This window comes from Sapajus apella, unplaced genomic scaffold (assembly GCF_009761245.1).
Source record: "Sapajus apella isolate SASKATOON/1434 unplaced genomic scaffold, GSC_monkey_1.0 scaffold57, whole genome shotgun sequence".
Lineage (NCBI taxonomy): Eukaryota > Metazoa > Chordata > Mammalia > Primates > Cebidae > Sapajus > Sapajus apella.
In genome coordinates this window covers 406627-656805 of record NW_022436997.1, presented here as the reverse complement: position 1 = coordinate 656805, position 250179 = coordinate 406627, and the positions used below count along the sequence as shown (strand labels likewise).

The window sequence follows — 250179 nt, the reverse complement described above, 5'->3', positions numbered from 1 at the left end:
TTCTCCTCCTTTCCCTTCCTTCCCTTCTCCTACCTTCCCTTCCTTCCCTTCTCCTACCTTCCCTTCCTTCCCTTCTCCTTCCTTCCCTTCCTTACCTTGTCTCCATTTTAGCTGTGTATTTAGCTGCCATTGTCTTCTGGCATCCCCTCTCAAATAAATCCTTACACTTGAATATTTGAATCAGTGTCTGCTGCTGGGAGAACCTAAACCAAGATCCACACAGAACTACTTGGCAGGCTGGGAGCCAGGCTGCAGGCTCAACTCCTAGGCAGGATAGCCCATGCCATGCCACAGAGGAGGCCAGGGCCACTGTCCCAAGCTGGTTCCTCTGCCCTATGGTACTTTCTTCTTCAGGTGCCCATGTCTCGTCAAAGCCTGTTGGGGTGAGACTAAATGGTGCAATCTGTGTCACCTGTATGGGCGTTGTTGCTGAGGAGGCTGCAGAGGTGAGGTTTCTGGGCTCAGCAGTGGGGAGGAGGGACTCATAAGGCTGGAAATTCCCCCAGACAGAGCAAGGCTGTTCAGCACTGTCCACTTCCCCTAGAGAAGCAGAGAAGAGCATTCAGGAAGGCGTGACACTAGAGAGGGGCAGGTCCCCAGAGCAGCTTGGAGTGGCTTTCCCAGTCTGTCCTGTCTGGCCCAGTTTCCTGCCCAGCATTTCTGGCTTTTGTAAGATGGTCTAGGGAAGGCTTGGTTTACCTCTACCAACGAAGTCCAACTAACCAAGATCAAGGCCCTATAAACACAGGCATCTGTGCTGTGGTGTTAGTTGTCCTTCTTCTGGAATTGTGACCACAAAACCTCCTAGAGAGAAAGGGGACTTCTGGGCCCCACCACCCCCTACAGAGAACCCACTGGATCTTGTGCAGCAGCGCCCCCACACCGCTTTGGTCCCTGTGATGGTTAATTTCAGGTGTCAACTTGACTAGGCTGAGGGCTGCCCATGTACCTGGTGCACATTATTTCTAGGTGCATCTGTCAGGGTGTTTCTGAAAGGGATTGCCAGTTGATTCAGTGGATAGAGTAGGGAACACCTTCTCCACGTGGGAGGGCATTGTCCAATCGACCGAGGGGCTGAATAGAATGAGAAGGCAGGGGAAGGGCATGCTTGCTGTCTCTTCTGCAGCTGGGACGCTCATCTTCTCCTGCCCTTGGACATCAGAATTCCAGATTCTCAGGCCTTCAGACCCTGGTCCTTCCCAGAATTCAAGTTCTTAGGCCTTTGGCCTCTGACTGAGAATGATACCATCAGTTCCCCAGGTTCTCCGGATTGTGGACTCCGATGGAATTCTAGCACCAGCTTCTCTGTTCTCCATCTTGCAGATGGTGGATTGTGGGCCTTCTTGGCCTCCATAACCATGTGAATCAATTCCCATAATGAATCCCCTCTGATATGTCTCTCTTTATCTTAGTGGTTGCTTTTCTCTGGAGAATCCTGACTACCACAAGCCCATAACAGATGGCTTCTGTCTACACAACACCAATGCCTACTGTCTTCTTATAAGTACATTATGCTTAGATTTTGGTGGTTGTAGCTTGTTGGTTCATTTGTTAATGCTTTAACAGTCCACAAATGCTGATTGTATATCTTCGAAATATCCACCAGTCTGGGGAGAATCACAGACCCAAAGCTATTAGGTAAGAGCAAATTCATGAGTCTTAGTACAGTGCTCATCAGTCAATCAAAACAGACATTGAAAAAATGTCAGTCATTGCTTTTCAATATTGCTGTACTTTAAATTGTTTAATTATTTATGAAAATCAAGATGATATATACACTCATTTAAAAAATCCAAATAGGCTGGGTACAGTGGCTCACACCTGTGATCCCAGTACTTTGTGAGGCCGAGGCAAGAGGCCCAGGAGTTCAAGAAGAAGCAATGGAGCTTCAAGAAGCTGGAGTTCAAGACCAGCCTGGGCAACATAGTAAGACCCCTTTGTACCTGTGGTCCTAGTTACTTGGGATGCTGAGGTGGGAGGATCACCTGAACCCAGGAGGTTGAGGCTTTAGTGAGCCATGGTTGTGCCATTGCACACCAGCCTAGAAAAAAAGAGGAGATACTGTCCCAAAAAAACAAAAAACAAACAGTACTAAACAGCTTATGATATAATGTGACAGTTCCCAGCACCACCCTTCCCTACTATCCCACTTCTTCTTTAAAGGCAGGTACCAAGCTCCATTGCTTCTTCTGAGAAGTACTCATTTCTATATGTTTGGAGAATATGCCTATGCTCTGTTTTTTGATTCCTTAATCATAGATCTCACCTGTTGATTTCTTATTATGATAGATGAGGTTTAGTGCTCTTACAAAAGAATCCTCTCTCTCCTCCCTCCTTCCCTTCCCCCATCCTTCCAATTTTTGCTTAAATCAACATTCAGTCTAGGCTGCTATGCCTGTGCAAAATTTATTCACAGCTGTGTATTGTAATACATGTCGTTTTCTTTCTTCGCTTTTGTTTTTCCCAAAGTTAGTAATTGCTTTGTTGTTTTCATTTGCTTAGCTTTCTTTTTTTTTTTTTTTTTTGAGACAGAGTTTCACTCTTGTTACCCAGGCTGGAGTGCAATGGCGCGATCTCGGCTCGCCGCAACCTCCGCCTCCTGGGTTCAGGCAATTCTCCTGCCTCAGCCTCCTGAGTAGCTGGGATTACAGGCACGCGCCACCATGCCCAGCTAATTTTTTGTAGGTTTAGTAGAGACGGGGTTTCACCGTGTTGACCAGGATGGTCTCGATCTCTTGACCTCGTGATCCACCCGCCTCAGCCTCCCAAAGTGCTGGGATTACAGGCGTGAGCCACCGCGCCCAACCTGCTTAGCTTTCTTTGTACCCATTGCACATTCCTCCCACCATATACTTTTCCACAAAGCCAATCATAGAAAGTAGCCTGTTATTTCCAGTGTTTTTCTTGGAGTTGTCCCTACTGGAGACCTCATTTTCCTCCAGTCTGAATTTGCTCTTCTTAGGCCTGCCATCCAGTTGTCAACCTGTGACTTCCTTTTGCTGTCACTCTTAAAATTCCCTTTGCCTTTCCTCTGAGTTGGAGCCTGTGTGTCCTGGATCTCATGGCATTCTCTTCCTTGGTTTACTCTCTTGCTTTGGAAGCATATCATCTGGCTAACACTGTGGGAAAGCAACAGAGTCATGTTAATGACTGCACTGGTCTGGACTGGCTGCCCTCTGCCCCTTTTGAGTGTTCCTGTACTACCCTTCTGGAAATTCTCTTGGCTCTTCTTTAATGTGTACTTTTTCCCCTGCATCTTCTTCCTTGGTTTTATTGGTAAACAACTTTTAGTAGCTCTCTAAGAAAGGATTGGGGTGATAATTTTCAGAGACTTTGCATGGCTGGAAAACATCTCCCACCTGATTGAAAATTTGCATGGATACAGAATGCTGGGGTGAAAATTATGTTTCTTTAGACTATTGAGGGCCTTGCTTCAACCTCTTCTCTGCCAGTGTGGAGGCTGAGACATTGAAGTCCTTTGGTATCACTGGCCCCTCATGTGTAACCTGTGCTTTTCTCTCTAGAAGTTGGTAGGATCTTCTTGTCCTCAGTGTTCTGAAAATTCCCAGTGGTTGGCCTTGGAGTGGAACTGTTTTCAGCCACTGTGCTGGAAGCACAGTGGACCACTCAGTGTTCATGGTGCAGAGAGCAGAATTATTAAAAAGATGCTGGAGCCGGGCGCGGTGGCTCAAGCCTGTAATCCCAGCACTTTGGGAGGCTGAGGCGGGTGGATCACGAGGTCATGAGATCGAGACCATCCTGGTCAACATGGTGAAACCCCGTCTCTACTAAAAATACAAAACATTAGCTGGGCATGGTGGCACGTGCCTGTAATCCCAGCGACTCAGGAGGTTGAGGCAGGAGAATTGCCTGAACCCAGGAGGCGGAGGCTGCGGTGAGCCGAGATCGTGCCATTGCACTCCAGCCTGGGTAACAAGAGCGAAACTCCGTCTCAAAAAAAAAAAAAAAATGCTGGAGCCTGTTCTAGGCTGGGCTAGGCCTGGGCTGCCTAGCCATAAGCCAGCTGGGCTCTGGGTCCTCCTGTCTCAGTAGGAGGAGCGACGCCTAAGCTCTACTTCCGACAGGACCAACAGCTTCCTTCCTCAACCTTGTCCCCCAGTGGGGACCTGGGATTACACCTACAAGTTCCCACAGATTCCAAGGCCTCCAGATGCTGGGCAGCTGGTTACCAACAATGGCAAACATCAGGTACCCTGGATCCAGACTGCCTGGTGCCCAGAAACCTATTATTACTCCCAAGACAAGGCAGTTTTCTTACAGTTGCTTGTAAAGGGGGATATAAAAGTGAAATCCGCAGTGAGGATGGGTCTTTTCCTGGAACCAGAACCACACTACACCCCAGCAGCACCCTCTGTGGAATGAGGGGAGACTCTGGGGTTCCCCCTTGTCTTCATGGCTCTTTTTATATCCCTCGGGCTTGTTTTCTCTTTCTCCAGTAAAGATAATTTCTTACCACTTAATGTGGGATGCTGGGATGCTGTGAAATTCTCCTTGAACCCTGGTGCATGCAAGAGATGAGATGAAGACCCAGAAGAAGCCATGTTCACAACAGTTCTGTAACTCATATTCTACCAGATAGGGAAATATTCTGGAAGTATTCCAAGAAAGATTTCATCATGTGTTTTGTCTGTGTTCTCCTCTCGTTTTCTCCTGTTTCTCCTGCTTGAGCTCCTTCTGGGCGTTCCACGTCTTTGACTCTTTGTTCTGCTTTCTGGGAGAGTTCTCCAAGTTGATCTTACACCCCTTCTATTGGATGTCATGTGCCTTCTCTCATATTTTTGATTTCCAAGAACTCTTTTTTTTTTTTTTGGTTCCTCAATGTTCTTTTAAAAATAACATTCTGTTCTTGGTATATGACATCTTCTCTTATTTCTCTGGAAAATTAATGATCTTTAAGCATTTTTTTCTTCCTTTTTCCGGCATAGTCTCTGCTGCTTCCAGGTTGTGTGGTCTCTGTCTTCCTGAGTAGAGGCTTTTCTAGGAAGTCCGATAACCCCTGGCCATCTCCTTGTAATTGAGTGTAGTGGTGGAGGGAAGGAACCAAAATGCAAATTCGAAACTCTGAGTAGGTGAGCGGGGCACGTCAACTTTGAGCTTCAGTGTGAGGTGATCCTGATGGGCCCTTTGTTGGGAAACTCCTGGGTCCGTGTCTTCAGGTTTCTCCTTTTGGGTGGTGAAATGACTGGGAGTTCTCTTCTGATGTCCTTTCTGAAGGATAAAACTTTGTTGCCAGTGTTTTGAAGGCTGAGTTACGGAGAACGTGGTGGGGGTTAGGGCACTGATTCATACTCTGCCAAGGACTCTCAGCTTTATCTTCTGCAGAGAATAGACCTCCAGACCGCCACTTGTATGATTATGTCACCCAGGTCTGTCCAATGGGATACGCCTATAGACTAGGGAATGGTGTGGTGTGTGGTGCAATTTCTAGGGAAAATTTTCCTTTCTAATAAAAAAGAGAGACACACAGAGAAGCCTTTCCTCTCTTCCTTTCCCTCCTGTTTGGACACTATGATGTGAGGGTACGATGCATGCACTGGGCAGCCATCTTGCAGCCATGAGTCAGTAAACTAGAAAATTGAAGCCCATATACTGTGGTTAGAGAAGTGAGAAGATGAAAAGAGCATGGAGCCTTGATGACATTGTTGAACTGGTCTAATATCTATCATACCTACTCCCACTGCAGGACATGCCAAGTCAATAATAAATGAACTTGTGGTTTAAGCCTCCATTAATAACGTTTTCTCTTAATTGCAAGTGGAAGCAACCTGACTAATAACACTCCCAGACCATGTTACTGGTCTCACATTGTTCTGGCCACTGGAAGAAAAGCTATGGCTCACTGGAGTTGAAGATAAACCAGCAATTTATTCATTCAATATTTATTGAGTACCTACTGTGTGCCAGGTACTGACTTGGGTTCTGGATTTGAAATCCAAAACCAAACTAGGAAGATGTGGGAGGCATCAACAAGAAAGAGATTAAGCAGGATTCTCCTGATGCTATGATTGCTAGTTAACATGGGTGGAGCATTGCCGTGGCTGAGCACTGCGTTAAGCACTTAACACCTCACCTGCACACCAGCCTCCTGCAGTAGGCAGCAGTCTTAACGCCACTGTGCAAATGAAGACACTGAGGCTCTGAGGGCTTAGAAAGCTTTCCCATGGAAACATGGCAAGTGAGCAGCAAATCCTTTATCCTACACTTAAGCACTTCACAGGTAGACAGGTCATGGGCACCTCTTTTGCAGCCAAGAAGAAAGGGTATAATTTGGTAGAGAACAGGGAGATGTGCTGTGTTAATTCAGCCGGTTTGCCAATCAGATAGCTAAGCAGTGAGTGAGTGAGCAACAGATCACCCAGTCAAACTGAAATGGGTTCATGTCATCATTTATGGGGCCACTGCCTTAGGCTCTGAAAGGTGAGACCAGACAAGACGCTGTCCCTGCCTCCAGGGCCCTAGTAACATGGACACCAGTAAGCAGATGGCCAGAGGCCAAATGATAGGAGCTGCATTTGTCATGCCCACAGGTGGCCTTGGAGCACACAGGATGGCTAGATGGATTTTGACTTAGGAGAAGGGGAGAGAGCTGAGGATGGAATGCTTCACGATGGGGGTGACATTTTACCTGGATTTAAGAGCAAGGCTCAGGAAAACTGTTTGGAGGTTTCTCAGAGAGTTAAACGTAGAATTCCCATATGACCCAGCAATTCCTCTCCTAGACATATAGCCAAAACAACAGGCTACTGGGACTCAAACAGATGTTTGTACACCAGTTATTATGTAGTATTATTCACAAAGCCAAAAGGTGGAAACACCCCGAGTGTTCGTCAGTGGATGAATGGTTAAACCAAGTGGGTGTATACACACAATGAGATAATATTCAGCCGTTCAAAAGGAATGAAATTTTGACACATGCTACGATGTGGATGAACCTTGAAGACATTATGCCAAGCGAAATCAGCCAGACACAAAACCACAAATATTTTATGACTCCACTTACAGGAGGTACCTAGAACAGGCATATTGATAGAATGTAGATTAGCAGTTATCAGGGACTCGGGGAGTGGAGAATGGGGTGCTTCGTGGATTGGGGGTTTCTGTTTGGGGTGATGAAAGTTATAAATTGTGGTGATGGTTATGCAACATTGCTAATGTGCTTAATGTGAATGTAAATGACCCTGATGTGAATGTACACTTACAATGGTTAAAATGATACATTTTATGTTATGTGTGTTTTATCATTATCAATAAGACAAAACGAAACAGTCAGGCTCAGATTTTGCCCAGGTGAGAAGATGTGGCACCTTCCATCAGGCACTGTAGAGGACAGATGAAGGGATCTAAGAAACCTTGCCAGGCGCGGTGGCTCATGCCTGTAATCCCAGCACTTTGGGAGGCTGAGATGAGGAATCACCTGAGGCCAGGAGTTCCAAACCAGCCTGGCTAACATGGTGAAACTTCATTTCTACTAAAAATACTAAAATTAGCTGGGTGTGGTGGCATGTGCCTGTAATTCCAGCTACTCAGGAGGCTGAGGCAGGAGAATTGCTTGAACCTTGAACCGGGGAGGCGGAGGTTGCAGTGAGCTGAGATGGAGCCACTGTACTCCAGCCTGGGTGACAGAGCAAGACTCCGTCTCAAAAAAAAAAAAAAAAAAAAGAAAAGAAACCATGCCAAATCATAACCGTGGTGGGCTTAGCCTCATGCTGGGGGCTGGGAGGGTGGGTGAGCCCAGGGTGAGCAGGGGTCAAGCCATGGACAGTGCTAACCTGGAAGGGTGTCCTGGTAGAGAGGTGAACAGGCAGGAAGGGCAAATTCAGATGCCTTCAGGGGCAGGCGAGTAATGAGATCTGTGATTCTCAGAGGGGAGTGTGAGCAAAGGGAGTGGAGTCACTGTGGCAAAAGGAGAACTTTCAGGTAAAAGTCACACCACACAAGTGCTCTGATGGCCAATCACATGCACAGAGCCCCGCCTCTGCTGTCCTGTCCACCCTGGTGCTGCCAGATTGTGCCCCAGGTGCAGCCTGCCAGGAAGTGACTGCTGGTCCCCTGCGCTGTCGCCTTGGGTCATCTCCAGGTGTATCCTGATCTTCTGACCCCTCTGGCCTGTGCAGGGATTCAGGACTCATAAGCAAAAGCTTGTTTAGAAGCACCCAGGAGGAATTCCCCACCCCACCAGCCTTTGACAAGACACTTCAGACTGTCCCTTCAGTCATGACTGCTGTAACCACAGTTAAGGTCCTCTGGGTGAAAGAATCTAAGGGTTAGAGAGTGTGTGAGCAGGAAGGGACCTTGGAGTGGTCTAGAGAAAGCCCTCAATTTACAGATGGGTGGATGGGACCCAGAAAGACAACCACGGGAAGTAGGAAGCCCTTTGTCACTGAAAGGCTTGCAAAGGCTGAGTGATCACTTGGGGGTGATGTTGCCGTCAGGATTCTCTTCCTGAGTTGGGGGATGGGCTGGACTTTGTAAGCAGTCCCTTCTGGTTCTGAAAGTCCCTGATCCAAGGCCCCCCATGAAACCACTGTCAGCTCATTTCACTCTTCATTAAATTCATTCCCCATCTGGCTTTGCTTTGGAGAGGTTATTATTGGTAATCAACCATCAATTCATCTCTAATGATGCAGCCTGAACACATTGTTGGCTGAAGCCTGGACCACATCTGCCTTGCAGGGTGCCATCCCCAGGAGGTCTGGCTGGCCTCTGACCTCTCCCACCCCTCTTAGGACCCATAGAAATCCCGCCTCTGCCCTTGGCCTCTCCCTCAAATCCCCAGGATCAGTCTTATAAATCAGCAGTGGCCTTCCCTGGGATTCTGAAGGCCTCTCAAAGCTACCCTTCTGCCGGGCCCAAACCTGAAACTCTATCTTTAGAGTCTGAGGTGTTTGACCTAAGGCACTGTGACTACCCAGAGAGGCACACTCTCAGATTTCACCGGAGGGCAGGGGGCCCAGGACGGGAGAGGCGGACAAAAGGGAGGGAAATTCAGCAACCTCAGTAACTATGCTAAGGAGGGCTGTGCGTGTGTTTCCTGAGCTGTGACAGGACTCAGCTTTCAGAGGGCTGACAGGTCAGAAAGGTGCTTCTGCGTACATTTACATGAAAGCTTATTGCTTTTCCTAAGGGCACATTTAAAACAATACCTTAACCCAAAGGACTGAGATGATGGCATATTAAGGCACTGTGCCTGATTTCGGGAGACTGCTGAGGGCATCAGTGGGAATCCTGGGCCCCTCACATTCCACTGGAAGGTGAGGCCAGTACCTCTAGCTAGGTGTGTGGCTAGCCTTGCTTTTGGGGATTGGGACAAAAAGCCACACTGTGCAAACCATGTGCATCACATCTCTCCTGGTGGAGCGACCGGGGCTGGGAGGCACACCCTGGTGTGTGCCCAAATGCCAATCTCACAGCCTCCCTTTCAGAGCCTCCGTTTCCTCCCCAGTGAGAGGACAAGCTGAGCTGCTGTGCCTGCTGCAGGGAGGGATGGTGAGCAGGAGGCGAGGCGCGAGGACACGGGACAGAGCGGTGCTGGTGTTGAGCTCCACAAGCGCCCTTCCCACAGGCCTCAGGCTCATAGCTCAGGACCTGTCTCCAAAAGAACCAGTCACCTAATACCAAGCACAGAGTTTACTGCAGGCGTCAGACACCAGCTAAGTCAGAAAGGAGGCTAAGCTGCAACATGATCAAAATGCTGGCCTGAGAACCTGATTTTTTTTTGAAAAAGAAAATCCTCAGTTCCCATAGGATTAGAAATTTCTTTTGTTCTCCCTCAGCAGGCTCCAGGGCAGCAGAGCTGGGAGAAGTGGAAGTGTTCTTTAGGTCACGCTTTTGCTCAAGAATGCACAGTGGCTCCTTGGTGCTAATAGAAGGGCAGTGAGCAGCCCCTGGTCAGCAGTGTGTGGGGCGCCGGGTGTTCCATGGAGAGCAAAGCAGGCACAGGGCTGCCCAGCCTCAGTGGCTGACCAGCTAGATCTCAGAGCTGTGCTTTTCAAAGAAGGGTCTCCGACCATCTGCCTGAGATTTGCCTGCCAAGAGGTCCTTGCTAAAATGTAGGTTCTGTTCCTCGGCCCTGCCCTTGGCCTCCCTGGGTCAGAATCTCAGGGCTGGGACCTGGAAGATCTACCTTTTATTTATTTTTACTTTTTATTTTTGAGCAGAGTGTCGCTCTGTCACTCTGGCCAGGCTGAAGCACAGTGGTGCAATCACGGCTTATTGTAGCCTCAAACTCCTGGGCTCAGGCAATCATCCTGCCTCAGCCTCTCGAGTAGCTGAGACTACAGGCATGCATCACTACACCTAGCTAATTTTTCACTTTTGTAGAGATGGGGTCTTGCTATGTTGCTCAGGCTGGTCTTAAATTCCTGGTCTCAAGCCATCCTCCTGTCTGGGCCTTCCAAACTTCTGGGATTCTAGGCACCAGCCACTGCACACGGCCAGGATCTACCTTTTAAACAAGTTCTCCATAGGATTCTTATGCACACTTAAGTGTGAGAACCGGCCCCATAAGGATGTGCACCCAGGGACTGCCCTGTACTTTCTGTGGATTTCTTTGTTTCTTTCTTTGAGATGGAGTTTTGTTCTTATTGCCCAGGCTGGAGTGCAATGGTGCGATCTTGGCTCACCATACCCTCTGCTTCCTGGGTTCTCCTGCCTCAGTCTCCTGAGTAGCTGGGATTACAGGCATGCACCACCATGCCCGGCTAATGTTGTATTTTTAGTAGAGACAGAGTTTCTCCATGTTGGTCAGGCTGGTCTCAAACTCCCGACTGGAGGTGATCCGCCTGCTTTGGCCTCCCAAAGTGCTGGGATTACAGGCATGAGCCACCGTGCCCAGCCCTCTCTGCTCTGTGGATTTCTACGCTTCACCTGCCTCCCCACCAACGAGGAAGTCACTGAGAGAAAATGAAGAAGGAATGAAATAAGGACATGATGTCTCCTTGCCTGCAGGGAAAGCCTAAATCAACACATCTGTCACACCTGGTTTGTTCAATCTGCTCCTAGCATTCATTGAACTCATTGGGGCCACCTCTCCCTGCTTCTCCTTCCTGCTTGCCTCTCCTTGTGCATTAAAGCAATGCTTCTTCTTATGCACACAACTTACACAATTCCATAAACCTGAACACAATCTTGCATCACAACCAAAACATGTCATCTCTGTCCAGCCAGCCTGGGGAGGAATCAGTGGTCATGTGATGATTTTACACCTGACTGCGAGTAGGAGACAGTGAGAGAAAGTTGCAAAATAACAACAGCTTCACTGAGACAGCAATCGAAATCTTTCCCATTTCAAAGAAGTCATAGGGAGGCTGTCTGGGGCTGGTAGAGTGGTTTCATGAAATCAACCAGTGTCCAGCCTCTTTCAAAGGTGCTTCTTCACCATCTTTAGGGTGTATTTTCCTCTGTATGATCCTACATAGCTGTTCCAGTCCAGCCCAGCAATCCATCTTCCAGTTAATACAAATGATAAAGAGGTGGAGAAAAGCATACCTTTTTGCCTTAAAGAACACTTCCTGGAGTCACATATGAAGTTCTGCTTACATCTCATTGCTCAGAATTAATCATGCCTGACTGCAAAGGAATCTGGGAAATGTAGTCTTTAATCCAGGTGGCCATAAACTGAACTAAAAGTCAGAAATTGTACTATTGAGAAGGAAGTGAGGAATAGATAATGGGACCTGTTAGCACTCCCTGCGACACCATGGGAGCATTTCCCAATTGCAGGATTGCCTTGGTGAGCTCTATATTTGAGTTAATTTTTGAATATATGAAACTGTCTCACAACCAATAAAAGCAAAATCAGAGAGCATGTGGAAAAGCCAGTAAAAGTTAGAATCAGATAACTACAAAAGGATTAAGAGAAAAGTTTAGCTATTCAGAGATGAGTACATGTGATTCCTTTGAATGGTGTTGATTTGGATGTAAGAACAACTGGTTAGAGATCACCATTGAAATCTTAATGTCATCTCAAGGAGAAGAGTGCCTGCAGAACATTCTTTTCCCTGGCTAAAAAGGTCAGGTGTTGGTCGACCATGGTGGCTCAAGTCTGTAATCTCAGCACTTTGGGAGGCTGAGGTGGGAGGATCACTTGGGGCCAGGAGTTGGAGAACAGCCTGGGCAACATCATGAGACCCTGTCTCTACAAAACAAAATTTTTTTTTCTTTTTTTTGAGATGGAGTCTTGCACTGTTGCTCGGGATGGAGTGCAATGGTACAATCTTGACTCACTGTAACCTCCACCTCCTGGGTTCATGTGATTCTCCTGCCTCAGCCTCCCAAGTAGCTGGGATTACAGGCGCACATCACCACACCTGGCTAATTTTTTGTATTTTCCTTTTTTTTTTTTTTTTTTTTTTTTTTTAGTATAGGCGGGGTTTTATTATATTGGCCAGACTGGTCTTGAACTCCTGATCTTATGATCTGCCCGCCTCAGCCTCCCACAGTGTTGGGATTACAGACGTGAGCCACCGCACCCGGCTCCCCACAAAAATTTTTTTTTTAATTAGCTGGGCGCGGTGGCGCACCTGTGTAGTTCCAACAACGCAGGGGGCTGAAGAGGGAGGATCACTTGAGCCTGGGAGATTGAAACTGCAGTGAACCATGACCCAGCCACTGCAGTCCAGCCTGGGTGACAGAGTGAGACTCTCTCTCAAAAACAAACCAACAGAACAAAAACAAAAAACAGGTCAGGCATGTCTTCTTTTCCTCCTTGGCCCTGCATTCAGGATCAATGTGCCATTCTTAAGCCTGACTTTCAACCCCATCTGGTTTCCCAGCCCCTAGAGTCTACCCCCACCTTTGCTCATTTTGTGCCTAGATGGTAGATTACTTTTCTTGACAGTTCACTCTGATGCTCAGAACCCCCCTGATGCTCCTCACTGCATACCAGAGAAACTTCTGGGTGCACCCACACACTCTGTGTTCCCATCACATGAATCCAGTCATGGTTCCTTAACACACCCTGGGTCTCTGTGTGAGCTGTCACTTTTGGCATGTCCTAAGAGGCTTTGCAGGTGTCCACTTGCCACTGAAGGAGAAGGACATGTCTTGGGAGGTGGAAAAGGATAAAAGATGTGGACCAGAACCACCCAGTAACACACAGATGCCACGAGAAACCACAGTCACAGCAGCCTTGGAGCTGGTCAGCCTGCAGCTCAGGGAGAATAAATGCTTACTGTTGTGTGCCACTGCCGTTTGATAATTATTTATGATGTAATATGTTAGTAGCAATCGCTAACGCATCCACCTGACTAGACATGCTCTTTTCTTGTCTAATCCTCTCTACAGCATTTTCAATGCCTTGGTTTAGGATATGAGTCACTTCTACCTTCAGTTAGGATTAGATTTGGCCATGAACACAGAGACCCAAGTCTCAGTAGTTTAAACAAGATGGGAGTTTATTTTTCTTGCACCGAGGTTGTGAAGGGGACACACTGTCCACTGCAGCCATGTGTGGTGAGCGGGAGCCGTCTGTGTTCCTGGGGACTTCAATGGCAGAGGGGAGACCACCCAAGGGAGTGAGTGGGGACTAAAATTCAGCCTGCAATCCTGGTCTATGTCTGTGTCAAATGTGAGGAGCACCACTTCCCAATGCATCCACCCAGAGATGAGATCTTTTAATGTGCCTGCAGAACACAAGAATATGTGCTAGCTTTTAAACTTTTTTGTTCTTTTCTCTTTCTTTCTTTCTTTTTTTTTTTGAGATGGAGTCTGGTTCTATCACCCAGGTTGAAGTGCAGTGGCTCAATCTCACTTCAATGCAGCCTCCGGCTCTAGGGGTCAAGTGATTCTCGTGCCTCAGCCCCTCGAGTAGCTGGGATTACAGGCACCCGTCACCACACCCAGCTAATTTTTATATTTTTAGTAGAGAGGGGATTTCACCATGTTGGCCAGGCTGGTCTCGAGCTCCTGCCCTCAAGTGATCCTCCCATCTGCCCACCTCAGCCTCCCAAAGTGCTGGGATTACAGATGTGAGCCACCACACCCAAACTTTTCTACTTTTATTTTTGAAAAAAATTGCAAATATAATCAAAAGTAGAGAGAATAATGTAATGAACTCTTCCATATTCTTCATCCAGTTTCTGCAGTTATCAACCTAATGCCAATCTAGTTTCATCACCACGGCTTCTCACTGACCCTTTCCCTTTTCAAAGAGGGAAGAACCTTCCAGATAGCATTTAATATAATCTGTAAAGCATCTGTAAATACAGTCATCTCTCATCTCTCAGTATCTGTGGAGAAATTGGTTCCAGGACGCCTGCAGGTACCAGAATCTTGAGAATGTTCAAGTCCCTTACACAAAATCACGTATCTGTATATGAGTACACACACCTTCCTATATACCTTGACCTCCTGGGCTCAGGTGCCTCAGCCTCCTGGGTAGCTGGCCACATTCAGTGAGGTTGTTTGGGTATTTTTTGTAGAGACAGGGTTCCACCATGTTGCCCAGGCTGGCTTTGAACTCCTAGGCTCAAGTGATCCTCCTTTTTTGGCCTCCCAAAGTTTAAGATTATAGGCTTGAGCCACCATGCCTGGCCCCCAATTATTTTTATAGTTTATTTCGTCTAATCTCATTTCATGAAAATCTAAACACTGCATTTGGTTGACAGATCCCTTACGTCTCTATAGGATCCCCATCCATCTCCTTTTAGCACCTGATAATGTAGTTTTAAAGAAAATGGTTTGTCCTGTAGAGTTTCCTCAATCTGAATTTTGCAGATTGGGATGCAATCTTTTACTACGTTTCTTGTTTCCCGTGCTTCTTGTCAACTGAAAATTAGATCTGGAGCTTTCATCATGTTCAGGTTTCATTTTCTAGAAAGACCACTTCATGGGTGGTGGTGTGTTTTTCTATCAGAAACACCTCATGGCCCGTTGTCTCTCTTTTGCTGATATTAGCAGCCATTAATGGTCATTGCCTAGAACTTTTATTTCATCTAGATGGTATTCTCATGATATCATTTCTTATTTATTAACCAATACCTCTATGAAAAGAAATTTCTATCATTAAATATTTCATTCTCTTAAAATAGAGTTTGTATGGGAAAGACAGGACACATGCTTGATTCTTTCTCTTTATTTACCAATTGACAGCATCCTCCAAGTGAACTTTATCTTCTAAGAAAGCCATCCCATAACATTCCTACCTTCATCCTTGTTCCCAGGACTTAATCATATAACCCCACTTCACTGTCAGGGCCCTGGGATCTTCAGTTGGGATTTAACCTGGGAAGCCAGATGCTCAGATAATTTCCCAATTACATTGGAGAAGAGGATTGTGGAGCTGGTGCCTGCTTCATTTCCTGTTGGCCCATACTTGTTTGAGGGCTGAAGTGGCTTCATTCGTCTTGTCTTGTATCTCTAGCAATTCCTGATGCACAGGGCTCTGCTCAGTGACTGTGCAGTGAACGTGTGAGTAGATGGTGCAGTCCTCACTGTTCCCACGCTTTCCACCACCAAGGTTCTCAGTTAGGCACAAGGACATGGAGCTCCTTCCTATATGGGACATTTATCCCGAGTTGCTGCTTCTCCTCTCTGTCTCTCTCTCTCTTTATCCTATTATTCCCTGACCTTCTCCCTCCTCTTCCTCTTTCTTCTTCTCCTCCCCTTCCCCTTCACCTCTGCTTCCCTCTTTTCCAGTTCCTTCTCTTTCTCCTTCTGCTTTTAATTCTCGGCCTTTGTTCATATTTTGCCTCCTTGACTCAATGCCTCTCCCATTTTCTCAGCCTATTCAAAACAGACCCACACTTTAGGGTCCTCACCTTCCCTAATCCATCCAAAGGATTTCCTGAGTATTCAGGCCCACCTTGGTGTCTGTCTGACTCACCATCATCCTTGGTTATGGGCAGCCCATCCTGATCACTCTTTAATTTCTTGTGTTTATGCCCTGGCTCCCCTGTGACTATTAGTGCCTGGGGCCATGCCTCTTTCTGCAGCAGGCTACATCGATAATCCCTGGCACGTTCAGCACAGGGCTGTCGTGACACCAGTCCCGGCGGGTTCACTGATTGACACATAGCTATTTTGCACAGCTTTTGAAAGCTGTGTCTACTTGATATCAACAGAACATGCAGAAGAGCAGGAATGCTGTCATCATTCTTGAACATTTTTGATATCTACATGACGGATGTGGTGGGTTTGTTTTCATTGGTTGATTAAAGGGCAATGTGGTCATAACCTAGATGTAATGTTGGGTTCCAAAAGAGCTGTTCTTAAAACAGATACTTCTGGGCCCCAGAAACATGATGATCTATAGAAATCTTTTTGCAGGTGGACACAGTGGAGCCAAAGGAGAGTGAGGATTCAAAGTGTGGGTCAGAGACCAAAGTGACAGCGCCTTCTCCATCCCCTAAATTCATTTTTCCATTTTGGATTAGGAATTATAGATCAATCTTCACTTTTCGATTTTTAATACTTCTTGAGCCTTACATGCTTTGCCACAAATATGCACTAGATATTGATTTTGGCGAGGGTTGGGGGGAAAGATACAAAGAAGAAAACCTGGTGAATGGAATATTTCTATAAATCTTTCCACTTCAGAAATCTGCTTTTGTATCTCTATGGACTTTAGCTAATGGGAGGGAGGGTGAAAACCAGTCATCCCAGCATGATGGAAACAGATGGAAAGTAGAAGCAAGACTAGGCTACGTGCTAGGAAATATGGGTTCTGGTTCTAGTTCAGCCATGAATGGCTGTGATACCTTGTTTACAACCTTCTGAGCTTCAGCTTCCTCATCTGAAAAACAAGAGATGGGCAAGAAAATAATTGAGTTTCATTCTGGAGACATCCCTGTCTTTATGCTTCTAGAATTCTCAGTATTTTTTTTATATATATATAGATTCTTTAGCTACATTCTCACTGAATCCTCACAATAAACCTATAAGGTAGGTCTGGCAAGGGTTGTGCTAGTCCCCATTACACAGATGGGTGTGTTGAGGCTGAGAAATGTTAGGCAGTTGCCCCAGGGTTTCATTAAAAATGAAACTCCTCCTCCTCACCCACAAAAGTTTCTTCTTAGCAGGAGGCTCGTACCTGTGTTTGGATTTTGGTGTACTGACAAATGCAGGCATCTGTCAGGTTTCTCTGATGTGTGAATGTGAAGGATGCAATTATTAGGCGGACTCATAGATTTCCCTTAGTTTGCATTGCTGGTCTGTTCTTTGTTGATTGCCTTTGTCCGAGGGATGTTCCATGATATAGCATAATTCACACTAACTGCATTAACTAGGCAACATAAATAGCAATTGGAGGGCAAGAGGTGGTGAGCAGGGAGAGAGATAGATAAGTGAAGAGAGGGAGAGCTAAGAGCCAAACAGCCAGGCCCCATTCTGTGTACTCTACAAATATTAACTCATCTGGTTCTCACATGAATCCTACCATGAAGGTTGTTATCATCAGGCCCATTTTACAGATGTTGAAACCAAGGCCTAGAGGAGTTAAATAACTTGCCTGAGTACTAAGGGTCAGAGCCAGAATGTGAAACCAGGCAATCTGATTATGGAGTTTGAACCCTAACCACTTTCCTTCAAGGTTATTTTGGGTAATCATAAGCTTTTGTGAGTTGCTCTGGTACAAAGTAAGATTTTCTAAAAAAAGAATGCCCACCCAAAACTAGCAAGGTTGCACAGAGGAATTTTGTTTGTTTGTTTTTGTTTTGTTTTGTTTATTGAGATGGAGTCTCACTCTGTCACCAGGCTGGGGTGCAGTGGTGCGATCTTGGCTCACTGGAACCTCCGCCTCCCAGATTCAAGCACTCCTCCTGCTTCAGCCTCCCAAGTAGCTGGGACTACAGGTGTACACCACCATGCCCAGCTAATTTTTTGTATTTTTAGTATAGATGAGGTTTCACCATGTTGGCCAGGTTGGTCTTGATCTCTTGACCTAGTGATCCGCCCACCTCGGCCTCCCAAAGTGCTGGGATTACAGGTGTGAGCCACCACGCCTGGCCTACCAGAGGAATTGGCATATCATATATGTACTGCTGATAGTACTGACAACGAGTTTTATCTTTTTATAAAGCAATTTGTGGCAAGAGCCGTAAAGTTTTCCATATTTGTCAATTTATGAATGTCAATCCTATAAGTTTATTCTATGTTTATAGTTCAAACAAAATGAGACACCATATGCATAAAGTTTATTGTATGATCTGCAATAATTGAACACGGGGAGGAAATTAAGTGCCCTAGAATAAGTTATGGTTAAGTAATTTCATGATATATTCACTTGTTGGAATATATAAAAACATTTGAAATAATTACAATGGCTATGTAAAAGGACAGGAAAATGTTTCTGATAAAATGTTAAGTTTAAAAAGCAGGATGAAAAATATGTAGATTATGATGACAACTCTGATACTGGCCAAGCCTGAAATAGAACAGGAAAAAATTCGCGTAGTTAGGTGTTTGTTAAAGTCCTTTTTTTTTTTTTTTTTTTCAGATTTCAATTAGTGGTGTGTTGTGCTTATTTATCAGATAATAAAAAAAGGAAAGAGCTGATGGCAGAAGTGGGTTGAAAAAAATTGTCTTGGGTGAGACTTGGGCTGTTGTTGGGAGACTTGCCTTCATCCCCAGGTTTTCTGGGGGCAGCCGGAGTTTAGGGTGGGAAAGAGGGCTCAGGGCTGAGGAATCCACCTGCTTGTGGGAGAGAGAATGGTGCACCCTGGATCTGCCCATGACACTGGGAATATGGTAGCATGGGCAAAGCCAGGCTGTGGCTCTCCCTTTGCTGTCTTGTCCATTGCCTCACTCCACCTCTCCCATTCTTTGTTCTTCAAGTCTCAAAAGCTTTAGAAGTTGCTTTCAAGGACTCAACCCAACTCCTCCCCCTGGCACCCACTGGGCTGGGTGCCCCTTCAAGGTGCCCCCTTTGCCCGGCTTCCAGTGCTGCCCATTTCTGCATGGAACAGGCTCTAGGGTGATTACCTGTTTGCATTTCTGAGGCCCTCTCTGGGCTACAAGAGTTGGGATCTTAGGCAGATCTGGATCATCTCCCTATGTCCTTACTCAACGCTGCATGGATTAAATGAATGACCCTCCTTTTCCAAGGTGAGGGCAGGTTGGGGTTGGATTAGATTCTTTCCGGCTCCAAATACTGTGATTTTTACCATCTCCTATTTATCAGACTCTTTAATAAAGAAACTACTGGGTTTTGAAGATAAGTCCCGATGTAGGGAATGTCCTCTTTCTGCCAGTGGGTGGGCCCGGAAGCAGTCTCTGGCCTTCGTGTGTGGACTGTGAGCCTGATCAGAGGCGCAGGGTTGCCTTGGGAGTTTTCACAAAAGGTCAGCTGAGCGTGCGAGAACACCACCTCAGCCATCCTCCTCCTGGCAACAAGGCTTGCGGTGAAGGCTCGTTGCTTGGATTGTGCTTGTCCCCAGCTGTACTGTCACAGGGCACATGTGATACGGTGGCTGTGCCTCCACGTGTGAATCTGCAGGAGCCGCAGAGCCTGATGTTATGTATCTGCCTGCCGGCTGTGGAAGTGGGCGTGTCTGTGCACATGTCTGGCTGTACCTGTCTCAGATCAGGGCAAAAGGTAGATGAGTGGCCCTGGGTTTTCTGGGCAGTGTGTCTCTGTGTAGCCTGTTCGCCAACACCTCAGTGAATGAGCGGATTTCAATTCAGCAAATCGTTATTGTGAGCGGGTGCGCCAGGCAGAGAGCCTGGGGAGTGTGCTTGTCTTACCTGTGTCCGCATGTTGTGTCCCCTCTGTGTGTCTCTGAGAATGCGTTCTTGGCACGTGTCCTGCGTTAACAAGGCGTTTGGTGTGTGCATGTCTGTGTGACAGTGCCTGGGTCCTGTTTGCTGCTGCTTGTTCGCATTCCAGCTTCCCTTGTGCCCGCAGTCAGGCTCTACACGTGCGCCAGCCTCCAAGCGCACGTCCCCGAGTGACCCGTGCGCGGTGTGCAGGGACCTCCGGGTCGTGTGCACTTCGTGCGCTCGTGCCCGTCTCACTGCACTAACGAACACACCTCCACATGTCTGGGTGCACGTCCCTCTCCATGTGTGCACGTTCCGTGTTCACGCCGCCCATGTCTGTGCAAGGGCGCTTCACGCGCGCGCGCTCCGGCCCGCGGACTGCCAGGGACCCGCGCTGGGCTCCACGCGTCCCGTGGGGCTGACCCCTCCCCCGCGCCCTGCAGAGGGCCGCGGCGATTGGCCGCCCGCCCCCTTCCAGCCGTCACCCCGCCCTCCCCCCCGCCACCCGCGTGCCCGCGGTCCCCGCTGTCCCCCGCGGTTCCGGCGAGGCCGCGCTGCGCTGCGCTCGGCTCCCATTGGCTGCGCGCGCCTTTGTGTGGCGGCAGCTGCGGCCCCAGCGCCTTTGAATGTCGAGAGGGGCCGGGAAGGGAGCCTTTCCATGGGCCATCTGTCTCCCCGCCAGCCGCCGCCCCACCGCCGCCCGCGCCCCGCGCTCCGCCTCCCGCCCCGGCGGCTCCCGCAGCCCCGCCGCCGCCCGCGCCCGCGCCCCGGAGCCGCGCCACAAAGGGCCCGCGCGCAGCCGCCGCCGCCGCCGCCGCCGCGCGAGGAGCCAGGATGGTCCTGGTCCACGTCGGCTATCTCGTGCTTCCAGTGTTTGGCTCTGTGCGAAACAGAGGTATCGCTTTTTCCTTTCGGGGTCTGCTTCGGAGCGTGGATCGCCGCAGGCACCGGGGCGGGGGCGGGCGCCGCGGGCGGCCGGGGGCTCAGGGCACACCCGCGAGGACGCAGGGCGAGCGGTGGCTTCCCCCCACCCCCTTTTGGGGGGACCCCCCCCGAGGGTGGGGGTGGCGGCCCTCGTGGGAGCTTTTGTAGTGAAGTTAGGGTTTGGCGAATTTGGGTCCCTTCCTCCCCAGCCCCATTTTTTATTCTTTGCGGTGGACGTGGTTCCCCCAAATCACAGCCCCTTCCCCTAATACCTAGCCCTGTATGATCGAAAGGAGAAAGATACATGACCGTGTGTGTGTGTGTGTGTGTGTGTGTGTGTGTGTGTGAGAGAGAGAGAGAGAGAGAGAGAGAGAGCGCGAGAGAGCGCGAGAGAGCATGCTTGGTTTTCTGTGGTTTGCTTTTTTTTGAGGTATATGTGTGTTTTATGTTATGTGTGTTTTGTATTTCTTCATTTTTTGGTCATTAGGTCCCAGGTTGGGACCTGGGTCTCTGCCCTATCCCATGCCCCAGCCCCCACCCTCTCGTGGGCACTTGCACGATTTTCCGTCCCATCCTTTTTTCCCCTTTAACCCTTTTTGTGCATCGCCTTGTGCTATTGCCCTGCTCACCCCGCCCCCTGCAACTGTCTTTGTATGACAGTTGCATTCACGGGTTCAAGATGCTTGGGCGTGTGTGTGTGTGTGTGTGTGTGTGTGTGTAGTGTGTGTGCATGTGTGCGAGTGTGTGTGCGCGCGCGCCTCGGAGAGTCAGACGTGAGCTGCTGTGCCCCCTGGGCTCGGCCGGAGCAGGGCGTCCGGCCCTTGGGTGTTGCGCTGTGTGTGAGGATGAGGTGGGAAGCTGCCCCCACGCCAGGCCTTTGCCCCGGGCAGCGGTTGACAAAGCAGCGGGCCGGCGCGGGCTTTGTTTTTAACTGTGATAAATGGGGTGTGTTTGCACGGTCCCTTTTCCCCACATCCCCTCTCCCTCACATTCTGCTACAACAATAGCTTGATTTTCCCCTCTTCTCCCCCGCTCCACTCCACATTTCTTTCATTTTCTTTTAATAAAAAATTCCCACCTCCCAAGCAAACCCGAGATGCATTTAGATTCATATTTTTTTTCTTTTTTGTATTCTGCCTCTGGACTCACATTTCTCGTCTTGGAAATGTTTCTTCTATCCTCTCCCACTCCACGTCTGCTTAAATCCCTGCTGGCTCAGGCCCTCCCCCCTCTCCCCACTCCCTCACACACAGAATGATGTCTTCCCTTGGCCGACCAGGGCTCCTCTACCAAGTCCGGGCGGGGGGTGGGGTCGCAGGGCCAGCGCTTTAGTGCGCCCCAGGGGCCCGATTGGGCAAGAAAAGGAAAGCCCAGCCCTATTTTATCCAGCCCAGCTGTCCCCAGCCCCGCGCCTCTCCCCAGAACCTAAAAGGCAAGCTTGGCCCCCTTAGGCCTGTTTGAACCGCAGTTTTTTTTGTGTGATGATAGAATGATGACATTCTGCATTTATCAAATCTTTTTTTTTTCTTCATTGTGTAGCTCAGTGAATGGTCAACTCGCTGCTGTGTGCGCTGTGACCCTTCTGCCTCCGCATTTAGCTGTATTGTGACACCCTCTTAACCATTTCCTGTCTCCATCTGAGGAAGGCATTGCTATTTAAGCGGCAGTATCCCCTATCTCAGGCCAGCCTAGCCATGGGGGTGAGGGGGCATGGGTGTGTGAGGAAGAAAGAGGGGGGCTGGATGCGATCTCCTTGAAATGCCACCCCCTCCCTCAATACACAATTATCTCTTATTACTTGGCATTTCCTCTTAAAACGGGTGTGGAACATTACACTAGGCAGAAATTCAAAAATGATTAAGAAGGATGTTGAGCCTGAAAGTATAATTATCCTGATTAAATCATTACCATCCTCATTAATACCACCAATGTCTAAATACCATTGCAGGGTGCTGATTCCATGTTTTGAAATTCAAATTGCTCAGCTGCCTTTAAATTTTATTTTTAATACTACCTTCTCCCTCACCCCCACCAAAGAAAAAAAAATCCAACAAAACAAATCCTGCCCATCAGTTGAAGTTTACTTTCATGGCAAACACGCCCACAGGAAATTCAAGGGCTGAGGGGTGAGTTGGTCTATGGGTAAAATTTAGCACAATGTGATAAGAGTTCATGACCTTCCGATAGAGGATACTAATGCTTAACTCAACAAGGTCCTAAACCACAATCTTCTTGTAAAACTATTAGAGAGTCTGCCAGCTTAAGTCTGTTCTTTTTAGTTTCCATTGTAGTAGTGTAGGATGCAGGCCATTTCAGAATAGATGTAGAGAAATAACCATTTTTGTATCTTCATCTTGTTTAGCCGATTACATTGCACTGTAAATCCCTGTTAAGTGGATTCCTTTTGCCTTGGCTTGGAGGCTGCAGCACCCCATTTTCCAGTTATCTGGGTGGCTATCAGTTAGCTTCTTGGCAGCACCCAGGCATAACTGAGGATTGCATTTAGTTGGAGGCAACAAATATTAAGCATATGCATTAAAAAAAAAATCTTTGATGAAATGACAGTTGCTGCTATCCCGAGCCTCTGAAAATTTGGTGCACCAAGGTCCCTGGCTTACCAGGGAGCCATGGCCATAGTGTCTTAATTGTTTAATTGTACAATGTCAAGAGCATCTTTGGACATCCGCCCTGGCCCTCAGATCTGCGCCTTTAACAGCTGGCTCCCTTCTGCTTCTCGCCAGCCAGACCTGCTTGAAAACTGAAACAAAACAGCAGCAATAATAAAAGAATAAGGCCCCCACTTTGAGGGCCCTTCCAAAATAAAGTCCCAAATAGCCTCCCCAGACTGCCATTTGGCAATCTGAAAAGAAAAAGAAAAAAGAAAAGACAAGAAAAAAGAATCCCAGCAAAATGGTTTTCCATTAAACAGGGGTAGCGTGTTCTGCTGTGCTGAATTACTTCCTGTTCTTATTTTGTGGGTAATTTTTTCTGTATCAAATATCCTTTTGGTTGTGTATCTTTTTCACCTTTTCTTGTACTAAAACTAAAGCATGATCTGTATTTTTTTACATCCCCCGGTTGACAATGTACAGCGCTCGGTTAGAGATGTTACCCTGCTGAAACGTACTGTGGTCGTGTAGCCTGGGCCATCTGCTCATTGTACGCTGCTTTTGTTCTGTTGCCCCTCCGAAGCATGGTGGGCCCAGCCTTTTTTTTTGTATCGTGTGCATGACGACATTGTTACACACAGAATCCACTAATACTAATATACAATCTCTCAATAAAGAACTAGTTTTCCTATATTAACCTAGTGTGCTTTTTCTCTTGCTGTTTTCCCATTTATTGTCGTATCCTGCTGTTTAGATTTTCCCCCTTGCTTTTCTATCCCCCCCCCCCCCCCCCCCCCCCCCCCCCCCCCCCCTTTTTAAATTTTTTGGGAATGTCTTTTTTTTTTTTTTTTTTTTTTTTTCCTTTTTTTTCTTTGTGGTACAGATATGGTGACTTTAATCTCATTTAGTCCATATCTTTTTACAATAGATGTCTGAGGCGATAGGAGGGGCCAGTTGTCCTGTTACACTGAAACAGTTCACCTGCCTAGAGAGAACCCCTGTCTTTGGCCACCTGTATACTCAATAGCCTCCACATTTCATCTTACTTTTCAAGATACATGGGCACTGGGTTTAAGATGCTGGTGAATAGAAGGGGCCGTAACACTTAGGTTGAGAAAAGGGATACTGTTCTTAACTAGCAATCTTGTAGCATTTCAGACTCGCCTAAAAACCCATTTTGAGTTGTGTTTCAACTTTTCTGTTTGCTGTCTCATTGATTTACTGTCCTTATAAATCATGCTGGGGATGACATGTTACATGTAGCTGAAGCCATGATCTGGAATTTGAAAGTACCCTCTTCTATGTGCATATTTAAATTTTTAGGACTTGCAATGTAAGTTTTGCATTGAGATCCTGGATAAGGAAGATGTTTGAAGCAGACACTGACTCAGACCACTCCCACCTCTATCCCAGGGCCAGCAGCGGACCTGTTACTGTAGGAATAAGAGGGTCTGTGCCCTCTGCAGGCTGTGAGCCAGTTAAAGCTGATTATAGCCTAGTTTCCTGACAGCTGCTTCTCTATGGCCCTAGGGGCCTCTCTTAAGAGAAAGACAGCTAAGATCTCAGCCATTGTCTAAGTGCGTGTGTTGAGGTGGGGAAGAGGGAGGGGGAGATCAGGAGCAAAGTCAGGACCTAACCCCAAATTGAGTTGGAAGAAGAACCCTTAAGATGTCTTTTTTTCCATAATTACATTGGAGAAGCCAGTGGAGAGGTATTTTTTTTTCCTCCGAGTGGACCCCAAATTCAGCCATTTGTCAATTCATTTTCAGCCCAGAACAAGCTTTGCTAAATGAGGCATTTTAGACACTAAAGAAATGAGTTGGTTAAAGAAATTCCTGGTTCTTTCAAAGGGTCATCATTTTGAAGCTGCTCCTCTTTTGGCCATTGTGCCTCGCCCTTGCTCCCCTGGGCTGACTGACTCCTGGGCTCACCCTCCTCCTTGCCAGGGCGGGCGCACCCCTGCCTGACCACAGCGCTTCCATGCCTTCTTTGTGGCTTCATGCAACTCCCCTCTCCCCCCATGGCTGCCCTCTCTGCTCTGGCCCTTTGTTCTCATGCTCTTCCCAGCCCGGGTGGGAAAGCTGAGCTGATTTACTGTGACACATGGACACACATGGATCTTCCCAGTGGAGGCTCTGCTGTAGTCTGCGCGAGAGAGACATAGGTCTACAGGGCTAGTCCTCTGAAGGTTTTGTTTGTTTCTTCTTCTTCTTTTTAAATTTTGGTTTACATGAGACTTAGAAAGCAAAATAAACCACTCCAATCCAGCCCCAACAATAATAAAACTACCCTGAATTGAGTGATCACTCTCATATTTGCCCTAGAGAACAGTGGCTCCTTAGATCAATCTTAACCAATTCCAAGATTTCATTTTTCTAAATTTTTGTTAAGTGTGTCAGAATTGTTTGACAATACATTTTGAGGATGGTTAGTAACCTAGTAATACTATAGCAAGCTATGGGTTAATGGGAAATCGTGTTTTAGCAATGTATCCAGTGCATTTAATGTTTGACCCAGATTGTCTGAACTAAACATATTAAGGAGACTTTCCAACCCTGACTGGACGATTCGGGAACTACAAAGCCATTGTTCTTTGTATTTATTTTCCCAACCACCTGACACATACCTGTTTTAGTACCTTGACTTCAGGATTTTGGGAAACCCATCAGTTCAGTGTATTCTATATCATAGACTTTGTAATAAGATGGAACACAGTTCTTCTTTCTGAACAAGAGAACTTCTCTCTTGAAACTAGCATCAGGAAGACCCACTAAGTTAATGAGTTTTCTTTAATAATAATTATCCATAAACCAGAAAATAATTAATCACTCAAATTTAGGGGAAAGGACCACCAGGGTGTGGAGGCCCTAATGTGCAGGTGACAGAGCCTTGGCTACCTGTCTTTTGTAGTTTTCTGACTCCTGCCCCACCCTGCCTTCCCATCTTTAAATAAGTATCCTGCAGTGGCACATTAGAAGATTTAATGGTTTTCTAGGCTAGGGAAGCTACAGTTCTGTGCTGGATCCAAGGGCAGCAGGGACCCCTTTTCTGAAGCAAAGGGCAAGAGACAACAGGTCTTTGACTCTGATTCAGGGTGTGACTTTGGTTGTCTCAATCCTGCTCCACAATTGTCAGACAAGTCTGCAAGACACTTGTGCCTTAATTTCTCCATGGATCTAAACAGCTTTGTAAAAATTCCCAGCTTAACATTGTATGAATGTGAATTAGTATTTATTAGTTTCCGGTATGGTTTAGCTACAGATGAACCAATATATTTCCAAGAGAATTGGGAGGAAGGGGAGGGCTTATCTTGGAAAGACTAAGATTTTCAGGATTATTTAAGAACCAAAAGCAAACACTTATAACCCCATAGCCAAACCACATGCAATGCCTGTACTTCATGTGTTCAGTCATTCATTCATTCACCCACTTACTTGTTTGTTCATTTAGTTAACGAGTGTTCATTGAATACTTCCTTGGGGCCAAACACTGCGCGAAGTGGGATACAGAAGAAACGGAGACTGGAGTGCCTCCCTACTGGGGCTTATGCTGAGGTTGAAGGATGAATGCTTAGGAAACCAGATGCTGTCTAAGATGTTCTGGGCCAAAACATCCACACGACCAGCAGAATCCCCTGACTGGCGAGATAAAAGAGCTTGGAGTAGTCCAGGGTTTGGGTCTTAGCCCAGTCTTGACCTAGCAGGGTGAGCGTAGGCCACTGTTCTGAGCATCCTCTGAACAATGACTGATGACTGCCATGTACCTGATAGGCTGTGTCTAAGCTATTAGAAGGTACCTGGCATGCAGCAGGTGCCTAGGATATGCCAGATGGCTGCCCCTTCCCTTCACAACTGTAGGTGTTTACTGGCCAGGGGATCAAATAATGTTAGAGGTGAGCTTGCTGCAGAGGCAGGTTTGCCATGTGCCTCAAAGGGTGCTGTGTATACAGGAGAGAGGAGGAGGAAGAGGAGAGAGCGCCCCAAGGGGAGGGAAGGAGTGATTTTGCTCAAGGCCAGTGCTGTGCTGATTTGGCAAGAACAGAAAGTGCATAGCAGGAGGGAGGAGTGTGTGTGTTGATGGGGGAGCATGAGTGCAGGCCTATAGGGAGCACTCAGATCATTGTCCTGTCTTTGAATGACTCTCCTCAGAGCACAACTCCGAGGGTTAAGCAGCACGAGGTCTGGAGAAAAGGCTTGAAGAGATTTTGAAGCCAGTTTCTGAAAGAGTTTGGACTTTCTCCTTTGGCCTTTGGGAGCTCTGAGGGGAGAGAGGTGTTTAAACAGTTTATTCTGCAGCTGATGGCAGAGGGATGAGGCTAGGGGCTGAAGTCAGGGAGGAGGTGGGGCAGGCTTGGGGGTGGGGAAGGGAAGAAGGCTCATATCAGGGGCTTTATTGTAAGGTGGAGTAAGCAGGATTGGGTCCACGTGGAAGAGGCTGAGGGGCAGGAGGTCTTTGGGGTGCTTGGGAGAATATAAGACCATGAAGACAAATAGGGAAGGTGGGAGGAACAGTCCATTGTGGGGAGAACTGAGTCTAGTGTACAGATCAACACATGAACTTCAGACACCAGGGTGGCAGATGCAAGGGGATTGTGGCAATGTCTAGGGGTTGAGACTTCTAGTCCTTTTCATACAGATTCCTGGTTGGGGTAGGAAATGAACTTCAACCATAAAAATTCCTCAAAATCATATGACTTGTCTCCCCAAAATTCTCCGTCCATGCCTGAAACCCCTATGGGTTATTCACACGTGTCTTTCCCAGCTTAGGTCACCCTCTGAGCAAGCTTTTTTATAATATGAACTCCTCCAGGAACTGTACCAATCTGCGTCCCAAAATCTCAGTTGCAACAAATTTTATCAAACTTTGCCTTTTTTTGAAAAGACAGACCCCAAGGTAGGCAAGTGCCAGGAGTTTTGCCTCCACTGCTTTGCAAAGGCCGTCCCCACACATGGGAGCAGGGGAGCTGGAGGGAGCCCACCTGGGAGCATATTGGGAGAGGAGAGGGCAGGAGTGGGGACTGAGGTCAAGGACAGGGGATCTGATCTCAAGATTGGGCCTGTCTGCAAAAAGGGGGTTTTTCCCAATTGAAAGTTCTCCCTTCCATTATCTCATTTCCTCCTTGGCACAGCCTGTGAGGAGTTAATCGGGAATCAGAGGAGGAAACTGAGGCCAAGAGTGGTGAAAGCCTTTGCCACCCTTCTCAACTAGCTAGTAAATGGCTAAGCCAGAAGGGGAGCCCCGGCAATTGGACACTCGGCTGTGGCCCTCTGCACTGCCCCCCGCCCAACGCATGGCCTGCATGCGGCAAGGACCCTCGTCAAGACTAAGGCAATAATTAGAAAGGAATTCCTGCTTTCCCGCCATAGCCGGTGGGACCAATTCTGAATGCTGGACTCTTTGTCCACAGTGGAAGAGGCTCTTTCCAGGTAATGGCCTGCCAAACTTCGATGGGGTCTAAGCCCCCAACCCTGAGCCCTGCACTTCCCAGAAGGGGCCTTTGAGAGACAGGGAGGGTGCATGGTGGACCAGAAACTCCCCAGAGTAGGAAATGAGCAGGGCATTGGAACCCAGGGTGGTGAGTCCTTTCACCTTCAGATGCCGGCTCAGAGTAGGCGTGGCCGGCTCGCTGGGTGAACTCCAGGGAGGTGGAGTCTGTGCCCGGATTTCCACAGAAATAATAGGTATCCCCTTCCTGAGGCTTTGAATCTCAAGGCGAGGACACGTTTTGCATTTTTTCTTAGATCATCTCGAAGCCTTAATAAATTATATCTATGTTGTTTCATGGAGATGATAGAATCACATTCTGGAAAGTTTAGAAAATAAACCAAAGGAAAAAACTCGTAGGAGCCCGTCCCTTTGCGATCATGTCAGTGAAATTCCTTCATAGTTTTGTTCATATATTTGCTTGGATTTTTAGTGTGGAGCTGTAAACATAATATATGTCTACTTTTTACGGTCTCTATTTCCTATTTCACATTAATGTCTCAGACATGTTCACATTCTGCTACGTTGTTTTCACAAGCACGGCTTTTAATGGCTACCTAATGTTCCACTTGAAAAGTGGCTCAACAGTCAAGTTTGCCAGCTTCCCATACACCCAAATTGCCTTATGCTCAAGGCCACTTGGTGCTGCTCTAACACACTTCCCTCAGGCTGCCATCTGGCCAAGTGGGGAGGAGGTGGTGAGTGAATCAGGTGTGACAACACTTCCTCCCCTCTGCCCCCCAGCAGCCCCTTCTATCGAGAGGCCCAGATAAGTGGAGGGCTGGTAGATAAGAGAGAGCTGGGGAAAGAAATGTGATTTGGGTAAACTTTTCTGAGATCTAGATTCTGATCCATAAACTTCCACTGTGATCTTGAACAGCTCAGTTTCCTTCCCTCAGTTCTCAGCTTCCCCATCAGTCAAATGGGTACGTCTATGGCTTGTGCCTTACTGGACTTGTCACATGAAGGAATGCATAAGAAACAAGTCGAGAAGCCAGCCAAAGGTGACAGTGATCATCCCCGGCATTCTTCATAGTGCTGGTGCTCACACAGGCCATGTGGGACAGTGAACACAGTCCTGGCTTCATGGCCTCTCTGCCAGTAACTACCCCTGTGAGGTCTTGGCCAAGCCTGACCGCTCTGTGACTTCACTGCCTACCTGCCAAGGTACAGAATGGGCTGGATTGCCCCTTCCTGCTCTAAAATACTGTGCTTTCCTCGTGATGAGAAGAGCATCTATTCCTATCACCTTTTTTGCTTTTTCTTCGGGACAGTAGCCACATGCCCTTTAGGACTCAGTAGGCACGTGACCTTCCACTGGCCAGGTCACACTGCACAGTGGGTGGGAGGGAAGCAGTAATTGCCCCTGCCTGGCTAGTGGCCCATCCAGGGAAAAGGCTCAGCCTGGAAGCACAGACACAGGGCTCCTGGACCCCGGGCTCAGGGCTGGCGTTAAGTCTGATGCCTCTGCTCTCACTGGGCCGCTGAGCAGGACGTTCCCCCCGGACGCTGCTGCTTCCTCCTGCTGTCCTTTCCTTGAAACATGCCCCTGGGTGTGCCATTGTGCACAGTGGACCCCTTCAGGAAGTCCTCCCTGCCAGCGAGGGAGGGGGCCAGTCACCCATGCTGGCCTCCCCCGACGACGCTGTATCCCTCAGATCTAAGTGTTGGCCTCACCGCACCTAGGAAAGGAAGTGGTGGCTGCTGACTCAGCACCAGCCTGCAGGTGGAGAGGGGGTGGTGGAGCTCTCTGAGGCTGGGAGGAAGTGAGAATTCAGCGGACACCTGTCTCAAGGAAGGGCAGGAAGCGTTGGAACAGCTGCTGTGCCCCCTCTGAAGCTGAGTGGGAGGGAAGGGGTGGAGGCGCTCTCCATGTCTTCCCTCCTCTGCCCCCACCCCCAGCCAGCTTGCTTAGCTCCAGGCTTCTTCCCCCATGCCACCCCCTCCTCAAAAGCTCAGGGGCCCCCTCCTGGCTGCCTGTGCCTCAGGACCACCCACCTCCTAGAACACCTGCTTCTACTCCTCAAATTCCCTGGAGCTAATGGGAGAATGTGCTCACTCCCGCCCCCAGCGTGGAGACACTGGCCTCCCTTAAGCCGAAGGATGGCCCTTTCGAAGGATGACCTCAGCCTCCACGGTGTGCTTATTCTCTGGAGTGGGCAGGCATGGACTCAGGGGAACGGACTATCCCTGCCTCCTCTACCCATGACATTTGAGACTGCTGAGCAGACCTGAAAAGTCAGATTCTGGGGAAGGTGAGGGAGTGACAGTGGGGGACTTGGGCCCAAAGAACAGGTCCCCACATGGCCCAGAGGTGTGTGTGCCCCCAGCTCAGTGCTGAGAAGGGAGACAGTGGAGGTAGCTGGACCAGAGCCTTGGCTTGGTTCTGTCAGCACCCTCCACAGCGCCTCATCTTGGACACCAGGGTGATGAGCTGTGGTGTAGGCCTCCCCTCTGTGGGCTCATGGGGTGGAGGGGGAAGTCAGACCTGTCTTCCCCCCTAAGGGCTGGGTCGGGAGGGAAGCTGAGCTTGGGAGGCAGCTCCTGCCTCACTCCTGGCCAAACTGGGGAGGGCTGCCTGGGATGCAGGGCTGCCTGGGATACAGGGGTGCCTGGGATGCAGGGCTGCTTGGGATACAGGGGTGCCTGGGATACAGGGGTGCCTGGGATGCAGGGGTGCCAGGGATGCAGGGCTGCCTGGGATGCAGGGGTGCAGGGCTGCCTGGGATGCAGGGCTGCCTGGGATGCAGAGCTTCCTGGGATTCAGGGCTGCCAGGGATGCAGGGGTTCCCTGGATGCAGGGGTGCCCGGGATACAGGGCTGCCTGGGATACAGGGCTGCCAGGGATGCAGGGGTGCCAGGGATGCAGGGTTATCTGGGATGCAGGGGTGTCTGTGATGCAGGGCTGCTGACTGCCACCCTGCTGACAGAGCCAGAGGGATAGGGAATCAAGGCACAACTGGAAGAAAGGTCGGGCCCACTGGAATCAGAAGAGTTCAGCCCTCTCCCTGCCAGGAGGAAACGGACCAAGGGAGGCGGTGAGGGAAGAGAGGTCATCTGAGGTGAGGGGGTAGCAGCCAGCCCCCAGCTTGGTCTCCCTCCTTGGAGAGGTGCAGTGGGAGCGTGATTGAGAAGGTGGGAGAGGAGCCCAGATGCTAAGATGAGACGGCACAGTCCCATCCTGAAGGTCCCTGACAAGTCTCAGTGTCCCCCAGCAGAGAGATGGCAGGAAGGAGGAGGGAGGCAGCAGGTTCCCACCTTCTCAGCTGGCTTCTCTCAGCCATCTCCCGGGTATTCCGTGAGTCAGGGCCATCCCTGCACAGGTGCACTTGGGGAGGATCTGGCCAGGGGGCGGACTAGATGTGTGCGTGGCAGAGAGCAGAACCTTGACTCTGAGAGCAAAACAAGGCCTGGCCTGCTGCAGGATGGACACTGTTTCTAGTGTTACCTCTCAATTTGAGGAAAACGTGAGGTTCATATTAAATTAACCTGGCAACTCTTTTACCTCCAGTTGCAAATTTTACATAAACCTTTAAATGAAAATATAGAACTTTGATGACATTTCATTCAGACAGGGCAGTCCAGGCCATGCACTGACTCATGGGGCCGCTGTACACTCCTCTGGCATTTGGGTCCTTCTAGGGGTGAGTGATGGTAATACTTCGGGGTCACCCCAAGGCCTCCTCTTCCCAGAACTTGGGGACTCAAGCTGTTCAGTGGCTGGAGAGGCAGAGCTGGTTCTTGGAGCCACAGTCAGGATTAGAATTCAGGTTTCTTGACTCTGAGGGCTGGTGGGCATTTTGGGTTTTGACTCAATGCCATTTGTAAGTGGCACAAGCTATGGCAGCTATGGGGTGCTTTGTGGGAGACATGGCTGGGTGTGGCTTGAGGACAGCTTGGGTTTAACTGGGCAGAGAGAAGAGGGATGGCATTCCAACATGGTGGCAGATCCTCACATGTGCCAGGGCTGGGAACCAGAGCCTGAGCGAGGAGGTCAGGAGATGGAGAGAACCCCAGCAATGGGTGGGAAGGAGATCATCTGAGGGGGTACAGGACACTTTTTATCGTGGTAAAACATACAACCTAAATTCTGCTGTTTCAATCATTTAGAAGCGTACTACGATTCGGTGGCATTTCGTACATTCATGGTGCTGTGTGACCACCACTACTTTCTATTTCCAAAAGTTTGAAATCGCCCGAAACAGAAACTAAGGGCTCCCTTGGCTTTGGGGCCTCCTCCCAGGCAGGTCAAAGGCTGCGTTTGCTGGGTCTTTGCGAGGAAAGGTTCAGGGCTGTGGAGATGGGAAACTAGGCTGTAGCAAAGAATGTACAGATGTTGCCATCGGGCAGTCTTAAGCCTGACCACCTGCCAGCTACGGGACTTTGGCCCTCTCTGAGCCTCAGTCTCTTCTAAAACAATGGGGATAATTGATGTCAATACCAGTGTCACAGAGAGGTAAGGATGAAAGACAGTTCTGATGCATATAAAGTACAAGGCACCCCAAATTCTAGGAAGTGTTTAGCAAGATGGCCATTGCCCACCTCCCACCCACACACCCCACTTCCTCCATGCACACACACATCTCTGCTTGTTCAGGCCTGGGACAGTCTTAAGGGAGTGCAAAGCAGGCCCTGGGCAGTCAGCAAAGGGCTGGGTATGCTTCAGCTTAATTGTGAAAAGCAGTTACTGAGAATCTGCTTTGCTAAAGCCAGCCTCTGACCTGTAGTCTAGCTGCAGAGACCCCCGAACACTCCTGATGTGGGTGGAGAATGATAGACTGGGCAACAAGACTGGCCAAACAGTGGTCATGTTGGCCAGAAAGTGTGGCCTAGCAGGGAGATATCTTAGCACACGGGATGGGGAGAGGTCACTGAGGCCTGGAGAAAATCAGGAGGGCCTCCCAGAGGAGGCAGGACTGGAGCTGTTCCCCGAGGAGGGAGAGCAGTAGGCCTGCTGCCTTGGGGAGTGATCAGGTCAGCCCTGCCCCCTGCCCCTCTCCCATGTAGGCCCAGATCTGATCCAAGAGGTGAATGTCAGAGTCCTGTGGCTGTCACACTCGTCTGAATTTTCTTTTTCTTTTCTGGAGCATTGGGCCCTCTCATTTCATTGTCATCCGTCCCATTCCAGTCCCTGTCTTCCCTGCCATCCCCTGGCCCTGGCCATCCTGCTGTAATTCTCTGCCTCCTCTCCTGCCCCTCTGCCCAGCTGAGCTGCCTGAGTGCTCCAATGGGTCACCGTGCCACCCCTTGAAAGAAAGCCACGTGGAGGGGTTGCTGCTCGAGGGAGCTGGGGCTTTGTGTCCTCCCTCTGAAGTGGGCAACCCTTTTGGGGCACTGGTTCTGCTCTTTGCAGAATGGGGTACTCATTTTTACCTGCCAGGTTGAGTGACGATTAAATGAGAAGGCGACGGCTCCCGGCCCAGAGCAGGGGCTGCTCTTATTGCTCGATGTGGCTACCTGCTAGGGAGTTGCCATGCACAGAGTCCCCGTGCCTGCTCCTAGGAGGCATACTGTATTTGGCAAGGGAAATAAAGGGCAGGGGGGAAACTGAGCCTCAGTGTTCTTACCTGTAAAATGGGAACAATCATAGAAAGTTCCCCCGCAGGGTGATAGTGAGGCTCAGAAATGATCATGGATTTGTTCAGCTCATCTAACACATACACATTGAGCAGCTGTGCTGGACCAGGCCCCGGGCAGACATGGGGGACACAAGGATAATAATAATAACCATAAGAGCAGTAGCAGATGCTCATGTAGCACTTGCTCTGTGCCAGGCACCCTCCTAAGCACTTTGCCTGCCCTAAAAATACTGAGCCTCGTGGGAAACAGACAGACGCAGGAACAGCATGGCCCTAAGGTATGTGCTGGGTGTTCTCTTAGCCTGTGGGGTACATCCCGGGGAGGGCAATGCCTGGGGGCTGAGGCCTGGGGGAGTCGTAAAGGATCTGGCTGCCCAGGAAGAGGTGGGGTGAGGATGTTGTGGGCCAGGGGACTGCAGGGGTGGGGAGAGGGGAAGGGTAGGCTGAGAAGGAGTGTCATGCAGAGGAGTCACAGGGACAGGGAACTGTGGGGCTAATAGCCTGCAGGGAAGCTGGGGCTTTGTCAGCCCTCCTGGTCAACATGGCAGCTTTGCCTATTGGCTAGCATTGCTGGTGGCTGAATATCTTTTGTCAAGAATAAAGTGCACACAGTCTATTCAGAGTCTCTGTATGTCCTGAGCTAAGGGCTGAGGGTACGACCTGGGCACTGCCCTTGAAGACCTAGAAAGTGAGGCAGGAGTTTCAACAAACTCTGGAAGCAATCTTTGGACAGTTACCTCCACAGGAAGAGGGTTACCATGGGCTACTGTGCAGAGGGTGGGAGACCTCCTGGAAGACACAGGGGTGGGACTGACCCTTGAGTCAGTCTTGAGGGGCTTGGGGCAGCACTGTCCACACTGTCCAAGCAAGTCCTGGGGCCTCTTGAGCTGTTTCTGCAGAAAGGTTACATGTGCCAACATTTGGAAATACTACCCACTACACCCCGGTCGTGGACAGTCCCAGCGCAGATTAGCACATGAAAGGCCCTGATAATCCTGCAACCAAGAGAGCGCTTTGGTTTTGCTTTAGTACCATTTCCCAAAACTGACCACAGAACGTGTGTGTGTGTGTGTGTGTGTGTGTGTCTGTGTGTGTCTGTGTGTGATTTCTGGAAGCAGACCTTGAACTTGGTTGCATGGAGCACAGTTTGGGAATGTTAGCCTGGGAACTGGGTCACCTAGCTCAAGACTGGCCAGAAGCAACTCCCTTACACTACAGAGGCTGGGAGACTAAGACAAGGGCCATAAAAGAGAGCTCGTGCATTGGCAACTGGCTGACTAACTTCCCACCACAGTCTTCCTCCCAGAGCGCCATCTTTACCTACTGTCTTAGTACATTTGGACTGCTATAACAAAATGCCAAAGACTGGGTGGCTGCAAATAACAGGAGTGTATTTCCCAGTGTACTGGAGGCTGGGAAGCCAAAGATCAAGATGCCAGCAGGCTTGTTGTAGGTGAGGGTCACTTCCTAGATGGCCGTCTTTTTGCTGTAACCTTGCATGGCAGATGGTGAGTGGGACTTCTCTGGGGCCTCTTTTATAATGGCACTGGTTCCATTCATGAGCACTTCACCCTTAGAATCGAATCGCTTCTCAAAGGCCGCATCTTTTAACACCATCACCTTGGGGGTTAAGATTCAACATATGAATTTTGAGAGGACACAAGCATTCAAGCCATAGCACCTACTCTAGAGAAGACTCCAGAAGAAGGTCAGTGGTGAGCTGGCCTTTCATTCCCAGTGGCATTTTTGCTGGCCAGCTAGGAAAGGCTGCCAGGGGTCACAACTCTGGAGGGGGCTCTTGGCTACTGGGTGTACTTGCCATGTGCCAAAGCCCTATTCAGCGTAGGGCCTTCCTTCCTGCCTTCTATCTTACATTTATGACCTTGTCCAGATTCCTTGAAATGGAGTTTCTTACCTGCCTAACTGGGCACCCCTTGCCCGGTACCCATGGCTACATTTGACACACTGTACATGATCCACCCAGCACCTGATGCCCACATCATCGTGCACCAAGACAGTCACCCTGACACATGCCCATCCCCCTATGGCCCCCATGCAATATGCATTTACACGTTCATACACAGTTCACGTACAGTTATAACAGCAGCACACATTCATTTACTCGTACATATCTGTATTAGATTAGAGTGTACGGTACATCTACACACCTGCATTCCACATGCCAACACATGCACAGACTCACTCCACTCACCACCCACATATGTGTACACACATGCACACCCCATGATACATACCCACAGAAATACAAGCTTAAATGTTTCCAGAAGGGACTCCCTTCCCTTTCTTTGCTCTGACATGTCACCTGTGCCCCTACCCCACCATCACTGAATTCAAACAATATTTCAACAGGAGCTGGAGGCCTTAGCCAGGAAAACATGAGTATGAGTGTGTCCGCATATGCCGGCCAGCCGCAGAGCCTGGGCTGCAGCTGATTCAGTGTGGTCCCCACTATGATGAAAACAAGGATCACAGAGCTCTGTTTGGATGCTATGTGGCCTGGGAGGGCTTCCTGGAGGAGTTGAGTCTTCAGCTGGGAGGGAAGCATGAGCTCCCTGTCAGTAGAGAGCGAGAGAAGGGAGCACTGAGATATGGGGGCTGCATGAGGGGCATCAAGAGGGGTGAGCATGGCTGGGAGCCCCCAACCCCAAGAACCCCAGCAGCAGTGATGCGGACAGTTTGGGCAGAGGTGGAGGAAGAAGGAGCAGGGACAGGAAATGGCCAGCAGCTCTCTCTGCTGGCGTTCCTCCTGCCACCCTGATACCTGGCGGAGGCCGTCAGTAGCCGGGAGACTCCTCAGCTAGTGCTCAGCTGTCACTGGGGAAATGAGAGACCATATGATATTAATGTTGCTGTCCCACTTTATAAAGTGTCCTAACAAGCTGGCGAGCCAGGCACACTCAGTCTTATTTACGGCTGCTATTATTTCCCTGACATCGAGATTAGTTTGACGATAGCTGTTTATAAGCTCTTTCATCATCAGATGGGCCCATTACCTGGGAGGAGAGAAGGCCAGGTTTAATTTGTGTGCTGAGTCCCTCTGCCCCTGGCGTGTGTGCAGGAGTTAACAACCATGAATCATGGCAGACGCCAGTAGAACTGAGACCAGAGGGCCAGGAGCTCCCTGAGTGGGCAGAATCCGGAGCTCACGTGTGGCAGAGGGGCTCCCTGGCAGGTGTGCCAGCCCGCAGAGCCAGGGAGGGAGGCAGGGATGCACCATCTTCTCTGCTGGGAGGAGGCTCTGGGCTGTCACACTGAAGTCGACCCTAAGTTAGAATCATCTGGAAGCTTGTTAAAATACAGATGACCTAGCCCTGCAGAGTCACCACTTCTGTGAGTGGAACTTGGGACTTCACTCCAGTCTGGAGTTTCAGGGCTGTGGGCAGGGGTGGGCTGGGAGACAGGCTGGAGCTGTTCCTTCCAGGTGCCCCCAGCTCCAAGGAAAGGTGTCCCTTCCCTGGATATCTGAGCAGAAAAAGACAAGAAGAAGAGCTGGCAAATAATAGACCTGGAGCAAAAAGCTAAAGAGGTTGGGTTCTTGAGCCACATGGTAAGGTTTGCCAAGGCTGTGTCCTCGCACCTGCGGAACCGCCCTGCCATTGTCCTCTCTCAGCAGCCCAGCCCCTTCCTGCTAAGCAGGACAGAAACGTCAGCTCATGAGGAGCACATCAAGGGCTTTATAGGCATCATCTCTTTGTCCTCTGATGTTATCTTTAAGTTCCTTTATTTTTTTAAATTGAGATGGAGTTTCCCCCTTGTTGCCCAGGCTGGAGTGCAATAGTGTGATCTTGGCTCACTGCAACCTCCACCTCCTGGGTTCAAGTGATTCTCCTGCCTCAGCCTCCTGAGTAGGGTTTTGCCATGTTGGTCAGGCTGGTCTCAAACTCCCGACCTCAGGTGATCTGCCTGCTTCAGCCTCCCAAAGTGCTGGGATTACAGGTGTGAGCCTTGCGCCCAGCCTCAGTTATTTTTTTTATTCAACCCAATTGAAAGATAACTTAGGCAGTTCTCAGTTACATTCCCTGGAGACTGAGGCCTAGGTTTAAGTCCAGCTTGGACCCCAAGCTCATGCTTTTTCCATGACCTGAGGCAGTGTCCCAATGTGGGGGCAGGGCTTGGCTATGTGAGTCCACTGCACACAAACATTGCAGCCTCAGCAAACAGCACATCTATTGGTGTGTGTTGGGATGGGGTACCCAAGAATGCTAGGTGATGAAGAGGTCTTCCTGCACTGTGCGCCTCGGCAGTCTTTCTCCTAGGGGTGGTATATTTCATGCGAGCCTCTGGAGTGAACAGTCTTCAGAATGCAATGGGGTCTTTCTGCCCTGGTGGCCTGGAAGACTCTGTCACTCCCAGGATGGCAGCCCTGTCCTCTGCCTCCCAGGCCTCGGCCTTCCCTTCCCCCCCATTGGCTCTCGACAGCCTTTGCAGAACTCTGCTGGAGACATGCAGGAAGCCTCCAGGCTCCCCTCCTCCTCAGGGGCCTTGGGTCCTATCCAGTAGGCTCACCTTGATGAACTCCACCTGGTCAAAGCCCATGAAATGGGAAGGCAGCCAGTGTGGACGCCACCAGACTCTCTTTCCTCACCTAGTGTCTACACTTTTGTTAATGTAGCCTCAGTTTGCATTGGCTATTTTGGATACACATCATCATGTCCCAAGCTTAATTATGTGGACCAGGGTTCACAAATCTGATAACACCTGCTATGGCGACTCTCATGTCCCAGCCTAGTGGAGTAGGTTTATTAGGTCAGATATAAGTTTGGCTCTGGTAACAGAGATCTAAAATAAAGGTGGCTTAAAGGGATATCAACTCTCAGAACAGCCTAGAGTGGTGCTCAGTGTCAGGGACTCAGGTGCCTCCTCTCTTGCTGATCCACCCTCCCTAGAGTGTGGTGTGGCCCTTTTCTGCATGGTCCAGGATGGTTTATAACTTTGTCCACTTTCCAAGCATCAAGATGGAGGAAGAAGGGAAAGGGCAGAAAGAGCGTGACACAGCACTGCACAAGTCACCCCCACTCACACCCCATTGGTTAAACTGGGTCACGTGTCCACACTTAGCTACAAAGGAGTCTGGGAAGTCTTACATTCTGAAGGCCATGTGCCCAGCTAAATTCGTGGGTTGTATTACCACAGAAAGAGAGAACAGATAATGGGGGGCACCTGTGGAGTCGCCCTGTCGTCATCCTCTCTCAGCAGCCCAGCCCCTTCCTGCTAAGCAGGACAGAAACATGAACTCATGAGGGGCACATTGGGGGCTTTATAGGCATCATCTTTTGTCCTCTGATGTTGATCTCAGTTGGTCATCTCTGCTTCAGTTGGTGCTTAGAACCCACATGTCAGGTCTTACATTGATCCTGGTGAAGCTCCTCCTTTGTCTACCCTTCTTGCATTAGTGGCACCGTGGGTGGGACTAGCATGCCCTCCATAGCTTCACCCAAATAGGCAAAGAGATCCCCAAAGCAGGAAGTGAGAAGCCATCCTCCAAGTTGGTGTCAAACTGCTGGCCTGCGCTTATTGGATATTACCCATCTCATTACAAATCCTCCTGTCTCGTGACTAGCTTGCATTTTCCATCTAATCCACAAAACTATACTAGAATGTTAGATCTAAAAATGAGATGATGTCTGTGAGTGTTCAGCCCAGGGTGTGGTGTACAGTAGACACTGAATGAAAGCTGCACATCCCTGGGCAAGGCATTTAACCTCTTGGTGCCTCACTTTTCTCACCTGAGAGATGAGGATGTTATTATGACCTCCTCCGTGGATTGTTGGGGGGATTCAACAAGAGTCCATGGGAAGCACCAGGTGCAATGTCTGGGCTGTGAGTCAGGCTGCTGGGTGAGAGCAAGGGTCTATGACCTCCTGACAGGGTTGCTGTGAGAATGAAAAGAGATCTGTGTAGCTTTTAGCACAGGTGCGTGGCAGGTTGTAGGCACTCAATGAATACAAGTTTGCTCCTGTCCGCTACCCCACTGCCACTGGTAAGCAATGTTACCTAAAAACCCTTAATCCCACTCTATCCCTCTACAAATGGAAGCATGTGGGAGGACTCTGAAAGTCAGAGAGTAGGAGTGACGGGGCCCCGGAGATGCACGCTGCTGGCAGGCGGGGGCCCGGGACTCTGGTTCTTCCCACAGCGTTGTGGCCCCCTCCTATGCTGCTGCCTCGGGTCCTTGCCCTGCGGAGGAAAAGGAAATGGTCCCTTTAGAAGAGATAACCAGATACAGACAGCTCATGGTGAGGACCCAGAGACCTGGATTGGGAGATGGAATAGCAGGGTCTTGTGGTGAGGTGGCCTGGCTGGGTACCAGGTAACTCTGCCTCCTGTTCACCAAGACCCAGCTCTCAGGGTTTTATTGGAAGCCTGGAAGGGACTCCATAGATATTTGGCCCACCCTCTCGTTTTGCAGGGAGAGGAAAAGACTCAGCAAGGTCACTCAGCTGGGGAGAAGACAAGCTCCCCACATCTCCGTCTCCACTCTCACTCTCAACCGGGAAGGCAGAGCCATGAAGTGCCCCAGGCTCCCACTCCTCTCCTCTGCCTTTTGCCCACATTTATGAATTGTTTCATTCCTTCCTACACTGTAGTTGCTGTGTCCAGTGAAGGCCCAGAGAAGGACATGTATGTTAGCAGAGACGCCAGCGTTAGAGGCAGGGGACACCTCTTAAAGGAGGTAGCTGTGATGCGGGGAAGTTTTGCTGGGCCAGGGATTGGGGGTCTGGGCTTAGATGCCAGCTCTATGAATGTGGGCAAAGTTGGACGCATCTCCCAGCATTGGGGTGATGAACTGATCCAGGTTTGTACACTGCCAGGGCCATGCACACACTCAGGCTGAAATGATGGGGGTCCTCGTGCACGAAGCACAGGAGAGGAGGACACATGATCAGGGTCCGTAGGTACCCAAATCCAACAGTGCTACCAACAAGATGGAGTTCTCATTTCCCTTAGAGGCTGAACTCAAGACACCTTTTATTTATTTATTAATTTATTTTTTGAGGCGGAGTCTCGCTCTGTCACCAGGCTGGAGTGCAATGGTGCGATCCTGGCTCACTGCAACCTCTGCCTCCTGGGTTCAAGCGATTCTCCTGTAGTCTCGAGTGGCTGGGACTACAAATGCGTGCCACCACGCCCAGCTAATTTTTGTATTTTTAGTAGAGACGGGGTTTCACCATGTTAGCCAGGATGGTCTTGATCTCTTGACCTTGTGATCCTCCCACCTTGGCCTCCCAAAGTGCTGGGATTACAGGCGTGAGCCACCACATCTGGCCAAGAAACCTTTACAAGAGAGTTGAGAGTTGGTTAGAATATCTCCAGGGTCTCTGTCCAATCCTCTCTAGGGTTTTAAAGACTGTGCCATCCCTGCCAGTCACAGCATCAGTGCCATTCTAAGATACACGGGCTTTCACATTTCACATCTTGGAAACTGGGATGTGCCTTATAAATGACAGTTTGTCCTAGTTTAATTGCCTTTTAAAAATCTTTTAGTGGTTCATAAAGTGATGGTCCGCTGTGCAACAGATAGCCTCTTAGGGCTGCTGACATTTGGCATTCATTTTGCATGTGCTCCATACACAAAGCTTTGGGGTCTACAAGTAAATCTATTGACTCTTTAAAGACAACCATTGGTGCCAAGTTTGTGATTTATGAGACCTAGGTTTCTTTTTCACTACAGACATCCTCTATCTTGCTTTATATATATATATATATATATAAATCAAGATATGTATATATATTTTTATTTTTTTTGTGAGACTGAGTATCACTCTATCACCCAGGCCGGAGTGCAGTGGTGCAATCTTGGTTCATTGCAACTTCTGCCTCTCAGGTTCAAGTGATTCTCTCATCTCAGCCTCCTAAGTAGCTAGGACTACCGGCGCCCACCACCACGCCTGGCTAATTTTTGTATTTTTAGTAGAGATGAGGTTTCACCATGTTGGCCAGGCTGGTCTGGAACTCCTGACTTCAGATGATCCAGTCACCTTGGCCTCGCAAAGTGCTGGGATTATAGGTGTGAGCCACTGTGCCTGGCCAGCTTATAATATTTTAAAAATATGATTGCTGACACACAAGAACTCAGGAGGATGAACACATCCAAGGGGACCAGAAGTCCCGAGGTCCCTCTGAAGAGGACCAGCCTGGTTTTCCTTTCTTGGGGCCATGGGCTCCTCACTGGTTCTATGGGATGAGGTTTCTTCTTTTGTGTCATTCTTTAGGCTCTGGGGAGGATCACAGAAGATATTTGCTGTCTAAAAGGCTTGGAAATGACAGAAGTGTGCCAGTCTAATATTCTAGAAAAAACACTGACTTTCTCAATGTTCCTTCACTCCCCCAAACCAGTGGTCCCAGCTCCCATCTGTGCCTATCTGAGGACTGCCTATTTTTCCAGACACTTGGGAACCTCCAGGAATGCTGGCCTCTCCTCTTCTTGCTCTTCCTGCAGCCATGGTCTCTAAGCGACCCGGGCTGCTCCCACACTCAGCGCCTGCCTGGCTTTCTGGCAGAGCTCTGGCTGCCCTCCACGTCTCCACTCCTCATGTGCACACATATTCCCTTGAGAACTTCTCCAAATCCAGCTTTGCACATGATCCAAAGCCTTGCATGGTGCTCCTGTGCCTGCAGGACCCTGAAATATCCAGTATGGCGCTGCCACATTGGGTATGTGACTGCCATGGATGATGTCGAGGACAATGGTGACACTGATAATGATGATGCAGACGGGTCTCTGTAGTAGGTGGAGGCATAGCTGAGGGATGGGGCTGCTGGGCCAAGGCACCCATCTGGTCCCTGGCAGCATTCCCATGGTCCTCGGCCCACGGCCAGGACAAACTTGGCTCAAGGCAGGCCCCTGGCCCAAATCTCCACCTTTCTTCCCTTATTCTCTCCTTTACTGACTACTTAAGTATTAATTAAGCCCCTACTCTGTGCTATGCAGATGCTGAAAAAGAAATTGCCTTATTGTCCATTCATTCATTCATTTGTCCTGCAAATGTCAGTCTAGTGACCAGCCGACCCTGTTCCAGGTGTCTTCTAGGTACTGGGGATGCAGCATTAAACAATCACCTGATTTTAGGAAGCTTGCAGTCTAGTGGGGAAGGCAGACAGCAAAGAAGCAGGCTGATAGGTAGCACGTCAGAGGTGACATGTGCCATGGTGCAAAACACAGGGTGAAGGGGTGGTGATGCTGGAGTGGGGGTGGGGGTGGTGCTTATTTTGTGCCTGGCACTCAGAAAGAGCCTTGTTATCAGCGTGATATTTACCAGAACCCTGAGCCTGAGGACAGAGAGAAAGGGAGCCCCACAGATCCCAGGCGTTGATTCTTGCCTCTGTTGTTCTGGGCAGGCGCTGTGTGGACACTTCCTACCTCCAAATAAGGCACAAAGTACTCACTCTGAACACACAGAGGGGAATATTCAGATTCCATCATGTGTTCCCACAAGTCCAGCCCCAGACATGGGCAGCTGAAGGTTGAGAGGGTGCCTGGGGCTTAGCGCCCTCTCTCAGGGCTCTGCCTTCCTTAGCCCTTCTGATGGCATTGCCACCTGCTCCTTCCACCGTGTCACCTCTACTCCCCAAGTCTCCCCACCTTAATTCTAGATGTCAGTCTCATTCAGGCATTGTGCAAGAGACAGAGGCTTTATCTTCAGGGAAAAAGGAAACTCCTGAGGTTAAAGAGGCTTCCTCTAGAGCCAGTTGGAGCCCCAACTGGAAAGGCATGATTTCTGCCCTGCATTGCAGTGCTGAGTTTAGGTGGGGGGCAAGTGGCTTTGTTCAACTCCCACACCTGTCATTAGGGCTACCTGGGAAGCTTGCAAAATCCACATTCCCAGGTCCTACACCAGATCTTCCTTTCTGAGGTAGGAATCTGTATTTTTATGTATTTGTGAATTTCAAGTATGAACTGGTTGTTTTATCATGAAAGAGGAAAGATATGCATATAGGAAAAATATCAACAATATGAAGGACTCCTCGCTGAATAGTAAGTTTCTCTCCTTTTCCTCCTACCTCCCCCTTGCTCCCCAGGTCTCTTCCCCACTGGTAACAATGGTCAGTACTCAGCATTTACTAAGTACCAAGCACTGCTCTAGGCATGACCCAGACTGTAGTGAACAGAGCCCAGGTGGTCCCTGCCCTTGTGGAGCTTAGAATCTAGTGGAGGTAATCTAGGTAAGCAAGTGATCCACAAGTCAATATATAATTGTGAAAAGTGCTGAGGATCAGAAATAAAGAACAGGATGTCAGACAAAAGGACAGGAGTGTGGCCTGATTTTGGTGGACTGCGGGATGAGAATTTCTTGACCTTCTTTGCAGAATCCCGGGTAATTGTGAAGGAACCATTGGGGGTCTCGGGACCCTTGGTCAGGCCACCAGTCCCTCTCTATCACCTCTCACTGTGGGGCACTGGGCTCGAGGCCCAGGATACAGAGGGCAGCAGGCTGCCTCCCCAAGCCTGGGAGTCACCCTCCAGTTAGGGAGATAGGAATTGCCTCGATGAGCAGTCTGTTGGCTTCTGTGGCTGCTGCGACAAAATAGCACATGCTGGGTGGCTTTAGACAACACATGTGCTCTCTCACGGTGCTGGAGGCTAGGAAGCTGCAATTGAGCTGTCCGCGGGGCCAGGCGTCTCCTCTGAAGGCGCCAGGGAAGACTTCTTCCTCGCCCCTCCTCTCTAGTGGTATTGCTGGCAGGCGCAGTCCCTGGGGCTCCCTGGCTTGTAGCCGCATCACCCCATCTCCACCTCTGTTGTCACAGTGTCTCCACGTGGCCTATCATTACATTGTATTAGGGCCACCGTCATCCAGTGTGACTTCATCTGAAGTTGATCACATCTCCAAAGACCCTATTGCCACACTCACAGGTACTGGAGATCAGGACATCAACCTATCTTTTCAGGGGGCACAACTGAAACCACAACTAGGATAAATCATGCAAGCCCCGGGAGCGGGACCCCCTGTGAGGGCTGCAAGAGTTCAGGGAAAGGGACATGGGTCATTCAGGCTGGGGTGGGCAGGGCAGCGGGCTCCAGGACGGGGAGGCCTCCCTGTCTGAGATGAGCCGGGTACACGGGGAGCAGGGCCCAGTGTGAGCAAGTAACTGAGTGAAGGACGGCAGAGGCAGGAACACGCCCGGCACACCCAGCCATAGGACAGGCTCTGCGGACCTCAGAGCTACCCTCTAGGACTGGGAATCCTGTAAAATGAGGCCACGATAATTATGAAGCCTGAAGCGGATCCGAAAGGTAACCCACTTGCTTCTCCCCTGAAGGAAGCCGAGGGGCTCTGCGGTGGCCTTAGCCTCCCTCTGTGTCCTTCCTCAACACCTGCAGCTCTGGCCTTCAGGTGTGGTGGCTGCAGAGAAAGGAGGGATGACTATCAGCTGGGCTCACAGAATGAGCTCACCCATCTCCCCAAAGCCCAGAGCCTCTGGCCCTTAGTGACAGGTTCCAAATCCCCAGGAACACCCATTCCTCTCCTTCGTGTCCCTACACTGACCAGCTTCTTACCCCTTCCTAATACCGATATCTGGGAAGGGGTAAGAAGCTGGTCAGTGTAGGGACACACACTTAGAGAGGAACCCGTGGGCAGAGTGACACACTCCTTAGTCATCACTATGTCCTGGGTCCCAGAGCCTCACAAGAAATGTGCTTTTGACTTAAAGAAAGGCCACAGTGAGAGGAGAGACTTTCTCTGTCACATCCCCAGACTCCTGTCCCCACAGAGCCCCACGTCCCCTACCCCTTTGTCCATACCGCTGTGTGGGTCAAGAGAGCTAGGCTGGAGTCCTGGCACTGAGCAGACACAAAGCTTGGGCAAGTCACTTCCACCCACCCCCAGGACTCAGTTGTCCTCCCTGTAAAAATAGAGGCAGTAACATCCACTTCCTTCATAGGGCTCTCATGAGAGGAAGGTCTTAGAAGGTAGAACAATGCAATTCAATTTAGTCCCGTAATCTGAGCTTCCACATGGCAATTTCTGCACGGTGCCAGGCCCAGGGCTTCAGGGTGGACCAGGTGGGCTGTTCCCTGCCCGTGGGGTGATGGTCTGTGCTGGGAGAGAGGGATCTTATGTAAGCAGATCACAAAATGATGAACACAACAAACTGGGAGTGCAGGCAGGTGTGGGAAGGCACAGATGGGATTTCAGCTCATTCCGGGTCAGGCAAAGGGCTCCTGAGCAGGTGGCACATGGAGGGGACCTGACCACTGAGGGTGAGTTAGCCAGGTAGAGTGAGAAAAGGGTTCTCAGCAGAGGGAGTAGCATCCAAGAGGGTAAGGCTCATTGCTCATGCTGGCACTAGCAAGCAGACTGGCGGGGTTGGAGCACAGAGAGCCAACGGAATGTGAGAACTGAGGCCTGAGAGCCACAGACTCCACCTGAAAGCCCATTGCATGAGCTAGCATTCTGTTTTATTTCAGATCTACAGGTTATTTCTCTCGCGTGTTCAGGAAGAGGTCTGGAGGTAGTAATCCAGGGCTGGTGTGGTGCCCTTCAGTGGCAAAGACCCAGGCTCCTTTTTGCTCTGCGGTTCATGACTTCCCTTTTCAAAGTCACACATGGTCCAAGATGGCTGCTAACTTTCCAGCCCTTGTGTCCGCATTCCAGCCAAAAGAGGATAGGATGGGGATGCCTTATGAAACTAAGGCACTTCCTAGAAATTGCCTGTGACATTTTCACTTAAATCCAAATGGACAGATTTTAGTTGCAGGGTCACATTTAGCTGCAAGGGAGGCTGGAAAAGGATCTTTATTCCAGATATCCATATGCCAGCTAAGAATGGGGGGAGGACGGATATTGGGAGACATCTCAAGGTCTCTACCATAGTCATCATGTGCAGCACTTCTGTTGATGAGGGGCACTCTAGGCCCAGAAGGCCCTGAGATGCATCACAAGTCCATGCAATGGCCCCACTGAAGGTCTTCCAGCTCACTCCTCCACCCAGAGCTGTCCTCGCTCCTGGCAGTGTGGTTCATTCAAGGGCTTCCTCTCCTGCATGGAGCCCACAGTCTCCACCAAGGCTGCTGAGAGTGTTGGAGGTCTTCACTCCTCCTGCTGGGCATAGAGAAGGGGGATCATGTGTTTGTGGCCAGCCATGGAGGAACATAGAGGGTGATTCCCTGCAACAGTGCATGAAATTGGAGGCCAGGCCTTGCTGGACAAGCAGCTTTACTGCCTCTGTGGGCTATCCTGGGAACTCAGGGTTCCTAAGGAAAATGCAATTGGAATTCCAAATACCTTATTTACGAACAGACCCTGGAGGCCCAGGTTGCTTGTGTCCTTTTGGCAAAGACATTTCCATGGCAACCCCTGCCTTCCAGACTGCCCCTCCCTCTTTTCCTTTCCTCTCTTTTGGGGTTGAAGCACCAGGCAGCCCCAGGCAAAAGACCCCTGCATTAGTAAATCAGTCAGCTCTTCCCTGGGAGCCAGGGGATGGGGTGCTATGGGAGAACCTTGCCCTGCCCCTGGCCTGCCTTCACTACCCACCTCCCCAGGTGCCCTGGCCTCTAACATGCCTGGGCACATGAGGCGGGTGTGTGGAATCCTACCTGGGTTGTACCAGGCAGGGTCACAGGGCCCACCCAAATGCTGTTCAGCTTTGGGGTATTCAGCAGAGGGGCTCCTGGGGACGACAGAGCTGTGGAGGAGCCATGGCCCAGAGACTGGGCATCAGCGCCACAGCAAGTGACTTTCCATAGCTTTCCCAAGCTTTCCAAGTGGACGTCCACAGAACACTACACTTGAAGAAACCAGAACGTTACCTTTTCTGCAACTAGAAAAGTGTAAGACTCCAGCTAAACTCTCAGAGAGCAGCTGGGAGCTTGCCCAAGATCACGCTGCTAACAGCGCTGTGAGCACATTGTTCCTGATGCCCAGTATAACTTTTTTTTTTAACCCATTGACACTATACTGACTCCTCTAGTAATACCTTCTGGATCTCCTTAGAGCCCTTGGGTGCTCTAAGCTGGGTTTCACCCCAGCTCCAGATGGGAAAATGAAAGACAAAGATGAACTCTCAACCATGCTCTCCAAAGTGAAATTTCAACTGAATCCCTGTAGCCTTGCTCTCCCGAAAAAGAAAAACACATTCATTCCATATGTTGATAATGATATTGAAATCATTACATATGTCTGTGTATATATCTGTGTGTCGATCTGCTATACATATCCATCATATACGTACATTAATATTTAACTGAGTATGGCAGGCACATGATTCAGTGTCTAAAAAAAGGCGGACAGTGCCCACCGTGCAAAGCAAGGCTTCCTCCTCCCTGTGCCCGGCCACATGGTTCCCTCCACAGTTTCTTTTGGATGCTTTCAAAGATGGTCATACTCATTCCGTTTGGTCCTCTTGATCCCTGTGAATGTTCTCAGAGCCGTCATTCAATACACATGATTATGGCAGGAGCGTGAAGCAAGCTGACTGGGGAAAAGCGTGTGCTATTCAGGGTGCAGGGCACTGGCCTAGGTGCCAAGGCCTGTCCCCTCCCCAGGTGGGAGCCCGGAGCTGCTGCAGGTCACCACCCATCGCTGCTGGCTGTGCACTCGTGAGTGCATGAGCCTCTGGTCCCACCAACCTTAGTTTCCTGCATTAGCAAATGAGGGGGTTGGGCGATATGCTCTCGAAGATCCCTTTCAGCTCAGATTTCCATGATCCTATTTTCTACTTCATGCCCCGTTTCCCCACTTACAGAAATTAAGAAATAGGGCAGCATTGAAGATAATAGCTCATTTATGTCCCCTGAGGAATTCAAAGGCATTTACAGATGGCAAGCAAACTGGAGCTCGAATTGGGCTGGAGTTGGCCTGCCAAACATCCCCTCACCCGCCAACCTCAGCCCCACTCATATGGGACTGTAATGGGGTGCCCGGGCTCTGGGCTCAGGGGCAGGCCCAAGATGACAAGTGAGTCAAGGGGCAGTCGTTGCCCCCTGTAAGGCCAATCTTTTCTCTGCAAGGCCATGAGGTGGGTCCTAGCAGGCCTTTGGGATGAATTCTTGGCGGGAGGCTGGGTTTTCCCTTCAGGGTTGTCTGCAAGAAGACTGTTTTCTCATCGAGATTTCTTAGACCTGAGTTTACTGTCTCAGAGCCTGCTAGGAGAGTTTTTCAGGACACCCATAAAAGGAATAGTAGACTTTTAATAAGATGCCTGCTTTACCCCAGTGGTTGAGGGGAGGAGCGTGTGCACACCCCAAGGGGTTTGGCTCACTCATTAGCAAAGCCAGAAATTTCATCTTGGAAGTCCCCCTTGTGACTCAAGGATTTTCTGTCCTTAAAACCCCTGAAGAGCAGCATAGAAGCCACCCAAATAGATAGTGGCACAGCCAAGCCTCACTCGTTTAGACTAACGAGAGCCTTAAAGCTTTGCTATTTCCAGACATACGGTTTCTTGGCCTAAGCCAATGAATCTTTGGGCACTTGTTTCAGTGAACCAATAAGAATGTTCTGTGATAACCACATCAAGTTTAATGGCCTTAGGTAGACATACTCAAAATGCTTGACGAGTTTCTCTTTTCTGCACTCTCTGGTCCTCTTCCTTAAATTCTAGAAGTCCAACATATGAGAGCCAAGAGGAACTTTGGGGATGTGTTCACTCAGTCCTTCCATGTTGCAGATGGGGAAACTGAGTTTCAAAGGGGAAAAATCACAGGAAGAGACAGTGGCAAAGAACCAGACAGACTCCGGGATCTTGTGTGGAGTGCACAGTGATCTTTTCACATCCACAGGAAAAAGCATAGCGTCAAAGCCAGGCCAATCTCTGCTGCTACCAGAGTGGAAGCTCTCAATGGCATGAGTTTTGCCTGATTTGTTCACTGCTGTATCCCCAGTGTCTGGCCCAGTGCTGAACATAGTAAATGCTCAGTAAGTACTTGTAGACTGAATGAATGGGCATTACAACACAGTCTAAATCTCTGGAGTCTAAATGAATGTGGCTTTGCTGAGCTGTCAGCCAAGAACATTCCTCCTTCTCTGGGCTTTCAATGTGGCCCTGAAGATGAGCACTCTTAATTCTTGCATTTCCTTTGGCTGCAGAGGAAGCAAAGGCCAGGTCTTCTACCCTTCAGAAGAGACAGCTGTATTTTAGATGTTATAAAGTATTGAAAGGAACACACCACAGTGGCCCCAGCCAGAGCTGCTGTTGCTTTCGGTGCTCCAGCCATCAGGTGTGTTCCTGCCTGGAGACAGTGCCGGTTTCTGGCTTCTCTAGAGCCTCCAGAGTCCTCCACTTGAGATATCCACAAATCAGGATACACCCTGTGGTCTCTGGATCCCTGATTCACCCTTGCAAACCTCCCTCCTGTGTGCTGGTTGATGTCCACTCAGTGTACAGCCCTGTCAGGACCCAGGGGAGGAGACATGGGGGAGAGCAGCTGTCAAGTCACATACTGCCCATGGGGGACTTGTGGGCTGCTTGAGGAGCTAAGAGTCTCACTGTCATAGTGAGCTGGCCTTGTCTTTCCTGCTGACTGTAAGCTCCTGAGGACAGGAAACATATTTATTTAAGTTGGGTCTCCTTGGACTTTCTGAGCAGAACTGAGGCAGTCATATGAATTTATAGGGGCCACTGTTTTTGTGACCTCCAGAATCACTTTTCAGTGGATCTGAGGCCCTGAATCTGCTCCCTGACCTTGCTTTTCTTTTTCTTTACTTTTTTTTTTTTTTTTGAGACAGTCTCTGTCTCTGGCACAGACCACCATGTCCCACTAATTTTTGTATGTTTAGTAGAGCTGGGTCGTCTCCATGTTGGCCAGGCTGATCTTGAACTCCAGACCTCAAGTGATCTGCCTGCCTCAGCCTCCCAAAGTGCTGGGATTACAGGCGTGAGTCACTGCACCTGGCTCCTGATCTGCTTTTCTGAGGATAAAGGTCTTCCAGGATCTTCCTGCCCTCCCCATCTCCACCCGTGCACTTTTTGCCAACCAAAAGTTTGCTTGGGTCAAAAATTCACAAAAGTTAACAACATTAAACAAAGCATGTTTTGGTGTGGTCTAACAAACTTCAGAAAAAAAGCTCTAAAGTCATAAAACACATATTCTAAGTAACTGGAGAGGGGCTCGTTTTGCGGGCTCCCCAGAGGACCCTTCGCCCCAACATGCACAGGTGAGGTAACTATCAGACACGTGATTTCAGGCCACCTCCCCTCTAACTGGAAAAGCCCTCCCATCTACTGCCTGATGCCTGGATTTTAGGGTTGGTTTATAGCTGGATTTTGTTTTCTCAGATGTGGCCAAAAGTGAGCTGGAGGCACTGTAGCCTCTCCTTCGGTGATTCACACACCTGCTCGGGCCACTCCTGTCCTCAGGCTCTCTCTGCCCATCTGAGGACCACATGGCCACTGAGCCATAGAACCCCCAGAAAAGTCAGGTCCACTAGATCTGCCTGTGCTCCTGCTCTCTGGGCAGGAGGCTTGGGGCCTCAGCAGGTGGCTGACTCTGGCCAGCTTTAGTGGAACTTCTGGGTAGAAAACAGCTCTGACCCAGGACTCAGGAGACCTGGCCCTCTGGTCCCAACTGGGTCTCTCCTACACTCTCGGGGTCTGTTTCTCCCCCTGTGACTGGAAAAGAGTGAGGGGTTGGGGATCTCTGGGAGTCCCCTTGCTTCCGATGCCCTATGAGTCCCTGGTTCTCCCGATATTCCTGCTTGATCACTGTTCCCTATGTCTTCTGCCATGTCCTCTCCAGGCAGAATCCTACCTTCTTGTTAGAGGAGGGAGAGTAGAGTTGCTCTTTGGAACTTCACCTGCTTGAAGCGGAGGGGGTTAGCAGGAGGGTAGCAGGAGGTGGACTGAGTTCAGGCCTTGAGACTCCCATGTGGGCTCTTCAGAAACCCAAGTCCCCGTCAGTGGTCCTTACCCCACACCCCTGACTCAGGGTCATGTAGGGTCAAGAGTCCAGGGGGTCTCTTTTGGGATGACCCATGTCTGTCTCTAGAAGTGGCTGGATGAGCTTTTCTCCACTAATGAACAGATGTACCTATGTCTTCACAAGAATGCTGGCTCTTGATATGCAGAGCCCCAATTTGAAGACTGACTGGGTTACTTTCTCATTTTGTGACCTTGGACATCTCATTTTGCTGCTGTGTTTCCACCTCCTCATTCAGTAGGGCAGCTCCAGCTTTGGGGTTAGATTTGCCTAGGGGCAAGGGTGTGGAAATGACTGCAGGGGAGGTGGAAATATGGGGGCCCATTAGAGGGAAGTTCAAATCCTGAGAAGGAAAAGCCACATCTTATGAACAGACAATGGAGGATCAGTGCAAGGTGGTGTCTAATGAAGAGATAATTCTTGACCGGGCGCGATGGCTCATGCCTGTAATCCCAACACTTTGGGAGGCCAGGGCAGGTCGATCACTTGGGATCGGGAGATCGAGACCAGCCTGACCAACATGGAGAAGCCCCATATCTACTAAAAATACAAAATTAGCTGGGTGTCATGGCACATTGCCTGTATTCCCAGATACTCAGGAGGCTGAAGCAGGAGAATTGCTTGAACCTGGGAGGTGGAGGTTGTGGTGAGCTGAGATTGTGCGATTGTACTCCAGCTTGGGCAACAAGAGCAAAACTCTGTCTCAAAAAGAAAAAAAAAGATAACTCTTATGATATAGTAGGCTTAAGCCCTCTGGCAGATTAGGGGGAGACAGCTGGGAGCAGCTGACAGTGTGACCTCTCCCTCCTCACCAGGCCCAGCCCAACCCCTGCAGAGGATTTCTCATTCTCCCAAATATCTCCACTCAGAGAGTCATTTTATGATGAGGCCCAGAAAACTTGGTGAGGAGGCATGGAGAGTAGCTTCCTGGTTCGCTTCTGCCCTTAATAAATGGCAGTGCCTAGCAATGCAGAATTTCCAGAACTTCACAGCGCAGTGGTCCTTAAATATGAGAGTCATGGCTGAGAGGAATAGTAGGGTTTCTAAAACGTTTTAAAATGGGGAGCAAGGTGTTTCTTTCGAAAAAGTCTTAAATGTAGCTCTGCCATGAAAGCTTTCTCTATCCTTCTTAGTCCTGAGATTAGGTGCATTCTTTTATTCAATCACATGCTCATTCATTTATTTACTCAACACATATGTGTGGATTGCCTGTCCTAAGTCAGGTGCTGTGCTAGGTACTAGGGAATCCACAGCAAACAAAACAGTCTTGGTGAGCAAAAATCCAAGTCTAGCAAACGGTCTTCTGCGTCTTGCTGGAAGGAACAGATTTTCTAACACTGGCTTAGGGCCCAGTCATCCCGTTGGACTTCTGAGATTCACAACAAGAGGAAATTCATCTATACTTAGTTTCCAAGAAAAAGGAAATAAATCACCAAGCAAAATAAAGCTAAGGACCTCATAAAGCCAACACAACAGGAAGACACTGGGGTTGGGTGGATGAAAGGCTCCTACCGGCTGCCCATCTGCTGGGGGACGTGGGATCTCCTCTTGGAGTTTTGGGGGTTTTCTAAGAGCCTTATGGAATATTTAGCTGCTTCTTCAACTGGCTCAGTTTTGCTCCCCCCCAACCCCCTGCTGGCTGTCATACCTGGCCCTCAGGTGTAGGGTAGACCAGATGACCTCTGAGGTTTCTATCTGCTTTAAAAGTCAACAATTCAGTGATTTTCAGGATAATCTAGGGTCTGAGCACAAACTGGAGGATTACATTTATGTTCAGCGTGGGAGGCAGGAAACAAGTTGTCCATAGTGGTGACCTGAGAAAGAAGCCGTCCCCTTCTTGGAAGAGAAGTGGCTCTGGTTCTGTTGATTTGTGCCAAAGCCTTGCATTGACACTCTAAGGCAGGGTAGAATTGGCTACTGAATGATAGGTGGGTCCATTGGACCCATTGCCTGGTGCCCTCATAATCAGGCTGTCTCAGTGAAGAGGGGGACTGTAAACTGGGTCTTAAAACCCATGTTGCCTAAAGCTTCTGGCATAGAACAAATTGTATGTATATGACTTTCGGCAACTTAGTCTACCAAACTGGCCTCAGTGTCCCCATCAGCAGCCTGTGACTTTGTGCGTTAGTCAAGACCAGAGCCCGGGTTCCCTGACTGTTAGGTTAGAGGTACAGTTCTCAAGCCAGCCTTCTTGAGTGTCAGAATCACTTCAATGCTTGAGACAATTCAGATTTCTCGGCTCTGCTTGTGGATATTCAGAAGCAGAATGTGGTGTGGGGTGGTGCAGGCATCAGTACTTTGAACCACCTTCCTCCATGATTCTGATGCCCCGTTATGGTTGAGAACCACCTGAGGCCAGTGACTCTCCACGTGTGGTGCCCTAGGCAGCAACCTCAGCTTGGAGGGGCTTGTTAAACATGCAGATTCCTGGGCCCTGCCCCAGAACCATGGATTAGAATCTCTGGTTGGGCTTGAGACTCTATGTGGGTAATTATGATGCATACTAATGGTGGAAAACCAGTGCTCTAGACCTTATCTGCTTCCTTGGACCTCCATGAGACTTTGTGCTTGAGCAAAAAAATCCTTTCCAGGCTAAGCTTATTGGAAGTTCCCTAAACGGGTCCATCCTGGAAGTGTAGGCTAGGCCTGCCTAGTGTTAGCTAAGATTGGCTTGGGGCATAGGGGGCTAAGTAGACAATAAAATATGTTGGTTGAAGCACTTGCTCTGCCCCCATTGCCTTCCTTTCTGCCCCCACCCCATGCTCATATTACCACCCTAAAGCCCCAGGACCACTGGGTGGGAAACGAAGACTTCCAGAATAGTGCCTGGTCATGAGATAGAGGAGCTGGAAGAAGCTGGTGAGTACCCCACTTCCCTGTGGGTCTGTGTGTGCCCAGGTCACCTCAGTCAAAGCTTGGCCTGGGCTTTGTTTCCAGACCCGTTGGCCATTTAGGGAAAGGCAGCTGGACTTTCTGAGGCGATTCAATTCTTTTCTCTTCAGGATGACACTATGGAGTTGAGTCTAACTCAGTTGCACAAGGCTTCATGAAGTGCTTACTGTGTACCTAAGCCTGGCTAAGCATGAGAAAGTGAGGAGCACACACTGCAAGTTTAGCATGATAGTCATGGTTAGAGCCTAGAGCCAGAATGGCTGGGTTCGAACCCTAGCTCTGCCATTCATTAGCTGTGGGACCTTGGGCAAGTCATTGAACCTCGATATCCTCATGTTTCAAATGCATGATGACAATGTCTACCTGATAAGGTGGTTGGGAGAGTTTGTTAGTACACATAGTGTTTAGAACAGTACATGGCACCCAGTGATTGCTTAGTGAATGTTTACTGTCATCATTTCTATGTGCCAGGCACTGTTATGGTACTTACTTGGATTGTTTGATATTATTTAATCATGTGGTTTAAGTGTTACTATACAGAGATTAAGAAATCATGGTCCTGAGAAATTAATCTATGTGTCTAAGTTTATACAACTAATAAATGGTAGGCCAGGATTTGAATCTAGACCTCCATGATGTAAAAGGCCATGTGTTTTTCCCCGTGTGGGTGCTCTGTGGACAAGAAAGCTTATTGTATCTAGAAACAATGTGTGGTTGTTTCCAGATACCCAGAAGCCAGTTTGAAGGGTGGTTCAAGATGGCAGCATCCATCATCCAAGACGGGCTGGGCTGAGGCAGGGTGGCCTGAGCTGGGATTTGCTAGAGGAGCAGGGGGATAAGGCTCACAGAGGGTGTTGTAGAAGCCTGTTGTGTGTGTTGGGGTGGCAGGGAGGTGGGACAGGACAGGACAGGGAGGAAGCTGATTGACTGGGGAAGAAGAGGTGAAACGGCCAGCTTCTGGGCAATGTTGAAGGCCTGGTTGTGAAGTGAAGGGAGTCAGGGGATGATAGACATCTCAGAAGCCCTCTGCTGGCCAGTGAGGTGTTGCTTTAGGTTTGCAGGACAGGATTCCCCGTTCCCACTCCCTCACACTCAATGTAGCCAACTTTGTCCACAGATTTTGTCTACAGCTTTCTTGTCCACAGAGCCAAACTTTGGCCTGGAGCTCCTTGTTGGAGGTGGGGACACTTTTCTAGCCTGTCTCATTTTGTTCTGCTTTGCTTTGGGTGGGCTAGAAACTCCAAAGGTAGCTTGTAAACAGAGGGCTTCCTATTTCTCTCATCACACACACCCTTTTCCCATTTCTAATGAACAAAGTAAGAATGCACATTTCAAGAGGGAGAGAGAGCCATTGCTTGCTTTTCCTCTAGAGATCTTGGTATGAGGGTATGACCCAGGACCCCTTGGGCCCATCTGCTATAAATTAACAATTAACACCAATAAATCATTCTTGGGAGAGCTGCTGGGCCTACACACACACACACACACACACACACACACACACACACGCATGCACACACACGCATGCACACACACACGTGCACACACACGCATGCACACACACGTGCACACACACACACACCCTGGAGTTAGGGATGATTCTGGTGGGGGCTCTGGGGGCCAGAGGAGCTTCTTGCTGCCTGTGGTCATCTCAAGGTGAAGGAGCCGAGAAAGGCCTTGCCGCCCGTCTTCCCTCCGAGCATTTCTTTCCAGGCTCATCTACCACTCTGGGTCCCCACTTCATTCCCTGCTCTTATAGAAGGAAGATATAAAGGAGTATTAACATTTATGAGGACTGTGCTGGACCAGGCTCATCTAAGGCTTTACATGATATCCTTATGATCATCTCTATAGGCAGGGGAGGGGAGACATCGTCATTCCCATTTACAGATGAGAAAACTGAGGCATTAGAGCGCTAATCATCTTGTCCAAGATAAGGCTAAAAGGTGTGGAGCCAAAAACAGATGCAAGGAAATCAGTCTGTAGAGCTGATGTCATCAATCAATTCTTTACACAGGTCTAGTTCCCATGAGCTGAGGTGGATGGAGGAGGAGGTTTGGGGAGACCCTGCTCCCCAGGCAGGGTCCATGATGAATAGGAATGACTTTTCTATCCTTGGCTTCAGGGAAAACGTGTTCAGACTCAGGATCCGAGTTCAGACTCTGGATCCTGTCTGGCCCCAGGTGGCAGTCATCACTATCTGCCACCCTACTCACGTCTGATTTTAAACGTTGCAGGTGTGGGTGAGGCTTCCCCGGACTCTACCCCATGCCAGGTGCTAAGGGGATCAACGTACTACTACTGACTCCCAACATTCTAGACTTAGTCTCATGTCACTTCTGAGAGCTAACTGTAGGGTCCTGGATGGGCCACATCAGGAGAAGTCATGAAGATGAGGCCCACTGTTCCTTTAGGGCAGAAGAAAGGGACTGGCATTCACACAGACGTGATGACACGTCTGGTGGCTGGAGGTTGGCTGCAGGGCCTGAGGAGCTGGACGGGGCTATACCTCAATACTGCCAAGTTCAGAGGCACTCAAGAGTCCTCCATGGGGCCCTCCCGAGGACGCTCTCAGGGTGGCAGCATGGTGTTCTGGAGAGAGCCTGGTTTGAGATGTGGAGCTAAGTTGTTGTGCTCATCGGCCACCCACTTGCTGTGCATCCTGAGACAAGCCACTTTGTTCTTCCTGGCTTGGTCCCACCATCACTCAGCTGAGAGCAGTAAACCCACCACTACCCCTCCCAGAGGCTAAGGACCCAGTGAAATAGTGTGCAGGGCATCCCGGAAATAGGAACATAAAGGGCATCATTGTCATCTCAATGAACCCGGTGTGAGGCCACCTTAGTAAGCCCCCTTCCAGCTCACCCCACATTTTAGCTTGTTGCAGGCCCAGAAGGGAGTGACGCTGTATGGGGACACATGACCATGATCATAGGCAGGTGTCTGGGTTCCAATGGGAGGGGCTAGCCTGAGGGGTTGGGGGTCTCCTGTTAGGCTTTGGGGGCAGGGATGCAGGAGGAGGGAGCTGAGCCTTCTCAGGCTCTGGCCGATAGGAACAAAAAGCTTCTGATGCCTGTGGCCGGGCTGTTTTATCCACACTTGTTAAAGCCCATACATTTTGAGAGTGCCCAAATCCATATGTTTCCTTTATTCTAACCATACTGCAGGGCTGTTATGTAAGGGCTATGTGGTGTCCAGGAAGCCTCCTGGGCACAGGAGCAATGAGCTTTCTCACCACCGTGCCCTCCACTCTCCCTTCTTTTCCCACAGCTTCCTAATGGCACCATCAGCAGCCTCGCTTGGGGAGGGGGACCCTCCTGCTGGGAAACCAGAAGCTCTGTGTGTGTGTGTGAGTGCGAGTGTGTGTGTGCATACATGCACACGCATTGGAGGATGTGCCAAAGGGTAGGGTAGAAACTCCCTCATCCCTCTCATCACACACCCAGGTGAGCAGAAGGGCCTCCTGCCCCATTCTCTGTGCCTCTGCCAGAGTGCCACCTCCTCCACAGGCCTCCAGAAGCCTCCAGGGCCTTGGGCACTTGGACTGGCATGGCTAATGTCCAGCCAAAGGCCAGAAAGAGTAACACTGTGCATTTTCACAGAGTTTGCCTAGTGCTTTCTAAGATTCCATTCCTGCCCTTCATCTTGACAGTCATCTGGAAGGTGGCTGGCCTGCTGGGTACAGGAGGGACTGGGCTAGAGTCACCCAGTGGATAGTGGGCTCTCTCTAGGCCTCTTGACAGTGCCCCACAGCGTCCTGCTGTGGAAGGACTGGCCTACCTGGGTGCATCCTGAGGAGCAGGTCACTGCAATGATATCTCTGGCTGTTGATGACCCAGTTGAAAGTGACAAAGAGACAGCACAGTGCCTGGACACTGAGGGCTTTATAGATCCCCACTGGCCCTGAGGCTGAGAGCTGAGTGCCCCACACTGGCTCCTTGGGCTCCAGGGACAGCCCAGCAGAGGTCCACAGGTGTGTAAATGACACTTGGCAGGTCTTAGGACAGGGCTCTCCCCAGGATCTCTGCCGGCATGGGGGGAGTTGTTACCTGACTCTTACACATGGGGAAGTTGAATTCAGACAGGCTCAGTGCCTGGGCCAGGATGTGCAGACTGTGAAAGGCAGAGTTGGAGCTCGCTGGCCCTCAGACCCCCCTCCTACTCCCCGCCCCAGACCCCGTGCCCCTGAGCCCTCCTGGCAGCTGCCTGTTTTCCCAGAAGCAGATGGACAGTTGCTCCGACAAAGGGGCTGTGTGGCGCCCGTGCTGCGGTTCCCATGGTAAACCCAGGCCCCTCATGTTTCTAATTACTCCTGGTGTTCTTTTCTTCCTACAGCGTTAGCAGGGCCAGGCTGGGGCAGCGTCATCCCTGTCCCTCACCTCCCCTCCCCACCAGGGGTCCCCTTATGGAAACTTCTCACACAGAAGAAGACGGGGGCCCTGGCAGCTTGAACGAGTCCAGAGAGACTCAGGGGCCAGCCAGGAAGCTTTTTTTTTTTTTCACCAAAATATGTTTTTTTCAATTATTTAATGAATGAATCGTTATGGTGGGGAAATACACGTAATGCATGATTTGCCATTTGAATCATTGCGTGCCACCGTTTAGTGACATTAGCTGCATTCACATTGCTGTGCTGTTATCCTCACCATCCATCTCTAGAACTTTCCCACCTTCCGCAATGAAAACTCTGTCCCCATTAAACACTAACTCCCCATTCTCCTCCCGCCAGCCCCTGGCAACCTTTATTCCACCTTCTGTCTCTATGAATTTGACTACTCTAGGCCCCTTATGTCAGTGGAGCCACACAGCGCTTGTCCTTCTGTGTCTGGCTGATTTCATTCAGGAGAACGTCTTCAGGCTTCACCTGTGCTGCACCCTGTGTCAGGATTTCAATTCCCAGCCAGGTGGCTTTATGCCTTCTCTTTTGCTCTAATTCTTTGTTTTTTAAACTTAAAAAAAAAATCAATGGAATCCTCCCCCATCTTTTCCCCTTTCTAACAGTCTCATACGGAGGTCCAGTAAATAGAGCACAGAAAAGCAGCAGTGCTCTGGCTGAACTGGGGGGCTGGGGACCCTACACCCCAACCCCGGCATTCCTGCAGACCCTTCCTGGGGGAAAAAAGGGCCCTGCATGCCCGGAGAGGGCGATTTAATTGATGACGGGTGGTCACGTGTGAGAAGCCCCTTGAGTCCGAGATCTGGCACTGAGGGCCTCCCCCATCACCACAGTTCCCTACTGCCCTCCTGGCTTCCCTCCTAAATGTCCTTTTCAGGTCTCTGGGCCCCAGGCAGGCCCTAGGCCCTTGAAACACAGGTGGAGGACCAGAGAGAGGCACAAGCATGCTTTGCTGGGGATTTGGGGTTTCTTCCTGCAAACCTCGCTCAGGTAGGCTTTATCTGCATCTGTGTGAGTCTCTTCTGGCATCCTTCCAACTCCCCCTGCCCTCAGAGCCCCCAGGCTCCTTCCCGGCTGTCCTGGCCACATTCTCCTGTGCTCTCACTGGCGGCATCTAGATATTGACTTTATTTAGACAGTTCCTTTCCCTTTCATCACAAGTACTTGTCCTGGCCGGGCGCAGTGGCTCACATCTGTCATCCCAGCACTTTCTGGGAGGCCTCCTGGAGGCTGAAGCGGGAGGATCACTTGAGTCCAGAAGTTCAAGACCAGCCTGGGCAACATGGTAAAATCCCATCTATACAAAAAGAAAAATACCAAAATTAGCCGGGTGTGGTGGTGTGTACCTGTAATCCCAGCTACTCGGGAGGCTGAGGCAGGAGAATTGCCTGAACCCAGGAGGTGGAGGTTGCAGTGAGCCGAGATTTCACCATTGCACTCCAGCCTGGATGACAGAGTGAAATGCTGTCTCAAATAATAATAATATAATAATAATAATACTTGTCCTGGCTTCCATTTCCTTAGCTTCTTGTATGAATTGCGCCATTACTGAGCTGCCACGTGGGCTTATGCATCCTGGAAGTTCTCTTGTTCCAGCAGTTTTATGTGAAGATGAGACCCCATGACAGGCAAGGTGGGGGCAGTATTTTGAGGTGGGAACAGCACATAAGGCAGAAAAACCTTTGGGTGTCCCTCCAATCCCTCCTGGCAACCATGGACTCTGCTTACATCAAACCACTGGAGGCTGATCTAGGTTCCAGGCCCTGAGCTAAGGGCTGGGGAAATAGCAAAACAGGCTCAGTCCCTGCCTTTGATGAGATTGTACAATTTTGGGTGAGTGACTTCATCCTCTTTTGCTTCCATTTTCTTATCTATGAAGTGGATGATAATCGCTCAGAGGGTGGCCTGAGGGTGAAGTGGGGCAGGGAGTATACAGGGCTCAGAACAGGGTTGGGCCCAGGGTCATCACAGCAAGCCCTGGCTGCTCTGTCACCCTCATCTGTGGCTGAGGGGCCATGGGCTCCTCTCGGCACCTGCTATTAGGGCCCCAGCTTGTTAATAGCCTTGGCAGCAAAACAGTCACCTGTTCTTCCTGTTTACTTTTAGTTCTTTCCAAAGCCAACGCACAGCATGCAAGGGACTGACGTTAGTTGGCTACTTCCTCTGTCAAAAATCTCTATGAGGTAAGTGTTAGGATGCCCGCTTTATGGACAGGAAAACTGAGGTTCTATGTGGTTAAGGAGCATGCCGGGAAAATAGTCAGGATGTGGTAGAGGCCACAGCATGGCCCTGGATTGCCTAGTTTTGAACTTTGTTCCTGGCAGATGGAGGGAAGAAGTGCAAGCATAAAAGAAACAGAAGGTGTGGCCTCTTGTGGAGATACTTTTGTCAGAGATGTTTGGGGCCCCTGATGGGACCTCAGACCTCACCTGTGCTCTGGACTATTAGACCAGATTTTGTGGGATCTTGCAAAATTATGCCCCTGTGATTTGGAAAGAAATTTCTTTGGGGGCCTCAATTCAGTTCATTTGAAGTTAGTTTAGCCAGCACTGGTCAATAATTTTTATTTATTTATTTTTTGAGATGGAATCTCACTCTGTCATCCAGGCTGGAGTGCAGTGGCACGATCTTGGCTCACTGCAACCTCCGCCTCTCGGGCTCAAGTGATTCTCCTGCCTCAGCCTCCCAAGTAGCTGGGACTACAGGCACACACCACCATGCTTGGCTAATCTTTGTGTTTTTAGTAGGGATGGGGTTTCACCATGTTGGTCAGCATGGTCTTGATCTCCTGACTTCGTGATTGCCCACCTTGGCCTCCCAAAGTGCTGGGATTCAGGTGTGAGCCACTGCGCCTGGCCAAGAATCTTTTCTGTGCAGGGATTGTGAGACAGTCAAAGATGCAAAACCCAGCCCCTGCCCCAGGGAGTGGCCAGGCACCTGGGAGGAGGCAGCAATGCGTCTTACCTATAGTAGGAGAGGTCTGAATATGGTGATGCATCGGAATTCCAATCAGAACACGGTCTGACCATGGGGATTATTTAAATTGCAAATATATTCATATGAGATAGCTGAAGAAGATATATAATATATCGCTTTTAAATTCACATCTTTAGTAAATAACCTTTAATGAAAAAAGTTTCATAAAGCTGAAATGGGAAACTTGAGATTGACAGTTCATGTCATCCATCTTTCTCTCCCTTCCTTCAACAAGTAAGGGGAACCCGCTATGAGCCAGGCATTGTGCTAGACACACAATGATGTGTGTCTTTCAGTGAGGCCAAGAGGGCAGACAAATAAAAAGCAGGAACAGTTCCCGAATGACTCTGTGTGGAGCGTCCCGAGAACCCATAGGAGGGTGTTTCATAGGAGGGGGAGCAAGTGGCTGGAGGAGGTTTTCTGGAAGGAAGCAGTGTGGGAGAGGTGACCTGAAGGACAGCAGTATTTTGTTAGGTGAGGGAGTGTAGGTCAAGCTAGGGAACCAGGGAGAGGGTATCAGGTAAAGGGAGAGGCATATATGAAGGGCCTATAAACCAAATGTATAGGAGGTCAGAGGAGGGTGTCATTAATCTGAGGACAAAGGCATGAGGGATCAGTAAAGGCTTCAGGGAGGAGTTGCTATGTGATGGGGCATTGTGAGATGAATAGGAGTTTGATAAACAAAGGTTGAGAGCATTCTGGGCATAGGGAGTGGGCAGAATCCATAAATGCATGGTTCTATTTAGCGTGTGATGCTCAGGCCACCATGTCTAGAGCAAAGGGTACAAGAGGGTGGGAGTTGGAATCATCAAACATCCAAGAAGAAGTTCTGGGGCAGGAAGCCTGCCATGGATGGTGGTGGAGCACAACAGAGGCAGTGCAGGACGGAGAGGAGGCGTGGGTTTAAGAGGCATTTGGCAAGAGGGTGAGGGGTCTTGGCAACTGCTGCGTTACAGATGTTGAGTGATGTGGCCAGTGGAAAATGGCCCTGAGATTTGCATTTGAGCTAACCACTCTTCCAGATCCTAACGCAGGTTCCATTAATGCTCCAAGGCACGTCCCCCTGTACCAAGCCATTTATTAATTTATATCGGGAAGCAAGTTTGACGTTGTGGTATTCAAAAGCAAGACAAGGACACTGCACATTCCCTCGGGTGCCCTAGCTTTAGTCTACACAGTATCACACCATAGTTCCTCCGTTTGCCTACACTACAGATGGGAAAACCGAGGCTGGGTGGCTGCTGAAAGCCACACAGCAGTTTGGATCAGCACCAGGGACAGAAGCCAGGCTCCTGGACTTTTCAGCCTGGGGCATATGCTCTTAACACATTCATCCATCTAAACACTGTGGAGGGTCAGGGTGAGAGGTGGTGGGCTTTGGCACCGCTTTCTGTAAGTCGCTACCCAAACTGGAAAGGCTTCGGGAAGCTTGGAGAAAGTTCTGAGGTGTCAAATGATCCCTCCATTTGACATATGATCCAATTGTTCTAGTTTCATTTAAGATGAGGCAAGCAAGCATGGCCACTGTTTACCAAATAGGAGTTTGATAAACAAAGGTTGAGAGCATTCTGGGCAGAGGGAGTGGCATGAACCCATACATGCATGTTCTACTTTGGGTATGATGTTCAGGCCATCATGTCTAGGGCAAATGGTGCAAGAGGGTGAGACTTGGTTTCATGAAGCATCCAAGAGGAAGTTCTGGGGCAGGAGGGCCGCTATGGATGGTGGGGGGCTGCACCAGGAAGGGGGTGGGTTAAACACGAACATAAGTCATGTCTCATGCACCTTCCACTCTTCCTCCCCCACTGTGGCTCCGATGAATAAGCAGCTGAAACAAACCAGATGTCAAATGGAGGGACCCCACTGTCCCTGGGGCTTACCTGCCCCTAATTAGACCTGGAGTAGGGACGGAGGGGGACACCAGAGGACATCTGCCAGCATCTGTTCCCCAGAGTGTGTGGGCGTTGGGGGCAATGAAGAAAAGGGAAGGCTTGGGAGGCTCATCATCCCTTCTGGGAGCCCCCAGACCCCCCAACACTCCGATTTTACCCTGTAATATAAGAGTTGCTGGAAACGCTGTTGTTCTCGCAAGTTCCTCAGTCAAGGAAAACCTCTTTAATTTATTTTGGGGGCATCTAGTCCACAGGTTTTTAAGCTCGTTGATTATACTTGTATCCACTTTGGCAAACATAAAACCCTCTCCTTAAACTTAACTTGAAATTTAAAACAACAAATCAATCTCATGAGACAAAGCTCTGGTTTCTTTTCAGGGCGTATATCTTATTCTTCCAGATTCTAAAGGCCTGTACTTACCCTCACACCCACCTTCCCTCCCCTAGTCCATTTTACACATGAGGGAATAAGTCCAGAGAGGTTAAGTGACCTTCCTGAGGTCACACAGTGACTTGGCTTCTGGGTCTGGCCGGCAGCACCGACCTCATTTCTTTCTCTTGACCCCTTCTCTTCCTACCTGCCCCACATGGCAAAGTTGCTCTTTGAAGCCACCTTCAGAATTCTTTTCTCCCACAACTGTGAATGTGTGACATTCCTGGAGGTGGCCAGTTCAGTCAGCGACCCTGGGGAGCTAATGTACTTTCTGAATCTAAAGTGACATGTGACTTCAGGACCACAGACAGGGGAGGAGGACTTCGATACAAGCGGTCTGTTTCAGGGACCCTTCCAGAGATGCTTAGAGGCTGTCCTGAGAGGGTGCCCCTTGCTAAACTTCTACCTTCAGAAGCCGTCTGCCTGGCTGTCCTGCCCCCAGGGTCCTTGGCCCAATGGGACGTTCCTGCCAGCGGCCCTGCTTGCTGGCTTCATCTTAAATGCAACTGGAACAGGAGAGAAGAGATGAGTCTCGAAAGGCAGAGGCCACCCCACGCCCAAATCCTTCCCGACTGCTGGCCTCAAAAATCTCCCCAGCCACGAGCTGTGCTTTTGAGTTACACTTTTTAGAAACTGCCAACCTGGTGGGGGCATAGTGCAGGGGTCTTGAGCCTCTGCCTTCCTCTCCACCTCTGTGTCTCCGCCTTGGTTTCCTCTGCTATACAATGGGAGACTGGATGGTCTCTGCTGCATTTTGGCTGTGCCTGCCTCCTCTCCTTCGGCATCTGGCACAGCTGAGGCAGAACCTGGGCTGGGGCCTGGTAGGGTGTCTTGGAAGATGGTGCCCATGGGGGCTGTCTGCGACTTTCCTCTGGCGACTTGGGGAGGTGTGTGCAGGGGGCATCCAGTGGGCTGAAGGAGGCCCAGAGGAACTTGCCTGAGGTTTCTTTGAGAAGGGAGTGACAGTAATGATGACGACAATAACAGCATCAAGAACAAAGCGGGAATCGTTATGATGGATGCTTGCACAGTGCTTGTGGTGTGCCAGGCATCGTTCTTAGGGCTTTACTTATGTGAGCTCTGACCCCAGCACTTGCGTTTCCTCGGGTTCTAGTACTTCATCCTCCTGAAGCTGCTGCCTTAGGGAGATGCTGTGCTTGTCTCTGGGAAGCTGGAGAATCTCCTATGACTAGGAGCTGGGAGCAGGAACTTCTGAGGTTCCCAGTCCCCAGTATCTGAGATTCTGGAGCCCCGATCCCAGCCTGCATGCCCTGGGCTGTCTGCTTGTGAGTGGCCCGTTAGCTAAGGACAAAGAGGGGCTGCAAGACTAGTGCTCCCCCCACCCTCAGGGCTAGGACTAGGTACATTTTCTCCAGGTCCCCATCACACTTGCCCCAGCCCTCCTTCTCATCTCAACCCAATGGTGGAGAAGGAAGGCCAGGGATAGAGGAAGCCTACAGAGATCAAACCCAGCCTGGCTTGATTCCTTCTCTCAGAAGCACATTCGTCACAGAGTGCCCCTTTGACTCCTGGGGTAGGGATCTCGGAGTCATATCTCTGGCCACGTGTGGAAGTGTGGGGAAGCCCTGAGCATGGCACTCTACTGGGCCTCAATTTGTCTGTCTGTAAAATGGGGACAATGCTATGATTCTGCCCTCCCCGTGGAGTGAGAGGGCAATGCTGCTCTGAAGCAAGGAGTCATTCCTGTTTTTGTCAGCCAGGTGTGGAGATAAGGCCAGGCACCACCTCTGTCTTCTGTGGCCAAAGCCCAGTTTCCATCCAGACTTGCTGTCCCCTCTATGGCTTCTGAGGAGTCAGATTCTCCCATTTTGGGCCACAAGAGCAGGTTCAGCCACAAGAAACAGACTCGCGCCAAGAGAATTCAGTGTTTCTCTGCTTCACCTTCCTGGGCCTTACCTCTGCAGTCAGAGCCCATGTCTGTGCTCACCCAATGCTTCAGGGACATCCATTGAGTCCCTGTGTGGTTCTTCTTAGGGTCTTCTATTTCCAGAGAAGCCTCCTGGTGGGGAAAAAACATCCTTCAAGACTCTCAGGTGGCCTGGTGCAGTGGCTCACACCTGTAGTGCCAACACTTTGGCAGGCCAAGGCAGGAGGATTGTTAGAGCTCAGGAACTTAAGACCAACCTGGGCAACATAGTGATACCCTGTCTCTATCAAAAATAAGACAAAAATTAGTTAGGCATAATAACAAGTGCTTGTAGTCCCAGCTACATGGGAGGCTGAGGTGGGAGGATCACTTGAGCCCAGGAGACTGAGGCTACAGTGAACTATGATTGTACCACTGCGCTCCAGCCTTGGCGACAGAGTGAGACCCTAGCTCAAAAAAAAAAAAAAAAAGGTTCTCAGGAGTAAAACTCCAAAGGCGGGATTTCAGGCAGCACTGGTGAGCAGGTGTCTTTGGAGAGATGTACGTTTCCCTGCTCTCTGAACCAGGCTTGGGCTTAGGCACCCGCAGGGCCTCTCCTTCTCTTAGGTCTCAGGGTTGAGATGCTCTGCAGGAGCCCGGTGGCAGTACTGGGAGATGCAGCTTTGTGGATGGAGCAGGCTGTTCTTCCTGCGTCAGCCTGGGCATCTGTGGAGCTGGATTTGCTTTGAGGGCTGGGCTCTTAAGTTAGAGGCTATGAGGGTTTCAAACATGGCAAGATCCGGTATCTGGGCAGCTTTGTTGCTGGCAACACCCATTCCTCCTGGACCATCCATCATCCTCCCCTCCTCCTGGGAAAGACAGACCCCATGGAGGCAGGGGTTGCTCAGGTCAGCAGCTGGAGAGGAAATCAGGCAGTGCAGGAGCGCACGGCTGGCCCATGCTCTCAGACCCTCACGGCCCACAGGCTCTGTCCAGCTTCAGATTTACTACACAGCTCAGAGCCCTGGGCTGGTCCTAGCTGGGTCTGAGTCTGCAAACCTGTGGTTTTCAGAGATGAGCTGTTTACCACCTTCTTTTCATCCCAAAGAGGAACCCCTCCCCTTGTATGCACTGAATGTTTTAAAAATCAGTACATTCATCTAGTCTCAGTTTCTTATTTTCTCACTGCTTATTTTACTTACTACTGAGAGTAAAACCCTGCCTGCCCCATGAATCCCAGCAGGCTCGGTTAGCCTTGCCTGACTTAAGTTTCCCATTTTTCCAACCATTCTCTGTCTATTGTCCATCTCCTCTGGTGTCCACCACAGCCCCGTGAGGTTATGCAGGTGTGATTTCCTCTGCGTGCAGGAAAAGAAAGACAGGCTTATGGAGTGCCTCTCTGGGAGAAGAGGCAACAGACTGAGGGCCGAGCCTGGGCTCTTAAATTAGAGACTATGAGGGCTTCACACATGACAAGGTCTGGCATCTGAGCAACTTGGTCACTGGCAGCACGTATCCCTCCTGGACCATCAGAGCATTGGGACTGCCAGATACCGCCATGAGGTTATGTAGCCCCATCCCTTATTTTATTTACTTCCTTTTTTTGAGACAGAGTCTCACACTGTTGCCTGGGCTGGAGTGCAGTGGCATGATCTTGGCTCACTGCAACCTCTGCCTCTTGGGTTCAAGCAATTCTCGTGCCTCAGCCTCCTGAGTAGCTGAGATTACAGGTCCCATCTCTTTAGTAGAGTTGGGGTTTCATCATGTTGGCCTTGATGATCTCGATCTCCTGATCTCGTGATCCACCCACGTCGGCCTCCCAAAGTGCTGGGATTATAGGTGTGAGGCACTGCACCTGCCCCCATCCCCTTATTTTATGAAGACAACATCACAGTCTTCTTGGCATGTATTAATACTCACTGCCCCCACCCCCTGGATCTGGAACCTCATGCACTCCCCAGCCTGCTGGGCTAGCTTGGCCAGACCATGGATCCATCTCATGCCTGCCTTCCTGTCAGCATGGTGGGCCATGAGCAGGCCAAGGGCCTAGGCTGGGGTAAGTGCTGGGTAGGTCAGGGGGACATGACCAGATGATGGCCTCCAAAAAGGGAGGTGCCATTAGATCCCTCCCACCCAGAGGAGGCAGTGGGTGTTGGTCACAAAAGACAGAGGGTCAATCCAAGATGGCATCAAGTTGGAATTTTGAAATGTGAAAAACATAATTTTTTTACAAATACACAATGATTTGTTTAAGTTGCTAATGAGGGGGCTGGCAGGATGATGCACCTGATTCAACAGGGGATACAAGGACAAATATGTACATATAAAATATATATACACATACACATGGTAACGGGAAAAATAATGCTGGAATAAGATTGCTGAAATAGACACAAGACTAGTTAATGTCTAGCAGGACAATAAAACCATCACCTTTGGTATTATATTCTCCATTGGACAAAAGTCCTTGGCACCGTGTTGGTTTTTTAATGATAACAACTAACTTTACAGAGTCCAGGCTCTGCTCGGCAGTCAGTCAAATGAAATTACATATTGCTGTGGAAAGCCAGTGACTCTTAGGCAGGTCTATCGGACAATGCTCTAACGTGACTTTAAAAGAACACACAGTCCTCTTTTTGTCTGATTTCAAAAGTTTTGGATATATTTTATCAACAGCCGATGGAAGCAGTCAGGGGGTGAAACTGCGGGATTCTAGCCAGAGGGAGCTCAAAACAGAGATGGTCAAGACGGAGTCGGTACAGCAGGGCTTTTACTGTCCAAGGCCACCGCCCCAGCCCTGCTTCCAGCCCAGCCTCATATACTTGGCCAACCCCTCCCTCCATCTAGAATTCCACTCTGGTTATTAAGATGACCTGGACACTAGAGTCCCAGAGGGCTGGGATGCCCAAGGCCTCATCTGGGGCTCCCTATGGTGTCCAGTCTTCCCGAGGACATGCAGGCTGGTGTGTACATGTGTGTGTGTGTGTGGGGGGCGGATTCTTGATTCTTCTTCCTTTTTATCACAGGGATGCTCTTCTTCAGAGCTCTTCCCCTAGCTGGGGCTTGGGAAGTCCCTCTTTCATAAAATATATCTGGTGGCAACTTTCTATCCTCCCATGAATCCCTTGCTCTTTCCTTGAGTGTTTCCCATGGATACATACCCCACGGAAACACACCACTTCCATTCCTGACACATAGACACACACATATGCCGCCCATATACCCAAAGTGACTCAGATTCTCTGGAGAAGGAGCAAAGCCTCCTAGCAGAGAGGGGCTTCATTCCTGCCTCTCAGCAGAGAGGGACTTCATACCTACCTCCCACGTCTTTCCACTTGGGACCATGACCAACCCATTCTGCACTTTTGCATGAGTTAGAAAACGGTCCATCATGGCCAAGCACAGTGGCTCATGCTTGTGAGGACAACTGGGTATAGTCCCAGTGCTTTGGGAGGCTGAAACATGAGGATTGCTTGAGGGCAGGAGTTTGAGACCAGCCAGGGCAAAAAAGCAAGACCCTGTCTCTACAAAAATAAAACAAAATAAAAAATAAAATAAGAAAATGGCCCATCTTCCCTGGTAGATACAGCTCAGAGCCAGGGCATACACACAGCTGGTTCAGCTCCACTCACTTCTTGCTGGACACCTTTGCGCCCATCACAGACAGTACCTCTGTTCCCTCCCCTTCAAAGAATTCCAGAGTGGTGTGCAGGGCACGCTCTCAGTTGGCATACCTTTTGACCTTTCCATGGGAGACTGTCCAGCCAACTCTGGTGTATATTCTCAGAGATCTTGCTTACCATGCCAGTGCCAGCTCTTGTCTATTGGGTTAGAGAATATGTTTGCTTGGGTGGTGTGATGTCAAGGGCCAGGGGAATCTTGTCCTGCTTCACCAATTATAGGGCTGCTTCCTGGGCCTCAAATCCAATTGCGCAGAGATGAGAGGTACATTGTAAGCTCTCCTGGGAGATGAAAGTGGTGGCTTGTGAGGACAAGTGAGTGTAAATAACTGATAACAGATTGTTTTGTCTGGAGGGCTGTGGGCACTAGAAGGACTCGCATGTGTGTGTGCGTGTGCGTGTGCGTGTGTGTGTAGGGAGGGGTTCTGAAGAGGAAGGTGTTGCACAAGGGAGTTGAGGCTGAGTCCGGGAGCTTTTCCAGAGTGGCTCTGCTGACTCTGGTGGACAAAGAACAGGCTCTGGAGCTCCAAATCCCACAGATTCTGTTCTTGCCTGCTGAAAGGTAGAAGCAGGAAGAAAACTTACTTTGAAATGCACAGACAGAACATCTTAACACAAGCCCCACAGCCCCTGATCAAGAAGTGCCAGCTGTCACCCCCTAAAGTGTGAGCTGAGCCTTCACCAGCTCCTCCCAGGGCTTCTCTGCCCCTCCCCAGCCTCCTGCTCCAAGCCTGCACTTTTGGCAGGACCCCCTTGAGGCAATTAATTAATAAATCAGTGTTTGCCTTTCTATTGGAAAAGGGATATTTTTCCCCTTCTGTAAGTGATAAGAGTTTCAGTGGAGCCTGGTGAGGTATCGGGGGCTGGAGGAGTTGCTTTCATTAATACATGCCAAGAAAACTGTAATGTTATCTTCCTAAAATAAGGGGATGGGGCTAGATAACCTCATGATGGTGTCTGGCTGTCCTGATGCTCTGGCTCCATGAACCCCTTGTCTGCAGAAGGGAGTTGCTTCCAGCCGTCTGGGCCTCTTTCTCAGCTGTTTTGCCAAAAATAAAGTATGGGGGTTCACCCTCAGTTTTGTGAGGACTTAGCAGCAAATACCAAGGCCCCATCAGTCCAGGGTCCATGTTCTCAGAGGAATGCTGTTAGCTACCTACCATGCCGGGGTTTCTCTTCCTCTGGTTGCCTTGTTGCTTATACTGGAAAGGAAGCTGAACGAAAGCCTTCTCTGCACATACAGAGATCTGTAGACTGTCCAATACCCAGCTACTCTTTAATCATCAGCATTGTCATCATCACTATCATCTCTGATGTTTGTACAAATCTGATGGTTTACCAGGTACCATCAAATATGCAGTCATTTCATTTGAGAAACGAACTCCCCTTGTGGTGGAGTTGGGGCAGGCGTAACCATCGTTGTTTTTTAGGAAGCAGAGGCAGAGGCAGAGGGATTAATATCAATTTTTTTTCCTAAGGCCCTATAAGGACTGGGGCCAGAACTAGAATCCAGATCTCTTGCTAAGCTATCTTATGTCTTGACCCCATATCCATCCATCCACCCATCCATCCATCCATCCATCCATCCATCCATCCATCCATCCATTCATCCTGCTAGGCTATCTCATGTCTTGACCCCACATCCACCCATCCATCCATCATTCCATCCAGCAGATGATGATTAAATGCCCATCTCATTCCAATCATGTAGAAAGCTATAGAGTAGTGAACAAAAAAGGACATTTTCCCTGTCCCTGGGAGCTGTCCTTTCAGTGGAGATTCTCTTTTTTGGGACACGGTGCTGTCTTTATAGGTGGGAAGAGCCAGGGAGCTGGACATGCGGCTTTCAGAGGAACATTTTGTTTTCACTTCTCATCACTTCCTCCTTCCTTCTGCCCACAGCAGACAGTATTTAGGTCATTTTGGGAGTCCCCCACTTTCTGATTTCTAGCACCTTTGGCATGATGGGCAGTGTTTGGGTGGCGGAGGAGCAGCTACTCCTCTTGGCGGGGGACACTGACATTCCTGGGCACGGCTGCGTGCCGCTGCTGGACCAGGCACTTGGCCAACACTCTCTTCTAATTCATTCCTCACGCAGCTCAGAGGGGCAGTAGACAGGCCGGGTAAAGAGGCAGGAGAGAGTGGGCCAGGCCAGGGAAGCAGTGATTTTTGGTGGTCTCACAACAGTGACGCTCTGACATGGCTTGTCAGCAGAGGGCCATGGTCTGTCCAGCTTAGCAGACAAGTTTCTTCATGACTTGTTCTCCAACTTCAGTGTCCAGCTGAGGCAAGCATGAAAAAAAGACAGATAACCAGGCCCCACCTCCAGAAAGCCCCAGTCAGCGAGTGGGTGAGGGGAGTGGGGATCTGCATTAAACAAGCCCCCATCCTCCATGATTCCAATGCAGAGCTAGGGAAACCACTCTGAAGTAAGGAAATCAGCTTTTCCTTTGGACAGTGGAGGCCTTTGGGAGTGAATCCAGTTATAAAAACAGCATTAGCTCTGGGGACAAGAAATGTGTACAGAACTTGCAGTATTCTAGGACTAGGGGAGAAACCTGTCCCGACTTTAGTGCCAAATTCCCCTCCAGGCTGTGGAAAACGTGGAAGTCCCTGTGCTTCTCGGCACCACCTGAGTGTAGCTCTGGAGGGCGGGAAGCAAGAAAAATACCCCCCGGTTGGAGGAAGTCCGGAGCTGAGCATACAGAGCCACAGAGGACGGCTGAATGGGAACAGACCAGAAACCCTAGACCGCTTCAGTTTGGAAGTCAAACGCTGGGAGGGGAGAAGCTTCCAGTCTTCATCACCGAGGACTGCTGAAATCCCAGGGTCAGCTCAGGGATCTATGTGTACCCAAAGCAGGCTCTTGAAGCAGAAGGTGACCCTAGGGGTTATTTAGTTACAGGGACAGCCAATGCGGGCAACACAGGCTGCCAGCCCAGCTCTTGGGACTGGGGCAGTCATGCCTAATCAGCCGTGGCAGCTGTTCCTCCGTGCCTACAGGCGGCATCAGAATTCCTCTGAACATGGCCCCACAGGCTGGGGATTTCCAAGAGTCAAGCTGGCACTTGCGTTCCACGCAGGCCCCTTTGCCATTCCCCATCTAGATGAACACCCTCATTTAACACACAAAAAGTACAAAGCTGAGAGAAGGGAAAGCGGTTTACTGAAGGTTACATGAAGATTTGGGATTACAGCTGGGAGGTGAAGGGGCGTGGCTACCTGTAGTAAGGTGGCAGTTTCAAGGGGCACCTGGGTTCCCTGGCTAAGTAAGATTGAGAAATCCTGTAATACCACCTCTGACTCGAAGATTCACCACTCAAATGGTACATTAAAGGCCTGGAAAGGTTGAAAACCTGGAGAAGTTGGCAGGAAAAAAATACCAAAAATCCTGTTTAACTTTTTCAATTTTATAATGTTTCCAAGCACTTCCTAGATGCATATGATCCTGAGACCCTTTGGTGACCCAGCAGCTGCTCCATCCTGCGGAACAATTTGTTCCTGAAACACATGTTGGGGCCTACAGGTTTAGCAGGAGACTGGGCAGCAAGACACATGCAACTGTGCTTTTTTAGTGCACCTTGGCCATGATCAAGGGTGCAGGAAGCCCACGGGGTGGCCACTAAACCAAGCTGCCCTCCATTGGGGCCTGGGAAGTGATGAACCTTTGTGGCCGATTTTCACTCAGGTGGTTTAGGCTCCTCAAGTCACGAAGAAGGGGCTTGGGGCTAGGTGTGGGTTTACTCACCAATCCTAGACAACAGGAAAAAGCAGCTTTTTCAGAAGGTAGGTTCAGGATAAATCAAAACAAATTCCATTTCCCGAGTGAGGAGTAAACATAGAGAACTCAGAGGTGTGTTTCTGTGGAGAGGTGGGTGTGGGTGAAAATTTCACACCCCACTTAGGGGTGGTAAAAAACAGACCTAAGAATGCAGAGGTAAAGAAAAAAAAAAGACACGAAACATTGAAGCAGTTGTTATGAAGCTCATGTACTTAACTCTGCGGCTGTTTATTAGATTTCTTTAATAACTTACGGACTCTTGGTTCACAAGGAATTCTACCACAATCAGAGTCCTACCTTGACTCAAGGTCCACAACAGATTAGAAAACAACCATTGGAGGGGAAGACAGGCTTAGGGACCACAAAGCTGATAGCCGAGAAGAGTGGGCATGTGCCCATCTTGTCCCTAATGATCTTGTCTCATCATTAGGCAGCAAGGACCACAGGGAAACAAACAAACACCCATTGTATTTAGTCACTGCTGAAGGAACCAGGAAAGTTAAATGCATAAGCATTTAGGAAGAGTTTCCAAACTGAAGGGTAGAGATTCAATGGGTAAATTTCTGTTATAGGGAAAATTCACTTATGTGAATCTTTCCCAACAACGCTGATAAATAAAACATCACTGTAAGTTCTAAACACACTGGATAAAGTCCCACTGGACAGACTCACAGTATGTTACAGGAAACAAAGCTTGTCAGGTCATCTGGTTTAATCCCTTCATTTTGTAGGCACAGAAGTGTGTGTAGGAGTGAGAGGGACCCCCAGCTCAAGGCCCACAGCTGATGAGGGCAGAGATAGTCTCCCACCCTGGTCTAGAGTTTGCTGTTGTCAGGGGCAACCATAGGGGTTGGATGACACTTTCCCCAGCCCATCCCTTAACACTCCTCCAAACCTAGACTTCCAGACTTCAGGGACTTGGGCTCACCTGGGAGCTTTCTTAGGCCCCTCTTAGATTTTATTTAAGCCAGAGCAGCTCTCTCCAAAAAGTGAAATGGTCATTTCTTTCCTTTTTTTTTGGGACAAGGCCTCACTCTGTCACCCAGGCTGTGGTGTAGTGGTGCGATCTTGGCTCACTGCAGCCTCGACTGCTCAGTCATGTGATCCTTCCGCCTCAGCCTCCCTGGTAGTTGGGACTACAGGCTAGGGCCACTGCGCCCAGCTAATTTTTGTATTTTTTTTTTAGAGACAGGGTTTTGCCATGTTGCCCACGCTGGTCTTAAACTCCTGAGCTCAATTGATCTGCCACCTTGGCCTCCCAAAGTGCTGGGACTACAGGCGTGAGCCACCAGTGACCAGAGGCTCTGTTCTCCAGTTCTTCCTCTGGGTCTTCAAAGCCATGCTGGCTTCCCTGCCCTCTGTAAAGATGCTTCTGTCCCTTCTCCTGACCTCCCCCAGCCCCCAGCCCCTGTGGGATGAGCAGGCTGGCAAGTCGGGTGGGGGCTGGGCCGATTCCTGCTGGGATCCTCACCTAGGATGTCCTGTCCCTCCTTCCCATCCCTGTCTAAATCACCCCATCTTTCCAGGTGGCGAAGAAGCCTCATAGCCATCCCCAACATCTCCAGACCCTGTGACTCTTCCTGCCCCCTGGGTGTTGGTGCAGGAATGGGGCATTGTGGAAATTAAGCCAGAGTTGCAGGTCTGAAGGAAACTTTGCTGACTTCACCAGCCAACCTTGGCCTGACAGCCAATGACAGTGTTTGAAGATGGGTCACTGCTTCTATATCCTCGGGTAGGGTGACTCGTTTCTCAGAAGCTCGGGCAGATATACTCTATTTTCAATGGAACTCACATTTAAAGCTTGTGGAGTTCCAGCTTTGTGTGAAACAAAACACTAACCCTGCTCTGAGTGACAGAAATAAGCCATTTCCTTTTTTCTTTTCTCTGTAGGACAGTTAGTCCAGCAACCCACATTCAGTAGCTTTCATGGGGTATGGAATATCATGCTAAGGAGTTACAAAGGAAATGTGGGAAGGCGGCAGCTCGGAATTCTATACTGGGCTGGACTCAGGTTCCAGTTGCACCATTTCTGAGCCAGGCACCCTTGTTCCCGGTGCTCCATTCTCTCGTCTGTAAAATGGGAATATTAGTGCCTCCTGGGGTGTGAGGATCGGATGAAACAATGGATAAATCACTTGAGGAAGCACTCAGAAAATGGTAGCGACTGTCCTACCAAATGGGATAGTTATTGACCTGCACCTCTACCATCTATAAAAGGGTGTCATCAGAATTCAAAAACGGCAAGTGAAATGGAAATTTTTCACATTTAATAATGATGTAAACATCTGCCCTTGGGTCTGACTTGAACTTCACTTTTGCTGGCTGGGTGGCTGTGGAGAGAGTTCCTACCCTATGGGTCTGAGGACAAAATGGCACCAATTGCCTCCATAAACAGACTTCTCCACTTGCGGACTCATCACTTAGACAGTTTACGGATCACAGAGCACTTGCTCATGGGCTGCGTTTCACGTGAGTGATCTCGCTTAGTCTTGGGTGGGAGGCTGGGGTTCTAGACTCGGCGCCTTCACTTGTGGCGGGTGACCTGGAGTAAGCACCCAAACCACTCTGTCCCGTGGGCTCTCTATTGGCCAGATGGGATGACATTATGGCTCTTTCAGGTTGTCCTGGGAATCAGAGGCGAGGCCTAGTATGGGGCTGGGCTCACTGTGTGCTCTCAGATCAAGGGGAAGGACACGACGGTTGTGGTTGCCACTACTCCCCCCTCAGTGTCCTCATCTGTCATGTGTGTTGAGCCTGCTCCGTGCAGCCCCATGTACTCTGGGAGGCCCCACACAATATACCCCCCATACACACAGCACACCCACATACTGCATGCACCCATGTAACACACACATACACCACGTACACAACCCACACATGCACAAGACACAATACACACTATACACAACACACCACGTACCACACATGTATGCACACAATACATACACCATACACCACACCACACATAATATATACACCACACACAACACCACACACAATATGTGCAACACACAACATACACATACACACACACCATGCATACTCGCACTGTGCACAGCACACACAATATACACAACAAACACACATGCATACCACACACGTGAACCACACACATATGCACAGATACTGTGGTCATCCTTGCCTCCAACTCGTCCCCATCCTGTTCCCCTCTCACCTGGTCACCTTACCTGGCCTTCACCTTAGATCCACCTCTTGCCCAAAAACAAGGATGCCTCCCGCTCAGTCGACACCTCTCTCTGAATGCTCGAAGCAGCATTTAATTAAATTCAGCTCGGGGCTCCCTGTTATGTGGATTGTCTGGGTGTCCACCCTGTAAGCTCCCCCACGCTAAGGCCTTCAGTGCCCTCTTTTGGTGGCTTGTGGACCACATTTGGTGGGAATGGACAAGACTGTGTTTTATTATTTGCCAGCTCTTAGAGCCACTACTGGAGTCTGTGCAGGCTCCCTGTGGCCAGAGCCCCTGTGCTGCCAGGTTAGTGGACACGGCTCAGGAGGAGATGCTCTGGGGGGCCCTTGTCTGGGGTGATTGGTCAGTTCACAGGGACACCCACAGAGTGAAGTCAAGGTTGGGGGACACTGGGCCAGCCTCAGGCTGAGGGTGACACGGTCCTGTGCCTCGTTAGTCTCTCCCCTCTGAGTGCCAGTGCCCTTGATTCAGTTCTTCAGTGTTCTCCTGCCGAGTACCCAGCGCGGACAGGGCCTGTGTGAGGAACAGGCACACGGTGCTACTACCCCTGCACCCGGGGGGACGACGCACCCGGTGGAGTTGGAGTCACAGTAAGATGGCCTCCCAGCCTTTGGGGAGTGATTCCTAATCTTGCTTTTCTCTGGGTTCCAGCTCCAGAAACCCAAGAAACACCAGCCTGGGAGGGAAATCAGAGCCCCTAAGGCAGCTCCTCACCTCATTTCGCAGAGACCCAGAGGGGCCTGGGGACTTGCTCACAGCCACACAGCTGCTTAGTGGCAGGATGAGTCCTTCGAGATGTGGGGAGTCACATCCTGCTGGCTGAGCTTCACAAACCCAGACTTTTTCTGATCAGATATACTGACATCGTGGGTCTGTATTTAAAAGCAACACAAGAAAGGGCATTGTGATATGAATTCTAACATTCGCCAGGAGGTTATGTCCACTGGTTTCATCTTGACGATATCCAGCTAAGTTTGTGGAAAATTTTGTGGGGTGACTGTTCCCAGTTCTTCTGAGCTGGTGGAGAGCAGTCTCAAAGTGTGGGGTGTATCTGGCCAGGCCCTGCCTGATGGGCAGACACCTTCCTGCTGACCACGAGCTGTCTGTAGGAGGCAGGCTGAAAGGCAGATGCCAGAAGGCTGCACTGTTGCCCCTTCTTGCCCAGGGCTTTAGAAACGGGGCTGGGAAGCTTCCTTGTCTTTCTGCCAGGGCTTCACAACCTGCCTGGAACCGCCACCCCCCGCCCCCACACCACTCTATCTATCTACTGTCTAGGTAGGACTGGAGCTGGCCCTTATGCTGTTTTTTTTTTTTCAAACAGAGTTTCGCTGCTGTCGCCCAGGCTGGAGTGCAATGGTGAGATTTTGGCTCCCTGTAACCTCCGTTTCCTGGGTTCCAGCGATTCTCCTGCCTCAGCTTCCCAAGTAGCTGGGATTATAGACATACACCACCATGCTGGGTTAATTTTATATTTTTAGTACAGTTGGGGTTTCTCCATGTCGGTCAGGCTGGTCTTGAACTCCTGACCTCATGTGAGTCACCCACCTTGGCCTCCCAAAGTGCTGAGATTACAGGTGTGAGCCACCTTGAGTGGCCCTTATGCTGTTTAATCAGCAAAGTGTGAGGTCTTAGACCTTAATGCCTAAGGTCACCCCACCCCCAGTTCTCAAACCTTGATGTATCCACCACATGCCTGAAATCTTCCACCCAGGGAAGCCATTTCCCAATACGACTGCCTGGCAGGTCATGAAGGCTGGTCTTGCTCTGTTGAGCTCTGGAGTCTGACAGACCTAGGTTCAAAGCTTGCCCCTGCCACTTCATAGCTCTATAGTCACTTAATCTTTCTGAATATTAGTTGATGTGAGGCTTAGAATAGTGCCCCTTATTCATCCCTGAGTCCCAAGACCTAGCAGGTACCCGGCATACAGTAGTGCACCCCTGCCCCGGTTGTTGAGAACTGCTGCTATGCATATATCATTACACATAATCCTCATGACAGCCCTTAGAAGAATCAGTTTTATTGTCATCCCTGTTTTAAGGATGAGTTTGCTGGAGCTGAGTGAGGTTAAGTAACTCATTTGCAGTAGCTGGGACTCAAACCTGAGTCTGTATGGCCCCAAAGTCCAAGATTTTATCATAATTCCTGCTGCAGGGGATAAGATCTCATTCACTGTCTGAAGCCCTACGAGCCCAGGATCTCAGCTGGTGTTCACCTGGGAAAATGCCTAAGCTTGGGTTTGGGAGATGTGAACAAATAGTCATGCCCAATGCAAGGGTCTCAACCTAAGAATTTTCCTACTTCCAGAGCTTTCCGGGGCCAGCTGGAGATGGGAGGAAGGAGTTGAGTGGTAAACTTGTTTTCCTTCTGCAGAAGGTTGGCTGATTTTGGAGCTTAGACATCTATTGTCACAACAATGCTACATGATAAACCATCCAACACACAATGGCTAAGAACCACAATCACTTATTATTGCTCAACATTCTATGGGAAAGCCCAGTAGTTCTGACCTTATTTAGGCTCAGTGGGGCTCAGGCACGTGTGGCTTGCTGCTCTTGGCTGGGCTCTGTCACATGGCCGTGGCTGGGACGACCAGGCTGACCTGGCATTGTTCCACATGATCTCTCCTTATCCAGCAGGTTAGCTTGGATGGCTCACATGGCAAAGGCAAGAATCTCAGAGACAGAGAGACCAGAAGAAATAGGCAAGACCCTTTGCGAGGCTTAGGCTTGGAGCTGGAACAGTCACTTCTGCCTTCTTTCATTGGCCAAAGCAAGTCACAAATCCAGCCCACATTCAAGGATATGGAAATAGATTCTACCTCTTGACAGGGGGAGCTGCAAAGTCACATTGCAAGGGAGCAGAAATGAAGAGGAGGGAATGGAGGCCATTTTTGTAGTTGTTGTCTCATAGAGCTCATCGGGTCTTCTGCTCAGTTCCTGGAAGCTCAGGGCCCAACAGTGAGAGAGCGAAGGGAAGTGATAGTGGGTTCAGGCTCTTGCAGAGACATTGTACCTGCCCGGACGCAGAGCAGGTCTCCTGTCACCTCTCAGGATGGGGAACTCCATGAGAGTATGGGCCTTATTCATCCCTGAGTCCCAAGACCTAGCAGGTACCCAGCACACAGTAGGTTTTCAGCAAATAGTTGCTAAATGTGAAGTTATTTCAATTTGTTTTCTTCAACTTAATTCAGTGTAACTTGATTTCAATGGTCTTTGGTAAGTATCTACTGTCCACTGAGCTCAGCCCTATTGAATCCAAGGGAATCAGAGATTTTGTTCACTTCTTGGCCTGGCTGTCAGGACCATGAACCAAAGCTTAGGCATGATTGATAGGGGACTGCAGAGAAGGGACCCAGGCAGCCTTCACGGTGCTGGCCATGCGCACTACACCTACGTTGGGACAGCTCGGGGCATCCGTGGAAGGGCATGATGGAGCCCCATTTCTGGAAACTCTTCCTTCCCAAGTTCTTGGCATGATGTGAGTTAGGTGGATATTCCACTGATTGTTCAACTGGCTCAGTTCAGCCACATCTAGTGGAGTCTGGGCAGCCTGGGGGTTTCCCTTTTTCTTTGGAAGCCCGAGAGGTCTCTAAGGGTGGCCTGTGGCTACGCTTGAGGCTCATCGCAGTGCTGGCCGCGCAAGGGTGGCCCAGAGTCTTAGAAACAGGAAGCTGCCTTCTGCCAGGAGTCCATGAGGTTGGCTTCCCCTGGGCCTGGCCTGGAACCCACACTTGGCGTTGGCTGGGAGGGCCCTGCGGGAGGCATCCCTTCTTTCTGCACCCCGCTTGGAGGAGGAGGGTTGGCCTTAGGTAGATATCATGCCTCTCTCTGGTCCCTCCTTCAGCCTTTCCTAGGGTCAGGAGCGGGAACTGGGGGTGGGAGGGGAAGTGGGATTCCTTCCAGATCAGGAAATATAAGACCAGTGTGTGTGGTTTCTCAGTGGTGACAGAGCAGAGATTATATCAGTCACTCGGAACAAGGAGGGTGCCTGTGTGTGTGTGGTCATGCTGAGGTGTGAGGGTGTGTGTGCATGTGGGGTGTTTGTGTGTGTGTGTGTGTGTGTGTATGGTTATGCTGGGGTAGGATGGTGTGTGTGTGTGTATGGTTATGCTGGGGTGTGAGGGTGTGTGCACATGTGGTATGTGTTTGGTTATGCTGTGGTGTGAGGTTGTGTGTGCATGTGGTGTGTGTGTGTGTGGTTATGCTGTGGTGTGAGGGTGTATGTGCATGTGGTGTGTGTGTGTGGTCATGCTGTGGTGTGAGAGTATGTGTGCATGTGGTGTGTGTTTGGTTATGCTGTGGTGTGAGGTTGTGTGTGTATGTGGTGTGTGTGTGTGGGGTTATGCTGTCGTGTGAGGGTGTGTGTGTGCATGTGTGTGTGTGTTTGGTTATGCTGTGGTGTGAGGTTGTGTGTGCATGTGGTGTGTGTTTGGTTATGCTGTGGCGTGAGGTTGTGTGTGCATGTGTGTGTGTTTGTGTGTGGTTATGCTGGGGTGTGAGGGTGTGTGTGCATGTGGTATGTATGTGTGTGTGCGGTCACACTGAGGCTGCAGGGAGGGAAGAAGGAAGCGGGTAGGGAGGAGGAGGGACACCAGGCAGGCAGGTGTTGGAGGGCAAGTGTTTACTGGGTGCCTTGAGCCTTTTTCAGGGCCGTTGAGGGTCTGGCAGAAGAAACCTGGCACCTTGCCCCCAAGGTGCCTACTGGTGGGGACAGGAAACTGACACAGGTGAGACAATTGGCCAGCAAAGCTGGACAGTGTCCTATGAGGCATCAGAGAGTGTGGCTGGGATTTTAGTGCTGGGGGAGCCCATGGGTGGGAGGTCCGGGAGAGTGGGAAGAGGAGGGCTGGAGCTGGGCTGACACCGTGGGTTGGTGGGTCTGAATTACAGGGTTCATGCTGCCAGACTGAGAGCACACGGACTAGTCCCACAGGCTCTGGGAGCCCAGTGCCCTTAAAGCTCCTGGCACCTGTGACAGGAGGGGCCAGATATCCCAAATACCAAGACTCCTCCCTCACTGCTCAGTGCTCCTGGTGGGGCGTGGTTACTGTCCTTTGATCTGCTGGCTTCTGCCCTCTCTCCTCTGATCCTTATTTCAAATGAGACACATCACCAACATCTAGTCACCATCTAGGATGCACATGTAGGGCAGTGGTTCTGAAACCTCACTGTGCCACAGAATCTCCAGGGAGTGCCTGTCTTTTTTTTTTTTTTTTTTTTGAGATGGAGTCTCACTCTGACTGCCCAGGCTGGAGTGCAGTGGTGCAATCTCAGCTCACTGCAAACTCCACCTCCTGGGTTCAAGTGATTCTCCTGCGTCAGCCTCCAGAATAGCTGGGACTATAGGCGCTTGCCACCACACCTGGCTAATTTTTTGTATTTTTAGTAGAAACAGGGTTTCACCGTGTTAGCCAGGATGGTCTTGATCTCCTGATCTCGTGAACCGCCCCCCTCGGCCTCCCAAAATGCTGGGATTCAGGCGTGAGCCACCGTTCCTGGCCAGGGAGCACTTGTTAAAGGGCAGGCTCCTGGGTGTGGCCTCCAGAGGTTCTGATTCTGTGAGTTACCACGGCACCCGGGAGTCTGCAGTTTAACACGGTCCCAGGCGGTCAGGAGAAACTGCCGTTTTTTATGATTGACAAGATACCTTCCACTATAGGGTCTCCTCAGAACTTGCTGCTGCCCACGAGGTTGGCCAACCGGAGGTGGCTGTGCTCCTCTTTTGGGTGGGGACAGTGGAGTCTTTGAGGAGAAGGTCTCCTCAGGGTCACACAGGCGGTGCGGGTGGGACTGGGACTCTGGACGTCCAGTGCAGTGCTCCGGCAGCTTGGGCAAAAGGACAAGGCCTGGACGTGGGCTGCACTTGCATGGGGATCGTGTGGGCATTAAAGGATGCTGGGGTGCTGGCCCCTTCCTTCCATCATGTGCTCCCCACCCCCCTCTTAGGCTGGGCCAGGCCGTGAGGCCTCCAGAGAATGTGTGCGTTTGTACTGGGCCTCAGCACGTGACCTCCAGTGAGGAGCCTGTTTCATGGGATTTGCTCATGTTGCTGTGGTTACCGACATGGTGAAGAACACAGTCAGGGGGCTGGGACAGGATGGGTGGGCTTTGATTGGAGAACGGTGAGGTAATGATGGGAGGGTGGGCTGGCGATAAGTGTCCGGTGCTGCCCGGCCAGGCCTGCCCTCTTACTGCTGGGGCCACCAGTGCTCTAGGAGCTGTGGATTGTAGCAGTGGGAGGCATCTCATTTCACAGGTGAGGATCTGAGAGGCAGAGGGGGATGGGGACGGTGACCGGCCTGAGGCCGTGCCCTTTCTTCAGAGCAGACTCAGAGTCTGCGCCATCCTCCTCCCCTGACCAGGCCCTGCCCTCGTTCTTCTCCCTCAGGTCTGGCTGTTTCTCTGATTTTCTCTACTTCCCTGAGGATGGCCCCTCATGACCCATGTGGCACGTGGCTTTTCTAAAGCACCTCAGTGTGCATCTTCACATGTGGCCATGAGACCCTGCAGGGTGATCAGGGCAAGTGACCTACCTCCGTTCTACAGAGGAAGAAACTAAGGTTCAGGGTTAGCGAGGTGCAAGCTGGGACCACATCCCAGGTGTTCTGATCTCCAGCCCCTGCACCCTGGGGTGCTGGGCACTTGGGTCTCCAGAGCACTGGGACCCCCACGCTACCTCTTATCTGTCGCTTGGTTTCATTTCTCCTGGCTGGGGTGTCCTGCTCCTCCAGCACCAGCTCCAGGCCTTGTTTCTAAGGATGGGCTGGATATTCCCGACTCTCATGCTGGCCACCCCTCTCGTGGGCTCTGCTCCTGTGCCCTTCTCTGAACCTTTCATCCTGGCCACGGGCCTGTGTCCTGCAGTGGTGACAGGAAGCTGAGTGTTCATTTCTGTGTCCCCCAGAACAGGGACTGGACACCCGGCAGGTTCCCAGTGCACAGATGTGGTTTGAAGAGCTCTGCTGCCTCCCTCCTGGCTGTTGGGAGAGTGCCATTATGTCCCCTGTCACCTCTCTGATTCAGATCCAGTGGGGACCCTCAGTCTGTAACGGGCAGTTTGTAAGACTGTGTGACCCACCTCCAACCTGTGTTAAGTGCTTTGGGCGACAGAGAAAGAGAAGAGAAACAGGGAACACCCCTACCTATTTAGGGTGGTTTCTAGGCAGTCAGAACGTTTCCATTCTCACATGTCTCCAGCTGTTCAGGATGTTCCCACATGTGTCACTCTGCCTCTTGGTGTGGCAGGCCCAGAGTCAGATAGCCTGTTGGGAAGGCTCTGTTGTCTCCTGAGGTCTGAATAGCCTAAATTGTGTCGGCTTTCAGCTGTCCTGTCATTGTGCTCCTAGCGGCAAAATCCTGCCATTCTACCATTTGCATCTTTACCCTTGGTCTTCTGTTAGAAGGAACTATCCTGGTAAGGCCTCAGGATCGGGTCTCACGCAGGCATTTACCACTTACTGCTCCAGGTTTACTTGGTTTCAACTGGGCAGGTGGAAGGGGTTGGAGATGGGATACAGGGAAGATAAAGATACTGGAGGCAGAGATGGCCTTCCCCAAAGCTGAGCCTTGAACTGGAAATACTGGGGAGGCCAAACTCCCTCCCCATAAGGGAGCAAGGGACACACTGTGCCTGGCTGAGAGACACAGGGCCGTGGGACACAAGCTTGGAACCTAGAAGGAAGTGAGGGCACAGGAAGACTGTGCCCTGGGTCCCCAGGGTCCTACTTGTCCCCACTCAGAGTTGCTCCTCCCAAGTCTGTCTATGATTGAGGACTTGGGGACTGTGGGCCCATTTCCTAGGAGCTTTGACGCTGGCCACACCATCCCAGGATGGCCACACCAAATTCCAGCTCATGGCAGAGGGGATCTGGTACGCTTCACCCCACCCCCCATTTCTCCCATCACCAACATCAAATGTCAGTCAGGGACATTTTTTTCTTGTGCAGTTTTTCAAATCTCTCAGTGTCATTCATTTAAGAACAGAGGTTCCTTGTATTTAAGCTCTTCAATGGATCCAAGAGCATGAGAGCACAAAAGGACCTGAGCAATCCTTCATCCTCTTCTGGAGAGATGAAGTGACTTGCCCACGGTCACTCTGCTGCTCAGGGCCTGGTGGTACCAAGACCACACCCAGGTCAGAGGACAGAGCAAAGGAACACACAAATGAAGCCAGGTCTCACTCCCTCCTGTGATCTTCCCACTGAGCCCTCTGGAGCAAATTTCAGCATGCTAGTTAAGTGAACACAAATCCTCAGGTCAGTGCTGTGAGGTTCAGGCTTCTCCACAGAGCTTCCTGGAGTCATGGGACTTTAAAGTTGAGGAGGCTTTGGAAAGGATCTCCTTCTATGGTTTCCAAACAGGGCAGGAAGGCACCTCTGGTGACCACAGGTAGCTCTGGTTGAAGAGCCAGAGGCTTCACACTGGGAGGGGCCATGAGCTTGCATCTGCTTTACACAGTGGTGCTCTCAGGAAAGTTTGTTTACACAGAAAAAAATTAAACACTACAAATCTGATGTGAACTCAGAAGACCTCTCCTCACTGCCCTCACAAGAGGCTGGAATAAACTTTCTCTGGGAGCAGTCTCACACATTGTTTGTGAGGCAGTCACTCCGCTGTTTTGTAAGGCAGTCTACGCTCCTTTAAAAAATAGATTGATTGAGGTATAGCTGATGCTCAATAAACTGCATGCATTTAAAGTGTATATCTGGTGAGTTCTAACATATGAATATCCTATGAAAGCATCTATTCCCTGTTGGTTAACTCTTTTTGCACATCTATTAATTCATTGATTAGAGCAGCTACTTAATGAGCAGGTATTATATACTATGTGCTAGAGACTGTTAAAAACTTGTATTTAGTTAAAACCTTCCTCCCTCTAAATTCAAGTATCTAAATCCAGCTCCAACAGAGTTGCTAGATAAAATACAGGATGCCCAGTTATGTTTTAACTTCAGATAAAATGAACATATTTTCGGTACAACTATATGCCAATATTGCATGGAACATGCTTATACTAAAAAATTGTTTCTTGTGTAAAATTCCACTTTAACTGGGCATTCTGTGTGTGTGGCTTTTTTTTCTTTTTGAGAGACTCTCACTCTGTCACCCAGGCTAGAGTGGGTGACTCACTGCAGCCTCGACCTCCCAAGCTCAAGCGATCCTCCCATCAGCAACCTCCCAAGTCGCTGGGACCACAGGCACACGCCACCATATCCGGCTATTGTTTAACTTTTCGTAGAGACAATGTTTTGCCATGTTGCCCAGGCTGATCTCAAACTCCTGGGCTCACAGATCCACTGGCCTTGGCCTCCCAAAGTACTGACGGGCCCATTCTCTCTTTTTATTTGAGAACTCTGTCAATCCTAAAGTCACCCCTCTTGAGCTGTATAGAATCAGGTCTCAGTACCTCTAGTATTCTGAACCTTCCTGGTGGCTCAGGACACAAGACAGTGCTTCCTCTGATCTCAATGCCATGGGTTTAATTAATGATGCTATGATCGCATTAGCCTTTCTGAGCCATGTCTGTGGTTCCTGTTGGGCTTGTTCTCAGAACACGAGATTCACTTTCCCTTCAGCTGCTCTCAGGCAGGCTGCCTCTCCAGTCCTTAGGCAGCCCCAGGCAGAGGTTTTGAACGAAGGCTTGGCCTCTCCAACTAGGCCTGTGATATTTCATCTTGTTGGTTTTTCCGTACTTCCACTGGAATCCTGTGAATTGCAGAGTGTGTCAGAGTCTGGCACCTAGCAAAATGTCCGTCTCTCCCAGACTCAAATCTATTCTAACCTGATAAGCATGACTTTCGGACTATCAGTTAAGTAACTGATGGAAATGCAGAACAGTCCAAGGTGAAGCACAGAAACCCATGGTGTGCTCCTGGAGAGAGCCCTCCCTGGCCCTTCCTCCCTCTAGGCTGACATCAACCTATACTCACTGGACCAACTCACCTAAGTGCAGTATTCATTACCCAGACTACATGTCTTATTTCTATCCACGACATTTCATAATCGTCTTCAATTTCTGGACTTGTTCATTTCAGTGACTCCTTATTGAATGCTTCCATATGCAATGTGCCAGATGCCTCATGAATATCAGATCCGGTGGGCACAGTGGCTCACACCTGTAATCTCAGCACTTTGGGAGGACAAGGTGGGTGGATCACTTGAGGTCAGGAGTTTGAGACCAGCCTGGCCAATGTGGTGAAACCTCATCCCAACTAAAAATGTGAAAACTAGCTGCGTGTGGTGGCAGGCACCTGTAATCCCAGCTACTTGAGAGGCTGGGGCAGGAGAATTGCTTGAACCCAGAAGGCGGAGATTGCAGTGAGCCGAGATCATGTGACTGCACTCTAGCCTGGACAACAGAGTGAGACTCTGTGTCAAAAAAAAAAAAAAAAAAAAAAAAAAAACCAGATCCATTGCACTCTGGTGTTCTTCATCTACCAACTGGGGTGAACCCATGACAGGAGCTCATTCTTTAGGGGATTCTACTGCCCTCAGTGAGGATCAGTCCCCTCCCTCTCCCCTTTCTCTTCTTAAGTGATCACAAACCACTTCAAAATCCATTACAGATTTTTCAAGGCGTTTTTATATTCCCATGGAAAGTTTCGGGATTTTATCTTTTTTCTTTGTGTAAAAATTTAAATATGATTTACAGTCTAAAACTCCTCAGCTATGGTTCTTGATTTCTCAAAAACTGCTCAGTGGTTCTAGGGTCACACCTGTGAGTTCTTTGCTGGTGCTATGTTACAGCTTAGCATTGTTGGAAGATGTGGCTCTGATGAGCGTGCTGGAAGGCTCACTTCCTCTCTTAATCTAATGAATTCTTTCTAAGTAATTTTGATGGATGTAGGTCAAGGACAGGAGGAAGGATGACAGAAAGACATGAGCAGGTATTAAGCACTTGTTTTGTGTGGGACATGCAAGGTACTCAGTCTTCACTGCATCATTTCACTCTCATTAAAACTCAATGAAGTACTGGCTAGGCATGGTGGCTCATGCCTGTAATCCCAGCACTTTGAGAGGCCAAGGCAGGTGGATCACATGAGGTCAGGGGTTTGAGACCAGCCTGACCCACATGGTGAAACCCCGTCTCTACTAAAAATACAAAAATTAGCCGGGCATGATGGCTGGCACCTGTAATCCCAACTAGTTGGGAGGCTGAGGCAGGAGAATCCCTTGAATCTGGGAGGCGGGGGTTGCAGTGAGCGGAGATCATGCCACTGCACTCCAGCCTGGGGCACAGAGCGAGACTCCATCTCAAAAAAACAAAACAAAACAAAAACCAAATAAACAGCTCAATGAAGCAGGGATTATTAATTCCATTTTAGAGTTGGAGAAACAGAGGCAGAAGAAGTTCAGAGAAGTTACATGAGGTGCTCAAGGTCACACAGCTGGTGTGGCTGTATGATGTATGCAGAATTCATATTCGGCTCTGTTTGGATCCAAAGTCTCTGTTCTTTCCACTGGACCATAGAGCTTAGCTTGGCTTTAAGCAAGTATGATATGGTAAAACCCCTCCATTTTTTGTTGTAAGGCTCATCATAGAACCCCTTTTATGTAGGATCTGATTCATAAAATGGGGGTTTGTTATTTTCAACACATCTATTGTGTACGTCTAGTGTGACATATTTTCAACACGTCTAGTGTGGCATACTGGCAGGGTTGCTCACTGGGGCACAGTCAGGTCAAGTAACTTGGTGAGTATCCCAGCTTAGAGGTCAGCAATTCATCAGTTCTGAGGGCTCCCCAGAAATAGTAGGGCCTCTGGGAGATGCCTGTGGCCAGAAAAGTTGTCCCTACCACTGCTGGGAGCCAGGGAAGCTCTGCAGGTCCACAGGGCTGGCACTCGGAAGGGGCCTGGTGGAGAGTACAGGCAGCATAGGCCAGGCAGCAGGTGGGGACAGTGAGGGACTACAGCAGTGGCCCAGGCTGGGACAGGAGGGCCGCAGACACAGCTGGGACAATGGGATGGAGTAGTGGGTGGTGGTGGATGTTGGTAATGTAAAAACAGCACAAGTGGGTGAAGGGCTGGAGAGAGACGGTGAAGGAGACAGAGCAAGAGGTAAAATTCCAAGAAGGTTCCTGGGATGCTGACCTGGACCCCTGAGGCCATGGGGCTTCTATAGAACTTGAGGGGTAGGGTTGAGGAAGTGCGGGGGCTGGAGAAATCGATTTGATCCTGATGGGTTGAGTCTGATGTGTATGGGTGCCATCCAGGCAAAGATTTCTTATGGCCTGGGGATGGTGAGAAGGCTTCGGGGTTACTGTTGTGAGGGGCACTTGTTTCTAGAATCACTGGCAGGGAAGACCTCCCCTGCATCTGCCTTCCTGCAGGACTTAACACTCCCTTCCTCCAACCAGAGTGGGATTCTGCCTGGGCATGTGCACACACACGTACACCCTACACACTCATCCACACACGCCACACTCTCCTCTCAAACACGCACTCACATACATACCCATGCATTGTGTACACCCTTACACACCCACATACACACTCCTCCACAGAAACACTCACACACTGACCTTTTGTATACTCATGTCCACTCCTGTACTTCCCTCAGAGACACACACTCCAACACACATGCACTCACCCCACACGAACCCCCCACCACATGCCTGCACCCAGACTCATCACAAAATCCCATTCCTAATAGCTCTTGCTGCGTTGAACCCACCTCTCAGTCTCCCCAGAGAGTGGCCACTGTCAGGGGACTGGATGCCCCGGGGCAGGCATGGGAGCTACAGCCAGGCAACCCACGCTTGGGATGGCCCTAGCCCCTTACTGCCTTTGCCCTGTGGGTGCTGGCTGGGGCTGGCCGGCTGGAATCCAGCCTCTGAAGGACTGGAAGCCCTTCTGGTCTTAATTCCAGGCTTCCAGAAAACCTTGGAGTGGAGCACATGTGGGAACTGGGAGAGTTTCTAGAGCACCACTCATCTGGCTTGTGCAGATGAGGAAATCAAGACTCAGAGATGGCCTGGCTTGCTCAGGGTCTCCCTGCCAGGAGGTGGCAGGCTGGGGCCCCAGGCTGACTCTACCTGGCCCACGTGCCCTCAGCATTCCCTGGCTGACAAGTTTGACCACAGAGGGAGCAGATGTGGTCTCAGGGTGTGCAGGTTGGGCACATGGCCCGCCACCAGGTGTTGGGCTATAGAGGCTTCTCCTGCTCCTTGTCCTGTCCCACAGGGAGCAGCCTCCCTGGCTCTGGGCCTGGCTGGTGGTTGGGTGTGGATGCTGAGGGCAAGATGTCAGGCAGCTCCAGGCTTTGGCACCTCTAGCCCAGAATCCTGACCCTGATGGGGACGCACAAAGATAGGTTAAGCAAAGAGCAGCTGTCTTTCCTGAGATCACTCTCATCATGTCCCTGAACAGCCTAGTTTCCCTTTAAAAATAACTATTTACGGAGCTTTTATTTAAGAATTATCTAAAACCTTCTTGAACTTGACTTTTGCCTCGGCCTCTACCACCTCTTGGAGGGAAATGAGTACTATAAATTGCATCCTACCACACAAAGTTGGGCTGCCTTTGATTTGCCTTGAATTCCCCTGAGTGTGAGATCTATTTGAAGCTCTGGGGTCAGTGGCCAGGGCTCCTGCTCCCCTTTTTGGGGCCTGTGCAGTTTTCAACCCACAGAGTGGGAGATCAGCTCCAGCCTGAGAGTCCAGCTTCAAATCTACCCAGTCTTTTGGGGGTACTATGTCTTCTCCTCCTAACCAGTCTCCTGACACCCACTGAGCATTGCTGCCCATGGCTGGCATGGGGATTGGCCCTTTCTTGCTTGCTTATGTGTTTGTTCTTTGTTTGGGACATATTGTCATCATCATCATTATTATCATATGACTTTTTTGTCTCCCCAAATATCATTTCTAATCCTGTCACCCGACAGGACAGTGCTAGCCTGTTGATGTTCTTCCTTCTAGATTTTCTCCCTAGGCAGAGGTCTTGTTTAGTGGTGTTTTTTTTTTTTGTTTTTTTTTTTTTTTTTGTTTTTTTTTTTTTTTTCTGTTTCATTTTTGAAGTTGGAGGCTAACCGCTGGTAATGCAGAGGGCATTTCCAGACCTGAGGCTCTAGCCGTGGCTTCCATGGGAAAAATGAGTCACAGTTGCTATTCATAGTTGGATTTTAAAAATTAAGAGCAGGGCAGCACATGCTGGGAGCTGGTTCTGGGCTCAGTGCTTTGAGACATGTCTGGAGAATCCTATGTTTAGAGAACTTACATTCTAGTTGGAATGATGAGATCCACCCATATGAAAAGCTGGGTGATACCACACATATTAAATCATTAAATTACAAGGCTGCTTGGAGAGCTTGGTGTATTGAGAAGCACAGAGATTGGTAGCGTCTTCAGGAATTCACAGCGGCAAAGATCCAGTGAGGTGGTCAGGGAAATCTTCCTGGGGGAGGTGGCATAGCAGCTGAGCTTTGAAATCTGAGTCAGTTTGAACAGCATGAATGGGGTGGGAGGGATTGGGGAAAAAAGCCTAGGGAGGTATTTGTTGGTGGGGAAGCTCCAGGATGCCTGGGGGCCTGGAAGTAGCTCAGGTAGGTCGGGGCAGTGGATTGGAGTCAGGAATGACCTCTCGGTTCAGGAGTCTGCCCTGGAGAAAGCAGGGAATTGTGGAGGGGCTGATAAAGAGGCTGTGATGGAGGCTACCGATTCAGGGAAGGCCAGCGGGAGGTATCTTAGGTCTACTTTAAGAAACCGTGAAGGGGCTACTGAGAAGATGGGCATCTGCCAAGGAGCCAGCCTTGTCCTGTCATCTCTTGGCCCCACCTCCCTTCTACCCAGAGCCAGAGTTGGCCTTGGGTACTGGTGTTACTGGTGTCAGCCTGGCACACGTACCTGCAATGCCAGTCTGGAGGCAGCAGAATGTCCATACAGGTTAAAGAACACACAGGATCTTCAAATTCCAGGTTTAACCCACTAAAACTTACCAGCAGAGGGCCGCGAGGAACTTACCAGTAGTCAGAGTTAGGGTTATCAGCCTGCCACAAGGAGGGAGAGGGCTCATCATGGGAACTGTGGGGCATCCCAAAGCAGGCATTATATGAGGACACTCACAGAGTTTGGGGGCTGGAGTTAATTAGAGCATCATCTTGGTCAGAATTTGAGGGGTTGCTGGAACAGTCTAAAGTCACATCCTTAGAACACGCCAGCCAATAGGGAATTGTTGTCAGATCAGCTTGTCTGTGGTCTTATCTTGGAACAGATGGGTGTGAATGAGCTGGTGTCAAAAGACGTTGGGCCTCCATCATCTATATGTATGAGCCTTCATCCCAGGGGTACGATTATCTCTTTTCTGAGTCATCACAGAGGGCTTTCTGCAAGTTGTGTTTTTTGTTTCAAGCCTCCGTTCCTTGTTCATTGCCTAGCTGCCCACAGGACCATTTTCTACTTAAAGTTTGTCCTTGGGCAACTTACTGGACCTCTCTCAGCCTTGGTTCCCTCAATGGTTAAATGGAGATAATAATGGTAGCTATATCATGGAGTTCTGAGGATTAAATGAATTAATATATGTGGAGCACCTAATGGTGCCTGGCATACAGAGGGTGCGACAGAAATGTCAGCCATTGGCTGGGCACGGTAGCTCACACCTGTAATCTCAGCACTTTGGGAGTCCAAGGCAGGTGGATCACAAGATCAGGAGTTTGAGACCAGCCTGGCCAATATGGTGAGACCCCATCTCTACTAAAAATATAAAAAATTAGCTGGGCAAGGTGGTGCATGCCTGTTGTCCCAGTTACTAGGGAGGCTGAGGCCGGAGAATTGTTTGAACCCAGAAGGCGGAGGTGCAGTGAACCAAAATTGCGCCACTGCACTTCAGCTTGGGCGACAGAGCAAGACTCTGGCTCAAAAAAAAAAAAATGTCAGTTATTGTTACAACTGCAAGCCTTCAAGATCTAGGAGAAGAATGTTAATGCCTCAAAAGAAAGGATAGTCTGCAAATGTATTTTCCTCTTCAGAAGATAAAAGGGAAACAGCAATATGAGATACCCTGACCAGGACAGATGCTGTCCTGAGAGCAGCCATGGTGATCTAGAACAAACAAGCCCCATGTGACTGACATGATCTTCCGAGAAAGAGAGAAAGAAGGAGCTCAAGGGATCCTTTGTGGTTTGGCCTATCTGCAGGTAAAGAGGTGATGTCTCTTCCTTAGTTTAGCTGAGGACAGGGCAGGAAGAAATGAAGTGAAGCAATGATACTGAGAATCTGGATTTGACAGTAGAAGAGACGTCTGTCTCTGAGTCACTGAGTATTGGGATTGTGGGAGGCGGGGGGGGGTGTGGGAGGGTTATGGGCTCCTGGCCACATCTAACCAGAGTGGAAGTTGTGGTGCAGAGGAGGGACCTCTGGTCTGGGAGTCGGGCAGTCACAGTCCTGGTATTGAACTTGCCTCTGAGCAGTAGAGGCGGGGCTTTCTGCCACTCAATCCTCACTCTGGGTCTTTGGCTTCCCTTTTGTAAAAGGGAGGATTCAGGGTAGATGGACTCTTCAGGCTTCTTGCTTTCTTCACTTCAAGGTGTCCTGGAGATTACTGTCATTCTTTCTCATGACTGCACAGTATTCCCCAATAATGCATGCTCTCCTATTGATGGACATTTGGTTGTTCCCAGTCTTTTGTGCTTACCAGCTACAGTGCACATTTGGTACATGTATCTGCATGGAGTCATATGCATTTTTTCTTTAGGATGCCAAGGAAAATGTATCAACAGGGTTTGAGCATTTATGATTTTCATGGTCGTTGCCAAATCACTCTCCTTAGAGGTTGTACCAAATTTTAATCTTACTGCCAAATGTGGGCCCTGCTGTTTTACTTATGTGGTGAGGAGTAGTGGGTGGGAGGTCTTGGTAATCAAGCGATCAACACATCTTCCACTTCTAAGGTCACATGACCTCAGGGCCCCACTCTGGTCAGATCCCATTTCTTAAGGCCCCAAATGCTTAGCCAAGCTTGGCTTCTTGCTCCACTCCTTGCACGTCAGCACTGCTGCCTCCTCTCACCTTGGCTTTTCTGCTCTCCAGCTACCCCTAATAAGAGGGAGAGAGAAAATGAGAGACAGAGGATGTGTTTCAGGTGCTCAATGTCTTACCGGTGCTGTGCCTGCAACTATCATCATTCCAGCTTCTGTGTACACACACCTGGCTTCCCACAGTTAAGGTGGAGGAGGAGACAGCCAGCCAGCCAGCTGCGTGTGCAATAGCGAAGGATTGAATACATTAGGCTGTGAGACTGAGGGGCAAACTCACCATCCAGGGTTGTACTGACAGCCTCAGCTGAAGGCTCACCATTAATGAGCTGAGTAAGCCTTCTTACACTTGCTGTCAGTTTCACCCCAGGAAGATGCTGGCAGGGCCTAGATCTTGGTTATGACCTGGAGCCATGCCCAGAAGCACTCAAATCTATCACCAATAATTGTCCATGGGCCTGGCTGAGGGGGAGCCTCCCTGACAAAGAAAGAAGTGGAAATCCGTCACAAAGGAAGCAAACACGCCCCGTGACCAGGAGTGCCTTCATTACTCCTGTTCTCATTGATTTGGCTGCCGCATGGTAAACTCGCTTTAAGCATCATTTCTTCAACTGTCCAGGCTCATGAACATGGCCAGCAAGCCATCCCTGGACTCTACACATGCCTTTGTAATGTGTACGGGAACCCCTGCCCCACCCCCAATTATTTATTCATCAAACATATCCTGGGCACCAGTGTGTGTCAGGTGCTGGCCGTGCATGGGTGGCAGATGCCCAAGACTCTGTCTCCACTCTGGGGAAGTTGCTGAGGTGAGGCTCCCAAAGTGAAAAGTGACAGGTGTCAGAGACAAGGCAGATACGACATGCCTGATGGACTCAGGCACCCCCTAATGACAGCTTTCTTTTTTGGCATTCCCTGAGTACCTGATCATTTTGAGAGTTGAATGAAGGGAGAGAGCCAGGGTAGAAAGAAGAGGACAGCCCCTTGGGGAAGGCAGGTTGAGGCCTTGTAGGGGAGAGCTTAGCTCTTGGTATTTGCTGGTTTAATAGGGTCACTGGCAAGTGGCTTTGGGTTGGGTGAGTTTGCTAAAAGATAATTATGGTGGCACTGGCTGGAGAAAGGAAAGAGATTTCCTAGGGGCCTCTGCACTTGGCCTTTGCAGATGAGATGACACTATGCGACTAACCATAATAGGATGTGCGCTTCTGAGTCAGCTGATTAATTTTCACTCTTGCAGTTGAGCAAGGATTTGCATGGAGCCATTTGCATTTTCTCGCCAAGGCCCCTTTTCTATTGATTGATTCATTTCAACACACATTTAGTAAGTCCTGACTATGTGCCAGCAGTGAGCTAGACAGCTGAGGTTCTGCCTCCTGGAGTTGACATTCTATGTGTATACTAGTTTCCTGTCCCCAGCTGTGACCAGAGCCCATTCCAGGGGGTGACACTTGGATCTTAGTGGAGGACCTTGAAAAAGTCTTCGTGTTCCAAGGGTGAGGGCCTACTGAAGCAATCTCAGGTATGGGTCAGACATTTGGGGCTGCTCACACAATGTGAACAAAAGGGGACCCCAGCAAGTCAGATTCAGTTAAGTAGCTGGATGTGCAGGAATCACAGCCTGGGGCGGAGCCGTGTGTGTTTGTGTGTGTGTGTGTGTGTGTGTGTGTGTGTGTGTGTATGATCTTTACACCTCCCTGGACCTGTGGATGCCCAGTGAGAGGAGGAAGGGCAGGGGCACCATGGAGCCCAGCTCCCTGGAGTGGGGTCGATGATGCCAGCCTCCCTGGGCTAAAAGCCTCTTGTCAGCAGAGTAATTGGATCTGACTTGCAGCAGGCAGGGAGCAGAGGTATTCAAGTCAGTCGGAGCTATTTTTAAACGCCCTCTCTTCCCCAAGTGCAGATCTCAGCTCAGCGGGAGAGAACGGCTCATCTCAGAGCTCTGGGAATCAAAGCGCAGCCCCCTCCCCCCAAGGTTTAAGTCCTCCCAACTCCATCCTTCAAAATCAGATCTCAAATTGGGCAACTGCCCACGAATCCTGCCATGATCACATGTCCCAGTTTGGGGAAGGATGGACTCCTGGGGCCATGGGGTCAAGGGCTGGTTTGGGCTGGTTGCCCAGTTGGCCAGAGGCAGACCCACAGCCTTGGTCTCTTGGTTGCCTGGCAGCCCCAGAGACTCACCACTAAGCCTGCAGGCAAACATGTCCCTGCCTGTCTGCTGCTGTCTGGACTCTTGGTAGCAGCTCACAGCTGCCTGTCAGGCTCTGAAAACAGAGCCGAAAGCAGCCACCCTCCTGCCAAATGTTCCGCTAGGAGCTGAGCCTCATACTGAGTGCTGCAGAGGGTAGTGGGAGGGGCTCAGGGAGGCCGATGTCCGGTCATGCTGCTGATAAGGCTGCCAGGCTGGTCAGTTTCTTCTGACTTGTCATACTTCCTCTCCCCTTCCTACTCTAGTAGCTGCCTGTAAAATGTTCTCCCTCCAGAGCATGTGGTCAGGCCGGAAGGGAATTGCTGGTGGTCCTGACTACCCCCACACCTTCCAACTCTTAGAAAAGGACAAGGCCACCTTGGGCAGGAGCCATCACAGAAGTGGAGATGCTGCTAACAGCCAACGCAGCGTGACCACCTTCCATGCTCCAGACGGCACACGTGTATGTGGGCGAGGGGCTGCCATATCTTGTTATAGATAAGGATTGAGGGCCAAAGGGGAGCCCTTGGTCAAGGTCACTGGCAGGTCCTCCCTCTCTCACTGACTACGACCCTCAAAATCCCCCAGAATTCCAGAGATCTTTGGATGCAAAGAATGAGGGATGCTTCCACGTCAAACAACACAGCCCCCTCTCCGAGAAGCTGGAGGAGTTCCAGGAGTCTTCCTGCCTTAGCTGGGGGCAGGGGGAGCTCAACTCTGTGGCACTCGGTTCAAGTTTGTTGCTTTGGGTGACAGATCTTGAACTCAGTTTTCAAAATTGTTTGGTTAAAACATTGCAAGCTGGGAACTCTGCCAGGACCTCTTCTCTCTCAAGTGGAATTAGAATAAGGCAGGCTGCCCCGACCCGTTCCAAGGGTACTGATCCTCGAGTTTTATAAAGCAGCATCGCTCAAACCCAGCCCTATCCAGAAGTGGACCATGTGGTGACATCCCTGGGGCCCTGGGAAGACACTTCCATCCCCAAGTCTAACTGCATTAGCCTGTCCCATGGTGCTCAAACCTACAGGCTTGTAGGGCCTTCCTTGAACTTTATAGTCAGTTCTGAGTGGGGTGGAAGGACACTTCCTGGGTGTGGAGTCTTACAGGGTTCTGCAGGCTCTGTGGAAAGCACTCTGCCTCGTCTTATTAGCCCTGAGACCTGGGCTATGTGATAGCAAGTTGTTTACTTTCTTTGAGTCTGAGTTTACTTATCTCTTAACTGGGGAGAGACGGAGAGCTGAAATTTGGGGAGCGGAGTAGGAGACAGTTGTGGCAGGCCCTGGGAACCCAGGGCAAAGGGGTGGGGATGAGGAAGGGCAGGAGAGCAGCACCTTTTCCACTTTGCTCTACTTACATTTAAAAATCATTTTACTCTTAAAAATGATTCTGTGTGTTTTCAAAAGCACATACATATGCACATGGTAAGAATCCCTGTGGAGCAAAAGGATGTACCTATACAGAGAAAGGCACTCCCCGCCTGCCCCAGCCACCCAGGCTCTCTCTTCCTGGGGAGTCCCTGTTGTCAGGTCTCGTGGATCCTTCCAGAAATCATCTGCATATTTACTTTTGCTGCATATACACTGTAATCTAAACCACATAATTTAACTCAAAGGCATGCAGCATGCTTGGGTTCCTCTCTTGTAAATGTGTGTCATGACGTCCTTAACATCAGGCCTCATTTGTGTAGGGTGCTCTTCAAGAGTCAAAGCGCCGTCCTCCAGCAGCTCTTAGCTGAAGCCACGGCCTTCTGGAGGTAGAGATGGCAACATCGTTATGCTCATTTTACAGGTCAGGAAGCTGAGACTCAGAGAGGCTAGGCTGCTTGCCTAAGGCCACATAGTGAGTGACTGATTAAGTCGGGACCTGAACACAACCTGCCTGACTCTCTGGGCACCTGTGTTCACTGCTTCCTTAAGGGAAACTGCTTGAATCCCCCTACACTGTGTTGGTAAACAGCAGATGTTTATAAAAATCATGAGCCTTGCAAACCAGGGGTCTGTGTAGATGCTGCTTACAGGTAGGCCTGACTAACTCCAGCAGTTCATGGGGCAGGTTGTGGAGACTCAGACCACAGCTGCCCTCTATGCGTGCACACACACACGTGCACACACGTACACACACATCACAGGTGCCACAACATGTGTGTACATGCACGTATCCATGAATAGACATATACCTGCACATGAACACATACACGGTCACACAAATCCCAGACACATGCACACATATGCTCACACATGCCCATATCCATACACATACCACACACACACATGCTTATACACTCACACACACATTCATGCCCATACCACATCCCACATAATACCACACACACAGATGCACGCTCATAGCACACACATGCTCACACATGCCCGTATCCATATATACGCTATGCACACACATGCTTATACATTCATGCACACATTCATGCTCATACCACATCTCACACAATACACAGACACAATACCACACAGATGCACGCTCACAGACACATGCACGAACACACTGCCTTGGGGTTCCAGAAGGGCAAACACAGCAAGTGGAATCCTGGTCCTCGGGGCCTCCTTTGCCACAGTGTGGAGGGTAGGCTGCAGAGTCCTCTAGGAAAGGCCATATGAATGGCCACATTAGGTTTGTTGGGAGCCATTTTGCTCCTAGAAAGCATTTTCATTTTGTGCCATCACAGCCTTGCAAATGGGGAGCATTTACTTCCCCCTGGGGCTGCGGGAGGATGTGTGAGGGAGCAGGGGCTGAGCTGAGCTGCGTGAATACCCACGAGAGCCCCAAGGCAATGGCCTTACCAGCAAGTTGCTGAAGGAGCCCCCTCCCCAGTGCACTTGGTCTTTTATTGGGAACATGTTTTAATGGTGCTGACAGTGAAAGAAAGACAGGCTTAGAATCAGACAAACAGGTTCCAGATTCCCAACCTGGGCCAAGTAATGCTGAGCAAGTCTTTCTAACCCTTAAGCCTCAGTTTCTTCATCTCTAAAATGGGAATAATGTCCACAATTCATTGCACTGGATGGTTGTGGGGCTGAATTTGGGAAAAGCTTTGTGAGAGGTAAATTGATATGCTGATATGACTGTGATCATCACAGAGGGACTGAAGCAGAGTTCCTGAGGGACCTGGAGTGCCAGGTGGAAGGAGAGGTAAGCAGGGAGTCAGGAAACAGTGCCTGAAGCCTTGGAAATGGAAATCAATTTTGGATGGAGGAGCTACGACACCCAGTGCTGCACCAGCTGGCCACTCAGGGCTGGGGTTTGTCCTCAGCCTTCCTTGCTTTGCTGCTGGCATTTTCATGGCTAATTAACATAACATGGGGGCGGAGAGGAAGAAAAACTCAAAACAATTGATTTGTCTATTTGCCAGCACGTCTGGGAAAAGGCTGGGTGTGGGAGGTCAAAATCGAGGCTAAAAATCAGTGCTTTGCGTTCTCAAGGAAACACAAGGATCTGCAGGAAAGCTCTAGGAAATCAAGGTTCAACTACAAACTCTTGAGAGAGCAGTGGGCAGGGCGGCAGGAGGCATTTAAAGCTCTTCTGGTTTTGTGAGGAGAAGGGTGATGCAGAAACCTGGCTCGTGATGAGGAAGCCAATGAATAAGTCATCCATCCTTCCGCCCCTCCATCCATAAGCATCCACCAAGCACCAGATTGCATCCAGCCCTGTCCTGAGGGTGCTCTGGGTGTTTCAGGGAGACAAGATGAGGACTTTGCTCTCTAAGCACTCAGATTCACATTCAAAACAATGAGAGCACAACTCAAAATTAAGTCCCCACCTCAATAAACGGCAACACCATCTGTGTCAGTTAGCTTTTTCTGTATAACAACCACTCCAAATCTTGGCCTTAAAACAACAACCATTTATGCAGCTCACAATTCAGTGGGTTGAAAATTTGGGTTGGGCTCAGCTGGGAAGTCCTTTTGGTCTTATTGGGCTCACTCACTTAGCTGTGGTCAGCTGGGAGAGATGGGTCTAGGACAGTTTATTTGTGCGTCACATGGTCTCTCCTTCTCCAGTAGGTTAGCCTGGGTTTGTTCTTATGGTAGAGGCAGGAGACAAAGAGAGAGTGGAAACTGCAAGGTCTCTTGAGGCCTAGGCTCAGAATTGACATGATATCACTTCTGCTACATTCTATTGGCCTAAGTCAGTCACATGGCCATGCCCAGATGCAAGGGGTGGGAAAGTAAACTCTGCCTTTAATGGGAGGAGCTTGTATGGGAGGGGGAGCATTCAGGGAGGGAGAAATTGAGGCCATTTTGGCAAACCATCAGTGACACCTATCTTCTAGTTGCTTAGCAAGCAAGATATGGAGTCCATCTTGCCCTCTGTCTCTCAGGTTTTACATCCAATCCATGAGCAAATCTTGTCACTTGTATCTTTGAAATGAAATACATTTTGGATCTGATCATCCCTTTCACCTTGTCCCCATTGCCACCCTGGTCCAAGAAACCATCATCTCTTGCCTGGTCCCTGCTTCTTACCTTTGCCTTCTGCAGCCTGTTCCATTCAGCAGCCAGGGAGTCAAGACCTGCCACTTTTCTGCTTAGATACCCTCCTCAGTGTCAAAGGCAACATCCTCTAATGACCAGTGAGGTCCCGCATCATCTGTCTTCCCAGTCCCCAAGATCAGTCTCACCTAAACTCCTACCACTCAAGCCTCCTGATCTTTCTCAAAATGCCAGACTTGCTCTCACCGGAGGGTCTTTGCATGCGCAGTTCTGTCTGCCCAGAAAGCACTTTGCCTTGATATCTGCCTGCTCAGCCCTTCACCTCCTTCAGCTCTTTATACAAAAGTTATCTTCTCAGTGAAGGTTCTCCTGGCAGTCGTATTTAAAATGGAACTCCCCCAACCCTTTCCTTCTTCCCTGGTTCATTTTTTCCATAGGTCTATCATCATCAATAAATGACATATTTTCTTAAACTATTTCTCGAAATATTTTCTTAAAATAATTTCTCAAAATATTATCTACTTATTGGAGAGGCAAGTGCTGTCCAATATGCATATGTATAATGTCATATATAATGTAAGACACATATATAATTTAAATTTTTCAAGCAGCCACATTAAAAAAGTGAAAACAGGCTAAGCATGGTGGCTTATGCCTGTAATCGTAGCACTTGAAGGCAGGAGGATCGCCTGAGGCCAGGAGTCTGAGACCAGCTTGTGCAACATAGTGAGACCCCCATCTCTACAAAAAATAAAAAATAAAAAAATTAGCATGTGACTACTGGCACATGCCTGTAGTCCCAGTTACTTAGGAGGCTGAGGTGGGAGGATCACTTGAGCCCAGGAGGTCTAGACTGCAGTGAGCTGTGATTATGCCACTGCACTCCAGCCTGGGTGACAGGGTCAAGACACTGTCTCAAAAAAAAAATTAAAAATGGGAAATTGAATTTAATAATATACATAATAATTTTATAATATTATACATAATAATTTTAATGACATCCAAAATATTATCGGTATTTAATTTTTAAATTAATTAATTTTAAAAGTTACTAATTTTTTTACATTATTTTGTTTGTACTAAGTCTGAAATCTTGCGTCTGTTTTACATATGACAGCACCTGTGAATTTGAACTACCTACATTTCACATTTGGTAACCACATTGGACAGGACAGAACTTGACTGCAGTTCCACGAGGGCAAGGATTTTTAACCTGCTTGATCACGGCTGCATCCCTAGCACCTAGAACAATGCCTCATACGTAGAACGCATGCAGTAAATACTTGGTGATTGAGTAAGTCAAGTTCTGAATCCAATTCAATTATGTGGCAAGACAGTTACAGACCCAGAAAAGAGCTATTAACTGGATGTGTTCATGCTCTGGGCTGAGGGCGGGGGGCAGGACTGTGAAGGGGAGAAGGTTTGTTTTTCTCTCCTAGGCTTCCCAACTCATTCAGCATCTCCATGGTTTTCCATTCTGTCTGGACACAGAAAATCTTGCAAGTTCATCCACACTCGGAAACATTAGGGAGTTAGTGTGTTGCCCTCTTATGGGCATTTGCACTTTGAAAGTAGAAGTGAGAGGGAGCAATGCTTCATCCAAAGCAATGATTCCCTCCTGGAGAATTTTTGGCTCTAGTGGGAACGCTATTACCAGACCATGAATCTTTCTGATGTCCCTGGGTTCACCCCAGAAAGTAGGCTGTCAGCCAGGGTGCTTCTGTTGACAGGCTGCCCTTGGGTGGCCTGTTGCTGGGTGCCCTGGATACTCTCCCCTGCCTGGTGTTTTACTACAGACGGTGCTGGAGCTTGATGGGAAGAGGGGGACTTGGGAGGTGCAGGTGCTCAGAGTTCGAGAAGATCTCCAATTCAAGGAAATCAATGAGCCATCCTCTGCAGCCAGCTCTAGGCCAGGGCCTGTGAAGAGTGAAAAGCCTCTATACTTTATAAGACACTTTCATGGGAGGAGGGTTCGTAGCATTCCCCTTGCCAGGTGGGCAGGCAAGACACAACACGCTTATTTTGCAGACTGGAAAGCTGAAGTCCAGAGACAGGAAGTGGGTACCCAACTCACTCCCCTGAGAGCTTGCCAGGACTCTCCTCTAGGGGAGCGGGCGCAATCTTGGCCTGAGGGGCCCCTGGGTCCAGCTGGAGTGACTGGGTCGAAGGGCTGCTGGTCTGAAATAACTGTATGACACTAAGTGATGAGCAGAGTGGACAGTGCACAGCTGGACCAGGTCTGCCTGGGATGGGCCGACAGGGATGAGAGGCAGGGCAGTCACAAAGCAGGGGCAGCCAAGGGGCTGATGGAGCCCCTCGAGGTAACTGGAGACAGACGGGCCTCTGTTGCTTGTTAGGTATATGGGATCTGCCAGCTCCAAGAAACCTATAGCTCTGCCTTTCCCAGGCACGGCCTCCCTCCTCTCCCTCTTTGCTTCCTTTTGTTATCTCCCTTCCTCTGTTCTCCTTTAACCTTCTCTCTTTCCTGCCTTCTTTTCTCTCTCATGTATTTCCACTGACGTCCATCTTCTCTTTCTCTCATGCCAACACCCCCTCCCCAACACCCTAGAGTGCTAGTCAGGGCTGCCCCATGAGCAGTGATGGTCGGGAATCTAATTTTACTGATTCTGGTTCCCTCTGAAAGCAGGCAGATACACACTGACTGATATGATCTGATTTCAGGGGCGTGGGGAGGCCAAGATCTCCCACAGCACTTCCGCTCCTTGGTTGCTGTCTGAAAACCCACCATTAGAACTTCATAGCACCACCTCCTTAAAACATAACCGCTCCTGAGAAAAGCCACGGTCCAAACTCTTCTAAATTCTTCCCCGTCATCGCACATCAGAACAGATGGCTCTGGGAGCCAGGCTTGGGGCGGAACAGAGGAGGACACGAGAGAAGTTGGCATCAGATGAAACAGTTCTCCCAGGGGAAATGGGAGGCAGAAGAATAAAGCCACTCTCTATCCCATCCACTGTATTCACAGGGCCAAGCTGTGTAAGCTTAGTGTGTGTTCTGCACACCTCAGTAGGAAGGGGCCCCATCGAAGTGGCTTTCTGAACTGGGTCCTCTCCTTTTAGCACCAGAAAATGCTGATGTGAAATGGGTCCAGGTAGCCCCCCTAGCATGTCTTGAAAGTTATTGGGGTTTGGGTTGGACGTGGTGGCTCACATCCCAGCACTTTGGGAGGCCCAGGAGGGCAGATCACCTGAGGTCAGGAGTTCAAGACCAGCCTGGCCAACATGGTGAAACCCCGTCTCCACTAAAAATATAAAAATTAGCCAGGCGTCGTGGCATGTGCCTAAAATCCCAGTTAGTTGGGATGCTGAGGAAGGAGAATTGCTTGAACCCAGGAGGCAGAGGTTGCAGTGAGCCTAGATTGTGTCACTGCACTCTAGCCTGGGCAACAAGAGCAAGATTGCATCTCAAAAGAAAAAAACAAAAAGAAAGTTATTGGGGTTTGGGGATTTGCTTTTTTATGTTTTTAATTTACTTGAGTCTTAATTTAAAATACAATAAGGCCGGGCGCCGTGGCTCACGCCTGTAATCCCAGCACTTTGGGAGACCGAGGCGGGTGGATCACGAGGTCAAGAGATCGAGACCATCCTGGTCAACATGGTGAAACCCCGTCTCTACTAAAAACTACAAAAAATTAGCTGGGCATGGTGGCGTGTGCCTGTAATCCCAGCTACTCAGGAGGCTGAGGCAGGAGAATTGCCTGAACCCAGGAGGCGGAGGTTGCGGTGAGCCGAGATCGCGCCATGGCACTCCAGCCTGGGTAACAAGAGCGAAACTCCGTCTCAAAAAAAAAAAAAATAAAATAAAATAAAATACAATAGTAGGAGAATATCTGAACTCATGACCTAAGAGGAGCTCTACATGGTTTGCAAAAGCCACCCAATGCCATCCACCCAGTGCAGACCCCTCCTTCCCTGGCCAGAAATGGCAGGATGAGGACTTCTGTTCTGGATCTCTAATCACTTCTTCTGTTAGTTGATTGTGATGCACACTCACCACCTCCGCGCTGGGTCTCCCCAGTTCATGTTGGACTTGCAACTGGGCCCCTAGCCTCATCGCAAAGAATTCCGAGTCTTTCTGTCTGCAATTCTTCATAGCTAGTCTTTCCACCTTGCACTTTATCCGCTTTAGTTTTGTTTGTCCCTCTGACACCTTGAAATTCCGTGCAGTGCTAAAATGTGGTGAGGGAGCTGCTTGCACATGACTAGGGTTTTTGGCAAGAGGATGCTTCCTCCATGCTTATCTGTACATGATCATTCATTCATTCATTCATTCAGCAAGTTCTTACTATGTATTAGGTTCTGTGCCAAACAATAGGGGTAGAGGTGTGACAGACTTAGGCTCGGCCTTCATGGAGTGTACAGTCTTCTGACCGTAGATGCCTTTCACAAAATGCCTTGTTAGGACTGTGGCAGGAATGTGTCCATACACCTTGTTGGTTTAGATAGGAAAAAGTGTCTTCTTGGATGGATGATGCCCACAATATTGTCTCATTATGCACAGAGGTTTTCTTCTGTAATTGTATCCTGTCTCTAAACAACCCCTCTAGGCTTCCTTCCCTTACTCCTGGTCCATGATGGCAGCTGGAGCTAAAAACTGGCCCTTCGCTGCTTGTTGGAAGCTTGCTGTTTAATTGTCTCAAACTCATGGACAAGTAGGGTTCCTTAGGATGCAAAGTCCCCTCCCATCAGTGTTTTGAGAGCAGGAAGTCTGTTCCTTGGAGGAAGCTGAGCTTTTCATTAGAGATCAAAGCCTGGCCCTGGAGAAGAATCACAAAGCTGCTCTTGGCTGTAAGGATCCCTTTGGGGATATCACTTCTTTCCAGGCCCTTGGCATCTTCCATTGGACAGGAAACCAATAGACAGAGAGGGAGGAGAGCAGACCCATGGCAGCCTTGGGGGCTAAGCCAAGCAATAGGCCTCTTGTGGTTGATCAGACTGGAGCAAAAGAGGTTAAGCTGATGTACATGGAGTAGGTAAGGAAACTGGGAAGAATGGCCTATGAAGCTGGGTTCTGGGCAGATGGCCCAAATTCATTTTCTTTATCTCTGATTTGTCTGGTGTGTAGTCAAGTAGTTAGCTCACGAAGTATACCCCAGACTCCCAGTCCCCTAGACTCTCAGTTCTGCCATTCAAGGTTCCCCACAATTTCCCCCCACCTCCATTTTTCGTGTATTACTTTCCCAAGCGCCCTGCATCTGAATGAGTCACAAAGGGTGCGTTACCTAGTTGCGCAAAATTCAAATGTCTCCCAGGCTGGAAAACTCAGTGCAGACCAGTGGGAGACTCAGAAGATGCAGGAAATGAGATTTTTTTTTTTTTTTTTTTTTTTTTTTGAGATGGAGTCTTGCTCTGTTACCAGACTGGAGTGCAGTGGCGCAATCTCAGCTCGCTGCAATCTCTGCCTCCCGGTTTCAAGCCATTCTCCTGCCTCAGCCCCTTGAGTAGGAGAGACTAGAGATGCAAGCCACCATACCCAGCTAATTTCTGTATTTTTAGTAGAGACAGGGTTTCACTATTTTGGCCAGGATGGTTTCCATCTCTTGAACTTGTGATCTGCCCCCCTTGGCCTCCCAAAGTGCTGGAATTACAGGCATGAGCCACTCACTCAGCCGGAAATGAGATTCTGAGCTGTATCCATGCAGAGGGGAGAGGAGGCTCCCTGGGGGGCTGGTTAAGTAGAATGTGAAGTCTGTCTTTGGACGCGGACCTCCTCTGGACTTACATCTCCTTCCACCTGGGCGCAGGCCCCCAGCTTGTTCCCTGAGGATCCAAGACTTGCTCTCTCCTTACCGCCCCCCCACCGAGGTCTGGCTGTCTGTGCCTTCACAGATGGTGACTGTCCAGTTTGGCAGCTTCAACTATGATCAGGCCAAAAGCAGAGTAGATGTTGCAGGGAATTCGCATCATCTCCAGGTGGCCAAGAAAGGCACTGGAAGTACTCCAGATCATACCTCTCCCCTTTACCAGTGTTCATGCTCCTCTTCTGGGCAGTTAATTGGCCTCTGCATGGGCGTCTGCAGTGATGAGGAACTTTGGGAGACAAAACAAATTCTGAGAAATGTCTTCCTTATGTTGACTCAAATCCGCTTACCAGAAAGACCTTCATCCTTTTGACTGCAGCTATTACCTGACCCGGAGTTTCCTCTTCCCTGCTCATGCCCAGATTCTCCAACTGTTCCTAGTGTCCGATGACTCAAGTCCCTTCACAACCCCGCTGTCCATCACCAGAGTCCAGTTAATCAATCAATGTCCATCTTAATATGAGTTTCTCCAAATCAGTTCCACTACCCAGGAGTTGCCTTCAACCTTTCCATCAGTGAAACCCTATGAAATGCAAGGCCTCGAGCCTTTCCTCTGGGGATTTCCAAAGACCCTGGGATTTGTTTTGCTACAGAAGTACCGAAGGGCCTGGAAACATTTGGCCTGCTCTATAAAGCCAGGGCTTGTCCTTGGCATTTCTTTAGGCCAGGGAGGAGGCGCATGGCTATTGGCCAAGGCAGACTGCACGGGACCTGAGCAGTCATGCCCACTTCAGCCGTTCCTCAGCATCTCCCGCAGAAGAGATTCAAGCTCATTCTCCATGGATGCCAGCAGCTGGGGCTTTGTTTCCTGGTTACTGTCTTAGGCAGGAACAGGCTTATTCCTAGGGGAGCTCGGGAGAGAGAGAGAGGAAGGGGGAGGGGAGGTGGAAACCCCAGGACCATGGCATGTTATTTCCATTCGGTGAGCCACCAGGCAGGTGAGTTCCTCTCTGGGAGTACCGTGTGGAGACGTGTATGGGCATATGAGGACCCATGTGCTGGGAGGCAGTGACACTGATGTGAGAGCAGGGGGATCGCACTGCAGCACTCGGACTCAGGAGGCCTGGACGCCAGCCCCAACTTGGCCATAACTACCCTAGAGCCCTCAGACATGCCACCCCAGATTCCTTGGCCCCCAGGTCTTCATCTGTAGAATGAAGGCAGCATGATCATTGAGTTTCATTTAGTTAGGATATTGGAGGCTCCCATGAAGAACTATGCTGCTTCTTCTTTTTTTTTTTTTTTTGAGATGGATTCCTGCTCTGTCACCCAGGCTGGAGAGCAATGGCGTGATTTCCGCTCACCACAACCTCCGCCTCCTGGGTTCAAGTGATTCTCCTGCCTCAGCCTCCAGAGTAGCTGGGATTACAGGCACCCACCCCCACACCTGGCTAAGTTTCTGCATTTTTAGTAGAGACAGGGTTTCACCATATTGGCTAGGTTGTTCTCAAACTTCTGACCTTGTGATCTGCCCGCCTCAGCCTCCCAAAGTGCTGGGATTACAGGCATGAGCCACCGCGCCCAGCTGGAACTATGTTTCTTTACTAGCTAACAATGTCATCCTTACCTATCTAAGATAAAGAGCTCTTTCTTCCTCCTTTCCCTCCTTCCCCCTTCTTCACTCTCTTCTCTCCAGCTCCTTCCTTCTTTCTTTTTCTTTTCCTTCTCCAGTATCTCATTCTCTTCCCCTCTCAGAATATTTCTAAGAATATCCCCTTCTAAGAACAAAGGGCATTGACTGCATGGTACCTGTCCTGAGAACATTCACTTCACAGCTTATTACTGGAGATAAAATTCATATACAGACAAAATGCCAAGTGTAATGGCCTACATGCCACAAGTCAGACGGAGGGAGAATTTCATCCACCTGGGAAGGTCTTGGAGGGCTCTGAGGGGAGTTAACATCTGCCCAGGATAGTTAAGGTTGGACAGGATGTGATGGTTTGGCAAAGCAGGGTGGCAGTGCCAGAAGACAGAGAATTACCATCGAGGGCCCACAGGCTGCCAAGGCCCCTTGGGGTGTGGGAGAGATGAGGAAGGTCAGACACAGCAGTGAGAGGGAGCAAGGCTGGGAACGGGGTTTGGGCAGAGAATGGAATGTTCAGAATTGTGCTGTAGGAAGGTTAACGTGGCAGCCATTTATTTGGAAGAGGAATTTTGAAGGTCAGCCCTGGTCCTTGCCTCTCCCTGCTTCCAGCCCACTTCAAATGCTGGGCATCACATCACAGCGTTGACGTGCCCATCTCAACTCTGTTCTGCCCAGCTCTAAGACCCTGGCGGTGGTCAAAACACTCTGTCCACAAACATCTTTCTGGCGCTTTCTACTTTCTACTGAGCATCCCCATGAATAAGATGAGAGGCCTGGTCAGAAGCTATTTGAGGCCCCTGGCAGCAGAGAGATTTCAGCAGGTGTGTGGGATCAGCGGCATCGCTGCAGGTCACAAGTCCAGGAAATGAAGGCCAGGAGAAGTCCACGGGGCTGTCCAGGCCTGACTGTGAGGGGAGGTGCCCTGGCCTTTGGGATGGAGCCCTTATACCCGGTGACTCTGCCTGGCTTTGAAGCCTTCTTGGTAGTGATGCCTTCCTTACTGGCCTCTGTGGGCAGAAACCTGCTTTTCAAAAGACTGTTTTTTTTTTTTTTTTTTTTTTTTTTTTTTGCTACTTGTGTGGGCTTTTCAAAAAGGAGCCAGCACTGGACCCTGGCTGATGAGGCTGAGCCTTTCCAGCCCTGCAGCCAGCTGTCCTGTCTTCTTTCTCCCTGACCCTCCCTGGAGCATTTGGAGAGGGAGTCTCTGGCTTTCCCCTCCTTTCTGGCCATCAGAGCCCTGCTTCCAGTGTCTCCTCCCTGTTCTGCCCCAATGATGGGGAAGAGTGAGGCTGGCTCAGTAGCTGAGCACAGCTAGAAACATGACACCTGAGAGCTGGGCTAGGGAGGCAGGAACTCGGGCCTCCAGGGAAGCCCCAGAGAATCTCAGGAGGGTTTGGGTCCCATCCTATCCTCCCAGGGTCCCATGGCCCTGGAGCAGGGAGAGCTGGCTCTGGTCAGCTGGGGGCCTGCAACAGGGACTCTGGGCAGGCCTGTGCTTGAGGCACCCACCAGCAGAGGGCCACTGTCACGGGGGTGGCCCTGGGTGGGTGGCAGGCCAGGCTGAGATGTCAGCTACCTTGTGGGGCCCTTCAGGCTGCCTGTTCTTCTCCTCCTTCAGCCTTCTTTTCCTTGAAGAGCTGGAGGACAGTGCCTCTCAGCCCTGGAGTCTTGAGGATGCAACTCCACTTTCCTCCAGAGCAAGTCCTAGGGCTGGAGCATCAGGACCTCCAGCTCGGGAGTCAGCCTTTCCTGGAGAAGCCTTTGCTGCCTTTCACGCTCCCCAGCATCTGACTTCTTGGTCTGGCTCTTTGCTCCTGCCCAGGCTCAGCCCTCACTCCACTTCCCTCATCTGCTGGCCTGAAGAGCCCCCTGACTATACCCAGTGTGTTCTCTTGGTGTCCTGGCCCTATCTCTGCACCATTCTTCTTCCTGGGAGGCCCCCTGTCTTAGTCTGTTCAGGATGCTCTAACAGAAGGCCATAGACTGGGAGCTTAGGAATGACAGAAATGCACTACTCACAGTTCTGGAGGCTGGGCAGTCCAAGACCAAGGCTCTGGCAGACTCAGTGTCTGGCGAGGGCCTGCCTCCTCATAGATGGCACCTTCCCTCTGTGTTCTCACTGGTGGAAGGGGTGGGCCAGCTCTCTGGGGCCTCTTTTCAAAGGGCACTAATCGAATTCATTGGGCTCTATCCCCATGACCTAATCACCTCCCAAAGGCCCTGCCTCCTAAAACCATCACCTTGGGGGTTAGGATTTGAACATATGACTTTGGGGTGACACCAACATTGAGGCCACAGCACTCCCTCACTGCTACCACACTTCATCAAGCTTCCCAGCTCCTTGCCCGTCCACATTTGGCTTTTAGAAAACACCTTGGTTCAAATTTCTACTTTGTCACTTATCAGGTGAGTGTCCCAGGCAAGTCAGTGAGTGTTTTAGAGACTCGGGGAAGCTGTCACTGTTATCTCCACCCACCTTCCCCACTGCTCTCTGCTTCTCCCTTTTCTTTCCCTCCCCCATGGGTTCTTCTGTCCTCTGACCCAGCCGTTCTCCAGCAGCCAGTCTCTTTGGGCTTTTTGCCCACAAGTCACGAAGCAGCCACCAGTCCCCAGGCATTTGTGGGGCACCTATGGTGTGTCCTGTGTTGCCAGGTGGGCCTCAGAAGAGCCCGGCACCTGTGGGCTCCCCCTGCCCCAGCTGTGGAGGGCTATCCTCAGCCCTGCACCCATCTCACTCGGGCCCCGCCTCCTGGTTTAAGGTACAGCTCCCGGCCAATTCTCAGATGTGCTCACTGTTAGTATCCACTCAGAATTCTAAGATATGCATTTTTCTTCTGAAATGAATGTGTGTCTTCCCATTGATGTGTTTATTTAATGTGGTTTGGTCGTTTCTGGAAGACCCTTCTTTCTCTCTACTCTCTAAAAATATTATTTAGTTCAAAATGGATCTTTCAACTGATGGCATTTTAGCTTGGGGAAATATGACAAATGCATCATGTAATCAGGGACATCTGGAGATTATTTTTTTAACTTGAAGGAGCAACTCTAATGGGAAAAATTGCAGGTTGTCTACTTATGGGGTATTTGGGATGTCTGTTTTTCAGACATCACTGATCATGGACTTGTCCTGGACCCAGCTATTCTATCCTGAGAGCTTCACTCCTCTGGTCTTAGAAACCAAATGGAGCAGCTGCTGCCTGGTACTGTTACAGATCCCACATGATTTAGGGCTGAGGAGAGGCCCCAGCGGGTATGGGGGATGTCTCCACTTCCAGTTCCCTTCTAAGCAGGGTGTTGAGACCAGGAACCACTCTGGGGATGGAGATGGTAGAGGGAAGAAGTGCAGAGTCCCAGAAAGGAAGTCAAAGGAGCTTGCAGGCAGAGTTTGCCTGGAATATTGCAGACAGCCAGGTACCTGTGCCCACCTTCCTCTGGCCGCCACTGTGGAGAGAAGAATCTGCTCTCACTTCCCAGTGCATCAGCTGGAGGGCACCAGTTGTAGGATGGTAGAAACCTCCCCAGGCTGGGGCAGTTGGTGCTCCTCCTAATGCGCCTCCAGAGAAACCTGAAGGCTCCTTGGACAGAGTGGGCATCCTCATGGCAAGGAGGGGCTGATGCGAGGGAGGCAGCTGCACACTCGTGGCAGTGGGGGAGGCTCTCCCAGGGCTCACCTGGGAGGGTGCTGGCCAGCCCCACCTGACCTGGCCCTGCCATGCCAAGTACCAACACCCAGAACCTACCTGGCTCCACTTGCCATTCTCTTTCCCACTCCATTTCAAACCAGTGTGCCTTCAACCAGCCTCAAACCCTCAGTCCCTTTGAACCGCTGTGCTTCCCTCACTCCCCACAACAATCCGTCAGACAAGCAGGTACTTACTGGGTGCCAGCACCAAGCCAGGTGCGTGGGGATCCAGAAACAGCTAAGACACGAAGCCCAGCCTGGCGGGGGCGGCCAGTGTGAAGAGACAGCTCAAGGTAGCCACTGCCAGGTGCCAAAGGAGTGGGAGAGAAGGGAGTTCTCAGAGATTAGAGGAGTAAGGCATCCCTGGGACTGGTGGGCAGGGTGGCATTTCTGGAGGAGCTGAGAGGAGACACGGACCCTTTGAGATGGAAAAAGCAGCCAGGGAGATGGGAGCATAGGCTCTCCAGTGAGAATGTGCGAGATGTATCTGGAATTTTTAGTAGATCCGTGTGGACGGCTGGGGGAGGGCTTGGAGGGGTCTGTGGGAAATAAGGAGAATGGAGCTTTAATACCAGGCCAAGGGGAAGCCATGTGTGGTGGCTCGAGCCTGTAATCCCAGCACTTTGGGAGGGTGAGGCGGGTGGATCACAAGGTCAGGAGATTGAGACCATCCTGGCCAACATGGTGAAATCCTATCTCGACTAAAAATAAAAAAGTTAGCTGGGTGTGGTGGCACATGCCTGTAATCCCAGCTCCTAGGGAGGCTGAGGCAGGAGAATGGCTTGAACCCGGGAGGCAGAGATGGCAGTGAGCTGAGATCGGGTCACTGCACTCCAGCCTGGCAACAGAACAAGACTCCAACTCAAACAACAGCAACAAAATAACAATAACCAGACCCAGAGGTTTGGATTTCACCAGTAAACAGTGGTCACTGCTCCACTCTATTGATTAGGAAACTTGGCTGAAATGCTTTGCTCTGTGTACGGAGCTGTTTTTTTTTCCTGTAGAGATGCACTGTCCAAAATGGAAGTCACTCACCTCCAGTGGCTACTGGATACTTGGAATGAGGCTAGGGCGAATTGAGATGTAAGCACAAAATTGCCACCAGATTTTGAAGACATAGTATGAAAAGAAAATAATGCAAAAAAGCTCAATAATTTTTTAAAATATAGAATACATATTGAAATACATTTTGGATATGTTGAATTACAGAAATATATATTATTAAAATAATTTTATCTGTTTCTTTTTACTTTTTAAAAGGTGACTACTAGGACATGTAACATTCCCTATGTGGCCCACGTTATAATTCAGCGGGACAGTGCTGGGTGAGAGTCTTGACAATACCCATTTTCACTCCATTCTTTTGCTTTACAGTCACGTTTATCTTCCACTGCTCTTTATCCTTCTGCAGCGCTTCCCTTTTCTTGCCCTCATTCCCTCTGTCACACTGGCACTCTCCTTCCCTTTGTCCTGTGTGATGGAAGATGATGGAATGAGGGGAAGGGGATCTGGTGCGCGCTTGCTTGTGCTGCAGTTCCCGGACTTACCAAAGCCAGAATCTATAAAGCAGAGAGGTCTGACTGACGGAAATGCTTGTGGGAATTAAAGTTCTAGATAACTCTTTTCTGTCTCACTTGCAGACAGGCAGAAATTCTTTGGATTTTCATTTCTTTTTGCAAAGATTTATTTTAAAAAGTTGATCAGTGACAAGCAAGTCATCTACAAGGCTGAACAGACTAGTGTAAGACACATTGAGCCCCGCAGCTTCCGTCTGCCCTTTGCCCTCTACACCAGAGGCACACCCCTCAACTGCAGCATGCTTTTAGCTCTTCTTCAGGCATTTCTTTCCCGAAAGACGTAAATTACCAAGCAAATTTACAACCAAAGATTAGATTTCTATTTGTCGGAATTTTTCAATTTCCGATATTGCCTATGCTATTTATATTGTGGAAGAAACTTCCTTTTCTGTTCCAATATAGTTTCCTAATTATTTGCTTTATTGTTAATATAGAAATGTTGTTTACTGTTGAGCCAAGTACAGCATCATACAGGTAGTCACACTTTCTTACACAACTTTTTCTTTCCTTGGTCATAATAATTGCATCATTTTCTTTTGATTGCCTTGTTTTCTATAGCATTTTAACAGATTCTTACCAAATTCTCTATCACATTATAAAATCCGTTCAAATCTTCAAATACTTTTTTTTTTTTTTTTTTTGAGACAGAGTCTCACTCTGTCACCAGGCTGGAGTGCAGTGGCATGATTTCGGCTCACTGCAACCTCCGCCTCCAGGGTTAAGCAATTCTCCTGCCTCAGCCTCCTGAGTAGCTGGGACTACAGGCACATGCCACCACGCCTGGCTAATTTTTGTATTTTTAGTAGAGATGGGGTTTCACCATATTGGCTGGGCTGGTCTCAAACTCCTGACCTTGTGATCCACCTGCCTAGGCCACACAAAGTGCTGGGATTACAGGCGTGAGCCACTGCATCAGGCCAAATACTATTTTTTAAAATACTTTTTTCTTCTTTCTTTCTTGCTTTGTTGTCCAGGCTGGTCTTGAACTCCTGACCTCAAGTGGTGCTTCTGCCTCAGCCTCCAAAGTAATCCCAAAGTGTTGGGATTACAGATGTGAGCCACTGTGCAGTAGTACCATTTTCATGGGGCCACTTTTTTTTTTTTTTTTTTGAGGTGGACTCTCACTCTGTTGCCAGGCTAGAGTGCAGTGGCACCATCTTGGCTCACTGCAATCTCCGCCTTCAGGGTTCAAGCCATTTTCCTTCCTCAGCCTCTGGAATAGCTGGGATTACTGGTGCACACAACCACACCCAGTTAATTTTTGTATTTTTAGTAGAGATGGGGTTTCAACATGCTGGCCAGGATGGTCTCGATCTCCTGATCTCGTGATCCTCCCACCTCAGCCTCCCAAAGTGCTGGGATTACAGGCATGAGCCACTGCGCCTAGCCCTTCGTCAATAATCGCATTGTCTCCAGTCCCCTCTCCTCTCCTGCAGATCCCCTCACCCTCCTGCTCCCCCGTGGAATGGCTGCAGAAGTCCCTGCACAGCTGTGTGCTTGAGAAACCTCCCCCCTCTGTTGGGTGCAGCCCTATTTTGTTGTTCCTCTTTCTTGGTTTGTGTTAGTACCTTTTTGAGAAGTGTCAGGAAGGTTAATTTTTTTGAGCTCCTGTATGTTTGAAAATGGCTTTATTCTGTTCTCATACTTGATGAATGGTTTGGCTGGGCAGAAAATTCTAGACTGGAAATCACCCTTTCCCCTCTATACCTTGAAGGCAGCTGCTCTATCGTTTTCAAGCCTCTGGATTTATTCTTGAAAAATCTCAAGCTATTCTGAAATGGGACCTTTTTCTCTGGAAGGCGTTAGAACCATCTCTTTGCTCCGGTTGTTTGGACACTTTGCAGGGAGATGTCTTTTGGGAGTAGGGGATTTCTTTCCCCCATCTACTTTGCTGGACACTCAGAAGGCCATTCTATCTAGAAATGCAGATTTTCGGTTGTAGGAAATAGGGGTTATAATTTTTTCCCTAATTTTCTCCCTATCATTTCTTCCATTCTTTCTCTCTTCCTAGTGGAATGTGGAATCTTCTGACTGGTCCCTTCAATGTTTACATCTTTTTTCCTCCCATGCCCCATTGCTCCGTCTTCTCATTCTGGTTTCTGGAAAATGTCTCCAGCTTTGTCTTCCAACTCCCCTGTTGAATTTCATTTCACCACATACATTTCTAATTTCCAAGAACTCTCTTTCTCATTTTCTCATTGATCCTTCTTCAAGAGCTTCATGTAGTTGCATGGATCCAACATCTTGTTTTCCTGAGGATATTGATTATGTTGTTTTGAAGTTAATTTTTTTCTAGTCCTTGCAATAACTCTGTTCTTCTGAGTTCATTTTTTTAAAAAAATTATGCTTTAAGTTCTGGGATACATGTACAGAACATGCAGGTTTGTTACATAGGTATACACGTGCCATGGTGGTTTGCTGTATCCATTGACCAGTCATCTACATTAGGTGTTTCTCTTATGCTATCCCTCCCCTAGCCCCCTACCCCCTGACAGGCTCCGGTGTGTGATGTTCCCCTCCCTGTGTCCATGTGTTCCCATTGTTCAACTCCCACTTATGAGTGAGAACATGCAGTGTTTGGTTTTCTGTTCCTGTGTTGTTTTGCTGAGAATGATGGTTTCCAGCTTCATCCATGTCCCTGCAAAGGACATGATCCTCTGAGTTCATTTTTTAAAAATTGGTGGATTCTCTTTCTCTTTTCACTTTGAAATCAAAAGACTGATCACTCTTAGGCTGTCTGTTCATGTCAAAGAGTAGGTCACTAAAGCTGTCTGGAATGTCTGTGGGCCTTGAGGGTGAGAATGGACTTTTCAATGACTGGGCTTCATTCTAGAGTGGTCAGTTGGGGACCCAGTGATTTAATTGGGGTGCTCTCAACCGGAAGTATCTGCATAGCTCTTCCTGGGACCAATGATTTTCTTTAGAGAAGCATCCCCCAGTTTCACCCTGGGGCTGTGGAGGGTACAGGAGAGGGGCACAAGCTTGGGTAACAGTGTTTTTGGCACCAAGTAGTAGAGGAGGACAGGAATTCCAAAGTTCCATATACAGACTTCCACTGAATCCTGCTATGTTTTTAGCATGGTGCTGCACTCCTGCCCTCTTCTGCCTTGGGTCAACCCCCACTCCTATCTGGGCGTCTCTGGGAAAGAAAGTCACTGCCCTGCATGAGAAAGGGGAGGAGCCGTGGGCAGAACTGCTCCTTGCACAGATTGCAGTAGGTCTCCCTGTTCTCGGCTCCGCCTTTCTCCTGCCTTCCAAGTAGCCACTGCCTCCAGTTCCTGACACTTCCAGCATTGTGTGTTGAGACTTGTCCATTTCTTTTTGACGGCTCCTTTGGTAGGTGCTTGGTTTTCAGTTTCTCTGTTCTGCAAATTCCTCCATCTGCTTTCCTTTTCTTCCAAAAATTTGTTGACATCTGTTGCCTGCTGATGTCACCTCTCCTGTTCTCTCTGTCCTTGTCTGTTTATTGTCTCTTTATTCCTTTGTTCTCATTTTAGTGGATATTGGGAGGAGCAGACATGTACTGAATCTGCCATGTTTAGCAGGGAGTTTTCTGCAAATCTTTCTGAAATTCCTGGTCTACTTCCTGGCCTCATTAAAGGCCTCACTTCAGCACCTAGAGCTGGACTTTCACTCAGAGAGAATTTGTAAGGCTTTCTTGTGGTCAAGCTCAATTTCATTTAGAAAAGTACTAGAGCTCAAATTGAATGTAGCCTGAACCCAGCTTCGACCTGGACATGTTGGCTTTTAAATCAATGATAATGTTATAGTAAATTATTTAACATTTACTTAAATAAAAAATTATTTCATGTGATCTGTGTGTGTGTGTGTGTGTTTTTCCTTAAAACTGTATATAAAGCATCTTCTGGTTATTTTTTCTCTGGGAATTAGGGCTCCATATGGGTTGAGTCCTGGCTGGTCAGGGTTCAGTGAAGTTCAGAGCTTGGCTAGTCTGCACTAAATTTTCTCCTTCATGTGGCTTTTTTTTTTTTTTTTTTTTGGAGACAGAGTGTTGCTCTTGTTGCCCAGGCTGGAGCACAGTGGCTCCATCTTGGCTCACTGCAACCTCCGCCTCCTGGGTTCAAGTGATTCTTCTGCCTCAGCCGCCCAAGTAGCTGGGACTACAGGCATGCACCACCATGCCTGGCTAATTTTTGTATTTTTGGTAGAGACGAGGTTTCTCCATGTTGGTCAGGCTGTCTTGAACTCCTGACCTCAGATGATCCACCTACCTCAGCCACCCAAATTGCTGGGATTACAGGCATAAGCCACTGCACCTGGCCCATGTGGCATCTTTAAAAAGGTAGTGGGGTCAGTGAGCTTGGATAGGAGCCTAATTTAAAAGGCCAAGATTTAGGAACCTTAAGGCTTCTAAAGAAGTATGTTAATTATAAAAATGATGCTTATGTATTCATTAAAGAAGACACACTTCCCTCGCCCCACAACAGGTACACACATGCACACAGCCTTCACCTGGCTGAGTTAAAGATAATCACATACCTATAACCATGATGACCCTGCTGTGTCCTATCTAATACAGGTCTTGAGCTTCACCAGCCCCAGGCTGTCCTGAGTGGGCACGAGGGTCAGTGTGATGGCAGCTTGGTGCTGGTCCTCATGGTGATGTCTCTGTCCTTGCCTTCCAGGTGCCCCCTTTCAAAGGTCTCAGCATCCTCACGCTACCTCCTGCCGCCACTTCCACCTGGGCCCCCCGCAGCCGCAGCAGCTCGCTCCCGACTTCCCGCTGGCCCACCCCGTGCAGTCGCAGCCAGGCCTCAGCGCCCACATGGCCCCGGCCCACCAGCACAGCGGCGCCCTGCACCAGTCGCTGACCCCGCTGCCCACCCTGCAGTTCCAGGACGTCACAGGTCCCTCCTTCCTACCTCAGGCCCTGCACCAGCAATACCTCCTGCAGCAGCAGCTCCTGGAAGCCCAGCACCGCAGGCTTGTCTCGCACCCCAGGTTGGTGCTGCCTGGGCTCGAGGTGGGGACCCGGGGTGGGGGGTGACTAAGGGGGCGGGGCCAGGGCCAGGGAGTGGCCTGAGTGGGGCAAAGACTGGGGCGGGGCCACAGGCTCATGGACGCCTCGCTTCTCTCCCTGGCTTAGCTGGCAGTCATCGAGTGGGTCTCTGTAGGAAGTAGCTATTGTTTCAGAGGTATTCATCTCGGGCAGTGAGCACTGTCCTGGCCTGACTCGGGCTCCCTCAAGAAGCCAGTGTGTCCCCATCGCATCACTCAGGTGCAGGGTCAGGGACTGGGTAACTGGTGATCCGTGATCCTCAAAGCGGAATTCTGCATGGTGTGGGAGGAAATTTGACTAGGAAACCCCTCGTGTTCCCTCCAGCTTTATGACCGCCTGGTTCTAACACCCAAGAACCCTAAAGAATACCAAAAGGAAATGGCTGGTTCCAGCCCCGCCCTCAAGAGTCCACGGCCTAGGTAGAGTCCGGCTACATATTAATACTTCGGAAACGAACGGGGAGTAAACTTAGACAATCCTAATCAAACAGGTGTGGAGTTTTTGTGGGGCCCTGGGTAAGTCACTGAGCCTCTCTGAGCCTCAACTGTCAAGAGAAAGAGTTGGATAGTCAGTGGATCTCAAACTTTTTGGTCTCAGGACTCTTTTCCACTCTTAAAAATTAATGAAGACTACAAAGAGCTTCTGTGTGTGTGGGTTTTGACTACTGATGTTTACCATATTAGAAAAGAAAACTAAAAAGTTTCAAATATTTATTAATTCTCTAAAAATAACAATAACAAATTCATGTTAACACCAATAATATATTTTTATGAAAAATAACTGCTATATATAAATTTAGCGAGAAGCATGACTTTCTTATACACATATTTGCAAATCTCTTTAATGTATGGCTTAATAGAATGTTCTTATGTCTGCTTCTGCAGAATTGAATCTTGCAGAATCACCTTCCATGTAGTTTCTGGAAAACCCTTCTGTTCATTTGTGACAGAATGAGAGTGAAAAGGCAAATAGCCTTATAGCATTATTAGGAAAATAGTTTTGACCTCTTGAACCACCTGAAAGGGTTGGGGGTCTCCTAAAGATGCTTGGAGCACTTTAAGAACTGCCAGACTAGATGATTTCTAAGGCCCTAGGCATACATGACTGCAGGGCTTGGGATGCCTTAGATAGAAAGTGAGTGTTGTAGGAGGTCAGAGGGAGAAGAGGTCATAATGATCTGGGGTGTTCAAGGAGGCCTTCCTGGAGGAGGAAGGCTTTGACCTGTGCCATGAAAGCTGGGAAGAGTGTTGAAAAAGGGTTGAGGAGAGGAGAAGAGCATGATGGGAGCCATAAGGTACACAGAGCCTGCAGGAGGCAAGTCTGTGTGTCTTGAAGATGACCCACCAAGGACAGGGGGAAGGAGAAGTGTGAAGAGGCAGAGAGTGTGTGGAACCAGGTAATCTGCCGGGGACACACCTAGGAAGAGACCTTAGCATAGCAGGCAGCCTGGAGACAGCCCAATGGAGTGTCCGAGCTACAGCCTGCTGCTCATCTGGGAAGCTTCCTTGAGTTTGTCAAGAGTGGTGAAACTCGGTGCTTGATAGAGTGTGGGTGCTGAGCGGGGCTGCAGGAGTCGGGCAGCCTGAGGGTGCCCCAGAGCTCCTGGGAACCAGCGACGCGCACACACCCTGACGCCAGGGCTGTCCGTCACTTCTGGTGCAGGCGGAGTCAGGAGCGTGTATCTGTCCACCCCCACCGCCTCCACCCCAGCTTCGACTTCGGCCAACTGCAGACACCTCAGCCCAGGTATTTGGCTGAGGGCACTGACTGGTGAGTCTTCTGGGCCCCTGGGGCAGGCAGGGAGGAAGGGAGGAAGGGAAGAAGGAGGGAGGTCTTGCTAGATCCATGGAGTTTCTGTTTTCCTTCACTCTGAATGGTGCAAGAGGCCTAGTTCTTAGGCCCCAGCCTTTGCCTCTACTCCCAGCCACCCTCCTGGCCGGATGGTCCCATGTGGGCCTGGTTCTAGCAATTAGCTCAGATGTTACTGGGTGCATCATGTGCCCAGCGTGGGACTCAGTGTTCATGATCCTGTAGGGGAGGAGGGGGACAGGGATAGGAAACATTTCCCGGGTTCAGTGGGGGATATGAGCCAGTGGTCCCTAGGGGGAGAGAAGAAAGGAGAATTCTGAGGAACTGGGTGATCAGGAAGGCTTCCTGGAGGAGGTGTGTCTCAAGGGATCCACAGAGAAGTGCGACGGCATGCCAGCAAGGCAGTGCTGGGGAGCGGGTGGCTATGTAAACACAGACTTACATTGCATCTCGAAGGATGGAGACAAAGCCAGCCAGGTCGGAGGTCAGGACTGAGGAAGGGGTTGCGGGGAGAGGTTGAGGGTAGTGTTGTTGCTGAGTCTTTGCAGATATTGAGCCCCTGAGAGACCTGCCCATAATTTCCCCCACTCAGGACAGATGTCTTTGTTGTCCTGATGCAGGGTCACTTGGTTTTGGATCCTGGGTCCCACCCAACTCTGATCCTAGCTCAGGAGAGAGCTGATATTAACTAGGTTTGGATCCGAACCCTTGAAAACTTAAAAAGGTGTGCAGTTCACTGAATATTTAGAGATAAAGGGCATCATACCTGCAAAGAGTTCAGGGGAGAAGAACTACCTATCTATCTATCTATCTATCTATCTATCATCTATCTATCTATCTATCATCAATCTCCACAGAGGAGTGTGTGTGTGTGTGTGTGTGTGTGTGTGTGTGTGTGTAAGTATATTATATACATTTGGTGAAGGAGAGAGAAAAGGAGACAGAGAGAGAAATGAAATAGAAATGTGGTAAAATAGTGACATTTGGGGAATCTGGGTGAAGGGAATACAGGAAATTTTTATGCTGTTCTTGAAACTTTCAGGTAAAAAAATATTTGTTTGTTTTTTTAGAATATAGAATCTATCAATGGAAAAAGATGAATTATCTTAAAGACTGATTTGCCATTGTGTCATTTTTCAGCCATTTGCCAGGCTTAGTCCAGGGTGGCTTTGGGAGCCCTTCCCATGCACACCCAGGAGTGACTTCAAAGAATAGTTCCAGTCAATTGAGTGCTAAGGGTACTTCTAGGTGCAGGAAACTGTGGCTTTCACATGTTCCATGTTCTTCAGTCCTCTGCTCATTCTCAGGTACACTCTCCGTTAAATTGAACAGTTCCATAAAAGATAGATTGCACTGCAGCCAACTTCTGCCTAGCCTTTTCCAATTAGCAGATTCAAATTAGGAAGATTTAATTGCAATTTGGATTGAATTCTGTCCCTCAGTAGTCAAGTCAATTTCATTTAATTCAATTCACTACACACGGAGCACTCAGGGCCCTTGCATATGGCTGAGTGATTGGAACACACACAGGGGCCTACAGGCAAGTGGGACTGGACAGGTGACATAGATGGGACACATCCTGGGTAGATGGCAGGAGGAGCACGTGGGTACTGGCCATGTCCTCAGCTTTCCTTATAGAGCGAACCCCCCTTGTCTTTCTTAACCATTTAAACCAGTCTGCATTCCTGGCCCTGCTTGCCCCAAGAAACAGAAAGAAGGAAGCTCCGGGAGGCTGGTCCCTGCCACAGCAGGGGATGCTGGGATACCCTGCCTGGAGGGCCCCCCCCCCCCCCCCGCACCATCCACCCTTGGGCTCTTTCTGCCTGTTCTGTCCCCACTTCCCAAGTAGGATGCTGTTTCTCCTCCCTTGTAATTAGCTCTGCTCCAGCGGGGGGCCAACCCAGTGGCGCCCAGGGGTTTTGCGATTGATTGATTGTGCTAACTGCATCCCAGCCCTCTTTTCTAGAGAGGCTGCTTCTGCCAGGAGACAGGCAGCCTGGTAATTGGATGACAGGAAATGCATTATAGGAAGAGTTACTCTCACCCTCTGCAAGGAGCCCCTGGGGGCGGGGGGAGCGTGTCTGTAGCATCCCTCATCCCCTTTAGAGAACCATCAGAGACCACTGACTTCTGCCCTTGGTCATTCCAGAAACCGGGCTTCAAGCCCTTGTCCAGCCCCAAGTCTGTGCAGCCCCTGAGGTTACCTTGGCCTTTTGTCCTACTTTGAGATCTCTCAACCCAACCCAAGCAACTTCTCTCAGCTGGGAATCCTGGCCTGAGAGTGTGTGGAGGTAGCAGGCCTTGGGGGATAAATCCCAAATCCCTCTCTTTCTCGCCCATGCTGCATAACTTGATCCTGACCTCGAGCCGCAACCCAGTGCCTCCGTTCTCTTCATGCTCCTTCTTGAACTCGGTCCTGGATTCTCAGTTCTACTCTGCTCCCATGTGTGGACTGTACCCTGCTGTGTCACAGTGGCAGCCCTGGCCATGCCGAGGTCTCTGAGTGGCAGAGGGTGGGGGGAGGGTGAGCACCTCCGACTGATAATTCCCCTCCAGGTAACCTTGCCTCAGCAAAGCCCCCAAAGTGCCCTGAGCCTGGAGTCACCCATAGGATAGTGCTGGCACTTGTGGGGCCAGATTCTGGGAAGAACTTAGGGTCTGTACAGCAATCAGACCACATCATGTTCAAGAACATTGAAAGTGGAAAATAAAGTTCATCTTGATGTTTAGATAAAAAGGCCAAACATGACACAAGAAATCTCCAAAACACAGTTCTGGGTTAATCCTGTGGCTTTAGGTCTGTTAGATATTTCTGTGACACCTTTAGAAACAGCAATCTCTTTTTTTATTTGTTGTTTTTATTTTTATTTTTTGAGACGGAGCCTCGCTCTGTCCCCGGACTGGAGTGTAGTGGCTTGATCTCGGCTCACTACAACCGCTGCCTCCTGGGTTCAAGTAATTCTCCTGCCTCAACCTCCCGAATAACTGGAACTACAGGTGTGTGCCACCACACCCAGCTAATTTTGTATTTTTAGTAGAGATGGGGTTTTACCTTGTTGGCCAGGATGGTCTCGATCTCTTGACCTTGTGATCTGCCCACCTCAGTCTCCCAAAGTGCTGGGATTACAGGCGTGAACCACCGTGCCCAGCCAGAAACTTAGCAAGCTCTTACAGGCTAGTGGCAACAGCAGAGAGGCAGGAGACACTGCTGCTTTAGGGGCTAATTTATCTTTGAGACAGTGGTCCAGACTTCTTTAGGGTTCAAGGAACCACATCCCCTGTCGGGGTAGCCTGGGTCGAGCACGGAATTTCTGACGAGACAATAAGAGGGGCATCATGAGAGCCCACCCAGACACACCCAGGGCAGACCATCCCATTCATTTAAAGGGAAAGGTGTTTCTTGCTATTCCAGTCAGGATTCTTGGGATTGGGGTGACTCTGTTCCAAGCTCCTTGGGACTTTGCTTTGGTAGAATTCCTTGAACATTTGTTTTGAATTTAATGGGTTCCCTAAGACTTCTGGGTAAATGCTAAAAATCAGAGCTTCTGCCATGTGAGGCAGTGCAATGGGATAAGCCCAGGCAAGGGTGTGAAACCCTGATGGTCCCAACCAGCCAGCCAAGGTCTGTGAATAAGGCATTGTCCTCTGCAGGCCTCAGATGGACCTGTGAATGTGAGGGGCTGCCCTAGTGGATTTGTACGTTTGCTTCCATCTGGCTCCAAGGGTTTAGCTCATTTCCCAAGTGACGGGCTCATCATGAGTTATTCCAGGGATTCGGGCTGATAGTCGCTCTTTACATCCATATAGTGCTCTGCAAAGAGCCTTCACCTGCATTTTCTCATTTGATGCTCCAACATTACCATGAGGATCTACTGTTATCATCATCTTAGAGATGAAGCTCAAAGAGGTGAATTAGCTAGAGAGGGCCTCACAGCTAAGAAGGGGTGAACCTGGGACAAGGGCCTGAGTCTCCTGACAGCTGCTGCTGTTCGGGCTGTGGTGTGCATGGAGCCTGTGAGAGTGACTGGCAGTCCTTTTCGCCCATAGCAGCTGGACCTGGGCTGTGCAAAGAGGAGGATGGGGCCAGATGCCAGGGACCTTGGAGAGCTCCTGCCAGCTCTCCAGGGTTCATATTCTCATGCACATAACCCAGGGAACAGGGATCAGACTCCCCTGAAAGCTGATGGCTTTGTTGGGTTTTCCCTCAGAACTATTTCAGAGGATATTTCAGGGCAATGTGTAGCCAAACCCAGGCTGTGTGGGATCCAGGCTCAGGGGCAGCAGGCACAGTGGGAATACAGGAAGTTGGTGGTCAGGGCCTGCTTGCAGCAAGATGAAAAGGGCGAGTCTCAGAGTCCCGTGCCTCTTGCTCTCTCGCCCCCATAGGATCTGAGGTTGAAACTTCTGAGGCCCTAGCATTCCTCTCAAGGGTGCTTAGCTGCATTTTTCCAAAGGGAAGCTGTGTCCTAATTACCAGGGACCACTTCACTGTACACAGCACACTGCAAGAAACAACTTTTCTGCAACACATTTTCTCTAATACATGCCACAAGTTTCCATGCATGTGTTTGGTATTTCTGAAGTTGGTGCCCATAGAGCTATAACTTGGAGTTTAGTGGATGTTCCCTTTGCACAATAGAGAATTTTTTAAATAAAGAAATCTTTTTTATTATATAAAGTATCAAATAATAAAAAAATAAGAGAATAGTATAGTGAATTCACACATAAACATCATCCAGCTTTGACATTGACTCATGGCCTTTTTTTTTTTTTTTTGAGATGGATTCTCGCTCTGTCTCCAGACTGGAGTGCAATGGCGCAATCTTGGCTCACTGCAACCTCCACCTCCTGGGTTCAAACGATTCACCTGTGTCAGCCTCCTGAGTAGCTGGGACTACTACTGTGAATGTGAGGGGCTGGCCTAGTGGATTTCTAAGTTTGCATCCAACTGGTTCCTAGAGTTTAGGAACTCCTAGAGTTTAGGCCACCACGCTCAGCTAATTTTTGTATTTTTAGTGGAGATGGGGTTTCACCATGTTGGCCAAGATGGTCTCGATTTCTTGACCTTGTGATCCACCCACCTTGGCCTCCCAAAGTGCTGTGATTACAGATGTGAGCCACAGCGTCTGACCCTCATGGCCAGTTTTACTTCATCTTTATTCTCTCACTTTCCCAGCCCTGATGTTACAGTAGTCTCTGTTACCTGTGGTTTTGCTTTCCAGGGTTGCAGTTACCCATGTAAACCGCAGTCTGAAAATATTACAGTATTTTGAGAGATCGAGAAAGAGAGACAGAGAAGAGAGAGAGAGAAAGACAGAGAGAGAGAAAGCGAGCATATTCACATAACGTTTTTTGCAGTATATTGTTAAATTGTTCTATTTTGTTATTGGTTATTGTTGTTAGCCTCTTACTGCGCCTAATTTATAAATTAAGCTTTATCATTGGTATGAATATACAGTATAGGAAGAAACATGGTCTATATAGGATTCAGCATTATCTGCAGTTTCAGGCAGCCACGGGGTGTCCTGGAACATATCCCTCACAGAGAAGGAGAAACTGCTATATTTGGAAACAAATCCAGGCATATTATTTCATCTGTAAATATTTCACTACATATCCCGAGAGATAATGATTCTTTTTTTCACATCCTAACTTTGATACCAGTACTAACATAAGGAAAATTAGGAATAATTTTTACTATAATCAAATATCTAGCCAGTATTAACATTTCTGATTGTTGTACTTTTAATCAATCAAGATCCAAATAAGCTTTATACATTGTGATTGGTTGATAAGTCACATAAGTCTCATTTAATCTATACATTGCTGGATTCAAATTGCTAAAATTTTGTTAAGTAACTTTTACATCTTTGTTCATGAGTAATATTGGTTTACAGGTTTTTTTTTTTTCCTTCGAAATGTCTTCATCTGATTTTGTATCAGTGCACTGCTTGCCTCATTGAATGGTTTGGGAAGTATTTCCTCATCTACTCTCTGAAATAAGTTGTGTAGGATTGGTATTATTATTTTTAATTAATTAAGTTTTAGATACAGGGTCTTGCTCTGTCACCAAGGCTGGAGTACAGTACTGCGATATTGGCTCACTGCAGCCTCGATCTCCTGGGCTCCAGCAATCCTCCTGCTTCAGCCTCCGGAGTAGCTGGGACTACAGGTGTGCACCACTATGCCCAGCTAACTTTTTATTTTTCACATTTTTATAGAGACAGAGTCTAGCCATGTTGCCTAGGCTGGTCTTGAACTTCTGGGCTCAAGCAATCCTCTCACTTCAACCTCCCAAACTGCTGGGTTACAGGTGTGAGCCACTGTTCCCAGCCCCAGGCTGGTCTTAAATTCCTAGACCCAAGTGATCTTCCTGCCTCAGTCTCCCATATAGCTGGGATTACAGGTGTGTGCCACTGCATCTGGTGATTTTGGGAATTTGTCTTTCAATAAATTTTCTCATTTCATTGGATGTACTGGCATAAGGCTGTTCATAATATTTTCTTATTACCTTTTTAACATCTGGAATCTGTAATAACGCTCCCTCTTTCATTCCTAGTATGAGTAAATTGTATGTTCTCTCTTTTGTTCTTGATCAGTCTACATAGACATTTAATCATTTGTACTGCTCTTTAGAAATAGCCTTTGATCCCATTGTTTTTATTTCACTTATTTCTGATCTTGATTTTGTTATTTCCTCCCTTCTGCTTATTTTGGGCTCTAGCTTCTTAAGGCGGAAACTTAGATTATGACTTTGGGTTCTCTTTTCTAATATAAGCATATAAAACTGAATTTTTCCTTAAGGCCTACAAAGTTTCTAACTAGCATTATGAATTCTTTTTTGACTCTGGGTAATTTAGATGTTTATTATTTAATTTTCAAAAAATTGGGATTTTGCAGAAATTTTTTTTGCCATTGATTTCTAATTTAATACCAGTGTGATCAGAAAACATACTCTATGTAATTCTAATCCTTTTAAATTCATTGAGACTTGTTTAATGGCCCAGCATTTATTCTATCTTAGTAAATGCTATATATGTCTTTTTAAAAAGTGTATATTCTACTGTTATTGGATGGGGTATTTTGTAAATGTCAGTTACATTAAGTTGGTTGATAGTATTGTTCAGGTCTTTTATATTTTATATTCTTACTGATATTTTTTCATGAACTATTCCATGAATTATAAAGGAGGAGAGTGGATGTCTGCAACTTTAACTGTGAATTTGTTTTCTTTTAGGTCTGTCAGTTTTTGCTTAAGTTATTTTGACATACATATATGTGTTAGGACATTAAAAAGATTATCATTTTTCAAGATGAATTGACCCCTTTATCATTATGAAGTATCCTTCTTTATCCTTGGTAATAGCCCTTGGTTCAAAGTGTACCTTGTCTGATATTAACACAGCCATTCCAGCTTTCTTCCAGTTAGCGCTTATGGGGTATATCTCTTTTCTCCTTTTACTTTTAACCTGGTATTTACAGCTTTATGTCTTGAATGGACACCATGTAGCTGGCTACTGTTTGGCAGTTGACAATCTCTGTCTGTTAATTGGGGTGTTTAGATCATTTGCATTTAATGTAATTGTTTACATGACTAAAATTAAATCTGCCATCTTGCTCTTTGTTTTCTCTTTCTTCTCTGTTTTGTTGTTGTAATTTTGTTTTTTTCTTTTTAAAATTTTTTGTCTATTTTATACCTTCTTTTGGATCAGTTGAGAATTTTTAGTATGAAATATTGGTTTAAGAGGCATACCACTTTATTTTATCTTATTTTATTCAAATTTGGGAATTCATTAGGTTTACAATATGCACACTATACCCTAAAATAGAATTATACCATTTTGTGTTTAATGCAAAAATCTTACAACAGTATACTTCCATTATCCCTTTCCATTCTTTGCTGCTCCTTTTGTAGGTTTTATCTCTATGTATGTATAATCACCAAAATACTTTATCATTTTTGCTTTAAACCAGTGGTTGGCAAATTATAGCCTGCTCTGTGTTCTTATAAATAAAGTTTTATTGGAACACTGCCACATCTATTTGTTCACCTATTATTTACAGCTGCTTTTGCACTACAGTGGATACTTGAGTAGTTTTGACAGAGACTGCATGGCTTTTGAAGCCCCAAATAATTGCTATTTATGATCCTTTACAGAAAGTAAAGCCAATCTCTGCTTTAAGCAGTCAACCTTTAAAGACAATTTTTAATAGGAAAAATATTTTTTAGATTTCCCACATAATTATCATTTCTGGTACTCTTTTTTTTTTTTTTTCGTAGAGATCTACGTTTCTGTCTGGTGTTATTTTTCTTTAGTATGAAGAACTTTTTAGAACATTTCTTGTAGTGACAATTTCCTGGCAGTGCACTCTCTCAACTTTTTGAAAAAAATCTTTATTTCACTGTCCTTTTAAAATACATATTTTTGTTAGGTATATACTTCTAAGTTTACAGTTTTTTCCCTTCAGCAGTTCAAAGATACCATTCCTTTGTCTTCTGGCTTGTTTTGTTGTTGATGGGAAGTCTATGATCATTCTTACCTATGTTCTTCTATGTCGAATGGATCATTTGTTCCTTCCTTATTTTTAAGATCCTGTCTTTTTTACTATTTTTTAGGAATTAGATTATTATGTTCATTGGAGTGGTTTTCTTTGTGTTATCCTGCTTAATGTTTGTTAAACTTTTTGGATCTGTGAGTTTATAGATTTTATTAAATTTGGAAATATTTCAGCAATTTTTTTCCCCTAAAATATATTTTTCTCTAAAATATTTTTTTCTGTCATCTACTCTCCATTCTCTCTTTTTGGGTCTTTACTTACCCATATGGCTGACTGCTTGATATTTTTACTGAGACTTTGTTAATTGTTTAGTCTTTTTTTGACAGTGTATTTTGTTTTAAATTATTGTTATTATTATTATTATTCAGGGTTTCATTCTGTCACCTAGGCAGAAGTGCAGTGGTGGCATCACAGCTCATTGTAGCCTCAACTTCCTGGGCTCAAGTGATCCTTCCATCTCAGCCTTCTGAGTAGCTGGAACCACAGGACACACCACTATACCCAGATAATTTAAACTTTTTTTTTTTTTTGGTAGACATGGTGTCCCACTATGTTGCCCAGGCTGACCTCAAAGCATGATCCTCCTGCTTTGGCCTTTCAAAATGCTGGGATTAGAGGCATAAGCCACTGTGCCTGGCTCATTTTGGATTATTTTTATTGTTATGTCTTCAAGTCATTAATCTTTTCTTTTGTAGTATCTAATCTGCTGTTAATCTAACCCAGTGAATTTTCTATTTCAGACATTGCATTTTTCATCTCTAGAAGTTCCACTGGCATCATTAAAATATATAATTTTCTATATGTTTTACTCTTCTCTGTGTTCATGTTTTCTTTTGTATATTTGAATATGATTATAACAGCTATTTTAGCATCATTTTGTTATTTCTGTTTCATAGTTGTTTCTATGGATTGATTTTTCCTCTGATTCTGGGACATATTATCACTTGTTTGTCATGTCCAGTAATTTTGTACTGAATGATGAGCATTATTTATGAATAATTGTGAATTATACACTGTTAAGTAGTTAAGTGTTTTATTCATTTAGAGAGTATTGGGCCTCCTCCTGGTAAGCAGCACTTGCAGTTCAGTTTCATCCTTTTGAGGCTCGTTTTTTTTTTTGAGACGGAGTTTCGCTCTTGTTACCCAGGCTGGAGTGCAATGGTGCGATCTCGGCTCACTGCAACCTCCGCCTCCCGGGTTCAGGAAATTCTCCTGCCTCAGCCTCCTGAGTCGCTGGGATTACAGGCATGCACCACCATGCCCAGCTAATTTTTTGTATTTTTAGTAGAGACGGGGTTTCACCATGTTGACCAGGATGGTCTCGATCTCTTGACCTCGTGATCCACCCGCCTCGGCCTCCCAAAGTGCTGGGATTACAGGCTTGAGCCACCGCGCCCGGCGAGGCTCGTTTTTAAGTCTTCTTCCAGCAGGACTAGAATATCCCTAGATCTTCCCAAATAAGATTCATACATAAGTCTCACAAGGCTCTTCTGGGGTGTCTATTGTATAAGCAAGGACTCTCTGCTCTGACTGACTGGAATATGAATCCTTCCCAGCACTGTCTAATCTCTGGGAACCCACTATTCCTTGGTTGCTCTTTGTTCAACCTGGTAAAATTTCACCCCATGTATGTATATCTCAGTATTCAGTAGAGACTCAAGGGGATCTCTGTGCAGATTTCTGGAGCTCTCCTTCTATGTAGCTACCTCTTCTCTCCAAAACATGGCACCACAACTTTCAGAGACCTCAGCCTCCTGGAAATAAGATCTCTGAATCTTCAACTCATTAAGACCATCATGCTCTGCCTAGTTCTCTCCCTGCTCATGCTCTGGAATGTGACTTCATGCAAAAAACTAGAGAGGTTGTAGGACTCATCTCAGGTGTTGTCCTTCTAGGGATAACAGTCTGCATTGCTTGTTATACAATGTCTGAAAACAGAGATTTCATATATTCTGTTCGGCTTTCTAGTGGTTTAAAGTGGAAAGGTAAACTCTAACTCCTGCTAAACTATCACCAATAGAAGCATAAATTCCTTTAATGCTCCTCCATATCTTTTTTCTTTTTCCCTCCAATGTATTTGTTGAAGAAACCAGTCTGTTTTCCCTGAAGTTTGCCCTTATTTGGATTTTGCTGGCTACATTCTGGTGTTGTCACTTCAGATGTCCCTCAGTTTCTTGTATTCTCCGTACCTTGGCACCAAGATTAAGGGTTGAGTAGATTCAGGTTCAACTCTCATTTCTTGGCAAAAATACTTCATAGTTGATACTGTATTCTTCCACCAGAAAGCACTTACTGTTTGGTTGTTGCTCCTTTTTGATGTTAGCAACAATTGATGATCTTTGCTTAGATCCTTTATTTCTTTAGGGGATGCAAAATGGTGACAAAAATTCAACAAAAATTCAATCATCCCTTATTCATTTATTAGCTGAAAAACTTTTCTAAAGAGAAATTTCCACTTATCAAATATTTGATTACCTGGCAATATAGTAATAAGAGAATGGCTTCTTTTTATTTATTTACTAGTTTTCAAAGTAAATACATTGGCTGGGCATGGTGGTTCATGCCTGTAATCCCAGCACTTTGTGACACAGAGGCGGGTAGATCACTTGAAGTCAGGAGTTCAAGGCCAGCCTGGCCAACATGGTGAAACCCTGTATCTACTAAAAATACAAAAGTTATCTCGTGGTGTGGCATGCCTGTAGTCGGTCCTAGCTACTTGGGAGGCTGAGGCAGGAGAATCACTTGAACCAGGAAGGTGGAGGTTGCAGTGAGCCGAGGTCGCACCACTGCACTTCAGCCTGGGCGAGACTCCATCTTGGGGGAGGAGAGGGTGAGAGAAAGAGTTTGTTCTTTGAAATTGTTTGAAGGGGACCAATTTTCTCTCATCATTTCACTCTCATGGATTTAAACCATTTTAATTTATTTCCATCTCTACTGCAGTTACGCTTGCCAGCCTGCACATGGCCCTAACTCTGGCCAGTGGGAGCCTCTTCAGGATGGCTCCTGAGCCACTTTGCCAGCACCCTAGCAGTGTTTTGATAGCTCTCCTGTTTCCAGTTATGACAAGATGTTTCCATCTCATCTTGCACATTTTCTCCCCAGACCTGAAATTAGCCCTTTTCCAAATTAGCCATTGGTTCATCCTCAGTGCAATTCATCAATTAATTAGTTTTTAAGCAAAATGAGTTTTTCTATATTTTTCAGAGTGGGATGCAGTGGTCCAGGATAAGCTGTCTAGCCTGTCGGTCTAGGTGTACAGGTCTTTCTTCTGTTGTCTCCTCAAAATGGTAAAAATACAGCCTCGGCTCCCTCCTCCACTTTTATCTGAAATTTGTTTTTCCCTTACTCGGTGCCTCTGGCTTGCTAGATTAAGATTCTTCTTTCAGCATTTCTCTCAGGGATGGACTTTGTCTTGGGAGGGAGCTTTGGTCCCCTAGTTTAAAGATATTTCATAGAGCCTGGATTCCTCTAGCGCCTTCAGACCTTGCAGAGTCCCTTCCTTCTCTGGGTCTCCGTTTCCTTCCCTTTAAAGGGTGAGGAAAGGCTGGGAGATATAAAGTCCCTTTCAGCTCTGGCAGGGTGTCACTCTGATTCTACTCCATGGACTTGATGTCTGAGGTCCCTCTGTAGCCTGATGGCTAAATCACACCACCCTGTGGTTCACTGAGGCTGTTTCCCTGCAGGGATCTCAGTGTGGACACTGGCTTGAGTCCTGCTCAGTTCCAGGTGCGGCCCATCCCTCAGCACTATCAGCATTACCTAGCGACTCCTCGAATGCACCACTTTCCCAGAAACTCCTCGTCCACGCAGATGGTGAGTGAAAGAAAATTGACTCCCTTGTGCCTATTGAGTGCCAGTGGTGGTCTGAGGCCTGCGCTCCCCTGTGCCCCAGCTCCTACATGACCTGGCTCGCCTGTGTATCGACCCTCTATGCCCTGACTCCTGTGTGACCTGGCCCCCTTATATCCTGGCTCCACTGTGCCCCGACTTCCACATGACCCAGCTTGCCTGTGTATCAACCCCCACTATACCCTGACTCCCCTATTCCCTGGCCTTCTTGAGTCCTGGCTCCCTGTGGACCAACAGTTCCCCTCTCTTCCCATCTCCTATTCCCACTCTGGCTTGATGGGGAATGAAAGAGGACCTGTTGGACTAGAAGCTGGTACTGCTGAGGGGACTAGGAGAGGGCACTGGAGGAGTGGAGAGGGGCAGCATGGCAGGGTGTGGTCTGTGGGTAAAAGGTTCAGGACTAAGATCAGGCAGAGTAGACCTGGGACCTCATATGGCATCATTTGGTTTCCTATGGTCAGTACCTCCCTGGGCTTTGGTTTCACTAATCTGTGAAATGGAGATGAAGATGCCTGCCTCGCTCACTTCACAGGGCTGGTATGAGGATCAAAAGAGACCCTAGTGGGAGCTCTTGGGCCTACCCTGCAGATCCAGTTCTGCCTTTTTCAGAGGGCTGGACTTCTTGTGGCTGGAGAGTGTTGAATCATGGGTCTGGCTGGGTTTGGGGGCCTTTGGGCTCCTGACATTGCAAGCTTCATGGAATTCAAATGAAAATATTCCATTAAAGCAGCAAAAGCTTAATTGAAAATCTTATTTCCAGGCAGCCTCACTTTGCTGCCCTAAAGCATAATTCCACCTTCCAACCTTTGTCTCTGTCATTAACTATTTAGCTCCTCAGTCTCCTTATTTGTATAATAAGGATCTTGGATGAGTAATTTTGGGAGTCCTTGTCAGCTTGGAGGGTCCATATTTTGTGTATGAAGCACCATCTCTTAAGAATAAAGAAGCAAGCATTTGTTGAGCACTTACTACATGCCAGGCACTGTTCTAAGCACAGCATATAAATTATCCCACTTAATCCTCTCAACAACTCCCACAAAGAATAAAGAATTTATCCTGATTTTAAAGATTGGAAAACTGAGGAATAGAGAGGTTAAATAATTGGTCCTGGGACATAGAGTGAGCAAGTGGAGGAGCTATGGCGGAAACTCCTCTCTCACTCATAGCCAGGGTAAGGAAGAGGCAAGTGAGGTAGGCCATACAAGAACAGAGTCAGACTCTGTCTTTATTTAAAATATTGACGTTTTGCTCAGCATAGAGGGTTTTTTTTTGGCATTTATTTGACTTTAAAAAACACTGCATTAAAATACTATTGATCTTGCTGGGTGTGGTGGCTCATGCCTGTAACCCCAGCACTTTGGAAGGCTGAGATGGGCAGATTACCTGAGCTCAGGAGTTCGAGACCAGCCTGACCAGCATGGAGAAACCCCACCTCTACTAAAAATACAAAATTAGCTGGGTGTGGTGGTGCATGCCTGTAATCCCAGCTACTTGGGAGGCTGAGGCAGGAGAATCGCTTGAACCCAGGAGGTGGAGGTTTCAGTGAGCTGAGATCATGCCATTGCACCCTAGCCTGGGCAGCAAGAGTGAAACTCCATCACACACAAAAAATTATTGATCTTGATTACTGAGCTTTTTGGTGGCCCTTTAAATTTTGTGCCCCCACTTTGGTGCCGACACTAGCCCAAGCCTTTAATCATCAAGCTGCTCTTGGAGGCAGTGGAGAGCAGGGGTGATATGATTTGGCTCTGTGTTCCCGCCCAAATCTCACCTTGAATTTTAATAGTCTCCATGTGTCAAAGGCAGAATCAGGTGGAAATAATTGAATCATGGCGGGCAGTTTCCCGATGCTTTTCTCATGATAGTGAGTGAGTTCTCATGAGATCTGATGGTTTTATAAGGGACTTCTCCATTTGCTTGGCACTCATTCTCTCTCCTGCTGCCCTGTGAAGAGGTGCTTTCTGCCATGATTGTAGGTTTCCTGAAGCCTCTCCAATCATGCAGAACTGTGAGTCAATTAAACCTCCTTTCTTTATATATTACCCATTCTTTGGTATTTCTTCGTAGCAGCCTGAGAATGGACTGATACAAAGGGTGAAGGGAATGGACTCTGCCACCCAACTGCCTGGGTTTGAAATCCTGGTTCTGTCCCTTGGTTGCATAACTTGAGCCAATTACTTAATCCATTGTACTTCATTTACCCCGTCAGTAAAATGGGATAATAATAGTGCCCACATTGTAGATCAGGTGAGACAATTCAACTAGTCATGCAAAGTGCTTAGAACAGTGTCTGCCATGAAGGGTAGTTGTCACTTTAGTAATTCTGTTATTCTTTCTGGGGCTTGTCCAGGCAAAGCTTAGTTCTTGGTGAAACGGAAGGGACATAAGAGCTGGGAAGACAAGACTTCTGCCCACAGCATCTCAGGGTGTACTGAGTGGTTTACAGGCAAAGGAGTTACATGCTGGGCTCATGGAGAAACCTTGAAACCTTGCTCTATTCAAGGCATTTTCTCCCCAACAGGTCGTCCATGAAATCAGAAACTACCCTTACCCTCAGCTTCACTTCCTTGCTCTCCAGGGACTAAATCCCAGCAGACACACCTCTGCCGTACGGGAGAGCTATGAGGTATGTTGCTCTATCTGGTACCAACTGGGTTGGTGGCAATGCCATTATTGTTTATCATCCCTTCTTCCTCCCCACCTTTGCCGGTGAGTAGGGTATGGGCATCAAGAAGCTTCAGGGTTAGGAATAAGAGAGAGAAGAAGGGAGAGACAGTAGAGATATTGCAGTCTTTCAGCATCAGATGAGTTCTTCCTGATAGCTATGTGAATGCTTCCTGCTCATGTCTTCCAGCTCCCCAATCTGTATCCTGTGTGCATGTGTGCATTTATACATGCTAAGCACACATGTGCACATTTTTCTCTTTCCAGGAGCTGCTGCAGCTTGAGGACAGGTTGGGTAATGTGACTCGGGGAGCTGTACAGAACACCATTGAGAGGTTCACCTTCCCCCACAAGTATAAGAAGGTGGGTCTGCCAGCAGGCCAGCCTGCATAGTCAGGGAATGGGGCAGGGGGGATTGTCTAATTGACTATGTCCACAGAAGGGCGCAGTCCAGAATCTAGAAACCTTTGCTCTGGTTAGATGCTCTAAAGCTGTGATAACTTCCCAGGGTCATGTTACTTTCCTGTGCTAGGTGTGGCCAAGGGGGAATATGGGAGTCCTCTCATTAGTGAAGAAGGAGAGCTGGGTATTTGTGTGTGCCTGTGGACTTGCCAATGGGTATATTACATGTGTATACATTTATAGGTGTCAGGCACATAAATACTTGTCTCTAAATAAGATGGACAAAGGGGATACCTGCACAGAAGGCCAAGATTTGCCTTATAAAATAATTCAATGCCTAATCTCACATGTGAACAAATGGGAAACAAAGGCTTCCAAGCAGAGATTTTGAAACCTGACTGAGCATCAGGATTACCTTGGGAGACTTTAAAGCCACAGAATCGCAGGTTTTACCCTAATTCTGTAGAGGTAGAATCTCCAGGGTTAAGATCTAGGAATCTAGGATAAGATTCCCAGGAATCTGAGTTAAAATTTTTTTTAAAATTAAAATAAAGGAAAAATTTTAGAAGCAACCAAGATGTGCTTCAATAGGTAAAACATAGGTAAACAAACAGTGGCACATCCAGATAATGCAATATTATTCTGCAATAAAAAGAAATAAGGACTGGGTACAGTGACTCAAACCTGTACCCAGCGCTCAAATCTCAGCACTTTGGAAGGGATGGGGATCACTTCGGGCCAGGAATTCAAGACCAATGTGAGCAACATAGTGAGACCTCATTGCTACAAAAATTTTTAAAAAGTTGCTTGGCATGGTGGTATGCACCTGTAGTCCTAGTTACTCAGGAAGCTGAGGTAAGAGAATTACTTGAGCCCAGAAGTTCAAGGTTGCAGTGAGCTATGATTGCACTACTGCACTCTAGCCTGGACAACAGAGCAAGACCCCGTATCAAAAAAAGAAAGAAGAAAATAAGCTATCGAGCCGTGAATAAGCAAAAGAAGTTAACCCAAAAAGGCTGTGTACTGTATGCTTCCAAATATATAACATTCTGGAAAAGGCATAACTATGGAGACAATAAAAAAGTTAGTGGTTGCCAGTGGAGGGAGAGAGGAATGAATGGGTGGAGCACAGGGGCTTCTCGGGCAGTGAAAGTATTTGGTGTATACTCTAATGGTGGACACATGACATTATGCATTTTTCAAAACTGATAGAATGATACAACACAGACCGAACCGTAATGTAAACTAATGAACCTCAGTTAATAATAGTGTATTCATACTGGTTCATTGACCATAACAAGTGTACCACACTAATGTAAGATGTTAATAATAGAAACTGTGTGTATTGGGAGGATAGGTATATGGGAAAACACTGTACTTTTGCTTATTATTATTATTTTTTGAGACAGTTTTGCTCTGTCACACAGGCTGGAGTGCAGTAGCACAATCTTGACTCACTGCAGCCTCTGCCTCCTGGGTGCAAGCAATTCTCCTGCCTCAGCCTCTGAGTAGCTGAGATTACAAGCATGTGCCACCACACCTGGCTAATTTTTGTATTTTTAGTAGAGATGGGGTTTCAACATGTTGCCCAGGCTAGTCTTGAACTCCTAACCTCAAGTGGTCCGCCCACCTTGGCATCCAAAACTGTTGGCATTACAAGTATGAGCCCTCATGCCCCATCTGTTTTTGCTTAATTTTATGTAAACTGAACTGCTCTATAAAATAATATTTATTATAAAAATAAATAAATATTAATACATTTTTAAAACATTCATACCTCCCAGGGGAAATTAAAAGCTTGACAAATGTTAAGAACCTTACAGCAGGACTGTCCTGCTCATGGTCAAGCCAGGGACCATCTTCACTCCCTCATGAGACCCTAGGGTGCAGTGGTCGAGAGCACTCTTAGAGTTAGAGCCAGTTTTTGACTCTCGGTTCTATTCCTTATAGCACCGTTACTTTGGATAAGTTGCTTGGCTTTTCTGGCCTCTCCCTGTCCACCTCCCCCTTTTAAAATGTGAAATGGGAGTGATCTCATTAGTAGCTACCATACGAGGTGCTGCAGGGACACAAAGGGATGATGCACTTGAACAGCTCGGCATAGTGCCTGGTACCTAAGGAATGGTGAGCTGCTGCTACCTTGATGCTTTCCCCTAGCCCATGTGCTGGTGGTGCCAATGTCAAAGACAGTGAATCAGTATAGGCAGCTCCTCTTGAGGCATTGGATTTATTCATAAATGATTTCAATCACAGTTACTGAGTGCCTATGATGTGTCAGACTTTGGCTGGTGTGCTAATAGAGGAAATGGCAGCATTTCAATAATTAAGGGTGTCATCTGCATGGGGAAAATGATCATCCTCTGGAGAGAGAGAGTTTTAAGCTATGGGAGAAGAACATAGAAAAAAATGAGTGGTGTATTCAAGAGTCCAGGAGCAGCACCTGTGTCCTGGACCGGGGGTGTTTACTCCTACTGAGGATGCACACCTCACCTGCTGTCACTTCAACAGTTACAAGGAAATTGTCAAGAGAACCAATACTAAGAATGAAAAGGGGAAATTGACTAAATCAAGTAGATAAAGGGTTCAGGTCAAAAGGAGAATAGAAAGAATTAAGGGAATAAAAATATGATAAAAAAGAACAAAAGGAATTAAAAATAAGAAATGACAAAATTAGGGCCCAAATAAAATGTGGGAAAAAATACCTTAAAAATTATACACAACTGAAAAAGACAATAAAGAAAAAAAAAACTTAAAACATTTAAATTGAGAGTATAATCAAAAATGGACTTTAAAATAATAATGATGTAAGAATAAAAATATAGAAAATATCAAGTCAGAATAGAAGAATATGCAAAGAATAAGAACTAGGAAGAGGTATGAAAGCAACATATAAAATAAACATCAATAACATCAAAGTTAAAAGGGGGCTGGGTGCAGTGGCTCATGTACTTTGGGAGGCCATGGCAGGAGGATGGATTGAGCCCAGGTGTTTGAGACCAGCCTGGCCATCATAAGGAGATTCTGTCTCTACAATAAAAAGACAAATGAGCTGGACATGGTGCTGTGCACCTGTAGTCCCCACCTCAGCCACCTTAGTCTGGGAGGTCAAGCTTGTGGTGAGCCATAATCATACCACTGCACTCCAGCCTGGGCAAGAGTGTGAGGCCATCTCAAAAAAAAAAAAAAAAAAAAAGAAGAGAAGATAAGGGAAAATAAATATTAAATAAATGCTGGAAAAAAGTTAAAATTAAAATAAAAGTTATATAGGTAATGAAGAGAAAACAAAAATAGGAAATTGGATAAGATTTTAAAAGGAAGAGTAGTTTAAAGAAATACAGATTAGACAGAAAAAAGGTAATATTAAGCTAAAATTATTAACTATAAAAGGAAAATAATGAATAATGATGGAAAAAATAATAGAAAGTAGGCAAGTAGGTGACTTTTACCAATACATTTTATTGGACCTCCGTTTTCCAGGAGGGCCAGCTAAATGAAGGCCACTCTTCCAGCAAACACAGCTGGACTCTTAAGCAGGCAGATCATTATGACTCTATTCATACTCAAAAGCCAAACAATTATACGGGACTATGGATGTAATTCTGATTTTCCGGATTCTGGATAAGGGAAAACTTATTACAGAAGCCTAGCAGGGTTTGCAGTGGAGTATATAGGGCACATCGAGGCAGAGAGCAGAACAAATTGATGTTCTTGTGTGTTCCAGTGAGGTTACAGTATTCCCCAGACTAAATCAGACTCAGGATCTCTAGAGATTTTAGGACCAGGGACCAGAGAAGGGAGACTTGGCATCTGGGCCTTGCCCCACTGTCGTTCTCTGGGTAGTGTTCATCTTATAACTCTTTACATTTTTCTCTTTGCAAAATGACCTTGAAACGTGCCCATCTCTGGAGAGGGACAGGATGGCTCATTTTCTTTTTATGGTTATTGTTAGACTATTTCATGGCACAGTGTGAAGGTGGGCTGATTTCACTCACTGACTAGATTTCTTCTTCTGCAAACTATTTACCAAGTACTGATATGCTTTGTACTTGGCCAAGTATGGGGTGGCACTTAAAGAAGGGTAAGCCATGGGTCCATGCCACCTGAACTTGAGACTTCACATAATGGTAAACTACATAATGATTCTACATACGGCTTCTACATAACGATAAACTATTTTCAAATAATTAGCATAAAATTATAAACAGTACAAGGAAAGTCAACAAGTATAAACAGTGTTTCGTGATTGCTTTGCAACAGAGCCTATCTTAAATGAATTTTCTGGTTAGAAAGATAACTCCAACTCCTGGGCCTGAAAGTGAAGAGAGAAATCTGAAGGCAGGAATCTAGGTTGTAAAGGGTGTTGAGGAGGAGTGGACTGTGTGAAAGGAAACTGCTCAAGCCATAGCTCTGCAAATTAATTAGGAACCCAATTTCTTTCCAAACTCTGTGTCCCTAGAAAGTACCTGGGACAGCAAAAATGATTCCACTTGATCTCTTCCTACCGTCCTTGCTGCAGGCTGGGAAGGAGTTCTGGGTATTACTTAAGAATTTTATGGCTGGGCGAGGTGGTTCAGCCTGTAATCCCAGCACTTTGGGAGGCCAAGGTGGGCAGATCACCTGAGGTCAGGAGTTCAAGACCAGCCGGGCCAACATGGTGAAACCCTGTCTCTACAAAATACAAAAATTAGCTGGGCATGATGGTAGGTTCCTGTAATCCCAGTTGCTCGGGAGGCTGAGATGGGAGAATTGCTTGAACCCAGGAGATGGAAGTTGTAGTGAGCCACGATTGCGCCATTGCACTTCAGCCTGGGCGACACAGCAAGAATTCGTCTAAAAAGAAAAAAAACACTTTAAAGAACCTGACTCCCAGGGGAAGAGCGGCTGTGGGTGAAAGCCAATAGCCACCAGGTGAGTTTGCCCCAGATAATGAATACTCCTCTCTCTGCTTCTCATAGCGAAGACCCCAGGATGGCAAGGGCAAGAAGGATGAGGGGGAGGAGTCAGACACAGATGAGAAATGCACAATTTGTCTGTCTATGCTCGAAGATGGAGAAGATGTGAGGTAGGAGACCACCATTTTGATTCCCTCTCCCGTCTCTTCTAGGTATCGGTGACCAATCACTGCGCCGTATGTCCGGGAGCTGGGGTGCTTGTTAGCTTGTGCACATGCATGCCAAGTGTGCCATATGTGCTTCATGGTTGCACTGGGAAGGTGGGGTATGAAATGTTCTATATGTGTGATGCCTGGGTGTGGATGCATTGGTTGCAAAGTGTTAAGAGAACAGTGTGATGCTTGGTCTGAATGGGTCTAAGATGAAGTTGTGGCTTTGTTTCAGGCTGATCTGAAAGCACTTCCTGAAGAGGGCTTCATGGCCTCCCATCTCAGCCACAGCCTCACTGCATGGCTGGGCAGTCCCCAGGGGTCCTAGGTGTGTGTCTCCTGGTCGGCTCAGTGTCCCTCAACTCCTGCTGGGCCCCTGACTCTCCCTCCTCTCTTCCAGACGCCTACCCTGTATGCATCTCTTTCACCAACTGTGCGTGGACCAGTGGCTCGCCATGAGCAAGAAATGCCCCATCTGCCGAGTGGACATTGAGACACAACTGGGAGCCGACAGCTGAGGGAGGAATTAGCCAGTGGACACCCCATTTCCTTCACCAGGTCCCCCCACGGCCATAGCCCTTGCAGCCAAACTTTGCCTTCTGAGCCATTTGACGTAGAGGAAAAGCCTGCAAGCACATTTTGTGGAAAGAGGAGTTGGTGGTATCGGTGTCGAGGGAGAGGAGGGGGTGGGGGAAGACCCACCTCTCCAGAATGGCGACTGTCCCCATCCACCTGGCTGAGCAGGAGAGAGGGAGCTGGCCGTGCCCAGTGCAAGGGCGGGAAGGAGGGGCCCAGGCTGCGGAGAACCCAGGTGGGATCCTGAAGGCACTAGCTGACCGACCGGCCCCTCAATCCTGTCCTCTGAAGGATTGTATATATACCTCTCGACCACGTAGGAACCATGTAGGGGTCTCTAGCTATTTCTGTGGATGGCAGCCGGAGCATGTTAGCTTAAGAAAAATGTTGTGTGTGGTGCTCTAGTCATCTTGTGGTGGACATGTCGCTATTACCGAATTCGCACCAAATATTTCTCATTGAGTTTCTTGTTTTGGTGCCTGACCGAACCAACCGACGACAGCCCCAGTCTTCCCGTCTTTATGAGAGAAAAGGAAAAAGGAATCAAAGGTGGAAGAAAAAAAGCCAAATCCTGTTTACGGTGAAAAAGGATATTGTTTTTCACCCAACTTGGGAGGCGGGAGGGGGGTTCTCGTTTTGGTTTTTGTTGTTGTTTTTTCCTTGGCTTTTGTTTTTCTCATGTTTACAGTGCACGGAGTATGGAAGGGGGTCTGGGAGAGGGAGGGCTGGAAAAGGAGCTGAGGGGGTCTTATCCCAGCCTCTGAGGGTTCAGCTGAGATGAGGAAGGCGGCAGAGCTCCAGCAGGTGAAGGGAGAGTTCTTCTACGGGGTGGTCCCCAGGCTCAGGACTCAACTGCATGGCCCCAGCTATCCCCCAAGTTCCACGCTAAACCAGGGAGGGCTTGGCCCTCAGTTACAGCTGCCCACTGTGTTCCTGGGAGCCCAGAGGCCCGTGCTCATTCCTACTCTTTCCTTCAGGCTGCCCTCTTGCCCATCACAAAGAGGCAACATAGCCACTGCCTCCCTATGCAAAACATTAACCAGATGATGCAGATAAGACAGCATAGGTGATGGCCGCTTGGTCTTGGCCACAATGCTCTCAGCCAGCACTCAGGGCTGTGGCCAATACCTTGGAGAGGATGCTGAGTGTCCCCCAGGATGTCTCCAGTCCTGACACAGTCCCTCAGAGATGGCCCTGGATCTAAGGCCACATTGGCTAGGTTTGGGAGGCTCCACATTTCTGGTCTCTGGCTCCTTCTCTGACTCTTTGATAACCTTGGGCAAGTCCCTTTCTTTCTCTGTGCCTCAGTTTCCTTCTCCTTCGAGTGGGGAGAGATAACAGTGCAGCCCCATTTCCGGTCCTGCTACCTCACCTAGATGTTGTGAGGATGAATATTCTCTGTCCAGAGTGTTCTATGTGCTCTTCTGGGAGCCTCTTGGGGTGTCAAGATGGGGGTGCTGGTAGACACAGACCTGGAAGTTCCATACAGTGTGTCTTTCTGCACCACCTCATAATTTCCCTAAACCCCAAAGGGAGCGGAGGAGATAAAAGGACAGAAAAATCAAGATGGGGAAATCCACCAAATTCCAACCCAAACCCAACTTTCTTTTTCCCTACATGGTAAACACCAGATTAGCTGGAACTCTGCCTCCTTCCTTGGCGCTCCACCCCCCACCGTTCCCCATTTGCACTGCTCTCTAAGCCTCCCCCTCACCTCCACCTCTAACCCAGTCTCAATGCCCTCATATCAATAAGACTGGGGTGAGGGAGACAGGATGCTTGTCACATATTTGAAGAAATTCCACACAGTGAAGGAAATTTGAGTCTGTATTGCTGCTACAAGGGTAAAACCAGGACCAACGGGTCAAAGTAACAGGCGGGCAGATTTTGGCTTGAGGAAGGGCTTCTAGCATGACTGGCTCATGTGGGAATGGCTGCTCTGGCCACCTGCAGGCAGAGAGTGGGGATAGTGGCTCCTGGAAGGAGGTTTCTCCCAGCACTAATATCCTGGTGTTCTATAAAATCTTTATTGAGTGCCTACCGGTGCAGGTGCTGGGAGAGACAATAGCTTTTGAGGAGCTCGCAATCTAGCTGAGGAGATGAGACACATCCAATATTACAGAAACGGAGAATAACCTAAGATTCAAGGTTAGCAGCAATGAGCCTCACAGTGTCCAACTCAGTAGCTCCAGCGCATGAAAACGTCTCCAGGGCTAAAGGCTGGAGATCCCACCAGTGGGGAAAGTACATCTGAGTTAGGAAGTTGGGGAAAGCTGGTTACTGATAGCCACAGGAAGCTGAGAATTCTGCCCCATCCTCTCCAATGGCAGGGTGAAAACCAAGAATTCATCGGAAGATGGATTTGGCCTGGAGATAGCCAGGGTGGTCTAGGAAGGTCACTCCTCTCTTAGTCTCAGTCTTTCATTCTTTCTGCTGAGGCTGGCCTGAAAGGCTGGCAGGCGGGAGGGAGTCAGTGGGGAGGCCAGGTAGAACTAGAGCTGGTGTCCCAGGTTCCAGTCTGGGCTCTTGACTAACAATGTGAGCAACACTAGAAACTTCTCTTCGTCTCTCTGGGCCTCAGTTTCCTCAGTTACAACCTATGGAGGTCGGATTGGATGCTTGCTAATTTCCTTCTGACACTCACACTTTGTGATCCTCCCTAACATCAGCACATCTTCTTCAAGGCGGCAGAGCTGTGTGCCCACCCAGCTGATGAAAAGGACTTTCTGTGAGCACATACTGTTTCAGAGGCTGGGGGCACATGTGCTGAGTAAGAGAGTGGGCCCTGGCCCCCTCCCGTCCCAATGCTCTGCCCCAGGCTAATATTAGGGACTGGGGAGGGGACTACCAGAAGGGAGAGGGAAGCTGCTTACTTTGGGGTAAGACCCTGAAGCCTCCCCTCCTTCCCATCTCTGGGGACCTTGTCCCCCACAGGTGGGGACAGGAGCTGATGGGCACTCAGAACTCTGCAGCTCCCACTTCCTTAGCCGGGCAGCTGTTTCGGGGAGAAGAGAGGACTGGGGTCTGTGCTTCGGCTCCCTCCATGTCCCGGCACTGGTAAGGGAGTCTGGGAAGAGTGGAGAAGAGGCAGGGTCAGGCCTCAGCATCTCACATCCACCACCTCCAGGAGGGGAGACCACTGGTAAGTCCTCCTCCTGCTCAACTCAAGGGACTCAGACCCTTTCTTGACTGAGACGCATGAGTGCCTTCTGGGGTGAGAGCAGCCCCAGGGTTTAAGTTGGGCGTCCTAGCCACCGCCGCAGCTGTGCCGCCGCGGGTCCACTGAGGACGCCAATCAATCAACCCAACACCACAAGCCTGGCTGGGCGCAGGCAGAGGGCGAGCAGGGGCTGCCCCTCCACCTGGCCAGGACCCCCTTCGGCCCCCTGTCGCCCTTGGCCACCACCTGTGGCAGGACTGAAGCTCCTCTTCTGCAAATGTTCCCAGCCTCCGTGCAAGTATTCTTGACTCTTTACGCCTAATGAACAAGCACAGTTTTTTCAATGGTGAAGAAAAAAGCACCAGACTTTTTTTTTTTCCTAAAGAAATCCCCTAAGCCCCCCGCCTGCCAGCGGGACAAACACTCCCCGTGTGGGGCTGTAGCAACGTCTGTCAGGCCCACTTGTGTTTCATCTCCTGCGCGCGTAGAGCAAATGCTAGAGCGATTTCAGCTGATAGAAAAACAAAAATGAAAAAAAAAAACACAAAAAACAAAAAACATGGCACGTTGCTAGTTTACAGGGTTTTGTGAGTTTAAATGCCTTATATTTAACAATCATAATTTATGACTAACTTGTAGATATTGTGGGTTCTTATTTAATTATTTTTATAGTTGTTTTGCATTTTTAATTATAATTTATTTATTTAGAAAGGATACTAATTTTTTTTATTACTCCTATTACCTCATTTTGGCGTTGTTTCTGGGAGTGGAATGCTTTGCATGCATTGGTACGATGACAAACAACTACGAATACAAAAAAAAATTTAAATAAAATTCTGCAAACTTTATTTCGTCCAAACTATCAGGGTGTGTGATTGCAAGCTGTCCTACCGTGGTGCTGGCCTCTTTGGATACATTCCATACGAAATGCAAACCTTTGATTCTGTATGCTGTGATCTAGTGAAAAACTCCAATATAGTGACTGTATTTAGCACATATATAAATATAATTTGCACTTGTCAGCAGACTGGGGTAATCCTTTCACTTGCTACCCTTGGCACCCCCCTCCCCACAACCCATCATGAGCCTGCCTTTCCTCCTCCCTCGCCCCCCCCACAATCTCAGCCCACCCGGCCACTATCCTCTGAGGAAAGTCTTAGGGCACTGGGGTCACTATCTCCACCTGGCCTCCAACTCCAGAATTAGAGGCCTCCAGACATTACGACAGGAACATCAGAGAGCCAAAAAACCTGACTTCTTAGAACAAGCCCTGGACTGGGGAAAGAGCAGGCTCAGGTTTTCAAATTTGTTATGACAGCAGTCCCAGTGACCCTGAGCGAGTCCCTTGGCCCCCTGAGTCTCAGTTTTCTGGGTGGGGTGAGTGAGGAGAACTGGGGGTTCTTTAGGGTCCCTCGGATTCAGGCGGAATATGACACAGATCCTGTGCTGTGCTATCTCACTTTCTCAGGAGAGAAGAAAGAGAGGGAGAAAAGGCCGGTGTGGTGGCTCACGCCTGTAATCTCAGAACTTTGGGAGGCCAAGCTGGGTGGATCACTTGAGGTCAGGAGTTTGAAACCAGCCTGGCCAAGATGGTGAAACCCTGCCTCTACTAAAAATGCAAAAATTAGCTGGGCGTGGTGATGTGTGCCTGTAATCTCAGCTACTTGGGAGGCTAAGGCAGGAGAATGGTTTGAACCCAGGAGGCGGAGGTTGTAGTGAGCTGAGAGCTTACCACTGCACTCCAGTGTGGGTGATAAGAGCAAAACTCAGTCTAAAAAAAAAAAAAGGATTGGGGAGAAAGGGTGGAGGAAGGAGAAAAGGAGAGGAAAGAAGAGAAGAATAGAGAGAGTGAGCTGAGAATTTATCCGAGCTTGCTAAGTTGACTTCCAGGAGGGTTTTCGTCCTATTGTATATGGCATCCTGTGGGTGACAGGGAGTGAGTTAGGTGGACATGTATGGGACGTGCCCTTTCACAAGGCTTGGTCAGTCATTTGGAGAGTGAGCTGAAATCCATGTCTTATTAGAGATACGGATGAGGTAGGAAGATAGGAGCCCCAAACTATGGCTTTGGGATTGGCACCCCCCATCCTAACATGTCCCATAGCCTTCGTTGTTGAGATGCCGCCCATTGAAATCAGATTGGGATGTAGACTTTGGAATCAAGGTCTCTGCTCCTGGTATCTCCTCCATCTCCCTCTGCCTTTGCTCCCTGGGGACTGTAGGCAGGAGGAGCTTCTATGGAGGACCGGGAGCGGGCCACCAATCCCCCTGCCCCTGTAGAAGAATAATAGGGGAGGACATGGGGAAGCTGCTGCATCAAAGGCTGGCACAATTGTGAGCCCAATGCCTCTGAGCCAAAAGGAGAGAGGGGGTTCACGCCCCTGATAGTAGCCCCCTGAGGGGGCTGGGACTTGGCCTGCCTGCCTTCCTCCTGCCTCTTCTCCCTGCCCTCCTTCCCAGCTCACCCTCCCTTTTGCCTCTTGACATCACTGCCGTTGCCTTGTGGGGATGAGGCCCCATGGGGAAGGTGCTGATGTGGAGGGAGGAAGTGGAGATCGAGATTTGCTGTACTGCCCAGCGAGGCTGTGTGAGCACTGGGCTGTGTGTGGTCCCTAAGCCCCAACTCTGCCCCGGCGATGGGTGCCCCTCCCTGGGCTTCCTGCCCGGCTTCCCCTTCTGCCTCCAGCCCGGAGCCTTGCTTTCCCTGGAGACAGCCTGTGGAGTCCCCCACCACACTGTAGGGAGCATGACCACCACACTGCTGGGCCTGGCAGGTGCCACGTCCTTGGCAGGGCTCCGGGATGGGCATGCCTTATGCTGCTCTGCGGGGTCAGAGTGGGAAGGGGCCCTTTGCCCTGGCTGGCCTTTGCCCTCACCCTTGAGACCCTCCCCCCACTCCACCCCTGGCCTCGGATGCGGCTCATTTCGCAGCCATGGAGCCAGCCGCACCAGCCCTCGAGGGGGTAATTTGGTTGCCCCTGGTAAGTGAAAGGATTATCCTCAGTGTTGATTGTCCTTTTTTGTAATCCTCCTGCTGTTCTGTTCTGTTGTGCTGTGCAACATTTTGCTACATAGACTATTTTATAGCAGAAAGCTAGAAGAATATTTATTATGAATATTAAAGCAATAGTGCATCAACGAAAAGGCGGAGACATTAGGAATTGTGTAAATGCTTAGATTCACTTTTGGTGGATTTTTTGTACTTTATTTATAACTAATAAAAATGAACTGCATTGCTAACTACACCGTACTTGTCCTGGGTGTTTATTTCTGTGCGTACCCAGGGCGTGTCGGAGGAAGCCTCGCACAGGCCTCTGTCTTTGTCCGGGATAGGTGGCACTATCCGTTATCTGTCTAGCTCTCACCAACTTGCCTTGTCCCATCTCCTTTTTATCTCATTTTTTTCTTGTCTCTTATCTCTCAAAGAATGTGTTCTATGATTGTGGACCAATCATGTAATTGACCTATTTCCTAAACTTTAGGTATAAATCGTAAAGGGAATTTTTTTTTTTTTTTTTTTTTTTTTTTTTTTTTTTTTTTAAGGCAGGGTATCACTCCAGCCTGGGCTGCAGTGCAGTGGCATGATCACGGCTCACTGCAGCCCCAATCTCCTGGGCCCAAGCCATCCTTTCACCTCAGCCTTCCAAGTAGCTGGGACCACAGGTGGGTGCCACCATGCCCGGCTAATTTTTAAAAAATTTTTGTAGAGACAGGGTTTTGCTATGTTGCTTAGGCTGGTCTCGAACTCCTGAGCTCAAGTGATCCTCCCAGCTCAATCCCCCTAAAGTGCTGGGATTACAGGTGTGAGTCACCATGCCTGACCGAAAGTTTCCATTTTTGATCAATCTTCGAACGTGTGTTTGAACTGGAGGGCTACTCAGATTCTCTGTAAAAGAGAAGAAACTTGATTTTCAACAGGTGGTTGGTTTTCTACTCCCTTATAGAAGCCCACACTCTTTGCATTTTCTAGAATCTACCTTCCAAAAAGTGTGAGGTCAGTGAATGAAAAACTGCAAACAGAACCCATATTAATGGACTTTGAAAAAAAAGTAATACATATTTTTTTAGGGCAGTTTTAGATTTACAGAAAAATGAGCATAAAATACAGAAATTTCCATCTACTCTCTCATCTCCACACCAGTTCATCCTACTATTAACATCTTGCATTGACGTGATGCATTTGCTACAATTGATGGGCCAATATTGATGCATTAAGTAAAGCCCATAGTTTACATTGGGTTAATGAATGTTTAAATTCTCAGTTTTTGTTCATGTGAGATGAGCCCAAGTCTGTAGTTTTCCATCCCTTTCTCTCTATGTCTCTTTTGATCCCTGAACCAGGGCTTCTTAGTCCTGGCCCCACCCCGGCCAGTCCTGTGAATGTGGCATAACACTTCTCCCTCCTGGCTTTGCCAGTGCGAATGGTAGACTAAAAGCCTTCCAGCTCTGCAATGCCACAAATCTCTATTTCAAGGGCCTACCTGCCTCTATTATCTGTTTGTCTGTTTAATCTGTTAACATTTACAATGGAATTGATCCTGGGAGGAAAGGTCTGGGCTGCTTTTGGGGTGAAGGGAGAGAGACTCAAGGAGAGCAGTTCCCTTTCCTTGGATTTTGTGTCCACTCGACACAGGAAAATATATTCAGGCTTCCTAGTCTCTGCCCCCCACCTTCCCATTGCAGCACCCAGGAGAAAGAGGTTCTCAGAAAACATCCAGGTATGTGCCCCATGACTTCCTGTCACCATAACGACCCTCCAGGTTAAGGAGGAGTGAAATCTGTCCTCATCTCACTCCCAGACACTCTCGGGTGTCTCCCAGCCAGGACTTTTCTCCCTACAGCTCCCGCCATCCTCCCTGCCACCTGCAACCTCACAACTGGGTCCTTGCTCTCTCTCTTCCCCAGTGACTCCAGGCCACGGGGAGCCCCTCCCGCTCCTGGGAAATGGGAAACAAGATCCTTCTCTTGCAGGCATTGTCCTGTCCCCACTCCCTTTGGCCCTCAGTTATGTGTCCTATTCAGCAGCCTTCAACCTGGCGAATAACATGTGTCTACCCACACTTACCCGCCACTGAGCGGCCTGGCATCTCCACCCTGGTCCTCCAGCCAGTCAGAGCAGATTCTCTTTGGTCTGTTTTATATATGGAGCATATTGTTTGATGAAAAGCCCACTCTTGAGCTTCCTGTGCTAGCTGCTTGCTGTGTGACTTTGGGCAAATGACTTAAACTCTCTGTGCTTTGGTTCCTTCATCTATAAAATGGGGATAATAATGGTATCTGCCTCATAGGCTTTTATGAGGATTTTATGAGCAGAATATGTGTAAGCACTTAACATGTGTCTTGAATACAGTAAGCATTATATAAGTATTAGCTATTATGAGGATGACGGTATTTATTTTTTTAAACCTTGCCTTCTGTTGGCTTTCTTTTTGATCCTCTTGGTTCTCCTCCCTCTCCTTTTCCTAGATAGTTTTCCAGACCTTATCAATGTCTACTCTTCTCCTCTGGCCACTTCCTGCCATGGTCAGCCACCAGCAGTCCCTGTCCAGCAGGCAGGATGGTGACTGAGGCCTCAGCACCAAGACTTCTCAAATCACTGCATGATAAAACAATTTTTTTTCTGCATTCAGCTGGAAACTCTAGAAGAAAAGGCACATTGAGGCCACTAGGCTGGAAGTACAGATCCATCTTCCCTCCAGTTTATAAGTAAGCTCCCCCACACTACCATTCGGGTGCCCCTCCCAAGACTACCCCTTCTATCTTCTAAATTTAGGACTAAAATGTTCTCACCTCCTCTCCTCCTTTTGACCAAGGCTGAGATGGCCCCATGTGTTCCTTGAAGCTCCCTTATCTTACCCTTGCTCAGGGCATTTTGGGGGTGTCTATGGGTGGTTGATGCCTGGTGCCAGGCTCTGAAAAGGGGCGAGTAATGGGAGTGCCTGTTCAGGATGGACACACCAGGGGTCCTCAGGAAGCAGGGCACCCATAGTCTTGTCTGAACTCATTCATTTATACCCCACAAATCAGTATCCAGAAAAAATATCTCTGGACTGAGCTGAGTTTGCTTGTACCAAAATTTTGGATGAAAAATGTTGTCTAGCCAAAGAACCGAGAAAACAACATTAGAAGGCTTTTGTTTAACCTACTTAAAAGTGAGAGTGTTTTTTAGACTTCGTGCAACAGTTTGTATGTAAATAGCTTGTGCTAATTGCAAATGAGTCTTATCTCTTCTTTAAAGTAGACCCTGAGGGATTTTTATTTGGAAATACTTTGTTAGCAGTTACTCCAAAGCAATATAATTACTGTTCTTTCCAAACATTCTTTAATACAGACTTGAGTCTAAATCAGGGGAGGAAAGAAGGAGCTGATATAAAACCCTGTCACTCACAAAGCCATCCTTATAAGGAAGAACTTTCGAGCCACAAGAGCCGTCAATACCCAAGGAGGTTTGGGGAGGGAATGAGCTGCCCTAGAAAGAAAGGGAGGTGCTGAGGGGGAAGGGAGCCTCCCCTTCCTTTGTTTTCTTCACCTTGAGGCCTAAGGAGGGGTTTGGCCAGAGGAGAGGTGTCATTTCAGCACAAACTGCCCATCCTGGACCACAGGGCTATGTTAGCAGAAGGGGTATTGGGGTGAGATAGGTTGAGGGAGGCCCCTCCTTAGAAAAGGAGCTGTCCACTCTCACCATGATGGCTGCATCTGAGTCTCAGCCTCAGGCTTAGGACTGTTAGGATACAGGGCTGGGGGGCAGCTGTAGGTAGAATAGCTTTCTGCTGGGGCCGGGACAGGAGGCATTCGCTCTCAGACGCCAGCCCTGCACTTGCATGAGCTTGAGATTGGTGCCTCCTCGCGTTTTGCAGCTTGGGCCTCTGCTTGCCTCACCGTGGTCCTGGCCCTGGCCCTGCTTTCTGCCCTGCCATGAGTATGAAGCCTTATTGAAATGCAAAACCTGTCTGGATATAGTGTAATCTCAACACTCATGCCTGTAACCCCAGGACTTTGGGATGCTGAGGCTGGAGGAACACTTGAGGCTAGGAGTTTGAGACCAACCTGGGCCACACAGTGAAACCCCTGACTCTACATAATTAAAAAAAAATCAGCCGGGCATAGTGGTGTACACTTGTAGTTTTAGCTACTTGGGAGACTGAGGTAGAAGGATGGCTTGAGCCCAGGAGTTTGAGGTTGCAGTGAGCTATGATGGTGCCACTGCATTCTAGCCTGGGCGACAGAGGAGACCTTGTTAAAAGAAAAAAAAAAAAAGCAAAACTCAGTTCACGGTAGGGTGGGGTAACAGTCAGAGGGAGTCCACCGCCTGGAGGCTTCTCATAGGCACCCATCATTCCTTCCTCACAGTAGACAGCAGGGATGAGGGCAGCAGCCAGGTCTGGGCACAGCAATCATGTGAGAGAATGCAGCAGGAGGGCCACCTTTCTGGACCCTTCTCCTCAGCCTCTTGTAAGGAGTTCTCCCCTCTCCTTCATCTGCAGTCTTAGCATGGCCTGGGAGGCAGAGGGCCCAGTGGAATGCATCAAGCAATAGAGCTTGCCCCAGCATCCCCTAGGGAAAATTAGTGCCCAGCCCAAAGAAGCCATCTCATCCTATGAAAGTATGGAGCTGGGACCTGGCTGATGAATTTGGCAAGACTCCCGGCCCCCTCCCTCTCCCCTCTCCCCAAACACACACCTGCTCCCACTCCCTCTCCTGCTGCCCCAAGACCTGCTCCGAAGGGGTCCCATCTGAGCACCCAGGATGTGGAGGTCCCCATCAGATGGCCAGGATCAAGCCCAGCCTTGCCCTTTGTGACCCTCAGTGAGTCAGAGGCCCTCTCTGGTTCTGCGTCCTTGCTCCTATAACGCAGAAAGGCTTCATTGGCGAGGAACCTCATCCCACCCTTTTTATACGCCCCCCAGCATATCTCCATAAACAGCATGGCTGCCTCTGGCTTCAGGAGGTTCCCCTTGGGTGAAGTGTAGTCTCTGCTTTCTCGCTGCTATCTGAAACTCATTACACTCTAATTCCATTGAATAAACCAGTAGCAACTGTTTGTTAAAAGTGGAAGATGTGTCAGAGATGTGTTTTTATGTACATGTTTTCTAATTTGTGGCTGTAAGGGTTTGAGGTAGCTTATGACAATGCATAGTGTTCTTATATACACATTTATTGTTATTTATTTATCTAAAGCCAGGACGTAGGAACTAAAAGTGGAGACGGCTCCATTTAATTTCAAAGATTAAACTCGTTTGTTCTGGAAGCTCTTCTTAAGGAACCACAAAAGAATCAGAAACACTTAAATCCAGTGGGCCTAGGAGATGAGAGATGTCAACAAAATGTTGCAAGATGAAAGAGGATGGATGAGATGAAACCGATTAGCAGAGAGAAGACAACTGACACCTCTTAGCCTCCGGCTGGAAGTCAACGTGAAGGAAGCATCTTCAGAACTGGAAGCACCAAAAATCTCTAAAGGGTGGGGTATAATGAAGGCACTGATCCAATAATCATGGATTGAAAGCTTAAGGAGCAGTTAGAGCCTGGGATTCCTTTCCCACCCCCAGCAAGGCACCTGCTCACCTACTCCCATACCCCATACTACCAAAGACATTTACCGCCTGGAGAACTGGATCTGAGGCCCTGGGCCTGGGGACAGTAGGCTCAGAGGACGATGGCAGTGTGGGGCCGCATAGCTGGCAGTGGACACGGAAGCCCTCACTCTGCGCTCGTAGGCCACAGCACAATCCCCGTTCCACGCCTGCTTCCCAGATGTGGGAAACTTGTCTGGACTCCACAGAGACATTTCTGTACAGGTCTTCATCTGGGGCAGGAGGCACTGGCCAGCTGGAGTGACTGAGAGCTTCGGTGCCTCTCCTAGGAGGCCTGCAAAGCCATTTTCCCTGGTGACCTTTGGCATGGACTGAGGATATGGCTTTGGGGATGGAGGGTGGGGCAATTCTGCAGGAAGCGTCAAAGCACTCAGCTCTCTGGAGGCAGAGTCCTATCTGTGTATGACCTAGAACTGGAGGAATCCCTTCAAGCTCTCCTCCATGTATACTGGTAGCCTCATTTGGGATCAAAACCCAGCAGCCCAGGGTCAGCAACAATGTTCTTTTGCCTGAGCTCTCAGTACAGGCACTCAGTTGTGAGTAAGGGTATTTGCACGACTTGGAAACATTAAGGCACACACAAAGGGTTTTTTCAGAAGAAATAGGAAGAAGGATGAATTCAGTCTTGCCAGTTACTAGTCCTCTCCCTGGACTGGGGAGCCTCCTGGGGAACCTTCTGCCATGTTCAGGCTGCAAGGTCAAGAGCACAAAGCTTTGGGAGGGCTGGAGGCATCAGGAAAGACAAGGTTAAGGTATGAGGGGAGGGGGAGTAGGGCCCTGGCTGGAATACCAGGGAAGAGGAAGCAGGGGATGCTGGAGTCAGTGTTTTGCCTTTATCTTCTAGCCCCGGGGCAGCCCTGTTTCATCAGCTGCTTCTGAGGCTGAAGTTTTCTTGGCAATAGCCTGGCAGCCTCTCCCTCTAGAGTGTTGAGCTGTTTCCAAAAGGCAGCAGGATCTCTCGGAGAGGAGAAAGTCTCAAGTTTCAGATTCTTGTCCTTGTTGGAGTCACAGTGAAACAGAACAAGAAAAAAAATGGGAGTGCGTCTAGTCATTAGAGTCACAAACCTAATAAGTGGTAGGGCTGAAACTGATAACGACCGTTAACACTTCCTAAGCCCTTACTGGGTGCCAGACACCATGCTAAGCCAGTTACATGAACTGCCTCACTCATCCTTACAATAATTCCATGACATTAGGATCATCTCTATTTTTCAGGGGAAAGGGAGGCAGAGGGTAGTTCTGTAATTTGCCCAAAGTGAACTGCTAGGAAGCGAGGGTGGGATTTGAACCCAGACTCCAGAACACTCAACTCTTACCCCAGGCTGCTCCCCGAGGACCCAGGACACTGAATCATAGTTCTTGGCCTTTGGCTTTACTCCAGGGATGTTTAGGGATACACAGAGGAAGTAGAGGGCTCAGAGAGAGTCCCTGCTCCAGACTACGTCACCAAAGATGCTCTATCTCTCCCCTGAACACCAGACTCCAAGTGGGAACTACCTACCCATGGCTCTACCTAGATGTCCAAGAGACAGCTTACTACGAACTCCCACTTTCCCCTCACCATGTAAAATAAAACAAAACAGTCAAGCAAGACAAAATCTTCTGTTCTTCCCATAGTCTTCTCCCTCCCTAAAAATGGCAACCCCATTCTTTCAGGTGCACAGGGATAACATTTTTTTTGGTCAACATTGACTCTTTTCTTGGTCTTACATCTTGCAGTCAATCCATCAACATAGCCTGTGGCTCTGCCTTCCAAACAGACCCAGAATCTGACCACTCCGAACTACAGGCAGACCTCCATATCCATGGGGAATTGGTTCCAGTACTGCTGCGGATATCAAAATCCACAGATGCTCAAGTCCCTTAGTTAGCTCTCAATCACAGGCTTCACCTCTATGGATATTGAGGATTGCTGCACTTTCACTGCTACCAACCTGGTCCGGGCCACTCTCATCTCATGCTAGGACTATTGCAGTAGCCTCCCAGCAGGTTTCCTGCTTCTGCCCTATAATCTATCCTCAGTATAGCAACCCCAGTGATCTAGTTAAAACATAAATTAGGCGGGGCGCGGTGGCTCACACCTGTAATCCCAGCACTTTGGGAGGCCGAGGCGGGTGGATCACGAGGTCAAGAGATCGAGACCATCGTGGCCAACATAGTGAAACCCTGTCTCTACTAAAAATACAAAAATTAGCTGGGTGTGGTGGTGCGTGCCTGTAGTCCCAACTACTCGGGAGGCTGAGGCAGGAGAATTGCTTGAACCTGGGAGGCAGATGTTGCAGTGAGCCGAGATCGCGCCACTGAACTCCAGCCTGCTGCCTGGCGACAGAGCAAGACTCTGTCTCAAACAAACAAACAAACAAACAAAAACAAAACAAAACAACCATAAGTTAGATGATGTAATTCTCTGCTCATCCAGTAGCTACCCATCTCTTTCAGAGCACATGCCAGGAACCTTCAAGTGCCTTCAGGGTCCCATAGGACTCATCACTACTCTGATGCTTTCTCCTACTGGCTTGCTTGAGCTCATGCTGCTCCTGCTACAGTGGCCGCCCTGAAGTTTCAACAACATTCCAGATTTATCTTGCTATTCCCTTTTCTTGGAGTGCTTTCCCCTCAGATGTCTACATGGCATCATCTCCTCTGCATTAAGGATTTATTTAACCAATGTCAAGTTTCCACCACCCTATTTAAAGTTGCAAACACCCACCATGTCTCTCTTCCCTACTTTATTTTTCTTCATTATGTGTTTCCATATGACATATCATAAAATTTATGTTTGTTTACATCTGTTTCCCCCAGTTAGAATGTAAGCTCCACAGAACCCAGGATTTTCATCACTTTTGCTTGACACTGTTTCCCCAGCATTGACATATGAACAAAAGAGCAGGGGTAACTTCTACTGAGTTGCTGTAGGCTGGTCCAAGACTCCTGGTGTTGTCCTCCCACAGCCACAACGACATATGGAAGATCCCTGAGGCAAAGGGTTCCATGAATCCCCTCAACAATCTTCTCTTCCACCCACCCCAGGGGTGAGCCCAGGACCACTATCACTCAATACACAATGTGCATGCCCCAAGGAGGGTTTGAAATCTGAAGTTCCCAGCCTTGGAAATTCCATTAAAAGCAGAGCTGGGCTGCTAGAAGTTTAGGCAATAGGTCTATGGAGAAATGACTCAGACTGGCTAAGGGGCTCTTGGGCAATAGTTGAGGGATCAAGAAGAGTATTCTGATCACAGATGATGAGGTTGGGCTTCCTCAAGTCCTTGAGCTGGGATGAATCTCATCACAGAAAGTATTCCAAGCCATGAAATCGACTCATCTACCTACACACATCCATCCACCCACCAACTCTTCATCTATCCATCCACCTATCCACTCCTCCATCTGCCCTCTCACCCATTTATTCACTTATCCCTTCATCCTTCCAGCCAATCAGTCAGCCAGTAAGCCAGTCAGCCACTCAGCCACCCATTTACCCATCCATCCCCTTATTCACCCACTCACACACCCATTTACCCATCCATCCACCCACCCATCCACCCATCTATTTACCCATCCACCCATTTATCCATCCACCCAGCCACCCATCCATCTATCCATCCACCCATCCACCCAACGACTCATTTTTCCATCCATCCATCCATCCATCCATCCATCCATCCATCCATCCACCCATCCACCCATCCACCCACCTATACCAACCATTCATCCATCTATCCATCTATTCACCACACATGCATTTAGTACCCATGCTGTGCCCTGGGCCCTGTGCTAAGCGCTGGGGCTACAGAGATAAACTACACCTAGCTTTTCTCATTAAGGACTCACTATCCTGTTGGGAAGACACATGAGGAGACATACAATTCCAACATACCCCTCATAGATGTGGGTGGGCTTCTAGCTCTGTCTTGGGGGAGGGGCAATGGAAATGTTTCCTGGAGTGATTGGAGGCCTGGAGTTGAGATGTAAAGAATGTGATGTTCAGGGAAGGAGACTCCAGAAGGCTGACTAGAGGGGCCCAGAACTCATCTCCTCCACCAAATATGACCAAAACAGCGAGTAGATAACCACACATCAAATAGAGCTTCCACGAGAGAACACTAGAATTCAGCAGGGAAGTGACAGGGAACTTCCAAAACATGGAAGAAGAGGGCAGGGATTGGCTCAGAGCCAGGAGGGGAAGAGGTAAGCAAGAGATCCCCAGTAGTCCACATTACACTGCAGGCTCCTGCAGTCCTCACCATGGGAGAGCCCCTCAGCACTCATGGGCCCTGAGACAAGTATGGAGAGCTGCCTGGAGTTCGTGTGACAGCACTGCTCCAGAGATCGAGTTAATGCTGGGTCCACACACCCTCTGAGACCAAAGCAGCTGCAGCACAGCACAATCTTAAGAACCCAGCCACCACCAGACTGCATCCTGCCCTGGGCCCAACAATCTCCACATCCCTGGAGACCCACTCACAACCCACACATCTGCCCAGAGGGCTGCAGCATCGTGACAATGGCTGGACCCAGGAGTGTGACTGGGTCCCCAGCACTCTAGCTCACGTAGTATCCTATACCTTGGGGAATGGGCGATGCAGCATGCCAAGGAGACTCCCCTAGGGACAAAGGGACCTGAAGTGTGTGCTCCTCAGAGCCTGAGGGCTGCCTGCCCTGGACTGCTGCCACTGCCCTTCAGCAGCAGGACCACAGGTCATGATCTCACTCAGAAGTGGGAGTTAAAGTTGCTCTAATGGAGGTAGAGAGTAGAATGACAGTTACCAGAATCTGGGAATGGAGTTGGGAGGAATAAAGAGAGGGTGGGTATATATATATAATAAAAAATATATATATATATATATATTTTATATATAATAAAAATTAGCTGGGTATGCCACCACACGCGGCTAATTTTTGTATTTTTAGTTGTTTGGGAGGCTGAGGCACAAGAATCTCTTGAACTCAGGAAGCGGAGGTTGCAGTAAGCTGAGATTGCTCCACTGCACTCCAGCCTGGGTGACAGAGTAAGACTCCATCTCAAAAAAACAAAATAAAACAAATAATAATAATAATAATAATTAGGTGAAGCACAGTGCCTGGCAGCATGGAGGGGTGGATGGGCGGCAAGGAGACTTCAGGCAGAGGTCAGCTCAGGCAGAGGACAGCAGGGAGGACAGTGTGTGTGGCATTGCTGAGGGGGCACCCTGCTAGGCATAGAGCTGTGGGTGATTTGCTCAGATGGAGACAGCCCAGGTCCAGGGACTTGGAGAACCAGGAAGGGGGTGCGGGGTGGGGAGGCCTGTGGGTAAGAAAGTGCCCCAGAATGGACTAAAGGTATTAATGAATTTTAATGGAGCTCTCAAAGCAATAGTTTCCTCAGATTCCAACAAGTCCTTGGAGGAAAGCCAAGCAGGTCGGGCAGGGAAAGAATGGCAGGAAAGCTGGCTAAGGTCCTGGGGTGTGTTGCTGAGCCAGGCTGGCACTACCCCATCAATGGTAAGCCAACATTAACAGGACACACCAGCCACAGGATGGTAACAGGCTCTTCTTGTGCCAGCGGTGGCTGAGTCACCCACCGATGCCACACTCCGTGGTGAGGCTCCTGTGGAGCTCTTGACAGAAGGACAGGGCAGAGAACCAGTTTGGACTCTGGGCCGCACATCCCCCTCCAGGTTCTGACAGAGAATGGGGAGGCTGGGAGGAGGCAGTGGATGCGAGGGCAGGTCATCCTGAGAGGGCTGCTGTGGGGCTGAGCATGCGGCCTGCCTCCTGGCTGCCCTTGAATCCAAGGCAAGCGACTGGGGCTTCAGCAGGGCTACGTGAGAGCGGGTATGTCCACACAGGGCAGACAAGCGGCCTGCCCCCTCTAGAGACATGACAGGGGTGAGAGATGGGCTGGCCCTGGTCACAGAGAGGTGAGTGGCCTGAACGGCCAGAGTGTGTCAGAGAGAAGGGTGCCTGAGGGCCCCTTGTGGAGTATCTCAGATCCTAAACAAGAGGACGGTGTGGAGGGTGAACCCACAGAAGCACTCGTGAAAGTCTAAACACCTGCCAGGTCTGGAAACAAAGACACCAGCCACAATAGCAGCCCTCAGACAGGAAGCTGCCCACTGCCTTCACCTCTCCTCCTCCTGCACAAGCCCAAAACCCTGGCTCACCAACAGGTGGGAGGAGGAGGGACAGGGCACGGCAGGGAAAGGGAGGGGAGGCTGACTCACACACACACATATGCAGGCACACACCACATCCATACTCATGTACACACACAGATTCACATGCATGTACAGCACACCCACATCCACACTCAAGCACACACACACACACACACACACACACACAGATTCACATGCATGTACACACCACACCAATACCCACACTCATGTACAGATTCACATGCATGCACATACCACACTGCACTCATGTGTACACACACATGCCACACCCACACTCATATACACACATGCACAGATTCACATGCATGCAAACACACTCATGCACACAATGCTCTCACACACATGCACCACACACACCCACATTCATGTACACACACATGCACATACAGAGATTCACATACAGGCACACACCATAATGGGTACACATATACATTCACACACCTACCATACCTGCACATCACACCATACACTCACTGCACACACACACATGCACACACACTCATGCCCCTCCCTCACTGTGAGGCCCACCTGTGATGGGACTGAGCTGGGAGACGGCAGGAGGCTTAATTTAAGTTTGATGTCTTAACCTTTATATTCGGGCTGGACATTTAAATTATAGAATGGAGATGGATTTCATGACTTAAAGTGTTTGTTGGACTTTTTGTTACCTACTGGAGTCCACAGCAGTTGTGAGGCTTGTCTAAATTTTCATCTAGGAACAGGGGAAAAACCAGTTCCACAGAAAGAGATGGAAACTAGCTGTTTAATGATTCCATCTTCCCCTCCCCATCCCCCTGAGTCCTGCGTGTTCAGCATGGTGGATATACTATCTGGTGTAGGCACTGAATTAAAACGACATACACATGAACTCATTTAGTCCTCATCATAATCTACAAGGCGGGCATTATTATCATTCTCCCTGTCTTACAGGTAAGGAAACTGAGGCCCAGAGAGACAAAATAGTGCACCCAAGTTCTCACAGTTGCGAAGAGGCAGAACTGGGATTTAAACCCAGGCAGGCTGCCCACAGAGCCCATGCATTTAACCTTTCTCCAAGAGATCTCTGAGAGGGGTCTGAATTTGCCTCAGGGTCCTGAAGCCTCACTGTGAGTTTAGACCTATCTGGTACAGAGGGTGCAGGGACCAAAAAGCGGCAGAAACACTGGTCCTGAGGTGCCCTCCTGTAGGGACATTTTCCAGCCTGAGCCACCTTGCTGCCATCCTTTTCTCTGCAGGAAAATCAGATGTTAGGTGCTGAGCTCTGTGAAGTCTTGCTGTGACTTTGTGACTGCCGATCAGGGAGTGTGTGTGCATGTGTGAATCTGTGTGGGTACTCAAATGTGCAGTTCTCCTGCTGCCTTTCCATCAAGGTCACATTCCCTTTGAGAGCAGAGACCAGGTCTTCACTTTGTTCCCAAGCCTCTCTCAGCAATCAGTCAAAACTCTACCCATGGAGAGCCACAGGTGATACTCACCAAATAACCTCAATGACCCTGCTTTCCCTCCTGGCCTTAGAGTGGCAGTGACCAGGCTATTGCAGGTGCCATCCCTATCATCTCTGTGCCTCATCCTGACTGTTAGCACAGGCTGGGATAACCAGCAGGCACCTGCCAATGAGTTCTCAGTAAAGTGAAGTAAAGAATTAGCTGCTTCTCACAGGCTCATAAATCCCCCCGATAAAACACTTCCTCCTGATGTTTTTCTCCATTTGCCACTGGATTTATCGAAACTGGGGAAAAGCATACACTTCTTAGCAAGCAGATGCTGAGATAAGTATAGGATGTGGTTGGTAATAATTTAATTAGCCCAGCTTTTTGGGGAAAAGTGTTAATTAGTTTTTGCTTAAAATACATCTCCATGGCCTCTCCTTCTCCACTTCTATCCTCTGGGGGAGGCCTCAATTTCTCATCCACACTCTGCAGCAAGTCCCAGCCTGGTCACTACTGTTATTACAGAAAAAGGAAATACAAAAAGTTATTTTTGGGCAGCCATGGATTATGACACATGCTAATGATGATCACCGTAGGTTCAAGAAACAGGGGTATGAAGGGGAGCAGGACCCCACGAAGTTCTCAGTGGCCTGCTGGCCCCCAGCGCCAACTCCAGAGGCTTTAGAGGGCTGCTGATCACCAAGGCAGAGGACGGAAATGTGTGATAGGAGGATCTCAGTGAGGGGGGCTCTAGCCCCTCAGACAGAAGGGAAGAGGTCTCTCCAGGTGAGCCCATCCCCCCGCTTCTTGTCCAGCCACCTGCCACAGTTGAAGATGGTGGCCACGCCAGTGCTGGTGTTGGTGACCTCCACCTTCTCCACCAGCCAGCCCGCGCAGTAGCCGCTGCCGTCATGCTCCAGGCGTACCTTGCGCAGCTCGCCTAGCTCCAGCGTCTCCAGGAAGAAGCGGTCTGTGCTGCCCCGCTCGAAGAGGTTGCGCATTTTCTGCTTCAGCTCCCTCTTGCCTGTGTCCCCGTTGGCCCCAAAGATGGTCACGAAGACGTTGGCATCAGTCCCTGCCCCTGGCTCATAGCCTGTTGTCACTATGACTTCGTACTTGACAGGCACCAGGCTCTGGATCTTGCTGGCAAAGCTCTCTGTAGTCTTGGTAACCTCAAATACCTTGAAGTACTTCCTCTTCCTCTTGAGGGGGATGAGGCAGTCGCAGTTAAAGAAGTACCTGGCAGAGAGGTGGGAGAGAGGAGGGGGAGGGGCTCAGCGGATCCCAGCCAAGGCTGCTCCCTTCCCAGATCCCCTTGCTTATCCATAAATGATCCCTTCCCAAGGTGATGAGATATTGCAGCTGAAAATGTTGGGTTAAACTTGAGTTTGGAGTGTCTCAGATCCCAAACAAGAGGACAGTGTGGAGGGTGAACCTGCACAAGCATTTGTGAAAGTCTAAACACCTGCCAGGTCTGAAACAAAGACACCAGCCACAATAGCAGCCTTCAGACAGAAAGCTGCCGCTGCCTTCACGTCTCCTTCTTCTGCAGGCGTCCGAAACCATGTGTGTACCTGCTTAAGTTAAAATTCACCATGGACAGGCATCTCCATTTTTTCTTCTACTTCTTTTTTGCCCCTCACACTCCATGTCCAATCCATAAGCAAATCCTGTTGACCCGACTTTTAAGATATATCCAGAACCAGCCCACCTGAAAACTATCCAGTATCTATCTGCCCTGCTGCTACTTGGGTCCAAGCCACCATCTCCTATCTGGAAATTATCAAGAGCCTCCTAAGTGGCCTTCCAGCTTTTTGCTACCTCTGGTCAATTCTCTATGCAGCAGCCATGTGATTATGCTGAGATGTAAGTCCAAGTAGGTCCTTCCCTGCTACGAAACTTCCAGTGGCTTCCCACACCAAGTAAAGGTCAAAGACTTTGCAGTGGTCTGCAAAACTCCTCATGAACTGATTCTCCTCTCCCTTGTATTTTCCTTTATTCATTTTTTTGTATTTTTAATTTTTATTTTCTTTAGAGACAGGGTATCAGTGCGCTGCCCAGGTCGGACGGTAGCGGTGTGATCACAGCTCACTATAACCTCGAACTCAAGTAATCCTCCTGCCTCAGCCTCCTCACTAGTTGGAACTACAGGCATGTACTATCATGCCCAGCTAATTTTTAAAATTTATTTTTGTAGAGATAGGGTCTCACCATACTTCCAGGGCTAATCTGAAACTTCTGACCTCAAGCGATCCTCATGCGCTGGCCTCCCAAAGCACTAGGATTACAGGTGCGAGTCACTGCACACAGCTGTTTTCCTCTCTCACCTGTCACCTCCTCTTTTCCAAGCTCACTCCAATCTGCAGATACCCTTGCTCCCTCAAAGGGATTGGTTAATGTTTGTTCCTGGTGTTGACACCTTTAGAGGAAGTTGCTAAATCCAGAGTGATAATTTTAGGCAAAACCAAGTAGAAATATGACTATTAAATATGTGCTACCAAATCCCTTACACTTGCCTGTGTTGAATTAAGAGTTTGTGTATATGTGCATGTGAGTGTGTGTGTGTGTGCATGGACTGCAGAGTACAAGGAGAAAGAGGAAGTCCTCTACTGAAGAAGCCGTCACAAGCAGAAGCAAATCTAGAGCCTAGAGAATGGTCTTGGACCAAGAAGTCCTCCCAAGCCTTCTTTTGCACATCCCTAATTTTAGCCTCTGGGTAATGATGGTGGGTTCAGGAATTATAAAGGAAAAAGCCAGACAGCATGGTGGGAAAATGCTGCACAGGATGTGAGAGGGCCTGGTCTGTGCCAGCCCAGCTACCTGCCACCTGTGTGACTATGGGCAAGTCACATCTCCTACCCAGATCTTGATTTTTCCATTGGCAAAGCTGGAGGTTTGGACTGAACAATTGCTATGGTTTCTTCCCACTCCAAACTGCTAGGATACTAACACCTTTGAAAACAAGCAGTCTTGGTACTGGCTAACGACTTCAGCAACGCAACACTGAAAAGGTGTGCCCAGTGGTGCAAAATCAAACCCTATTTTAGATGAACATTCTTAACAGAAAAAAATAATTAAAAAAACTACCTTTGGTTTTTGCCTGCTTACACAACTCCAGGACGTCGCATTCTTGAATCTCATTACCCCCTCAACAACCCTGGGCATCATCCTCCCATTTTGTAGAAGGAGGAACTGAGACTTGGAGAAGGAAAGTCACTGCTTAAGGTGACCCAGAGCCACAGCCTGCCTGGCCCTGAAGAATATGCCATTTAAAGACATTTGCAGGAAATCCTTATTCTGTTTTGAGATCCTTCTTCCCCCAATTTATCACTTGATAAATTTGGATTGTTGTTACATACTACAGTTTCTCAGAGGAGGATATACTTACATTGTTTTAGAAGTCTCTTAAAATGTATTTCTTTATGCATATGCCCACTAATATGCATAATTCTATATAAATATACAAATCATCTGATCATATGCATACTTTTCTAAATGTACTTTTTTTTGCTCCCTCTTTGCTTGGCTGTCTTTCTCCTTCCTCTCACTTCAGCATCCCTTCTCCTCAGATAACCCATGTAACGGTTGAGGGTGTAGCTGCCAAATTTCCCTCCATTTCACCCAACCCTGCGCAGACCCACATATACATAGACATATGGGGATGTCAGTGTTCCCTTTACAAAACGGCATCACATAAGACATGTTTTCCTGTGTCTCACTTTTCTCACTCAATAATACTTCCTGGGAATTGCTCCAAGTCATCTGGTATGTATTTAATTCCTTATTTTTGATGGCTGAAAAATATTCCCTGGTGTAGATATAAGGAAATGTTTTCTGATAGACATAATTATAGGATCACCAACATGCGGGCCCTATGGACTTACACAAAGCTCTGGCTTTGGAAGGATATGTAGCAGGCTGCTCCTGCTAGAAAAGGGGGAAGGTGTCCAGCCAGAGTAAAGGCGAAAGCAGAGAAAAATGAGCAGAGGGAAGTATACATATTCAAAACCATGTATAATATAAGCACACGTCTGTGAGCACTGTGTATTAGAAAAATGCCAGAGAGAATGGGGTCACCAAAATGCCCATCACAATGGCCACCTCTGATGAGCAGGGCTGTAGGGAATGTTTACTTTCTTTTGTATATGTTTCTGTATTATTTGAATTTTTATGGTTGTTTATTAGATATGCTACTGGGATAAAGTTCCCTTTGTATGACCTTCCTCCCAAATCCTGAGGCTACTAGTGATGAGTAAGAACTGCTCAGAAAGGTCAAAAGCACACTGCAAAAGAGGGCTCGGGATGGAAATAGCTGGGAGATGGAAATTTGGTTATTGTGTATATGAGAGATTGAGATTAAATTCATTTGTAATTCATGGAACTCCGAATATGGTTAACGCAGTGGCAGGAAAGGAATTGTGGATGTTACACACAGCGTTAAGCAAGAGGTTTTATAACACAGAATGTAGGTGCCTTCTAGAATGAGGCCATGTGAATTGTCACCACGATTAAGCATGTCTGCGAAGTCATTCACTCTTCTGGGCTAGTGTCTCAGCTGCCAATTCCTCATCAGTACTGGTCCTAGCAGCCACACAGAGCCACTCCTACAGGATTTATTGTACTTGAGCTGGGTTTTCTCTAGAAGACCCAGCAAATAATGCCACAGCTCATGAGGGAAGTTGCTATGAACAACGTTGTGTCTTTCCAAATGTATACGTTGAAGCTGCAACCGCTAAGTCAATGATATTTGGAGATGGGGGCCTTTGAGAGATAATTAGGTTTAGACGAGGTTTGAGGGTGAGGCCCTCATGATGGAATTAGTGCCCTTACACTAAGAGGAAGAGAAATCAGAGCTCCCTCTCGGCCATGTAAGGACACAGAGAGAAGGCAGCCATTTGCAGGCCAGAAAGAGAGTCCTCCCAGAACCCCACCTTGCTGGAATCCTGATCTCAGGCTTCCAGCCTCCAAAGCTGTGAGAAATAGCTTTCTGTTGTTAAAGACACCCACTCTCTGATATTTTGTTATGTCAGTCTAAGCAGATGTCAGAACCTCTTCTGCCAAATTCCCAAGGCATTGCTTGGTCTCAGGGAGCCAAATCCAGGGAGCTGCAGGTTGGATGGATGTGGCTTTGAGAAGCTTGGGCTCCTGAGGGCCAGAGCCCATAGCTGAGGGCTCTGCCTGGGTCCAGCCTGGCTGCTGCTTCTGTGCAGGCAGGGACTACCTTTCCTTGTGCAGTGAAGGCTCTACTGTGGTAAGAGCAGGGCCAGCCCCAAGGAGAGGTGCAGATGTGGGAGGGTCCACGGTGGTTCTGGCCCTGTGAGCTGTGCACTCAGCTTTCGCTTACCCTTTACTCAGCTAATCCAAGCCTTGACCTTGGATTCCCTTTTCTACCCTCCCCTGACTCCTTCTCAGCACCTTTCCTGCCTTCCAGAGCCTTAGGGCTGTTTCTGGCTTCCCAGCTTGGTTACCAAGTGCTTTTAATTAGGCAAATTGATGACTGTGACTATGTTGCCCAGGTAACTAAGACCCTTAATCTTCCAGAAATGCCTGAGTCTCCAGAAGGCTCTGATGGGAGAATGCAAAGCCCCTTATCTGGGGTACTGAGAGGCAGGTGGACCATTGGATTACTCCAGCTTGTCTCTGGTCCCTACTCTGCCCACATGGATGGTGAATTTTCTCTATGACTGTGAAAACAGCAGGCTTCAAAGCTGTGTTTCTTTGTCATTATAGAGTGAGGGAAGGGGAAGGCAAGAAAAGTCTCTGCTCTCTGGCACTGTTTGACTTTCTCAGTATTCTTCCTAGGAAGCATCCCTAGATTCAAAGGCTAGATGCAGCCAAGGTTATCTGGCCCACTCCTCTGCCTCTGGCAGTAGATGCGCAGTCCAGGTAGCTTCAGAACCATGCAGCTCTCTCTTCCCTCCCTGCCTTCTAGGCCTCCTGAATGGGGTAATCTTGACCTTGAAGAAGACATCTCCTCACACCCTGCTCTCTTGCCCATGGTCCAGTTCAGTCCCTGCCCCATGCTGAGGGAGTGGCGCTTCCTTGGGGAGAGGCTCAGTACATACACATTGCCATACTCCATCTCAGTGATAGTGATGGTCTTGACATGCCAGACGAGCTCCCTCTTGGGGATGAACCGGTCTTCCCTGGCGAGGTGGCCCACACAGAGGGAGGCAATGTCCCCCAAGTAGACGCTGTCAAACTCGAACGTGTCTGTGGTCCCCCTGCAGAAAACAAAGGTGTGGTCCGTGAGCTGCCTATGCCCACCAAGTCAGGTAAGCATTTGTCGGGGGTCTGCTGCATTCCAGGCACTAGGCCAGGGAACAGGGATGGGATGGCAAGCGAGACCTCATGGCAGTCCTGGGGGCTTTGAGGTGTTCATTTCAGTTTGGGACCAGGACAATCACAATGAAAAAGCCCCACTAGCTGCCTGGCCCCAGCACCAAAGAATGGTGACATCGTTATGCAGGATGGAGATGGGGGGTGGTGGTGAGGCTTAGCAGAGGGAAGAGGGGAAGGGAAGAGTCCCCTGAAACAGGCATGTCTTAGCAAAGTCATGGGTAGAAATAGCAGGGTGTGGAGGTGCAGATATTTCTGGGAGAATGTTGGTTTTGGGAGGAGTTTGGGTTCAGGGAGGGAAAAGCTGATGGAGAAGGCAGGGGTGAAGGCAGTCTGTGGGGGTCTGTAAGCGCCAGTCTAAGGAGCCCAGACTTCATCCTGATGTAGAAATTTGAAGAAAAGTTTGCTATAAACGGAATGTCTGTGTCCCAGCTCCCCCAAATTTATATGTTGAAACCTATTCTCCAATGGGATGGTATTTGGAGGTAGGGCCTTTGAGAGGTGATTGGGTCATGAGAGCTGAGCCCTCATGAATAGGATTGATACCCTGATAAAAGGGGCCCCAGAGAGCTTCCTCCCCCTTCTGCCATGTGAGGACACAGTGAGAAGATGGGTATGAACCAGGAGGCAGGCTCTCACCAGAAACCAGATTTGCTGGTGTCTTGGTCGTGGACCCCCAACCTCTAGAACTGTGAGAAATGCATTTCTGTTGTTTCTAAGCTACCAGTCTGACGTATGCTGTTACAGCAGCCAGAGTGGACTAAGAGAAAGATGTAGTGGAGTTAAGGGGGAGGTGGGGGCTGTCTCAGCAGTCCTGAAGGGGGTGGGGATATGGAGTGGGCATCCAAGCAGTTCAGAGGTGGCTTTGATGGAAGGAAGTGTGGTCCTTGTCCACACAGGTATGGGGCAACGTTTGCAGTGAGTAGCACTGGTCACAGGGTGGGCTCCCATTAAATGCAGTCCCATGCTTTCCCTTTCACCACTGCCTGTTTAGCCCCTGGGTGCTTGCACAGATTGGCACACAGTAGGTGCTAAGTACTTGCTTGTTAGGCCCATTTGTGTACCTATGGCTCCCACCTAAGGGGGAGATTCTTGGGGCCCTCCCTTACCTACCCACCCCCCTCCCCACTTCCCTGTGGGCCTCCCTTCCTACTTCCTAAAGGCCCGCTGCCTAGAAGAATTTTCCACGAGAAACTCTTTGGATCGGTTCTTCCTGCCCTCCAGGATGAGCCAGACGTTCTCCCTGGTTTCGCCTCCGTTGCCCGTTTCTATGACGATCTCGTAGGCTGTAATGGAGGAGGTGGGGGAGGGTCAGCTCAGGGGAAGCAGCACTCATCATCAGGACAAGAGCAAGAGGGCAACAGCCTCCGTTCCTTCATTTGATTTTAGGCCACAGGCTGGGGGTGGGAGAGGCAGATTAAAATCACCACGATTGAGGCGTTGTAGGTAGAACCTGCCTGGATTCTGGGGCTACAGCGAACACTCTCATTTTATTTATAGTAGCAACCTCTTTGCAAGCAAATATGGGAGCCACTGGGAATGCAGCAGGAGGTGGGGCTGAACACTCAGCTACAGGGCCTGGATGCCTGTAGATCAGTGCTGAGAAGGGAGAAGAAGGGGGGCCCACTGCAAAAGCAAAGGGGAAAGACCAGGCAGGCAAAGCACCCAGAAGACCCTTGCACTGGCTCCAGCAAGCAGTCCCACTCGAATCCTGTCTGTGTCACTCCATCCCACCCTTCTGCTCCCTCGATCGTGTCTGCGCTGGCATGCACTCCTCCAACCTTGGCTAAGTAGATGCCAAGTGCCAGGACTGGACTAGACCCTGGGTGACTCTAGAACTCAATCTCTAGCCCCAGATACAAACACTGAGTGTACCATATGACAGAATGTGGTAGTTAAGTTTGCAAAAAAGAGCCAAAATACTGTGGGGTGAGACGAAAACCTGGCTCCCTATTTCCTCTCCCACTTCAGGTCCTGGTACTTTCTCTCTTGCTCACTCCAGCCACCCTGCCTCCTAGCTGCACCCAGAGCATGTAGGTGTGCTCTTGACTTAGAGCTCTGCAATGCTGTCTTTTTGCCTGAAGTGCTTCCCTCTTTTCCCCTCCCTCCCCCACCTATAGTGGCTTAGCTCACTGGCTCATCTTCTCGCTCTTACTCAAAAGTCATGTCTCAGAGATGTTTATCCAACCACTCTAATTAAAATTGCAACCTGATCCCCTTGCACTCCTGGTCTGCCTTACCTTGCTCCATTATTTTCTCTTGTCCTTAGTACCTTCTAATATGCTACGTAGTTTATTTATTCATTGCTTTATTGTTATTGTATGTCTCCCCTCCTACTTAAATATAAGCTCCATGAGGGCAGGGGTCTTCATTTTGCTCATTGATAGATTCTCAAGTGCCCAGAACAGAGCCTGGCACATAGCAGAACCTCAATAAATGCTTACCGAGTGAATAAATGAGTGATTGAGCTAATCACAGAAAGTTTCATGAAGGAGGTGACATTTGAGCTTGTCCCTAAAGAAGAGCCTTGATTACAATCAGCAGAAAATGGGGGAATGTTCCAGGCAGAGAAAAGAGCATAAGCCAAGATACTGAGGGAGTGTTGCATGTGATCCAGGCTCACTCCCTAGGGACCACGACAGGGATGGAGCTGGCACCCTGGAGGACACAGTAAGTGTCTGGCTGGAGTATCCCCAGACATAGACCCCTTGCTGCAGTACCTGAATGACTTACAGTCTGGGATTCCGGATCCAAAGGGGTGGCTTTGTTTCTGTGCCTTTATTTCAGAGACATGATTAAAAATAATGAAAAGGAGAGATGGCCATATCTGAGGTTCAATGTAGCACCAATCCCAGCCCCTCAGCCACACTTTTGCCTTGGTAACTTTTCTCAAGGAGAAATCTCTGCTACCTGAAACAGAGTGAATCTAGGCAAAGAGACAGGCAGCCTCTGATAGAGAAGAGATCTACAGAGAGCACATCCTTTCTGCAGCAGGGAGGGGCTCTGCAGCCCAGGATAGATTCCAGCCCAGGGACTCAAAGCCATCCTAGCAAGGGGAGCTGTACTACTGCCTTCTGCTTGCCCATAGGAGGCGATGGTCTGTTCTGCAAACAGGCACTGGTGAATTCAGAGAGGGATCCTAGGTGTGGTTAGGGAAATGGTTGGTCAGCATCAGTGAGGGAGGCAGGGAGCGCTGGGAACCTGCATATCACCACGATGAACTCAAGTAGGAGATGTGAGAGATGATATGGATAGGGCGTCCTACACGGATTGCAATGAATTATTTCCTAGTGGTCCTAAGGATAAGGTAGAGGAGTAAGGTTTGTAAGCAAGGACATTTAGTTAGATTAGAAACAAATGTTGCTAGTTGCATCGGTGGTCTTTTGAGAGGAAGCTTTAATCAGTGTATTTTCACCTTGCTTTCTTTCCCATATGAAGCGGCTTGTTAAAAATGTGGAAGGCATGACTCTCAACTTTGTTCACAGGTTGCTGGGAAGGAACAGATGAAAGAGGATCAGGCACTTGAACATTCAGAGCAGGTAAAAGTGATGAGCCCCATCTAACAGAGATCTCCCGTGGGGCCAGCATACCCAAGGACAAGCCCCACTGGAGGAAGGTGCTTGGCAGACTTGCAAAGGAAGAAGCACATGGAGGTCACCAGCATAAAGGGGCCACCAGCAAAGCTACTGTGGGCTTAGGGGGCATGGATGGTAGTTTGAAAGGCAAGACAGGAGAGGAGTAAGCAGATCGCCCCTGAAATCTTGCCCTTATCCTGGGCATGGCATCTGCAGAGGGCAACAAGTGAGTGATACAGGATGTACTGAGAGGGAAAGGGGCAGGATGCAGGGAAGATCCAATGTCACATTCTTCAAGGAGCTGCAGAATAAACAGGTGTTTAGTCTTGAGACAAGAACTGCTGGGGCACATGATTGCCATGGAGAAATCCTAGGAGTATAGTTGGGCTTCTAGTGGGCATTTGGATTTTACTTCCTTATGTTTCAGGACCATTGTTTATGCTGGGGAGCTCCTATCAGCTGAGAGTGGCGCCTAGCCAATCAGTGGATGGGGCTGAGAGTCCTGGGCCTGGCCAATCAGAATCCTCCTCAGGGAGATGCTCTCTTCCCTTCCATGAAGGCTTTTAAGCTGGAATGGTATGGGGTTGGACCTGCTAGCAGCTGACTTCCACTATGGAGAGAGTCTCTACTAAAACAAAGTTGATGCATGGGAGGAAACAGAGTTGAGAGGTGAAGAGAGAAAGAGACATATGGAGGCCACTGGAGCCTCTGGAGACAGCCAAGTCTCGGCAAGAGCCACCCAAGACTTCCAAGTTCTGGGAGCCAATACACTCCCTTTTGCTGGAGCCACCTTAGTACTGGGTTTCAGGCACATACAACCAAGAGTCCTGACCACTCCTGAAATTTTCTGTTTGACTCCATTGGGACTATCAAAGGATGGATGCTTCAATAACGTAAATATGAAGATGGATTTTCTAGCTGAACTGCCTGGTGAAGCAAGCAGTGAATGTTCCATCCCTGGTGAGTTGACTCACAAACTGGACTGTTATTTGGGCTGAAAATGTTGCAGATAAGCCTGACTGAGCAGCCTTAAAAGGCCTCAAGAGTGGGAACACAGGGAGCAGGAGGGCTGCAGAGAGGAAGACGTTGGCCCTTCCAGAGGATGTCTCAGAGAGAGATGTTTTGTCCTTCCAGGTGTGTGTGCATGTGTGTGTGTGTGTGCGTGTGTGCATGTGTACACAAGCATGTATGCACATACGTGCATGTGATCTTACTGTCCTGGCCTTACCCCGGATCAATTACAATAGAATCTCTGGGAGTGGGACCCAGACATATTATTTAAAGATTGCCAATAGTTTTCAGCTTTGGCTGCACATTGGAATCACCTGCAGAGGCAGATGGTTGCAGAGGGCAGGGAGAAGCTTCTAGAATTGTCAACAAGAGTTGGAGATGAAGGTAGAGGACAGGAGGCTAAATGAGATGGTGCAATCGATTAGTCTGGAGTACCAGCCAGGCCTAATAAGGACAAGACATCTTGGGCCGGTGCAGGGGGCCTTCGATGTGTCGCTTAACCTTTCTGGGGTTTTGTTTGCTTTATCCATGACACAGAGATGTGAATTTGCACCCCCTCTATTTCATGGAGTAGGATTGCAAACATCTATTGAGAACATGGGTGTGGAGTGCTTTCACCCCCATAAAGCTCTGTTCAAGTACAAGAGGGCATTTGTCCTCACACACTGAGTGTCCAGAGATGCCTTGAGGTCAGTGATGTCAGAATGTAAATGCCGTGAGGGCAGGGCCCCTGTTTAATTAATTGGCGTGACTCTGGAGGTCAGAGTAGAGCCTGACCCTTGTGGGTGCTCAGTAAGGGTTTGTCACATGGTTAAATGAAAGTAGCTGAGGGTTGGGAGGCTTGGCTCAAGCTGCACCCATGACTGCCTCCAGGGCAAACCTCAATCTGAGGACACAGATGTGGCTACCTGTTCCCTCATGGGCAGTCCAGATGGCATCACTCTATTCTCTGCAGCCTCCCAGTAAAGAGAGATTGATTCAGGCCCTCTCCTGGCTGTGCGTCCCCGCCCTCTTGTCTCCAGCATGCACACATCCTTCTGGAACTGACACAAGGGTCACCTCCCCTCTACAATCTCTCTGCTAACCCAAATCTCACAGATTTTAGCAGAGATTTGGCAGGGAATCTGTGAAGGAGACTCAGTGATTATGCTCCAAGCCTTACAAATCTCTCCTTCCCTGGACACCAATGGTATGAGGAGTCTCTATTGCTCATCATGGCACTTGTGTAAGGGTCTTAAGGTTTCCCTCGAACTAGGCTGTGAGGTTGTAAGGACAAGGACTGCATTTTCTTCCATTCACTCAGCACCAACTAACTGAGCACCTATTGATCCCCAAGGCCTGCAGAGCTGCAGAGGGCTACATACATGAGTGATGCTATCCCTAACCTGTGGGAGCTTTTGGATATATTGAGAGACTAATGCATGTGCAAAGGTCAATACAAATAAACTAGAGTTCACAAAGCAATATGCATTATTCATAGCATCTAAAATAAAACTGGGCACTCAATAACTTCTCAGGGTGTAATTATACAAGTTGGGAGTCTACCTTCTGAGTTAGGGCAGGAATCCTCATACAGAAATTCTCGATAAATGGGTATTTGGCCCTTGTTTGAATACTCCCAGGGACACAATGCTCACTACCTCTCAAGGCAGCTAATCTCATCATTGGGTAGTTTGGATGGAATGGTAGAGATGACTGTGGGTGAGTGGCTTCCTTTCCATAGTCTACAGTGGTCCCTGGAAGGGGCTGTCCAGCCAGGGACTACATTTCCCAGGTGCCCTTGCATCTGGTGGCACCACATGCCTAATTCACATTAATAGGATATGAGTTCTATTAGGGGAATGTGCCTTCTCCATGCTCTTTTCCCATCTGCAGAAAACATGGAAGCCACATGTTGGAAATGACTGAGACACAGAAGGAGCTTGGGTCCCTAAATCATTCCATGGAAGACTTCCCACCAAATGCACGTACTGGAGTGGGTACTATAGGAGTGAAAAATTTGTTTTGTTTTGCAAAGACACTGAGATTTAGAGGTTTACCTCTTACTGAAATTAGTGTTGCCTTAATAACTAAGGTTGGAAAAATCCATTTCTTACATGAGGCTCTGCCTTGAACAAGCCTCTTCCAATCTGTTGGACCCAGACACTGGCATCTATGAAAGGCACATCTCCCTAGGCTTTGATTGCCATCCCCTCAGGATCAATTACTCTTCCCCTTTAAATATCCCCTGAGGAAGGGACAAAAGGAAATCCGCTCCTGGAGATACTGGCTTCCCCTGCATTCTGTTTCTAGGAAGCGTTGATTAGGCAGCTGTTGCCACAGGCATCAGTTGGATGATATCCACAGTATAAAAATAAACTAGAGAGGACTCCACACCAAACCACCCAGCCCAGCCTTCAGGTCAGGGTCAGCTTGTCCCCAGTGGGTTTTCCTGCTACCTAATTAGTCCCTGTGATTCTGAGCCATGAGCTGGCATCAGTGTCTCTTAGCAGTTCCAGTTTCACCAAGCAACATTTAGGATGTCTCCTCATGCATCTCTCCATATTATTCCCTGCATCCTGCATCTGACCCCCCTCCAGCTGGAACAGCATCTTCTTATTCCAGCACCATTCCCTGCCTCCCTCTGGAGCCAATGCTCTCCCCCACATACTGGTCTCTTCCAGCTCATCATTGATCTTGTTGTTGGCACAGGCAAAGTCACGGACAGTCTGCCCATCACCCTCACTCTTGGAGAGCCAGCAGTCACACTGGAAGCGGAAGGTCTCGTCGCGGGAGTTGTCCTTCACATCAACATAGCTTAGATGCCAGCCAGGAAATATCCCTGTGGAAAAGACACCATGGGGACTGGAAACTGGACGTGCCCTCCCTCCCCTTTCAGACTTCTACAACCCCCACAACCCACTGGCTGTGTGTCCCTGGGCAAGTTCTCTTTCTTCTTTGGGCCTTTATCTCTTTGATGATAAAGTGAGGGGTTGTGTTAGGTGGTCTCAGAGGGTTCCTCTGGTGCAGAGGAGACCATTCTCTGTAAAGCCTTTAACCTGGGGTTCATGAACCCCAGAGGATCTGCGTATGGAACTTTCTTGGGGTCCTTGACCCCAAGAAATTGTGCTGTAATTATATGTGAACATTTTACCAGTGAGAGACCTTATGCTTTCATTAGATTCATAATTGAGATCTCTGACCCAAAATAGAACTTTCTAGTGTTCACTAAGATGAAAGATGATTTCTATTATTCCTGACACCAGCATTTACCTAGTCCATGCTCATTATCCTTCCAGAATCAGTTCAGGTGGCAACTCCTCCAGGAAGCCTTCCCTGATGTCCCCTGATCACCCACTAGGCCTGCATCAGGTGTTCTCCATGCTCCTGTAGCCTCCTGCATCTGCTTTGGCCACACCCTGGCCACCTTTTATTGTCAGTATTTACATGTGTTTCATTCTCCAGGCCACAAGCTCTTGGGGGCAGGGAGTAGGTCTTACTTGTTTTAGTTTCTCTCACGCCTAGCATAATGACTGGCAAGTAGCAGTTACTCAATGAATGCTGAATGAATGAATGTGTCATGACTTGGTTGTTCAACAATCATAGAACAAATCCAAAGCTGCTGTTTCTTTTGGGTATGTTGCTAATATTGAACACATAGCTGCCCCTGTTGTAATTGGCAGGCCTTCCCTGGGAAGTGTGCCCACCATAGCACAGCTATCAAATATGAATTGATGTGCGCTCGCATCACGGTGTAAATAGCATGCATGTGACAGCTGCATGCTCTTTACACCATGAGCTGGTTCAGTTACTCTCTTCTCTTCAAAGTCCTTGAGAGCTCTTAAAACCAAAGGACCCCATGCAGGAGGAAATCCCAGTGGTTTGGCAGGTGACTTGCTGCTTATTATATGTACACAAGGAAACTCCAAGAGTCTTAAAGCACAAAGAGACACAAAAAGATGGACACACACTTCCAGGTCACCCAGATCACACGGGACACATGTTAAGGCTCAGCAGAGAATACACAGCGGTCCTAATATAGCATCATTCCAGGTTGAAAAAGTATTTCTTCTGTTTTGTAAACACAGCTCTTCACTGAAGTAGAAAACAGCACCAATACAGTTAAGCTAAATTTTAAAACACTTCGGTTGAGTTAAACAGCGGTAAGTTATTTTAACAATAAATTTGTTTTTTTAACTCAATTAATCTTTCTGTTTTTGTACATTAGGATCAATTCCACCGGTAAGTATGCAAAATGGTTGCTTTCTGAGATGCTTCCTGATAGTGCAATGAAGATAAGACCTTCTGCTTCCAGTACAACTGCTGGCTCTGCAAGATTAAACTACATAGTAAGTCTTAATATATTCAGTCTGGAAATGAGACAGAGAAGACTTACTGAAGCAGTGCTCAAACACTTCTGGAGTAGAGCATAGGAAGGAAGAGGCAGGCAAAGAGAAAGGCAGAGAAAAAGGTGACAAGTTGTTGATTCTATTGAAAGGTGTCCAGGTAGAAGAGACTTTTTGTCCTCCTCCCACCACTCATCCTCACTCTTTCTTTGTGTGTGTGTGTGTGTGCATGCGTGCGTGTGTGTGTGTGTGTGTATATGAGACAGACGCAGACACACAGATGCTCAGAGATTCTACTATCCAGTTCTTACACAGTTTGATTGATACAGACCTCTGGAGTGGAACCCAGGCATCAGTAGTCATTAAGGCTCTTTAGGTAATCCCAATGTGTAGCCAAGGCTGAGAACCTGGGCCTGTATCACTATCACTGGAGGGTTTGTTAAACTATACATTGCTAAGCCCAGTCCCAGAGTTTCTGATTCAGTAGGTTGTGGTGGGGTCCAAGAATGCCCATCTCTAACTAGCTCCCAGGTGAGGCCAATGCTGCTGGTTCTAGAGTGACACCTTGAGAACTACTGGTTTAATGTATCAGGACCAGAGTCAGGGGGGTCTTTCTGCAGAATCACAGTAATAGGAACTCAATGGGAAGTCTGAACATGTGATTGCATGCATGAGTGAGCATGAGTATGCTAGTGGACGAGGATGATGACATTACCTGGAGACATAAACCATCACGAGATTGTTTCTGTTGCTGGAATGTACCATTCATCATGCTCTATACCCTATGGAGTTTTCAATACAGAATTATACTTCTGGGCTCTAGGCAAGGTGGTGACTGAGAAAAGCAGCGAGCTGAGGGGAAGGGTGGATTCTGGGATGGCTTTACCTTTATCCACATATAATCCATTGCCTCTACTGCATGGATGAAGACAACCAGAACAGGAGCCTATCTAGCCCGGGTTGCCCTGGGGCTCAGTGGCAGGCTGCCTCTCTTCCCACTGTGGCCCCCTTGCTCCATCCTCTCAAAAATTGCCATTTTCTCACCCCATCCACAATTTTCAAATTAAAATTATTCAAAGAAACTCCTTCTATGAGCTTTGTGCTTGATGCTCACTTAATTGCCTTGATTTGGAAATTTTGGGTGTGATTGACAGGGATCTTACCATTACTTTCTCCCACTAAGAACCTATCAAACATGCAACTGGGAACAGGTGGTTCTGGCAGGCTGATATCATATGTCTGGTTTTTGCTGGTGATAACAGCATGATAGTAGATGGGTAAATGGACTCACAAGTACAGCATGGCTAACCAAGTGGCCAGCACTAGCTACATGGTATATGTCCTACCTGGCCTTGGCAGATGTATTAGCTTATTCTTATGCTGCTATGAAGAAATACCCAAGACTGGGTAATTTATAAAAGAAAAGAGGTTTAATTGACTCACAGTTCTGCATGGCTGGGGAGGCCTCAGGAAACTTACAATTATGGTGGAACGTATTTCTTCACAGGGTGGCAGGAGAAAGAATGATTGCCAAACGAAGGGGGAAATCCCTTACGAAACTGTCAGATCTTGTGAGAACTCACTCATTGTCACAAGAACAGCATGGGGGAAGCTGCCTCCATAATTCAATTATCTTCATCTGGTCCCACCTTTGACACCTTGAGATTATTACAATTCAAGGTGGATTTGTGGGGGGACAGAGCCAAACCGTATTGGTGGACCAAGAAGGAACCATCTGAAATTGACAAAGAATCCATTGCTTTACAAACTCTTCTCTTTTAGGGTTCTACTTTATTTTTTTTTTAACGTAAAGGTAGCAAACACTCCACACTGTTTTGACACCTTTTATTCACAGACAAACTATATCAGAATATAAATACTGACTCATTCTTTTTCATAGTTGCCTGATATTTCATTGTATGCACATGTAACCAAATTATTTATGTTGTCCTTGTTGATAGGTAATTAGTTGGTATCCAGACTTTTATTTCTGTACACAATGCTATAATATCCTTCCATATGTATCATAGTGCTCTTTTAAAATGATAAATCAGATTTTGTCACTTCTCCATATAAAACCCCCCAATGGCTTCCCATCACTGTCAGAATAAAATACAAACTGCTCACTAAGGACTATTAGGATTGACATGATCTGGTCCTTTTCCACTCCTCTGATTTTATTTCACACTATTCACAACTTCACTTATTCTGTTCCACCTACTGGCCTTCTTTTTACCCCTTGATATATGAAGTCCTTTGTTGTCTTAGAAACTTCGCATCTGCCATTCTGTCTGTTTGGAACTATATTCCCCAAGCTCTGAATATCAACACCATCTCATCACTGAGGTGTCAGATCAAATGTTCTGTCTTTGAGAAAGGCTTTGTTAACAACCCTATTTGCAGAAGCTTCCTAATCCCCAATTACTTGCCATCAATCATGATATATGCCCACTTCACAAACTGTTTGTTTCTGTTTTCTCATATATTGTAGTTTGTCTTCCTCCACTAGGTTGTAAGCCCCATGAGAACAGAAGTCTTTTGTAACAGAAGTCTTTTGTAACTGTAACTATGTTTCAGTGCCTAGAACAGTGCTTGGCATATTAGTTAATAAATGTTTATTGAATGCATGGGTGTGCACTATTATTGAACAGGGAAGAATGGCACCAATGGTAAAGTTTTAGGAGTGGCTGGGAAAAAGAATTTGAAGCCCTGCCAGGGAGTGATGGCCAGTCCTAGTAGAATTGATTATTTTATCCCAAGTTTTTGAAAGTTTTACTTTAAGAAAAAGGCTTAGAAACTCTGAACCAGTGTGGGGTCCCACTCTGCTCAGGCAAGAGATGGCAGTCTCTGGATGGGAGTGAGACTGGCAGCTGCTCCCTAGAGTTCATCATGCCATCACCTGCCTGTGGTTCCCCAGTGGCTTTCCACATCCGATGGGACCAAAGGGCTCAACTCTGTGTTTACATATTTAGGGCCTTCTTCAGCCTGACTACAACATCTTATCTCTCACCTCAATAAGGAAGAACCCTTTTACAAATCCCCTGTCCCAGTGAGATGGATTTAAGCATTTCTTTGGCATTTCCTCTCTCCTCATTATGGCACTCAGCTATTCTCTTGCCTTAAATACCTGCCGGTTATCCTCTGGACAATTTAGATCTCACTTCCTCTGCAAGACCCTCCAAAATCCCCAGGCTCACAGCGTTTTTTCCTTGTCCATTCTCTTGGTCATGAGCACAGACATCTTGAGAAATCTCTGCTATTCAGGTCATGACTATGCCCTAACACTTGTGGCTGTTTTTATGTGTATGCCTGACTTCTCTAGTTAGATTTTAGGGAATGAGAATCATGTCTTAGGACCTCTTAGCTGTATCACAATGATATGGACTTAGCATTCAATAAACACAGAACTGTTCAACTATTTTTACTTTCTGAAGTGAACTGTCAATTCTTTGCTCCAGCACAAACCACTAAAAATTCTCCTCAGGTAGGAAGATAATTTTCTTCACCAAGCAACTCCTTCCTTGAAAATAATCTTTGGCAAGCTAAGGATTCATCTAGGTAACTCACATTTCTTCAGTAAGATCAACAAATGGTTTGAAGTAAGATATGGAACCATCATAGAGCCCTAGCTGTGAATTATTATGAGAATCTAGCTATTATCTTTCCACAGACACTTTTGCACACACATTATCTAAGAGGCCACCCAGAGCGACACTCTGGGATCTGGCAGATGGGTTGCAGTCCCAGCATGTCCACCAAACTGAACACATAATATTGCCATACCTCAGTATCCTTACTGGTAGAATGTGGGGATTGAAATAGATGATTTCTGAGGTACTTTATATTGGCTGGTGCAAAAGTCACTGAGGTTTTGGCAAAAACTGCAATTACTTTTGCACCAACCTAATATTTCTATGAATTTATATTTTTCAAAAGAAAACACCTAAATTTTTTCTTTCCCAGAGCCTTAATTTAACCAAAGAAGGCAAGAAGAACAAGATAAATTAGAAAATAAATACTCTGGTTGTAATTTGTTCAATATTATAAAAGCTATCTGGGTAATTGGAAATATGGAGAATTAATCATTTATCTTGATTTTCCTCTATGAACTATATTTCATGATAATCAAATAGCCTAAGGGACTTTTTTAACAGAAAAATTCTAGCTACTAAGTGGATAGGAAATGACAGAATTAGAAAGTCACCATTTGTAACCCTAATTGATCATCACTGGATGGGTCCACTAGATGAAGAGTTTTGAGGAAACTTTATAATGGAATAATCAGGCTGGCAGTCCCTGCATCCACTATTCAATGTTAGCACCAATTAGAATGAGACTTCTGTGTGCTTCATATTACATCAATAAACAGTATTTCCTCCATACATTTTATTCCTCACAAACTTACTCAGTATACAGTACTGAGGAAATTTACATATTTTCCATGTATTCCATATACAATATTAAGAAAATTTACATACTACATAGTATTGGAAAAATTTGCTATGGAGTGGAAATTGAACAATACAAATAAATCATTGTTAAGTATGATAATGGTGGTGTAATTCTGTAGGAAAAGATTTATTTTAAAAAGAGAAACATACTAACTATGTTTGGGGTGATATGACATGAAGTTTAGGATTTGATTTTATATCCCCCAGCAACCAAAAAGAAGAAAGAAAAAAACAGTATGAAAAGTAAAGCTGATGTGACAAATTCCCATAGTTCAAATTTGGTAGTTCAATAGTCAATAATGGATTCAATAATGAATCAATAATTTATAATTCTTGAACTTGGGTGATGGCTATGAGGAAGTTCATTATACTATTTCCTTCACTTTTGTGCATGTTTAAAATTTTTCACTGATAAAGAACTATTGAATGGACAAAAAAGATTGAAACGTAGATTCAGAGGAAGAGAAGATTGCTATGCTTTAAGTTAAGCATTTGTCACCTGATTTCTATGGTATTTGTTCAGAAATCCCCACCTTTATTGTAGAAGACTCTCAAACAAAATATGTTTTTCCTCATAAATGTCTATGCAAGGGAAGCATAAGGTAAGTGGAAAAAATTTAAAGTAAACATAAAAAGTATGGCATAGAGAGAGTCTAAGGACATGTTTAGCCATGTATTAACATTTAAACTTCCATCCCTGGAGGAGAAAGTTACCATTAAAAGGAAGTTAGACACAAAACCTGGACTTCTCTGTCCCTCTTCTGAGCCTAGTATCTCAACCATAGAGGCTCAATAAGGATACAGAAACGCCGGTTGCAGCAGCTCACACCCTGAAGCAGGCGGATCACTTGAGGCCAGGAGTTTGAGACCAGCCTGGCCAAAATGATGAAATCCCATCTCTACTAAAAATACAAAACTTAGCCGAGTGTGGTGGTGCACACCTGTAATCCCAGCTACTCAGGAGGCTGAGACAGAAGAATAGTTTGAGCCTGGGAGGCAGAGGTTGCAGTGAGCCGAGATGGTGCCACTGCACTCCAGCCTGGGTGACAGAGCAAGACTCTGTCTTAAATAAGTAAATAATAAGGATACAGAAATCTTCCTTTTCCTGATAAGCCTGAAGACCTACCAATAATATTATCCTCCTTTCAGACCCAGTGTCTGTTGAAGGGAAGGAGGGCCAATTCTTTGCCTACAAGGGGAAGAGGATCACATTAATGAATCAAGATTTCTTTAAACCCAAGGCAATCAGATAGTCTTTGGCTACCCAAAGTGGTGGTGGGGTGGGGTGTCACGCTCTTTGGAGAGGCTGACGCCTGAACAATAGTAGCAGCTAGTCACAAGGTTGGAGTGGTTTAGAGCTGTCCATGGTTCTGAACCATCCTCTTTCAGATTTTGACCGTGACAGGATGGAAGGAATTGGCTGATTGGAGTCACGTTTTTACATGGTAGAAAAATACGTCAAGAAAACTGAAGAAGTCTGGATATGTGTGTGATTAGTGTCTGGGAGGTGGGGTAGCTGGCACTGGAGGAGTTAGTCATGAGTCTGAGTTTCATGGTCAGGACTCAATTTTTTTTTAAAAGCACTAAAGCACACGGAACACTCTGATTCTAGGGAAAACTAAGTTCCCTATAACTGAAGCATGAAAAGACAGGGAAGGGTCTGAAAGAGAGGCATAATTAAATTATACAAAAATATATTAAGTCCTTATTATATTATAGGCAATGTGATAGGCATTAGGGAAAGAACATGAACAAGACAATGGTACCTGTGGAACTAACACGCAAATAAAAAAAGACAGAATACACATGTAGCTACAAATATGTCAATTATTCTGGGAGTAGGCTCAAGCAAGGTAGAGCAATAGGAAGAACTTTCAACGAGGAAGCGAGGACATAAGAAAGCTTCTAAACCACAGACAGGGAGATATAATCATGGCAGGATGCACAGTGGGAGCTAGATCACAAAGCAGAGGTCTCAGTGGCCAGAATTAAATCACAATTGCAGAGTGGGATCAGAAATTAATCTACAATGACTTTCAGTTCTGGATTTCCCCTCTTTTTCATGTGTAGGGGAATAATTGGCATCTGTGCCCCAGTTACCACCAGACTAATTTCAGGGCTGTGGAGATCCCAGTCGTAAAAGTTAGGAGCAATGGCTTTGCTGAACAGATCGCTACTTGACACCAGCTTTAGCATTAGGACTCTGGGCCACCCAGCCTTGCTATGCCTTAAGCTGCTGCAGTTAACCCTGCTGACTCTAGGCTCTCTGATAGGACTGTGCTCTGATTTGGTGAGTTGTATCTTGGCCCAGTGGCCTTGAATACTTTCCACCCAGTAGCAAATCCTGAGGCAGACTGTTTATATTGAGATCCTAAGAAAGTCTTTACTGTTCCCCAGAAGGTTCTTCCCTACCATATTATTTTCCTATGCTGTCATAAAAATTTAACACAAACTTCGTGGCTTAAAATAACAGAAAGTTATTCTTTCAGAGTTCTGGAGCCCAGAATCTGAAGTCAAAGTTTGAGCAGGTCAGTTCTCTCTCTGAATGCTCTAGAGAAGAACCTTGCCTTGTGTCTTCCTAGGTTTGGTGGCTCCCAGGTGTTCCTCAGCTTGTCACTGCTATCTCCAGCTCCAATCTCTGCCTCCATCCTAAAATGCTCTTATTTCAACATCTTTCCATGTTCCCTCATCTTTTAATAAAGACACAAGTCATCATTGATTTAGGGCTCATTCTAAATCCATGGTGATCTCATCTCAAGATTCTTAACTAAGTCTATCTGCAAAGACCATATTTCCAATATTATCACATTCTGAGGTTCTTGATTAACAAGAATTTTGTGAGTGGAGAACACTATTTCACTCATGACACCTACCCTTGGAGAATTACAAATGCTTTAATAAATGTTATCTGATATAATTGTTGCATCTAGAAATTCTTCAATCACCTATAGGGGAAAAAGATATATCTGTGGAAGTCTAGAAAATGATAGAATTCTGGAGCCATCTATTTAGAATCCAGAAGCTGCTACAAGCTGATATTCAACATCAATTTATTTATTTATTCACATAATTGTTAAATACCTACTAAGTACAGGCACTGCACATACAAATGTGAATCAAACAAAGTTTCTACCCTTGAGAGACTCAAAAGTCTGCCAATTATGACTGGCAAGACAATTACAATTCAGCATTGTGAGTGAGGTATGAACAGATAAGTTTAGGAGCACAGAGTAGGGAGCACCTAAATTCATTTGGGATAATCAGAGAGCTTCATGAAGAAGGTGATATTAGTCTGGATTTTGACGGATGCATAAGAATTTAGCAGGGGAAGGGAATTACAGCTGCAAGGTTATCTCTTGGGTATCTATGAGGGACCGTTAGCTTGGGCAAAAGATGTAAGTTACTTCATGCAAGGTAAAATTTAAATAAGAGCTGGAATGAAAGTTTAGAGAGCCAGGAAAAAAGAAGAGAGAATAACAAAGAAAATCTTTTTAATGAAAATAACTAATTGTAGAGAGGCTCCAGTTTCTGAAAACTTGAATATTTCATGACATTCTCTAGATGGGTCAGAATAATCAGGAATAAAGACAATTCCACATTACAAAAGGACCAGAGAGAAAAGAGTGAGGCTAGGGGAAAAAGATTTCCTGACTTTGTGTGTGTGTGTGTGTGTGTGTGTGTGTGTGTGTGTGTATACATATGTGTGTTGGGGGGGGCAGGGGAAGGAAGCAGTGAGGAGCATTTTTGTCCATAAACATAAATCCACAAATTGCAGAAAGCTGTTCATCTCCCCTTCCTTTCTCCCTGTGAAATACAACGACTTAAATATTTAGCTGTATAACAAAATTTATCAGCAAGGGATTCTAGAAATTTGCTAGGGAGAAATAAACATTTTAAATATTTTGAATTGCTTTGCTATTTGAAAGCAAATGAGGCCTCGTGTTTCCTCTATTAAATTTATGTCCAGGAAACTATGAAGTTGGGAATTGACACACCACATCTTGGGATTTCATGACCAGTGAACAATCTTCAGCATTACAGAGTTCACCAGACATTAATTTCCTCCCCAAGCACACCCCACTTTGAAAGTACAAAAGGAGGAGGTATTTCCTTCTCCTCCTCTTTTCTTCCTCCCCCTCCTCTTCCTTCTTTTCCATTAACTCACCTCAAATGTTAAAATTCTCAAGAATCTGCTCTATGCCACCCTTGCTTTCCTCAAGCTGCACTTTCTCCATAGACTTTCTTACTCACTCTTCATTCATGACTTCACTACTGTCTCTGCACTAACAACTTTTAGATTACTATCTCAGCTCAATCTTCAAACCAGCTTTCCTCCTGAGGTCCAGAACCCACTGTCACTGGATATCACCGCTTAGATGTCACTCAGGCCTTCAAATTAAACTTGTCAAGATGAAGAAAGTCCTCCAGCATTCTCACCATTCTTGTTCAAGTCTTCTCAGGCAAACCTTTAGCAAGTCCTCTGCCTTAAATATTTCTGAAGTCTGTCTGCTTTTTCTCCATCCCCACTGCTATCATCGTATTGCAAGACATTCTCCCACCAATTTCTTAATCACCTTTTAAAGTTTATTTTCTTCTCCACCTCACCTATCTTCCACAGACACTAAAATGATCTTCTCTGAGTGAGTCCTGTTCTTGAGATGCTTTGATGGCTTCTCATTACAGTCAGGATAAAAACCCAATCCTTGACATGGCTTATAATATTATGCATGGCCTGGTTCCTATCTATATTGTAGCTCCCACCCCCATTTCCTATTTTGTAGTCATTCTGGATGTTTCTTTAGTTTCTGGCACATATAAAGATTTTTTTTTCTATTTTAGGTCTTTTATATTTGCTATTCATTCTACCTCACATGTGTTCTTCATTTTTAGCAAGCACCACACTTCACCTAATAGCTACTCCTATTCATTCCTGAGTTTTCAGCTCAAATATCCCTTCTTCAGTGGGGGGTTTCTCTGAGTCCTCAGCCTAGCATCCTGTGGATGTCCATTTTAGAGACACATCATTATTTAAATTAATTGCTTGTCTAATGCATGTAGTTTTTGCTAGAAGGTCATCAAGATGACTGGAATCTTGTCTGCTGTTCCCTATTCTGTCCCTAGCACTGAACACAATGCCTGACAGTAAGTACTTGATAAATATACAGTTGACCTTCATTATTCACATGTTTCATCTTTGTGGATTTGGCCCTTTGCTAAAATTTATTTGCAACTCCAAATTAATACTCAGGTGGCCATTTGTGGACATGTGCAGAGTGGCAAAAAATTTCAGTTGCCAAATGCACATGTTCTTAGCTGAGGCTGAACAAAGCAACATTGCCTTCTTGTTTCATCTATTATGCCATAAACAATTGTCCTTTTTACGGTCTATTTAGTGTCATGTTTTCACATTTTTGTGCTATTTGTTAGTGAGTTCATTGTTTAAAAATGGCCCCCAAAGATAGTGCTTGGTCCTCAAGCTGAACTACTATTTAGTGTTTCTAAATGCAAGAAGGCTATAATGTGCCTTCCAGAGAAGATACATGTTAGATAAGCTTCACTGAGTCATGAGTTACAGTGCTATTGATCATGAGTTCAATGTTAATGCATACACAGTAAATATGAAATAAGGTGTCTTTAAACAGAAACATACATAAAACAAGGTTATCTATTAATCAGTTGGTGAAAATGTTGTGACCAGAGGCTCACAGGAACCTAACCCTGTGTTTCCCATAGGAGCAATGGTTCAGTGTTTGCGAATTCAGAGTTCACAGCAACATTATAAGGCATAACTACTGCAAATAGCAAGAGCCATCTGTAATTGATTTGTTAACACAAATAAATATTAAAACTGAGGTGATTGTTAGGGCTGCAAAGGACCTGGACTACTCATTTTGTCTCTGGAGAGGACATGACAGGTAAAACATGAGGACATGATATGAAAACAAGAAAGGCAGAAACTTGCATGTCATTGAAGACAATCATTATCCCTGGCTCCTAAAATGTAATTACATGACTTTTGGAAACTTCTTCTCAAATATATGAGCCTTTACTTTCCTAGATGGTTTGGAAGGAAGGGTAGGGCATGAAGGCAGGAATGGTCGAGAGGACTCTGGAAGGTTCATCCTGAGAAACAGGCTGAGATGGAAGGTATGGCAGCAACAGGGGAAGCCATCCAGGGAACAAAGGGGTTAATCAGGTGGAGTTCAGATTTGGATAAGATGGAGTTGCAGACAGGAAGCAGAGACGACCTCTGATCTTGGATCTGCAACTTTCTACATTTTATTGCTGTGAACTGTGGGTGGAATGCATGGTAGTCTGGACCATCCTGTCAAGCATCTGGATGTTTGTAGCAGGCCAGGTTGGAAATAGGCACCAAGGCAAGAACCCTGGATCAGCCCGTGGAATCCAGAGTTGAGAGAAGTCAGAGAAGAAGTCAGAACCGTAGACAGCTCCCCTCCCCTCCCCGCCACCTCGTCCCCGACCCAAGACTGCTGAGTGATTTCTACCGAAATCATGCTTAGCACAGCATTCTCAGTCTTTTTGGCTACATTCTCCACTCTCACCCTTCATGAATAAAATACCCATCTTGTAAATAGCGTTGGCATGGAAAAGTGGGGCAATCATCATCTACATGAAATGCTTCCCTCTCTGGCTAACTGGGAAGAGGTTAGGGAATCCCATGCTTCTGGTCTCACAGAGCAGTTGAGCCTTAGAGGAAGGGCTCAGGCTGCCGGGGGATATCACCTCTTCGTTCTTAGGGTTCCAGTTCCTTTGGGGGTCTCTGCTATTTCTGAGATACAGCCTATGGTAGAACAGGATTAAAAGACCTGGTATTTCTCAGGTCTCTGAGGGGAGTCTCAATTAAACGAACATTTATTGAGTCCTCACTATGCTCCAGGCACTGTTATAGGCAGCTATGAAGATAAAGATGAATAAGGCATGATTCCTACCTTCAATAGCAAGGACATCTTGCCAGTGTGTGCTGGTAGCCAGACAGAGAGCTGGATGCCCACAGACATAATATTCTTCTTTCTAATTAAGGCAGGGACACAGTTCTTGGGAACATACTTCCTAAACAATGGTTTAGGTACTTTAACAGGAAAGACTGTAGACAGACAAGTTAGGGTAGACAGACCTTGTCCCTACCTTCCCCACCCCTACGCCTGCCAACCCTACTAATCTGATCTGTCAAATCCCTCTAATTAGGCCTGTGGAGATATACAGAATGTGGTTCAATGTTTTCACACTTGTTTTGACTAAGTGATCGCCATTGAATATCCTGGGAAGATCTCATCCTAATCTTGTGAAGTATCTCGGGCAGGAGATGGTCCTAGTGATCATGACTACTGTTATTCAACCAGAACTAGGCAACCTGCTGCTAGACCTAAGACAATCAGAATGGTTAATGAGAGAGAGGGGAAAAAAAACCTCAAGGGTCTTTGTTTTGTTTTCATCTTGGGAAAGAGGAGAGATACATTAAGGATATTTGAGCATGATTTCCAAGTATGCGTTTTTCCACAAACTTGTAATGCCAGTGAGGAAGATGCATGCTTTTCTGGACAAGCCTACCCTGTATGCACCCTGATAACAGCAAACAGAGATAGAGAGGCTGCCTCTCATCACACATCTTTTTAGCCATCTGACACAGTGGGTGGTGAGGGTACAGAATGATGGCTGGCACATAGAATGGTGGGTCAGAACAGGCATCAGAAGACCTGGGTTTGGGTGATGGCTGTGTCCCCTCCTTGCTGTGTGGTTCTGAGTAAGATATTCAGACCTCATTGGGCCTCAGTATTACTTGGTTGCAAAAAGAGGAGCAATAAAGTACTTTTGCTGTGGTAATTCACAAAGGTTTTTTGTTTTTTTGAGACAGGGTCTCACTCTGTTACCCAGGCTGGAGTGCAGTGATGCAATCACAGCTCGCTGCAGCCTTGACCTCAAATTATCCCCCCATCTCAGCCTCCTCAGTAGTTGAGACTATAGGCATACGCCACCACAGTTGGGTAATTTTTGCATTTTTTGTAGAGATGGAATTTTGCTATGTTGCCCAGGCTCGTCTCAAATTCCTGGGCTCAAGTGATCTGCCCACCTCAGTCTCCCAAAGTTCTGGGATTATAGGTGTGAGCCATAGCACCTGGCCTCACAAAGTATTTTTAAGAATCAAATGTTTGTATCTTTAATATCTAACAGAGTCCCAGGCGTGTCATGAATGCTTTAGATGTCCTGTATATAAATGACCGGTGGGATACACTGAAATTTGAAAACTGGAATGCTGTGTAAGTATTTGTTATTTTATTGCTTTGAAGTCTGACTATTTTATCAATGCCTAGTCTGAGCTTATTTTGTGTTATGGGAAAAATTTTAACTGGTGAACCCATGTTAAAGCTAAATAGTTTAGCTCCTATAGAAGAGAGGTTGTGAACTGTTGAGTTGGGTTTTGTCAGTGACCATGACAGATAGGCTCGTCCTCAGCAGGGGTTTGGGAGAAGTGAGGAGCAGCAAACATTCAGGACAGCTCTGGGCAGCCATTTGGGGGACCCAGCAAAGGCTAGAGAAGGCTTTGAGCAGATAGCTTTGCAGAGGTATGTTTCAACAGAAGACAAAAGAGGTGAATGAAGAAAGCAGTATGCATCAAGGAGGTGGAATTTAATATTTAACAACTCTATTCTAATTATATCAAATAGAACTTATAGGCCCAAAGCCAGAGAAAATAAAGAGTGGCTTAAAGACAGCAAAATGATAAACAAAGAAATGTTGAGAACATGAACGTCATCACAGTTATAGAAATGACGAAGCATTTCTTGGGCACTGCAAAGTTAAAAATAAATTTCTCACTTGGTTTATATCCTATTTCATAGTTTATAAGTGAATTCAACTACTTTAGGATTACTATTATAAATAAACAAGCATTTTTTTTTTGAGACAGGGTCTCACTCTGTCATCCAGACTGGAATGCAGTGGCACAATCATAGCTTACTGCAGTCATGACCTCTTGGGCTCAGGTAATCCTCCCATCTCAGCCTTCTGAGTAGATGGGATCACAGGTGTATGCCACCATGCCCAGATATTATTTTTTGTATTATTTGTAGAGATGGGGTCTCACTGTATTGTTCAGGCTAGTCTTGAACTCCTGGGGCTCAAGCAATCCTCCCACCTTGGCTTCCCAAGGTTCTGGGATTACAGGCATGAGCTGCTGCACCTGGCACAAACATATTCCTTTATAGAAAATCCATGGGAAGTGAATTGGTGATTTAGCTTTTTTTTTGCTTTCTTAATTTTTATGCCTGAACTAAGTCAAATTAATGCTCTGAAATCACAAACAATGGAGAACCACTAATCAAGCAGGGAGAAAGCAGGAGGACCTAAGCCTTGTCTCTAAAAGTATTTGCCCAGAAACACTGGCTCTTTCATACTGATGGAAGCTTCAACGTGATGGTCATCAACCATGCCTGCCACCCTGGGGTAATCAGAGTCAGTGTGCTGCCAGGGACGGAAGAAGGGCCCAGGAAGGGAGCTGAGGGCTGCCCTCCCACCAACCTGGCCTTGAGTGGGAACTACCTTTGTTGTCGTGCCAGACCCTCAGCTTGCAGAGATGGCCCAAGCTCAGCATGTCGGGGAAGTTGAATGTGTCCGTGTTGTTCCGCTCAAACTTGTTCCAGTTTGCTGACTGCTTCAGGGCCAGTGTCCCACTGTCCCCATTCTCCCCAAAGATGATGATGAACACATTGGCATCGGTGCCTGCTCCTGGGGGGTGCACAAGGTGAGGCTTAGAGTGCCAGCCTCTTTGACACCCAGCCCTCTTGCTCCGACCTTGTTCCTGGACTCCTTAGAGGAGCCAGGGGTACAGGTGGACAGAGTACAGCATCAAGAAGGTCAGTGGTGAGGTTGGAAAGGGCCAATTAATGTCCCAGGTGTCCAATTCTCTTCTTCATCTTATCTTTGTGCCTCACAAAAGCTTTTGATCTAACTGGAGTCATGGTCAGGAAGTGTGAATGGTTTAGTACAAAACTCATCGATTTCTGGGGAAATGCACCCAAACTTAAAAGGCGTGTCATATAGGCTGGCTTTACAATTTAGAAACGTAGGCTACCTCCTGCACATAGTGGGTTCAGAAGGAAGCAGGGAAGTTCTGTGCTCCCTAAATCTGTCTCTGATTGACATTCTACACTAAAGCTTCATATCATCTGCTTAAGCCAAATACAGGTATTGGCCCAATGTTTCTGGAAGGGGTGACCCAGTGAAGCTTTTCTGACACACATCTGCAGTTATCAATGAACTTATTATTTTCCGAGTGCATCATGAAGGGATGGAAGGGTCTGAAAGCATATGGACACTTGGAACTTTAAGCAATAAGGGTGAAAGTTCCATTGTGAGAATAGGAAGAAAGGAGGTACCCCAAACAAACTTTACTAGGTTTACTGACCTATCATTTATGCCTGAGATCCTACCATGAGAGCTTCATTTCTTTGGAAAAATGCCTCTCTGTTGAAAATGTAAGCTACCATGGCCAAGAAGTTAATCCTTCATTCACCATTTAGAATTGGTATGATGAGCTTGCCAGATCCCTTGCAATGGCTCCTGGAGAGCAGGCTTGGGATAGGGGAGTGTAGGTAGGAGGCACTGCCCCCATGCTGGGTGACAGTGTGTTCCCTCTCAGCTCCTGGCCTTTGACATGCTAGTACTTTTAATCAGAAGGCCCTTCCTCTGGGTGTCCTGTCTGCCTAAGTGGCTTCTGCGTTTGTCTTTCTGTACTTGACTTTGACATTGCATCCATCATAGTTTCACCACACTGCACTGTGGGTACTCCAATGAAGGTCAGACCTGCAAGGTCCTGGGCATCACATCTCCAACCTAGGACCCACGGCCAAAGCTGGCACATGGTAGATGGCCACCAAGCACATGGGTTTGAGGATGCCTGAGGTGCATGGCACTTGGACAAGGGGTACCAGGTAGCAGCAGGAAGATGGGAAGGCTCTGCGTCAAGTACCTGTACCATTTCCAAAAGTGCTGACCATACTCCCCAGTAATGTTCTCCCCTATTTCCCCAAGGGAGGAGGGAGGGAACCAGTTACTCACTGGGAAGAAATACTTTGTCCAGACAGAAAAAGATGTGAAGAAGACTTGGATCAACTAGATTTTGGAAGGCCATCTGAAGAAAAGTGCCCTGACCAGAAACCAGGGTCTGAGCCCGAATTTGAGGGTAGGAGGGGCAAGGGAGTGGGAAGTGTTAGGGACCCCCAGCTCACCCAGGATGTCGCTGGTCTTAACTGCAACAGTGTAGGAGGTCCACTCCATCATTTCTTCCTCATCGATGACAGCACACATTTCACACACCAGGGTCTTCTTGCCCTTCCGCTGTGACAGCCAGTCTCCATAGTAGAACATGGTCAGGTCTCCAGTGTTCATGTTCTTCAGTAGGATCTGGGGGAGAGGGAGCCACCATGGTAACACCCTGCACTCCCTCACCTCTGCCAGCACCCACTGGACCATGCAGCCCCTCTCTGAATCCCAACCCTGGAGATCCCAGACCTGAGACAAGTGCTTGGAACAGAGACCCACGGAGTATGGAAAGGGCCCTTTCCAGGACAAAGACCCTGTGTGCCTGGCATGGGATCTGAAGTCCCCACGAGGACTATGCTAGATTGGAATTTGGGAATGGGCAATTTACCTAAAACTGTCCTCAGAGGTGCCTGTCATTGTGCACAAGAGATGTTTGCTGAATGAGTCACAGAAAGACCAACCGAGCCCCTGTCAGCCACAAACACCTGGGAACAGAGTGCTGACATTTGTGGGATAGTCATTGGTGTGGGCTCTATATTGTTGGCTCAAGAAAATCTGCTACTGGCTGAACAACAGGGGAGGAAGAGCCTGAGGCGACGCAGGATGGATGATGGATGGCCTCTGGTGGACAAGGATGCGTGGCTGACTCAGGCAGGGGAGTGCAGGACTTTGTGTTATGGGTAGAATTGTATTTCCCCAGAGTTCATATGTTGATTCTTAATCCACAGTCCCTCAGAATGTGGCCTTATTAGAAAGGGGATCGTTATAGGTGTAATCAGTTCAGATGAGTCAATAGAATAGACCTTAGTCCAATCTGATACCCCCCAGACATGCACTGAGAACACCATGTGAACACTGGCATGCTGCTGCCCCGAGCCAGGGAACTGCCAGAAGCCAGGAGAGAGGCCCAGAACAGATCCTTCCCTAGAGCCTTCAGAGGGGGCGTGGCCCTGCCGACACGTTCACCTTGGACTTCTACCTCTACGACAGTGAGGGGGTAATAAATGTGTGTTGCTCCAAGCCTCCAGTCCATGGTGTTTTGTTGTGTTGCCTGAGACTCTGACACACATTATGTAAGGAGGACCAGCACGATACACACATTGGCATACCTAGGACCCTGTGTGACATGGAGGCTGCAGGAGTGTCATCTTTGTTGGCACTGTCATTGCCTTTGTGAGTGTGGGGCTGCAGGTGAGGCTCCTTCTGGCTGCCAGGGGACCCCAGCTTTGGAGCCACTCTTAGCACGGAAAGCCCTTGGATTCCTAACATCATGGTGGTTCTCATCAAAATGAGTGCAGCTTGGCCCTATGCCCTGGACGCTCTTCTCTCTGCCCTGGAGCAGCAAGTGTTAATGACTTTCCTCTGGGCAGCCTGGAGGCACAGAATCACACAGGCTGGGGAAGGTGAAGAAGTTATGAGAGGTCCTGAGAGGGAGCAGCTGCCTTCTTTTCTTGGTGGAAACTGAGTCTGTGGCCATGTGCATGTGTGTGTGTCTGCATGTGCCCATACATAAGTATGCTGGGAAGAGCGGGAGGTTGGAGGCAGAACTAAGAAATCCCACGCTGCTGTTGCTCCTTGAAGATCCCAGCATCCCATCCCCAAGGCTGGCCTCAGCCCAACTGATCTTCAGGCAGGGTGCTAATGGCCAAGCTCAGACACAGAAGCCCACAATGGAAAAAGTGGCAGCTGCTTAACTCCATGATCAAGAGGCCCCAGTAAGATTTCTGCCATCCTGTCTGAAGTTCCCACCACGGCAGCCTCTCTCTGCCCCAGGCCTTGCTCCTCCTCTGTCACCTCCCAGCTGCTGTCCTGAAGGAAGCCCACACCACCCCTCCCCTTTCTTGGGTCTCTGTCCATGTTACATTGACAGCTCATGTTGAATTACCTGACAGTTGCTTCAGCTCTCACTGGACACAAATAAATAAAATGACATTCTCTGATTAATTCATGCCAAAGGGCATATTGGATTATATGGGCTGGGTTCATGTAATGATCCTCTAGGGTGACATTTGTGCTTTAACAAGGTCCACTAACAAGCCAGAGGAACACAGGGGAGGGGTAGGTGGTGGCAGGAAGGAAGAGTGAGGGTCTAGACATTTTACCCTCTCCAGGAACCACTCCGGCCGGCTGCCCAGGCCATCAATCCGGATTCGCATCTTGGTGAATGGAGCGATGTCTAGGATCTCCATGATGAAGGTGTCATTCTGCTCCCGCTCAAACCTAGGGGTGGAGAGGAGGGACATGAAGAAGGGAAGCTGGCCACTGGGGAGGGCTGGGCCAGGCCGGAGGCCAGGCTTGGGGTGAGGGAGAAGATGAGGCCTTTACTCAGCAGCCCCTCTGGTCCCACCACCTCTCCACCAGCCCATCTCTTGCATCCCACATGTGTTCCTGAAAGACTGGGTTAACTGGATTTGGCCAGTAGAAATGGCCCTGAAGCAAGAGCTACCAGTGCTGGGTTCTAATCTCATTCTACCAGTCACCTAGAATAGTCCCAGTTCCTCTCTAGAACTTGGTTTCCTCACCTGTGGTCTGGGGAGAATAACACTAGTGCTGCAATCTCACAGAACTATGACGAAGACCAAATGAATGTGAAATCAACTTAAAATGGAAAAAGAATTCCATACCTGAAAAGCTTTAAATGAGATTCTGTGAGTGACAGGGCCATTTCGAATGGTGGGGCAGGCTGTGCACTGTACAACTCTAAATGGCATCATTCAGATTTTTCTATTTGCCATCTGCAAAACTGAACACAGTGCCCTGAATTGGGTAATGCTACTGCCAACTGTAAAGCAGTAGGCAAATAGAAGGTAAAGCTTCTTTTGTTGCTATTATTATTTTTCTGCTGAATGACCTCATCATCTCAGACATGCTCTATCTTTATTCCTTACTGCTCTTCCCAGTGCTACGTATACAATTCGACCTTCAATGCTGACTGATTGCTTGACTGCTGACTGATTCCAGATGATACTGCTGATAAGGCCCTCGGGGTAATGCAGGTGGCACTGGAGAAGTGGCTCTGCATGGCAATTGTCATGCTTCCTTGAATACAAGTCATATTTTTAAAAACAGAGGCCATAGACAATGGGGGTTGAGCCTTGAAGAGTGCAAATCGAGAACTAACCACTGCTAGTCTTAAAAATGGTGGCGAAACAGAGATTTAATCTCTTCTGATAACTTTCTCTGTGTGTGTGCATTTTACAATTAATAGAAGTGAAAAAGTTCTCCCAAAGTCAGCCCCATATCCCTCCTCCTCTAATTGAAGCCCTGTCTCTCCCTCAGGATATAATGGAAACTATAAGGAGGCGCTCATGTCACATTCATGTCACACACTGAGATTCTCTCAAATAATCTTTCAATTCCTTACTCTTGCCAGGAGCACGATTTTGCAAATCAAAAGAGCTTTAGAATTCTTAGATTTGCATGTCCCTTTAATTTTCACTCTTTGAATTTAGCCAAGTGCCTTCATTTTATGGAGATTTTACGGTGGGACAGGTATAAGGAAAAGAAGAGGAGAAACAAGCTTTTCTTCTAGAAGATGGCAAGGAGATTACATTGAACCCCTCACCCTTCATTCTAGGCTGAATCCCAGTTAACCTGGTTGGACTTCCTCTTTTTGGTGTAAAACCATCCAAAGGAAGGCCCTTATTTGTCCTTCAGTCTTCCCAGCTCACTAGCCACATTCTTCCAGGTACCCCCGACCCCCTCCAGACACCTCGGTTGATACACAGTAGGATTCCCACCCTTTGGAGAAGTGCCAGCCTTTGCTCCAGGCTTTCTGCTCCTGGCTCAGAGGGACATGGCTATAGTGTGGCCCAGGATTTTTACTGCTCATCTACTCAAAGGAGCCTCTGCTCAGCAGCTGAGGGAGTGGTACCTGGGAAGGGCCCCCTTTGGCTGTCCCTCACGTCCTTCCTATTCTGGTTTCCTTCTGTTCCTGCCTGTGTGAAAGGCTGTCCTTAGGGAAGGGCCTGGCAACCATTCCCTCACTGGGCCCCATGACTGAGCACAGCCTGAGGCTAACCAGGGCCAAAGGCTTAGGCTGGAAGGACAACTATTTCATGGTAGAATTGTCGGCATTGCTACAAAGCCAGGGAAGGGTTATGGTTAGGGACCCTGTGAAGACCTGGCTAGCAGATGGGAATGGATGGCGTGGGATTTTAAAGCCCATCAGGCTGGGCAGCTGCTCAGGGAGCTTGTCTCTATGATATCTTAGGGATATATCTGGGGCTCTCAGGACTGGCCAGGGCCAGAGTGCCAGCCTTAGCTTTTCTTTAGGCCACTGTCCTTCCAGTATGAATTTCTCCATACCCAATGCCATTGAGTCCATGCTTGAAATTGCCTTAGGAAAAATTAGAACAGTGAGAAAATTTTGGCAGTGAAGGAGATCTGATTTAGCCAACCCCCATCTTGCCTTTAGTCTTCAAACTGCCCTTAATTCTTGCTGGGTTTGTGTCAAGCTCACTTTGGGAGACATTTAGTGTATAGTTTAAATGATCATAGCCTTTCCATAAAGTTAAGGAGAGGTCACCAGGCTAGGAGGATGAGAGGAGCTTGAATTCTGCTAAAGTGAATTGAATTGCCAGCCATTATTCCAGAGGTCACAAGATATGCAATGTCCCCAATTACTCCTGCAGATAACAACATCACTATTGTAAACCTGACTGGACTTTTAAGATGTCTTTTCAGGTTTTTTGCATGTCTGATGGCCAATGGCTCCACCTGGACCTGCCAGCCACTCTTGTGGCCCCAACCAGAAATTACTCAGCATGCATGAGGACCATTTCCCAAAACCCTATGATTGTACCCCCAAACCAATCAGCAGCAAGCACCCATTGCCTAGCCACCCCCACTTCTTCCCCCAAACTATCCTGGAAAAATCCTAGTCTCTGAATTTTCAGGCAGGCTGGTCTGAGTAATAATACAATTCTGGTCTCCCATTTAGCCAGCTCCATATGTGTAAAACTCCTTCTCTATTGCAATTCCCCTGCTTTGATAAATCAGCAATCTCCGGGCTGTGGGCAAAATGAACCTATTGGGTGGTTCCATGCTTAGACAGCTCTACTTATGATGCCCCATGGCCACCCTGGCAGCTCTTTTCCTTTTAGGACAGCCATAGCCAAGCCTTAGTGAGTTTTTGTTACATTGAGTTCTGCCACCAGAATGAATCATTGAATTGTCGACATCTGACCAATCTCGCTGCCTCTATTCTCTCCCCTCTCTGATCCTTTGAAAGAAGCCACTGAATCTCTCTTTTCTCCAGGCTTCTCAATAGAATACTATACAGCAATGAAAATGAGCAAATCACAATCACACTCAACAGCTCAGGAAAGTATGAAAAACCTGAGGCTGAGTTAAAGAACTAAGACATAAAATAAGGTATTTGGCCTGATTCTACTTATGTAGTATTCAAATCCAGGTGATATGAAAGCCTATTGTTAGGGATGAAATCTAGGTGATATGAAAGCAAAGCCCCCTGAGATGGAGATCAAAAGAAATAAGACAAAAAAATGTTTACCTTAAAAGCTGAGAACTGGCAAGATTTAATTTCTTGGCCTGAAGGCAGCATGGAAGGTTTACCTAAGTTTTTGCTTTATAAGTATCAATAATGTATGTACTTTTACATATATATGTATTGTTCATGATAAAATGTTTAAAAATGTAAATGTCTCTAGAACCTTTGACTGTTCCTCATGTGGCAGGATTTTCAGATCCATGCTCTATGGGTTGCAGCCCCCATGGTAGACTGAAAAATGGTCCCCCAAAAGATATCCATGTCTTAATTCCTAGAATCCATGTATATAACTGTATGGTGAAAAGAACAGGGAGGTCTCTGCAGATGTAATTAAGCTAAGAGGCTTGAGATAGGAAGATTACCCTGGATTATTCCAGTGGTTCCTTAATGTAATCCCAAACACCCTTATAAGAAGGTAGAGACAGAGAGAGATCAACATATACATAAAGGAGGTAGAATGTGAAGATAGGGCAGAGATTGGAAGACCTGGCCTTGAAGGCTGGAGTGGTACGGCACAAGCCAAGGACTGCTGGCAGCCACCAGAAGCTACAAAGAGTAGATTCTCTCCCAGAGCCCACAGGCCACCTGGTAGTGCTGACACCTTGATTTCCACTCACAGATTTTGATTTCAGATTTCTGGCCTCCAGAAAAATGAGAGAAGAAAATTCTGTTGTTTTAATTATCATTACGTTTGTGGTAGTTTTGTATCACAACCTTAGGAAATTAACACAGCCCCAAGTGGTGTTAATGGAGAAGTTTGGGACCAGAAAGGGGATAGACAAGGGGAGGCTGCCTTGGAACTCACACAGAGAAAATTCCAAGCCTGGGTTGGTGAGCAGCAGGGAGTTGGCTTCAGTGATGATGTAAGTGTCCATGGGGGCTGAATTAACTGGGGTACAAAAGACAGAGCCACCAGTCCCAGGTTCTGCTGATCTGGGATCTCTGGGGACCATTGATAAAACTGGACCTTGTACATTCCCCATGAGACATTCGAGGTGATGGAGAGCTGCATCTTTATCTCATAAGCATCTTTGCTGTGGTCTGAGAGTAGAACAAGGTCAAATCTCAAACAGATTCTAAGTCTCTGCTATTCTTGAATGCCATGATCAGACCTAGTATATATCTACCAGTGTCCTCTTAAAGGGCAGCCTCTGAGCTACAGATGATGCTTTGAGAGGGGTACCCAGCAGGGAGTGCTAGAACCTTTCAATTCTCTGACCCGGGTGCCCCTTGAATGCAGCAGTGCCTGGAACTCAGCTTTCCTTCCTCTTCTCTCAGACCACCATCATTCATGCTGTCCCCTGGGACCCACCTCCAAGCTCCCTGAGAAGGACTCAACCTTCCCACCCAACTCTTCTGCCCATGCAGTCCCCAAAGATAAGCCCTTTCCAGTCTTAGGGCTTTATTGCTAACCAGACTAAGATTCAAGTGATAAAGATGTGGAAGAGAGAGTCAAAACTTACAAACTTACTATATCCCTGGACACGGTCACAGCCAAGTATTTCCTGATTCTCTCCCAAAAAGGCAACTGGAATCCCCTTTGAGTGTCTGTCCTCTTTCCATTCCCTTGAGCTCAGTCTCTTTCCATGCTCTTTGCACTAAGCGTTAGTGAAAGCAAGAGGCCATCCTGAAGGGTAAACCTAACAGAACTCTTTTGTGACACAAAAAGGGACACAAAATACCTTTTGTGTCCAGACTAAGGAATTCACATTTCACTAGGTCTCTACCGGGCCTAGGCATGATCCCCCACAGGCATTTACTTCCCTCTATAGAAATACCACAACCCTTTGTCTAAAAATAGCTTCTACACCCACTGGACACCAATTGCCTCAAATCCCACTGTTAGACTCATCTCCCGAGAGTACGTATTACCTTTTAGAACATTGTCTTTTCTGAATGCCATATTAATTCACCAGCATCTCAGTGGGAGTTAATTTACCAGAACCATTTTCCCTGAAGTGGCAAGATGAGAAGTTGGAGAATTTAGCTCAGGAGTGGGGTAGAGTGAATTGCTATTGGCTATTGTAAGCTTTGGCCCCTGGGTAATACATCTGACTGCAGGAGCGTTGCGGCAGGCAAAACCCCACGATACCTTCTGTGTATATGCATGCATGTCTCAGCCTCGTTCTGGTCACATACCATTTCCTGGGGAAAACATCACCTTGCACAATACCAAGCTGTGCCCATGACACATGCCCAGTGGGTCTTTCTAACTACATTCCTTAGTCAAGATGCAGACATCCTTAAAAAGGACTTCAAGACACAGGTGAAACATCAGGCCACACACAAATGAAGAAATCAAAACATGTCTCAGGTAACAGTTCTGAACTTGCAAACCAGGGTAATTAAGAAATGATGGCTCTCCTCACAAAATAAATCTTTATTCAGCAAAAAACAAAAATCCTTCAACTAGCAAGTGCCTCAAAGCATTTACAGTATGGTTGTATTTATAATGATGGGATTTTCAAGCAATATTTTTGGAATTTAGATACTTCCAGAAATAAGATATCTCTTCTACCAGCAATTAAGCCTTGCACATCTGGAAAACAAGGTGGAATGTAGATGTAGGACAATTAATCAGAGAAAATCCAGGAATATGGGGTTGGGTAGAGATTGGAGTTAGAGTACAGAAGTAAAGACTATAGGAGACTGAATATGGAAACAAAAGTAGCCAGACCGTGTGTGATAACAGAACTCTGAGCTAACAAGTCTGCAACCACCATCCCAAGAACCATGGTCTCTACAGAAATTGTTCCAGAATGGTCAGGACTTGGGAAATGACCCCTAGCTTCCCTATTTTGTCCCTGCTGCCAACTCAGGACTAACCAGACTGCCCAACCAAATCCAAATATGCTCCCCAATGCAACCACATTATGAAACCTGGATTCTCACTACCCCATCTCCAGCTTTACCATGCCAAAAATAATGCTTCACTATAAAGCTCTTCCTCCTCCCACAGCCTTCAAATCTCTACCAAACCAAGTGATGGTGGCTAAGCCTCTTGACACAGCAAGCTCTAAGTAGAGAGTTTCTGTTCTCATTTGGTCCTCCCTTATTTCTAGAACTAAGTTCAAATCCCAGTTCTCCTACTTACTTGCTGTGTGACCTTGGGCAAGTTATTTCACCTCTATGTATCTCAGGCATCTTATTAGCCATGTGGAAATGATAAGAGTACAAAGAGTGATGAGAGGGTCATTGTGAGTTAATATATGTTAAAAAGCACTTGCAACAATGCCTGGAATAGAATAAATGTTCAATGCATGGTAGCCATTATTATCACCATTGATGTTGATGTGGGAAGAATTCCAGGAGGAAATGGGAGTTGCAAAATGAGAAAGCAGAAGTGCTAAGAGAAGACAGGCAAAAACTGTTCCCATCAGACCCCCAGGGATGAGATGCATAGGGCCCATAGGACAGGTAAAGCTCTGGCTTGTGCAAGCTGCTCTGTCCATGAAAAGAAATGCTGCCTGGCTCCCAAGAGCTTCAGTAACCACATCCTCATCATCACCAACACCACCATCAACACAATCATCATCCCCAGCATCATTACCTTCGTCTTTATCACCACCGCCACCACCACCACCATCATCATTATCTTCATCACAATGATCACTCTTACAATCATCACCTTCATCCCTATCACCATAACCATCATCACCACAATTATCATCACCACCATCATCACAATGATCATTCCTACTATCACCTTCATCCCTATCATCACCATCATCATCACCACCATCATCGCAATCATCATCCCTACCGTTGATGATGGTGGCGGTGGTGATAGGGATGAAGGTCATGATGCTGGGAATGGTAATTGTGATGATGAGGATGTGGTTACTGAAGCTCTTGAGAGCCAGGCAGCATTTCTTTTCATGGACAGAGCAGCTTGTGTGAGCCAGAGCTTTGCCCATCAATATCAGCCTCCTCACTATCATCCACAATGTCCTCATCACCACCTCAATCCAAAAGTGCTGAGTGCCTACTACATGCAAAGCAAGAGCTGAGGGGTATGAGAGGCTCAGAAAGGAAGCTACCTGGGTCCTGACCTCCAGCTAGTGGAAGGAGTGTTGTAGGTTCAGAGGCAAGTTGCTGTGGGTGGGTTTTTAAAATGCTAAGCTGAGGCTCTGAACCTGTCATCTCTGGTTCTTAAAATGTCAACGGCCAGGGATGTTTGGGGGACAATGGCTGAACATGGCAAACCAGCCCAAACCCAGGACTGTCTAAACTGGGGATCTAAGGGAAGGCACGGACAGTAAGCACTACAGGAGGGCCATCTTTAGTGTCATTATTGATCACTTATGAGTGCTTAGGACTGGGGGCCATCTGGGTGTAGTTTGCAGTGCCACAGCTTAATGGCCATGGGATTTTGAGCACATGAATTTACCTTGCTGTGCCTCAGTTTCTCACCTGTAACATGGGGAAGATAATTATGGTCCTCATAGGGTTGTGGAAAGGACTAAGTGGGTCAATACATGGCTTATTATAGAACAATGCTTGGTGCAAACAGGCTCCCGTAAATGTTACCGTTGCTACTATGGCCCTCCTTAGGTTAAGCTCTGTAAGTACAAGGACCTTGTCTTCTTGGTTGTATCATCTCTTCAGTGCCTGAGTCAGTGCCTGGCGTACACTAGATGTTCAATCTTTTTTTAATGTTTTGAAAATTGACTGCATATTATTTGGTAGTCATATGAGACTTACAGAAAAGCTGCAAAAATAGAACAGTGCTTCTGGGCCCCCTTCACCTAGCTTCCCTTAATGTCAACATCTTATATTGCCATAGTACAATTAATAAAACTGAGACATTAACAATGATACAATACCATCAGCTAATCTACCAACCTTACAATAAACAATTTTAAGTGACCAAATGAAAGAAAGAAGAAGGGAAGGACTTGGTCTGGGTGGAAGTGATCAAGGCAGACTTCCTGGGGGAGGTAGATTTGAGCTGGCCCTGGAAAGAGGAAGGTACTGAGACAGAAAGGCAGAAGATAGAAGGCCCCATGGTCTGCAGTGGGCATGTGAGAATCAGCCTGGTTGAAGGCAGGTTAGAGCAGAGGGGAAGAGTTGAATGTGGGAGGGGTGAGGGGCAGGGGCTGCCTCCAGGTACCTGGCTTTCTTTTTGTCCAGCTGCATCTCCTCTGTGCTCCCATTGATGCCGTAGAGGGTCATGAAGATGTTGGAGTCAGTGCCCCCGCCTACCACATCCCCTGTCCACACCGTCATTTCATAGAGAACCTGCCATTAAAGAGACACAGGCGCTGAGTCTCAGCCTCACCCTCCAACCCCACCTGAACTGCCTCAGTCTCACCAGAGAAAGCAAACATGCTGTCCAAGTTCTACGGCTCTGGAAAGAACCTCTCCCCTAATCAGCTGTAAATGCCTGGACAGCAAACCTTGTCACTCCCTTACGCCCCCAACTGTTCCCAGCCTGGCGCTAGAAAGGAGTTTCTGAGGAGAGCCCTTGTTCCACAGAAACATGACGGAAAGCCCAGCATTCACTGACGCTTTGTCAGTCGAATCCCAACCTACGTCCAGCCATGCCAGCAGCTCATGGTGACAGATCAGTGGCCTTTGGAGCCCTCCAGAGCTCCATGTGAATCCCAGACCTGCCACCTGCTGGCTGTTAGACCCGCCAGCCTTGGCTCCCCTGTGGTAAAATAGGGATAAGCTCCCTTGCAGAGTGAGAGCTGCTGACAATTTGCATGGTGCCTGGCGCTGAGCCTGCCACCTGTGTGTCCCCAAGCAGCAGTCAACGTTCAGGGTGTCAATCCCCCTTCATGCCACAGCCTACACATGCCCTATGGCTGCGAATAAGGGGTGCCCCTGGGAGTGATGCCTACGGAGGAAGCACTGCCTCAATCCACTTGTGAAGTGGGGCAATCCCCTACTTCCATGATGTTCGCTTGAGACTGGGGTTTTGCCATTTAGCCTGAGGGGTGTGCCAAACAGAATGTGTGCCCTCTGTCTCTACTGCAGGGTGAGGTGCAGCCTGCTCTTCCCGGCATACCTCCACCGAGGTCCTGCCTTGGTTCTTCCTCTGTGAGGCAGCCTTGTGGCAAGAGAAAGCACTTACACTGATGTTCTGGAACGTTCTTTGGTCCCAGATTCTTACTCCTTTCCTTCTTGTCAAGTGCCCTGGACTCATAATGAAGTCTGAAGGTTTAGGAGAGGCTCAGACACATGGTCAGGGAAGGGCTGTTTTGACTGTCTCCTTTGAACATACCTGGCCTGGTGTGTCCCTTCTCTGCAGGCTGCCACATTCCTCTATCACCTGTGCAGGGGCCTGGTCCCATTACCCAGAAACCTGGACTTCTGAACCTGGGCTGTTAATCACACTGGTCATGTCCCCGTCATTATGCCTGGTGGGGGCTGCGTGCTTTTCCGGAAGCATCTAGAATCTCTGCCAGGATACTGTGAGGTTTGAAGTATTCTGCACAGGCCTGGCCCGCAGGAGAAATTCAGGACATGTTTGTGGAGGGAATGGATGAAGAGCCTTTTGCTTTACCAAGAAAATCCTCTTGGACCACCCAAAAAGGGCATTCATGATGGGCAGGAGGAGCCACTGGGAACAAAAGTGGGAGTCTGACACTTTTTTGCTCTTATCCAGACAGGCATAAAAAATAGAACGATCAAAATGAGTGCTTCAGCGGCCCCATGGAGACCAGCCCCTGAGAGCTGAGCTGTCCAACTCTTGTGTTCTCTGTATCCATCTTTCTCTTCTTTACACAGACACATCTCTTTTTATGTAATAGGTGTGTTTCCAAAAAGAGACAGAAACAGTGCTCTTGTAATTCTAGTCTGATATCAGGTGTCCTGGGGAGATGGCCAGCCCAAAGAACCCTGCAGCTCTTTGTAAAGTGACAAACCTGTGTTCCTTTGTGCTATGGATAACAGTGGTGTAGGTCTGGATTTTCCTGGACTAAAGGGCTTGGAGGGAGCTGCAGCTGCACTGTGTGGGGTGTGCATGTGTGCTGGGCAGTGGCATATAGGCACACACGGGCCGGGAAGTGGGTCAGGTGGAGGTCCCCGGATGAAACTGTGTGCTCAGCCACACCATCCATCTGGCCACACATGGAGATGTCTGGCAGGAGGGGGAAGGCTATGTGCTGCTCTCTGACTCTCCAGCAGGTGAGGGGCAGGAGACTGGCAGGCTCCTACGCTTGTGCCTGTCAAGGTTTCTAGAGCCCCACTTCTGTTTCTGTATACAATGTAGGCAGAGCACGCTCAAGTCCAAATGATTTCTTCTCATCTTTGTGGGACAGCTTCTAATCTGGTCCAGGAAGGCCACTGGTTTTGATTTAGGACCAGAGATAAGGGTTGGGGCTTTCTGTTGACCCTGTAGCCATGAGCCAAAGAGAAACCCACAGGGTCAGGGGAAACAGAGGCTTCTGGGCCACCAAATGGCTGTGGGTCCTTGGATCCCAGCACTAGGTATCTGGCTCCTGCCTGGACTGACCTGTGTGTTTATACAACTTGTCCCAGGTCATTTGGTCAGTTAGAGGTGGAGCCAGGACAGGGGCTTAGACCTCTTGTCATCCAGGCTTTTCTAGTTAAGGAGGGTCTTGTGTGGACACCACTGGCTGCACCGTGAGACCCAGAGGTTCACAGTATCCCAGATGCTGTCTTTCCCATCACCACCCTATTGCTGCTGATGGTGGATCCTTTGGTGAATAATGACCCTGCCTATCTATGTGGTGCTGCTTCCTTGCCAAGCTCTTCGTGGACTGTGATCTCATTAGTTCTCACCAAGACCCTACATGGAACGGGCCATGAGTGGCAGGGATGCATTATTTCTAAGAAGTGTATGGGAAGAACAAGGCCCAGAGAAATGAGGTGACTTGCCCAAGGTCACACAGCAGCAGACCAAAAGAGAGTTCAGTCTGTGGATCCTAGCAAAGAACATCTGGCTAGCATACCAGGCTGCAGCACCTGTGGATGCCCCAGTGATAAGTCTCCTACTTCTTCCACTTCTGTCTCCCCTGCTGCCCCCACCCCAATCTGCACTGTCCTAGCCATGCACTGCACACTCACAGTGCCCCTACCTTGACTCCGATGTTCACCACCATAGCATCCAAGAGGTCGAAGACACGCGAAGTGATGCCATCACCTCTGTCCTTGGCAAGCCAGTAGTTACAGTTCAACGTGTACTTGGTGCCCTGGGTGGGGACTGCCAAACACAGCTCTTCCACCAGCCAGCAGCTCTCAGGGGAGGCCCCGTCATGGCCCAGCTAGGAGGAGACACACCTGGTCTGTGATGATCTGGACACAACTGGGAAGGAAGTGCTGCCTGCTCTGACCCTCCCTTAGTGCTTCTTCCCAATGTGCTATACACTTGCTAGCCCGGGTCCCTCCCAGGAAGGTGAAGAGATTGTGCAGATATAATGACGGTCTCTAATCAGGTAACTTTGAGTGGGCTGGACCCAATAAGTTGAGCCCTTAGAAAAGCATGTCTAGATGTCAGAGGTGAAGAAGTGGGAGATACTTGAAGCAGGAGAGATTGTCTCTATTGAACAAGCAAATAGCCAGGTTTTGGAGAGGGCCCCATGGTGGAGACTGGTGGACGGCCTCTGAGAGCTGAAGGCCTCAGTCCTACACCCCAAGAAAATGGATTCTGCCAACAACCAGTGAGCCTGGAAGAGGAACCCAAGCCCCGGATAAAATCGCAGCCCTGGCCGCAACTTGATTTCAGCCCACTGAGACCTTGAAAATGGACCCTGCTAACTCACATCTAGACTCCTGACCCATGAAACTGTGAGATAATACATTTGTGTTGCTTTAAGGCACTAAGTTTGTGGTAATTTGTTACACAGCAATAGAAACTAATATACAGAACATTCCCACTGGGTGAGTGGGAAACAGACACACAGAGGGGCAGGTGGCTCACCCAAAGTCACCTGGCTAGTTTGTTCTGCTCTGCTACCTGCTCTGAGGGGCACTGCAGGTAGGCTGCTCTTCCCACCCTGCACTCCCCCCCCGCAACTGTACCCAGGTACTGGTGAGCTCCGTCTGTCCCTAGGGTGGTCACTATCATGGGGTCCCAAGAAGCCAGCACCTCTATTTTCTTGATGACGCCCACATCCAAGCCGGCGACGTAGAACTCCTCCACAGAGCCACGACTGAAGCCCCTCTTCCCGCGGGGGTAGTCCAACCAGATGCGGTTACTACGTTCATCTCCCTCCCCGATGAGGAAGATGAAGGCTCTGCTGTCAGTGGCCGCGTCCTTGTGCTTCCCAGTGGTGACTGACACATAGTAGGGAATAACTGCAAGAGATCACAGGGCCCAGCCTCATAACAGACCAGGTGGTCAAGGCACTGCCTCACAGGCTCGTAGATTTGGAAGTGATCTCAGCCCCTTCCTCAGAGACAAAGTGCAGTGAGCCCTTCAGACTGGTAAGTTATCTGTGGTGCGTGGCTCCTCTCCAATGACAGAGGGAGTTGCTAACTCCCAACGCACAGAACAAAGACAGCATTCTTGTCACTTGTTTGGAGCATCAAGCTTCTAAAAGCTCTTTTGATCAATTATCCCGCTTGAACCTAGCACTATTATGTGAAGGAGGGTAAGAAAAATAACCTCTCACCTCGTATAGGCATTATTTGCCTGAAAAGCTCACGATGGTCAACAAAAATGATGTTGACAAAAGCAAGGCCTCATGGAAAGAAGGGATTTGACGAAGAACAATAAAAATGTACTATATATGCAACATAGTGAATGAAAGTCCTAGAAGACATCCATTTCCAAAACCAGTTTAATCAGCATAAAAACTTGCTCAGGTAGTGTCCATAGAGTTCTAATTTCCTACCAACTATCCATTCGTCTTTGCAGGTAGGGGTGGTTATGGCATGGAAGGAGATATTGTTGTGTAGGTTTCCGGGGAAATCTTTTTTTTTTTATTGCATTTTAGGTTTTGGGGGAAATGTTTTTAAAAGGTCTGATTCACCTGGGAGGAGTACTCTTTTTCCCCTTGCCCTTCTGCTTGGAATGTGGATGTGATGGCTGGAGCTCCAACATTCATCTTGGAACCACGGGTGACATTTAGGAGAGAAGTCATTTATAAGGTTGCCAGGGTGACCAGGTTAAAGGAACCTAGGTGCTTGACTGTACTGGAACTGCTGTATTAGTCCCAGATGGCCTAGCTTTGGACTTTTATGTGAGAGAAGAGAATAATTCTTAATTTGTTTAAGCCACCATTTCCAGGTCTCTATCATTTACAGTTACAAACTGATACAACCTGGAAACCCTTCTCCTGGTTCGTCTTTCTCAATAGCTTGGGAGACACTCCCCTGGTGTAGTGGTTTTAGGTTATGCAATCTGTATCTCTGAAAAGTTTCCAAACCATCTCTTCCTGGCTGGAATTACCTGCACATGGCCTTGTTTCACCTTTACAGCGGGATCCTTTCCACAGGTGGTCATAGTGCTTAAGGAAAGGCCCTTTCTTGGGTGTCCTGTCACTTATTTACAGAGTGAGAAGGTAAAGTGTAAGCAGACTAGCTTTGTCTGTCTGACTGCACAGATCCACCATGTGGTCTACTGGAGGGGGATAGCATGGTTGTCACACTCTTATGTTTAAGAGAACTGACTAGGAAGGTAGTGCATTCAAATGTTCGATAGACAATTAGAGAATTGCCTTATCTCAAAACTCTGGTTGGCAAAATGAGCTTGCCAGGGAATTATGACATTGTTTTATGGAGGAAGAAAAGACGGAAGCCAAGATATCAGCTTGTGCAAGGCCACACATTTTATTGTCAAACCAGAAATGGAACTTCAGTCCCCAAACAGCCGTCTGAGGACTTCTTCCCCTGCCTATACCACCACATCGTACCTTAAGTTTGCATGGCTGAATGTTTTGTGTGATGCTCTAGTGACACGTGAGGGATGTTCATTCTCACCCTAATCTCCTTTAGCCTTTGTTTCCCCATCTGTAAAGGGGGCTTAGCCCTGCCCTCTCACCTGCAGGGTGGTTCTGGGGATAAACAGGCAATATGTGTGAAAACTATCTAAATGACTAAGCGTTAGATATGTCATTGGTGATGGTGGGGCTCAAGAATGGCTCATCCAGGAATTGCTTTTAAACATTTCCATGCACCCGGCCCCTGTCTAAAGAGCTCCCTGGTTGGCTTACTTGGGCCCTCCTGAACGTAGTCAGCCATGGGCCCGGTCACGGTGTTGATGTCGACATCGGCCATCTTGGAGCTCAGGGCGATCTCCCAGAAGTCAGCAGGGCTGCTGCAGTTGCTGCTGCGGTCCCCCGTATACTCCTGTGCGGGAGAGCAGGACTGGCAGTCGCAGCTCCAGCACCTCCACCCCACGGGCCCTCCCCTAGGCATGATGGCCACAGGCCCTGTTGGCCCCTTGCCTCACCTTCTCGTAAAAGAGCCTCTCGAGTCGCCCATCCTCCTTCTTCAGGGACAGCCAGCGCCCGCACAGGAACAGGAACTCGTCCTCATTGGTGTCGTTCCAGATCTCTACCTTCTCCACGTACCAGTCTGCACACCACTTGGAGTTGTCGTGGCGGAGTTTGATCTTGTAGATGACGCCTAGGTCAGCGGCCTCAATGATGAAGGTGTCAGCCTGGGGAGCCCAGATGTGGGGACTCAGGTGGGGGGTGCAACCCACTCAACCCCCTCCAGCCCCATCCTTCCAGGACCTTCCATCCCCCTCAGTTGCTGCGCTGAACAGACCCTCCTTGCTGGGGAGCCCTCCAGGCCCACATCCCCAACACCCAGCCTGTGGGGTCCGAGGTCTCACATCTACAGGGGTCCCATTTTGCAGTCCACTTAATATGTGTAGTGCCATGGAGAAAACTGCCTTCACCATATTCCTTTTGGGAGAAACCTGTGGGTGTTTGGAAGCCTCCTCTGTGTAAGGTGGGTGGGACCTGAAGGCCATGGTCAGAGGCAGAGGAGGGGTGGTCAGCCAGTCCTGTTCCCAGACTGCTTAGCTATGCTGAGCATTGGGGATGAATCCAGCTGTGGCAGCTGGAGGGCAAAAGTTCTTCTAGAGATGAGCTTCTGAGTAATGGGAGGGGGGCTGAAATTCCCTGGGAGATGCTGAGGGAGTTGGATGAGCCAGCAAGGCCAGGCTGCAGGAGAGGAGGCAGAAGAGGTGAGGCTCTGGGGATGGCCAGGCTGCATAGGGACTCAGGGACAAATATCCAAAACACAGGCTCAAGAGGATTTTGTGGGGTTGTGATTCAAGGCCCTCCTCTGTGTCCCTGAGTCTGTCTTTAGTCAGGTGGACATTCCAGTCTTGTGTGCTGATTCTTTGAGGGGAGCTTGGCAAGGTATGGATTCCAGGCTTTGAATGAGATGGAGCCAAGACAGAGGTTGAATGTGGGAGGCAGGAGTCAGGGTGGGAACCTGAGGAAGGTGAGAGGGGACAGGTGACACTGAGTGACACCTGCTTTCCTCCTGAAAGATTTGCTGAGTGCAGGTGACATGTAAGTCACTGTGTGAAGCCTTAGGAATCCAGAGATGGGTAGAATAGGATGCCTTCTGCCCCCAGGACCCCACAGTCCAGTACAGCAAGAGGAGGGGATGGGTAATTCTAACTCAGGTGGTGGGAGCAACTACCTGTGTGAGGACTAGAGCCAGGCCTGGGAAGACAGACATCTCCAGGTGTCAGCATTAAGCTGCAGCTGGGGGGCCGGGCTTTCCAGGCAGCTTAAGTGGGGATAGCCCATGGCCAAGGCAGCTGCAGGTAAATAGCAGCTAGTGGTGTGTGGCCAAAAGCAGACATGGATGCGAGCAGTCCTGGGGTGCTGGCAATCCACTGGGTTCACTAGAGTAAGAATGGGCCCACCGTGAGATACAGCAATTCCACTTGTTTGCATCTGTCCTGGGGAAGACCTTCACATTGCACAAGAATGTTTATTACAGATAATTTTTACAGTGGAAAATTGGAAGCCATCTGGGGTCCAGTGCTTGGGGAATGGCTACATAACTGGCAAAGCCTTTTCTGCAGAATGTTTTGTCTGCAGTGGTTACAGAGAAGAGTCAGCTCCATCTATATTTTAATATCCTGGCAGAGAGAGTTTTCCAAGGCAGCCAGGCAGGCCAAGGGCAAAAGAAGTATTTATGTAGTATGATGTCTTTTATGTAAAACAGTAATACCACCTAATGGCTTACCTATTTTTTATGGGTGCATGTATACGTAAGCAGAGAAAACGTTTGGAAAGATGCTGAGGCAGGAGAGAGTGCAGGGCATTCTGGAAACTGCACACAGTGCTCTACAGAGGGCACTCTGAACAGGCCAGTGGGGGCAGGCCATGAAAGTCTGCAAATCCTGTGAAGGACTCAGGGCAGATCTGGGATCCGTGGGGAACCTCTGCAGGCTTGAAGTGAGAGAGTGACTGGTCAGCTTTGGATAGGTTAACTGAGGAAGCTGGAGAGTGGGTTGGAAGGCTGGGCCTGGAGCAGAAAGACCAGGCTGGCTCGGTGAACAAGCTGAGATGAGGCAGGGCTGAGTGGAGACAGGGCAGACTTGGCTGATCTGAAATTATTTAGAAGGAAGACTCTGGAACCTGGCGATTGATTGGATATGGGTGAGGAGGGGTTTCCAACAGGGAGAGGGGTTTCCAAGATGACTCCCTTATTCTGGAGCAAGTGATCAGAGAAATGGAAGCTTCTAGATGTTCAGCAGTGAACTTAAGATCACATGATTAGTAACTGAGCCAGAAGTTGCTCCAGCTCCCCTGATGGGTCGTCAAAACTGGAGGAAAAGAGAAGAAAGTGATGGGGCAGAACTGGGCAAAGATTTTTTCTTGTGACATAACAATTGCTGAGAGAAAAAAAGAAAAAACAGAATCTGAACATAGAGGAGAATCACTTGCATCACCTTCATTTATACTTCCACTCATTTATTTACTTAATCCATATTTATTGAACACCTACTCTTTGCCAGAGTCTGTAAACAAAGCTGTGCACAAAAATGCACCTAACAGCTGTATGCTGAGCATTGCTGCTTCTACAATGCATTTGCCAAGCACCGACACCAGGCATCAACTAGGGCAGGGGACAGGTGAGCTCTCCCAAGGCTTGACAACAGCCAGCACAAAGAGCCACGTGCCTGCCAGACATAGTTCTAGACACTTCACATTTGTAATTCAGTTGACTTTCACAATAACTGAAAATTAACTCTTTTTTAGGGTAAAGAAAAAGGAGGCACAAATATGTTAAGTAACTTGTCTAAGATCACGCAGCTAGTAAGTGTCAGAGCCAGGATCTGAGCTCAGGTGACCTGGCCCTAGCATCGGGGACCTGATAAATAATATCCCCAGTGTAGTCAGGGACAATCACATGACCTTTTTGGCATTCCATTTTTACAAGATGGAAAGAGGAGGATAGGACTCCTCCTAGCTACTTTACAAGAGCACTGAACAATTATATCTCTTGTGGTGCATGAATTTATGTTTTAAGATGATTTCTTCCTGGTACAACATGATCTTACATCTTGTTCTGTTTTTCAGCTCAGAGGTCTAATTAGCAATCACGTTACTATCCCTGCTTCAGATGAAGTAAACTGAAGTTCAAGGTAAATGGTTTCTATCTGGATGATGAAGCAGTGAATGGGAGTGCTGGGGTCTGAGGAGACCTGGCAGCCAGTCTGGGACTCCTTCCATTGTCTGAATCATGGGGTCACCAGCCAGCTGCAGACCCACTTAGATGACACCCACGTTTCTTGTCTCAGGGCTAATATCCTCCTCACTAGTAGAGTGGTTCAATGCTAAGGGATATGTCTGGCTGGGGTCAGGTTTAAGGAGACCCTTGATAAATACCCATTGGCTGATGTATGAAATCCCCAGACATGCACAGCCACAGGCAAGAGCACAGATCAGGTTAGGAGCCAATCACCTTAACCTGATCTCCCTGTGGAGATAGCCTGGCCTGGGGGGATTTCTGGCAGATTTTGGTGCATGTAGAGGAGAAGGAAAGGAGGCTGAGGAGCAAGTGGAGGGCAATGGCAGAAAGGGTCGGAGTGGGAGAAGCAGAGGCAGGGAGAGGGGAGCCGAGCTGGTGGGAAGGGAAGGTTCACAAAGTCCATCCTTAGAGGCCCCTGTGTTTCTGTAAAATCACTGTCAGAGCTGGAAGGGTCTTAGACATCACCTAGTCATGTGGTTTTCAATCCTTTTTATAGCCACAGAACCCTTTGCTTAACAGAGGCCTTGCTTGGCACTGCAATCAACAGGCCAGGTCAAAATGGATCCACCTGGGAGGGAGTCGGGTGTCCATCTGCATCTGTCTTCACCACCTCCAAGGCTCCCAAGAGCCTTGGAGCCACCTGAGGCTCTACACAACACAACTTAGCCAATTCACATCTGATCCTTTAATTTACAGATGAGGAAACTGAGGCCAGAGAAGTCGAAGCAGATAAGGAGTTGATAGCAGAACCAGGCCTTCAGATCCCCTCTCCACCCCACTGTTCAAGTCTCTGTGAGCACAGCCCCTGCCATTCTGCAGTGTTCACCTCCACATTCATGAACCATGCACAGTGAACTGGATTTTCTGAAGATGGCCCAGTCCCATGAAGCCAACAATCTGGAGCTGCAGCAGGCCTCCCACTTACCCAAGGCCAGCCTTCTGCTCCACCCTATCCCCTACGCAGGACCCAGGGTGGGTGCATCCACAAGGAATGGGGAACAAGGAGCACTTGCAGGGGAAGGGCAAGGCCAGAGGCCCAAATGAGGGTGTATGATGCTCCACAAAGTTCCTGGATGTCCCCAGGAACCAAGAAGAGCTGATGCCTTGATGGCTGAGCCTGGGGAGGAGAAGGGAAGGAGGGTGAACCCCGCGTGGCCCTCATACCGTTCCTCTCTCAAACTTGTTGGTGCGGTTTTCTGACTTGCCAAGGTACCGCTCCCCGGTGTCCCCCAGGTCTCCATAGATGGTGATATACACCTTGGCATCCGTCCCTGCCCCGGGAATGTTCCCTGTGAAGATCTGCACCGAGTACAGCACAACTGGGCAGGTGGTGAGACAGACAGACAAAGGGAAGAAAAGGGGTCAGTGCTTTAGGTCTTAGGGAATTGGATTTGTAGGAGGTACTAAGCTTTTGGTCTAGGCCTCAAGGGGTTAGTGCCTTCCTTTTGTTCACTCAATTATGCATATTCAGCTTCAAATCCATGTAGTTCTCTAGTGGGAAGTGTGCTTATCGGATCTAGACCCAGGTGGGCTCTTTGAGATCCCCAAAATGGAGGCTTTTTTGAGCACCCCTCAAACCATCTATCTGCTCATGTAGCTGCCTGCAGTGTTCAGGGAGAAAGACTCAGAAACTACCTGAGATGTGTCCACACTGTGGTTGCCGAATCTACCTGTCACAATATACAACAATATGTCTTCCCATTTGAAGGTGACCAGTGTCAACACAAGATCCTTCTAACTGGTTCACAGAAAAATATTTTTTATCGAACAGTTTCCCCTCTGTTCATTTCCTTATGTTCATTTATTCTCCAACCGACTGCCACCACCCACCCCCGCCCCCGCCCCAGCACTCCAAGCCAACTCCTTACCGAAGCCACTGTGACCACTGCCCTCTCCTTGGTCTCCCATGGCCCATAGGGAGGGCTAAATATCGGTGTGATAGTTAAAAATTTTGAAAAATAAAAATAAATGGTACCCTATTTTTGTTTTGCTGTTTTTGTTTAAGGAAAAACAAAAGATCTTCTTTCCCAACCTTCTCCCAATCAGGGAGAGTCGTCTTGCATTTTTATGAAGGCTAAAAATTGGTTGGCCCATCTCTGTATCCTCTGTCTTTGGAGATTTTGAGTTTCAGGCCAAGGTAGAGGAGACTTGGCTGGATTATCCCAAAGGAGAGAAATGGAAGCTGAAAGGCAGAGGTGTCCAAAGTGGGAGGAAGGTTAACTTTCCTTGTCCTGGGAGGGAGTAAGGGTTCGGGAGTATCTCACAAGCAGCAGGGATCCCTCACCTGCACACAGGGATCCTCTAGGGAGATGACTGCTGGGCTTCTTTGGGGACTTCAAGCTTGAAGGGGGTATCAAGGGTGGAAGAGAGAGTCTTTTGACAAAGCCAGATTCATGTAGGAGTGTTTCTGGTGAAGAGCCAGCAGTGACACTGTGTGACAGTGAGCACAGCTGGGGGTGGCACTCACCCCGGACTAAGGGCCAGGCCTCTCCTGTGAGCCTCAGGATTCCTAGAAGACCCTCAAAAAGGGGATTTCCTTCCCTGCAGTGAAGGAGATGGGCTTTCTTATCAACACTTGCAAGTGGGCTCAGAGCCACATTTAATTAAATTTAGAAAATAAAGTGATGTGAGTTGCTTGTCCCACGGCTGTGGAACACACTCACACCTACAGCAAGGCTCCCATGATTTCCCTATTTTCCACTGATTTCTGCAGCATTTTTCCCTCCTGCTCTCCTTCTGTGTGGCCGGACACTCCTTCTTGGGTGGCTTTATGATTTCCTAATCTTCCACCTGTGCCTCTGATGCCAAGGTCTCCCAGGTTCCGCCCGCATTCTCAGCTCTCAACTTGCACTTCCTTGAGTTTTCTGAGTCTGTGCCTCCAACCCAGGTTCTTCCTTTGCTTTGGATCTGCACACATAGTACCTCTCCACCTTGACCAGACCCCAACATCACAAGCTCACATGTTCAAACCTAAACTCTACCCTCTCCTGCCACCTCCTGTCCCTTTTCCAAACTTTCTCCCCAACTATCTTCCTTATCTCAGTGGCCCAAGACCCTGCCCTCCAAAACTCCTAGGTGCATTGTGAGAGTTGACTTGCAGAGGCTTGTCAGAGACACTGCCATGGGCAGAAACCGGGGACCAGCCACACTTGCTCCCACATCACCCTGCCCCACTTAGCTCAGTGCAGAAACCTGTCAGCATTTCACACACTACATTAATGAAGAAAATCCTTCATTGTTCAAATGTTACCCAAGCTTGTCTTGCTAATATTGACCTGAGGTGACATTAGGAAACTTGCCACAGTTTAGACACAACAGTCGATGGTCCTCCCCCTCATTTTTCTCCCCATCCATTTTCTAGCTGTGCATTCAGGCCTGGCCCACATGTGAGCTAATCACAGGTGGCATGGGCCTGTCAGGACACCTTTTCTAGGAGCCTATGTCCCAGAGCAGGATGCTGTGTCCCCAGGGGCTGGGATGAAATGGCCCCCTCACTCCCCCTTCCTCTGCTGCTTTCTCCAGTCCTCTGGGAATTAGGAACACTGATTCAGCTTCTGGGTGCTGAGCAATGCGGTAGTGCAGTTAGAGCCAGCTATTTCTGGATCCTCCTCCCTCCCCGTCCCACCCAGGCCACCCGGCGCATCCGTGGAGAGATGTTTCCCTAGAAACATCATCGAGCTCAGAGTGGGTTTTGTGGTGTGTTATCCACACAGAACAGCCCAAGTGCTCTCCTGGGACAGCTTTCCAGGGCATCCTCTGGGGGCCAAGTAGAGAAGGAAATTATCCCCAGATTTAATAGCAAAGACTATGTGGAGAAAGGGATAGCAGTAGGGGAGTCGCACTACTGAGGCAACACTTGTTTTTATTTCTGGGTGGCAACTCAGGTTAAAGGAAAGGCAGAGCTATAGCTGTTTTACTTCCGGTGACAGAAAAGGAAGACGGTGTTTGTGTTTTGGATGTCTTATCTGCTTGGGCCTGTCTTCCTGGCTCCATAAGGGGCCTGGAATTTTGAATTTTACTCCAGTTTTTCCAAGAAGACAATGTAACAAATTTAAGGTGGATTTTCAAGCTCTTGGAGCTTCTCTGATCTGTGTAGGCTGCCCTGCTAGAGAGATCCACTGCATTCTTTGTCGATGATCAGGAGTAGAAAGTCTGTTTTTGGCAAATAAATGTGAATTTTGAAATAGCTCAAGATTATTCAGAGCTGAATGGCTGGTGAATAACATGGGGATTGACATGGATGATGCCATTGCTGGTCAGAACAGAGATATGACTCTGTCCATTGTTCTAGGAAGAATGTATGTATGTGGGGTGTGTGTGTGTGTGCACGCGCGTGTGTGTACATATACAATGTAGAAAGAGAGGAAAAGGCTGAGGACTGAGCCTTGAGGAATACTACCCAGCATGAGAAAGGAAACCAGCACTCTAAACACTTCAGTGAGATAGGAAGAGAACTAGAAAATGGTGATGTCACCAAGAGCAAAGGAGGAGGAAGTACAAGAAGTGGGTGGCCAGTTTAAAGCAAATCCTTCAGAGAAAACCACACTGATGAAGAATGGACAAGTTAACCAGCCCATCCAGAAAAGAAACCCATGACCTTAAACATTCTAGAGCCGCACCCAACTACTGAGAACAAGTACACAATGGCTTCAGTTACATATAAATCCAGAAGGTTTCTTGATTCATACTAAGTTGGGACAGCTGAGTCCAGCAAAAGCAGAGAAGCCCAAGCCATAGGGGTAGCAAATAAATGAAAAGCAGGGAGAAAACAGGGACCAGGATAAGCCAGGCACAGGATTCCCCTTATCTGGCTGTATTATCCCAATGTCAAGCTGGGAAAGGATTTGAGCACAAATCTTGGAGCAACACAGCTGAGTCTCTGAAGACTAGCTCATCCATGTATTAGCTGTGTGCACTTAGGCAGGTTATACAACCTCTGTGAGCCTCAATGGCCCTCTCTACACAGTTGAGGTAACGAAAGACCCTCCTCCTGGGTGAAGAGGCTCAGCCTGGCACACGGCAGGTGCTCCACAGGGTAGACCAGGGTCCCGGAGCCTGCCCATGGTGATTAGGGTGGCCACACCACACTTACTGTCCAGAGGCTCTTCTACTTCCTTGTAGACTTGCCGTAAGGACCCATCTTTCATGTATTTCTCAGTGAAGATGTCATACGGAACCAATTCTCGAATGGTCTTTTTGTCATCCTCAGAGGTGGCAAGCCACCGATCGCATGGGAAAGTCAAGGTCTCTGCACCCTGGGGTGAGGCAGAGAAAGGAAAATTAGTCCTTAATGTGAAAGCTGCCAACTTCAGAGATTCATCAGTATCTCAATATTCATGGAGACAAAGGAGAAGGATCATGGGGCCCCGTAAATAATGTAAAAGCCACAGGGGAGCCCCTTGCCCCAATTTCAGTAGATCTAGTCTTAAAGAGTTGCATAACCACACCAGAGTTTGGCTCTGAAAGAATGGGGTTCCCAGGGTCACTTAAAAATAGGTATCTGAATTCTATCCTGGAGACTCAGATTCAGTGGGTAAGAGGAGGGGGTCTCTGTATTTAAAAATTGCTCCCTCTGGCCAGCTGCCGTGGCTTATGACTATAATCTCAGCACTTTGGGAGGCCGAGATGGGTGTATCATCTGAGGTCAGGAATTCGAGACCAGCCTGGCCAACACGGCGAAACCCCATCTCTACTAAAAAAATACAAAAATTAGCTGGGCATGGTGCTGCATGCCTGTAGTCCCAGCTACTTGGGAGGCTGAGGTGGGAGAATTGCTTGAAACAGGAGGCAGAGGTTGCAGTGAGCTAAGATAGTGCCATTGCACTCCAGCCTGGGTGACAGAATGAGACTCCATTAAAAAAAAAAATCTTCCCTCTTCATATCCATAGCTATGGCTGAGAACTATCTCCTAGGTTTATACTTTTATGGCTTCAGAGTAAGCCATAAAAGTAGGTGGATTTTCTTCTGTGGGTTGACCTTGAGTTACAGGAAGGGCACTCTGGTCACTCACTAGTAATATGGCTTTGGAGGTGGGGAGCAGAGACATGCCCAAAATATCCTCCTTGACCACTAAGCCAAATTCTAGAAAATTCTGCTTGGAACCAGAGCTAGTTTCTGCACTCTGAGTAAACTGGCTGAATTTTCATTAAGAGACTTTTATCTCAATAAGGCTGACCTAGCCAGCAGGTCCTGCCAGGAAATTTGCCTGGAATCTGCTCTGGAAAGGGACAAAAGAAGCAGCAGGACAGACCAGTCAAAAACTTACATCTTTATCCGGGAGGAGCCTGCGGATGTCCACGTGAGAGCAGTGCCACCCGGGATTCATGCCTGTGTTATTATGGCCAATCCGAATTTTTTCAATGATTTCTCCCACATCTTCTAACTTTGCAAAAGAGATAAGGCACCAGATGTTAGCTGAAAAATCCATGAAAGTACAGCCTCGGCAGCATCCTGCCTCCCCAGGGCATCCACCCTGAGTCCCTTTGCACTTCCTCCTGATATGTCCCCACTGTCCAGCCAGGCCAGCTCCCACTGTCCTTGACACACAGGCCACGCCCATGTCTCAGGTCCCCTCTCCCCACCTAAAGTCAGCCTTGACTCCAGAACTTGCTTCAATCCACCTTCTCTGGGAGGGGGACCCCTCTTCAGTGGGGAGCCCAGGTCCCCATCTTCCACTGCTTGCTCTTATAGACACTCATCCCCTGTGTGAGAACTGAACTGGGTAGACAAAGATGAGTCCTGGCTGTGCCATGCTCCTGTCTTGCCAAGTAGACTTAATCTAGGATCCAGGCCCCTAAGAGTTTCTCCCCCTCCAGCCACTCCTTTTCTGTGCTCCCACATAGAAATGCCAGTCCCGCAAACTCCACATTCCTTGCCACCGGGCATTTGTACATGCTTTGCTTGCCTCTCTGCCTTCCTCTTCTTTACTTAACCCTATGCCTTCTCGACCTCATAATCCAGGTCTCAACTCAATGATGACTTCCTCAAGAAAGCCCTTAGCCTCCCCAAGAAAGTGAACTCTCCTCATGACAGGCTCTTGTGGCATAGCAGAGTTCCTCCTTGGAGCACTTCTCATAGTTGTAAGTTTGCATTTATTTGTGTGACACCTACCATCCCTTTCGCCACTGAGAACCACAAGGCAGACACCATTTTGCTCTGCATTGTATCTCGAAAACCCAGAACAGAGCCCATGACCTAGGTACTTGATGAGCATTGGTTGCAAGGACAAAAGAGTGCTGCAAAATGGGTATGATAAGATCAGCCTGGCCTTCTCATAATGCGGTGGTGAGCCTTAACCATGATGGTGTGTGTGAAAGTCCCATTGAACAAAAAAGCTGATACATGTGTGCCAGGTGAGCCCCTGAACTGTGCTGGGGGCAGGGCAGCTACAGCATCTTCTCTCTCTCACCTGGAGCTTCCAGGTATGGGGTGCAGAGGAGAATCTCTGGCATCTGTGACCTTGATCCTCTAAGCACTGAGTTGAATGTGACAGGATGGGCATCTCAGGCCTCACCCCTCAGAGAGCAAGGTGGCTTTTAGGGAACAGCTAGTCATGGCTGGTGGGCCTCAGAGAGAGACTCAGAGGACGACAGCATCAGAAGGGGTCCCAGTATTCTGGAAGGTGAAAGAATTAGGCAGAGAAGGCTCTGGAATTGAACCACTTGCATCTAGATCTCAGCTCTGCTGTTTTAAGACACCTTGAGTAAGTTTGCTTAACCTTTCTGTGCTCTGTTTCCTCATCTGTAAAATGAGATGGTCATACTACCCATGTCTTGGAAATGTTATGAGGATTAAATGAGTTGATACACATCAGGTCCTTAGAACTGGGCTGGCCCTTGGATGTTCTCAATAACTCTTGGCTATTATTATTCTTTTTCTGGTCAAACTCTTTTCTTGGGAGGTAGTCACCGAGAGAGGAAGTGGCTTCCTCACAAATTAGCGATTGAGCCAGAGTCAGATCCAGGGTTATGGACTCTGCAATCCAGCATTTTGCCTCCTACCTGAAGATCAATCAGAAAAGAGAAGTGCAGAGAGAGGGACACAGGTGGGCAAGGAGACAGAGGCCAGGAGACAAAACCCTTTCATTTGTTTCCCAGCTCTCACACTCCTCCCAAATCTAGAGAGATTTGAAAAGAAAAAAATAAAGCAACAAAATTACTCGCAAATTATAGATGTCTATTAGTGGGGACTTCATTGATAAAAACTCCCCGGAAGTCATGCTGAGGTGTGATCACAGCCTCAGCCGCTGACGGCATCAGGCCTGGATGACTCACGCACCACGACATCTTGGGTGGATGAGACATTAGCTTTGTGTGGATTAATGAATCACCCTTGAATTTTCTTGTTAAAAGACTCAACAAAGGTGGCAGACCTTCCCACAAGTGCTGACTGCTGCAGAGAAGGTGGGAAGAGAGGAGGGCATCCCCTGGGATAGAGACTGAGTCAGGAAGAAGGAAGGTGCCCTGGACTTCGTTTCCTATCAGAAAATAAAAGGTACATCTCCAAAGGTCCCGCTGCCTGGAGGGCCCAGGCTCCTGAGGCTCCTGGCTCATCTCCTTCAGGGTCTCCTGTGCTTCCCCTCTAAGTCTGGCTTCATTACTGCTGTCCATCCAAGTCACATCACACTCCTCCCATGGCTTGTAGACAAATCCTCAAGCCACACGCTTATTTCCACCTCTGAGCTGTTGGCCACATTGTTCCCTTTGCTAGGAATCCTTTCCTCCTTGTCCCTGCTAATGCCCCCTTTCAGATCCAACTCAAAGCCACCTCTTCCAAGGAGCCTTCTCCCTTCTCTAAATAGTGATAGTAAGCTCAGTCCATTTGCTTGTCTACTGCAGTAGCTAAGAGTGTCTATTCCAGAACCAGTCCTTCTGGATTTTGATCCTGCTCCCACTACATCCTAGCTGTATGGTTTTAGGGAAGTGACGTAACCTCTGTGCCCCAGTTTCCCCATATTTACATAGGAACAATTAGTTTTTATTATAATTAAGTGAGTTAAGATCGATAAAGCCTATGACAGTATCCTCTGACCAATAGGGTCAGTGACAATGACCATCACCAGACTCTCTCACTATCTTTGTGGGGAATGGAGTCCCCAACTTGACTGTAAGCCCCTCGCAGGCAGGATCTGAGCTCCCCCCTTCTCTTGTGTCTCCCACCCAACCTAGCGCACAGCTGAGCACACTGGGCAGGCACAGTGAGTATGCACTGAATTGAAGTATATGGATTCCAAGGCACTATGACCTAAATCCACAGTCAACAATGAATAACAGCACCTCCATTGCCAAGACCTGATGGGAAGACACTGAACATGCAGGATGTTCTTCTCTATTAAACTGTTTGACCGTATCTTGAGAGCTGAGCAGGAGACCCTATCCCCATGTGACCACTGGTGGTGGGATTTCCACCTCTCCCTGGCCAGCAGTACCAGCAGAACCCGAGAACCAGCAAGTCTGGGAGCCATATTCCATCTGTGGGTAAGTGTCTGTTGTTGGAAGCTCTATATAGGTATGTTGGCTTTATGCCTCTAGTGTTCCCAAGTCCTGTCTATCCTCATTGCCTTTGATCCTGACACCAGTCCAGGAGGGCCAGGGTGAGCTTCACCATTTCCCTGGTTGCTTGGGTATACTAAGGCCCAGGAAGGTAGGATGAGCTGCCCAGCTTCCTCTCAAATAGCAGTGCATCAGGATGAAAGGCACGTGTTTCGCCCTGAATTCAGGGATTCTCCCCTCCTTCTCCCTGACCTACCCCATCCCTAGACAACCTGCGGAGCCCAAGTACCTCCACAATGAAGCGGGAGGCAGACTTCCTCTCAAAGAACTGCTTCTGCTCCCTCTTGTTGGTGCACAGATACTTCTGCTGGGTACACACAGCATCGCAGCCATAGATGATGATGAAGATGTTGGCATCTGTCCCAGCAGCAAAGACATCACTGGTATAGAGGGTGATCTCATAAGGAACAACTGAGGGTGGCAGTCAGAGAACAAAGCCAGAAGGGATGAGAGAACAGAAAACAAACATGGTGAGGGCCAGTTCTTCACTAGCACCACCAGCCCGGACCCTTCCATGGGGCAGCTGCTGCCCAGGGACCTGGACCTTCACAAGGTTGCCTAGCAACTGCAGGTGGGAACCTGTCCTGCCCAGCACCCAAAGAAAGCCCTCATCCCCTCAGACAGGGTGTGTGAGCCTCTCACATCCCAGAGCTCATGTAGCAGACTGGTTGAAAGCACAGGCTTTGGAATTTGACAAGCCCAGGCTGGAATCCCTGCTCTGTCTTGACAATTGGTGGAATCTGGGCAAGTTACTCCCAAGCCTCAGTGTCCACCATCTGTAAAGTATCCTTGACATCGTGCTTGGCTGAGGAGGCTACATAAACAAGAGCACTAGATTTCAGGGGCAACTTACCAATTGGATTGGTCAGTCTATGGTAGTGAGCATTATTTCACTCTTCTCTCTATCCCCTTGCTCCCAGCTTCTGACTTGCTCCTAGCCAGCCTGCCCTCCCCAACACATCCATGTCACACCCGGCCCCTCATTCAGGTTGCCTCACATAACAGAGGTCTTTTATAGGGGAGGAGGTATCAGGAAGTCAAGGCTGCCCCAGTGTTTACTTGGTCCAACCAGGGACTATGTGTTCTTGAAAGAGAGTTCACACATCAGTGCTGTTAACAAGTAGCTTCCTGGTGGGCAGCCACCAGTGTGAATAAAGACTAGTGTGTCTCTATGCATGGGTGGAAGACCCTTTGCTTCAGAAACTTTTGGGGATGCTTGTTAAAAATATAGATTTTCAGGCCCATTGTGGTGGCTCACATCTGTAATCCCAGCACTTTGGGAGGCTGAGGTGGGCATATCACTTGAGGTTGGGAGTTTGAGACAAGCCTGGCCAATGTGGTGAAACTCTGTCTCTACTAAAAATTCAAAAGTTAGTGGGGCCTGGTGGTGGACACCTATAGTCTCAGCTACTCAGGAGGCTGAGGCAGAAGAAATTCTTGATCCCAGGAGGTGGAGGTTGCAGTGAGCTGAGATTGCGGCACTGGACTTCAGCCTAGGCAACAGAGCAAAACTCCGTTTAAAAAAAAAATACAGATTTGCAAACCCTGCCTTAGCTTCTTTGCAGGATGGGTCTAGGGACCTAAATATTTAACTCATACTTTATACTAAAGTTTGTGACCAGTAGTCTAAAACAATATATTGCTATAATAACTATACATTAGTTCATTAGCAAGTTATTTCATTAGCAGATTGTGAAATGAGTTTAGTGGCTTGTCAACATTATTTTTTAAAATATGTGGAACTAAAAAAACTCCAATAGAGGGGAGATGATCCAAGATGGCCAAATAGGAACAGCTCTGGAGTGCAGTTCCCAGTAAGAACAACGCAAAGTGTGAGTGATCACCACATTTCCAAATGAGTTATTACTGCCCACAGACCAGGAGAACCCCGGACTGAAAAGTGCCACAAGTTTCCAGGACGACTGTTTCGGCTGGTACAACAGGTCTCCACACAAAAACTCACACAAATCTGGGTGGCAGTTTCAACTGGCGCCTGGAACACCTGGGAGACAGAGCCGCCCATTCAACTGAAGAAAAGGGGCTGAAACAGGGAGCCAGGTGATCTGGCTCAGTAGTTTCTACCCCCACAAAGACCAGCAATCTGAAATGCTCTGGTTTGAAAGATTCCCAGCAAGCACAGCTGGACCCAGGATGGTCCAGTTTTGTGGGGGGAAGGACATCCACCATTACCAAGGCAGTCCACCATTACTGAAGCAGTCTGCCATTACTGAGGCAACCCGCCATTACTGAGGCAGTTCTAACTATACCTCTGTAAACAAAACCACAAGGAAGTTCACAGAGCAGCTGGGCAGAGCCCATGGCAGCTCAGCAACGCCTCTGCTGGCAGACTGTGACTAGGCTACCTCCTTGCTTGGCAGGGCAGCTCTGAAAAAAGGCAGCAAATGTCAGGAACTTATAAATAAAGCCCCACCTTCTCAGGACAGAGAACCTAGGTAAAAAAGGCAGTTATCAGTTCCACTGCAGCAGACTTAAACATACCTGTCCAGCAGCTCTGAACAGAATAACAGAGCTCACAGCTCAGCACTTGAGCTCCTCTAAGAGACAGACTGTCTCCTCAAGCATCTCCCTGACTCCCCTATATCCAAAGAGACTCCTCATAAAGGAGAGCTCAGGCTGACATCTGGCAGGTATCCTTCTAGGATGAAGATAACAGAAGAAGAAACTGGCAGCAACCCTTACTGTTCTGCAGCTGCTGCAGGTGATTCCCAGGCAAGCAGGGTCTGGAGTGGACCTCCAGCAGTCCTATAGCAGAGGGGCCTGACTGTTAGAAGGAAAACTAAAAAATGGAAGGAAATAACTTCAACATCAACAAAAAGGACATGTACTCAGAGACTCCATCCAAAAGTCACCAACTACAAAGACCACAGGTAGATAAATCCACAAAGATGGGAAGAAACCAGTGTAAAAAGGATGAAAATACCTAAAACCAGAATGCCTCTCCTCCTTCAAGGGATCACAACTCCTCCCAGCAAGGGAACAAAGCTGGATGGAGAATGAGTCTGATGAATTCACAGAAACAGACTTCAGAAGGTAGATAATAACAAACTTTTCTGAGCTAAAAGAACATGTTGTAACCCAATGCAAAGAAACTAAGAACCTTGAAAAAAGGTTTGACAAAATGCTAATGAGAATAAACACCTTAAAAAAGAATATAAATGACTTAATGGAGCTGAAAAACACAACACGAGAACTTCAGGAAGCATACACAAGTTTCAATAGCCGAATCGACCAAGCAGAAGAAAGGATACCAGAGACTGAAGATCAACTCAATGAAATAAAATGAGAAGGCAAGATTAGAGAAAAAAAAGAGTAAAAACAAATGAACAAAACCTCCAAGAAATATGGGATTATGTGAAAAGACCTAATCTACATTTGACAGGTGTACCTGAATGTGACAGAGAGAATAAATCCAAGCTGGAAAACACTCTTCAGGATATTATCCGGGAGAACTTACCCAACATAGCAAGGCAGGCCAATATTCAAGTCCAGGAAATACAGAGAACACCACAAAGATATTCCTCGAGAAGAGCAACCCCAAGGCACATAATCTTCAGATTCACCAGGGTTGAAATGAAGGAAAAGATGCTAAGGGCAGCCAGAGAGAAAGGTCAGGTTACCCACAAAGGGAAGCTCATCAGACTCACAGTGGATATCTTGGCAGAAACCCTACAAGCCAGAAGAGAGTGGGGGCCAATATTCAACATCCTTAAAGAAAAGAACTTTCAACCTAGAATTTCATATCCAGCCAAACTAAGCTTCATAAGTGAAAGAGAAATAAAATCCTTAATGAATAAGTAATTGCTGAGAGATTTTGTCACCACCAGGCCTGCCTTACAAGAGCTCCTGAAAGAAGCAATAAACATAGAAAGGAACAACCAGGACCAGCCACTCCAAAAACGTACCAAATGGTAAAGAGCATCTACACAATGAAGAAACTGCATCAACGAATGGGCAAAACAACCAGCTAGCATCAAAATGGCAGGATCAAATTCTGCCATTATTAAGGTTAATAACAATATGTTATTGTTGTAAATGGTCTAAATGCTCCAATCAAAAGACACAGACTGGCAAATTGGATAAAAAGTCAAAACACTGGCCAGGTGCGGTGGCTCACGCCTGTAATCCCAGCACTTTGGGAGGCCGAGGCAGGTGGATCACGAGGTCAAGAGATCGAGACCATCCTGGCCAATATGGTGAAACCCCATCTCTATTAAAAATACAAAAATTAGCCGGGCATGGTGGCATGCGCCTGTAGTCCCAGCTACTCGGGAGGCTGAGGCAGAAGAATTGCCGAACCCAGGAGGCGGAGGTTGCAGTGAGCCTAGATTGCACCACTGCACTCCAGCCTGGCAACAGAGGAAGACTCCATCTAAAAAAAAAAAAAAAAAAAAAAAAGTCAAAACTCATTGGTGTGCTATATCCAGGAAACCCATCTCACATGCAAGGAGACACATAGGCTCAAAATAAAGGGATGGTGGAAGATTTACCAAGCAAATGGAGAGCAAAAAAAAAAAAAAGCAGAAATTGCAATCCTAGTCTCTGACAAAATAGACTTTAAACCAACAAAGATCAAAAGAGACAAAGAAGGGCGTTACATAATGGTAAAAGGATCAATGCAACAAGAAGAGCTAATGATCCTAAATATATATGCACCCAATACAGGGGCACCCAGATACATAAAGCAAGTTCTTAACAACCTACAAAGAGACCTAGACTCCCACACAACAGTGGGAGATTTTAGCACTCCACTGTCAATATTAGACAGATCAACGAGACAGAAAATTAACAAGTATATCCAGGACTTGAACTCTGATCTGGACCAAGCAAACCTAATAAACATCTGCAGAACTCTCTACCCCAAATCCACAGAATATACATTCTTCTCAGCACAACATTGCACCTACTCTAAAATTGACCACATAATTGGAAGTAAATCACTCCTCAGCAAATGCAAAAGAATGGAAATCATAACAGTCTCTCAAACCACAGTGCAATTAAATTAGAACTCAGGATTAAGAAAATAACTCAGAACCACACAACTTCATGGAAGCAGAACAACTGGCTCTTGAATGTTGACTGGATAAACAATGAAATGAAGGCAGAAATAAAGATGTTCTTTGAAACCAATGCAAATGAAGACACAATGTACCAGGATCTCATGTGGGCATTTATTGCTTTAACTTTCCCTCTAGACATTGCTTTAAATCTCTAAATTTAAGATTTAAAGCAATGTCTAGAAGAAATGCATAAATCTCTAAATTTAAAATTTAAAGCAGTATCTAGAGGGAAATTTTGAGCAATAAATGCCCACGTGAGAAGCAAAGAAAGATCTAAAATCAACACCCTATCATCAAATTTAAAAGAGCTAGAGGAGCAAGATTAAAAAAAAAAAAAACTCAAAAGCTAGCAGAAGACAAGAAATAACTAAGATCAGAGCATAACTGAAGGAGATAGAGAAAACCCTTCAAAAAAATCAATAAATTCAGGAGCCGTTTTTTTGAAAAGATCAACAAAATAGACAGACCGCTAGCCAGATTAATAAAAAAGAAAAGAGAGAAGAAAAATAGAGGCAATAAAAACAATAAAGGGGATATCACCATGGATTCCACAGAAATACAAACTACCATCAGCGATTACTACAAACAACTCTATACACATAAACCAGTAATCCTGGAAGAAATGGATAATTCCTGGACACTTGTACCCTCCAAAGCCTAAACCAGGAAGAAGTCAAAACACTGAATAGACCAATAACAAGGGCTGAAGTTGAGGCAGCAATTAATAGCCTACCAACCAAAAAAAGCCGAGGTCCAGATGGGTTACAGCTGAATTCTACCAGACATACAAAGAGGAGCTGGTATCACTCCTTCTGAAACTGTCCCAAACAATCCAAAAAGAGGGAATCCTTCCCAAATTATTTTATGAGAACAACATTATCCTGATACCAAAACCTGGCAGAGACTCAACTAAAAAAGAAAAACTTCAGGCCAATATCCATGATGAACATTGATGCAAAAATCTTCAATAAAATACTGGCACACCGATTGCAACAGCACATCAAAAAGCTTATCCATCACGATCAAGTAGGCTTCATCCCAGGGATGCAAGGCTGGTTCAACATACGCAAGCCTATAAACGTAATCCACCACATAAACAGAACCAAAGACAAACCACATGATTATCTCAATAGATGCAGAGAAGGCCTTTGACAAAATTTAACTGCTCTTTATGCTAAAAACTCTCAATAAACTAGGTATCGACAGAATGTATCTCAAAATAATAAAAGCTATTTACAACAAACCCACAGCCAATAACATACTGAATGGGCAAAAACTGGAAGCATTCCCTTTGAAATCTGGCATTAAAGAAGGATGCCCTCTTTCACTGCTCCTATTCAATATAGTATTGGAAGTTCTAGCCAGAGCAATCAGGCAAGAAAAAGAAATAAAGGGTATTCGATTAGGAAAGGAAGAAGTCAAAATGTTTCTATTTGCAGAAGACATGATTGTATATTTAGAAGACCCCATCACCTCAGTTCAAAATCTCCTGAAACTGATAAGCAATTTCAGCAAAGTCTCAGGATACAAAAATCAATGTGCAGAAATCACAAGCATTCCTATATACCAATAACAGAGAGACAATTTGGCTCTCTTTAAGAGAGCCAAATCTAGAACAAACTGCTATTCACAATTGCTACAAAGAGAATAAAATACCTAGGAATACAACTAACAAAGGATGTAAAGGACCTCTTCAAGGACAACTACAAACCACTGCTCAAGGAAATAAGAGAGGACACAAACAGATGGAAAAACATTCCATGCTCATGGTTAGGAAGAATCAATATCGTGAAAATGGCCATACTTCCCAAAGTAATTTACAGATTCAACGCCATCCCCATCAAGCTACCTATGACCCTCTTCACAGAACTGGAAAAACCACCTTAAACTTCATATGGAACCAAAAGAGAGCCCGCATAGCCAAGACAATCCTAAGCAAAAAGAACAAAGCTGGAGGCATCACGCTATCTGACTTCAAACTATACTACAATGCTATAGTAATCAAAACAGCATGATACTGGTACCAAAACAAAGATATAGATCAATGGAACAGAACAGAGGCCTTGGAGGCGATGCCACCCATCTACAACCATCTGATCTTTGACAAACCTGAAAAAAACAAGCAATGGGGAAAGGAGTCCCTATTTAATAAATGGTGTTGGGAAAACTCGCTAGCCATGTGCAGAAAGCAGAAACTGGACCCTTCCTGAAACCTTACACTAACATCAACTCCAGATGGATTAAAGACTTAAACATAAGACCTAATGCCATAAAAACCCTAGAAGAAAACCTAGACAATACCATTCAGGACATAGGCATAGGCAAGGATTTCATGACTAAAACACTAAAACCATTGGCATCAAAAGCCAAAATAGACAAATAGGATCTAATTAAACTCCAGAGCTTCTGTACAGCAAAAGAAACAATCGTTAGAGTGAACTGGCAACCAACAGAATGGGAAAAAAATTTTGCAATCTGCCCATCTGACAAAGGGTTAATATCCAGAATCTACAAAGAACTAAAACAGATTTACAAGAAACAAACAAACCCATTCAAAAGTGGGTGAAGGACATGAGCAGACTTCAAAAGAAGACCTATATGATGTCAACAAACATATGAAAAAATGCTCATTGTCACTGGTCATTAGAGAAATGCAAATCAAAACCACATTGAGATACCATCTTACGCCAGTTAGAATGGAGATCATTAAAAAATCTGGAGACAACAGATGCTGGAGAGGATGTGGAGAAATAGGAACACTTTTACACTATTGGTGGGGGGTGTAAATTAGTTCAACCATTATGGAAGACAGTGTGGCAATTCCTCAAGGACCTAGAAATAGAAATTCCATTTGACCTAGCAATCCCATTACTGGTTATATATCCAAAGGATAATAAATCATTCTATTATAAAGACACATGCACATATATGTTCATTGTGGCACTGTTTACAATAGCCAAGACCTGGAACCAACTCAAATGCCCATTGATATAGACTGGACAAGGAAAATGTGGCACATATACACCATGGAATACTATGCAACCATAAAAAAACAATGAGTTTGTGTCCTTTGTAGGGACATGGATGAATCTGGAAACCATCATTCTCAGCAAGCTGACACAAGAACAGAAAATCAAACACCACATGTTCTCACTCATAGGCAGGTGTTAAACAATGAGAACACATGGACACAGGGAGGGGAGCATCACACACTGGGGTCTGTTGGGGGAGAATAGGGGAGGGACAACAGGGGATAGAGGGTTGGGGAGGGATAACATGGGGAGAAATGCCAGATATAGGTGATGGGGGGATGGAGGCAGCCAACCACATTGCCATGTATGTACCTATGCAACAATCCTGCATGTTCTGCACATGTACCCCAGAACTTAAAGCACAATAAAAAATATATGTATATATATATATACATATAAAACTCTAATAGAAAAATATCACTGTACATCACACATGAGGGTACAATTTTTGTGATATTTTTATTTTTTGCATACGCATATAAATGTGTATACTTACTTACTCTGGGTCACAGTAACTAAAAAAAAAAAAAGAAGAAGAAGATTGAAAACCCAGAGAAACAGTTCAAATAGATGTGTACTCTATCCTGTGATCTTGGCCCTTGAAAGGAGTAATGGTAGAAGCTTCTTTCTCTCTTGCAGCCCTAACTTTCTCCAGATGAGGATGTTGCTTTCATTTATCATCATGGCTACTTTGCCATAGGGCTGTAGTAGTGATACTTGCAGCATAAGTAATAGTTATCACTTATTAAGTACTTCCTACTTGTCAGACTGTACCAAGCATGCTATGGTCCTTATCTCCTTTAACTCTCACAATGGCCCAAGGGAGTAGGCATTACTACACTCCATTTTACAGATGAGAAAACCAAGGCTCAGAGAGGTGAAGTAACTTGCCCAAAGTCACATGGTAGAACTTGAACTCAAACCCAGGCTTGTCTGGCCTTAAAGCCTGTGCGGTCAGCCTGTAGGGGCCTTGTTGCTATGAATTGGAGATAAATACAGCTGCTTAGCCACAGGCCACAGGCCATGGCCCACGGAGGTGACCACTATCCCCGCAATGGCTTGAAAAGGCGCTCACTTACAGGTTGAAGTGAAACAGCCCCAACCTTGCCAAGCGCTCAAGCAATAACATAGGTATCATCTCTGCAGCATACAATTCCTTCCTCTGAGCCCCCTGGGGTTTCTCCCTGACCCAAGGCTTGGAAAGCCTTGAACAGAAAAGTTGGCAACAGAATCTCAGCTCTCCTGAGACCAGCCAGCAGTAGAAGCTCTGGAAGTTTCTGGCAGGAACAGCCCACCCTTCAGGTTAGTTTTAATATCAGGCTGGAACTAAACATATTCAAAGTCAAGTCATATAAACTCTTTATCACCACCCCCCCTCTCTGGAATGGCATGTCCTAGGGCATGCAGGGAGAAATGGATATGTTTGTCCTCAAGGGTCCCACCCAATGCTGCTGCCAGCCCCATGCACATCTGTCAGGTCAGAATCTGTCCTTGCCTGTAGGTGACTCCTGGAAACAGAGGCTGGATCCAGGGCTGGCTTTGGGCATGCCTGGCCAGAGAAGTGTCACTTCATTTTAGGCTTTGGATCAGAAAATATTTTGATGATCTGGTCATTTCAGTTTATTGCTTTAGGCAAAAAAAAAATTGTTCATCACTGATTCATGCTATTTAAGTATGAGTTGTTAGGGGGAAACCTTGTGGTACAGTTTATTATTTAGTTAGAAAAAAATTATATGCTATGGATTTTATTCAGATTTTACCAAATTCAGACAGACTTTTAGATTTTAGTTAATTTCAGTTTGATTCTAAGTACCTAGTACTACGTACTTACACGTCTATAAACATTTACTGCATTCTTTCTGATAATGACAGTGGAAAGGAAGTATCAAAACTTCACCAAATTACTCCCTTCTCTTCTTTCCCTTAGCTAGAAAAGGGAATTCCATTTACCTTCTTTTTGAATTATGGGTCTGGCAGGGTCCAGGCTGTGTTTCCCTTCAACCCTTAAGTGAGTGCCCTTTCAAGCCATTGTGGGGCTGCCAGTGCCCTACACCATCTGAAACAATCTTACCCTGGTGATTTCTTTCACATGTTCATGCCTGGAGTAAGGATTGGTGACAGGGTTGATAATGATTCCTTAGTTCGACCTTTATCTTCCTTCTTTTTGGACATTACTATCATCCTGCATTATTATCTCTATGCTGCAGATGAGGAATCTGAACCCTAGAGAGGCTAGGCTCTCTACATGTTGTCATCATCTAGCTTGGGGTGAAGTTTGGAATAAATCCCATATTTTTATTCCCTCAGTCCAGAATTCTGCCCACAGCCCCCAGAGAGCTCAGGAAATTCAGGACAGGAATGAGAGACCAAAATCTTCAAGGTGGGCCTGGCCCACAGTCAATGCTGAAGGAGGGCCTGGGCTGAGTTGGGGTGGTTGGTGATGGGGCCCCAGAGGAGGACCGGGCTTGCTGTGCATGATTCCTACATGGCGTGTACAGCCTCGTCTGGAGCTCTGCATGGAAGAGGTCTCTGATGATGGATCCATCATCTTCATTTTTGGCCAGCCAGCGACCACAGGGAAACGTCATGCACTTCCCAAGAGATGGGGCATCCACCTCTACCCAGTCTACAAACCAGCCTGGGGCCTTGCCTAGAGAAAGAGGAGACACAGAACTCATCAAGGACCTGTGCAGAGATAGTTTGCTGCAGCTAACTTCAAGGACTCCTGACATCCTTCCTTACTTGGTAGCTGGCTGATACCATTAACATGACATCCCTTTTGCTTGCAGCATTCCTAAAATCACTCCTATTAAAATGTGCACCCAGAGTTGAAGCTGGATCACACTCCAGGCTGCTGTTAGGGAAATTAAAAAGGCTAAAAGAGCATCAATAGGAGATGATAGGAGGGGAGTGGGGGACTGAGGTGGGAGGGCACTGAAAGGAAGCAAGGATGCTGCCCTTCCTTGAAGAAGGGGCTTCAAACGGAACTCAGGGATGCCAGAAAGAGCCTGTGTTTACAAAAGCTTTATAATCTTACCCAATGACAGGAATGCCACAATTGAATCAAAGACTCTAGGGGTGGGGCCAAGAAATCTGTGAGTTAATAACCTTCCAGGTGGTTCTGTTGCACACTCAAAGAACTACTGAGTTAGATTGGAGATTTTCATATCTGGCTATGTATTAAAATTACTGAGACTGGAAGATAGAGAATGGCTTTAATAATCGCCAGTGTCCAGGTACCACCCTAGACTAATTAGGCCAGAAACTCTATGTGCAGCTGAGGACTTTCTGGGCTCTACTGGGCTAAAGGAATTGAGGAAGCTGTGTTATCACAGAAGACAGATGACATTCAAATTTCCAGAGTCTTTCCCAGATGCCCACATGGACCTGTCCATGGTCCTTAAACTCTTAGCAGGAAACAGAGGCAGGAAGCCACACCTGTGTTGTCATGGCCGAGCCGGACTTTCCACAGGTCTCCTAGATCCAGCGTCTCCACTGTGAAGATTTCGATGCTGTCCCTCTCAAACTTATTGCTGTTTGTCTTGGAGGACTTCAGGAGGGTCATTCCTGCCGACCAGATGATCTCAGCATGACTGGCTGGACCTGAGGCCTTTCAAGCCTAGTCAGACCCAAACTTTTAATCCCTCCTAAAAATGACCAAATTTCTGAACTTCCATCAAACTTTGACTGTGCAATTATCATCCAATGGTGCCTTTGCACAGTGGGAATTTTTTTGGTATGTGTTCTTTCACTGAGTTTTACAATAACCCTTTAATGTGTGCATTTTTATTTGCAGTTTATGTCAAAAAAGATACCTTATTTAAAATCATCCAGGAGAGAGTGGTGGAGCCCAAAGTCAATGCTGCGCTACTCCCATACCTTCATAATTCTCTCTATGGAGAAGGAGCCAGTGACAAAGCCAAACTCCCTATGTTCCCTGGGGAAACACAGGGTTTCCTTCAGGGATGGAACATGTGGGAATCTCTGGAGCATCTTCTCTGGATGACAGAGGAGGGACGACTTCTAAGGCCCCTCTCTAGCTATTTCGCATATATAATCTGTCCTGAGACCAGCTGCAGTGTCAGTCTGAAATGGGGTGATCTCAGTCATCGCTGTGTTCTCCTGCCTCAGCATGCGCTGCATTGCCATTAAGTGCCTGTACCCCAATAAGTCCCAGCCCAGGGCCCACCTCAGGTAGAAAGTCTTCCGCTATTCCTAGACTCACTGCAGACTTGTTTAAGTACACAGAGAGACAGACAGACCTTGGTCCAATGCCTAGCTCTGCCACTTACCACTGAGTGGCTTTGGGAAAACTATATAATGTCTTTGACACTTGGTTTTCCAAAAGTCAAAAAGGAGAGGTGCTCAAGAATATGTTTAACATAGAAAGCCTTCAGTGAATAAAAGCAGTTGCCAAGTCCCATCAATTCCTTTGATCATGGTTCAGGAATGATGGTAATCACATACATTTGTAGGTTATAACCTCATTATTTCATTATATATTATCTGCTTTATCCAGCCTATTACATAATGATGGTAATTAATGTTTATTGAGTACCACTTTGTCCCAAATGTTGTACATGTTTAACTTCATTAGACCTACAACTCTATAAGGCACATACTAATTTTATCCTCATTTTGTAAATAGAGGAAACTAAGGCACAGAGGGGTTAAGCAACTTGCCCAAGGTCACACAGCTAATAAATGGTGGAGTGGAAGTTTGAACCAATCAGCCAAGCTCCAGAGTCCATGCTCTCTACCCGCACATTGTTGTATTATATATGAACACCCCATTGTCAAGGATTAGGTCCATTCATTCTTCAATAATGCTTGGCACTAGGCTCTGGACCTGCAGGATTTTCAGCAAATGTATGATGACTACCTGAGGGACTGACTCCTCTCTAAACTCAACAGAATGGCTGGACAGTGGTGTGAGCAGATGGCTGGACCCAACACTAAACACCACCTTTTCTGAATACCTGGGCAAAGGCTCCTGAACAACTCTACGATGTCTGGAGTGTCTTGTACTGAGAGTACCATGGCTGAATTTCAATGGAAGTTGTGCAAGGCCACTTTGTCCCAGATTGCTATTGGGTAGAATCAGGGTTACCTTCGCCATTAGAAAGAAGAAGAAAGCTGGCTCAGAGAAGAGAAAACATTTTTAGGGAAAAAGGAACTGCCTTTCTCAATGAGGCTAGTTGCTTGCATCTTATTGAGAGAAGAGGCACAATTGAGATTCCCTTAGAAATTTCTGCTAAGTCTTCTAGTCTCCCTGGGGAGGGATGTGGGTGAACCTTGGCCCTGCACTGCTTTCTTACCGGTGTCATCTTGTGTGCCAAAGAGTGTGATGAAGACATTAGCATCTGTGCCTGCATTCTTCTTAATCCCAGTCTTTACGGTCACTGAGAATGTGGTAGATTTATCTGCCAAGAGAAAAGTATAGAGCAATGAGTTATAGATTGTTCCTCTCATGAAAGGTGGAAAGAGGACAGCTACCTCCTCTAGGAGGGCTTCCTTGATTCACTCCCTCTGGCCTTATCACTCCAATTTTTCTCTTGCCCCTTCAATCCTGTATCTGTGAGCCCTGTGATTAGTAATAAGTATGTTTCTAAGTTCCTCTTGGCCATTTATAGGAATCATTTTACTTTCAGCATGTGTTGTTCTGCAATCACCATTAGTCTGGAAACTTACAGAGGGTAGAGATATGAGTCTTTCATATCTCTATGAGGGAAGCCCTCAGTAGAGTTGATAGGGTGGTTAGGGGAGTCTTGTGGTGACTTTGAGGGTCAGAGGCTCAGCAGCCAGGAGCTCATTCTGACTCGCCCTGGCTGGGAGGAGTTTTAGGCATGCATATTTTAGAGGAACATCATAGAACTCTTGGAGGTTACTGTTCATTCCTTCCCTTGAGAAAAAATGCACTGAGTACCTATAGGAGAGGACACAAGACTGAATCAGAAGTGGCTACACTCATTTCATTCCACTCCATTTGGTTCCACTCCATTCTACTCCACTCCACTCCATTCCATGTCAATGTATTCCATTCCATTCCAATACATTCCATTCCAACCCATTCCATTCCATTCTACTCCACTTCATCCTACACCATTCCACTCCATTCCATTTCAGTGCATTCCATTCCATTCCAATATATTCCATTTCAACCCATCCCATTCCATTCCAATCCACTCCACTCCATCCACTCTACTCCATTCCATTCCAACCCATCACATTCCATTCCATTCCACTCCACTCCATCCACTCCACTCCATTCCACTCGACTCTATTCCATTCCACTCTACTCCATTCCACTCCATTTCATTCCAATCTATTCCATTCCAATATCCCATTTCAGTCCAATCAACTCCATTCTAATTCATTCAATTTGATTCCAATCCATTCCATTTCATTCCTGCAATAACTCAGTCTTAAGCTGTGTGCTTTATACCTAGCCTTACAATAGCTATGTGAGACTATGCCCCCTTTACAGAATGAGAAGGAAATACAATAGATTGTCAAAAGAGGAAGAGCCCAGAGCCCACAGGGGAGGAAAGGAAGATGGATACTTAGGGTTGAAGAGGCAGAGGGGAGGGGTGCTGGGGAAAAGAAATCAGCTCTAGTTTAGGAAACCTTTCTGCTCCAGGGCCAGGTTGTCGAGGGGGTTGTTGTCACCGCCTCGCCCACCCTCCTCGCTCTGTGGCAGCACATAGGACTCATCCACTGGCAACAGCTCCCTGGACAGCTGGCCATCATCCTCCTCCACTGCCAGCCAACGTTGGCATGGAAAGTAGTACCTGCGGGGGTGGATAGGGAAAGATTGGAATGTCCTCTTAGAAAGGTCTTGTCCATTATGAGCTGAGAATGAGAAGCCCTCCATGGCATCCCAAACTCTCCCCTGTCTGCCCCTGACAGCATTATCCTGCTGCTCTACCTATCCTGGGAATCGCTCCTTTAGTTATTTGCCTGGGGTAGAGAACAAACATGAGGACATTGTCTCCAGACACCCCACTGAAAATGGTTGTGTGATCTGCCTGGAGCACACAGAGCCTCAATCAGGATCACATTGGAAGGAAGTATCTAGAAGGAAAGGGACATATGGGGACTGTTCCAACCCTTTCTGGAATGAATCTACTAGCCAGGGCTACTTCAATAGAGAGGGTTGTACATAGTAGGTGCACAATATGTAAGTGTTGGACTAATGATTTTAATGGAATGAACAAATTACGTATGCTTTTGGAAGGTAAAAAGAGTGTGGCTGAGGAGCTGGCCAGGAAAGGGAGGTCCAAGTCAGACTCCTCAGCGTGGAGGTAACACCCAGCACAAAGGAGGTACTTAGACAGAGTGAAGGTAGGGCCAGGGATGGGAAGCAGAGTGGGGTAATTAAGGACTCTCCCCTGGGTCATACTGTCCAGTTTAAATTCTGGCTTTACCAGTAATAGCTGTGCAACCTTGAGTAAGCATCCTTATCTGTCTTAGGGTTGCCAGACGTAGTCAATAAAATTACAAAATCCCTGTTAAATTTGGATTTTAGATAAACAGTGAATAATGTTTTAAGTATGTTCTATCTAATATTTGGGTCATGCTTATATGAAAACATTATTCATTGCTTATCTGAAATTCAAATTTAACTGGCAACCTTATTCTGTACGTTAGTGTACTATTCTGTAAAATAAGCATAATATTGCCTATTTCATAGGGTGTTGTAAGGACAACATGTGTTGACCTTAAAAAGTGCTTATAAAAATGTCTGACTCAGCGTAGGCTTTCAGTAAGCACTGCTGCTGCTGTTGTTGCTCTTGTGACTTCCCTTCCCTTTCATTCTCCTTGGCCTATGCCTGGGATCTCTGGATGCTTTGGTCTGGGCAGCTCCTCTCTGGCCACTAAGCTCTCAGAACATCACAAAGGGTCTGAGAATTCAATCTATATCAAGTTGGGGCCATTCTACCCTCTTTATGCTCCTTTCCCACCCCTGCCCTGAAGCAATGAAGACTCTAGGAAAATGTGGGACTCAGACAGAGATGGGACCTTCGCCTGCACTGCCCCCACCTCTCCAGACTTGGAAGTCCCATCTCTGTCGAAGTCTTGAGAGGTGGGTGCAGTGCAGGCCAAAGGTCCCACCTCTGTCTGAGTCCCACACTTTCCTAGAGTCTTCATTGCCTCCAAGTATCAAAATGTCAGAGGAGCAGAACCAGAGAGTGAGATCTCAGTAAATGGGCTCAGATGGGGTGGGGAGGGGGGCAATGTTATATTGATGGTTGGATTTAAAGGAGCTCAAGTGTGTTGAGCTCCTTTAAATGGGCAATATGAACTAAACTACCATTAAATTAGTGTTTAAGAGAAAAATGCATACTGTTCTGCTTCTCAGTCTTTAAATGTATGAATAGGAAAGTTAACATTTTATCCAATCAAATAACTTATGAATAAACAGGCTATAGCTAAATTATGGCCAATTAAGGAAGAGAGACAGAAATAAAGAAAGAAGTGAGGTCAGGGCAGAGGTGGAGACAGAGTATGTAGGAAGTTGGTGGAGGACAAGAACAGAGGGAGAGACACACACAAAGAAAGAGCCAGGGAGAGAAAAAAGTCAAAGAGATAGAAAGAAAAGGTATAAGCCCTCCCATGCACACAAGGAGAAAATGCACACAGAGTCTGGATTTCATGGAGCGAAATCTCCATTGTCCCTGAGATACTTGCATCACGATGTAAAGCCCCTCAGCACACTCACTGCAGACAGCAGCATGTCTCCTCTCAGAACTGCTCATCGTACAGACAGAACCAAAGCAGGAGCCAGGTCTGGCCTGAGTCCTGGGTGTTTGGCTTCTATCCCCACAGTGCCAATAAGCACACATGAAGATTCAGGATGCCAGGCCTACTGACACCTGCCTCTTCCTCCTACAGGAATACATCCTGCTCAGCCAGGCTTCTAGATACTGGAGAGGGGAGCAGGTAGGCGATTCCTCGTGAACAAAGGAGATGAGAGGAGTGCAGGTGTGCTGAGCCAGATAAAATCAACACACTGCTAAATGAAGGTGATGGAAGGAAAGACTAAGGGCTTCAGTAAGCAGGAGTTGAACCAAAAGCTTGAAACTGTTAAAAGTATAAACTCCACTTGAAAGTAAAAAAATTGAATAAGGCAATTGCAAAATTGAGTGCTGTACAATATAAATAATTTCATATGGAATTTTCCATTTTAGGTATAAGCTGAAATCTGTACAACATCTGAGTAAATCCTGGCAGAGTGGTGTAATGACAAAAGCATGGGTCTGGAACTCAGGAACTCTGGATTTGTTTCCCTCCTCTGCCCCTAACAAATTGTGAGACCCTAGGGACTGAACTGTACCACCCAGAAGGCTGAAAGGGCTTTTCTGTCTCAACATTCTAGGAATTCTAGGATCCCTGGAGGAATGGGAGATTCTAGAGGACAACTTTTTGTAAGATAAAATTAAGAGAAAATATTTTAACAAGTTTTTGTTCAACGCTTTTTGGAAATCCCACCCAACATATTTGCCACATGTAAAAACATTCAAGAATAGCATCTGTCTTTAACTTTAAGGGTCTTATAGGACCTCCCAGGCCATCAACTAAAACATAAATATTTGTTTTAGGGCTGGGAACAGAGGTAGAGAAAACATAGAATATCACATCAAATGTGAATGAAACCCAGGACACTAAACATATTCCCAGCTTTTCTGGCATTTGCTATGTTGTCTTTGAAAGTGAGTGCATTAGACTTTGTTGCAAATCTTAAAAAAAAATGCAGCTAGTTAGAGTATTGAAAGAAAAAGGAAAGTAGCAAAATTTCATTTAATCAACAAGCCAATAAATGTGAACAGGGTGACAAAGTGGCAGAGCCAATGATTAAATGACTTAACAAAGATGCGCTAATTCAATACAACATACTCCCAAATATCCCACCATCTCTGTCATGTATTCTGAAACCCAAACATTAGAGGCTCAGAGCTTTGGACGCTGAAGAACCCTGAATTTTTAGGTTGTTAATATACTTGGAATCCCTGGGCTGTAAGGGATTTTTAAGAGACAGTGTGTGATTCGTCATCACTTTTCCTCTATAAGGATGATCACAGAAGCATATGTTGAGGAAAAGCTTCCAACAACAAGGGTCCCTGAGTGAACATGCTGAGCAAAGGCTCCTGATATCCTGCATCAGACATATAGTATAAATGAGGAACAAATTTTTGTTGTGTTAGATCACTGACATTTCAGGCCAGTTTGTTACTTAGCAGAACCTAGCCTATTCTGACTGATACAACTTGAGCATTATTCTCAAAAAAATGGTAATTGAAGTGATAAAAATGGAAGAGGTTGTTCAGGGAGTACATTTGTCTGTTTCCCTTACTGAGAAAACTATGACCCATGAATGCAGAGTCTGCTTACTCATTGTGGTAACCACAGCCCCTGGCACACAAGGCACTCATAAATATCAATAGAATTGAAAGGCATTGTCTCCTTTGGGGGTAAACCTTTCTCATTCCCTTCCTCAAAATTCCCGAGATAACTCCTAGGTTTCTTAGTTAACCACCACTCTTTCCTTGAAGATGCACTTTCTTTATTCTAGCATCCTTTTGCCTAAGCTGGTGCCAACCCTTAGACTCCAGGAATTGTCTGAGCAGCACAGAGGAGGGAAGAAAAGACTAGACTCTTAATCTAAATGTGATATCACTATTAACACAAAAATTAATCTAGGGCCTTTTTAAACTGTCATTTTTTTTTTTCAGGGTGGCCAAGGAGCAGAGCCTCTTAGGTTAGAGAAGGCAGGAGGAGTTCAAACATAAAATTTTCCAGCTTCACAATCTTGTAAAAAGCCTGGACCAGAGTAGTCCTTTACCAAAGGGACGTGAGGCTGTGTGCAGAGCCCAGATTGACCCAAGGGAGACCTCAGATCCTAGGACACCCATTCAAATCCATCTAAAAACGTGGTATGTACATACAATGGAACATTATTCAGTCCTAAAAAGGAAGTCCTGTCACATGCTACAACATGGATGTAGCTTGAAGATATCGTGCTAAGTGAAACAAGCCAGACACAAAAGACAAATCTGTAGGGTTTCATTTATATGAGGTCCCTCAAGTACTCAAAGCCATAGGGACAAAAAGTAGAACGGTGGTTACCAGGGGCTGGAGGGAGGTGGACAAGGGGAGTAATTGTTTGATGAGTATAGTTTCCGTTATGCAATATTTTAAAAATCTGGAGATCTAAGACATAACAATGTGAATATATTTAACACTATTGAATGGTACACTTAAAAATGGCTAAGGTAATAAATTTTATGTTATATGTTTTCTAACACAAGTTTAAAAAAAATCGAACTCACTTGAGCAGGCAGGAAAAACAAACAAACAAACAAAAAAATGTCATTCACAGTCCAGAGCTACAAACCAGCATGAAACAGGCTTTCCCATATAACCTTGATTTTTGCCAGCCCAAGACTCCTATAAAGGACCTCAAATATCTTCCATTTAGAAACAAGAGCATTCTCTTTTTGGCAACTGAAAATTGCAGATCAATAAACCTGCATGCCCCAGCCCCCTCCTCCCTGTGTTTTCACAATCAGGCTCCTCTGCTTTCCACAACCTCTGAGGTCAGGAGGGCTAGGAGCGGTTCTGCTGAGACCTAGACTGCTATCCCCCACCTGGACAGCACAGACCCTGGGCCATGCTGAGCTCTCCCTCGGTGACTTTGCAGGGGGTGGCAGCCTCCATGGCTTCATATCCTCTCCCAATCATCCCTTCTGCTCAGGCCAGAATCTCTCACCAGTGCCTGACCCCAGCTGGCATTCTCCTGCTTCTGTCTTCCTCTCTGTGAAATCCAGCCAACCAAAAGCCTGGATGCGTTCTCAAGCTCCTCAGCATGGCTTTGGATGTCCTCATCTGTTCCTCTCCAGCCTCCCTTTCCATTTTTTTCCTGCTTCCCACCCCTTCATGTCCCTTATGCACCAGACAAATAGAATTACTCATTCCTTTCTGTGTGTGCCGCTTAATTGTCCAGTTCATGCCACCTGCATCACATTTTTTCAGCCACTTCTAATGTTCTTTGTTCCAAGCACCAAACATTCAAGGCTACTGTTCATGAAGGCCTGTCTCAGATGCCAACTCACCCCAAAGATGCACCCATCCATGACTCCCTCCTCTCCCTGAGGTCACCCCTGAGACAATCACCATTGTCACTGTGCCTTATAGTCACCTGTGTTTTATCTCCTTCACCTGGGTGTTAGCTCCTTAAGAATAATCCCACACATTCCCGCAGCCTTTCTCAGCTGTCAAGCCACTTTTCAATGTTAACTAATTGGACTCTTATTGCCAAGGGGAAAGAACCACTGCTGTGTTGCACTGGGATGGGGCAGGGTGCTGGGCCCCTACACACATATTCTGTCTAGTCCTCATTATGATTTCCTGGGTGAGGTTTATTATGCCCATGGTATGGATGGAAGGCCTGAGGCTCAGAGGAGTCAAGGGCCTTTCCCAAGGCCACATAGGAATGGAAGAGAAAGTACCTGAACCTAAATCATCAGACTCCTAGACCATCACAGTTCCTTTATTCAAAGACAGAGTCATATCTGCGCGGTTATTTAACCCCCAGCACTTAGCACGGCATGGGTTTGTCAAATTGATGAACGAATCAACATATCAACCATCATTTTTATTCATTAGTTTAATAAGCATTTATGGTATGCCTGTGGTAGGCCAGGCACTCTTTTAGGTACAGGGGTGAACACAGCAGTAAATAAAACAGATGAGGTCATTAACAACACGGAACTTACCTTCTATTGTGGAGAGATGAGCAGTGCCTAAATACACCCACTTATTGTAGGTCAGATGTTAAGCCGATATAAAGAAAAATAAACAGAGAAAGAAATGAGGGGAAGGGGGATGGGGGTAGGCTTCCCTCACTGAAGAGGTGACATATGAGCAGAGACCTGCCTGAAGAAAGCATGACAGAGAGCCAGCTAGGGAGTGTGAATAGCAAATGCAAAGGCTTGAGGTGGAACCATGTCTGCTGGGTTCAAAGAACAGCAAGGAGTGAGCAAGAGGGGACCAGAAAAGAGAGATGAGGAGCATGAAGCAGACCTGCAGGCCAAGCAGGCCACCAAACGTGCACTGGCTTTTACTCTGAGTGAGCAGAAGCTTTTGCAGGATTTGGAGCGGAGGAGTGGTGTGATCCTGGTCACTGGGCTCTGTAGGCAATAAAAGGGCCTTGGGGAAGTGGGCGCAGGTCCAAAGGCTTTGACCAGGGTGTGGGGATGGTGAAGAGAGAGGGAATGTGGTCAGACTCATGCTCTTCTGATGGAAGGGCCAATAAGTTCTGTCAATGGACTGGGAACAAGGCGTGAGTGGCAGAGAGGCGTCCAAGAGGTCCAGTATGCATGGAGGCTGTTGATTGGACATGTCAACAGTGAGGGAGATGTCAGTGCTCTCAAATCCTTTTGGCTGCAAAGGCCTTTTTCCTGAGCTCATAAAGGTCATGGAGAGCCTGGGGAAGGCCCTAGGTATTTTCAGAAAAGGTGGTGTCTCTCCAAGAAAGGGAAGATTCACTATTCTGATTCGGTTTCTTCTGAACTTCTATAATTTTTTTTCTAGTCCCCACAGTTGGCTTTGCTGCTCTTGGCTTGAAGATCGTTAAGGCTGGCTCGTCACAGATCCCTGATAGACTGCTACTTCTACAGCAAAGGAAGCAAAGGACTGTAAACTAGCCACACCAACAGAAAGGGATGGGGAGGGAAGAGGAGGAGATGAGGGCAGGGGAGAGTGGAGGAAGGAAGAAGAGAAAGGGAGGCGGAAAAGAAGAGTAATGAGAAGATTCTATTCACAAGAGCAATAAAATATAATATACCTGGGCATAAACTTAACAAGAATGTGTAGCAGCTATGTGTAGGAAATTGTAAAGCATTAAGGAGGTTCATAAACAGCTGGATAAATGGAAGGTATGCCAGGGGGTAGCACTTATTCTAAATATGCAATTCTCTACACATACACTTAATGGCATAACAATCAAAATTCCAAGAGGATTTTTTTTTTCAAATCACTTAATGTCTTGATTTGAAAAAGGCAAGAATAGCTAAGATTTTTAAAGAATAATGAAGGAAGACAAGTACTGACAGGCATTACAATAGATTATAAAGCTATAATAATTTTTAAATTGTTGGGCTAGCCCAGAAATGCCAAATCAGTGGCAGGGAATTACTAACCCCGATGGAGAGGCAAGGAGAAGCTGGGATGTTCTCATTTGTCCCCAGCCTCGTGGTTCCGTGGCACTTTTTCCTTTCCAAGCTTAAATGCCTTAGATTTTCAGAACATTTTCAGCCATCTAGGCTGCCATCATGAAGCCCATTTATCGGAAGAGGGAACAAAAGCCCATAAAGATGGCATGACTTGTCCAAAGTGACCTGATGAGTTTCTGGCAGAGGTCCGACCCCAGGTCGGACAGTCACGGGGCTGTCACAATGACCTCACAAAAAACCAGGACACTGGGCTGTCTGTGAGCTGTGGCTCAGTGTTCCCTTGGGCTGGCGGGACAGGGTGGGGTGGGAGATGGGAGAACCCTGTCATCCCCTGCCCTGCACAGAGGGAAGCCCAACAAGGCTGTGGGCTGGGAAGTTGATTTAAGTCTACAAATACTTGTTGATGAGGTGTCCACTAAATTCTAGGCACTGGCAGGTCTTCAGCAGCCCCAAAGCCCACTTAGGATCATGTATGCTTTCTTCTTTGTCCCACTCCACTCATACAAGGGGACTTCTCTTCTCTCTCTTCTTCCTGGGCCCCTTACACCCAAGGGGCAATGTGACCTAATGGAAAACATGTCCGATTTAACATGGACAGTCTGGAGTTCTGGTCCTGGCCGTGGCACTGACTGATTCTGGGGCTGTGGCTTCACCTCCTTGGGGTGTGGACCTGTGGGAAGACACTCTTTTCCCAGCCCAGCTCACATGGCAGCTGTGAGCCTCCAGCAGGGGTCAGCAAACTACGGCCTTCAGGCCCCATCGGGCCTACCCTGCTTGTGGCCATCCACAAGCTATGCGTGGATTTACATTTTTAAATGGCTGGAAGAAAAATCTAAGGAAGGATAACATTTTTTGACTCATGAAAATTATATGAATTTCAAATTTCAGTGTCCATAAGGTTTTATTAGACACTGAAATTTGAAATTCATATAATTTTCACGTCAAAATGACACAGCCATGCCCAATCGTTTAGGCATCATCTATGACTGCTTTTGTGTTACACCAGCAAGGCTGTCATTCCAGAGACCAGAGCCCACAAACCCTAAAACATTTACTGTCTGGTCTTTACACAAAATGTCTGCTGAGCCCTGGTATAGAATATTAAAAGAATGTACTGGAAGTTGATTTATACATGGAGAGGCTTGTGGGTGAGCTGTGCGTGGGCCTGGAGACTGGGCCAAGGAGGGTCTGACAGGGGTTGCAAATCCTGTCTCTCTGAACTGATGGATCTCAAGAGTTGCTGGTCTGGGGGATCTACTGGATTATCATCTCATAGGGTAGGTGATACTGGGGGCTACCAAGGAGAAAAGAGGGAGAAAGGCAATACCCATCCAACCTGCAATGTGAGTAAACCTGCTCCGGCAGCCATGAGAGGCTACACAGCCAGCCTACCCTCACCCTCAGATGTTAACCGGCCCACCCTCAGCCTCGGGCATCACAGCCGGCCCACCCTCATTCTCAGATGTTGCCCAGACCACTCTTACTTTGCGATGTCACAGCCAGTCCACCCTCACCCTCCAATGTCACGGCCAGCCCACCTTCACCCTCAGGCATTACCAGCTCACTCTCGGCCTCAGATATCAACCCCCGCCCACCCTCACCCTCATACCCACCCACCCTCATTCTCAGATGTCACCCAGTCCACTCCTACCCTCCAGGGTCACAGCCAGCCCACCCTCACCCTCAGGCGTCACCCAGCTCACCCTCAGCCTCAGACAACACCCCAGCCCACCATCACCCTCATACTCACCCACCCTCATTCTCAGGTGTCACCCAGTCCACCCTTACTTTTCAATGTCACAGCCAGTCCACCTCACCCTCAGCTGTCACCCAGCCCACCCTCACCCCTGACGTCACAGCCGGCCCACCCCCGGTCTTCTTCCAGGACTACCTCAGTGGCGGACATGGCCTCCCTCAGAGCAGCGCCCCTTCCTGACCCCCACACTCACGTGATCTCATTGTTCATGTCAGTGATGTCTATTCTGTCCAGGAACCAGCCTGCTCTGTTGCCTGTGTTGTCGTGGCGAATCCGAATCTTGGTCAGGGCCCCCAGGTCAATGGCATAGATGGTGAAGGTATCTGTCTGGAAAGGGCCAGGGAACACTCAGTGGGGTAAGACCCAGGCTTGCCAACCTGGCCATCAGCTCCACCCTCCCAAGGACCAGGGCAGCCAGAGGCCGACGGTGAGACCCAAGCAACCAAGCGTGGGGATGATGGAGAATGTCGCTCATTAGTCTGGTGTTTGGTCTGCACAATTGTTTCTCTAACTCGTCCCTGCCAGGGGATCTTCTCACTCTCATTATGTCCAGGAAGGTGGAAGGAGGAGAGAAGAGTGACCTTGCGAGAGGCAGAAGAGAAGATAGGTTGGCTGGCTGGATGCCTACATTTGTGGGGAGTGTTTGCGTAGGCGAAGGGGTGCACTGAGATCCTCTGCTATGTGTGCACCTGTGTGCATAATCTGCTTCAATCACATATTTGTATTAAGTACTTGCTATGAGCTGGTGCTGTGCAAATCAAAAGTGACTGTCAGGAATTGAAGACAGATTTGCTCACCATTCAGGAGCAAAGAGGGCATGTGGACCACACAGTGTGAATGTACACAACTGCTCTGTGCACTGGAGGAAGCAGCCCATGCCAGGGAGTCTTCTTGGATATCATTTTTTTGACTATTAATTTTGAAAAAGATTTAAAATCTACAGAAAGCTTTCAGAAATAGTATGATGAAAGTTCATATGCCTTTGTTTAGTTTCTGCACTTATTTGTAACATTTGCTTTCTCACTCCATGTCATCTCTTGCACTCTCTCTCTCTTGCTCTTTCTGCTTTTCTAAATCATTTGAAAGTAAGTAGTAGATACCATGATTCTTTATCCCTAAATTCTTCAACATGGATTTCCTAAGAACAAGAATATTATCATATAATCACACAATAATTATCCAATTCAGAAAACTTAACATCGACATAATGCTATTATCTAACATACAGTCCATGTTCAAAGTTTACCAATTGTACCAGTTATGTGGTCCTCTATAGAAATTTTTTCCCAATCCAGAAATATATGGCTATAATTTTTAAAGGAAAACACTTAAATAAACTATATTCTCAAGTCATGGGAGAGATTCTTTAAAGAAAAAGCAGGGAGCCCCTGAAATAAATCAAGCAATCAAGCAATCAAGCAATGAGCCCAGAAATACGTTAATGAATCTAGTTCATTTTTTAAAAATCTGTGTTAATGAGAGAACTTGGCTTTGGGGTAGAGGCAGGAATAGGAAGGGTGAGATAAGAGATAGTTTTCTAGCCAGGGGATGTTGTAAAATCTTGAAGGACAAGACTGAATGATCAATGCTTTTCCCACTACACCTGGAAGAGTAAGGAATGTGCATTTTTTTCCCACGAATTCCCACTGCATTAGGATACAGGTCTGGCTTCTCAGCCTGTCTTTTAAGCCTCTCATGGCCCCACCCACCCCATACCCTAAATTGGCCTTATCCAAGCTTATCCACTCAGGCTCAGTGCTGACCACAGCTCAGCTAGAAGACTCACTGTCCCAAACTGGCCTTCCCCATTTCCACCTCCGTATCTTTGCTCATGCAGTTCCATCTTCGGAGAATATCTTCCACTGTCGTCTTTCTATGTCTACACCATACTCATCTGCCAAGGCCCAGTTTAAGTTGTTCCTTCCCCCTAGTTTTCCCCAAGACACTATCTTGCGGCAAGGGCTTCCTCTTGAACCCCTGTCTCCCCTACTGAGTGCCCCAGCATCTGCCACTCAACACCATTCTCTGTTCCTGTGGGTCAGCTGGCCTATGGGTTCCACGTGCTGAGACGCTGCCTGCAATTCTCTTATAACCCACCCCACCCCAAAGTATCAGTGTTACAGAAGAGGTACTGCCATGAAACCTGGTGGTATGAACAAGCCCCGCCCCTAGACACAGCAGCCATTGTGCTGGGATGGGCTGCCATGGGAATCTCAGAGGCCACCACACCCACAGCACCCACTCAGGGGCCAGAGGCCCTCACCCTACCTGCCCCTGCTCAAATTTGTTGGACTTGTCTGACTTCTTCAGGGGTCGTTCGCCCGTGTCCCCATACTCCTCCCCGTAGATGGTTAGGTAGACGTTGGCATCAGTGCCGGCCTTGGGCACATTCCCTGTGATCACCTGGACCTCATAGATGTTGGCTGGAGACACAGAAAGATGCAGCGTGGAGGGCCCCAGGCCTTGGGGTGGATGGATCTGAGGCACAACCTCTCAGATCCAGCCAGATCCCAGAGCAGGAGGGATCTTCAGATGCGTCTACACTAACCTGGAATTAAACTGCCCCTCCTCCCAACCCAGGACTCCTTCACCATGGAGCCAGCAGGCAGCACTCCCTCCTCATGTCCCCCCAGTTAGTTGTATTGAGCCACATCATGGCTCCTCCCAAAGTCATTGATTCCCCCTGAGAACCTGAGGGCAAGGGCCATGCTTATCCCCAAACAGCAGTGTCGATGGTGGCATTTCACATGCAGGTCAAGAGAGCTATTTGGGAACCATGATGGATGCCCATCTATTTGGCTTCCATGTGAGGGGGATCTAGGCCCGCTGCCCCCATGGGCCCCCTTTAGGGGAACTGTCTGACCCCTGACCCCTGCTGCTTACGCTCAGGACCCGGTTTGCCAGCCGGCACCAGCTCCACAACAAGTTCGTTGTCCTCCTTGCCCCGGGCCAGCCAGCGATGGGCTTCGAACTTGTGCTGCTCAATCACCTCCCGCATCCCTGGCCCAAACTCCTCCTCTTCCTCCTCCTCCTCCTCCTCAGTCTCCTCCTCTTCCTCCTCTTCCGAGGACTCCTCTGATGAGGACGACTCCTCCTCCTCCCCCTCGTCCTCTTCATCGCTGCCCTTCTTCTTCTTCTTCTTCTTCCTCTGCAGCTTGGCCTTCAGCCGCTCCTTCTTGAGCAGCTGCCGCAGCCTGTCCTTCTCCTTCTTCTTCCGGGCCTCCTCCTCTGGTGTGAGGTCCACCTCCCGCACCACCAGGTGCCGCAGCCACACAGTGTCCACAAACCAGCTGGGCCCAAAGCCCTCGCCCGTATGCCCAAGCCGGAGCTTGTAGACCTCGCCCACGTCGGCCGCCTCCAGCTGTTTAAAAGAGCAGTGGCTGTGGTGGCCCCAGTGTCCCCCCTGCCTCCCCCAAAGAGCCAGGTGCAGGGCCTGTTTGCTGAGCTGCAGAATGGAGAGGGCTGGGGCCTCTGTGCTCAGACCCTTCCACCAGCTCCCTCTCTCCAGCCACACCTGTGCTGGTTCCACTGGGATCACCTGGCCCCATCCTCCAACCAAGTTTATTTCTTCCGGCCTCTGTGGTGATCAAGGTGGTCTCCCTCTTCTTCTCTCTTAAACACACATGTGTACACACACACACACACACACACACACACACACACACACCCCCCACTCATTCCTGTGATTTCTATGCCCATATCATGGCTCACACAGCCCCCTTACTTGTCCTGCCTTTATCCCTTCCTCCACTTGTAGCTACAATCTATTCATTCAGGTTCCTGTGTTTCATTACTTTTATTTTAACTTTGTGCTCCTGTGTTCTCTTTACAAAAATTTTCAGTGTCAACCATATATAAAAACAAAAGTGCTCCTTTTCAAAAACAAAAATTTCACCCACACCCACAGAGGCCCAAGCTCCCTCCTCTCCCAACCCTGAGCACATGGCCTCAGCCTGACTGTCCCCTCCCCAAGAGCACAGAAGGGTCCCAGGGCTTAGCTCTGGTGCCGGTCTGGCCTGGATGCCCTCTTCATCCTCACAAGCTGGTCTCTGCCCTCATGATGATGAGTTCCCTAAGGGCAGAGACCATCATTTTCAGTCTCTCCCAGGATGGGCATAGCACACAACTGGCTCAAAGGGCAGTGTTGATGGCGTCATCCACTCTAGATCATGAGACCTGAGTTCTTCCTGAACCCCAGGCTCTGAGGAAGGACCCACATTGAGGTGGGGTCTGGCCTGTCCCCTGCAGCACTCAGGGGAGGGCTCACATGGGGGTTGTTGCTATTAGAGTCCTCCCGGGCTTCCTGATGCTGATGAGCCCCTGTCTGGGGTTTGACCCTTCTCAAATCCTGGTCCCACCAGTTCTTCCACTGAGTCCCAGGGCAAACTGAGGCCAAGGCTGTCCCATGAGTTCCACAGTGTCCTACAATTCAAGTCTAGACCTACATGAGAACTCAGGCCTTCTGACCTCCTGTTCATGAG

General features: G+C 47.8%; 2 protein-coding genes and 1 pseudogene across 4 annotated transcripts in view; 2 read left to right on the top strand and 1 right to left on the bottom strand.

Annotated features, from left to right (window-relative positions):
- Window positions 1–20279: 20279 nt before the first annotated feature.
- RNF165 (ring finger protein 165) lies at window positions 20280–147974 on the top strand. The gene is made up of 8 exons (XM_032245239.1): window positions 20280–20611; window positions 118236–118551; window positions 120272–120379; window positions 132661–132790; window positions 135348–135452; window positions 135758–135853; window positions 140848–140954; window positions 141394–147974. The coding sequence occupies exons 1-8, from the start codon at window positions 20551–20553 to the stop codon at window positions 141509–141511; spliced, it is 1041 nt and encodes a 346-aa protein (XP_032101130.1). The 5' UTR covers window positions 20280–20550; the 3' UTR covers window positions 141512–147974.
- On the top strand, window positions 20623–30582 carry LOC116528121 (annotated as a pseudogene). The gene has a single exon (XR_004258865.1). The product of XR_004258865.1 is annotated as an uncharacterized LOC116528121 (transcript).
- A 13283-nt stretch (window positions 147975–161257) lies between the features above and the next one.
- Window positions 161258–250179, bottom strand: part of LOXHD1 (lipoxygenase homology domains 1) — a 185238-nt gene continuing 96316 nt past the window's right edge. Inside the window, exons 19-40 of one of the 2 annotated variants that reach the window (XM_032245238.1) lie at window positions 248582–249059; window positions 247967–248121; window positions 245892–246025; window positions 236336–236499; window positions 235027–235131; window positions 233147–233275; window positions 232194–232358; window positions 221828–222009; window positions 218313–218429; window positions 217140–217302; window positions 213212–213366; window positions 208770–208979; window positions 208531–208666; window positions 206463–206671; window positions 202518–202645; window positions 193995–194112; window positions 191859–192033; window positions 190171–190356; window positions 174487–174657; window positions 168404–168536; window positions 166977–167135; window positions 161258–162150 (exon numbers count right to left, since the gene is read on the bottom strand). In XM_032245238.1, coding sequence (XP_032101129.1) covers window positions 161670–162150; window positions 166977–167135; window positions 168404–168536; window positions 174487–174657; window positions 190171–190356; window positions 191859–192033; window positions 193995–194112; window positions 202518–202645; window positions 206463–206671; window positions 208531–208666; window positions 208770–208979; window positions 213212–213366; window positions 217140–217302; window positions 218313–218429; window positions 221828–222009; window positions 232194–232358; window positions 233147–233275; window positions 235027–235131; window positions 236336–236499; window positions 245892–246025; window positions 247967–248121; window positions 248582–249059 — 4053 coding nt within the window. In that variant the 3' untranslated portion in view covers window positions 161258–161669. Of the gene's footprint in view, window positions 162151–166976; window positions 167136–168403; window positions 168537–174486; window positions 174658–190170; window positions 190357–191858; window positions 192034–193994; window positions 194113–202517; window positions 202646–205452; window positions 205961–206462; window positions 206672–208530; window positions 208667–208769; window positions 208980–213211; window positions 213367–217139; window positions 217303–218312; window positions 218430–221827; window positions 222010–232193; window positions 232359–233146; window positions 233276–235026; window positions 235132–236335; window positions 236500–245891; window positions 246026–247966; window positions 248122–248581; window positions 249060–250179 lie in introns of those variants that run through there. The other variant, XM_032245237.1, reaches the window with a different exon arrangement.

Bases quoted from the DNA above. Each gene is read 5' to 3' on its own strand.
- RNF165 (XM_032245239.1), top strand. From the start codon at position 20,551: ATGGTCCTGGTCCACGTCGGCTATCTCGTGCTTCCAGTGTTTGGCTCT. The intron at 20,612-118,235 runs GTATCGCTTTTT...CTTGCCTTCCAG, and splicing joins TGGCTCTGTGCGAAACAGAG to GTGCCCCCTTTCAAAGGTCT. The intron at 132,791-135,347 runs GTGAGTGAAAGA...TCTCCCCAACAG, and splicing joins ACTCCTCGTCCACGCAGATG to GTCGTCCATGAAATCAGAAA.